General features: G+C 40.5%; 3 protein-coding genes and 2 long non-coding RNA genes across 10 annotated transcripts; 2 read left to right on the forward strand and 3 right to left on the reverse strand.

Moving 5' to 3' along the window:
* Positions 1-18,235: 18,235 nt before the first annotated feature.
* negr1 (neuronal growth regulator 1) lies at positions 18,236-161,105 on the reverse strand. 5 transcript variants are annotated; one of them, XM_085774449.1, is made up of 9 exons: positions 160,527-160,951; positions 116,359-116,597; positions 88,936-89,061; positions 71,737-71,868; positions 61,552-61,672; positions 58,777-58,925; positions 47,737-47,778; positions 22,232-22,286; positions 18,236-21,512 (listed from the first exon to the last, which is right to left on the reverse strand). In XM_085774449.1, exons 1-9 carry the CDS (start codon positions 160,694-160,696, stop codon positions 21,317-21,319), a joined length of 1,230 nt encoding a protein of 409 aa, XP_085630575.1. In that variant the 5' UTR covers positions 160,697-160,951; the 3' UTR covers positions 18,236-21,316. The 5 variants fall into 5 exon arrangements, with proteins under 5 accessions (XP_085630575.1, XP_085630571.1, XP_085630572.1 ...); XM_085774445.1 differs by lacking the exon at positions 22,232-22,286 and having other exon boundaries at positions 160,527-161,105; XM_085774447.1 differs by lacking the exons at positions 18,236-21,512; positions 22,232-22,286 and adding an exon at positions 44,317-44,448 and having other exon boundaries at positions 160,527-160,947.
* On the forward strand, positions 160,860-207,296 carry LOC146988781 (uncharacterized). The gene is made up of 5 exons (XR_015035721.1): positions 160,860-161,064; positions 162,268-162,344; positions 181,593-181,697; positions 196,667-196,858; positions 205,415-207,296. It is a non-coding gene; the product is annotated as an uncharacterized LOC146988781 (long non-coding RNA).
* LOC146988782 (uncharacterized) lies at positions 190,649-191,702 on the forward strand. Its single transcript, XR_015035765.1, has 3 exons — positions 190,649-190,704; positions 191,076-191,147; positions 191,328-191,702. It is a non-coding gene; the product is annotated as an uncharacterized LOC146988782 (long non-coding RNA).
* A 4,497-nt stretch (positions 207,297-211,793) lies between the features above and the next one.
* On the reverse strand, positions 211,794-223,129 carry vtg3 (vitellogenin 3, phosvitinless). 2 transcript variants are annotated; one of them, XM_085774443.1, is made up of 28 exons: positions 223,021-223,129; positions 222,378-222,398; positions 222,134-222,285; positions 221,131-221,382; positions 220,849-221,010; positions 220,605-220,753; positions 220,336-220,486; positions 219,817-219,974; positions 218,638-218,803; positions 218,419-218,544; positions 218,102-218,320; positions 217,544-217,761; positions 217,357-217,454; positions 217,151-217,275; positions 216,945-217,046; positions 216,728-216,847; positions 216,400-216,589; positions 216,201-216,288; positions 215,858-216,043; positions 215,533-215,671; positions 215,268-215,436; positions 214,281-214,390; positions 214,103-214,189; positions 213,497-213,703; positions 212,905-213,050; positions 212,614-212,752; positions 212,375-212,488; positions 211,794-212,171 (listed from the first exon to the last, which is right to left on the reverse strand). In XM_085774443.1, exons 1-27 carry the CDS (start codon positions 223,058-223,060, stop codon positions 212,381-212,383), a joined length of 3,828 nt encoding a protein of 1,275 aa, XP_085630569.1. In that variant the 5' UTR covers positions 223,061-223,129; the 3' UTR covers positions 211,794-212,171; positions 212,375-212,380. The 2 variants fall into 2 exon arrangements, with proteins under 2 accessions (XP_085630569.1, XP_085630570.1); XM_085774444.1 differs by having other exon boundaries at positions 211,875-212,171; positions 214,112-214,189.
* Positions 223,130-225,125: 1,996 nt separating this feature from the next.
* On the reverse strand, positions 225,126-238,125 carry adgrl4 (adhesion G protein-coupled receptor L4). Its single transcript, XM_085774450.1, has 16 exons — positions 238,042-238,125; positions 237,462-237,614; positions 234,890-235,039; positions 233,915-234,064; positions 233,502-233,572; positions 232,955-233,134; positions 232,329-232,512; positions 232,050-232,163; positions 230,710-230,909; positions 229,047-229,226; positions 227,524-227,727; positions 226,952-227,172; positions 226,338-226,404; positions 226,103-226,194; positions 225,777-225,945; positions 225,126-225,632 (listed from the first exon to the last, which is right to left on the reverse strand). Exons 1-16 carry the CDS (start codon positions 238,085-238,087, stop codon positions 225,570-225,572), a joined length of 2,244 nt encoding a protein of 747 aa, XP_085630576.1. The 5' UTR covers positions 238,088-238,125; the 3' UTR covers positions 225,126-225,569.
* Between the last annotated feature and the right edge of the window lie 15,311 nt (positions 238,126-253,436).

Raw genomic sequence — 253,436 nt, forward strand, 5'->3', positions numbered from 1 at the left:
CTAATCGCCTTGTTTTTCTGTTGAAGTTTCTCCTGAGGGAGATCTGGCCGAGTTCTGAGATGGAAACGACAGTGGGGGAGGACACACTATTCCCGCGTGGGACTGTTCTGTCCCTGCAACAGTAGCAGGGAACCTTTCAGCCCACCAGCTCCACGCATTTGCACAGGATCAAATGCTGTCCACCAAACAACACACAGTATTCAACGGGTAACGATTCTGCTCTAAAAAAAAAAAAAAAAGACGCAACAAAGAACAAAAACACTGCGGCTCTGTGATGAAAGTGGGATTTTAAGAGAGAATTTGCAGAAACATTTAAGAAACAAGTGGTAATTGTCGATAGTATCTATACGTAGCAATATGTGCAACAAGTCCTCATTAAGACAAAATAACTCTTAAGTGTTCTCCAAAATTACCCTTAATGACTGTTTCCTAAATGAGTTGTTTGAGAATCTAGATGAGATGATCAACACGATACAAGACTCTCACATCTTTCTGTATAATGTGAAAGTAGACCAGCAGCAGCAGTTAGCTGATCTTAGCACAAGAGCTTGAAACAAGGGAACAGAGAGCTTCAGTCAGTCCTTCGGTAACAAACATTTTGGACATTATATCTGGTCCGCTTATTCTGTACAAAAATCAAAATGTAAAACCATTTTATCTGGTGTTTTGTGCAGGACTACAACTTGGCTAAGACCAATAAACTGCCTGGTAAATGAGCTCTGAGAGATGGTTGGTGGATTTTGATACAGGGTTCTCACTGTTCTCCCTGTCACTCATCTGTGTTTACAAGTCAACTACTATGTCAAGAGTAGGACAAACTCCACAGTTAATGTTGGGAAAATGTGATTAAAAGAAATGAATTGTTGGTACCAGATGGGGAAGTAACATTGTTTGCTGAGCAAACGATCCAGCCAAAGTGTTAAGACATACTGTAGCCATTTTTTTCTTCTCCTTGGTCTCATTAGTGTTTACAAGCTATCCAGATCCCACAAAACTCCCATTTGCTTAAAAACCACATTCAAACACTTTAACAAGACTCTGGGTCAAAACCTATGACTGGACCACGGATGGTCAAAGTGGGAAATTGAGGACAGTGCAGAATGTGATAAAACTGCTGTAAACAGCCTTAAACAGTTTTATGCCCTTTCTCTGTTTGCTCAACCACATTTCCAATAAAGCTTTTCTCATTTACATGTTTTTTCAGTTTGTGTTGTCAGACAACGGTGCAATTGTAAAATAGTGAGTGAAACACAGGCAAAATTCATGCTGCAAAATTCCAGATTTTTATAACAACTACGAGAAAGTGCGAGAAATGATACAATATCTTCTCAGAGAGCACAGCCTCCTTCTGGGATCTACAGAAATGTTCAACTCATGTTCTCAAAAAGTAGAAACAAGGCCTCGTACTAAAATACTCATTTTACAAACTGTATATCAAACAGAATTAGTTAAAGCCCCGCTCTGCCATAAATACCTTTCTAATAGAACCTGCTTGCAACAATTCATTTTGAAAGAGCAACAACCAATAAGGAAACTGATTTGTGTTATTCAGATGCAAACTGGTGGAACTATGATCAACCAGTCAGTCAGTCACAATCATTCACGATTACAGGGTTGGCCCTACCGCCTCACAGCACTACAGTAATTTCATAAAATCTGGAGTAGTTCATTCATTATAATCCAGCCCAGACATCGACGATTAAAAAAGCATCACTGCTCTCACCTGCAGCATTATCCTGCCAAATGCCAGGATTTAAATATATATCTGAGTTGGGTTGTATTTTCAGAAGAAAAAAAAAATCCTGACTAATTTTGGATCAGTCGGATCAAACACTGCACTTGGACGCCTCATAAATCCTCTTGTATCTTTCGGCAAATGGTTTTGCTGAATGTTGTGGATGTCATGAGGACAGCTCTTATACTGAAAGAGCCATTTGTGGTCTTTATCTGATGAAAGCACGTAATGGATTAGTTCAGCAGATCCAAGTCCTTGGGATGCTTCAACAAATTGAGCTAAGCACGCTAAGTTGTGAAGGCCACTTTGCTCACATTGTCTGTCTGCTTTGAAGCAAAGCACTGACAAGAGTTTGAAATGGTTTTTAAATCTCCCCATGTGCGCCATTCCTTTATGCAGTGTCTTGATATGCGTCATCGCAGGTTGCTTCAGTTAAGATAAGGCCATACTGTACTCGACACAGGTCAACTCTTTAGAAGAACAGTAATTTTCCTACCATCACCTAGAGGATCATTACATCCTGGCTGCAGAAGCATGATCACTTCTGACTGTTGAGTGCTTTGGACGTCAATTAATGTGAGAAAATGGTGCAAAGTGTGTTGCACTTAAAGATACATAACAAAAAGTTACATAAGCATAAAATACCATTAATTCTGTTGCACCTGCTGTGGCTGTAGTACTGCAGAATAATATATGTTTAACTAACTTCGAGCTAGTACAATACAAATTTTAAGTGGTATGAACAAAGAAAAAAGAAAAACTGACGGTGAGCAGCATGCTGAGAACAGTGCAAATCTCCATATCTCAAACCTTTATATGCATTCGTGTTTTTTTCCCCCTTCCTTTGTTTTGCTTCTTTGAGCTATTATTTCCCCTTTATTAGCATGCCATTCATTTGGGTGCCATTTTCTTGTATAAAGTGGTGCCTAGTTAACAAAGGCGGAAGAAAAGCCATTAAAACGGATGGCTTTCTCATCAACAGGAAGCTACCAAGGCACAAGTTGTTCTCTGAAACCCCTCTTAATCATCCAACAAACACAATTATCACCATTGTTTTCCTGCGAGCTGAGCTCAGTCCGCACCGTTTGATATCAGAAGTGATGTTTTTTTTTTTTTTTTGGCCAGATTTCATGAATTCATTTATAGCAGGAGACTGAAGGAGAAATCTAATCAAAAAAAGCTTTCACAGCGTGGAGCAGCTTAGTGTGACCACTGATGGAACTGCCTTATATGTTTACTTGCATTTGTCTGTCTGAAATACAGTCCTGCGGTTGCTTTGTTTTTGCCACTTTGCTGTTATGAAAGAAGAAAGAAATAATGACAGGGAAACTTGTGTCGTCTCAGCAGGACGCCGTGCAGCTCTCTCTCTGTGTTGTCTTTGTTCCTGGACTGATATGCTCAGTAAATTCCACTTAGTTCATCTTCATTTGAACTAATCTGAATGCTCGCTGAAGACATAGTATCTCTGAGCCAGAGTGGGTGTGGTGTTTTCTTACTCATAATTCTTAGGTGTGTAAGATTATGAGATTATACATCAATGTAAAAGCAGAAATCTGTGGCAATGTATAACTCTAAGCTGCTTTAGACAAATGCCTTTTCCTCTTCACACTGTATAGGCTATGTGAGGTGCACAACAGACCAAAAAAATCATTGCATATTCTACACATCTGAGATTTCATTAAGCTCTAGCAGTGCTTTTTACAATTTAGTATGATATTGCACAAAGGGACAGGAGCTGTGTGCATGCAGTGCCAGGATTCATCTAACGACTCCCTCTCATGGGCTGCCAGTTCATGGAGATGTGTGACAGTGTTGACAGAATCTGAATCTATTCAGCGAAGTCCAACCGCTAGCTGTTGACGACCAAAACAAGGCTTGATTAGCGATGCCTCTGCGGGGATGCTGCTCCGTACAGCTGAACAGTTGTATACTGGCAGGAAGGCATCAGTACCTAGTTTACGAAAGACAAGGAAACTTAAGAAAGGGACAGGTATAACAAGAGAAAGCCCCTCAGCCACAACTAGAGTGGAAAGCAACAGTCCTGCAGCTCCTCTGACAGCTATATTAGTGCTAATGACAGGTTGTGCTGCGACGTGGCTCAGCTGCACCTGTGCTACAGGACAGAGTAACTGCTGGACAAGTTTGAAAGCATGTCGATTCAGGGTTCACAATGAAGCCCATTCATAGGTAAATTATACCGTAAAAATATATCCATAAACCTTGGTTGGAGAGATTAATTAGTGGTTTGCTCTCCAGCTCTTTCACAGACCTCTTTAAACCTCGCACAGTTTCTTTCTTTCTTTCTTTCTTTCTTTCTTTCTTTCTTTCTTTCTTTCTTTCTTTCTTTCTTTCTTTCTTTCTTTCTTTCTTTTGTTTTAGCTGTTTCTGGTCTCTATCAACTCCTCAGGGAAATAGCAGCCTGACTCTTCATCTGCTAACTATGTTTACTAGCTGGTCACTAACTTTGCTAGGTTTTTTTTTAAAGGCTTTATGCTGCACCTGAGAGCTCATCATCATCATCATCATCATAGTGACCTCGCAAAATGTTTTATTCACATTTGAGATGTTGTCCTCAAATAATGTTATTGCTCCTTTCAAGTTATGTATTGAAGCCATACTGTACTGTAAGTGGCCATAGGTCTGTTTTGACATAATTCATTTAGAGATGTCCCTGAGATACAGACACAGTAGGCAGCACTGATTGACATCTCTGTCATCATCTGGTATCCATGGAGACGCCAGGGGCCTTTAAATTGGTCAGTTATGTAGTTCATGACAACGTCGAGCTCAACAAGACAAAGCACCACTGATGCTGATGCCTCCCTAACCTCAACTTAAAATGAGCAGACCAACATGTTTATTTAAACCTGCGTCAGGCTTTGATTGAAGAGATATATGATGCACTGATCAATATTTCCCTGCTCCTATGTCATTGCTACGAATGATGTTTTGTTATCTCAAAATCTCCATTTATAATTATCTTGAGAAAACAAAGTTTGATTTTGTCAAGATCTCAAGAAAAGTCATCGTGGGTAAACAAAATGTATGAATGTATAGCCTCTTAAGGCTTCTGTAATATAGATAACGTTGACATATGTAGGCCAGAAACACAGGGGAATGGATTTAAAAACAACTGGATACATAAGGACAAATAAACGAAAAGAGTTGTTTTTTTTCATTAGAGCCTAGAAACTATGAAAACAACACAAAACTGCTGGAAGGCCCAAGGAAAACATAGTCCAAAATACAACAAGAAAACCTGGGGAGAAAAGAAAAGCAGCAGAAACAATGGGAACTAAAACCCGGCTAATAACACAGACAGAGTACTTACACAAAGCCGACCAACGAAGAAAGAAACACAGAAGATAAAAACATCAGGGACAAATGAGACACAGATGAGGAAATCACAGACATTTGAGACACGTGAGGTAATCACAGACATTTCAAAAACAAAACAGGAATCATTGAAGACAAACCAGGACAGACATCACAGTTTTGTCTGGTGAAAATATACCAGTTCCTGTGTTTGACATGGATAGTTAGAAATGGATGACAAGTGGCAAAAGTCCATCTGCTAATTTTAACACTCTCTGTTTCCAAGGTTGGCAATATTTAATCTCAACTCTACAAAACTCTTTCTATCAAACATCCATTGTGGGTGTTGCATTTGAGATGAATATTAAATACTGAAATAAAAAGTGACATTAGTACTTTTGGTATCTAGATACCCCCTGTAAATGTATTTGATTAAACTCTAAATGTCACCAACCAAGGGGGTGGTCCAAAGCCAACTCTGAAATGATATTTGAGACACAGCCTTTAGTCTGAGGATGGAATCATGAAACACTTTTGTACTGTTGCTGAAAACCAGAGAGATATAATACAGAACCTGCATATGCACCGTTGGTCATCGCAACATGTGCAATTACAAGAAATGTCACTTTGTGGACAGTTCAGGAGACCGAGGACGTGTAAATCCCTTTGGTTGCACAGGATTCAGAGCGCTGAGAGCTAATGTTTGTATGAACTCAAGAGGAGAGCACAAAAGGAGGCATCTCAGCCTAAAATATGAACATGGTGGGAATTTTAGAATTTTCAGAAGCATGACTCTAAAGTACTGCTGCTTTGTAATGACTGCACCAATTTATATTGCTCTTTATTAATTTGGGCCCACTGCCATGTTGCTCAGGCACCACTGACAAGAGACATTCAGGGAAATGAAAACATTTCTATGGATAAAACAATTTATTCCATAAACGATAGGATGTGAAATATGGCGCATACCACTTCGGAGCCATCAAAAGGAAGCTTCAGGGAGAAATTGCATGAGGAGGCATTATCAGGCTTGTCAGCACGGCCTGTCTAAAATAAATACCATTTGCATCTTTCTTCTATTTATCATCTGTTGCATTATGCCTGCTGTCCTCTCTCGTTGCTGATTAAATTTCCATTAGCCATGCTTACTAGTCGTGCTGGGGAGGGCGCTCCTGAAAAATGCTCTTTGAATGTGATTGCTCTGAGAGAGTCAAGGTTGGGTAATGACACGGTGGCATGATGATTTTATTCTTTATTTCTTAATTTTTTTGGGGGGGATACACACCGTGTGACAGCGTGTCTTTTACCAGTACATTTCTGGCTCCTGTCTTGGAGGCTGGCAGGAAGAGAAAAGGAAATGCAAAAGAGGGAGACTCTAGGAGATTGAAGTGGTGGAATTGCGGAAAAGATGGACGTTTCAATTGAAACGAAAACATCTTTTTGCGTACACCATTCATGTAATAAGATGAGAACCACTGCTTGAGGGTGTTCGGTGGGAAAAAAAATCTGCCAGGAAGAGTGTAAGAACTAACACTAAGCCCTGAATTTACATTGAAAGATAAACTTTCAAATTACCTCAAAAGTCTCAGCTGTATGTGTCAAAATTATTAAACCGCTGCATGTTTATTAAACTGTATGCAGATTCAGTTCAGCTCAATTTTTCTATTTTTGCCAAAATTTGATGTGGTATAATCAGCACAACACGCTCTATCCTTAGACCCTTGATATATGCACAGTTGTTACAAAACAAACAATTCAGCTGACACTATAATGGTTTGTTTGGAATCAAAAGGGGAAAAAAAGGAAAGTTAGTTTCAGCGACAAAACGCTGATATTGTGGCAGAAACTCAAAGTTATTATGAAGAGGGAATCTAAAAGCCAGTGGGATGTACAGTGAAATAACATAAAAACCACTGACCATCTTATAAAAGCTCCAGATGACCACTTTCTGGAGGCAGAGAGACGTTTATGGAGGTGTGGAGCTGCAACTTGCTCTAACCAGCTGCAGTTCTCCTTGGTTTCTTTAATGGCTAGCTGGATTGATTAGTGCAGGGAGGGTGGGCGGCCGTGCGGCCCGCTGCCTCATTACTCTCAGTTTGCAGGTGTTCTCGATGCTTCGGTGCCCCTGCTGCCTTGGCGTGGAGAAGACAGAGGACAGGGACCAGACCCACCTCGTTCATCTTGCGCGCTTTGATGGAGGTCATGCAGGAAAAGCACTCTTGCTCAGAATAAGTCGCTGGGAGTGACAGATGGAGCTGCAGAACGGGAGGGGAATCAGCTCAGCCTCAAAGTGTTTCATTTGTTTTTCATCTCAGGAAGGCGGCTGCAGGCACAGTTTTGATGACAGCACCCGCCAGGCCTACTTTATGGTTATGTAAGGCACCCTTACTGTGTGTGCTGGAAATTTACTACATCTTGATGAAACTGCAAATGTGTTGTTCTGATTGCATGTTTCGTGGTAGGTTAAAACAACGCAAATATATCTGTGCTTTAGTTTGTTTGGTCACAGCGACAGAATAGCCATGGCAGCCGCATAATGAACAAAAAAATTGTTGCGTGTCATTTTATCAAGATGTATCGAGCTGTACTGTAGAAGCATGCAGGATATACTCACATACACACAGCCTAAAAGCAGAAGTCTTGAAAGAGCAGGGTGGGTGAGGACTATTTACGCTAAACACGTCCCTTATAAATTATATTTATATACTAATTTGTTTTACTAATTATGTTTTGATGGGAAACATAATTGCTGCCTGGATTATGTTCACTACATTTGTGTACTGCACACAAAGCATCAGGACTTAAACACTGGAGCCAATGGTCCGACATGTGGTTGGGTTTAAGTAACAGAAGCACTTTGGTTAAGTGAACCAGTGAGTTAAGCATCTTAGGGTTTAGGTCTTTCTACCAACAGGGGTTCTGCAGACGAGCATTAAAAGATACTAACATGTGTATACGTATGTGCATGTATGTATACATGCAGATTTACACAAACATACTTAAAATTTTAATTCAAAATCAAATGCAAACAATCAGGTAAAAGCCTCGATGAGGAGATAAATTCTTAAGGTTAGACAAGGACAGATGTCCGTCTTTGGCAAGATATGTGATGACTGGAGTCCATCTGTTGAAGAACAGTCATTCCAAAGCTTTAGCCCTCATGTCTCGTTATATACAGAATACATGTTTGTGTCTTTCTTTACCCCCGTTCTGGGGCGCCAAAAAGGGGGGTAAGGAGATGGATTCTAGGGGCCCATGATTGAGGGGGGCCCAGAGAGGCCCCCAATGATGATGAAATGATAATACAGTAAAAAATAATGACAACAAGTTATTAACTAACATCACAAATGTTTTATTTTCAATGTCCTGGTAACAATAACTTTATTGTTTTGGAAACATCAACGCCTGTGTAGCCGATGTCGTATCTGGCCCTCTGCGTTGTGTTTCTCACGGCCTGCCCTAGGTGGGGTTCGATCCCACAACCTCCCGCACTGGAGGCGACGATGCTAACCTCCTCGCCAAGAGGTTGACAACCACTTGACAGGTTGGTTAGCATGTCTTTTATGGGTGGAGTGAGTGCACATCCGTTACACCTGCAATAATAATACATTTTACTACAGTCTCAAAACAATACAAAGGTGAATCTGTTTTGGGAAATGAAAAATGAATTCCATTGTATTCCATTGAGTGTTCAGTTCTTCCCCTACTGTACATGTCAACTGTCATGTTGTTCCTCTTTCACAAATATGGTAATGATAGTCAAAAATACCATTAAAATGCATAATTGTATATAAATAGCATCAAAACATTTCGCCGCTGTGTTGGGGGCCCTGTAAAGATTCTTTTCATGGGGCCCAAAATCCCTAGCGGCGCCCCTGCCCCCGTTACCTGATTGAAGCTGGTTGGTTTTTCTACCCAGAGTCCTGATTTTGTCTTGCAATGACTTTTTAAGTTCTTCAAATGTATTCTTGTTAACCGGCTTTGCTCTCAGCATGTGAACCCTCACTGCTGATTTAGTATATGCCTGTGGCCATCGATACCCACAGCCTCCCCAGCACAATGGTGATGACCCTCTGTCTGACAGATACTGTTGTCACTCGACACTGTGGTCCTAGAATATCTTGCTTTCCAATCGGTTTTTGAGACAGAGAGGGAGTCCTCCTCAGAGCATTAAGTGACTCAAGAGGAAGCACAAAGGAGAAGAGGTCGTTAACATTTCGCAACATCGCAGCAGATATGTTCATTCACAAGATTTCCTGATTGTGTGATTAAAAGAAATCCAATCAGAGCGGCATTATGCTTCAATCAAAACATGTTTTCTGTTGAAAATTAGTTGTATGTGTGTGTGTGTAATTTCTGGGAGACGGAGTTGTAAGAGTGCCTCGTTGGATGTCATCAGCAGAGATCTTTGAAAGAAACGCAAACAACACGGATTTTGTTCTTACAAAAGTCCTCGTCGAGTGACAAAATCTGGGGGCACATTGTCAGCCAAATGGCCATCTAGCCTGTCACAGCCGTCCTAATTGCCGTGTTAGAGCAGAGATCCGGCTGAGATACAGGTCTCATTATTCTCACTTTCATTTCACAAATACTTTGCAAATTCTCTCTTCCTGACTTCTAGCGCTGTCACTTATTGTTCTATCTCTGAGCAGGGTAGTTCTGGATCATAAACCCCATTTCCTCACATTTGCATATTCTCATATTCTGCCTCAGCTGTCTCGTCAGGTGAGAAAGTAGACCATCATAAAATAAAATGTTTCAGGCTATGCCGATTGCAAGGACACCGCAATTAAGTGTGACCAGACCTGTTGTTTAAGTCTCTTGAATTTATGCAGCTTATCGTGTGGTGTATTATCTTGACAATCTCCGTGGGCTTTAATTATTGGAACACTTAAAGTGTGTTGTAGAGTTCATCAGTGCTCTGTAACACTCAACACAGGGCTGCCAAGAAAGAAACGAGTATGTGGGCGGGGGGCAATTAGAGTGTAGAGCAGTTTCCACTCAACTCTTGTCCCACAGGAATTCTGTCCTCACATTTTGGTTCCAGTCAATAATTCAGCCACTGGATTTAACCATTTGTCATCATATCAAACTCCCCATTGCCAGTGTGTCTGGCTTTCAGAAGGGCTGGAGTGAAGGAAGGCTGTGGGGACGGAGGAGTGCATCTAGGTCAGTACATAACTTGGGAAATAATAGAACTCTATTGATATAGTTTCACTGAGCAATTGATCAGTTAGTTAAAGTGAGTTTTTCCAATAAATCATCCTTTCAAACTAGAACACGTACGCCCTGAAGCCTCTAAAAGTGACAATAAGAAACCCAAGATACCTTTACTACAAAGGAATGAGTCATATTACAGCTTTTATGTAGGAAAACTATGGTTGAAGCTGGTTTAGATTTAGACATAAACACTACTTGGAGGAGGTGAAAGAAAGACTGTGTTTGCAGCTACAAAATCACATGAATAATACATTCCTGAAATAGTAGTTTTTAAATCTGAGACAAAGATGATAGTTACCTGACAATGTTGCTTCCCCCAACTTGCTCAGATGTTCAGCCTTTGATAGTCAGCCTAAAACGACTGAGTAAATATACTAGATAGATTCATAGAGCGCGCTTTTTATATTTTGCTCACAAGACTAAAAAGGAGCTAACATTAACCCTGCAGAGACAGTAAACTTAAAATGAACCTAACTTTAGTTTAGATACAGTAAAGCTGTTTATTTAGGTGTTGATTTCTCTTTCTGGTGACAGACAAGAGATGCATCTGGTCGCCGATGTTAGTGACAAATATCACACATTTAATAAAATGTTTATGAGAATGACACAGAGCAAAAGATTTAAGATTAGAATCTTTACATATCATGCACTGGTATATAATTATATTTGTCAACACCAGCTGTCACACCCCAGATCGTATTCATAATCAGATTAACATCTGAAATGTGTGTCTCAAATTTCATCAGAAAAAAACAGTCTTAATTTGGTTGGTTTGAGTTGCGAGAGATACCTAACTTTGATGTTTATCTTTTAATCCAGCACAAGTTTTAAAGAGCAATGAATGACGATGATGATGACTTTTCTGTGCACGAGGGCAATCAGCCAGTACAGAGATGTTTTACTGTAGGCTACCTGGTTAAATCAAGAGTTTACACAATTCATTTCTCAGAAGTAAAACGCATTCATCCAACATCGTCAACCAAGTGAAGCAGTGGTGACTGGCTACTGTACCTTTGAAGAGGTTGTCGGTCCATTTCTCCGTTATTTATGCCTTTAGTTTGTAAAAAAAGAAGCAATACTCCAAGTAATTAGTATGATCATGAGGAGTCCATTGCAGGCCATTAAGCAACTTAATTTCACTCTCCAAATATCAAGCATTTTATGCTTTGACAGTTTCACAGTTGAGACATTAAAAGCCTGTTTGCAGTTTTTAAACTGCAAAATCTGCTGATCACGTAGAGAGAAATCATTTGACTTGATGTTTTTTTTTTCTTTTTCTTTTTTGGTTGAACCTCTCGGCTACAGATGCTATGTGTAAGAATCTTTTTCAAAACATTCAAAAATTACACTATCAACAGAATTTGAAATGACGGTTTTGATGTGATAAATATATCTCTCTTGCAGAGAAACAGTGGGGTCTTGACCAGACTGTATTTAGCAAATCCAGCATGCTAACTATCTAATCTATGTAAAACCAGATGATTTCTTTTCCACACCTTGAGTAAAGGAGCTATATGGTGAGAGTAAATACTGACCTCAGGAAAACACTGGATGGATAAAAGAAAATCAATATCCACAGTTGATAAGAAACAGGAAGTGTCGGGTCACCTGGTTGTAAGGAACTAAAAGCAGGTGCTGAGAACAGTAATAACTTTTGTGTTAGTGATTATCATATCATTATCATACCATATAACATATATTTTTTAGATGTAATAACAGTAAATGTCAGATATGACTAAAACTATTAGGATTTCACATCTGTTAACATCAGATAGCTTACCGAATTGCTAACCGAATTGCCCCTTGGGGATAAATAAAGTTGTCTGAACTGAACTACAGTATCAAAAATTGGTAAATCTTTTTTTATTTTATTTTTTTATTTTGTTGTTAGTTATGTGGCAGTTGCTGAAAATCACAATTGTATCTGCTCATTAAATGGATGACTTGGATATTTTTAGCATGTAACATCTTGTTATGAATAAATTATTCTATTCCAGTGTGGCTGCAGAGTGAGCCTGTTCAGTCAAAGCCTTGTCTTGAACACATATAAAAGCATAACATGTTGTTTAGAGCACCAATGTGGTGCCACTGTTGGAAAGGTCACATCAGTTCAGGCAATCTATAATTCCATCATCAATTGCCATTTATTAGTATCAAACCACTGCTACAAAATTACATCAAACATGATGAAATGGACTTGCATACGTGCTATACACAATGTAAGCTTTAAAGTAATTAAAGTACATGGGTTTTCTTATTTCTGGACAAATATCAATATATATTTATATATATTATATATAGATATATCAATGCCACTTAAAGCCATATATATCATTCCAGTGATCTAGAGCCTATAAATGTACAACTACATCCCTGGTAGCTAAAGGACCCTCATACACATTTAAGTAAACATTTCATTTCCAGACTTCTCATCACATTATTTTTCAGCATGAAGTTTAAATAGAAACAAACCAGGTAAAAAGAAGAAAAAGAAAAAAGAAAAAGAAATAAAAGCTTACATGGAAAACTTTAATGCGTTCCCTTCAACCTTATTATGTTCACTCCAATTTTTTTCATAAAAAGAAAACAAAATGGCATAAGTAAATGTATTCAATTTACAGGAACAAACAGAAGAAATGCTGAAACTCATACACTGCACTCTTCTAGAGGTCACTCCATTGAAACAAATACAACACTGAAGACACAAACTGTGTTGGCGGACTGGTGCTACAAAGAACTGATTGGCTGTGTCATTCAGTGTTTGTAAAAACAATGCGTAATCTTCCTTCTGAGGCTTGAAAACAAATGAAAGGGGGATTATATTTACTGTCAGTGAAATTATGACATTTTCTCTATGGCAACATGCTGAATTTTTCATGAAAAACAGACAATCGCCCAGGAGCGTCACGTGAAAACTCGTCGCAGTGTGTGATTCAGTCATTGGCGTCATGGAGAGACCTAGCTTAGATAGCTTGCTTTAAAACCCAGGCATTATCTCAGGCTCTGCATCATTGGCTGGCAACTTATTTTCCAGTTCAGTGGAAATAATGAGGGACTGGTTGACAAATACTTGATGCAACCTCTTTTTAAAATAGCACATCCCCCCTATGGCAGCTGCCACACTATCAGATCTCAAAGAAAATGGAGAGTCACACCACTCAGAAATTACTCTCAGTTTTTGTACCAATTGAAATGTTTGAGAGAAAAGAAATACCTGTTTCCGAAAGGGAAAAAAAAAATCTTTCTCTATTTAGAACTGAATCAAACTTGCCAATAGACTGGTTACAGTGGGAGAAATTCAACTTCTTCTCTTTCTTTGACAGGAGGGATAGCTTTCGCCTGCTGTGCAACAAACATATCTACCAGGCTGAATGCTAGCACTCAAGAAACAGAGGTTTTTTTGATACTGACAACTCAGTATGCTGCTCAGGGGAGTGGGGATGGCAACTGCAGGCGCCAGGCAGCAGCTCCAGCGTGTAGTATATGACACAATCTCCCAGTTAAAACTGACAAAGGCACAGGAAGGGTTTCATTAACCACAGGGTCAGAAGGAATCCCTCTCTCTCAGCTCCTCCAGCCTCCTCTGTGTTCATGCTTAGCCACAGACGCCTTTGTAACCAAACAGCACTTTGACGCCATGCTAGTAATTCCCACACCCTACAGAATACCTACTGTACGATGCTTTCATTTTACTGCGGGGTAACACTGGTTTACATCTATATTAAGCTGCTGGCATCCAAATTGTAGTGTTAAAGGGATAGTAGCATTTTTTTTAAAGTGGGGTTGTATGATCTACAAATAGCCCCTAAGTACTTTAATTGCAGTAGAAGACTCTCTGCACTCCTCCCATTAGCAACGCCAGCCCATAGCCCTGCCCAGAGATTTACAACATACATTGTTGTGAATGGACCCAAAGAAACGGCCTATTTTTGTGGCCTAAAAGAGGTTTTACCTGAAAAAAAAAATACACAGTTCCATTGTTCATTATAATACAATTTTTTCCAGCCCCTCAAAGTGCAGGAAAAGCGCAGTTTTTATTTGGACCTAACCAACTCGCATATCCCTCCGCCCAGGGTTAGCGCCCGCCGATCAGCAGTTGGTTAGCTCCAAATAAAAACTGTGTTTTTCCTGCACTTTGAGGGGCTGGAAAAAATTATATTATAGTGAACAATGGAACTGTGTATTTTTTTTCATGTAAAAACTCTTTTAGGCCGTGAAAATAAGCCGTTTCTTTGGGTCCATTCACAACAATGTATGTTGTAAATCTCTGGGCAGGGCTATTATGGGCTGGCGTTGCTAACGGGAGGAGTGCAGAGAGTCTTCTACTGCAATTAAAGTACTTAGGGGCTATTTGTAGATCATACAACCCCACTTTAAAAAAATGCTACTATCCCTTTAATACACTGTCAAGCATTATATGTGCTGAACAATATCCTGATAAGTTGATTGTTTAGTTGTGATACAAAACGAGTCATTCCAGCGTCTGCCACAACACATTCATGTTTGTCTTTAAAACTGTTAATGCCACTTGCAATATATTGCCTCACCTCCTCACGTTGGCTCTCATTGGCAACACAGTGTGTGCTCGGCACTAGCACGCTGTCACAGCTGTCTCCTGAATTTGTTATGATGTTTCCTACACTGACGTCCAGAGTCACACATCATCCACAAAATAATTCGTGCTGTTTGTTTAAACCCTGGTGTGTATTTGTGTGAGTTTTTTTCTTATCGTTTCTTTCTCCAGCCAGAAAATTGTTGATAGTGTCAGGTACAGTATGTCAGTCGCAGAAAAATATGAATAAATGTGTTTTTCAGACACGTCCCTGTCCATTCTGAAGACATGACAACAAGCAGTTAGGATAGTTTGTGTATACAGTTACAGTTGTACACAGTTTGACATATTGATATCCAGGATGACGATGATTTGAACTGCTTCTGCTGCAAAACTATTCATCATATGATCATAATTCTTTCAAATATAATAACCACTGTAACTATGTTTGATTCACTTTTTATGTGTTTTTTTAATGTGCTATTTAGGGGTTCAAGTGTGTCACATTGGTAAACTGAAGAAGTTTTAATGAAACCACTTCAAATAAGTGCAGCTACACGTACTGTAATAATGATATCTGTGACCTACTATGTGGAGGTCTATAATTTGTGTGTGTGCTGAAATATTGAATGTCTTGTTATTCGAAGTAGCCAAAGTAATGAAAATTGTTATGTGGGCAAAAAAACTGCATAAAAGAGCTTAGTTCAGGGTTGTGGGAATAATGCTCTCGATAAGGGTTAGTCATGATTGATGGAATACTTGAAAGGCACATTCAGTAGAGTACATGACCTCCTCCGAGACTCAGTTTTAACAGCTGTTGTTTCATAATACAACAAATCCAAATCTGTGATAAAAACGCATTCAGACAGAGGAGTACGATCAGGGTGAGAGTAGATGGTTTGAAACGGGCAATCTAAAAATTCAGGGTCGGGATTGTGGAGCCACAATAATAGGCTACGTACTAGCATGAATATTTAAAATCCTCTTATCTTAAATTTAAACGTGGAGAGATTTCTTTTCCCTCCGCTGTCGGCCAAGAGTGCGAGGTGAGGCAGTGATCTCTGCAGGTGGGTGGCGTGGCCCCTTTTCAGCTTGTACATCAACATGAGTTTTTTTTTTAGCTGATCTTGTATGAGGTCGGTCACACACAGCCGTGGATGTTTTAGTCAAGAGTGTATTCAGGTCAAAGGATACTCAAAAGCCCTGGGCTGCTGCTGGGGGAAAAAAAAAAACATAATCTACCCCAGGTGCATTATAGGATGAATGAGCAGTGGTTTTATGTTTGTAAATATCTCTGCATCATATACTGAGCGACACACTTCTCTCAGTGATGATGATGCAGTGCAAATAGTGATTAATCCTATGTACTGTGGCATCTGGCCATCTGTGCACAGGAGGATTTATAGTGTTTGAGGGCAGAGGGGAGAGGATCAAATATGCATGATACGGCACAATTAAGATGACTCAATAACTCAAGCTACACTGTACAAACAAGACTGATATGTCCCTCATGTCGCGGAGAATAGTCCCAGCAAGGTTTTTACAGGAGGTGGTTGAATAAGCCTGATGATTGGACTATTACTCTAAACAGAAGACAAGCTTTTGGAAATTAATGAACAAAAAAGGGACTATAGGGTGATCAACTACACCCCCATTTGTTTCACCAGGGTTTAACTGTACAACCTTGATAAATATTTTAGCTGTAAATAATTTGATAAATATTTATGTTTAGAAAACAGGATTAATTTACTGCTGTTTACATTCTGTCTCATTGCTACCACATTTCTTCATTTAACTATTTTGAAATCAGCACCAATGCAAATCATTTTTATTATTCCAATCATTACGATGGAAAGTTAGATTTTATTCAGCAGAGAATACAGACCAAAAGTTCTTCAAGTTATGTCTGACAATTAAAGCTAAAAACATTAGTCATCATCTATCCATCCTAAATGTGGCCAATTGTAATTTTTGCTGGCCGTTGTAAGGTTAGCTAATGTTACAAAGTAAGAAAACAAGCTGCTTTCATGATATCCTGATTTAAGTGAGTAGGTAAAACGAAAGTAGCAGTGTGGCAGTGGATTTTGTGTTGAGTATATAATGAATGTTTGATATTTGGATTAGTTCATATGAGACACTGCAACTTTAGTGGACTTAAGCTATCGTAAGATTGGCTAAGATCAGAAATGAGCAATGATTAACATTAGCTAATGTTACAATTTACTGTTGTAGCAGTAGCTAACGTTAGCGAGCAAAAAAGCAAGCTGCTTCATAATTAAACTATTACGTAATGTGTGATTTTAATCCGAGGGATTAAACCTTTCTGTCAGTCATTCCCAACCTGTGAGCTGCGCCCCCAATATATATATATTTTTTAAATATATATTTTATAGGCTATTTGAATAATGTTTTAAATGTTAATAAATAACTTTAAAAATATATTTAAATGTTTGAATTCTCTTTTCATTGTTTTGTTTTGTTTTTCCCCTATCATTAAAATAAAAAGATGCTTTGAGAAGGCATTATTTGGCCTCCGTTGTGGTAATGGGGTTGGAGGTGGGCCTCAAACATTTTTGAAAGTGGGCCCTGAGTTTGAAAAGGTTGGGAACCACTGCTCTAATAACATTAGATTTGACGGATAGTAAACAGTAGTTATTAGTTAGCTTTTGAAATGATAGCTCAAGTTGATGATGATGTAACATTAGCGGTTGTAGCAGTTGTACAGATTGGTGGGGCGATCCTGATTAAAGTGATGCAGTGCACAAACTGACAGCACTATTTGCAGTTCAGTCCTGAGTTTTCAAAAAATCCTGATTAAGATGATGCAACTGTTATATACGCCAGGTTTTGTTTGGAGGATAAAAGACCCAGAAGTTATCAGATAACATCTACATTGGTCCTAACAGGATTGAATTGTAACATTTGCTCATGTAACAGATAAACAGACTGAATTGCTGAGTTCCAGCCCTGATTTTTCAAAGATCCTGCTTCATAAATATTCATGTGTGACGCCCTTGAAAGTGTAACTGTGAGATTCTGACTATCATTTAGTATCTACTAGCTTTAGCTGTGCAAGGTCAAATTTGGACATGTGCATTCAGCTAACGTAAGGTTGTTTATTGAACAACAGAATCACTTCTCACTTGGTCATTTTGACAACAATAAAACAGTTTGTTTTTCCAAAGTAAAATGGCAAAGGGAGACATTGTATCCTCTCCAACAAACCACCTTTGGCCGAGTTCACAAGGACATTATTCTGATGATTATAAAGTTCAAAAACAAGATGCTTGTTAACAGTTTTTTGGGAAATGTTGTGTTTTTACGAGGACACTCGCATTGGTGCACTCTGACTAAGACCCTCCTGGAGTGATAATGACAAACCCCTATGAGTGCTCATTAACTCAGATATAGTATTATATTGTAACATGAAGACTTTTATTGCAAATAATAGTGATTTGATAAAAGGGACTTGTTAATACCAATATTCAAAATAATCAACATCCAGTACAATTCATATGGAATACTAGCATGGTCTTTACTGCTTAGATAAGCAACCAACATAACTCCAGACTGTCACCAATGTGCCACAATAATTATCATGACTCTGAATAGCAGTTTTAGTTCATCAGCAAAGTTGATTGAAATAAATCACAAACAAACATGGCCTGGTGATCTGTAGGAGGTATGTATTTTCAGACCAGGTTGAAGAACCAAAATGCTTATTTTTTGTTGTTTTTTTTTTTGGAAGAAAACCGGTTCCATTAATAAAGAGTATGAACACCTGTAAAATGGCCACCTCAAAAACACAGGTTAACTTTGACATGCAGCACAACCATACTCTCTGCACATCGTCAACACGCAAGTGTGTGAAAACTATGACTACACACTGGCTCTAAAGATCAAAAGGTATCCTATTTTCTCCAAATATACACACATTGATTCTGTTCTATAATACTGTTATATTGGTTCACACCCTCTCTGTTTCAAAAAGTAGGTAATTTGATTGCAAACATTGTTCTTTTTAATGTACTCGTCTGACAAAAAAAGAAAAAAGAAAAAAAAATCAACAACAGTCATGGCATCTAAATGAACCTGACAACATTATAAACTATGCCATACTGAGCCTCATTCAAATAAATGTCACATATTCAGTTTTACATGTTTCAAATGTATCTTTTGTACATTGTTTTCATAAAGGAAGAGAATAAATATATTTCTGACCAATTCTCATTATACTTTAACATTTAAACAAGATCATATGGTGCAGTATTTTCATAATTTGTAAAACAAGCTGATAACAATTTCAGTACAAACAATAAAAGAAAAAAGAAATGTTTACCAGACCTCAAAACAAATCACCACAAAACGTAAAAGTAATAACAGTGTTTGTGCTTTAAGTCTTTTAACTGCGATGGCTATTTCTCTATAGGTTTGCAGTTACAAGTTCATGTGAAAATACTGTGTGAACTCGGGTATTGTCTGTCCCTTGAACGGGGGGCAAAATATAACACAATCCAAATCCAAACAAGACTTGCAAACATGTTAACCTGTACGACAAATACTGCATTTGTATCAGATGCAATTGGCTTATTTGAAAATACCTGCGAGAGCCATAGGTTGACACATTAATTGTTATTGAATAAAATTCCTAATTAGTGTGTGTCAAACAAATGAGTTATATATTATTGAGAGCATCTGGAAGTTAATTGAATGTCTATGGTACTATTAAGGCATTATAGTACAGTGTCTCTGTTTCCATTATGGACTGAAGATACTTGAGGATGAATATGCCATGCTGACAGTCTTGTCAAAACGTAAACCCTGACGATAATAACGCTGATTTTGATTCTTTGATATGATTCATTTGAGTGAACAAAGAGCCACAGTTTCTCCTATTAAACGACCTCATGGTTTAATTGATTCTATGCTGCTGTGGACGTTCACTGGCTCTGAGGACACTGATCATCAGTTTGTAGTCAACTTGCTCATCTTGAAGGAGTTGTTAGCACCTTTGCCATGTTTGTAGTGATAAGCATGTTCATAAATTTTGTTTTGTATTCTTTTCTTCTAATTAGCATGAGAAGTTTGGACACAAATTACGTTTCACTGCTGTTTGTTTTAGTGCGGATCATGTTCTCGGCCACATGTATTGGTGTATTTCATACAAATATTAGGTGGGCTCTGGCTCTCTGTTTTTCAATTATTTGTTAATTGGTACAATGAAGTAGATATATTAACTGTAAAACACTGTAATATATTGAAGTGTTGAATTATCTGTAAAGAGAAAGAGAGAGGAATAAAATACAGTGCTGCAAAGTGCTGCTTTCCCAGAATCCATTAACTAAGTATCGTGCCAGAAATTGAAGCCAAAAACTTCAAGCGACCTACAATGTGCAGCTGTGGGATTTCAGCCAGGAGATGATCAGTAGGTACACGGCAACATTCAGAGACAAAATGCCCTGTTCAAACGCCTACTGGAGGTGGTTTGTTTCAAAGAACTGCATCTTTTTACGAGAAAAGCTTGGAACAGTTGAACTCAGGCTCTGTTTTTTTTTTCTCCTTCTTCTCAGTTTGTTCTGACATTCACAGATGTGAACTCACCAAAAACAAAAGTGATGGAGATTATACTGTCATATTTATATTTTCAAGAAAAATGTAAACATAGGGCAGCGATGTTCCTCCCTTTGTACTGTACAAAGTCATGAACTGTGTTAATGTTCTTGGTCGAATGAGAAAAGCTGGTCCCACTTGAAAACAAAAGCCTACACTATATTAAAATATAAAGATACAATACAGTATACTTTGCTACTTTGACGGCTGCCTGATCAAAGCTGTGAGGCAGGCATAGTAACTGAAGGACCCATTTCAGAATACACAAAGCACACCTTCAACACTGTTCATCCACCTATTGAGTAATCATGACAATACAGGTCCTGAAAAAGCCCTGCCTTTTTTGTTATTTTGTTTTTTTTTTCCTGTTTTTTTTTCTGTATTTTTCAAGCACACTCCATAATCAAAATTTGTATTGTTAGGAATCTAAATGTCTTTCCTTTGTTCAACAACCCATAATACATTCAATACAACATTGGTATGGTAATTCTGCGTACTGAGAGACTTGGCACAATTGCTTCTTTTTTTTTTAGCCATGTACAAAAACGGATGGAAATGTCAATTTTGCGCCATCGCCCCCCAGAGAAAGAGGCATGAAAGTATCTCATTTGGGAGGTTTGGGGGCTTTTGATATGATTGGAGGAGGAGGAGGGGTGGGCCCGGGTTGGGGTGAGCACTGATTCACAAGGTGGTCAATCAATAAGAAAACAAAAGATAAACCAAAAAAAAAAAAAAAGAAAGCAAAAGCAAAAGAGAGAGGAAATAATAATAATAAAAAAAACATCATAGTATTTACATGACAGAATTTTCACTAAAAAGTAAAGAAAAAAACCCAAAACATATCCCCACACAGTAACGCTGATTATTTCCCCCACACGGCTTTTTCAACAAACTGTACCAGATTGGATTCCAGCCATCAGCAAAGTCAAAAGGGATTCATAAATGCTCTCGACAGTCATTGTGTCCGGGCTGGCCTCTGCTAGTACACGCTGATGAAGGAGGAGAGAGCCAGGACCAGGTATCGGCAGGCCATGGGGACGTGTGCGCCTCCTGTGCTCCCATAGGGTGCAGTGTGGGGTGCTGTGGGCAGGAAACAAGAGAGGCTCTGATTAGTTGTGATTGTACTTTTCAATCCGCCACACCCCTCGTGAGCAAACCTGCAGTCAGCTTGGCATGGTGCTTCAAAATGAGATTGTAACAACTGCAATTACTGTACAACTGTTGGTGATTTGAGCTGGTTCCTCGGCTGCATGCTTCTGTAACAGATACTTAACATGGGCTTTGATGCTGAACATTATGTCAAAGTACTCAGATCCTTTGTTTAAAATGAAAATACCAACACCAAGATGTAAAAAAATACCCTATCATTTAAATGTACTTTAAAGCAGAAGTAAGCGATATTTTTGTGTTAATATAAGTCTTAAATAGTTATATCTTCCGACAGCAATCACTTACATAGAGTGTTTGGTCTGAAACACGGGTCTGTCAGTCACTCTGCTCTGCTCTGAGCCGAGGAGAAAACTTCTTGTATCCTACAAGTTTTATCCAATGAGGAGAGAGAACGGCTTAAAGATCAAAAGAAACGGGAGAGGCCCTTGCGACTTGGACTGTTAATACAAATGCATCAATGCACGTATAGCTTTACTGTTGAAGCCAGTGGAGCTAGTTCTAACTACTTTGAATACACTTAGATACTTTGGTTTTGTAGCCCAGGGGTTAGCCATCCCTCCTGAAGGTCATAAGATAAATCTGATGAGTCGTGAGATGATTAAAGGCAACATTTTAGAAAATATGCTTATTCGCCTTCTTGCTGAGAGTTAGATGAGAAGACTGATACCGTGGCGGTGCATAAGCCTAGAGTGAAAAAGAGTTGTTTTTACACTTAGAGATTAAGATTTTCAGATTAAACAATGGAGTTATAATGTGTTTATTTGTAAGCGTTTAAAGGCGCTGATAGGTGGATTTTCTCTAACCTTTGGACAGAGCCAGGTTAACTGTAGAAAGCTGCTGCTGGTATTGCATACCATTATACAGTGTTAAGTCGTGGGGATGGTGTCAATCATTCTCATCTTATGTTTTGTCAACAAAAGTAAAGAACTTAATTTGGCAAAATGTAATCTTTTCCTTGAATGGAGTAGGAAACACATCCTGCCACACAAACCAGCATTCATTAATGCAGTGCCCTCTAATGTTTTATTTATTTGCTGTAATTAGTGGGACCTAATAAAGGGCCACAACCCGAGTTAACAAGCACTGGCTTAATCTTAACAGTGCATAGTATTTTAAAAGCTTTTCATGTCTTTCCATGCAAAATGTGAAAGTCCACTAACACAGGTGTTTTCACAGTCAGTCCTCTAAGCCCTGATGGGAGGCATGTTCAGTCCAGGCTTGATTGACAGCTGTCTCACTCCCCTGTTGACTCTGTAGCACACATGAAGGCGGGACAATTTAACCTATTATTTGTCTTATTGGTCCCTGCGTTTATCAGTGGACCAGACCAACCAACCAGCTTTAACCTGACTGCAGGTCTAAGCCTCAGTGACTGAAAACACCTGTGTGACTGTGCAGGGTCTCTTAATTTGAAGGAGCTCAGGGCACTAGTGGAGTCGACGTATACAATTGTTTTAACTGGAAAAACTCTATGAAACTTCACTGCAGAATTAGATGGGGTTTTTCTTTTTTCTTTGTTCCACAGATTCTGAAATATTCTTTAGTGCTTTCCTCCTGTCTCATTTTATTCTAGCTGGGTGTCCACGCACTTATTCCCCGTTCTCCCTCTTTCATATTAGTGGTAAAAATAAGTCATCGGTGGAGAGAGGAGAGTAGATGAGGGCTACATGAGGTGTTTTCTTCACATTCCTAGTGAAGGCAGCTTTGTTTTGTGCTGTTTGTGTTTCTCTGACCAGCAGACAGCCACAGTAATATGAACAGGGCTCTCTGGAGAGCTGCGTCAGGCAGGCAGAGAGGGAGAGGGCAGCCTTTCATTTGGAGGGGCTACTCGGCCTCCTCAAAACAGACACACTGTTTTAGCTTGTAGCTCAATAAAGCACAGCTCACGGGTTACAAAACATGCTCTCCATCAGCACACACACCTGCACGTACAGGTCACAACGCATGCATGCTTGCACGCACGCGCACACACACACACGCACACACACACACACACACTCAGAAGCACAGCAAGGCAGTGCAAACAGGCTCTGCTCTACCAGGGGAAATCATGTGGTGCACAGCCCATATCAGCGGGGTGCCTCTATTTACACGGCCATGTAATTAGTTCACATTGTAACTCCTCTGATGTGGACCTCACGTTGCACAAACACACTGAGGAAAGCAACAGCATTACCACACACACACATACATACATACTGTACTCACACAGATGCAATCACAAGTATTAAAAGTCCTTCTATTTATGTATTCTTGGGGTTACAAATGGGAAGCAGGATCCAGCTGTGCTGCTGTCACTGTGGGCAGTGTAGTTATTCAATAAGAAGCCGGGCTGGTTGTCATTATTATAGTGGCACATGGCTGTGTGTTAAAATAAATACATCAGTACAATGATGCAGAGAGCGATCTTCTCTTACCAACATAAGAGCTTACTGGTGACAATTTTCACAGGAGATGCCAGCGAGAGAGAGAGAGAGAGAGAGAGAGAGTGAAACATGAGAGTGAAACATGCACACATTTCCCATTATCACCTACCACAGCGCTCCCTTTTCCTGATATTTTCAAGCATTATTTGTCAGGATTGAAGTTGTTTACCTATTAGAGTGAAAACTATCGCTCCACTGACAGAATGAAAAAGGGCAACGACAAAAAAAAAAGGAAAAGTAGCGACTAGAGGAGCACAAATAGGTGCAAATTTTGATGATGTGTGTGTTAGATGCAGGGTTGGCCTGTATGAACTGCACTCCCCCCCTCCCTCCCTCCCTCTCTTCTTTCTCCTTGCCTTTCTATCTTTGTCTTCCCATTCTGCCTCATTCTCTCTCTTTGTATCCCTCCCCTCTCTCTCTCTCTCTCTCTCTCTCTCTCCTTCTATCCAAAGTACAGGATAATGACACAGTTTTCCTGGGCTGTGAGAGTGAGCCGAGAAGTGTAACCATGGCAACAGCTCCTGTCCTGCTCAGCCGGTCCACTGTTGCTGAAGCCTGAGTGAGCTGCATTGTGCTAGCCACACTAGCAAAAATCATTTGGGGTTTCTGTGTATGTGCAATTGTGCATTCGTGCCTCTGTGTGTGTGTGTGTGTGTGTGTGTGTGTGTGTGTGTGTGTGTGTGTGTGTGTGTGTGGGGGAGCGTGAGGTGGCGGTGGTGGATGGGGAATAGGCAGATGACACTGTTACCCATCTTCGGTTTCTCATCTGGTCAGTGTCACTGTCCTCTTTGGCTCAGTAAATGCTGCAGTAATCACATTAATAAATATCTTCTACACAACTGCTTTTCATGCAGCAGTTCAGGGAGCCTGCAAAGTAATTACTGGATCTCTACTATGACTAATGTTGGGCTGGAGAGCGTAACAATAAACCCCTCTCTACGGCAGGACGGGAAGTGTTAATTCAGCTTGGGGTATAGTCAGTACTGGGTTCCTGCCTCCTAACAGCATTTGATTCTGGGCTTGTTTAATATCTCCCTGTGTCGCTGCGAAAAACAGGGGCCTCCATTGTTTTGACTGTGTGGGTTGTAACTTGCCATTTTAATTAACTCCCCAAACAGGAACTGCCTGCAACACCATTACTCTGCTTATTAACATGAAGGGGATAGAAGGGAAAAAGAGACAAAGACAGAGAGCGAGCACAAGAGAAAGACACATACGGGGGAGAAGAAGGAGGAATCAAAGGAAGAGGGAGCTGGGATAAAAGACAGTGATTGAAAGAGGTGCGAGTGTGAGGCTGCAGCAGCAGCGGACAGGAGAGAGAGGAACAGAGGGGGGGTGAGGGGAGGTGTGTGTGTGTGTGTGTGGTTCTGACTGAGCACTACCTCTTTGGGGTTTGAATTTAATTGCCATGTACATCAGCAGAAAGCTACAATGAAGTAACAGAATCCCAGACAATATATCATACAGAAACCAACAGTGTCAAGACGTGCAAATGCTGGGAAGACAAGCGGTGCTCCAAAAGGGGGGGGGGGGGGGCAGGGGGAGATAAGTGGAGATGAAAGCGATACACTTCAATTACTGTTTTGCAACAGAATTGAAATGAAAAACTGAAGCCTCCCCAGCACTAGCCGGAGTCATATGAAAATAACAATCCCTGGTTCTCTCCTCTGATTCTGGACTGGAGCTATCAGCTTTAAATAGTGTGCTGGGAATACGAGCCAATCTCGCTCTCGCCCCCCACCCCCCCCTTTTATCCCTCCCAAATCTCCATCAACAGCAGTTTTGTCACCCACATATCATATGCACAACAAATGCTAAGGCCCTGAACCTCAGTCACTGTTGACACAGATAATGAATCACACTGAAATATGCCACGGTGACACTCGGTGCAGGGTTTGCGTTGAGCACCATCTCAGATACTATGCACTGCTCTGTGATTCACCGGAACATCATCATTCATCAAGCGGCAGTGTTGAGCACCGTTTCCTTTCTTCTTTTCAATGCTGCACGCACCGCATTTATGAAAACATGTGCTCCATTCATAAAATCTCAACCCTCAATCCTGTGTTTACTCGCCGTGTGCTTCATACATGGTCTGTAAAACACATAAATAAAAAAAAAGGTGGGAGGCTAGAAGAATAGAAAGAAAATCTCCCATGTTTCTGGTTTGGATTAAGTGTCCAATTCATTAATTTGTCCTTTAGTGGATGATTCATCCATTGAGTTGGTCATATCCTTCGAGCAGGCTGTCACAAGCAAACGCACAGACGGCAGCCAGCCAGGCAGCATCCCAATCCCCCCGAGGACACGACTTCAGAGATGGGCTCCTCTGAGCAAGAGGGTGGGGGAGGGGTTCGGTGTCCTTGACCATCAATCAGTGGCCTCTGGTCCTCCCCCCGCAGCTCCCCTGAGAGAGTCCACATGAGACACTCCAGAGCCAGAACTGATCCTGCACACACCACGCTGTAAATCGGGCTAAATCCCTCTACATGCAAGGTTCGCAGCAGCCACCAAGGGTGTCTTTAACACACCACTGCAAATACTTTTTTTTTTTTGGAGCCCCTTGCTGCTGTTCTGTTCGCCGTATAAATGGAATATCATGCGACGCTCATGACATCTGATGGGGGGATGCCGTGCCTTCAAAGAATGTGCTGCGCTTCATCGTCTTCTAAGTGCTTACACACCGGGAGTGTGCGAGCACTTCATAGAAGGCGATCAAGACATTTTCCATGCTTTACCTCACTTCAATCCACTGACAGTGAAATACTTTCGTCCCCTCCGCCATTCATCTTGTACCCTCTTGCCTGTAGCAGCCTGCCATATTGAGTTGGTGCACAATTGACTCGCCGACCCATCAGCCCATTCATCCATTTCTCTCTCTATTCGTCCTGTTCTTGTACAAGCAAAATGTTCATCATCGCCAGATATGATGTTCAAAACTCATCACCTTCGTCTCCCGCTACGATTATCACACACTGCTGCTCCACAGAGCCCCCATTCACACGGACCTTCAAGCTCATTAGCCCCACCAATCATTTACATTAGTGCTAGTAATGAAAAGCCTCCATTAATAAGATGGCCTTCAGAGATCATTTACCCTCCTCCGCCTCCCAGTACCGCCGTATCCTCACCCCCTTTCCCACTGAATTCCCTCCCTCTCCCTCTCTCCACATCCTGGTGCCTGCCGGTTATCAACACCCAGCAGAATGCTTTTTGGGGCTGGAGCCCGGGCTCTAATAGCTCCTCTCAGCATCAGTATCTGACTGGAGAGTGAATGAGCGAGAGAGACGGGTCACCTGATAGCTCGCTGAGTGAGCTGGGGGCTCTCGATTGCAGGCAGGCTTTGGCCTTCAGCTTGACTTAATCAACGCCTCTGTGGGGTATCTGGACACATAAGAGAGCCCTCAGCACAGTGTGAGCTGGAGGAATCCCGACAGAGGAGACATTTCCGGCATTCTCCACACAGATTCTCTTCCTTTTCATTATTGATCGACCTCTCTCTCTTACAGTCTCCCCTTTCTCTTGCCTCTTAAACAGGAAGTACGTGACTATGCCTATTACAGGATTTTAACTCAAGTCTAGTTATAAGTCTGACATTCGAGGGAATCCAAAATTTAGAGTGACATACACATATGTTTATTGCACCTATCAGTTCAAGGACATGCTTTATGCAGGAAATCAATGAGCTTGTAAATGATGTACTTTATATGCAAGCCTGATGGAAAAATCTGCATTTTTAAAATGTTTTATGAATTTTCCCTTGTAGGTTTTTTTTCTTCTTCTTCTTCTTCCTCTGATTCTAGAGGGTAAATCCACATCAGCACGTTCTGGGAATAAACAAACAAACAAACTAAAAGAAAAGGGAAAAAAGGAGAGTGGATTGATACTTTAAGCAAGCGTTTTTAATCACAACATTTCCAAAAGCATAATTACTCCATGACTTTGGCTGCTCCTGCTAAATCTGTTTAATGTGAGAGGCTTAATAAAATGCACAGGGACACAAACAAATGGCGTCAGCATATAGCAAGTTCATGAAGCCCCACTCTTCCTTTCTCTCCCTCTCACTGTCTCAGTAATAATCCCCCTCATATTTAGGTCTCTCACTCCCACTCTCTCTAATAATTCCCCTCGCCCCCGTCTCCCCCTCACTTTTTAATGCTTATCAGGGTTTTATTTCTGTGCAAGTCCTGCTGCAAACCCAGGGATTTCGCTGAGTCAGCCAGTGCTTAGCCCTGTGCCCCCATGATGACAGCAACAATTTGGCCAGTTATGAGGAACGTCTTACGACCAACCGATGCTACTCGCGCCTCTCCTTGAGCTGCTCCATCAATACAGCCTGATAACATCTGATCTCCAGCTGGGAGGCAACCCTGTCTTCCTGCCCTCTCTGTTCCACCCATCTCCTTCGCCTGTAGCCTCCCAAAATAGCAATTCCCTGCTGTTATGTATGTGGGATTATGATAAGACAGCTCTCTATTATCAATTTCCATTATAGTGCCGATAACACAGCAGGGCTGAATGTAGAGGGTTAAGTGCATTTTCTTCTTGATGGATATGAGATAACTTTATCACTGCAGACTGCCTGGTTATCACTGTTCACCTGAGGCTAGTCGAACCTGACTGGAATTTGCTTACACTGAGCATCTGTGCACTATAGCACACAGCCAGAATTTGCTCAGATGGTCATACTGTATGCAGACCAATCCATATTTTTTGTTCATATTTACCTTCCCTGAGCTGTTAATTGATTTCTCTGAGATCAATTCAGTGGTTTACAGAAATTGTTTGACCGAAAAGGGCCAAATCAATTGCCAAGTGATTAGCATGTGCAGTGGATTATTTCTAGCTGAGGTGCTGCAAAGACTTGAGGCAGCACGGAGGAGAGGCGCGATTCAAAGGAGGCACACGCCATATGCTTACGTTAATTATTGCTAGCTCAAAGTGCGCTTTAGATTGTGCACGCCCATAGACTGTGAATGTCACACATGAAAAATTCCTTTATTACAGACACAACCTGAGGCGGTGAAGGCTCTCCAGTCTCTGCTCCCCACCTCGTTGCTGACTGCCTGCGGGAGGTTCAGATAAAAGCTAGTCTCCTGAAGTGAGCACCATTGATTCAGAGCGGTATTTTATACAGCAGTTTGAAACAGTACAGGTGCACAATACCAAGCTCAGTCTGGTCTACGTGTGCGTATGAATACCTTTCCGTCTAATTTTCACACTGAGATCTTTGTTAAATAGTTTTTAAGGTTTTGGGTTCAAGGTCTCAGAACTGAAAACAAACATGTACAACCTCCCACCCTTGCCACAGTGTCTGCTGCTACTGCTGCTGCTGCGAACTGGACATCGAAACAAAAGAAAACAAAATAGAGCGCTGATGCTACTGACATGACCTTCTTGTCACATGTAGCTTTGAGAGACTGCAGTGTAGAATTAAAATGAATTCTTTTTATAGTGAAACTAGAAAACTAATTGTGGTGCTGTTAATTAATTCTTAATAGCCTCCGTCTGTTGTCCTGGAGATGGGCTGCACTAAAAAGGCTAAAAACTAAATCACTAATGTCATTTGCAGTTAATTTGGGGAGTGTAAATTGGGGTGAATTTGACGTGTGTCACATTGATGCTCTTTGTCTGATATTTCCATGGGTTTGCTGCAGATGTATGAAACAAAGGATCCTCACTACATTTTTCAGTTATATTACAATGTGTGGGCCTTCTTTATACAGCTCCTCAAATAAGACAATAAGTAATATCGTGTATCTTGACAGTTTTATGTATAAACAGAATCAGTTACATGAAAGGCACTTAAAATTAACTTAATGTAAGATACAGCAACAAGTACAAGTCCTTTCTACAAGATAATATTCTGAAAAACAGTGCTGAACAAGTTAATGCACCATCTTAATGTAAATGTTGAGGTGGATCTGACTTTCAATATTCAACTTCTTGTTTTATAGTTGTAACAATGTCTTACAGTATTGGTGTGAGTTTTAAAAAGATGATTATATAGACTGTATGTAAAATATGATCATATATCAATAATGTTACTAGTATAGTGGCTGCAGAGTTCAGACAAAACTTAGATACATGACAGCTCAGATTATTTTATGTGAAATCTTCTGGAGAATAACTAGTCAATATGGTTGCAGTGGAGAAGATGCACTCAACAGCATAAAGTGGAAGTACTCAACTACAAGTGCCTCAAATTTGTACTTAAGCAAGTAACATCCTTCCTCCACCATTGTGCTGAGATAAAATTCCTCTTCTAATGTGGCTAATTTTAGCCACACTGAAGTGTCTGCTTTTGAAATGCTTCAGGAAATCAAAACATTTTACGAGGAGACATGTCAAGGTGGTTTGATGCACCAAAAAAGGAATAAAAAAAAGCTGCCAAATAAAAACAATGGGTGCATTTCAAAGTTAAGTGTGAGGCACTTTCAATTTGCTGTGAGAGCGTTCCAGGCTTTGTGCGGCAATGTAGAAGTGCTGAGTTGTGTGTTCGCTATACAATGATAATAAGTAGGGAACAGCTGTATGAATAAAAGACAGACGATATCACCTCTTACTGATATGTGTCAGATCCCCCAAAAAAGCCCTTAACTCTTATCTGCTCATCTGCATACACCCCATACTCCAAATCCACTTTAGCCTTTCCTCTGCAGGCTTATCCTTTCTGTGACACTGACACTATCAACGTGCAACTCGTGGTTGCATAAATACCACGACAGATGATAGAGACACATGCTCTTTTCCCTTTGATGTGAGGCTTTGCCTGGTGTCTGCTGCAGCTCCCCAAGTCTGTGCGTACCACTCTCTCCGCCTTTGTGTTCCTGCTTTTCACACGAGGTCAAACATTATTGACTGAGAACACTAAGGGGAATGAGTCTGCGTTTACCAACAAATTGGACTGGTGGATTGACCCCTGGTTCAACTCAGCTGGGTACCAGGAGCAGCAAAATATCCATACATCTGGTAAAACACACATTTCCCTTTGTAGCTGAAACCAGAGCAAATGGATTCACATTTACATACAGAATTCATCGAGTTCAATCACAGCTCTTGTGACAGTAAATGTGAGTGCTGGAAATGTCACTTCAATTATATTGCATTCATACCATTAAAGGCAATTATGGCAGGATGTAAAGGGTCACAGAGTACCCATACAATTGGGGGTAATACCATCTGTCTAGAAAATAACGATCAAAGTTCCACCAGCAATTTCAGAAATGCTGTTTTATTGGTTAATAAGACCCAGTATCCAAATACTGAACACTGCTATCAATATTAATGTGTCCTGCATAATGTGAGAAGAAAAGAATAAACTAAGATTAACTGAATCGGCACGCAGTTCCCACTAAGACTTTTTGCGCTGTTAAAACACTATTTCCAAGCAACACATACCAACCCAGAATATATTTACTGAATGTAAGATGTTAAAACAACAACACAATCATCTTGACTATCCAGAGCTCTGCCAGTATGATTACAGACCTCCTAACCCACAGTGAGAGCCTCAATTGTGTCATGTAGCAAATAAGCATCAATTCCTGTGTGCCCTCTGTGCATGATTCATGACAACTGTCTCGCTTCAGTCCAACAGCATTCAGCTACATGTTCACAGTAATTGAATAATTTTTCACCTGGAAAACAGAATTAGTCAGTCTGGAGCCTCGTGAGCTCAGCACATTGTCCACAAGTTTTTGGGTCTCATTGAATGAAACATCCACACAACAAGGAGGAGGGTGGTGATTGTACATTATCACACTCCCCAAATTTCATGAAGAGATTTCGCAATTTCCCCCTGCCTGCCTGCAAATCCACTCATCCTTATTGGGAATGTTTTTCATAATAAGGTCCTTTCATTTTTTAAAAAGGTGCACTTGCTGAGCGCTGGGGTTTTCAGTGAACACAAATATGAAGAAAGTTGTCCTTTTGATGAGCCACTTACACCAATACTGAGGGTCTTGATTTAAATCTATATAGCAGATAAGCTTAAAGTATTGATATCACATTAATGAAACATTGTTTAGTGGAGCGCAACACTCAGCAACAACCATGAAATTAGAGGCGGCTAGCTGAATGTTTTGTTTACTGCTCTTTGAGGAGCATTAACCTTGGAGTTCAACAAATCTGTGTTTTCTCCGAATCTGAGTGAGTCACTAATGCCGCTGCACATTGATACATTCACACACAATGCTGCATTGTAGAGGCTGGCTGTGATAAAGAGAGCAGTCCTGCAACACTAGAAAACAGTGTGGGAAAAGAAAAAAAAAGATCATATTTTGATCAGCTTTATTTCTGCTGATCAGAAGAATATACTTGGATAGTTGATAAAGTAACAAGAGTATATTTTTGTTGGTTTATTCTCTTTACTCTGGTTCAGACTACATTCCTTTTTTTATTTGATTTGGAGTGAAGCGGAGGGTTTCCAGTAATCTCAAATCCTACATCTATCAGCCAAATGTCAACAAACAAAGGAAAAGACACACTAGTGGCAGACGTGTAAAAGCAATGCAAATGAACAATCGTGGAAGTAGGGAATATCCCCCTGATTCTGATTGTGCTAGGATTGCTTGCTGCTCTGGTGAAAAGACATGTGGGCCTCGTTCCAGTCATATTTTACCGTTTCATGCTGGGATGCAGATCTGTGGCTGGGGGCCCACCGGGAGCCGCCCACCCTCACTAAGATCTCCCCATGCTAGATGGCATTAGGAATAAAAAAAAAACGTAGAGCAAAATGGTCTAATCCGATCTTCTCTTTTCAAATGTGCTCAGACAAAGGCGCCTGGGATTCTTCTGTGCTAATTAACAATGTCAGTGGTGACAGGACTCTGGCTTGTGAGTAGCTCAGTCCATTGATTGTTTCAAAAAACGTTACAGTAATTCAGCAGGAAGGGGGACTTAGATAAAAAAAGAGGGCCGTTTATCACATCAGAGGCCAAAGCAGCCTTGGTGTATTGAGTCCCGAGATTATTTTGCCAAAGGCATCTCTCAGCGTGTTCACTGACCTTTCGTCATCATTAGAGAATGTAAAGAGGGTGGATCCTTGTCAAAAGCCTTGAATAACTTATCAGCCGCAAGGCCATGGGAATAGTAAAGGGTTAATAGTTTCTGTTTGGGGCCTTCGAGGCTTTACCCTTAAGCACTTGCATTTCAATTCTTTGGCTGCATGAGAGGAACTGAGGGGGGGGAAGCAGACAACCGCAATATCACTGAGCTGTGCAGGATGCATGAACTGTTTTTGTGTGTGCAGGGGGATTGTTTTTCTGTGTGTGTGTATGTGTGCGCGTGCATGTGTGTGAATGGACGTGCGCATGGAGAAGTGTATCATTAACTGACTGCAACAACCCCCTAGCCTTCCACCACTAATGCATCCACCCGTCCCTGCACACACACCACCCCCAACAACACCAAATGGGAACATGGTCGGCGCATAAGTGCTTATACAGTACGTGTATTTGCATGTTTGTGTGTGGGTATATATATTGCACTATTTATTATCCTCTAGAGGAGTGTTATCACATGCAGCGACACCACTTCAACCTGCACTGAGAGACTTTAGTATTAGCAGAGGGCCGGCCACTCCTTAACGATGCCACGGAAACCATACGGCTTGGAAATCGAGCCGATAGAACTAACCTTATTTAATGGCCAGACATCCAAGCCATTTCCCCAAAGAGGATGCCATTTCTGAATGTCATGACCTTTTCTAACCGGGTTTAAAAAACCTCCAAGGTCTTCAAGGTGTGGTTTGTCAATAAAAAGATTTTGAAGACTTGTACAGTGTGGTAAACAAAGAGAAAGGGGGATGCATATGCTCATCCTCTGAAGGGTGGTTTATTGTAGATACTGTCATCTGTTGTTGGGTTGATTGAGAGGTTTTTCCTGAGGCTAGTGACAGTGATTGAGAGTGTGTGTGTGTGTGTGCGTGTGTGCGTGCGTGTGTGTGTGTGTGTGTGTGTGAGTGATAGAGAGAGACAGTGCTGGATGAACTTAAGGGCAATTTCACACAGTTTTAATGGCATTACTGCAAGATAAATCAAAAGACAGAAAATTAAAAATTAAACTGAGTGTCTGTATGTGTGTTTGTATGGTTTAGTTGTGTAGCTTTAAGCACAGTGTGGTGATGGGCAGATTTAAAGGCAGGGGGGATTGTTTGGAAGAGCAGCTTTCTCTGTCCAGGCCTCTTGGAGATAATTGTCTGCCAGAGTAAAACAACACAGTGCAGCAGCATGACTGCACCAAGCAGAGTTCATCCTGGGAGGGTGAAGGGGCGACACTGAAGACATCAAACTTGACAAAAGAAGTAAAGAGGGAATTAAAGAAAAGACAAGGGGAAGGAGTCTGGGGTGTGATTTGAGAAAGCGACGGACAAAAATCTTTGCTGTGCCATAAGGACACAACACACGGATCCACATAATCGATAACACAATGTCTTTGAAGGTGAAACAAGTGCAGCAAGTCAACAGGGTTCGTTTAGAAATCTCTCCGTCTGTGGACAAAGAAGAGAGTGGAAAACCCTTTTTAAGAATAGCAGTAGTCGTAGTAGTAGTAGTACATATCACATTTCCTCCAGTATGATCTTGTGTACAAAGTGGAGACCAAACGTTTTTCAACTTGTGTTGCTGTTTCTCTCAAGGCTGTTGTGACTAAGTGGAGGTTGAATTCTGTTTCACTCACAGCTGGATGAAATTCAGATGAGTAGCCAACACAGTCACGTCTTTGATGACTGTGCTGCAAGTAGGAGTTTAGGTTCAATTGACAGGGTAAGCCCAGAGCAAAGGAACTGAACTCGGGTGACACTGTTTGAATAAACAATCTAACAAAATATCTGACTGTTAAAGGGACAACGAGGAGTTTGTATTTGGTTATAAAAATAACAAATTATCGATTTGTCTCTTTCGTTATTTTGTTATCATTATTAGTGGTGGAAATGCTGGGCGAGCAGACCAGTGTTTCCTTACTTTCGGTTTTGCGGACGCTGCCTGGCGGGTCATGGGAATAACGTCGCCAAATTGCCGTTTATGGTCGGAACTATGACGGTATCTGATCGTCTTCGAACCTCTGACTTTCATTCTTGATGAATGAAAACATTCTTGGCAAGACGTCTGTCTTGCGCCGGTCCAAGAATTTCACCATGCGCGCGGAGGCTCATGGTAAATGTAGTATGAAAACACTTCGCTTTCCAAAACTCCTCGTTGTCCCTTTAATAAAATTCTGTTATCTCACCATTATGTTACTCTCCATTAAAACAGCCCATACAGCAAAGTAGATAATGATATTGATTTTGATTGACTTTTATTTTATTTTATCTGGTGTAAAAAACCCAAAAAAAACATTAATCACTGAAATAAGGTTCATGCACTGTGTAAGTGAATCCTCACAACTGACAAACAGCACAAACATATTCAGCCTCTCAAGTGTCACTAATCTGGTTGCAGAATTAAGAAAGGTTCAGCTACAGACTTAAACAATAAAATAGCAGCTTAAATGCATCTCCATATCATTATGTCTGTGTTTTTTGATTTAAACAAGTAACAAAAAAAGGCTAGGCTAGATCCCAGGGTTTTTATGCAAATCTGGGAGGCAAGGGTTTTTAGAAGAGGTTGCTTTTGGAGGCAGTGGGAACAGTATCTTTACTCCTCAGGCTCCCTCCACTGTCAGTGTCAGTCAGGGTTTGTTTAGAATGGGCAAACTAATTACTGTGTAATTCCCAACACTTATCATGGAGTGACATATAGGCACCCTGTCCCTCTAAGATTCAAATACATGGAGAGAAGACATGCCTTGGGTGGGCAGAATTCCTGAGGTTTAAGTAGTATCAGGATGGTTGGCAACAAAGTCTCAACCCTGGCACAATCTCATGAAAGACCAGTAATCTGCTGGCAGCCAGCTGTAATATATGAATATATATGAAAACCCACAACAAGCTGCCCAGGCCCGACACTCAAAAGTCACGAGAGAGGAGTAAAAGAAATGGTTGAGAATGCGTGTTGCCTGACGGAAGCTGTGAAATAACATTCACAGAGTATTTGATGAAGTATTCATTTCATCAAGGAAACTATGATGTGAAATATTCATTGACAACATTTTTCCAGGATGAAAACAAAACTAGTATAAATAACTTGTATATTAATGACGATGTAATAAATACATAACAGAGAGCTTCTGAGAGGTGTGAAACTGAACATAGAGTGCTTCATTTCAAAAAATATGAAAGATGCCTAAAAAGTGTGGCTTCATTTTCAAAGTTTTTCTTCTTTGCTGACTCCATTTCACATCTCAGCAGTAATACACAATCTCAACATGTCAACTTTGAAACCTCTTTTTCTTTTCAAGTGTGTGAAGCCTCAGTCTTATCTAAACTACTGATTTGAGCTGAAATGATTGGCTGTGTAGGGACATGCAACCAGTGTCATAAGGGCTGGAAGGCTTTGACAAAATTTCAATTTCAGATAATTCTCAACAATTCATACTTTTTAGTTCCTGGACAGGACAGGACAGCATCTGTGTCTGGGGGTGACCACGGTCAGCCTATTAGTGACCTTTGCAGCTCTCAACACTAGCAAGAAAAGGATCTGTGTATGTTAACAGCAGTCTGGTATAAACAAATCGGTGTCTTTCCAGCTAACCGTGCAACAGCACAACACCTACAGTCATGACAGCTGCACAGAGCCGGACTAAAACACCTTAAGTATTTGTTGTCAACAACAGTAAAATTGCAGCTCTGTTGATATGCAGAATCCAACCCATGTCTTGATTTAAGAAACTTCCTCAGCTTCTTCACAAACTATAAAATACACAAACTATGTAAAGAGGAGCCTCCCAACAACTGAGCACGGCCTGAAAAATGCATTTGCTGCATTTCCAAGGGCAATGACAACATGTCCAAAGCCCTCTCTCCATTACTACTAAAAGTGTTCTCTCTTTTACCTTAAAATTATACCCATTTAACTCTGCTGAAGAGTGCTCTCACTAGAGATGAGAGAGAGAGGGAAGGCCTAAAGCACTGCACAGTGTGAACTCACTGCAATCTACAAATTGGCCAAAAAGCCATCTTTTCTGATTTACCGCGGCCTCTACTGTAAGTGTGTGGCTAACTTCAATCATCCTCCTTAATGCACTAACCATTAGAGTCTGTCCTGAAAGAGAATATACCCTGGTGTCTCAATTATAGACCAAGACTGAATCTCTACAGCAGCCTTTCGTGGCCATAAAGGAAATGACTATCCATTTTCTGCTCCAGCTCTCACACGGCAACTGCCGAGTCCTGTCTGCTGTTGGGACCAGCAAAACTCATCTTTCCAACTGAATTGTCTTATTAATCACCCTGACTGCTGTGGCAAGAGTGCCAATTAAACTTGGAAAAAGATTTGAATTGACAAAAAAACATTTTCCTCAGGCCTTTAACGGTGACTTCACTTTTGTGGTCTTTTCTTCTTGTTTGCAGAGCTTTGAATTCAAGAGTAAGGATGCAGGTTCTGAAAAACAGTTGTAAATACAACATCAAAAATGGGGAAGGATGTCACAGACCTGAAAGCGCTACAATGCATAATGTGCTTTGATCTTCTGGGTACAGCGGTAGATGTGTGAGATTTGGTGATCTTCAAATTCTAAAAAGTTAGGCTAAAGGGAAAAAAAAAATGTAAGTGACAGCGTCAGGGATAAAAGCACCGCCAGGAACAAGAGCTCAAATAAGAGGTGGGAATAAACACATGAAAGAAAGAAGATTTTTTTTGGCATACTTTAAAAATGGGAAAGGCTCTGACATATCTCAGTTTTAATACCCACCACCAATATTCTCCCAAATACTGAGAAATATCCATGAAAGATGAACAGAGAAAAGTGAAGTCTGTGAAATAGTTTTCTTGTTCTTCTGAGGGTAGTTATTACGGTTTTGGTGCGCGCTGCTGTGTTTCTTCTGTGTGTGCGTGGGACTGACAGCGCAGCCAGGTTTGCATTTAATGGCCGGCACTCTTGAGGAGATGCGAAGTGGGAGAGATCATCAGAGGCAGAGAGGAAATGGTACATGTTCCCACATGAACAAGGGGGGCAGAGACAGAGATGCTCAGTGAGAGAGATGTGGGGTGAGTAGAAGAATCTGCTGATAGGAGGGGAAGGAGGGAGGAGAACATTCATATCAGGGACTGACAAACAGGTGAAACGCAGCCCCGAAAATTAGTCTTTAAGGAAAGCGTAGAGGAGCAGTGGCTCAGGCCCATGAAATATGGACAATAATCTGTTGATGTAGTTAAGTTGGGTGGGGAAGTGAGGTAAGTGGTCCTCTGTGGGAGTTCAAAATGTGTCCTGAATGCTCTATGAGAGGTTTGAATCTGAACTGTCTGTGTTACTGCTATGCATCTATCCCAACAAGTTCATGTAACATGATATATCATTTAATTTAATTTAACAATGACTGCTTGTTCCTCCCAGGAGCCATTTGGTTTTAATGAGTAACTTCACTTGTCCTTATTAGCCTTTAGTTACCCCTAGTGATCAGTGATGGGACTACAGTGATCACACCCCCCCCTCATATGTAAACCAGAAAGAGACATTAATTGTGATGATGCTTGTGGGCTAATCAGTTAAGAAGAGCCAGATCTGTTATGTTACTTAACCGGATAATGTTTGACTTGTAAACAAAAATACACTGACACAGATCATTTTTATATCCTAGTTTTTCAATTTGTGTTCACCTTAGATACACCAGGAGGTAAGTACACTGTTCATACTAAGATCACGGTTATATGGTTAAGGTTAAGCAGCTACAGCTGTTGGGTAAGGTTAGTAAAAGATCATGGTTGCTGGTGATGGGAAGGCAGTACAGTAATTGCTGGACTGTAATGGGATGAGAGTCCTGATCTCCTACGGTACATGAACATCCATCATCATATATACCCACCCCCCCCGACTCCGAATCCGACACCATTACAATTTGCTTAGCTACATATAGGGCACACTGTGTCTTGCACTAAGCATTGCCATTAGAGCTAAATGTGAACATATACTGGTACAGTATGTCCTTCAATCATACTGTAATTTGTGCAAAACATTTGCACAATCAATATTTACTCCAGTGTGTCCGATGGTTTGAATAAAGCTTCCTTTCTTTGATTCTTATCATTAGCTTTCCATTAGCCTATTAATTAACTAAAACAAATAAGAGGGAAAAGACATCACTTAGTTTCAGAGCACCCTTCCCCGCACAATAAAACACAAAATCGATTTCATCGACAGTATCTCCCACATATAACTAATCCGTTATAGCACTCAGAGTGTGTTTTAGGGCTGTGTAATAAAAAGCCCAGGCAGCCATATATCAAAAGAGAGCCTAACCCATAATGACTAATATCACACAAATAAGCGAGTACCAATCAGCCAAATAACAAAAATTACACTTCCCTTGATTAATACTCATTAAAGGGAATTGCATAGAGGAAACACAAGATCATACAGCAGTCATATTGTGTGCTATTATAGTCGCAAACTAATGGCTTTCATTTCCTGAAAACATATGCTGTAATGCAGTATGGTAATGCAAATGTTGTCAGAAGGCTTGGAAGGTGGTGATCAATTAAATGAACTGTGGAAGCACTGGCACACTTTCATATTTCAGAGGATCATGCTGTAAAGCTCAGGAGTGCTATAAAATGAGATAATCAGTGGCCTTACTTAATGCTGGATATGTGCATTGTATAATGAACAGTTTCTTAAATGCAGTCACTGGTGACTTTTGTTTTCCTCTTTACATTTCATTTCATTGTTTAATATATATTTGAGCAAAGGAGGTAATGTGTGTTTTATTTCCTCAACCTTTGAACCTGTTTACTGTAAAAACAGGTTTTAACAGCGGAAGCTCACGCAGGCTTCCACTTCCACAGCACAAAACCCACCATGTCTATTTACGTTGTTCAAGGATCTCGGGGTCATATATGATAGATGACATGCCATCTGCTTATCAGGACCTTCCAGAGATGATTGGGCGAGTTAGCACTCGGCAAAAATGAAGGTCAGCATATCACCTCTAAAGAAACGGTATATGTCCCGTCCCAAAGCCTGGGTGGTGGTGTGCTGGTGAAAAGAGGGCGCATAGGGGGTTTGCATGGCTCTTGATCTTGCCACCATAAAACTGATAAGGCTGGTAGAAAGTGCACAGCCAAAAAGGATTATCTGTGGGTAGCTCAGTGTGTCTGACACCAGGCATGCTGGGTAAAGAGAGGCAGGGATGTTTGCTTTTCCTCAAGCAGTTTAACACTGGAGTTTCAACAAGTCCAGTCCTCTAGGATTTACAGTACTACTGGTCTACACAGACAAGACCTCAATGCAAGCTTATCATTAGGAGATATTACACCCTACTGAATATTTCATGAGTGCAGTGTATTTACCCTTCCATTGCCTAGGGTTGACTCACAAACCTGAGTAGTCACTACTGGTGACTAGATTGTAATTGCCACTTGATGCAGTTTAACTCCATGCTTGTGGCTCATGCTTCTGGCAATGAAAATTTAAAGGACCAAACACATCGGCACGGTTAACACTGAGGTGTTTTCTTTTCATGAAACACGGCTCCTAAATGTTTCCTGCACTCAGGTGTACTGTTCTGCACAATTCACCTCATGATGAAGTCTTTATCTGTAACATCTGATCAAACGCACAAACAAACAAACAAACAAACAAAAAACACAGCATCTTGGTTTGTTTTTAGTTTAGTGTGGGAAGTTTGGGAACTGGTTGATTTATGGGGTTTTGGGGGTTGCAGTAGGAGAGAGATGATAGAGTCTGTCTGAAGTTAGAGTCAGGATGGTAAAAAAGCCCCTTTTGAAATCTGATACCTGGTACTATTTGACTCACTTGGTGTGTCAGATTTTTTATCTGCTAAGATGAAAATGTCTGAAAAGATAACGTATGGGATGTGAACCAAGTTTAGCTCGAAAAGAACAACACAACAGATGGCGATGTTGTGACGTAATTAGTGATGTGGACTGATTGACAGGGATTAGTACAATTGATTGTTTAGGGTTAAATGAAGGACGAGGCAAATCTATCAAACTCATTCAATGACATCCAAGGAATCCAATATCAGTCTCTAAGTAGGCTTCCTCCTGTACAATGTCAGAAATAATCCTGATGGAAATTAAGGACATACTGTGGCAGCAAAAATGTATTACCCTGCCTTAAAGCCAAAGACACCTTTAATATTCTTTTAGCTTCCCTTCCACGACTTTTGTGAATATTTCACTTCCACACCAATCCAGCATGACCCAGTATTTAGGTTATCAATAATAATCAGTATTCCAGTAGTCCATGTGGAGATGTGGACATGTGGCATATGTTGGGAGCATATGCTTCAGAAGGACTTAGTATGCATTGCTAAAGGGCCCTGGAGCACGATCACTCTTCCCATTAATCGTTCATATTCCAGGAAAGAAGTATAATTTTCCTACGCTTAACTGTTTTTACAGCTCTAAGTTCAATATGTAAAATCATTTTCAGTGAATTGGTCGATATAGGAGTCAGTTTCGTCATTTTACAAGCTCTGGTGTTGTGTTTTTGATGTGACAAAACAACTGAGAATAGAAGGTTTGTTTGATGAGGCACAGTATTGACAACAGCGACACAGACAGAGTAGAGATGTTGTTTCAGAAATGTTGTGAATTTTGCGGTCACTTTGCCTCCTTTTAAAACCAGTAGTTGTTCAGGGTCAGAAGAAATTCAGAGGTTGTCGCTCATATGCAATGGACTTCCACAGCTGATCAGGGTGAACATCTACAAATGTTAACTTGAAATGTTCCTTCAAATTGTTGCTCTTCTTTCCCTATTAATTACCAAAGTGGCCGACACGGGATAAAAGCATGATAAAAAGTCTAAAGGTTTACAGGCTTTAATGAACACATAGCTAAATATGCATTATGTATTAGGGCTAAAGTTAGAAAATATTTCAATATTGAAAACAATCAGCTGCAGATTTAATCACCAAAGTACTGCATTACATGGTTTCAAAGACAGAATAAATGTGCTTATGAGCCTTTTCCAGTAATGGTTAGTCTAATATTTACAAAGTGACGGCCAAGAGAGAATATTAATTTGGAACTTAAGAGAAAAATGCCAAGTTGTTTATTTATTGAGAAGACCTTGAACAGTGTAATGTCAGCAAACTGTGCCTGAGGGTCCAACTTGTACCAACATCAGATAACAAAATAAAGAATTGAAGGAAGACAACCATAACCTAACCTTGTTTAAAGTCATCCTCCAAAGAAGACATTACCCCAATTTCAGACACAAATTAGCCAGCTATCCTTTGATTAAAGAAGCTTTACATGCTCACTAAAATAATTTGATTAACACTGCTCCCTGAGCCTTGGGGAGCTGAGTGAGTGGCTTTTGAATTTTGGAGGACTTAGAAAGAATACTTAATAAGGTAGATTATCTCTTTGATGTTGTGCTCTGGACCCTGAATAGAGAAAGATATATGACCTACCTTTGCTCTAAATCAATCAAAAATGGTCTTCATTAAGCTGGTGAGACTTTAAATTTTAAAACAGCTACATAAAGAAAGTGATTTCACTGTTTGCTCAAGTAAAATGCATACAAACCAAAATGTGGAGCACTGCTCAGCGAAAAAAGGGGACTATTTGTAAAGGTTGCTCCACTATAGATCCCCTCATCACATGGCACATTCATGTTTTATTGCCTGCTCTTTACGGTATCACCAAGACACATAAACCACCATGAACTCATTAATCTGTGTTTCCTGTCTCCTACTGCCTTATACTGGGTCAGGGGGAGGGTCAAATAAATGCTTCAAATGCCAGGTTTCAAAGATACATGACAGAATTACAGTTACCTCCTCCGTAATTAGGTCTGATTATACCGGGTACTGGAAAAAAATTAATCACGGCGTATGAAAAATGAGGGCAAAGAAAGGGATTATTCGAGTGAGAGTTTAACTGTATGTTGATCATCTTCACTTAGCTACACTCCGGCAGTCTGAATTTTGTTTATTTGGGAGTGAACACGGCACATGGGAATCAGATGGAGCCACACACATTATGTATAATGCATGTAATATTCCTTGAACCAGTAGCAATGTACTGTACACTGTGCTTCACAAAGACAAGAAATCTGGCTCAGTACAGTGTTAAGAACATTGTTTTTCTACTGTCAAGTGATTAGCGGAAATAAACGGAAGCGAAAGCCTGTGGCAGCATATGCTATTATCACAGATCTACATTTCATTGAGATGACAAGGGTGGCACCAAGCCAGCTGCCTTGGAGTGTTGGAGCGATGCTTTATGTTTAGGTAAATACATACACATCCATATGCTAAAGATAAAACAGGCTTAAGACCTTTATTGTCAACAAAATGTGGAATATTACAATTTTCTATAGAGGCAGTGTGAACTTCAATGTGCAGTTCATAGCAATGACAGATGATTTCTATATGTGGTTCCCTGACAAGTGTGAATACATCTGTATTACATTTTCAAAAGAAAATTTTATCATGGGGATCTTATTGATCTTTGTCGTGAAATTCACATGTCAAGTGTCAAAGATACGGGCAATGTTGGCATAGGAAAAATTACAAAAGGTAAATTGTTCACAGAATTTGCAATGGTAACAGTACCACACTGACTAAAACAGTGAAACACTAAAGAATGCAACAATAATGTACATTATGATGAAACAGGATTTTGAGTTTGCTGTTAAAGTGAGTTGTAGAGATCATAATAGATGAATCACATACCCTAAGGATCAAAGGACATCATATTACTTGAGCTACCTCCTAATAGGGGTTTAGGTCAATGTATGTAGTTTAGTGTTCATACATTACACCATTCCTGGGATATGACCTCACCTCCTGTTTGTTAGGGTTAGGTGAAGTCAGAAACAACACAAGATCTCCCCCTATCTGGCCTTCGCCAGCATAGGATGTAGCGGGAGATAACGGCAAGGCGCGGGCCGACGCAAGTTTGTCCCCATGCCATCTCCCACGCACCATCATGACCGTATAAGATGGAAAAGATAGAAGAACAGAGACAGCAGAGAGAGGGGGAGGGGGGAGGGAGATGGTGTCCAGTCCAGTGTGGCATCTTCCAGCGTGGCAGCGTCAGGTGGCTGGTCCAGCATTGGATTGTCCAGCTGTCAGTCTTGAGGTTGGCAGTTTTAGGGTTAGGGTTAGTGATTAGCTTTAAAGAAAATCTAAATCAATCTATGATCATCTGTGCCAATGTAAGTGGAGATTGGTCAAGATTGTCTGAAGCGTAGCAAAGAATTACATTCAATTCCAATATGGCTCCCAATGATTGGCCTACTTCATTTCCAAAAGTCGGACAATTAAAATGTTACACATGTGGATGCCATCTGCCATCTTTTGACCTTTTGCGAAGTGCAGCACTGGTTCTAGGGGCTGCCATAGACTCCTGTTGCAGAAGAAGAAAAAGAGGAGAAAAAGAACACAATGGGTGCCTTGGTCCTCAGTTATAGAAGTAACCATTACGGAAATGCAATTCATGGATAAGGTTCATGCGTCATTGCTCAACAGAGAAAGTCCATTTTCAGTAGTCAGAGTCTGGATGTTGGGCCAGTTAGAGAGATAAGAACATTGCGTCTGACTGTTCTGGCTGAGTGGGAGTGGGTTGGGGAAGGTGTCACAGTTGCTGTTGTGGCGTCTGATAGCAGCAGGCACAAGTGAGCGCCTGAAGAGCTCCATCTTGCAATGTGGTGATGAGCTGGGTGCCGAATGCGCGGCCCATCTGCCAGTGTTCGTCATAGACTGAGTGGGAGGGGTTATCCAGGACGTCATGTCCATCATCTCTGTCTCCTCTCTGCCACTGCCTCCAGACTGTGCAGTTCCAGTCCCACCACAGAGCTGGCCTTCCTGACTAGCTAAATGAGTCGGCTGGCATCATTGGTGTTGAAACCTCCTCCCTAACACACTATCGCCAAGAACATCACCCTGGCCACTGCGGCAGCCTGTTGCACACACTGGAGAAGTTTAGTATCCTCGTAAGAACACTCGGTGATGGCTTTTCCAAAAGAGGGTGATGCTGTTTGGCAGGTCCACCGTCTGCACTTTGTCTCTCTGGATGATAACCAGACCTGGGAGCATCATGGCGTTCCTTTTGTTCTTCCAGAAAAACAGAATTTTTTTGTGATTGTTGCAGGTAAAAATCCTTGATTATGCAGCAGGTTTTCCTAAAAAAAAATGCAATGGAATATACGGGCAATTTATGCAATTTAATGTAATGAAATTGCCAGAATTAGCTAAAATTGCAGGAACCTGCTGTCAGGAATATTACATCACTTAAAGAATTCACTTTTTGGGAATTTTTTTTTAATGGAAATTATGGAATAATATGATCGCACAATCATGTTTTTCTGGAGGGACTGATAAGGGCTTCAGGTGCTTGTTGTTGACCCATGCTGTACATTTTGAGTACATGAGTGGTCAGGGATTAATCAGTGCATTTTGTAAGCATTTTCTGGACCTAAAGAGTTAATCCATGTTGTTTCTGATATTTTAATTTTTCAAATCTTTCAAATTGTAGACCATAGCTTTAATTTCTTCTTTAGAGCAGTTCACCTTTCAAGCAACCACTGGTTTCCATTTTTCTAAACGGACTACCTCCTCATTCTCTAAACTTGCTAAAAATACCGTGCATGTATGTTTATCATTTAAAAATGCTACTGTTGGGACCACTGTGAAAACCATCTTTGTGGCACAAGGGTGTTCACTGTTTTGTCTTTAAAGATCAAAGCGTAGGAGCTCTGAGTCAAAACAGTCTAATATCTAATGTGCAAATAGGATCCAATTAACCTGCACATTAACATCTGAACTGATTTTTATTAGAGCAGTACTGGCATAGCAAGATTAGAAATAAAAGCACAGTGACTGATGTTGCCTATTAACATTGTTTTCTCTCTGTAATTTGAGGTTTTTTTTTTGTCATTTGCCCAGAATCAATGGACTGAAACATGCACTGCTGCAAGTGCTGTGGGTGAGCAATTTTTCAACTTCAGATCTTCTGATTTGGTTACCTTGCAGACTGGAGTTTCATTGCCTATTTTGGGAGCACATCTTCGCAAACGAATTCACAGGGGAAATAAAAGCAGATAATAACCTGTTAAAATTAATTATTAAATGTGATTAAACAACAGTTGGGACAAGGAGCCATTTGCAAGGATCTAAAATAATTCCCTTTGCCAAGCCACTTAGTGAGGGCGCCATCAAAAAATTTACTTCAAATATAAGTTGGAACAAAACAAGAACAGTGGGTCGGTGAGTGAGTTTATCTCCACGATTGAAACCACTGGTGTTCCTTTGGACCATGAAATTGTCATTTGTTCTGCAAGTGTTACATCAAATGAGAGTTCAGAGCCATGCCAGGACTGTTCGTTGCTGCTGAGCTTATTTTAACTTGTTATCTGACAGAATCTCCACAGATAATTTATTTGGCTGCGATAGACAGGTAGAGTAAGCACGTGAGCACATGCTAATCCGAGACTGTGCCTAAAAAAAAACCCCAACCCCCCCCAAAAAAACAAAAAAAAAAGCAGGAAGTAAACAGTGGCGTCTTGCCACAGTAGTGGATAAAAAGTCACAAAAACTCTTTGCGGATTCCTCATGCAATATGAATTTTCACATGTGATTACGTTTGCACTGTTGTACGTCCAAGTGTTAGAATGTTTCAACATGTTTTCATTTCAGTGTCTTTTGTGTGCATTTGTGCCAGTAAAAGCTTTTTAGCGTGAGTGCCGTGAGTGTCTGCATGTTACTGTGCGTGTGGACAGTATTAAGCAAAAATAATGTAACCAGCATGAGAGATTACATTCTGCGACTTGCTTAAAACCATTACAGAGGGAGAAAAGACAACCAGGCAGAGGGGATTACTCTGGGCTGGAATGTGGAAGCGGCAGAATACAGCAAGGGGGAGAAACAAGGGCGACATTGACAGTGTAGCACCGGCAACAGCACTAGCAGGAGATCAGGTTAAAGAGGGTGGCAGAGTGCCAACTGATTGTTCTAGAAAGAGGAAAGAACAGAGAAAGAAAGGAGGGAGAGGGATACAGGAAGATTAAGACATAGAAAGAGAGAGGGAGGTAGAAAGGTAGTGATAAAAGTACAAAGGCAGAAGAGATTCCATCTTGCAAACAACAAACCAAGGGCCTCTGACACCAACAGCGTCCTGCCTTTGATGTATACTGCATTCAGATAGCACTGAGGAGCATGAGAGTGGTGGAGAGTGGAGGTGAGAAAGCCAGAAAGAGAAAAAGACGAAGAAGCCATCAGCATTATGAAAAGCATCAGACCCAGAGGCATGGAACAGCCACTTTGATGACTACTACTGTTTGCTCCACGTGGGGGAGAGAGGGGGTGGTGGCGGAAGTGGGGTTTAATGAAAGGAAGAAGGGCAGGGTGTTGCGATGACACAGGCTGTAGGAGCTATATGTACATACAGCCAGCCTGTAGAAGCCAGCGCAAAATTAACGCAAAATTAACAAAAAGTTAACAATCAAATCAAAAAAAATTAAACAAAACAAATGCAAACTGAAGAACTATAAGGACAAACAATGAAGCTGTACACCAGGGAGTCATTCCAGCCAGCCAATTGAGACAAATCAAAATGAAGGAGAGGATTTCAGCTCAGGTTAGTATGAGGCAGCAGCCCTCTTTGCTGATTTGGTGTACAGCATGGTGACATACTGACCTGGGCTTGAGACAGCACTAGTGGTGGTGGGTTCAATAATTGCTACAGGGAAGGAGAGGAGGGGAAGAGGGAGGGGGAGGGAAAGAGGACATTCATGTATTATTAACAGAATGGAGACGTAAAATAAAAAAGAAAAAATGCATGCAAGGACAAAAGGACAGGGAATGGAGACAAATCCTCTCCATGCATTAAGGACCGCCGTGGTCTCTGTGGCAAGATGCAACCTCCACATGCTCATCAACAACATGTTTCAACTCCCCAGTCGCGTCCGACTTGCATGGGCTACCTCTAAGACAAAAACTGAGGGGAACCTGGGAACTGAGGCTGCTCCAAAGCCCTGAGGATGTTTTGTGACCGAGTTAAAAAAAAAAAAAAAAGAAGAAGAAACTTACAGTACATCATACTTCTGGTATGCTAAACAACTCGCCGTGTCTCACTTTGATAGTCCAAGATTATACCATGCTCAGTTAGCGCCCATAATTTCATCTGCACCTGCCGGGTAGTTCTTAAATCACATCACTTTAACTTTATTTTCCCTCTCCATGGGCTATAGCACCATCCGCCATATGATGTCCTTCTTTTACTGTAGGTTGTATGAACTCACTGAAGAAAAAAAGCAAAGAAAAGAAAAAAAAGGAAACTTTTAGTGTGCCTTTGAGCCCTCTGAGGAGCGAACTCAAGAGTCCCAATCTGATTACCTTATGAACTCATTTCAGGCTGAGCCACTGGTGGCATTTGGGAGATGGAATAATGTGACGTCCATAAATGTTCAGTCTAGTGTGTCAGACTACTGAAACTATAAGTGTATCTACCAAAAGCGCAGCAGCATGAGGTGTATGTGTAAAATGTCACACTAGATTTTATGGTTAGGTACTATATTTGTGCTTAAAGCCTCTGGAAACCCAAATCCACCAAAGCCTCCTAACCATGTATTTTAGGGTCTTATGTACATATTATTAAACATGTAAAAATAATTAGAAAAAAGTTTCCATCCAAATTGAAAATATTTGTCTTTTAAGGTTTTGTACAGTAGGTTTGAATTGGGCGGAGTTATCTCTGGGATTTATCACGCAATAAATCCTAACCATTCATAAATCGCCACGTCAGTTCTCTCACCCAGCCCCCCAGTGGCGGCGAACAAAACCGTTCTGCTAACGGTCGCTCCTCCACTCCTCTCAAGTCCTCACAACCAGAGCCATGTCAACCCGAGTTGTGTGTGTGTGGCGATTAGCTTTTAGCATTCATTAGCTTTCCAGCGCGACCTGCCCTGTCTGTCTGTCAGTGCCCACAACTCCTCACATCTCCTCTACATGCAGCCGATACAGCCGTTTCTTTTATGTGTGTGTGTGTGTGTGGGGGGGTGTAAATCCGCGATCAGCATTTAGCCTTTATTAGCTTTCCAGCGCGACCTACCTTGTCTGTCTGTCTGTCTGTCTGTCTGTCTGTGTGTGTGCCCACAACTCCTCACAACTCCTCTCTACATACAGCCGATACAGCCGGTTTTTTGGGGGGGTGAGGGGAGGGAGGGAGGGAGGGTGTGTGTAAATTGGCGATTAGCTTTTAGCATTTATTAGCTTTCCAGCGCGACCTGCCTTGTCTCTGTGTGTGTGTCAGTCAGCCCCTCCTGGCGCTCACACAGACATGAGTGACGGTTAAAAGCTTCTTTTTTTCTGTGAGACTACGACCAAAGACGGTTATGACGCTCCAAAACGAAGCTGGTAGACTAGTTAGCTGCTAAATAGCATCAATCAATCGATGCACGTCCTCCGGTGAGGACTTTTTTTTTTTTTTTAACGGTCGCCATTGACGTGTTGCTATGACAATGGAGCTGTCAATCATAGCGTTATCTGCCACGCCCACACTGTCCTGACCAGTGGCATCAATAGTGCCTCAATAGCAAAATGAGCTGTTTTTAAACAAGGTTTTCTAATAGTTATGAATAGTTATTGTCACTCAGACTTTTGTGGATGCTTAATGAGGCACTTGACTTTGATATAATATAAGCATTTTTACCATATATAGTCAGGTTTCCAAAGGCTTTAAGGTGTAGAGTCAAAATTACATCTATAATAGGGGTGGGCAAAAATATGTAGACAGTGTGTTGTTCATGCAAATATGTTGTTGTAACTTGCACTTGTATAAAATGGCATGGATAATTTGAATTACATTGTTTTGACTCAGTTTGTCCCATAAATTATCACTATCATCTGATGTACATACAACTCGGATTTTAAGATGCATAATTGCCTTTTACATTTTTCAGTGAACTATGTAGAATATCGTAGAATATCGCAATATATCGCAAAATTTGGATATCGCAATATCGTATCGTATCGTGACTCAAGTATCGTGATGCATATCGTATCGTGATGCATATCGTATCGTGAGGTCCTTGGCAATACCCACCCCTAATCTATAATAGCTAATAAACTGATGCACAGTTCAATCAGGTCTTGGTATAAAGTAATATATGATATTGTTGCTAAATGAAAAAAACAAAAAAAAAAAAAACGTAACACATTTGGTCTGTTATTGATATGACCTAATACTTAGCCAGTGTCTTTCATTTCTTGCTTCCACTCTCTTGCTGTGCAGCATAAATTATTTAATGCTACTCTGGTATGAAGCTATCACTGTAATGTAAACACTGCTGCCCATTTGATCTGCGGTTTGAGACAAATAAACAAATAACACGGCTTTCTGTTTGGTAAACAAGTGCTTAATTTGAGATAAGCTATGACCAGGTTTGTGCGGTGACTCACTTGCGAGCAGAATCTGGGATGTGTGGCAAAGCAAAGTTGTTCTTTACCATGAGAGCTCCAGTCAAAGCAATGCAGTGGTCGGGCTCACAGGGTTTGTTTTTGGCTTTGCGTTTTGTGACACACAAACAGTGAGACTTATACTTGCAGCAAAAAAAAAAAAAAACTATTTATACTCCCCACAAAGGTATAAGCCAACTTCCTCCAGAAGGCTTCATGGCAGAGGAGGAGCTTATCTGTCACAAGGGAAACCATGGCAGCCATGATCACACCTCGCACGCATTTCACACGCACAAAGAACTCCACTTTAGTCTGTTGCAGTGAGCCGCTGTATCTAGGCCATGCAACAGTGCAGAAGCCTACTTAGACTCTCCATTTTAATCCATTTACATGGGAACTCAACATGGCCGTTTCAATTGTGGGACAAAGTGGGGTAGCACCTCGACCGCACCGTGCTCTCAATCTCTGCTCTGTGTCGCCTCTCCGAAGTATGAACTGTTTAGGAACTGACTTTCTGTTAAAAGGCCGCTGTTATATCAACAACAATAAAACATTTGCCTCCGATTTATTCCCTCATTCTATTTGAAGAGGAAATTGTATAGGAATCAGTATTCATGTGTGGAATGATATGCCGTTTCCATCGGTATGTTGGTGGAGAAATGGTCGAATTAATCTTTTCTTCCGCAAATGTTTCCACTTCAAGTACTCCTGGGGGAGCCGATATGTGAAGGCAGTTTCTTTTTAGTTCTTTCTTCAAACAGGCAGGCGGGTGCTATCTGATTAATACTTGAGCATGAATTCACCAGTGAATCATTTCATGGGCTCTCAGACACTCCTCCATTACTGTGGAACATATCTTTTGACATGCAATCGCTCCCTCACAGCTCCAGACTGACTTGGACTCTTTCTCCCATTCAGCAGAGCAACGCGCATCATTTCACGTACTGTAAATGGCAGTCGACCTCTTGCACAGCTTGCTCACTTGCAAGATAAAACACATTAGTTTTCACAGCTATTTCATTCCATGGATTGCTATGCTCTTTGTTTCTTGTAGACATGATACTGTAAGAGATTTATGTGACATGATTTGTGGGAATTACCATTCAGTCGGGCCTGGCTCAGAGTTTAGCTCATCTAATGTTCATACTTCAAACATCTATTACACAAAATAGACAAGACAAGCTGAGATAACTAAACATCCAAAAGAATCATGACTGTCAATACAATCTCAATTTGTTGAGTGTCTGTGCGATAACATTGTTTTTTAACAATCACTGTTAAAATTCACAAGTGTCTCTGTCTCTGTCTGTTATTTCCTCAGTCGATAATACTGATCAACAATCACATCAAACTGGTAAAATATGGCAATTTTGTGTTACTTTGTGAACACCCCTCTAAAGAAGTAGGTAGGGAGAGAAAGAAATAAACTTTGCAGTCATGGGCCTTTATCTTTACTGCTCCGTTTGAGAGCATTATCAGGTTATTGCCATGCAGTGGCACATTCCTGGTGTGAATTGCTTGGCTATTATTTTCCTCACTTATCCCTCCACGATGATGGAATAGTTGGTGTTAACAACTGTGTTAATTTGTGAGTCAGCTAATTAGTTATTTATCCTAAGTCATTTTTAATGTTGCCCAGAGCGTGTATCATCCTGCGAGCCTCCACTGGGCTCAGTCATCCAGGGATGAACGTCCTTAGCACCGTGCATCTGGTCTCCTACAGGACTCAGTGGTGGTGGGTGCGGGTGTGGGTGGGTATAAAGTCCACTGCCCGCTGGGCTGCAGGATGAAGGCTCTGCAACAGCACCAAACATTTCCTCATCGCAGTGCGACTGGGAAATGTTAATGGTTTTTTCTGATTGCTTAAATATGGAAATGCAAGCATTCAAAGGCTAGGTAAATGGCGCAGCACTCTAAGGGTGTTTTGGGGAAAAATAAAAGACACTGCAACCAAACCATGTTTAATTCATTCTGCATATTTTGATGTGTTGGATTAGTGATAATATTAAAATACCTAAAAACTGTGTCATGCTGAAACGCTGAAAAAAACATCCAGAAAACAGCAGAATGTTGAATAAAGATGCAACTTGTTTTATGTAAAATGCAGCCAAATAAATACAAGCATGAGTGGCTGAACACAAACATGAGCACAGTTTGATTCTCCACATGGTTTCAACATTATGTCCCAACATTTTAAGATGCTATCACACACCCACATTTCAGGGTCGCACCTTTAGCTCCAATTTTACTGCATCTCTGCTCCATGACTCAGGTACAATCACAGGATGTGGGAACAAACAACATCATCAACAACAACGGCAGATGAGGAGACATGTCGAAATGACACCTACACATGCGGTGATTGATAAGCGTGACAAACGAACACGACGTTCATTAACCAACTAGCCAGCAGTGTCTCTCCCGCCTGAGGGAGGCTGAGCAGCGATGGAGAGAGAGAGAGAGTAACTCTTTTTCTTTCCCATCAGTCTCTTCCGATTACTGCTTAGCGGGGGGAGGAGGGGAGAAGAGAAAGGAGGAAATGAAGGCAGAGGTATAGGTGGAGAAAATCTCCTCCAGGGCTAAGCCGAGGTGGGCTGGGGGATAAGAGCTTGACCAATTAAGCTGGAGGACTCCTCAGAAAATTGGAGTGAACAGCCTCAGTCTTTTCATCGCAGTTCACTTCCATCTAGCACATGAAATTGGAAGTTGAAATAGGGATTGCCAGTTTGGTGATTGTTATACCTCAGCTAAAATCATAAAGTGTGGGAGAGTGTGCGTTTGTGTGTGTGTGTGTGTGTGTGTGTGTGTGTGTGTGTGTGTGTGAGAGTATGGTGTACATATAGTCGCATATGTGTATGTGCAAAGAGAAAATGTGAGGAATGGACCCTGCAGTGATTGGAACATTTAAGAATAATACACAATTGCAATCCTGTTCTTTTTTACTTTAAACTGTAATTACTCGATTAAAGAAGAGCTGTTTCATAGTACACTGATTCTCTGTGGCCTGATGGTGGTGTAGGAATGGATTCTATACATGACCCTGTTTGTGCCTCAAGTGTTACCATTACATTCAAATCATTTCAAATAAATACCCAGTAATGTTTAAAAACCCCTAAAAAGTTGAACAACCAGGAAGAAATTAAATTATTGTGTTCACTATTAAATACTACAAAAGTTTGACAAAATCATATCAATAGCACTAACTAACAATATTTATTTTACTCTCAGTAATAAAACTTAGAATTGACCAAGGTGATCTGCTATTTCCAGCCACCGTCTTTGTTTGGATTAAGAAATAGTGCAACTTGAGAAACTTTTTCATCTTATTAATTCTGCAGTGGATGGATTATTTTTTTTTACCCAGATGGTTTGAAATTCAAATTTGAGGAATCTGAAAACACTTCTGAACAGTTGTTAAATGACCTTGAAACAGAAGACGCATTCAATAACACAAGTGGCACTAACTGGGCTGAGCTCAGCAGCAACGCTTAAAATAACATCAATCATCAACTAAAGATGTTGACAAATAACGCAGAATATATTTGCAATGAGTGTTCGTGACTTTGTTCAACCGTAAAGACAGACTATACTCATTAATGACTCCATTATCAAACATTATCACTCCATGTTGTCACAGTGTGCAGGATCCAACATTTAACCAACTTTTCCAGTATGGGCTGGCAAAGCAGAAGACTTTATTCATCTTCTTATTCATTGTTTTTTTAAACTTTCATTCCTTTCTCAGACGTGCTGGTTGTTGCTTGTTTTCTAAGATGACTCATCTGTTTTAACAAGTAAATCCAACCGAAATGCTCATACCGTTGAGTCCACTATAGTATTTACCAAACAAACATTTGCAAAGCTGGCATTGATGGTGTATCAACAGATCCATATCAACAAGTCAATATTCTATATAATGAACATGTTGACTGTACATCTGTCCAAAATCAACTGCTAGGATGGTGCTATAGCAAATGTATGGTAATGTTTATATCTATTACAAACAACCAGCACATAAGCTTCTGTAGTCGACAGCTCCTCCTTTGTATGAAACTGGTATCATTCTTCTTAGTTTAGGGAGAAAAGCATCGATCCAGTCCCTCACTGCAGTTTCTGTTCCAGTCTGTCTACTTTCATTTTGGACAACTGCTAATACAAACTGACAAAGAGAAAAAAAAAAAGCTCACAGTATAATTTTCTCAGAAAGCTGATATGTCATTAATTGAGATTGCTTTTCTATTGTACGCACTTTGTGGTTTGATTTGATCCAGAGAATGATGAGGAAAACACAATGAAGCAACGGAGAGGAGACTCGTGTCTCGGGATTAAATTAAACAGACTGAAAATGAATCACAGCACCGACAACACCTGTGCAAGCGCTGGTACAGTTATAATCAATTAAATACAAATACTCCATCTGCAAACATATAGAAACACAGGAAGCCTCCTAAGTTATTTCAGATTATTTCTATACTATCGTTCAAGTCCATTATCTCATACAATTTGTTACACCTTTGTAACTTAACTATTGTTTAGAAACGCAGATATTATGACAAGTGATTGCTTGTGTTATTCAAAAAGTGATCAGGTGTGAAATACAGGTATCAAAGCTTTGTGCACATACACAGGTGGACTACTGTAGTCCAACAAGTAGTGACAAAGATGGTGCTTGCTTTCTTTCTGCTCTTTCTTTCTGAACCACGTTTGTGTTTTACCACAGTTTTTAAACACAGAGCTATAAGTGGTACTTTGCTGAAAGAGATCACAATGCTTGACTTAATGGTTTAAAAGCACAAAAAACCCACATGGTCTGACACAACTGGTAACTCTGACTCCAAACCACCACAGAAGAAAACCGTATGAGGACACAGCCATCCAACTCGTCACAAAAAATCAGGAATTAGTCAGAACCTGCATGTTGACGTGCACAAAGAAGAATGCAAATTTTTTTTTTTTCCTCCATCCCTGTTTGATCTGAAACAGAAAACAAACTATCTGTCTTCTGTTGGCTGCCTCGAGTGGGAGCCAAATGGGTTTTCTTTCCCTTGGAGAAGGCTTTCCAGAGTCACAGTTCATCTCATCAGTGATAATGGCGGGTCTTTTGCTAGACTGATTTAAAGTGACTCTATTAGGTTAAGACAAAAAGGATTTACCCCGCTCAAGGACCTTTCAACTTCAGATTCATGACAATAGACTAATGAAAATGAGCCTTGAATGCTTAGTATTTTTGGTTTATACTTTTGTTCTCAGTGGCTTTATTCAAAGATTTACACTGGAGATGACAATTGGGCATCTCCAAAACTGTTTTAGTGTGATGGAAAAGACGCACAAAAATACTGGAGATACATGTTAATTACTCTGCCATAAACCACTCTCATTGTATTAACACTTGAAATTCACCTCAATATATGACGCTCTGTCAAATGTGCATGCTCCTTTTCCCCCGTCCCCATCTTGCTCATCAATAGTTATCGACAGGTTTTTAAAATAGCAATCCAAAGTCATCCGTGGTGAAATCTAACCTCTGGGTTTTGTTATTTACGTCAATGTACCGGTGAGAGTGCGCTGCGGCGACTGCTTGCCATTTCTCATTAAGAGCAAAAGCAGATTTGGCCTCCCTTCTATTAGTGGAAATCATGAGCGAGAAAGAGAGAGACAAGAGAGACAGTAGGTGTGTGAGAAAGAGAATGAGAGAGAGAGAGAGAGAGAGAGATAGAGAGAGAAGCAAAGGGGGGAAAGAGTGAGACGAGAGAATCAGATATAGACAAAGCCACGATAGCAAGACAGACCAAGAGATAAGAGAGGGAATAGCGGGGAGAGAAGTTGGGGGTGGCAGCACAGGAAGCTGCCTCCTCTGTCTATTCTGAGGGTTTGGTTGCTGCTCTGCCTTTGAGGCCTCGCTAGTGTCACATTAAGATCATCCATTTGAGGATCTGAGACAAGCCTTTGATGTTCTTGTGCATACACAAACAGGAGAGTGGAGTGCTCCTTTGACAATTGCCAACTCTACAGAAATATCTTTTTGTATTCAGAGTCTCTGGCCTGCTAGGGACTATGTTATCGTCAGACGGTGCAGAGCAAACTGGTGAATAATTTAATTCACCTGTTCATATTTCATCACTGAATACATTAGATTTTTTTTTTCACCCATGCTTGTTCTAAAATGTTGAGGGAAACATGTTCCCTTTGCCCATGCTGTCATTGCTTGAGTCACGTTTTGGCAGGTACAGAAGGTGGACAAAATAATGGAAATGCCCAACAGTGTAGGAAATCAAATACCAAGAAGACAGTAAAATGCTCAGAGTATGTGGAGAACAAGCGAAGAGAGTGAACATGTTGGTGAATGGACAGTATGTAGAGGAGCACTGAGACATTCAATAACACGGAATCGTGTCTTGTTATTTTTTAGGAATTAAAGTGGATAAAAGCCACTTCACATAGAGTTTTAAAGATGTGTATATCCACTATGGACTACAGTATAACTCATTAAACCACTCCTCTTCAGTTCTTTAAAAGTGAGTAAGGAGAGTTTCTATTTTTAAACTGTAAGAAAATTATGATGTGACCATGTTCGTGCACCGGAAGCTTTGCCCTCCTTGTTTCCTAATTGACCAGTTCAGAGACTGCGGCTGAAAAAAAGTAGTAGCCTTAGGGCATTTTTAAGGTGTTTTTTTTTTTTTTTGGAGCACCCCTAACATAATTGGCCTTTCATACTGCTGTGATCACTGAACTTCAAAACCCCACTAGAATCAGAAATTATTCTTGTAATAAACTGATGGCTTGTTTTGGCCTATGTATACTGTGATTCTGCCCAGTGTGAATTGGGCCACGCTTCAGTCTGCTGCCTACAGTACAACATATCATAGAAGTCCACTAACACTCGTATTATCAGCAGTTGGCAGCCTGTACTGCTATTGTTAGAGGCTGTTTAAAATGAAACCCATCTAAAAAGAGAAAGATGATTCATTTTACCGAACAACTTTTCCAAGTGCTCATGGGTCTGTGCTCTGACCTCCTTATACCAGGGCATAACGGTTGTGTGATGGCTTCATTATAATGCTTTTCTGAATGATAGGCCTCCAAATTACTGACTTTGTAATACATGTACAGTTTTTTCTGGGTCTGTGTCACTAAGGGTGTGATTCGTCTTTGTGTTTTTCTCCTCCTCCTTTTTTCTCCACAATGTCCAATTCCCATTGTGTTACAGATGTTATAACTGCCTGATTCTACTTTTGGCCTGGGGAGAGAGTAGGCAGTCGCACAGTCATAGTCACTGGGGAGGTCTGAAACTGTGTGTTCACAACAGACAACAGGGTTATCAGGCAAAAAGGTTGAACTTAGATCAACTCTGTTGTCTGTGTACTCTGCACTGTCTTCTGGCAAGGCATTGCACTGGTAACCTCTTACGTTTTCCAAAATGCAGGGCTGTTTTCAGTCTGAACGTTTAATAGTGTGGGCAGAAGTTCAGGCGTTGCCCGCGATGTCACTTTGTACAAGGAATGGCTAGAGCAGCAACATAGAAATGATCCCTCACTGGCTTCCCCGTCATGAACACAGCCACTTGTGTTTGTTAAAACACAGAACCAGAATCCCTGGGGATTCAACCTGGTTTTCAGATTTGATGGGGGTTTCTTTTGTGCCTGCAGTTGATTTTGCTATTCAGGAAATATTCTGATGTGCGTTTTTTTTAGTACTTAAATTTATGTACAAGTGTTTCTCAAATCATTAAATAAGTCTGCAGTCTATCACCGAGGCACCAGCAGCTTGGCCTCTGATTATTTGGCCTCTTCAGAGAGCCAGTTAGATGCCTCATGGCGCTTTGAAAACTATGAAAGGGCTGACTCTTGGACCTCTTTAAAATCCGAGCCATACTGCTATTTGGCATTCAACTTAGCATGACTGACCTGTGTAGCTGCCTTTGTAATTGCAGTGTTCTCACTTAGAGCAAAATTTATTTTTCAGATGGCGTTTCTCTCTAGTAAACATGCACTTGTAGACTTTAAAAAGCACCCACTCACACACATAAAGACTTTGCAACTGTATTAGACAACAAACATTCACTGATGAGTAGGAAACAGGAGACCACTTCTACTGATGATTTGTGGGCACCCAGTTACAGCACTGGGCTTACAGTAACATTTTAGTCAAACATCAAGAATGCTGCGCCAAAAATACAAACATCTCTCAGGGCGCACACCCCCACAGATTTCCACAACACCCTTTCAGCCCTCTGACTTTTCACCACTCCATTTAGCCACAAGCAGATAGAATGACAACTTACGAATGAGAGGCACACTGGCATTGGCTGTCCCTAGCTTGTTGGTGGCGACACATGTGTAGTTCCCGTAACGATCCTCTGTCATGTTGGTCACTGTGAGGACTGATCTGGAGCTGAGGCTCTTGATGTCGATGCCTTGACCCTTGATAATCCTGAAAGCAGAACGCAAGCACAACAAATTAGGTTTTTATTTCTCACCTACACACTCAGAAAGCGCCACGGTGGGGAAGTGGCATTCATGGTGGGTGTAAATGTTTGTCGTCCTTTAGTGGATCTTCAGATTGCACAGTGCTTATGGTCGCCCTCTTCAGCAGATCTATTTATCCCTTGGCCTGACGCGTCTGTCTCAGAGAGATGCTTTGAGGGACTGAGAGGCGAGAGAAATGACCCAGGGGTGAACCTGCTGGGTGCCACTTGACATGTTGCTCATCGTTTTGCTGGGGGGGTGGGGGGGGGTGGGGTTCAAAAGAAATCACATTGCAGTTGTGCCCGACATCTGTGCTGTGAAGCAGAGAAATTGTATAATTGTTGACTTTGGTGGTCGTGATGATCTTTAACAGCCTGTAGAGATTAAAATTCACTCTGTAATGGCATATGCTGTGCGTCCTGCTTGTGGGATTATTGTGGATATTAAAGCTGAGTTTGTTTTTTATCAGTGTGGTTTTCTGTCACTGTTACAGTTTTCTGTCGTAAACCATAACAAACCTCCACAGAAGAGACATGTTTCTGTTTTGGCCTTCGTGTGCCCCCCCATGATCTCAAGCTTGGCTCGAGTCGCTCTGATTTTAAACACTACGTGTGACCTTATGTCCAACAAATATCCACAAATCTGTTGTTCCCACTCCCACAGTGACTTCCCCAAATGTTAGCCGAGCAGTCACTGATAATCTCGGCGGGTGTCTCGCCTCTTCACTAGTTCACCATCAAAATAGTCAATGCTCCCCTCTGTCATAGTGAAAGACGCCCTCCCCACCCCTGCACACACACACACACACACACACACACACACAAACATTCACCCACTTCCATTGAAGAATGAAAGCAGTGACACATCAAGAGAAAGATTCACTTGTCAAAGCTGTCACACTACTTCTGATAAAGACAAAGTGGCAGTAGCAATGCACTGATGGTATGGCGACATCAATATTTCACATACTAAGTGACTGGGAAATGAAATAGTCACAACCACTGATAATGTTGTATCAAAGTTATGTGATTTACAGTTTCTCCGTCCTTTTCGTAATGATGAGTAAATGTAGAAATCACCATTACACCACGTAAGAAGTCACAGAAAGAACAAGTCCTTGAATTAAGTAAAGACTACAATCATGCCAACTTGCCTCCTTAGCAATTTGAATAAATTGAATCCACCCCATAATTACAATTAGCACAGTGTGAGCTGATGATTGAAATTGTGCTCACTAGGAGTGGGTAAATGACGGGTAATGGGGGTAATTTGGTTTTTAAATTCAAGAACTGACACTTGAATCTAGACTGATTGATGTGTGTGTCACGAATGATTTAAGCCAGTTGGCGGCAAACATTATATTAGGATGCAAGGTGAGGACGAGGCATGAATGACTCGTGCCTCAACATTACGAGTCCTCTCTGGAGGCTGGGCGAATGGGAGATCAAACAAATACACTGTCAGTGGGAAGAATCAAACAAACAAAACCAAGGGCTTTGACATCTGATCATACTGGTCATTATCAAGTAAAGGCACGCCTGATAAGCCAAAAACTAGAGTTTATACAATCCAAAATGCAGACTTTTCAGTCAAAATTCAGGACACTGAATTATATATATAATATAAAAATGTATACTGTACATGTTCTTGCTGTTCCACCTGTGTTTTTTTATTTATTTATTTAAAGGGACAACGAGGAGTTTCTATTTGGTTATAAAAAAGTCTCACGTTAATGTGGAAGAATCTCCGCTACCCACACTTGTTAATGGCTCCATGTTCGATAAATATACCGTTTTGTCTCTATCGTTATTTTGTTATTATTAGTGGTGGCGGAAATGCTGGGCGAGCCGACCAGTGTTTCCTTACTTTAGAGTTATGAGAATAACGCCGCCGAATCGCTGTTTATTGTCAGAACTATGACGGTAACTGAACCTCTTTGAACCTCTGACTTTAATTATTGATGAATGAAAACATGAGTCTGTCTTGCGCCGGTCGAAGAATTCTACGGTGCGCGCAGAGGCTCATAAATGTAGTGTGAAAACGCTTCACTTTTCCAAAACTCCTCGTTGTCCCTTTAAATAAATTATAAAGGACACTACTATCCAATAGTTTCCAAGGACAACACAAAGTTTGTAACACTTATTAGTATTGGTGTATAGTAAGACATCCAGTATTGTATCCATTCATATTCATGCAAGTGTACCTAACCCTAATGCCCACTCGATATGTGGCTACAGTTAGTTGTGTTCATGGCTCTTGTCCCTGCTCCGGTACATTTACATGCATTACAGTAGCTTCCTACACAGTTTGAATGCATATTTACTGAGAGTTCACATGGATTTCATATGGATATCTTTCTACTAGGAATTGCAGTACTGTGCAAAACTCTTTGAAACTTAAGATGTTTAGTTTTAGAGTAGACAACCTTCCTGTCCTGATATAATTGAATGTGTGAAGGGCAACTGCCAAGTGCACGTTACCACCAGTGTCGTGAGTGAGCTGTTAACAACAAAGCAGCGTCCAGTGGAAATCTGGGGTGATGCTGCTGATACACACTGTCAAAACAGTTCATATAATAAAACTGGGCTCACCTTTTCTCACCCTTGTACCACTCAAATGTTGGAGAAGGCACAGCAGCCGCCTCACACCTTAGCAGAGCTGTGCGTCCCAAACCAACTCCATGGCTTTTCATCTCATGGATAGATGGGGGAACTGGAGAGAAAAAGATATAAAATATGTCAACAGGGGGAAAAAAATGCCAATCTAAAGATGTATTATCACAAATGTAAGGGCAATTTAAAAGAAACTATTTAAGTGATATCCAGACACAGCGCACTGGGAAATGAGGGTTGTTGACCTTGGAAATGACAACCTCCGACTTTGTGGTCAGTGCACACATTACATATTGTAAACTCAACACTCAAAGTCTACAGAGGCGGAGCTGGGGAGGGGAGAGGGCATCCATTCCGCGATGTTAGGAAAATGAAATGAAATGCACTGCATGGTGATAAATGGCTTAATGGAAGTTCAAAGACTCAATGGCAGAGGCAGGTTTTGTGAATGCAGAATGAGGCTCTTTTCATGTGCAGAAACGTGGTGTAAATCTCTTTGCCAGTGTCATGAAGGCAGCTTTACATATGGACGGATTCTAAAGCAGCCCGGTCCTTTTGTGCTTCAAATATTTACCCGCTTACAGTAGCACAGCCTTGAAAGAAATGAAATTAATTAATTGAATTTATATAGACTTGCAACAACGGGCAAAAACCAGCCACACAATAAGATTTCAGCACCCTTCCCTATTCACATTATGGGAATGAAAATGTTTCTCTTGTTACATTTGTAATTATTGGCTATTATCGGAGTGATGCTGAATTTATAAACTGCGGGGGGTAAGAGATTGGGGACAGGGAGTGCTTACTGGAAGCAGAACTGTTCCTTGCAGACCTGAATGTGCAGAGTGGATCATACCCACCAGTATTATTATGACTGTATTAATCAACCAGGAAAGAGGAGAACCAATCATAACAAGGCATCGGGCTCAATCTGACAGTATGTGTTATGTAAACCTGGCAAGACTCCCTAAGGTCTGACAAATAATAAATGTGTTCAGAGCGCCAAATCAGATGCACAACCGTTTGACGTACAACACAAGCAAAATTACTTTATGCCATTCATACAGATTCTGATTAAAAACCATGCGATACTTGGAAAAAAGCTCACTCTCGGGGTCATTCCTGCAGCAAGCAGTAAATTGCCCATCCATGTCTGAAAGTGAGATGTAGTTTGGACTATTTATATTCCTGACAATGAGTCTTTAAGAATGACCTGTCAGTCAGAGCTCGAGCCTGTATCCAGTGGAATGGCTTGGCCAAGTGCCTGCAAACCTTTACATCCAATTGCATTTGGAGATGTTCCTAAAGGATGACCTCAGCACGGACCTCTGCCGCTAACCCTGCACAAACACAACACAACACGACACACAGGCACTAACTGGCACCACACTCACATCCAAAAGTGCAACGGCAGTGACAAATTAATACAGGGAAAAGTCTGAATATGCTCCGCTCCTACACAACAGCAGGGTGGCTCTGACATGTATTCAGGTATGTGAAAATAACAACATGCTTCATTAGAGCAAATATATGCATTCCTTTGAGACGGTGGTACTGCCAAACAACTGAGCCTCATTTTAATGTAGAGGAGGCAGCGTGTGTGTGGATAGTGTCTCTGCCAACCTGTGAGAGTCCACATACTGTAGAGAGATGGGGTGTGACGCAACAGATCTGTGTGAGGTGCAAAAGACACATGTGAGCATTTGTACATGTTGTGTATGATCATGGGGGAGAGGCAGAGCGAGGTGACAGCGTGCTCTGTGATGATGGATGCCCTTTCACCAACCTCCTTCTGCATCCTAATGAGCACATTCATATGACTAGTGTATGTTGATTTTCTGTCCTTGCATATGTGTGCCAATTATACAGCTATTTTCCCTCTTCCGCAGCTGAGCTGAATAATATGAAGGACTTGAGACAGTGAATTAAGCGATGGGTTATGCTAGAGCTTTTCCTGTTCATTTATCACTGTATGAAAAGTTGGATGCCATGCTGGGGGGTATTAGTAGACCTTGACTGGATGTCTGTGCTTGCTGTGTCTGCGTGTGTGTATGTGTGCAAGCTCTGTGTGTGCATGCATGCGCCCTTGTGTCTATGAACTATCCGAAGAACCAACACTTTTCTGACTTCCGATGTGTATCTGGTTTAATCACAGCCGGCATTAGCAGTCACCGCACCATAAAGACAGCCAACAAAACAGTTACAGACTCGTCTTTTTGCAGCGGAGCTACAACAAGCTGCAGCAAAGAATAGGAGGATGGCTAAAGCTTGTGATTAAGTCAAATCAGAGTCTTGACAGATGACAATGTGCACCAGAAATACTTAAAAAAAAAGGAGAAGGGGAACAAGGAGAAAAAAAGGTGGAGTTCTCTAGAGCAGAGAAATATAAATAAGCAATAACAAGTATGACAAAATCAATGCAGTATGCCGACCGACAGAGGCTTAGTGAATCCTCGTAATCCTCCATTGGTGTCATTGTGCGGAGTCATTGATTATCTGAAGCCTCTGAAAGCTCCAGGGTGACCTGGCTGTCGTGCTGTACAGTTACTTGGACAGTGCACATGGTGGCCCAGGCAGGTGTGTCAATACTTGAGACCTCACACATTGAGCCACTGTCTTTCATGCTAACACAGAGAACACCAAGCCACTGCCATATTGTCTGCTGATTTCTTCCTTGAAGGACGGAGCACTGTGATGTGTTTCCTTTCATTTACTACCAAACAGATCAACTATTTTCTTTCAGAAAAGAACATTGTGCTTTCTTTGTTAGACTCAAAGTGGAAATTAGATTTCTGTCCTCTATCAGGGGTTGGTTAAAATACCAGCAAGCAAATTAGATTTTAAAAAAAACGACAACAACAAAAAAGTCATTAAGAAAACTTTGGTAATCAGCATGCATAATGGGCACTACAGGTTTGTAAAGGCTAAACTATGAATCCAAACCAAGATTTCTCCTTAAACAATCCAGTGTCAGAACAGGCCCATATACCATCCATCATCATCCTTCTTATCAAGGCACCACCCAAGTTTCTTTTCTGCAAAAGAGAAAAAAATCTAAAAGTAGCAGGAGCCAAGGTAATTGTCAGCCTTACCACTCAAGTCATACAATTCCTGCAACATTTTGGAATATATAATAAAAAAAAATCCCCCCATGGCTTTGTAGGTGGTCCAAAATGCTATGATTTTATATGCATATCAATAAGACCAATTTGGATTTTGGCACTGGGATCTGTTAAGACAGATCGCAGCCATAAAATCCAGTCCAATCCAATAATTCCAATTTCAACTTGCTGGCATGTCCTATATCATCATATATTGTGTAATGCGCCATCAGAATGTGGAGAGTAATGCAAAGCAGTGCACTAAAAAATCATGAAGGCCCAATAATCCAGGTAATTTAGTGTCTAGAGAATGCTGTGGTGCTGTTAATCATGCCTGGAGTCCTGGTGACTCCACCAGATGGGGGTGAGGGGTTGGGTCCAGGAATAGCACAGGCACGGCAGAGAAATGGGTGCTGTAAGGCCCTGCCAGGTGACAAATGGCCAGTTGCAGGTTGATCACAGACCGACCTCCATTACATCGGCCCTACATAGAGGCTGTCATCAAAATAAAGATGACGTGTCCAATTGTAGGTCTGTACAAAGTGAATGAATACAAGCATGTTAATGATGAATAAAGTGTCTGACCTTCTATCTGATATTAATGGACATGGTTTGCGTAGGGAGCATCGCACCTTCATGTACAGGGCTTCGCTGAGTTGCTTGCCTTAAGCAATGCTCATGTGACTATTAATGATTAATTGGTGTGCTTCAAGATTGAATATGATTTATTTAGCTACAAACTATTGTTTGCCAAGAGAACCCACAGAACGCAGGCTTTTTAATTAAAAGATCAATTAATAACCCTACCTCTTCAGCCAGATTTGAAAATGAGTTTTCATTGCAATTAAGAAATGGACTCATCAGTGCATGACTTATCAGCTTACACACAGAGACACTGTTCCCCACTGCCATCTGTGGGCTTCATTGTCCTGTTTTTTGTCAGTCAGGAGTGGTTCTGCTGCCAAGATTTATTAATTCATTAAGATTTCCATTCAGAACAGCTAGGGAACATTGTGTTCCTTCTTTTTGTACAATGCAAAGCATATAAATAACCAGCCTAGCGTGGAGGACTGTGTGGGTCAACAGTAGCAGAAATTCAATCTATTGTCTGCGTTAAACACTAAATTGTTCAAGGTACACAATTTCTACATATCATTCTGAATACACATCTACAGTTAGATGGTGATGTGTTCTCCTGAAGACAGGAACATCTTTAACCCATTACTAGAGTTCAGTAAGCCACCTCTAACTCTGCAAGCATGCAGAAAATTAGCTGTGGTACAGTACAGGCAATTCCCTTTTGTTAACGTCCCAAAGATATTTTGATCACTCATTTAAAATCGAAGATCAAGCTAATAGATGAAGCCGCTGTGTGTCAATCTATTCTGAAGTGGTACTAGGAAGAACATTTATTTTGCAGAAGATTCAAGATTCCGCTCATTTATTCATGCCCCGCATGCAGCAAGGAATCCAAATAGCAATCAAGACGAGAGCTTTGGAGAGATGTAGAGAGATGGATTTACACCCAAACAGCTCGAGGGTACTGGCTTTAACTCTACTTAGGACTGGATCAGAATCCAATTCTAGGAAGCCTTCTCTTTTGAATTGAAAGCCACAGTATTTCAATTGATACAGCAAACTGTCGACAAATGCTCAGTTGAGACTTTGTGCCTGATGTTAAAATACTCCCTACACCAGATTTCATTCAACTGTGGAATGAACATTCATTGTACCTTTGATCTGACAGTGCTCTCCACCACTGCACCCAGGCACGTCTGGACACACTCAGACTCGCACACACAATGCAGGGGATTTCTATCATAAACAAAAACTATGAACATTGATGCAAATGTCACAGTAATTGTTCTTGAGAAAAAAAAATGCTAATAATGTGCAAATATGCTCACACTCCACTAATAGATGTTTCTTTTCTAGTCATTACTTGACATTGTACTATTGCATGGTCATAAAGACGTTCGTCCTGACTACAAGTAAACAGGTTTTGCCTCTTATTTATCTGAGATGGTCATGACTCCCCTGAACAACTCTGTCAGGGGAGTCAGAGGAGCATGTTGTGGGTGTAGCTACCAGAGAAGGACCTGAATTCCAAACAGGCCGGCATGACCGGGGCTTTAAAAAGAAAGGCAGGGTCAGTGCAAACAAAAGACAAGGTGATGTAAAGAATTGGGAATATTCTAAGTATACCCCTGCATTTCAATTATGCCTAGAAATCTATCAATATTATGGCTGTAATAGCTCACAGCAGTTCTAATGTTCATGCTCGTAATTAATTAAAAATGATCACAGTTTTGTTGGCCAATTATATTAATCAGGAAAGAAAGTGAGGTGCTCTTCTTTTTATAAACACAGCCATGATGAGTATGTGAGCAGAATTCACAGCTGCAGGGTACTGGGGGAGGAAGGAGGCGTACAAATGGCTGGCAAACTTGGAAGCACACAGGGCACAGCTTCACTCTGCAAAGCAAGCAAAACCTTGCTATGGAGGCAAAACGAGTGATGTTGAGGAGTGAGTGCCCGCCTGCACTGGTTCCTTCATCAGGATCGGAGCGGATGAGATCATGCAGAAAAAGTAGAGAACAAAAGAAAAACAAAGTTGCATCTATTGTGCACGAGATACCAAATTAAACCTCCAGGTGCACGTCATAGAGCATGCTATTGATTTAAGAGTGGTTCTAGGAGTCTGAATATCCAGCTCCAACTCCTCCAGAAATGTGGCACTTATCTGCTTCCTCCACATCAATAATTCAAACATCTGTGCTGCTAACATGGCATCGACTGATTTGTCTTCTTTACACATTTATTTCCTTAAAATCGACTTGTGGCAGCTTTGTGATTATCACATGGACGGAGAGAGATGATCAGAACATCTGGCAGGGCTTCAAACAGCTTCAGTTTGAGGCATGTGCAACAGTGACGAGCAAATAAAATGTAGCAGAACAAGACAGTTGGTTGTCTGTGTTCTTTGCACGTGTGACTTAAGTTTGTGCAAACTGCCATATCCCATCTTGGAAACGTGGCGGTGTTCAAACTCTGTAGTGTCACTCATTCAATGAGTGAGAGAAGACAGCTCTCTCTGGAGGGGGAATGTTTCTGAAGTACAGAAGAAGGTCAGACACCTTTGATTTTTTTTTTAGCCAGAGTAGAGTTCTTGTTATTGTTGTGTGTGTGTGTGTGTTTGTAGTTAGAATATGAACCTTTCATTCTACAACAAGGTGGCTTCATTAATTAATCAAACACTGGCTTTTTATCTCAGGCGGAGGTTTTCCACAGTGGTTTCCTTCTAATTCATCCCTCACACTAGATGTGATGTTTATGCCTTTGAGCCGCACTGAGCAGTGAGAATTTCAGCCAATAGCTGCAACCACCTGCAGTGTAGATGAATATGTAAATTTGAAAAGTAGGTCAGAGATCAAATTTCATCAGGTAAAATCACCACTGAAATATCCTTTTGCCGAGCAGGGCTTTTTAGCCAATCTGATTCTCCCGTGACCTTCTGCATGACTGCCGTCATTCAGGTTTAGCTGATAAAAGTATCCAGCCACCATTCATTCATCACCAGACATACAAAGACAAGAGGTGCAGGCCAGTAATCTAATTAATGCTGTCTGATTAAGGTAGTCTTCTGAGCCTTGGAAACATGCAAGCAGAGGTTAAACATACTGGACTTAACACTTGGAAGTAGCTGCACAATGACAATGTCCATCATATCATAGGGAGCCAAATGGCAGGCTTAGTGTTATAGAAGGCCTGGTGTTATTAAAACTCCAAACATGCAAGAGCTTAATTTTGTTTTCATTACTTTGGTTTGCTTATTTTAATTAGTGGCCTTAATCTGCAATTAGCCCAGAGGTCAACTATACTCTTAGCTTAAAAAAAGGAATTGTTTGAAAAGAGAGAGAGAGAAAGAGAGAGAGAAATTGTTTAGACATGTATTTAATTAGACTGTTAACCCATGAAATGTCAGTGTCACTCATTCTTATGCGGCCTTATTAAAACAATACGAGATAAATAGTGCAGACATGACGAGTTGATGTTTGTGACTTTAACTGATTCAACCATCATTAAAATAAAGATACAGTGAGAGGATCAACACTGATTCTCCAGCAAGGTCAATGATGGACAAATATTAATTAAACCTGCATGAAAAAAATGACCTACTGTATATGCAATATATTCTCTCATTTCACTGTGATATCATAAAAGGTTTATTAACTTTAAAGCACTAATGGCACCTTTCTCGTTGTTAACGAAGAAAAATCTGACACCTGATTCTACAGCCAAGTTAAACAGCTGTATTAACACACCTCCATGTAGTTTAATATTTCAAATGCAGTACATTTCTTGCACCTCGCTATGTAATTATCCTCTCTTGTTTGAGTTTCAATGTCAGCTAACGTCTATATCTTAATTCAGAATTTGGCACACAAGCCTTCATCGAAGCACGCTCGGGGGCACCTGCTGAATAAAGTCTGATGTGTGACAGTGGAGCATGAATGATACAGTAGATTGGGATATGGTGCAAAATGGTTCTCTTTTTCCTTCACAGAGGGAGAATGGCACCAGGGTGGAGAGGAGGCAGTGAAGAGTGGCCACCAGCTGGCTCTGGCTCTGCCTGCTGTGGCCATATCAGCCGCTCCAATGGACAACTTTAATTCATTTATTCAACCCCCTTATCTTTGTAAATGAGCACGTGTCACCAGTCACCATGTTGGAACAGTGACCAGGCAACTTTCATGAAAAAAAAGACTTTACAAAATGTTTAGAGATCTGATTCACTGAGTATTAAAGTGACATGACAAAGTTTTGAAGATTTAGCAACCACATCCACAGCCATTTGAAGCTGTTCTCAACCAAAGTTGCCTTTTGCTTCTATAAAGTCTGTTATGTGTTTTGTTTAGCCAAGTCTCATACGCAGCATTTTGAATGTAAAACAGCTGCAATAAAATTCAGGACCTTCCGTGTATGAGGTGCTTCTGGGGCCAGAGAAGTCTGACTCTATGGAGCCACATATTGGCCATAACTTAAACAGGGTGTCAAGAATTATGAAATATTTATAACCAAAGGGGGAGATCTCAAAGATTAACGCTTTGTGCAGACACAGGCTGCCCCATCACCTAGGCTAAACTAATTACTGCAGACAGATATTGAATTAAGACTTGTCAGAGAGATGTGGCATATGTGTCACAGAGCCGCTGCAAGAGAGGTTTTATGTTCACTGGAGCTACCTATCAACACTGTCTCATTAAACCACATACAGCATGTGTAAATCTAAGAACTACATGGTACTTTATGGATTCTGATATTTATCCTAGCTTCTTTAAATCCTTTAAAAAACAAATTCATTATTCCAAAACTGTACAGTCATTCATCTTGCAACAAGCTCATGGTCTTCATCAATCATGGACTCTAAAAGTCGGATCTCAAAGTATTCACTTGGCATCCTGCTGCTGCTTCTGAGAACAGTGCCCAATTTACTCATTATAATCCATACATAGTATTTCCCCAAAACGTCTGATATGCTGCAGTTAGGCTGGGTATAATACAGGACTTCCATTTCTCTGCTCAGATGGCAGAAGTAATGTGTGAGTTAAGAGCCTGTACAGTTACTCCAATTGTATTTTGAGACAATTCCTATTTCCGCAGTGAAGAGAGAGAGAAAAAAAAAGAAAGACTCGACTCTTCCTAGAGGATTATGTAAAATGACACATTAAACTGAAATCATCAGCAGTTTTTGGGGACTAATTTTTCAACCATTAAAAATCATTAAAAGGAGTCTACAAAAGATACCTGGATGATTCTGCTCTACGATACGGATCCATGACAAAGAATAACTAACTGGTCAATGACAGGAACAGCTCTGTAGCTCTGGGAGCCTCAGATAAGTCTGGGCAGTGGGCAAATACTGCGTCAACACCTGACCAACTGCAGCATCCTCCCACCCAAAGTGTCGCTCCAGTGCTCAAGCTGTGGTGACTTTGTCTGACAGCAAAGGAAAGTCTTCCTAATCAATTCACTCAGTGTGGATAATAAAGCACATACCCCTGCTGTCTGGCTTTAAAATTTGGCGTCTATGACAAGCCTTATCAATCATTGTGAATATCTCCTTTGTTCTGCAACATAAAGACACTGCCAGTTGTCAAAGCACTTTTCATCCTTGAACCCATGTCTCAGCTGAGCTATAAATAACTGGCCTCTAAAACTCCACTCAGGCCCAGCTCATTAGAGCCAGGCATTACACAGAAATAATGGCCACAACTTGGTTTTATAACAAAGCCAGAATGAAAACTGCTTTAACACAGAGGGGTGGAAATAGAGTATACACATTACTGGACTGTGGTTGTTGTAAAAAAAAAAAAAAAAAAAAAGGAATTAAATTATAAAAACTGTGCATGAAATAAAATATTCCATTTCTTTAAACTTGAATTAGAAAACTTACATGATTAACTCTCAGGATATGACTCAGTAACTGGGCCAGGAGGAGTCTTTTTTTCTTTCAGTCCCCCCCTCCCCTCCCCCTCCATCTATCTAGCTGACTGTCTGATAAGCTTTGCCAAAAGTAAGATTTAGCACAGGGCATCTATGCAGAAACCTCCATGAATAACAGTGAAGTAAATGCGCACTTCTAAAAAGAGAGGGAAAGGCAATAATTGTCCAGCACCCATTCCTGCTCATACTAGTGGTGATTTCCATGTGGCCACGACAGCTAAAGCCCAGTATCATTCATTAATGCCCTGGCTCCTCATTACTGTCTTCTCACACTTTTGAAAGACTCATTACCTGCATAATGGAATAGTGCTTAGAACAGTCAGACCTTTCCTTAGTGTGAATTAATCACCTACATGCACAGACAAAAAGGGAATTCTCACATTAAATATTAAGAAACTTCAAGCTCCAGCTTTCTACTTTTTCAAACTTCCAGAAGGTGCACAGTCAGGGACATGACACTGGTATCATTGAAGACTGCCCTGGTGTCTTTCTTGAGTCTGTAAGGCCAGTGCAGAAAGAAAAAAGGAAGCAAGGAAGGAGAATGAGATATACTTACAGTTGACTGTGACTTTTACTGTTTTGGTGTCAGGAGAGGCGATGTCATTTAAAGCGCTGCATTCGTAGTCTCCAGCCTGGTCCCTTGTGATCCCGGTGATGTTAAGATATTCGCCACTGTCATATTTCCTGGCTGGAAATAGAAAAATGGAAGCAAAGTACTTACACCATGTCTACAAAGAATACAAACACATCACAGAAACAGACACAGCACACACTCTCTGTATATAGCGCAAGGCTTTCTGTAGCCTATGGTTAGTGTGTGGAAAGGCCTCATTTGTAGTAAATAGCTTTCAAGTGTAAACCTGAGTAGGAGATGCAATGCGATTAGGTATTGTACTGCACCCCTGATTACCTTCCCTGCATCCTAATATAGCAGTGGATTAGCAGCGCATCGATCCATTCAGACTGATATGGTGGCAGGAAATAAAATAATGGTGTATTTCCTGTCATCCGCTCATCATTTGCTCAACTCCACTCCAGTCAGAGCTACTTCCTGGAAGACAGACAAATTTGATGGCTCAATGCACATGTCAGTGCTTTACTGTTAGCAAACGGTGCCAAAGGCAGGAGCAGCATTGCACCATGACTGGCATATTGGCAGGGGCCTTGCACCCAAAAAGTTGAAGTGAGCACAAAATCCACACAAATCCTATGCACAGATGATGCTTAAGAAACATAGTTGAAAGTGGCACAGGAGCATTCTAGCTCCCACTGCTAATGTATTACTTTAAATATATCACTGTACTGTATAATGATGGGGAAGAAGCAATAACGAGATACAGTATCATGTCCGGTTGAACTAGACCAGAATGATCAGGAATAAATATAAAGGTGAATTTGTGATGACACCGGGGATATGAAGTGCACACTGTCATTTTATATCTGATATGTAGATGACTCAATGTTATATATAAAATCAAGTTAGTCTCACTCAACAGTATCTGTGATTTTAGCATACACATGCCACTCACTGTACTATTTAATATTGGAGCTACGATAAATTATTGATTAGTTGTTGGACATAAAATCAATCAGTAACTATTTTGATAGTCAATTAATCATTCTAGACACTTAGCAAGTACACCCTGGTCCGAGCATCCCAAAATAAACTGAATATGTATGAGTTTTGGATTGTTGACTGTAAGAAACACGTTATTAGGATACATCATCTTAGGCTGTGGGGAATAATGATGCTATTTTTTACTGACATCTTATAGGAAATGAATAATCAATATGGAAAATAATTGTTTGCTGGTGCCCTTTTGACATATTCAAACTGTCTGCAGCGAGAAGAAGATGAAATGAATTAGCCCTAAGCAGTGTTTGCTGTTTGGTTATATGTCAGATTAAAGGCCAAGTCTTGGTAATGACAGCCATCAGCAAAATAACAAAAAATACTTAATATCTGTCCTGATTATCATAATTTGTTCCATAGCTTCCATGAATGGATGGATGTATGGATGGGTGAATGGATGAATGGATTTCTAACCCAGTGGTGCGAAATCTATTTATATACAATACAACTCTTCAGAGTGATAATAGTGGTTTGGTATAGAAGAGGTGTGGATGGATTTGGAAGGCATGGGGATCAAACAGTGCACAATCAAGCACAACTGAGCTGAATGTACTGTTCAGAAAGCCATAAAGACCCGACACTGACTCAGCAATATCTCATAAAAGAACAGCTACAGTGAAGACAATCCATGTTTCAGGAGTGGAAATGCTGCCACTTTATGCTGCCAATCTTTCCTGTAAGTGAGCAGAATTTTTATATAATGTCACTATCTCATTTGAACCTTGGTGGCTTTTTATCTGCTAACTATGATGTCAAAAAAACAAAACTTGAAACTCAAGGTACTGTCGATAATGAGTTTTCCCATCTCTTCTCACACTGTTGTGGTATAGCAACAATGGAATCTGAAAATCTTGGCAAAGATAGTGGCCGCTATGCAAACAACAGCAAAGGAATGAAAATGTTTGAAAAACTGATCCATAAACAAGCACCGGATGTGTCTCCAAAACAGACTAATATGCCAAGAGTGCACAGGGACGGCGACATAACACAAAGGGCTCTATTTTTGTGATGGTGCATGGCACATGGCTGGGCTTTGTACCAGTGTTGAAGCAGTTTTTATTGGATGCACACAGTTTTTTTTTTTTTTTTAAACTTAATCCCACTTATGTGGGACGGGATGTGGAGTACAGAGTGTGTCAGAATATCCATCAAATGGTAGAGTGGCAGTCTGGTGTCAAAAATAACAAATCTGTGCTGAATAGGGTGACATAAACATCCTCCACCTATATCTTTTGGCCCTTATGGACTAGTACTACTACTTTTTCCAAGTAAGATGAGCTGATACTGAAATGTGACGTCAACCAACTGCTGGCCACTGATTGGCCAGAGCATCATCACTGAAAGAGTCACGAGCTCGGCATCCGACAGGAGAATAATATAAAACCTGCTTGTTTTGAGAACACACCAGCAACAGTGACCAGTGATCTGTAGTGCAACTGTGTGATCAGAATGGGAATTTTGACTTGACTGAATATTTGCCCCAATCTCACAAATCTCTAAAGGGCACCAGAGAGTCGGTAGATATGTGCACAACAGGACAGTTTTTCAGTCCCTATGATCAAAAAACATTCAAATTAAATGTAAATATAGTTGATGCGTGAAACATTCTTGTCATAGCTTCAGTCCAAGTGCTGTGTGGCTGTGCTCAAACCCACAGCCCTCAGTAATATACCTTGAATTAAAGTTATAACAGATGTAGTGGGATCACATATTATCTGTTCCACTGAATAAGTAGGTCTCCCGCTCAGTTAGGCTATCCAAACCTGCACCGCTGCCTTTTAAATGACTCCACATCTGCCTCAAAACTGTGAAAATGAGAGTGGAAAAAAAACAAAAAAAACACCAACATTTTTTGAAAAGAATAGGCTTATCTTTCCAGCCTGTTGTCTTCCTCGCAACATTAGTTCTTAGGAAATAAAAACAATAAAAAGCAACAAGAAAAGGCAAAACAAAACAAAACAAAACAAAAAAATATTTAAAAAAGAAAACAATTTAATCTCATTGTCACGTTCTGGCAAGTTTTCTTTTTGCAATAGCAAGTGGTGCTGTGGGATTTAATGTGGACTCATACCACAGACTGTGCTTCATAATGCACCACTGATTCACAGAGAGAGAGCAGGAAGTGTGCATGTGTGTCAGTGGGATCATTATGTCCACTGTACACGTCAGTGCTAAAATTAGATATTCATTTTAATGAATGTCTGCATATTGCAAACACAGCCTTTATGGATTTTTGTGAACCATTAGTGATCTGGACTACTCTACGTCTACGGTATATCTGGCTTGTTTACTGCATATGGTGATCGATGCTACAAACCACGTCATACAAGGCAGGGTTATTTTGCTAAAAGAGCTGCAGACTTTCATAGGACTTTATGTCTCAGTGCCCTGTGTTGACATGGTTGACCTATACATTGCCCTGAATGTCCAGCTCCGTTGTATTTCACCGTAAGAGGGAATTATATACTCACTATGTGGAAATCCTCTGTGTGCACTTGTGTCTTTTACTAGGGCAATGAAATCAAAAGCACTGACCCATGTGTGCTCAGTGCTTCCAATACCATTTACCAAATGGCTCGATCAAATGCTGAGGTTTCCACAGAAATGCACAGGAACTTGTTTTGTCACTTCCTGGGGAACACAACCAATCACTTATTTTCCACTGGGGAGGGTTGGTTGTGTAGGGCACATTAGAGCAACAAAATGAAACTCACACATGAAACAGACTGCAGAGAGACTCCTCTATGAAGATGGTTGTGCGGCAACCAGAGCCACAGGAAAAATACATATAGATAGATAAATAGATGGGGACTTAGATACAGTAAATACTTCATTTATCCCCTAGATGCAAATATTTTCACAGTCAACAGGAGCTTACGTACGTATATGCCATTAACTGCACTTTTCCAAGGTGTCATGCATATGTATTTTGACCTTTTGTCAAATGCATTTTAGGTCACTGACAGCAGTCATTATGCAAAACTTCTTTCAGGTGAAGGTGTTCAGAGACAATATTTTAGTGTTATGTTAACGGGGAAATAAGAAATTTTGATTTGAGATGTCAAAGTGAGTGATGTATTTTGTGCAACGACAACTGCAGCCTAAATAGTGCTGTTTTTAACCTTGCCATTACGGCCTGGGACCATTTTGGGACCATTTTGCCAATTTAACCCAATCTTGTGTGCTTAAACGCCAACAGTATAAAAACTATGTACAATAGGATAATCTATGCTATTCACTAGCACTCAGTTTTGGCCAAATATATGTTCTGCTGGCATCTAAAACCACATGCATATTGTTGGTACAGACCCTGCCCTCAGAGGACACCTGGATAACTCACCACACTGATTGTTTTACAAAGTCGTCCTGACCGCAGGGACATGTTGGTGAAGGCAGAGTGTCCACCTAACCCTCCTTACTTTTCTGTGCTACCAGGCAGTTACAAATGTGATTTAAGATGACACGGTACATTGTAGTTTTGCCTGCTAAAGAAATGATATTCAAAACTTTAGTAAGTTTCTGGGGCATAAACTTGTGCAGTAGTGAGTGAGCAATTTTCTTGATTAAATTGCCACCTATTGACTTGGCATAATTTTGACTGTGTGTTTTTGCGTTTTTGTGTGGTGGAGATTTCTTAGTAAAACAGTTTATGTGGACACGGTGCTGTCTGCACCTTCTCAGATCATCTCCAGTCAATTCAGTTTATTTACAAAACATTTTAAATACAGATACAGTTCATGATCTCCAGCAAGATAAAGTTTTAATGGTAAATTTATGTGCAGAGGATCATTCTATCTTTAGACGGCATAAGTGCACAGATGACCAAAATGACCAGTTTCTTCCATGTTGAAAGCAGCTGATCTGACTTTGAGTTGAGCTGAAGTTTTACATTTCATGTTCATGAGACTTTTTTCATGTAGTTCACATTAATATAAGACAAAGTTTGTACTGGATTACTGTCATTCTTATCAATCATATCATCCACACCCGCTTGTAGGATTATAACACCCTCTTTAGTGGATTGAATAATCCTTGGAATAAAACGTAAGGCGTCAAGCATCAGGATCAAGCACAAGTCTGCACTTTTGTCGGAGTAATTTAATTTGGTCTGAAGTTGTTCTGATCAAGGCTGCTTGTCTGGTGCCACCGGGCCTGATGTCAAAGTGTACTGCACTACAGACCACACTAAAACTATTATGTAGTTTAATTTCCTTTTGAGTGTCTTTTTAGTTATACATAATAAATGTATCCTGTCGATGCAACAAAGTGAGAAAGCATTAGCTAACAAATGTAGCTTTAATGATGAGAGAGTGGGTGCAAAACAGGTCACCTATGGTTGGTTGACCACATGATACAAAAAGCACCTGACTGATTCTCGGTGCCTCTGGCTAAGTGGTTTGAAAATGAGAACCGTGCATTTGAGTCAATATAACTTATGACTAACAAAATGAGCCCCGTTTCACTGAACAATAAAGAGCAGATAAAAAAAATGCAATGGAGATGACTCATTCCAATATACTGTATACTAGAGTGTGCATCCTGTTGAAATACAACAAGTCAGCTACAGTATGTCTTATACTGTAGTCACTGACAATGTGGAACACGTTCAGATACACCTGAGATTGTTTTTTCTTTTGACATTTCTTCAGTGTGGACAAAGCATTTGTCCTGGGAACACTTATTTTGTGCTAATATGAAAGCAGATTTTTGCGATAGCAGACAATCTGACCTGTTATGCCGGGAAAGCACCAAAGAAATTGATGAAATTTACAATGGCTCCTCTCTTTCACAAGTTGCAGTAAGCCGAAGCATTAGGATTGGCATTTCTTAACAGATCACAGCCATTGTTAATGTCATTGGTTCTTCCTGTGGTTCTTCTGCTATTACGGTTGATAATGTCTGCTGTGAAAAAGGCCTGCTCAGTCTCTTTCACAATTCCTACACTATAAATCTAACAGTTCAATTTAACTGGCACAATCGTGAGAAAGCAGTGTGAGTAATAATGACTCCCACATTCAGCAGCATCCTTTGGAGATATCCACAGGTGGCAAGTAGGATTCCAATTAAATCAGTGCAGCTAAATATTCCAGTTTGCAAGTGCAGATGAATCAGAAAGAAAATGAAAATACCTTCCCATTGCATCCCTGAGATGGTCGAACACTAATTGAGCCTCCAAGATCATCAGTCAAAATGAATGAAGTAGAAAGGGAGATGTAACATCTTCACTATCATAGTGAAAATGTTCACTATGATAGTGAAAATTATATCAATTTTTCCAAGCCCACAAAACGGCACCAGTATCAGACTTTCATTCTGCTCTTACATCCCACATCCCTGTTATTACCATTAACCTAACAACACTGCTTAGTCACGCTGAGGTATCCTCCCTCTGAATGTTTTATGCTACTCAAACAAGAACAACAAGGAAAGAAATCAACTTTTGCTCTTAAATTAAATCAACACTGAATGTGTTCTAACATAAAAAGTCATCCAGTACTGCTGGTAACAGCTATAGTACTGAAATCACACTGTATTTGTTTTATGATGATAGTGCAGACAACCTGTGCAGTCAGATTTTGGTAGTAAATCATTAACCATTACTGTATAGTGTGAGTCTGTATAGGAAATAAATAATAAGTACTTCCCCTCAAGCATCATTGTCTGGTATCAATGTTGAGTATTAGCGTTGCAGGAAGGTGCAACGAGGACTTGTCTTCCCAGTGCAATTTTAATTACGACTGTAGAGAACATTGCTGAGATATTGCTTACCCCTGTTTTTTGTGTCTTTGCTGCCAAATTAATTTTTACACCACCACCAAATTCTTAGTCGGCTGTAATAGAAACATCCAAAAGACAGTTGCATTGTACAAACTGATGATTGGATAAACTGTAACAAGTAAAGTGTTTTGGCTCAGGCGACTCAGCAACACTACTGGTAAGTGAAAAGTAAATTTTCTTGGGACCAAATATGTGTTTAATTTGGACAAGTGCAGTTGTTGACCCCAAAAATTGCAACTGCATTATAAATGTGCTACAATTCCTAACCTCAACCATTTAAGCTTGGTTTTGACTGGCGAAAACAGTACTGCAATTTAAAAAGGCTACTGATGCACAAGATGTACAGTTGAGATACACATACAGTTTAGTTTAAGACCGTGAAGAAAAAAGAAAATACTTCCACCATAAAATGTGAGAGGCTTGCTCACATCATCCTCATAAAAACAAAATATATTATGCAACTTGATTTTCACATTATGATTCTAGATTTAGACTGTAACCTCCACCTCATGATTCAGTTTTCCCTTGGTATATGCGGACTAACATTTGAACAAATACATTCAAATGCAGTTCCCTTTAAAATAAATGGACACATTTCCATTTGAAGAGTCAAATCGGGCTACAGTCTTTCTTGATAAATGAAAGCCAATATATTTCTTTCATGCAGGATCTATAGATGCATGATCCTGCCCTGGCTGCAAATGGTACTCGTATTGATTACAGTAAGCGGGGGCTTTGCAAAGGTCATTGAAACCATTAAACAAAAAATGGGTCCTTGATGTATACTTATATGTTTATATGCAGCGGCCCAAAAGTCTGACACCATTTCTTTTTTGCCTGAATGGGGAAGTAGTCTCAGACTTTTGGACCCTTCAGCATTAAACATACTATATTGATATTACATAATAAGCACTTAACCTTTCTATGCTGAAGACATAAATAGACATGGCACTGCGCATGCTGAAAAAATATGACGAACAAAAGATAACTGAGTTACTAAGACTGCTTAGGGAGGAAAATAACCTCTAATGATGGTGTAAGTAAAACCACCAAGAGACCTAACATGAGTTGTGGATGAATGTATGCTGAGAAATATTTGAAAAACTGACAGAGGCACCTCTCACCTGGGGGAGATGTCACTCCAAGCAAATTAAAGAAATCATAGCAAGGTTAATTTCGCATTCAGTGCCAATGCTGGCTAAGTGCCGTTGCAGTAAGCAATTTCCCACATTGTGTAGGGGAGCTGTGAGTACACTTCCTTCAGGGCTGCAATACACAGATAGGGCAGGCATCGCTGAAGAATCCATTATAGCATAGAGCAGCATTTTCTACATCAATTTATCCTTTTAACTCCTGAAAATGGAGAACAACCCACGCTGCTACATTGTGCGCTGCTGCCTTCTGGCCCCAACTCAAGGTGTGGGCCAGAACTAGGGGTAAAATCACACTGTGCACAGGGCCTGTCTGAAAAACAGCCTGTTAGTCTGCCTTGATACATAACACCTACTCTGCTCCCTGGCTGTCAATCTAAGGCTGCTAAAATCCAGAGAGTGGAACTGGGCCAAAGGAGCCTTAAGTCATGTCTGATTGCATGTGCTGTCACCTCTGCGACCTGAACAATTACCTCACTGTTACTTTCTGTGCTGACATATTTAGCCACATGCAGTGTAGGCAGGGAAACAATTTCAGGTGATGGACCTGGCATGGTTGAGGGATTTATGTGACTGTGTGATTAGAAAAAACAGGGCTGAGAGTGGGATACTTCATATGGCAAATGAGCATAATGAGTAATGAGAAAAACAAAGTAATTAGCATGACTAACCAAAAATATTTGATCAGCACCTTTACTTGTGTGAGTGCATAAAATGCATAAAACAATTTGTTGATCCCAATAAAAAACAGACCATATTATGCCAATCTGTAGAGATGTGATTGGTTTACCAATTACGTCTCAGTGATAACTATAATATATTGTACAATTGAATATGTGTCCATACTGTATGTTTCAGTGGATTTGACTTAAAGATATGAAATAGGTTTTACTTCTCAATTAATCTAGAACGTACTGGGGTCTCATTCAGGAAAAGTTAGACACTACTAAAAACCTACTCCGCATTCATGAACACTACGTACACTCAGATTTGATCATAAGCACGTGTGCATGATCATGAATGCCAACCCACTGTAAATTGACAGTGCACTCCAGTTAAAGGAACAACAGAAGAAGCAAAGCAAAAATAGTTTGACAAGAAACCGGATACAAAAAAACAAAACAAAACACAAACACAAAAATATACAAAAGCCACAGGAGGAGGAGGAGGCTCTTCAGAGTCACAGCTGTCTGCCACAGAGGGTTGCATTGCTGGCATCAACACATGAGGTTGTACAGGCAGGCTACCTTCTTACAGATAAGCCAGCCGTCTCTCACAGCTCCATCCTCCAAAACTATTGCACAGGATGAAGCTGTGGTGCATCCCACCAGGCCATCGAGCCACAACATTTAGCAACACACACTTAACACCGCATATCAGCTGCGCTTGCACGTGGAATGAAAGATTTTGCGATTAATATACAGTAAGAAGTCTTGATATGTCTGTGTGTGCAGTCAATGGCACTGATGACATCTGGAAAGACCCGAGCATGGAGAGCACCTGTAAAGGTGTGGGGGTGGCCTGGCTCCTTTTTCTTGACCTTGTCAGATTATAGGCTCTAAAATTGGTCTCGATATCCGTCTGATCCCTAAATCCTCTCTCTTCAAATATTTCTAACCTTTTATCATAAATTAGTGTTTCAAAGGAATCTGCGTATTTTGTATAACAGAGTGCAATACGGATAAAAATCGTAATTTTCAATAGTGACAAGCAATATTTATGTGCAGTCCTACATTTAGGCACTATGAGCAATCAGTAGCAGATATAGATTTTGCTAGTAGGTACGAAAAGATCAGAACTACTATAATTTTGATGAATGGGGAAACGCATGTACATTTCTGTCGCTATCAGTTCACACACACTCACGTTTCATTAATAAGACCCACTGTATGTACAAAAACAAAACAAAAAAGCTGACTCCTTACAGCAGCTCAGTTGTGTTTGATGTTTAATGAACAGTCTTGGCTTCTACTGTGCATGGAATTGAATCAATGTTGAGCTTGGCGAATACACGATTACACAGAACACAGAGAACACACAGCAAAATCTATGCGAACATAACAACTGAAACTGAACTGTCTGTTTTAAGAATGACTGGCAGCTAAGACACAAGTGATTTGCCAAACTCGTTGTAAATGAGTTACATGGATTTTCCACTGTAACTTTGTAAGCTGTTCAGTCTAACCTTGGACCATCCACCTTCATACCCGTTTGAAGGAACCACCATGGAGACATTTGACTGTCAGTACTAGGGTTGAGCATGTAATATATGCATCGATATTTCTCACTCTTGTCTTTTCAGTTGCTGTACTGTATATATTTTGAAAAGATGTTTCGGGTACAATGCAGAGCAAAGTTACAACTAAAATTTAAAAATACGGTGTCTCCTACGTATGTTCAAAGTAGCCTGGAAGCCCAGGAACATGATGCAACAAATAGATCACAGTGAGGCAGGGAATCTCTCGTATATAATCTGCTAGTATAATGATAAGAGTAGTTTCAAATTTGAAATTTTGCAACAAACTACAATACTGTAAGCCAGTATGGCCACAGTACAGTATAGTACAATCATATAGTCTACTTTATACATAAAAATCAGAGTAAAAGAATAGAAGTCTTACTCAATCAGAAAAATGGGATCTGCTTTACATTTATTTCAGTCCTTGAAACATCAAAACCATAGCACTATATTTTGTCTGAGTAACGTACTTGCAGGATTCTCTGGTGTAACACAGCTCCATTGTATTCATCTGTTACGAAGGCTTTCATTCTCCACAGCACTGAGAGTGCACGTATATTTCACTGTTTCCCACAGGTTTAAAAGTGACTTGTGGTGTTAAGTGCCATGGTGTGTGACTGATGTGCATGCAGAGACTCATCTCATGCAGTTTAGAGGGGGACTATTAGTCCATTTGTTTCTGTAGCCACAATTCATTAAAACACCTCACATGTAGCTTCCGTCTGCTACTGCACCTAGGTAGACGCACAGAGCAGCTTCATGTCAACACTCAGTTACTGTGGGACATGCAACTTGAAGAGGTGTTGGAGTTGAGAGCTGGAGTGAATTTTAAGGGATAGGCTACACTAGAAGTTGCCATGTTAAGCATGCTTTCAGATTCGTAGCTCTCGCCTGCTGCGCAACCCAAATGACAGGCACAGGGAGAGGGTTGATAAAAAAAGAAACAGAAATAGTGAAAACTTTTTTCTGACAATCCGCCAGACCAACAATGTGGTGATACTTCTCCCATTGCTCCCTATGTCCAGTTTGCTATCAGTGTCTCCTTGAGCGAGAAAGAGCAAGCAGAGCAAGGAGAAGCTGAGTGAATCAATGTGCTGCTCACACCTCACAATATATGAAGTAGGATTTTACCCATTTTACCCCAGAAAATCAATAGTGGGTTGTCAATATTGATACTGTGGCAATGTACTTATTTATTTTGTCCTTTATGCTATCCTTATCAGTTATAATCGGTAATTGATAAATCAACAATTAATGAAAACAGTTAGTCGCTGCCTCTAAAAGTTTGAAAACTTTATGTACAATTCATATTCTGAATTGTAAAGAACCTCCTCCAAAGGGGGGATGGGCATGTTAAGTGTTAGACAGAAGACCTGGAAAGAAATCATTTATCTATCAACTGCCATTCAAGATGTGAAGTGTAACAGTAACTTGACATCACATTTGAGTTACAAAAAATAAAAAAACAAAACAAAAGCTCTACTATTCATCATGTTAGACACTCCAATAAAGCATGTGCTCATTGAGGACCTCTTCATTTAGCAATACTTAGCTCAGTAGCAGAATGGAGCTGTGTTAGACACGACTCCTGCTGTTGGGATCTGAAATTCAAAATGCAGTGCCTAACTCTTTATCTTTCACCTCCCATCGTGTTTAAAGTATGCAAGTGTCAGGCCGCTTGAACTGCACATCAGCTCATTGCAAACTATGAGAAAAGGCACCCGGTGCTGAATGAGAGATCCCTGGTGAAGAGACTGCCTAAAACCTGCTTTGCAGCTCTTAAAGAGCTGCCAAATTCCAGTGCGACATGGCAGCCACGACTCAAGGTATGTAGCAGTGATATAAAATCAAGTTTGAATAATTCATTGCGTTCACACAGAAACCGGCTGAGCTGTTGTACTTGCTATTGCTGCTTAGTTCGGTACCGAGGCGGTTCTGGTGGATTCAGCTTCACTCCTTGAGAGCAGACGGGAAAGACTGTATGAAGAGTGAGTGAGTGAGTGAGTGAGTTAATATTATTATTAAAAGAGGAATATGTGTCTGAAAATAAAATGATTGCAACTTTATGGGCAACCATGTACAGTATATAGGAGGCATCTATACTATATTATATACTATTGTATCGTTTCGAGCTGGAGCCGAGTGTCCTCTTTTTTGGAAATCAAAATATGGTCACCCTACACAGAACGTACTTTATAGATGTACATTGGATGCTTGGAAAGAGAGAAAAAATGCACCTCATCTGAGTCCCATCACAGGAAACAATCAAATATCTATTCAAGTATTCTAGTCAGCCCTTTCAAAGGTCACACTTCTATCCCATGGATTCAAATCTCAATGGAAAAAGCTTATCAAGGCAATTCTGCCCAGCCATCCGCCCAACCAAACCAGACTGAAAAAGACTATGTTAAAGGCTATTTCACACCATCTCTATGACCTATGAAAGTAGTGGGGACCCATTGCACAGTCCTCCATGTGCAGGCAATAACCTGAAAGGCTGACATGTCATCAGAGCCACTGTAAGCTTTAGGAGTAAAGTAGGTGGGCATGTCAAGAGCTAAATTAATAATGACATTGTGGCTTCTGGGAGTGCTACCAACGTACTTTGTCTAATGGTGTTTCTCATTTAAATTCAGCTTTTACTTAAACATACGAGTTGGTTCAGAACATGTTTTCAGCCTGGGGGAGGAGCTACAGGGCTAAAATGAACTCAACTATGCAGTTTCCCATTTGCTGCTGGAACAGCTGGGGAGGATATTTGCTCAAGGGCACATCAACAGTGGTTGATAAGGATAGGGACAGCATGAAGCATTCACTTTTGCACAACCAGTTTTCACTTGATGAGTGGGTTTACCAGTTGTATGTTCCCTTATCATGCAATTGCCACAAACTCCTGAGGACTTAATTGTCAAGCACAGTTTTTACATGGCTAATTAAACCCATTAATCTGCAGACCACAGGTCATTCTCTTAGCAGCATGTCAACAGAAATGATCTGCGTGTTACAAGTGCTTGCTTCAGTTTGCATCTTTCTAATTGAAGAATATATATCGACTTTATATGCACACATATTGGGCCGAATTATCGTCTCAATAAACAGTTTACGGCCACACTTCACTGGAGGCACACAACATTTATTATTATCTGGCAGTTTGCTGGTTGGGTGGGGGGAGGGGGGGGTGCAAACAGAAAACAGTCGGAGTGGGAATAGGAACTTGACAGTCAGTCACGGCAATTTATCATTCTGTCAAACTTCACTGACGGCTGCAGCACAACTATCTAGGCCCTGTACAGACTTGGCATCAAAATGCATCTGGGGCAATCTAATCAAGTGGACAATTTTAAGTACATCAGTTTACACCTGGCATTTGAAGCATCTCCACATGCGTCAAATGACCCCTGTTGCCCAGGATGCATTTGTGTTCCCGCTGCTAAAAGAGTGTCGGCATATGCAGCCCAGCCCATGTAAGAATGTGATCTGAGTGATCAGATATTATATGTGTCTTTCAATTCCTTTTAGGTGGGTTACCATGGACTCACTGTAAATAAAGATGGACTTGGCCTTTGATGTGTTCCATAGGTTTCTGAAGAATGGTAATGGAGCTCAGAGTGAGCTGCTACACCACCGCTATCTCGCCAGAACCCAACTCCACCAAACTCCAGCTGATCCAAAAATGGGCAAAGAGGAGCAACACTTGTGCATGATGGCTTGTGACAATTACACGCTCATCCACCTGTCACTCAAAGCAGCACACGCTCAGAACTTAATGCCTTAATTAAATATAAATGATCGAGTTATGTAAAGATTCACCCCTGAACAGTTGTCATGAGGGAGGAAATCAGCTACAGACAACTTGGTTCACACCTGTCCACTTGTGACTGGATCACTTGAGATTGATGTTAATACCAGTTCTGAACAGGCCTTAAAATGTCAAGAACTCCCAGCCCTTTCTCAAAATATCTGTGCTAGGCATGTGTATTGTGTTATGATGTTGTGTGGTTCATGATATTGAACAAGTTTGACTGAAAAATGTAACATATTTCATCCTGTTTTTAATACTGTAGTTTTTCATAAAGACTTTGTTGCATATTCAGATTATGCTGTATGAATAAATAACTGAGCAAGCTCTACACATTGCAGCCGAAGAAAATACATGCAAATAAAACACAAAGGAAGAAAACATTTTCACAACTTTGACATTTTGGCAGCATCTAGAATGAAAATGCTAGAAACAGATCACAAAGAACCAAATTAAGAAACATAACACTCAGTCATTAACGAGTGGTCGATGTTTTCATCAGTTTTTGCTTCCCCCAGGAATTCTCATTAAATTGAACTTGAATTTTCCGTATTTGCATTCCTTTATACGCTCTGAAATTGCACCTTTATTGAAGAGACTAACTGACTGCCAAACAAAAAAACAAACTAATCTCGGTTGGACCAACATTCTCATTTAGCATTTTAGCTGCCAACAAACAAATGATAATATATATTCTTTAACATTCCCTTACAGCTTTAAAAATAATGATATCTTATAAATGCCATCAGAGTTATGACATTTTTTGTACTTCCTGGAGTTAATAAGCAGATGGTATTTCAGTTTCTTTGGTGTTCATGGCAGTCCACGTACTACAGTCCACAGTAGTTCATTGAAGATCTGCCTCTATTTGATGAGTCATTCATAACTGAGATAAATAATTTCCAGTTGCCTGTACATTAGTAGGGGCAGACTGCTCTGCATATCCAACACATTTAATGAAATTCCACTGGTAGGTAATTAGCCTATTACAACCTTTCAGCTGTACATCGTCCTTTGGACAAATCGCCCTCACTACAATGACCGACTCAAAGATCCTACTGCAAATAGCGTCTTTTCTGATGTGCTGGGAGACAGTCTGTGATTACATTTAGTACCGGGTTCTTTCATTTGACCAGCATATCATTTCTTCTGTGGCATACTTCAAAGTGTGGACACTTCAAAGTAGAATGAGTGACTGCCATTCGGACTCTGAGGATGGCTCTTTTGATCATCTTCTGAAACTCCCCTAACGCAATCAGGGCAAGCACGCCAGAGAGGAGGATTTGACAGCCATAAGATAAATGCAGTCCTCCTCACAGCTATCAGATAAGAACAGCATGCTCTAATCCATTAATATGAAAATGAGGAAGGACTAGAAGTGGCTGGGTGGGGGCTGTGCAGCAACAGTTAAATGCTTTGGAATGAGTTTTCAAAGGGAGGATTCAGGATTCAAATCACTTAATGGCATATGCGTGGCAGGCAAGCAGCTATTTTAATAATTTATAATGATGACAATAAGCGTTTTCCTTGATAATGCATCTTAAATGACAGTTTACAAACTGCCAAACTAAACTGGAGCTCTAGTTGCGGTGATGAGGGGTGTGATATTAGAAATCCTCAATAGTCATCAACATGCTGATTAGGTGGTAAAATGTGTGACTGCAATACATTGATGACTGTATTGATTAGAGTTCGTACTGTAATACTGTATGTCAGTTGAAGGATCTAAGTTTAAAAGAATAGAAGTATGAAAATGAGAAGGAGAAACATCTTAGGAGGTATGTTTCATTTGTAGAAACTGAGACCACAACATGTTAGTGGTGTCACCTTTTCGGTTGAATGAATATGAATGTGCATTGTTGTAATGACAGGTACACACAGCCTCTAACAGCTCAATATGCAAATATAAGTTGTTGTAGGTTGGTGGGTCACAGGGCCATTGTAGCAGAGATCTACTCTATAATGCAAACAACTTAATCTTTACTGACGCTGAATATGTCTTTATTGTAAGGTATACATTATCTAAAATAATGTAATCATTTACTGTAAGTCTGGTAAATTGTCTGACATCCTGGCTACAGAACCACATATACCCACGTTGGTTCTGAAATATAAACACTGACAACAGTCTATCTGCAATTGGCCAGCATAAACGTCAAATACATCTCTTCACATTCCTTTGAAAAAAACATCTACAAACAATTAGCTTGTCAGTCTGGTTGTCTGAATCTGCTTCAAGTTCGTGTTTTAAGCTGGGAGCTCACACAACATGTACCTTTTCATTTGATTAAAGCACTACCTTTCATACTCTTTTTTTGAAAAATGTGTTGATGAATAATATTTATTTTATTTTACAGTCACCTATAGCATGCAGCTGAATGTGGTGTTCACTGAACCTGCAGGTCAGGACCTAATGTAGACATGTTTCATTATGTGGAATGGAGTCTATGGTTCAACCTGAACTAAGTGAAACGCACACATCAATAGGTGTCAGCACATAAGTAAAGCTCTTTGCTAACCAACAAGCAGCGACACACACTGCGTATAATTGTTTTCTTCACCCACTATTACTTCTACCTACAGTAATTTAGCCAGCCCCAGACGAATCCATTTGAGCTGAGGTTTCCTGGGGATACTTGCAGTTTTAGGGATGTAAACAAGTAACTCCCCTATCTACTTTTTGCATCTCTCCAGCTATTTACAACTGAGAGGTGGGTTTAGGTCAGTGGGTGAAAACAGGTCCTCTTTTACAGCTGATAACAGAGACACGATGAATTAGCCAGTGCTTCCAGCCTTAAGTACACAGAGCTATATGGCTGTATGCCATTTCAGGACCTCACTATGCACTCCGGTCTTACTCCCTCCATGGTACTCTACTGTATGTTCACTTGAATTTATCATTACATCCACCACTACCCTTCCCCCCTTGTCTCATGGATCAATCGCACAACATTCATCTCTCACTGCATCCCCTCCCCCCTTCCGTCTCTTTATCTGCAACATAACTACCAGGACTCTCTTCTCCTCGTTCTACCACCTATTGATCCCGTCCGTACCTCCTCATTTCCACTCGCAATTCATCCATTTGTCCGTTGATCTATTTATCTAGCCACCCATTCATTAGCATAGGTATGTGAGAGGTGAAGTGAACTCACCTAATGGGGTTATATGTCTCCAGGAAATGGATGGCTCAGGTTTCCCACTGGCTGTACAGATGAGCGTCACATTGCTGCCCTCGTTTACTGTGACGTCGGATGAAATGTCTTGTATCTTGGGAGGAACTAGAAAGACAAAATAATAAAAAAAAACATTTTAAAAAACAAGAAAAGCATTTCAAATCTGCAACTTCCTGTTCATCCAGCAGTATCATCTGTACATTATATTACATTATAGACAAGAGAAGTTGATGGTTATCTTTTAAGGGAGATGTGGATTATGTTTCATTTTTGAGTTACATGCTACAATTGTGTTACACCTAAATTCAGTTACACTGAAGCGGCTTTGGCCAGTGTGCAGTAAGAATGAGTACAGCAGGTTTACAGAAAATACAAGTTCAAAAACAAGTATAATCTTTTCCTTGCAGGCAAACACACGTAGCTCCTCTATGGAAAGGTTCCCCCTGTAAGTCTCTAGATTTGTTACAGGTACAGTAACAAATCTAGAGACTTACAGAGTGAACCTTTCCATAGAGGAGCTACATGTAAGTTAGCAAATCTAGCAACAGTGGTGCTGATGATGTAATAAAAACTGTCATGCTCATTCCTATTAAAAGAACAATGGCTGATGAGCAAACTCCAGCACATGGACGCCAAAGCATTTCATCTTCATATCATAAAATAAAAAGACAAATAACATAAAATAGACATAATACTGTTGTTGCATGGATGCCAAGAACTGAACAAGGGCATTTTCATTGACCCAAAACAAATCACTGGGCTAGCAATGGAGCTGGCACACTTATTACCACACCCTACCTCCACCCTGAATCAACTATAAAACCTGCTAACATGATAACTAATGTAGCCTACTTATTATTATTATAATATTATATAAATATTATCGAGCCTGCATTGTCAGGCTGCATTCACTATCTAGTCAGTTCATGAAACATTTGTCAAACTTGAACACAGCTTCTTATATTACATTCCACGGAAACCTTCATCCTGCATTATCCTGCCTAACTGTACATTCACACCAAAAGCTTCCAAAGAGGCAAAATATTTCTGCCTGGTTGCAGCTGAACCACGTCATAGCTAATTACCATAAAGTTAACCAAGACTCAACTCCTCATCTGGTGATGCTTTGGAAGCTTTGGACGCTTTGGAAGCGCGGCTGACAGCAGTTGACGCTTTGGTCGCTCAGGTCGCCAGGCTCTCATTGAAAATGAATGACTTCTGGCGTTTTTGAAGCTTTGGACACTTTTAGTGTGAACGCCCAGTTAGGTCTACATATAAAATCAGCCACACAATGGCTTCTCTTCCTGAAACCCAGCACAAAACTTTGTAATCACTCAACCAGAAAAACCCATCAGAAACGAAGGTCATTTTACTAAAAAGACTCCCCCTTAAATCATTGTTAAATGAGCAATAAAAGACAAAATGAACTTCTTCATCTCCAGTCTCACCTAAATCACACAGCAAACATAGTCTGTTCTCCTCAGGCATACCAGGAAACCTGCCTGTCACTACCACTAATGGTAATGTACTTGAACGTAATTGTACGCAGAGATCTTTGACATTTGGTTCATTCTGCTCTAAACAAATTGTCTTCACTGTCACAGTTTTTCATTGGACGATATGCTTGTAATTCAGGTTTGCACCAAACATCAACCAACCAACGGTCCCTTTACATCAGGAACAATTTTCTGTGAGCATCATGAATATCACACAATTTGCTTTCAAAAGTAAAAGAATAAATCAATCATACAAAGTTAAGATTTCACCTCACTAAGCATGTGGTGTTCGAGCAAAATCCCCCACGGAAGAGCTTTCTTGTCAGCTACTGTTGAGGCGTATTCATTGAGTCAAATAATCTCACATTTCTATCTGACATTTGGAGGTTCCTATCTCATTTCACTACTAATGGCAAGAATTGGTGTTAGTTTATGAACTTTCAAGAACAACTCAATTGCTCAGTAATGAACACTGCCAGAGGCAAAATATGAAACAGGACAGACACAGGAGAACGCAGGAGATCAAAATAAAAGCGAAATACGTATTGCTTGGTATTTGCTTGCTATAACCCTTGCACTGTTGAGTCTGTGGGCTCTAGTTTCGAGTCTGTGGGCTCTAGTTTTGTGTGAGAAGAGTGGGTTTAACACAACCGACTAAGATTTTCACCAATCAAATGAGCTCCTCTCCTCACCTTTAAATGCGCTGCAGGTGAGTCGCACTGCAATTTTGTCATTTTATATTTTGACATGGACGAGGGAGACAGCGACACCAGACGGCCAAACATTTTACAGGAGGAAACTGATGTTTTGGTCCGGGAGGTCCAATCTCGCAGTGGCCGAATAGGTAACGCGAACAGACCTCCACGGGCTGAGCAGAAGTAGTGTGGGAGGAGGTAATATCATTAATCAGGTTTGCCCTGATGCACTTAGAACCGCTGCCCAGTGTGAAAAAAACACCACTAATAAAGACGTTCATATTTAGTAACCTATATTTAAATCCTGTGGAAAAAAGATGAGTAGTGTGCACAGATCACAGCATAAACTAATACCATGTGTAACGGTGATGAAATCAGAAGCAGCTGTGCGTAAAGGACGCATCGCCAAGCTCTGTGGCCGGCCCCTTGTCGGCAAGCATCCCTCTCTTTTTCTCTTTTCTTTTGAATTGTCTGAGATGAGAGATGCTGAATAATCACTCTCTGATGCCGAGGCTGTTTGTGGTTGGCTGAGAGAGATGTGAACTTGTTAGTTAGCGTCACGTTTTAATCTGTGTTAATTCAGTCAGGTTGAGTTTCCATTACGTGTGCCACCGTTGATCTGACATCAGATGTGATGGGACAATCAATATAGATATATACATAGTGGTTATCTTGGTTGCGCCACCACACCCATCTCGGTGCAGCTCGATCTACCAAACTGCCAAACTGACCGTGCACCGTGTTGCGCTGCACAAAACCTGCACTGCGCCACCTTGTGCCGTGCAACAAAACTAGAGCCCTGTGTGCTTAGACACATTATGACATGATAAACTAATCTCTTTTAAAATACTGAAGTTAGTGATCATTTTACACACAATTAAATATATTGTGAATAATGGTGTAATTAAGCTGTTGATGACAACTATGTTTAAAATTTCCCAACAGAAGCGGGCACAATGAGTTAGTCCCACCCACAAATGATTAGCTCAGTTGTTTCTCAAAGAGCAATTCATAGGAACAAACCAGATCTTTCTTAATCACTCAATAATTGAGACGTGGAAGTGATTCATAGGTCTGGAGTCAGACTATTCTTATTGTGCACTTGAGGCTGTGCATCACAAATCCAGAAAGTCCCTATAAAGCACATTTTTCGAAAGGGAAAAGTGAAGTTAGTTTTTTGTTGAGGGCAGCTCATCAACAGTCCCTGCTGGACATCACTTACAACCATAATTGGCAAGTTTCTGGGCACTTAAATCCTCTCGGTGCTTTGATGTTAAAAGCTTCGGTATTTAGGGGTGCTGAAAACACACACATGCAGGCACACAAAGGCATTTTCACACATTCAAATAGGCACACATGCACGCACATGTGCGTACATACACACACATACAGAGGCACTATTTTAATCTGCAAGATTTGAATCTCTAAGGGAGCTTTTCTGCAGTGGACTGTGCTGTATAGTAATGGCTTCTCAGTTGTCTGGGGCTTCCAACTATTCTACCCTCTGATCCCTCCTGATGCCTGCTAAAAAATGAACAAAAGAAAAGTTGATTCAACAATTTCCCGAGTTCCTCTTTAGACCCACCCCAACACTTTTTGGAGTCACGTGGTTTCTCTTGTCATTGAGCACTGCCCAGCTAAGCTGCAGACACCCTTACTTGCTTTGACCAACCATTCAGAGAATGCTGCTCAGAGAATCCCCTATTTATAAGCACTTTTTGCTTCTTTGGGGTTCCCTTTAATGTACATCTGTTGTAACATATTTTTCTTTCTTAAGTACATGAATAAAATATCTGAATTTGTATCTGAATCTGAAACATGCTGCGTTAATATCTACAATATGTTTAGCACTGAGTAAGGAGATAATAAATCTTTAGGCCCAAATTTAAAAAGAGAGAGCGAGAGAGCAAGAGAGATGGGTGTGAGAGAGAGAGAGAGAGAGAGAGAGAGAGAGAGAGAGAGAGAGAGAGGTGCACCGGTGCTCCAGCACTGACTGTGATATTTGTGTCAAAAATAGGCTCACCTATATTATAAGAAATTCCCTGTAAAATCAGATGTGCAGCAACGGTGAGCACCCCCATGTATTCAGAAGAGTACTTTTTTTTTTCATAACTACATTTTGTGACGATTGACGACGAGGTTGATAGTCGGATCAGGCCTTTCCGAATCAAATCATTGAATAGTCGACCATTCGAGGTCATCCCTGGTCATTTCAGAGGACATAGTCAAAAACTTGATTCAACATTAAACATATTCATAGTCACATACCTGGAAACTCTGTGGCTAAAAGAAAAAAAAAACTTCCATGACTGACAAACGGTACCACCCCAGTATGTAATGCTCATGAAAACACTCTCAGCACGGAAGTTTTCTGCTTTCTGGGGGGATTGGCATCATTTTTGATCAACAGATCTGGATCTAAATGAGATGAAAGTGGCGGACCTTCAGTGGGAGAAGACCAGAGGCAATGTTGAATCTAGGTTATTGCTTGTCAGGATCTTGTGTTTACTTGCTGTAGGACCCCACTGTTGACACATCTCCTCAGTGTCTGATAGCACAAAATTGAAAATGTTGGGGTTGTCTACTGATCCTATCTCTCCTTGGCAGGGACTGAGAGGTTTTCAAAGGTTCGCATGAAGAGGCTTCAGTTTTTCAGCTCAGAGCTACTAGGGCTCAGTAGTTGCTATACTGTATAACACTGTTTGCTCCAGTTGAGAATAACAACCAACTCCGGGAAACAGAATAAAACATCAATGCATAACAGGCAAACTTTAAACAATAAAATATAAACTTATCATGCATGCAACTGGGACTTCATGGAAGGACTGAAAGACAATTTATACACCACACAGAGCCAGGCTTTTGTTCCATGGCGTTAAAAGCTATTTTGGTTGAGCACCATTGACTGTAACTACCTGAGGCTATTCAGCTCGAGTGTGGCGAACCTTTGGCGTTTAGGGTGCATTTAGTTGTTAGCTTATGTTTTCTTTGTAATTATTTGTAGTATTTTGAGTTCACTATGGCAAGTTCTTTAGTCCTCAACTCAGACCTGCTTTAGGTTAAAAGTTTGATTCTGAATTGTGATGCAACATTTGACAAGTTTCTCTTTTGATTGTGAATAATCTATCATGCACAATGTGTAGCGGAGACTTCAAATACCATGAGAAGTGGCAGCATTGTGTTGTAATAGCACATAAATGGTATAAAGTGTTTACTTAATTAACACCTGAGAGAGCAAATCAAGTGGCCCACTCAGGTACAGACCAGCCAATCAGCAGACGATCTGCAGGTATTGGTTTCAGTGAATGCTTAAATTGGCAGATGCACAGCAGGATGTCATGTGCTAATAGTAGCTACTGTATTTCAGACAGTTGATAGCCAATACTCTAAAAAATAAGAGAGATGAGTGATTTCATTCACTCAGCGGTTAGGCTAGTAAAAAGAAGTCTACTTGGTGTCGATGAAAATGTGATTTATCTGAAAACGCAGAGTCAGAAGAGTCTGCTAGTCATTATGCTAACTTAGACAATGGAAATTGCAATAGCCTTGCACTAACATCATTAGCTGCTGTGGCTGGAGAAAACTTGGTCAGCAAATCATAATTTGTTTGTGACACATTTGAGTTTTGTGGATGTTTTTTTTTCCAACATAGGCCTATTACCATCATTAGATCCTAGACAGGGCATTCCAATTACAGGAGAGCCAACCAGGAGCACAGGCAAAATTACAGAGCAATGTGTTGCTGTGCAAGGCGATGCCAGCAAGCAGAATTAGCAAGTAGTACTGTATATGGTAGGTGCATTTATAAGTAATACGTTAATTCTGCATTTGAAAATGTATTGTCTGCTGTTTTTTAGCTCCTGGCTACATCAGACTACCTACCTACCAACCTTCACTAACTGCGTAAATAAAATTATGTGGATGTGTTGCCTGTCCAAAGGTCAAGGTTTGGGTCAAGGCTTGTTGACAGCATCCACTGAGAAAAACAGAGATTATATTTAACTGAATGGTGAACCCACCCACTGGTCGTTAAAGATTAATACAAATTGCGTAGGTTACAGCGCTGAGTCATCATGAGCCTTGTTGCTCAGTCGGCCAAAGGATGGACACTTGATATTGAGGACTGAAGGGGATTTCCATTTAGCAAATAGAGACTTTAACCTATTTGAAATTCTATTCCTGCCAATGAGAAAATCAAGTTACCAAGTGGCAGCAGAAGTTTAAGTGTTTAGTTTAACTTGACGTTCCAGTGTTGGCTCTTGATGGTGAAATGGCTGTTAACATATTGTAATGTTAACTCAGCAGAAAGAACACAAGCTCTGGCACTTCACCACACTGAAGCTGTTTCACACCAGTCTGACACAGAAAAGCATATATATATATAAAACATACAGAATTACAACATTCAGCTCTTGGTCACACTTGATATGGTGACAATTTTCTGCATTTTTGTTGTGAATTTCACACTGAAATAGAAGAAAGAAGAAATAAAAACATCTGGATTTGATGAAAGTCTACGGGTAGTGTCAGCGATGACAATATTCCTCCGAGTTAAAATGATGCTTCAGGTGTTTTGGGAAGTGTATCTGAATGTCAGTGGCAGTTAAAGGCTGTTGCGGAAATGTTAACACCACAAAGAAGGTAATGTAGAAAATACAGTACTCTAACCAAACCTGCGAAGGGTTTGGCAGTGTGCCTCGGGTACACATTTTCATGTGATTTTTGTTTCGACCTGATGTCTAGTATGAGACAAGATTATGCTGAATATAGGTGCTAAATGATTGCTGTTAAAGGCAGTCAACTTTTACCACAATCTTCTTTGCAGTAGCAACACACTGTCAGACTGACACACGGGGAAAAAATGATATAAGCACAAAAGAGACAAAATGACAGATGTGTTCAAAAACATTCATAAAATTGCCTCTTAGTCCAGGGAATCTGTATGGTTCAGTTAAAGGGATGAGATACAACAACTTGTACTTTAGAGGAAGACTGTACTTATGTATAGGGTGCATATTATTCCTCCTGCGGATGTTTGTCCCTACTGAGAATAGCCTTTTAGAAGTTGTTGTGATAATCCCCCGCTGGTGAAATTCTTGGTTACCACGCTACCTTGAAAGCCTGCGAAGTCCATTACTATTATGTTTTTCTACGGTGCTTCACTCTGAGTGCTCCATATTATCCACCTCCTCCATCTCCTCGTACATCAGAGACAGCCGTGACTGTTCTGGCACTTCAGTATCAGAACCCCGTAACCCTTCCCTCGGTACCGACACACACCGCTTGTTGTTTTCTTTACGTGCTAATTCATTAACGATGCCGTGATTGTCATGTTTGCCCATTCCTCTCTAATTTCCCCTTCTCCAGCCCTGCGGGAGGTGCGGAGAGTGAGCTGCCACAGCTGATCTGGGCGGTGTCATCTCCCTCCTGGCAGATACCTCGGGTGAATAAATAAGCCTCTAATGACGCCACCTTGAATTACGAAAATGCTTACAGCTGCACTATTAAAATGCAGGGGGTTTTTTCTGGAGGTGCAAAGAGGAAAGCACACAACTGGGCTCTTCTGTGAATTCTAACAGGCCTCGACGAGATGACTTCTACCAAACTGCAGGACCCCATTACTGGCTAAACCTACTGCCATCCAGCTTTCCAATTAGAGCACACACGGGAAGACTGGACACTTGTTGTAATGGATCTGGGTCGGGGAGGGACGAGAGGAAGGGAGAAATTCCTCCCCCACTTTTTGAAATGTAAATCCTTGATCATCACCATCCTCATCATCACCATCTACACGGTGCAGAAAAGGATGATGGAGCTGTAATTGCCCTAAACATTATTTCCTGTCCAAACACAATACGAGGTAATGGTCTTGTTACATTGCAGATGTTTACTGATCTGAGGATAGATTGCCGTTAATCAATGGCACGCAGCACTTGGAAATTGGATTAGGGGCAGATTTGAGTTTTACTTTTAAGCTTGGCTGGAAACCATGAAAAAAATCCCAAGGAGGTATTTGAATATTGCAATTCTAAAATGATCCACTCCAAAGCTTACCCCAAATCGCAGGTTGTTAGAGATGATATTGATACAGACAGATTATGATACACCTGAAAAGTATACCTGTGTTTGGAAGGCCTTATATAAATCTCAGTAATGAGAGTGTTCCCACACAGCTACAGTATTACTAAAGGTTTTCAATTCCCTTTCCTCACTGCAGGCGGCAAAAAAGAACCAACTTCCAGTCCGTTAATTAGGTGTCAGACACAGAAACTAAACATAAACAGTGACAGATTATATTACTCAAAGGGATTACCTCCATTTGCGGTGTCATAAAGCAGGCACAGATAATTTGTAGCGCTTAACTCAGGAAAAAGTTCATCCGAGCAGAAAGAAAAATCTGTCATTATTGGCAAGTTTCTTTTTTCACTTCTCGCTCATGACAAAGACGCATAACTTTAGTGGCTGTATCCAATTTAGCAATTTGCATTTTTTACTGTAAAGATAACTGACTTTGTCTGTCGCACTAATATTTCAGCGCCCTCAGGCTAAGTAAGTTACTTTTTAATGTGCTGTACAAAAAATCTCAAAAAATCTATGTAATAATAGAGGATAAAGGTTGACTTTTTGGAAATGAACTATGTTTCAGAAACACTGACAGCTTGGTGTACTGTGTGTTTGTCTCAGTGTGTGCACATGCATGCTCATGTGCTTTGCAGTACCAGCCCATAAACTCGGAAAGTCACTTTAGCTTTACCCTCAATATCACCTGCTGCTCTCTCATAGTTATTAAACAGATCAATCTCAATCATTTTCAACTGAAAAACAGACACAACCATACGCCAATAATAAAAAGCAATAAAAAAGTTCAGGAAAAAATAGATGTTTTCTTTTTCTTTCCATTTATTCGAGCCCAGCAGCAATAGAGGAGGTGGACTAAGTGCTGAAATGGCAGGGGCGAGACATAAAACCTCATCAGCTCTTATTACTTGTCTGTTTTTGGCATCTCCTCATATTCTAAGATCTCCTTGTGGCTAAGATGTTGGGTAGGTTAATAAAGAATTGAGATGTGAAGAGTTGGAGCAGACACCAAGCGGCTAAAGATGCGAATAGATTCCCAGCAAGTGCACATTAGCTGATGAACATTATTCCATAATGGTATCATTATGTATGATGAATCTAGTGATTTACCCTATTAATGTAGTGCAGGAATTTGCCTCAGGGTCTAGTGAGTGTGTGGGAATCATACAGTATGATGATATACCTACTGCATGTCATCTGCTGCACAAGCTTATAATGCAACAGATCAGAGATGGTTGTTTTCCGAGATAAAAACCTGTCAAATGAGCTGTAATACAAGTGCAAATTGTTGTCTTTAACATGGGATTCCCCTGTAGTGCCTGTTTTGTGTAGGTGTGACCTAGTTATTTTTGTTGCTGTGTCTCAATGAGCAACTACACCTCACTGGATCACTGTAAATGCACCTGGCACGGATTCCTACAGTGCAATCTGTGCTCTCATTACTTCATCTGTAACCCAGAAGTTATATTCTTCTCTCCATTCATTTCAGTGGCCCGGTTTTTCTTCAAGGCAGCATGTCTGCCTGTGAATGAAACCGAAATGACCCCAATACTGTACAATAATGTACTGGTTAGGTGATGATGGCCTTGGACACGGAGAAAAACACTGCACAGTTTTACCTTGAACCTCTAAAATGTCTGTGAAATGTACCGATGTTTCCAAAAGAACATATGTGAAAGAGCTTTTCTCACGAGCAAGCTCTCGGTAAAATGTCTTATACCGTCAGAAAATGGCATAAAAATTCTGAAAATTCTGAACATACATTACAGTAACATCAGTGCTGTGTGTGGCCTTCATCTGCTATCAGGCTGATAAACAATAAAAACATTGACATGCTGGAGACAAGCTCTGCTTGTTGTAGAATTCTACAGAAAACTAGGGATAAAAATTTTGTTCAACTTGTCATTAAGCATTAGTTTATGATAATACTCCTGTCATGACCTAATGGTGCAAAAATAACATGCTTCCGAAAATGTCACAAGCGATATATATGATGAGTAACTGCCAATGAGGTTAACGATGCAGAAAGCGTGATTATGGAGCGCTTGTTACCAATTTCATGCACTTCTGGGGAATTCATGAATTAAGGGAAATCAATTGATGAAAATGAACTTTTCGAAATACCTTGTGAGAGGCAATTAATCTTCAATGGGAGAGCTGCACTGGGCATGTAATTCAAAGATAAGCTATCACCCACTTATTGAAACAGTTTTTAATTTATTCATGCTAATCAGTGTCTTTCAGCCGCAGCATCTTGCTTATGATACAACAAAATTCCTCTGCATAGGCCACTCTGCTTTCAGTCTCAAGGATGATCACTGCTGTTTCAGTTACTGTAGAGGTGTGGCTCCAAAATCTTTCTGATAGTCGTGGCAGTGCACAAAGGCTATTTCCAATAGTTTATTGTCCGAAAAACACGACGACTGTCAGAGGGCACTGTGCTGCTTTCCAACAACGAAATATCAGGCAGTGACCAAACGACCGTTGCTATGGGTGATCCTACGTATGTGCATCTCAGCTTCCAGCCCATGCGAGGGCCATGTGTGCATCTGTGTGTGTTTGTGTGTGTGTGAAATGGATGATCTGATGAGAGGACACAAAGCTCTGTCTCCATCTGTCACCGGGCCTTGATGCAGCACTAAAGGTCAAAGTTCAAACTTTAGAACTCGGGTCGTGATTAATGGGGAGAGAGCATTTGGCAGCAAGCAGGCAGTCACTACACCCAGTCGGAGCTCAGCGGGCGCTTGGATCTGCTCTTTATTGGAGCTTCACTCTCCGGTTTTCAATACTCTGAGATGCAGTGAGTCAAGACAGACAAAAGGCTCTTTGCTGCCACTGTTGCTCGAGTGTGTGTTCACATGTTTTCATTATCCATAACCTCGTTAATCTTGTACATTACTGGAATCTCACGAAAATACCTTCCATCTGCATTTTGAGAGATGTCTTTCTATTGAAACTGCCCAGTTTCTGCAGGGACATTAAGGGCCCTAGTTTGCTGGCGCAGCGCAGGTGGCGCAAGGTAGCGCAGCCGGTCTAATGCAAGTTTCGACCAGCGCAGCCTAGCGCAAAGTCAGATTGGAAGATTGGCAGATCGCGCTGCGCTGAGATAGGCGTGGCGGCGCAGCAGGGGGAGGCGTCACAGATTCAGCTTGGTGCAGTGGAAGTTTCGTCCGAAAATGTCCCGCCGAAGTTGCGCTGAAAGCTCGCCACCTCCAACCAGGTCTAGTCTCAGCGCAGGGCGGAGCGCAGCAGGTGCAGTGGAAGTTTGGCTGACTGACCTGCAGTGCACACACGTCACCAAGACCTCACAGGCAGATCTCCACAGTTCCAGACACATTTCAATGCAATAAATATCCACAATAACCACTATTTAATGCAACTAACGGAATCAACACGTGAATTTATATCTATATAGATTGTCCCGTCACATCTGACGTCAGATCAAAGGCTGTCGGTGCGTAAAGGAAACTCCACCTGAATTAACACAGCAGGGACGAACTGGCACTGAAAAGCAGCTGTGGATGTCCCAAAAGCAGGACTGAGGGTGGATGACTGCATGTCGCTGCCGTGTTGAGATGCCCTTGTGATGATTGCTGTATTTATTTATTTACTTATTAATTCATAAGCACGTGCGACCGCATCACGCAGCCGTAATGAAAAACAAAACACAAATCATCATCTCTCTTAGTCCACCACAACAGCCTCGGTATCAGATAGTCAGTATTTAGCCTACTACAGTATACTCAGCATCTCTATCACAGAAAAAAAAGAGAAAAAAAGAGACGGACAGAGAGAGAGAGAGAGGAGGACAGAGAGAGAGAGAGAGAGAGAGGGAGAGAGAGAGAGCGCGTCCTTGCTGATTTCATCCACATGGTGTGTGTTTATGTTGTGATTAGTGTAGCCTACACCTCTGATCTTATACACAGGGTTTGAATAAATGTGAGTTTCTTTATTAGTTTATTAGTTGTTGTTTCTTAGATTGCGTAGGGGTTCTCAGTGTATCAGATCAATCCTGGTTAAGTATATTAGTAAACTCATTATTGGTCACTCTGAGCTCGGACCTCCGGACCAAAACAGCTGTTTCCTCCTGGGAGAGGTTCGGCCTCTGGCGTCGCTGTTTCCTCCGTCCATGTCCAAGTATAAAATGACAAACTTGCAGCGCGCATCACCCGCCGCGCAGTTAAAGGTGAGGAGAGGAGCTCCTTTGATTGGTGAAGATCTGACTCGGCTGTGTCAAACTCACTCCACGCCTTTCTCTCCTCCTCCTGTCTCCCTCCCGCCCTCTCTCCTCCCTCTTTGCCGTTTGCGCCGGTGGGAGGGACGAGGGGAGGGGTTGCGCCGGTCTAAGTCTGACTGCGCGGCCCACCAATCTTGCGAAATGGACCTGGTCCACGCCCCGTTGGCGTGGCGAAGCTGCGCTGATCACAGACTTCACCTGGTCGACGAAACTAGAGCCCTAAATCTCTAAGATGTAAAAAGAAAAAAAAAGACCTTTTGGGCACAGAAACTGTCAACTGTCATACTTCTCAAAGTGCCCTTGATAGTTATGATGAGTGTCTTATAAAATATCCTAGTTTTGGCTTCTAGAAGACCCATCATCTTCACTGCAATGTGCAATGTCCCGTCTTTGTTCATCCATTTGTAATGACTTTAAGCTATTACCTTGAAATATTCATATGTGTCTCTGATTGGGTCATCTAGTAGAGAAGAAGCCTGGGTTTTCAAGAAGAGCAGTGGATTGTCTGGGAACAAAGAAGTTTTATGGAATGAGAGTCGAGACACATTCATGTATTGTTTGTTAAAGTCCCTCTCCCTCTCTTTCTCCGTCTCTCCCTCTCCCTCTCTCCGTTCTGATTTATTTCTCTCATTGGTGAGTCATATAAGTCCATGATGAATAGCACTGGCTGCCAAACAATTCAAGGTTCAAGTACTGAAGAGGATTAGTGATTATTCTCAGAGTGTGTATTTGCGTGTTTAAGTGCATGTGTGTGGCATGTGCCTCTGTGCACACCCACAAACACTTGACGGCGTGTGCATGCGGTGTGTGTATTGTTAATCATTTGTGTCAGCTGCTACACTCACTCTCTGATGATGCCCACTATCGACTGCTTTTCTTCACGACCTGGCCTGCGGGCTGGTAGGAGACGATTTGGACTAAGCAACGCGCCGGGCAGTTTGTGCCCACTGAGGGCTCTGGAAAGGCCAAAGTTATGAATATTCAACAAATTGCTCATCATTAAAAGCCCTGAGCTCACACTTTGCAGAATGCAGATGCCACTTGCTACTGTTTGTTTATGGTGTTACTCTGAAGCACTGTCTGTTTAATAATGATGCTCGTGTAGAACATCGGTGACTCTGATCATCTTAAATAAGACAGTGTTCCTTCTCTGATTTCCTCGAGTCTTTGATAATAAATCCTCCGTACGCTGTTTTAAGTCTATTAATAATGATGACCACTGGAGTCTCTAATACAGCTACGAGTCATGGAGGCAGACTCTTTAACGGCTCTTTGGGCACCAGATGAATTTCAAAGATGAGACAAGCGGGCGGCACCCCACTGCTGGTGGCCAGTCTGCATTCAGGGTGATGTATGCCACAGTGCTGTAGGGCCAATGAGCACAGCCTATGATATTCATCTGCCCAATTAAAGTTAGTGTATCTCTGAGAAGTCGACTCATGCTTCACCCCCTGGCAAATCTGTTATTACGTGATAAATATTGCCTTGAACAACCGTGTACCCACGGCATAGAAGTGAGAGAATCTCTCTTTTATGATTTGCACCTCTTGACTAACAGCATCAAAAGCCATGGGTAACACCACCAGTAGATGACATTTCTGGATTTAGATTGTTCTCACACACTCTGCCTGTCATTCTCAGCTTCTCCTGAGCCTGCCAGGATTGGCTGTGCCAGAATCCAGCAACTAATACAGTAACATTTCTTCTACATACAGTAAAACCCCGTCAAATGAGGGAGGGCCAAAGAAAGTTGATGGGCTTGATCAGAACTGACACTACCCGAAAAAAAGAAAAAAATCACATCAATATCCTTGAAAAAAAAGGAAGATTAAGAGTTTTGTCTGGCCAGTTAATACCTGTAGATGATGTGAAGTAAGGACAGACATTGTTTTTGATATTACATCCTAGTGAAATACAGTAGTGTAGATATGGATAAAAAACAACAACAACAACAGGACCTCATAGGACATGTTTAGTTCTATTACTGTAAGGAATGAGAAAATAAGCAAATATTCACATTTGGAATCAGATTTTAGTTTGAAATAATTCTAAGGAATAATTGCTCATTGAGATTGCTTTTCTGTCAATCAACATTTTTTTTCAGTTTCCTTTAAAAAAAACGTCATGTTGTCATCTAAAAGTGACAAGAAACTCTGATCCAACTCCTAAATTGCCACTAGGATAAAGCTAGTCTTCTTCCACTTGGTATTCTGTGCATTGTAAACCTGTTTCAGTGTTAACAGATACTCACTGCAAAGTAGAAGCAAGCAGAAAGACATAAGAAAGTTGGTGGTTGACCAATTTAGACATTGTGCAGAGACATAATATAAATATGAATTCAACTCAAGATGATGACCATTGGAAAAACAAAAGTTTGTGCATGTCACGAGTTTGGCATTGTTCTTTTTATTTGTAGTCTATAATATATCTGCAGGGGCGTCGAGGTTCAGTTGGGGAAAAGAAAAGAAAAGAAACAACTGATATTGCTGTTGAAAACAATACTTAGAGTAGAGGTGGGTCATCTTATATCATGGATCATCTTATTTTGGCATAGGATCAAGCCAAGGTTTCAGATGAATCATACAGTTGAGAGGTTGTGAAATTGTACAAGTTTAGTTGCTGCTGGCCGCATCATTGTTTCCAATAGTCCACAGCTCACGATGAGGTGGAGCTGGACTCCCCTCTTGGGATTATAAACATGAGTTGGGAATAGCCAGGGCTAGCTCGTTAGCAATGACAGAAATTTCAATGCTTTCTTAATTGAAATAAGAACTTACCGTAGCCAAAAAATATTAATAATGATAGACAAAAGATTATATTACAGGTGAATGAGTTCATGACTTTTAAGGCAAACAGAGATACTGAAAATTCTACAGTCAACAAGAACCACATACCCCTGCAAAGAAAATAATGAACATGAATGAAAAAATGAAAACACAACAGGACTTTAGTCTGATTGGCAGGTTATTATGGTATTGATATAACATTATTATTTTTAACCACATTCTTGTGCAACTCACGTCTTGTCACAACATATTGACTACATATTGTCAGCGACAGTAAGCTATGAGAATTTGCCCTGAATGTTAATCTAATGTTATCCACAGGCGCAGAGGCAGATGGAGAAAGTGTTGGAAAAGGAAGGATAATTGAAGTGCAACAGCTTCCGAGAAAATTTGCTGGGCCTGTCTTCATTTTCTGCTTTGGAACAACCCCATCACTGTAATCTGAAGCTCATTTTGATGTACAATTGTTAACATGCAATTCTAAGTACAAAGAGCACAAAACACATCAGTTTGCTATTCACTGATGGAAGTGGGTCCAAAATTGTCAGGCAGAGAAAAATCAAGCTCCCATAGCTGACATATTGAGCTACGCAGGTTAAGGCTAATGCGGCAGAATAAGCGTGGTTGAGATGTGACAACGCAAATTCATGTTGAACTGTTTTACCTGGAAAGATGTGCCCAAATAAAACAATGCCCAAGTTCCTCTCCACTCCTGTTGTATCTATTCCCTCTCTAGAGAAGAGACATGAGAGCTGAGTGGCTGACCTTTGTCCTTGCTGATTTTAATTAACCATGGCTAATATCAGCTATTTCTGTGACGAGGAGTCACATTACTGTGAGCATACAAAAACACACACAATCACCTACGCACACGTGTGTATGAGGACACACACGCATGCACACACAAAGCTGTATACATGTGCAAACACATAATAGAGCACATAAATTTACAAGGGCTACGAAAGGGATACACATATAGATGCACACACACGTGCGCGCACACACAAAGCAGCAATGATTAGCGGCTAACTAAATGTCAGGGGCCATAATGGCAAACCTGTTCCTTTAGACACACTCACATTATCTCTACACTTTGCCTGCAATATCAATGGCATGACGAGCTGTTTTAATGCATTATTACTCCACTGAGATGCTTGATAAACAGTTATTTCTGGTTGAGAGTAACACTGGTTCACTATCATCTTCTCACGGCACCGTAATGTTGTTGCTCACATACAGCAGTGAAGAACTCCTGCATTGCTGTGTGGTCACAGTATCTGCTAAAGTTACATTACACAACAGTCACAGCAAATAACCTCAATGTCATTATCACCACTCACTAATGTCACAGTGAAATTGCTTTAATTGTAGATGTACTGTAAAATGGGCTGAGTCATATGTTTCTGTACGGTTGTTCCCTCCTGCCTGTCAGACTGCCTTCTTATCCTTGCCTTCTTGAGTATTTAGTCTGTGTTCCTCTCATTCGGTTAGTTTGCTTGATCAGTCAAGTTCCTCATGTGCTGAATCCTGTGTTAGTTCTTGGGTTTTTCCTGTGGACCTGCTACCTGCATTTATTTCCCAAGTGCTAGGCTAAGTGTCAGTTGGGTCGGTTAACTCCTGTCTTTTCATGTTTGGCTACAAGTATGTTCGTGTGAAAGATGACAGAGAATTATTCATTTCAAGTAACATTGTCAGAACCACAAATAAAATGATTAATATCATATGAGAAGACAAAGTGCATGCCAGGGAATTTGGTTATAGCAGCATCTGTAAAGTGTTATTCAACAAAGTGAAATGTAAACTTTATGAGCACAGGAGATGCTAGATATAATTTACAATTATTTAATCAGGCTAAGGCTATAAATAAATAAATAATGACTAAAAGGTGTTTGCGGATTGATTATTTTTGCTTTTGTCTGGTGATGAACTTGATGTGAAGCAGATTAATGATTTCTGCTGCAAAAAGGAATGAAAAGAGAAACAAGTAGCTGATGTCTGACTTCAGTTGTTTGACTATAATCATTGGGTGATAAAAGCTATAGTGTGTAACTTCTGTCGCCCCCTAAAGGATTTCTGCATTATTACAACGATACGGCCGGCCCCTATGGCCCGGTGTAACCCTCCCCTCCCCTCCCCTCCCCACCGCTACTCCTGTAGCTCTCCAGTAATGCACATCACACACAGTAACAGTAACACTCGCAACACACTAGGGCTGTCAATCTTCCCCCCAAATCAGGTTCGAATTTCTAACCCATCTTATGTTAAATATCCGAATAATATTCAAACATTTAATGTGTGTTTTTTTTGGTTTTTTTACCTCATTATAGAGGGGGGGTGGGGGGGGGCAGGGATGACGGTGGCGACAACGACACAGCAGAACAATCCTGCATAGGAGCTGTCCATGGTTACTTAACCAAAAGTCTCTTGAAGTGTTAAACAAAGAGAACTATGGACTGTGGAAGTTTGAATAGCAAAAATACATAAGTTATCATGACGTGAACCATATGTTGTATAAAAAAAAAAGAGGATCGTTGATTCGAAACACGGCTTCACAGGCGGGGGCGGCGTCCCCCCACTCCCCCCTTCACGGGGGCTGCGGGGTTAGGGCACAGAGTAGTGGTGCAACAGATCATAGCTGATCCGTGATCGGCACACAAGTGGTCCGTGGATCTATCGATTTAAAAAAAAAGGTGTGCGTGTAGTGTGGGGACACATACGCACACCGTGGCGGCCGAATGAACGGGCAATTTAAAAAAACTCTGCTCGTATATTTGAAGCTGCAGCTTTACCTTGTGCACAACAACAACTGCATTTTGTTTTATCAACATACTCCGAACGTCGCGACGCACTACGTTAATTTGTCTCGTTACGGAAGGCAAACGTTCGAATGTCAGTTTCCACCTTCGAATGTTCTCATTTTGACTAACATTCGAATTGTAATCGAATAGTGAAGTTCGTTCTGACTAGCCTCGTAAACCAGCCTCTCGCGGAAATGCATTTCATTTCATTTCTCGGGAGAGTCTGGCCTCATCCCCCCTGCAAGCGTTTGGGGTGGGCGGGAGCTGGGCGGGAGTAGTAGCAAAGACAGTTTAATATCTTTGGTAGTAGCGTTGACAGAAAACCCCATTCAGCCAATCAGCAAGTTGGTGTAGTGACGGGGCGTTGCACCAGTCGGTCCCTGATTGGCCAACGTGCTGTGTCAATCACAGTGGGCGACGCTGATTGGCTCGGCCTTCTGAGGGTTTCAGTCCAAACGCTTAGAATGGGGATGAGGCCAGACTCTCCCTCAGAATGAAATTAAATGCACTTCTGCGAGAGGCTGGTTTACGAGGCTACGTTCTGACAGCCCTACAACACACCACATGCTGCTGGTCACGGACCACGGTTCACGGACTATAACACTCGCGACTCACCGCACACTGCTTGTCACAGCACACAGACCCCAGCAGTAAGTTACACACAGCAACATGGGCTACACACCTTGTAACTTACTGCTGGTTAGGCTAACGATGTGGCTAACACCAGGCTGCTACATTCATAGCCGTGTTGCTTCTAGCAGCAGCGGAGCGCTCTCCTCTCTTCTCCCTTCTCGTTGTCAGGTAAAACCGAGTAAAACGCGTCGTTTTGGTCGTTTCCTGTCCGCCAGCGCGGGAATGTCGCTCCAAGACAGCAAATACAAAAAGAACAAATCATCTCCTCTTGTAGTGGCTTGGGTGAAACAGATATTTACAGACACATAGAAGTTACGCACTATAGCTTTAAGCGTGTGTGGATAACTTCTTGAATAAAGAGAACAGTTATAGAACAACAGTGTAAAAGTAACAACACAGCAGAATGTCAGAAATTCTGTTGGGAATCAAATAATTTGGTTCAATAAAAAGAAGCTACAGTATAATGAAGTTATTCAAAGTGACAGTTCTATTTCCACTCTCTAAGTGTTGAGTGGACAGATACAAAATAACTGTTGCTCTTTATGACTTAACTCCCTTGACCATGTTGGGATTCTGAGATATTGACATATTTATAAGACCACACCTTATCATAGTATAAGAAAGCACCTTTACTCAATCACCTATAACCCTAACCTATAACCCTGTTTTAACCCTGTTAAACTAACCTGTGATTTTGTGTTCTGCTGACGAGATGTTGCTCATTTACATATTTGACTGATCACAGAAAAGTTCATGTTGTCAATGTCAACACAAACAGACAGTGGCTTTGTTTTTAACAATAACTTAGCTTAGCTCAGTTGATAGAACACCCGCCCCATGTGATGAGGATAGTCCTCACTGCAGGCGGCCCCGGTTCGAATCCCGCGTCGAGCGGCTCTATCCTGCATGTCATTCCCCCTCTCTCTGCCTCCCCATTTCCTGTCTCTCTCAACTGTCCTATCAAGTAAAGGTATGAAAAGCCAAAAAATATACTTTGGAACAATAACTTTAGTTTTTTCCACTTACTGTTGGTTACCGTTAGAGAAAGATTTTGGTCTGGTTTACAGAAAAATTCAAAGTGACCGAGCCCTCCTGTATTATTTTCTTTCCTTCACCTTAACCAAAATGCTTTTGTTGCCGAAACCTTTGATGTGACATTTGTGCATTTTGTTCACCCACCATGAACCCCTCTACCTCTGTGTGAACCTACAGCTTTTAATAATGTAACACTATTTGTTGAGAGAAAAAAAATGTCCTTGAATGTAATCCTGCCAGCTATTATTATTTCTACAAAACATGTTTGCTGTTGCTGTTCAGCAGCATATAAAAGTAATTACTAGGAGACAGGGTTTTGTTCAATCTTGAAGTACTTTAAATGAGCATCTCAGTTGCTTAATGCTCCTATTCCATCACAACTCAGAGGAAAATATTATGCTCTTTCATTCAGTGACAATAATTGACAGTTGTAGTTACGAGGTACTAGACCTTTTACAAACAAATGGTATAATCAGTTTATACAATGACTTTCCAGCTATAAGCAGTTTGGAATTTTTCTATATGCAATAGCAATAATCTACAAATAATATATAGTAATTTGTCTCTAAAAGATAGACCATTCAACTCAACTTCCATACTTCTGCTTTTGATAGTTTAAGTGCATTTGCTGACATTTAATTTCTATTCATACATATATGAATGATATGTATAACTACTTCTTCTATCACTGCATATAAGTAAGTGGGACTCGACCAGAAGGGTCAGCCAGTAACTTTTCATGTAAAATTCATGATGCACATACTGTATGTTAAGTATGGACATAAAAAAGAGTTGGGTAGATTTCCAGTTGAGAGGATCACACTTAAAACTCACCAAATGAGCTACAATATCCACTTTATGTCTGTGTAGACTTAATTTACAGAAATGTCTACCCAGTTAAGAGAATGACTTCTCCTGCCTATTTTAGGACTTATAGGCTATTACAGAAAATTGCCAGCCTAATAGCAACATTGCCTTTCATCTTTAGGTGAGTAACCTAAACTATTGACAACATTTTCTGCCATGTATCAATGTAAATATCCAGAACTGTTACTTGGGACCATTTTTAAATGGGAAATTGCTTAATCAATATGTCTACACGGTACAATCTGTTTTTTTAAGTGAATAAAGAGCTAGGTAACTCCGTTGCAATTATGCTTAAACTTTAGAGTATTGATATAGCTTATCCTCAAGAGAAATCCACACACAGTAAAGGGGGAGGCCTGCCACAGAAAAGGTGTTCGTTCTGTGTGTTAATTTGCAAATGTGTATTTGATAGGACTGTATTTGCAGACCAAGGTCTTAACGCAATGAAATCAATTTGAAATGCGCCTCGAAATAAATGAGAGTGACAGAATGATAGCATATTAAGAATAAACAGAGTTTTACTGGGCCTTTTTAGACGCTACTCTGTAATTATACTCCATCTCTGTCCTGACATCAAAGAGAAGAGCTACGACCAGGAGGTTTAACCCTCCATCTCACTTCTTGCTGAGAAACACTCTTCCCAGACTGACTCACTCCATGGGCGGGGGCGACGAGTCTTCACTGTGGATCCGCTCTGATCCATATTAATGTCCAAAGCATTTTCATCACATGCAGGATTAGGCCTCACATTTGTGGAAATGTTAACCCTATGAAGCACTACATCTCTATGTGATGATTTGATGGAAGATGCAGAAACCTGATTCGGGCTACAATATGTCAGCAAGATTCCACTGAATGAATTTTTCAGCTCACACACCCGCCGCCGTCGGTTTTCGGGGTTTTAGCGACGAAAGCTTGAAACACATTAGCAATGCCCATGTGAGCAGTTACTGGTGAGGGGAAGTGTGCCTCTTTCCCCCTCCTCGCTGTGACAAGATATTCTTAGATGAGAGGTGCTGTGCATATTTAATACATTATCACATCTACAATCTTAATTAACAGAGAGGGAGGAAAAGAATGGCGGCTGAGGAGGATGGCAATCATGTGATGTGTAGAAGGGGTGGGTTTGGTTCTGATACCGATCTCTCATTCCTCTGTATGTTAGATCAGATAACGGTCAGGGTAGACTGTAAATAGGTCATCATATGGATGGTGGAACTAAAGATGCAGACGAGGATCAGCCATATAGTATAGTAGCAAAACAAAGACAAAGAAAACTCAGATGCTGTGGACCATCAGCACCCAAAGTGGTCGTAGTTGAGGTTGTCAGTGATGTCACATCAGTTTTGCTCCATAATCAGAGCGCAGCCATAGGGCAGAACCCATTCGGTTTAATCTTGTTAAGTCAAGTATTTAAAAGAAGGGTTTAGCTGCTCAGCAGTTACCTGTGCCAAATGTACCTGAAGGAAAACGTGGACCCTTTCAGTAATTCAGCAGACCCCGATGGCCCCAACGATTATTGCTTTTAGCTAAGATTATGTGAGAAACCTATGTATAGGCACAGGTAAATTTGACATTGAGTGTTTGTGATAAACACATTTCCTGGTGTGATGCTGCAATAACATTTTTGCAACAGCCATTGCATCACATTTGCATCACTGTACAGAATATTAATATTCTCACAGGTTTCTCTGAATCTGCAGGTGCATCTTACCGACAGCGCTCTCAGTCTCTACGGTGTATGGAATTATTTTCTACCATCAGCATACGGAGCCTAAGAATTCCTTCATTTTAAACAAGGAAGAAGAGAACAAATATCACACAGGGGCTGTGCCCTTTAAATCATGTGATTCTGAGCGGTAATGCCGGTGCAATGGTGCCGTGTTTTAGATTCCACAATTTTCTCACTTCTCATGTGCTCTGTCTCATGGCAATGAAGTAATGGGCAAAGAGGCGCAGATGCAAACGTCTAATTTGCTGAGGTGACACAAGGTCTCTGGGGGGATAAATGTCACGCAGAGATTAAATGATTCTGAGAGATGCGGGAGCAGTCACTGCAAAATATAGAACCCACACACCTTAAAATCCTGCAACATGGGCTTCAAGTGTTAAGAATCGTGACAATAAGTAAAACTCTTGGTCAGTTCAAGTAAAGGAAATAGTGCTCGTGTGGCTCCTTCATCAAACTGAATGGTTATACTGTATTTCATGGTCATTAGTAGTTGAAATATATATACAGGTATATTTTGCTGCTATAGAGGTGGTGGACAAAATAAAGGATACACCGCATACTGGAAAAGCGTGATGTATTTTAGCATTCAAGACATAATTGCTCAGTGGATCAGGCGGCCAAGGACCCGACCATGCACCTGAAATGAGTTGAGACCATTGCATACTGTCATACATATGCAGTGACGGCTCTTTGCTCAGATTTTCTTTGTTACTCTGGAGCACTGTCGAGCAAGAAAGAAAAAAAAAAATCCAATGCCATGAAATCCTTTTACTTCAACTGTAACATTCGTGTTGCAGCATTAATAAAAGTTGTATGCTCGGACTGAAAAGCCCAGATTAAAGCTTCTTCTTTTTTTTTTCTTTGCAAGTCTTCCCTTTCCTTTCACTAGATGAAAAAGCAGCATGCTCCCAGAAGCCTCTGCAACATGACAGAGCTGCTCCCCTGCTACATTTCATCTGTAAAGAAATCCCTCTGTTCTCCATGAGTGGGCTTAAGCATGTGTACACAACTACTGCACAGTGACAGGTAATGATTCACGACACAGAGTTAGACAAAGCAAATAAACAAAAGTACAGTGTTGCGTGAATCTGGAAATTATGCCATAATAGCACACCTGCAATATCTCTACATGAAAAAAAAAAAAAGAAATGTCTGTGTTTGACGATATAATGAACCAAATTTTAACTACCTTGAGTGCCCTGTCGGAAACATGACCGTAGGCATTTATCAGCTGGAGTGACTCATCTGTACCTCAACATACTTCCTGCCTGCTGCTCACACTCGGATACACAGCTCTGTCTCAACGACTGGCAACCCATTTGTCTGATGACTCGACGGCCGCAGATTTAGATAACACAATCAAATCACCATTGAGCTTTATGAATGGCTGGTAACAGCAAAAGTAACAAGTGCAGGGCACATTTATGGAACTTTATGTTCAGTTGTCTCTCATACAGTTGCCCAGTCGTCATTTAAACCACAGAGATACTGAACACACAAGGCCTGTTGTCACTTTGTTTTTTTTTGTATCACTGTCTAGTTGTTTGTCCGACTCTTGGTCATGAGCATATTATGAAATTGACTGTGTGTTAGATGTAAAAAAAAAAAAAAAAAAAAAGAAAAGAAAAGTATATATTGACCATAATAACAAATATCTCAGTGGGATAACATGACCTGTCTCAGAGTGTAACTGAGCCATCACTAACTAAAATTACCAGCATGTTCCATTTTGTGAACTGCAGAACAACAATTGGTATTTGTAGGTCAAACTGTTGCCAAATCTTAGCCCCTAGGTCACATCCATCAGGAATTCTGGGCATTGCAAAATATATTATACAGCTGACAGCTGGCACATTAGCTTCGGTTTGATTGTGGCCATATGGCCAGTGGTGAGGAGCTGCCATGACCCGAAACACCCCTGGTAAGATTCCCATTACAGAATGTTCCTCAGAAAGCCAACATCTACGAAACATGATGGTCCTGTAGTGACTATTACTGCCTGCCAAGCAGCTGACTGCGGTTTATCACAGGTATATTTAGAGGCAAGGTGCACCTGTAAAACATCACTGAAGCAGAGGCAAAGTGACTGTTTAAACCAAAGCTGCTCTGCTGGCTGTCAGCGTGAATGTCATGTGAAGCCCAGCGATTCCACAGTTCACTAACTCACAGGGCTGCATCAGGAAAGGGCTTCAGTGTTTTAATGGAAAGACACTGCAGTGATTTTAAAATCTGGAGCAAGATGGATATGAATGGAGGTTATTATTGCCAATACTGTTCTATTAGTCATCCTGGGAGTATGCTGTTAAGACCCACGGAGTCACACGTAAATCTAACTGTTAACTACCTTTTCATGATAACATTATGACCTGCAATTAGCTCTAACTTAATGGGATGAACCAACTTGATTTTTTCTTCTCTCCCAATATGATCATGATACCAGCCGATATCAATCTGATGCTCATTTTCCCTCAAACCAAAAGCCAGTACCAGAACCAGGTCATCTTCTCGTAATGTCAGTTAACTTCACATTAAAAGCCTCTGCATTTGCAATACTAATGGATCTATTGAAAACAGCATGGTGATGACTAACGGCAGTAACATGGATAAAATGTCCTACCAAACAAAAAAAAACAGTTATTAAAGTATTAATTGTGGATTGTAGTCATATTACTCTATCCACTGTGAAGTCAGTGTTGAAACCAATACTGATTTATTCACCGTGAGGTGAATGAGGGAAAAAGCAGACAGAGAAAGTGCCATACAGTGGGAAGGGTTACTTGCTTATAACAAGACACGGAGCTATTGATGGACACATTGGCACAGGCAGAGACTGGCCTGGTGACCTTTCAGCTATAGGACAGTCGCTGATACTGCAGAGCACCACGGTGCACTGTGACATGTTGACAAGTTGCTGATAGAGCACTGCATTTGTATTTTACACATGGAGCTTATGTGTATAGACATCAACTAACATTAAGTGAGTGAGTAGATGTTCATTGTCACAATCTGGGACACTTCCAAATTACAGAGGGTTTTAACTCTGTGAGCCCCTGATAAGGGGACAGGGTTGTTAACCGGTAGGCCATTTTCAAGGGCAGCTGAGGTGAGCTGCACTCTTATCAACAGCCACGTGCCTGCCAGTAAAAGGCAATCAAATAAACAAGCACAAATATTCAAAGGGCGTTTAAGGCCTGCTCAAACCAGTGCAACACCCACTTACTTATATAAGTACAGCACAAGAAGATGCATGTTGAAATATGACAGCCAACAGCTTCAAATCTGAACAAAATGAGTGGAGAGCACACTCCTCCCTGTGTCATTACTAATGGTTGTGTTATTTGCTAAGGTTTTCTTAACAGGTACAAACGCCTGAGGAGGTTAGTTTTCACTGTTGTGTTCTTTGCAAGTGAAAGCTTCCAAATCAAAAGATGACAGTTTAACAAAACACTGTCCAGGCTGTTTGTGAGTTGATGTAACTATTTTTTCCTTTTTTAAAAATATTTTTCATATAAATGCTGTAGTGTCTTTGGTACAAATACAGTCCGAAAGCAGATAAAACAAAAAACGCAGGTATAATCACACGCCTAAAACAATTTTCTAAGCTGACTCCATATGTTATGAAAGCGTTGCCAGCTGGAGAGCTGTTTCCCACTTGCACACTTCACATATCACAGCTCACACTCCTACAACGGTGTGTTTCCAACCCTTACCTCTTCTATTAATACTATGCTGCTTGTGTCGAAATATGCATATTCCAACATCATGTTCTATTGAAATTAATCCTAACCTTGACTTGGCTTGAAATGAGAATAAAAATAATTGTGTATGCACTTGTAGTACATCTGTTCTACAACAAGGGTGAGACGTGAACAATGAATGTGGGCCATCATTCTACAGTTGCAACATGAATACTAGAATTAAAAGCAGAATATGACTGTCTATTCCTTTGTCTGTTAAAACTCTTATCAATATTCCTGTTTAAACACATTTAGTCTGGGCCATGCATGCAGGAAATCTATGTATCTGCATATTTAAGTAAAATAGAGCAGATGGATTGTCAGTGGGGCTGTTTCCCTGTTTAGTTGCCTTCAGCATACAAACTTAGCCATCACCCTGTTACTCAGACAAATAACAATTAGGATTCTGTTGTCAATAAGTTCCCTGTGCCCACAACCTGATGTCCCATAAATGCAAATGCACCTATCGACCTTGTTAGATGCCCAAGCCGAGGCTCAATCTGGACAGTTTCTCAAGAGCTCAACGGCAGTTCCTCCTTCATGTTAATTCAAAGCCTTAACACCTGTTAGCCAGTGCAGTAGTACGTACAGCATGTCAATAACAAGACAGGATACAGCTAAGAACTCTAAAAAATCACATCTTATTTTGTTACCTGCTGCGACCGAACCGTGGGGAAGCTTGATTAAAGCTACATAGTCTGCCTGCAGTCATTTAAACCAACAGACTTCTACTCTGTGTTGTATAGCCTACAGGCACAAAATGTACCTTACAATGTCAGTTTGCCTCTACAGAAGATTCTTTTTTTCTACTGAGGAGATTTTATCTTGTTATTTTACACAAGCAAAATGGTTAAAGCGTTTGCTCAGCCACTGACTCATGTTACAAGAGAACGACAGACATTTTTACTGCACAGATGGTGCCAGATACACCTGTGACCATTAGGTACACGGACCACACGAAAATACTGTCGGACTCGCTATGAACATTCTGTTGGTTAAATGATCCGTGTAATAAGTAACAAACAAGATGCTGAATAAATAAAAGCAGAAAGGACAAACATTTATATAGAAGTATGCAGAAATTATCCTTGAAAATATTGCATCCACTGATCAGATATCAAATCGGATGCCACATACAAATGCACAGAACTGATGATCGCATCATTACTGTACCTACCAATAGAGAATGTGTAAATCCCAACTGTTGTTATTCAATACTTGTTCACATAAACACAGGGACAGATATAAGGACACACACATTGACACGTGCCAGTACTGTACACCACAACAAGAATGACTTAGACGCACCTTTAACAATGAGGTTGAGAAGCTTTGGCCGTGGGCTGCGCTCACTCTGAATGGAGCATGTGTACTGGCCATCGTCGGATACATCCACTTTCTGTATCTGGAGGCTGTACTCATGTTTGTCACCAACACTGGACACGATGGACACGCGCGGGTCCACAGACCACTTGTCGTTCCCTGCGAATATGATGCTTGAGCGGTTCAGCCAGGCTCCTTTAGAGATCCCATCCAACAGGTAGCACCTACAGGAGACAGGAGACACCTCGGTTACATCAGGAGAAGAAAGAGCCCGCTGAAAAACAACTGAAATAGAAAATATCATTTTGTGTGCTGTGTAAATAGCATATCATCCATTAGAGAGATCTTTAAGAGGAGGACTGTGTGTAGTGTGTGTGTGTTTTTGGTTTCATTTCTCCCTAAGTCCTGGGGTTTATAGTATAAACAGACTGAAAATGTGCAACGCTCAGTGTTCATTTTTTTGTAATGGAAGACCAGGGAACATATGGACCTGAGGAAGGATAAACTTTAGTTATAGACATGAATGGGTAATGTGCCAGAAAGTGAGTCATAAAAGACAGAACTCTCAGCACCTGGAGGGTATGATTCAACCTGTTAAAGCTGCTTTAAAGGAGCCAGAGCCATGAGTAATCTTTGGGAACAAGGATGATTGCTCTGTTGTCGTTGGTGCATCTAAATGGGCAAAGACTTCTCTCTCAAGGTCCGACTTAGCAGGCATTGAAATTTATAGTGAAGCAGCCAATTAAGCAAAAGTCTTCAAATTTATGTGCATACATCCAGTTTTGTTTTGGTGAGGGACTTGGATGGCCCTGTGAGGATAGTGGCCATTCGCAGAGTGAAGAATACAAATGACAACATTTTCAAAGAAAAAAGAAATCTTGATAAAGGGTTCCTCCGTGACTGATGGCTGTACAGTATTTACTCACAGCTTTATAATGTGAGCGTCAATACAAAAGTGAATAGCTTGTGTGCGCAAGTACAGTATACAGTAGGCCTTCAGCCCAGTTACAAATAATCAAACATCCCCGGCTCTGACAGCGCTGTATTCTAGGACGGATTTGTGTGTTTCCATTACTGAGTCCAATACAATTTCCTTTTGATAGCTAATTGTACAGAGACAAAGCATCAGTAAATTGCACAACATGATGAGTCCAGGGTCACCACTGTCAGAGCGCTGTTGTTTTTACTCATCATTCCAGCAGTGGATTGGAATTAAGGAATCACATCATACTCTGTGACAAATACTGTAATAATGAGTGGGAAAAGAGGCAATCAAGTTTGGCTCTTTAGCTCTTGTCGACATGCCATGAAGACAGCCAACACCAGTAGTAAAGCCACCGAGGAAATCAGTTTGGCACTAACCACAAAGCTCTTTACCCTCAATGCCAAGAAAGTGTCTGTCAGGAAACGGGTAGAGGACAATGGTATAGTCCAGGCTGGTTTCCCCTGGCGAAAGCATTGCCTAAGAGGTATTCTGACAAATAAAGTGCCAAACAATAGAGAATGGATAATAAAAAAAGCCCACACAAGAGAGAGGTCTAGGTACTTTGTAAAGTCCACACAGACCTGTCAGTTAGTTAGCCCATTGACCACCTGAGCCACGGTGTTTCTGGCCCTAAGGCAATTTTTACTGGAGGAGCCGCGGCACAACTTTGTCTCCTTTTCCATCTTTATTTCTTTATTTTAACCATTTTAAAGGGATAGTAGCATTTTTTTAAAGTGGGGTTGTATGATCTACAAATAGCCCCTAAGTACTTTAATTGCAATAGAAGACTCTCTACACTCCTCCCGTTAGCAACGCCAGCCCTGCCCAGAGATTTACAACATTGTTGTGAATGGACCCAAAGAAACGGCCTATTTTCGTGGCCTAAAAGAGGTTTTACCTGAAAAAAAAATACACAGTTCCATTGTTCGCTATAAAATAATATTTTCCAGCCCCTCAAAGTGCAGGAAAAACGCAGTTTTTATTTGGAGCTAACCAACTACTGATTGGCGGGCGCTAAACCTGGGCCGGAGGGATACGTGAGTCGGTTAGATCCAAATAAAAACTGCGTTTTTCCTGCACTTTGATGGGCTGGAAAAAAATATATTATAGCGAACAATGGAACTGTGTTTTTTTTTCCACGTAAAACCTCTTTTAGGCCACGAAAATAGACCATTTCTTTGGGTCCATTCACAACAATGTATGTTGTAAATCTCTGGGCAGGGCTATGGGCTGGCGTTGCTACTGTAACGGGAGGAGTGCAGAGAGTCTCATACTGCAATTAAAGTACTTAGGGGCTATTTGTAGATCATACAACCCCACTTTAAAAAAATACTACTATCCCTTTAAAGAATACAACGGTGAAGTTTTTTTTTTGCTTAACACACAGGATTGCACCAATAGAGAACATTTTGAATTCCTTTGAGAGAAATAGTTTTAAAATGTTGGAGTGACCAAACTCTACAGCGACTAATAATTGTATACACTTGTGTGAGGGCCCGCTGAGAGTGTGGGCTTAAAGCCTGAACATTAATTCACAATCCACCTGCATGCAGCCCACAGCCACTGATGTGAAGAACTTGTCAACAACTTGCTGAGCATTTATCGTTAGACCCTTGTAAAACAAGGTAACCACAAAAACTTGTTCTCCGGTCGAGCTGCTATTGATTTCTCTGTTTTCTCATCAGAAATAGTTCCTTCAGAATCAAACTTTTACTCAGTGTACGCTTGAAAGTGGCTGTTGTACACCACAGAAAGAGGCAGAAAGTGTGGCTCGAGTACATGCCCGTGACAATGTACTTCAATGGTGACAAGTTTTCTTTTTTAATGACCTGAAAAATGATCAAAGTGCAGATACCAAAGTGTGGAAAGTCACCTACTGGATAATACACCTGTGACAACACCAGCAGTATTGATCACAGTGGACACCTTACAAGAAAAGAAAACCTGTGTCTCCTAAATATTTGTAGATTAAAAGTGTCAGCATCCAGATGCTGCCACCCTCAGCAGGGAAAGTTTGCAGATTACCTCATTAATATCACCAAGATCCTTTTTGACACTTGTGTTAAAATATGAAATGTTTCCAAAAAAAGGCCCTTTTGCTTTTTAAAAAAACATTTTGACAGTATTGTTCTGTCAGTCAACACTCCTCTCATCATATAATAACACTACTTCAAGACAAAAAAAATCACTGAGTAGGTTAACGCCTTTAAAAAAAGGGGGCGGGAGGTTTAGTTGGGAAAGAGAGGACACAACGCTAGGACAATACCTGACAACTATGTTACATTGACAACACCCACTACCGCGGCTGGCAACCTTAATGAAAAGGTCTCAAACCACACCTGCCACATAACCTTCTCTTCTTTGCCATCCATGATCAGTTTGTTCCAAACACTCACAGAGCTGCAGCTGCTGTTCTTGGCGAAGAGGCCAAGCAAAAACTTTTAACCGCCACTTTTCAAGGATAAATTTTGGATGAAGTGTCACTTAAACAAAGCTGTAGTGCCAGAAGTATGGCTGGAGGACACTTCACCGGGGCGAGATCTCTACTCTGAGACTTGACATTTTTCTTCATCTTGATGATGAACCAGCCCCTTGATGTTCTTTTGCTGTTTTTGCAGTTCGCTTATCGCTGCTAAGTATCGTTGCAGTCTCCCTCCAGAAATGATTATTGTTATCTCTGTCTTTGTAATATGGCACCAAGGAGCCATACATGCGGCTGTATTTAAACACCTCCTCACAAAGGTGTGTTAAAACAGCCTGTTTTCACATATGCACACTGACTCAGGCGTTGGTGTCGTCTTTGCTTCCTTCAGTGCTGCCGTCAAATAAGAACTATACTGGACATGGGAACTCCTCAGAAGTCTGGCATGTACTTGACAGACTGGTTTAAGCCTAGTCACTGCAGCTTGTTCGATGTAGTGTAGACTGAGTGTGAAACATTAATATAAAAGACATACACACTCCTGAGATAAAACTGCAGTTTCTGTAATTGCCTGACTGGATGCTTCTTGCCAATATGCACCTTGGGGGTCATAGTTAGCCTCTCCCAGTATTATTTTTATCATATTCTATCCTATTTGATTTTTTTTTTTTTTTTTTTTTTGAGAAAAGCAACCTTACCTTCAGCATTTTATCAGACAAACAGGTATTTGGAACTGTTGTTAATCATTTGGATTGATGACTGAACCAGGAAAGGTTTCATGCTGATCCAAGTGCTCCTACTGTGAGTCATGTAATACTGTGCATGGGAAAAATCAATGGGACTTTCACTCACCAAGGGAGCCTGAAATCACTCCTCCAACGTTCCAACTTTATTACAAAGTAACTCTTATTTCACTTTAAATCATTTCTCATTCTTCTGGTTTTCGCTAGACACAGAGGTGTGCGTGCCACCACGAGGATACTTTGACTTGATTTTTTTTTAACCTGCTGTGCCTTTTTACCTATTCATCTGCTGATAAGATCGAGTTGGGAGATTACAATCCTTTGTACTTTCAGATATTTTAACTAGCTAGCTTTAATGGGTTTGCTTTGTCTCATTGTTTTCCATGTCTTTGAATGGAAATGTAATCTTATTAGTGCATTTCACATGGACATCTCACATAAAAAAACAGCAAGCTACTTCATGTTCTAAAAGATCAGGCATCAGCCAGGTCTTTCTTCTGCCACATTTCCTTTGCTCATTCTCTCAATCATCCATAGCAGCACAACACTGATAACACCTAAGGTGGGCTTCCGCTTTCATCAGGTCCCTTTTCTCCAGGAGCCCACCAGGATGCAGACTTCCTATGGTTTATACAAAGCTCAGGTAATTATTCCACAGACCTCAGTGTATCACTGTGAAGCAGCTCTGACACCTCAAACATGTGCTAATTGATACTTTTATCCATCCCTGCATCTGATGAGTGATTGTAGAGGAACCAGGCTCATTACAAGCTTTTTTGTTGTTGTTTTTGTGTTCTTTTGGGGGGTTTTGGCTCAAATATAACAGAGTTCAATTCAAACCCTAGTGATTATGCACAATGTGCAAAAAGGGAAAGTGATAAGCTAGTGTTTCAGCACCTCACATGAATGGAAAATGATGACAAACCATTAATTACAGTATGGCAGCTGGTAAGACAAGCAGATTGTAATCCGTTTAGCCAAACTCACTCAGGCTCTTTGATAGGAAGCCATAATTAACACCGGGGCATCATTGTGACCCAGATATGTATTTGCTTCGTAAAACTGTTTTCTGGGTTCCTCAACTGTAAATATATTCTTCCTGGCACCAACCTCAAAGATCTTGTCTTGCAAAAATATTTCAGTTTCACAGTCTAGTAGTTCACACTCAGCATTTCATTCTCTACATTTGGCAGAAGAAATGAATACACTTCTGGACGGGTCCCTCTGTGGTATGAGATTTGTAGTTATGTAACGCTTATATAATAGACACTCAGGACGTTTAGACCTTAAGCAATGCAGACCTTGTGTAAGCCTATAGCCCACTTTTGTGTGTTTTCCTTAACTCTAATTAAAAAAGGAAAATGACTGACTATGATAAACCTTCACCTACTTCTCCAGTGAAAAAGGGAATCAGGCTGAAGCAGCAATTTTTTAAACCAAGAAATCTTAAAATTAATTGGTTAATGTGGAGGCAAAAGCTTTTGCTCTATGGTGAGGAATGGGAAAAAAAACCTATCATGATTTGAATTTATTACAAAATATTGTGTCAGACTATCATGAACAACCAGCAATAAACAGCAACGATTATTAAACAGAGACAGAGACTACCGTGCTCTAATAGCCGCTGGAGTCTGACCACATCTGGCATAATAAACGCCGATTCAAATAAACGCCCTGGCGATTAAGTGTTGAGTTTGTTAACTGTCACGTGTTGTTTTGTATAGCTACTGTAAGTAAGTCTACTGTATATTTTTAAAAAAGCATCTAAGGACTAAATGTTGGATGTTCTGCAAAAAGAAGAAAGAAAAATAAGACCCCAAGGTGACTGGCACATTCCTTTGCTATAACATGAAAACTCCACTTTCAATCACAACACTGATGCTGAAATCTATCAAAACAGTCAGCTCTGTATTACTGTCCTTCAACAGTTTGTATAGCACTCAATCACTGATGTATGAATTAAACTTCACACGCTGAGGACAAAACCTGGAATATTTCACTTTCCAGTCTTTGTTAGACTGGAGTAAGGCTGAATATTAGTGGTTTCCTGTGTCATTAGTGGAACATCTGCTTAAAGACAATGCTTTTGTGTTTCTGTTACAGTGGCATCTACTTAGCCTGCTTGAATGAAATAAGTGTTTTGAAGAGCGTAATGAGCGAGTGCGAGCTCGCCATGAAAATGCATGAGGAAGACCTTTTAATCGTTGATGTCAGGGACAGATGTTTCACTCCATTTTTGCCCTTTCACATAAAGTGAGAGATGAAGTTGAAGATGACTGTACCTGCACTATGCGCTCTACCACCTTTACAACGACACGCTGCCCTCAACAGAGCTCAACTGTCCAATGAATCCTCAAATGAGAAAATGCATTTCACACTGACTGACTGGATTTTGAAGCACTAGTGAAAAGAGCCTATGGGCTCTAGTTTCACAGGCCAGGCGCAAGCGAAGCGCAGCGCACATATGCACCGCGCCACCGGGGTGTGTCCACGCGCATTTTACAAATTTTGTGCACCGCACACCCCGGCGCAAGTACTCCTCTTCCACCTCCGTCCCTCCTACAGTACCGGTGCAAGTGGGAGAGAGGGAGGGGAGAAGCGTGAGTGGGTTTAACACAGATATTCACCAATCAAATGAGCTCCTCTCCTCACCTTTAAATGCGCTGCGGGCGAGGCGCACTGCAATTTTGTCATTTTATATTTCGACACAGAGGAGGGAGACAGCGACGCCAGATGGCCAAAATTTTTACAGGAGGAAACTGATGTTTTGGTCCGGGTGGTCCAACCTCACAGCGGCCAAATATAGTAACACGAACACTTGAACAGACCTCCACCGCTGCCCAGTGTGAAAAAAAGAAACAGACAAAAGAAACACCATTTTCCACTAATAGGTGACATTTAGTAAACTATATTTAAACCCAGTGTAAAAAAGATGAGTAGTGTGCACGGATCACAACATAAACTAATACAGGGATGAAATCAGAAGCAGCTGTGCAACGCCAAGCTCTGCGTCCCTCTCTTTTTCTCTTTTCTTTTGAATTGTCTGAGATGAGAGATGCTGAATATATAATAACTCTCTGATGCCGAGGCTGTTTGTGGTTGGCTGAGAGAGATGTGAACTTGTTAGTTTGCATCACGTTTTCATCTGCGTCAATTCAGTCAGGTTGAGTTTCCATTACGTGTGCCGCCTTTGATCTAACATCAGATGTGATGGGACAATTGATATAGATATAAATTTATGTGCTGATTCAGATAGTTGTATTCAATAGTAGTTGTTGTGAAATGTGCCTGTCTTTCTGGAAACCTGCCTGTGAGGTTTTGGTGACGTGTGCGCATCTTTCAGCGCACCTTCGGCGCACCTTCGGCGCAGACTTTTGGCATGAAACTGTCACCTTGGCTACCAAATGACCGCGCGCTGTGTTGCACTGCATGAAAATCTCACACCATACATGTCCGATTTCCTTCTATTTGTTCAGAAATAAATGAAAACAAAATACTCCTCTCGCAATGTTAAGGACACTGATAAAAAATCCTCTCTTAATGACATCAGTGCCAAAATGTATACCGATGCGGTATGCCTATCGCCGGTTTGATGAGGGAGTGATGTTCTTAATCTCAACAACTAAACTATCAAGTCGCAAACAAAACTGACACACATGATAAACAAACAGAACTATGCTGCAGTTTGTTTGTCAAGTTAACCTATGACCTTCAGCACCACGGACCTCATCCGCGGAGAAGCTGCATCTGTGAGCGTCTGGGCTCTGGGCTTAGGGCCTGGGGCCTCATTTATCAAAACTGTAAGTAAGCAGTGTAAAACTGCTGCTACTAAATTTTTTGCTTAGGCCTAAGGCGAAAAGACACCCAAAATATTTACACCTTTTTCAGATCTATCAAACTGTGCGTGCACAACTCTCCGCAATTTCTCTTTGATAAATCAAACTGGATCCAAGAATGGTGCGCACGTGAACACACCTCATATCCCACCCCCGGAATGCCAAGACACAACCATATATGGTCAGCACGTGCATATGAATTAGCCATGTGCGCTCTGTGGAGAGGCTACAAAGTGACAACAAAGTGACAACGAAGACAACGGGCGGAGGGCGGGGGAAAGAAATCAAATACAGGTACAAATAGATGGTGTAAATATTGAAAGAGTAATGAAAGAAAGCGAGATACATGGCATCGGGCAATAAATCAGTCAGAAAAATTATCTTGCATTTTAATAAGCTACAATAAAAACAAAAACCTCCCAAATCTCAACAAAAGGGAGCAGAAAGAAGAATAATCTTATGTAATCTACCCCTTTATCCTTTTACCTAGATGTTAAAACAATGTAAAGCAGGATTTCCAGGATAGTTACCATTACTTTGCACGCCTTTCCACTACACAGTTACAGCTCTACTGGACTCGGTTTAGGTAATTTTCCATTACAGCTGAGTCCTTCACAGCTCCTCCTCAGGGCCGCGTTGTCTCACTCTTTATTCTCTCGTCAGCTCCAAACACACGTGCACCTCGTTATCTCAGGTGACAGAATAATAACAGTCTCAGTAGCTGCAGATCAGCGGGCGCTGCTGCCCGTGTGTTTTTAAACTTGGCGGGTTTGTTTTTTCTTCTCTAGACCTATGTATTTGTGTATGAGAAACAGTGTCTCAGATGAAAAAAAAAAAAATCAGAAGGACACGTCTGACTATAACATAATCAATGTTGGAAAAGCGGAATGTTTGAAAAATAGTAAAGTGCCGCTACTCCGACAATGAAAAAAAAAGTCGGAATAGTGGGACGCTTGAAAAATAATGTTAATGCCGCTATTCCGACAATTAGAAGTCAATGTCGAAATAGCGGCATGTCGGAATAGCAGCATGTAACCTATGGATGCACGGTGCTTGTTTTTTTGGCAATATCTGATGTGCCATTATTTCATTTCGGCTGATTGCAGATGTAAATCGATATACGCCTACATGAATGCTGTACACACTTGTAAAATTCCCAGAACAACAAATGTGATTTCTGGAATGAATATAGGCCTAGTTAGTTTGGACCTGAAATGACTTGTTAATCAAGTATCATTTTGTATCTCTTATTTGACATTGGTAGGGTTGTCAAAAACAACAAAAACGATATAAGGCCTTGTCCACACAGCAAGCTTCACCAAAAACAATCTTTTTCTTGTTTGTTTTGAAAGAAATTCCATAAACACAGCGTCGTTTCAAGAAATATCTGCTTACACACAGATCCTGAAAACGACTCAAAACGCTGTATGCCAGACCTGTTTGGAGCGTGTGTGGTGCTGTGACACTGCCACACATACACACCAGAAACACAGAAGAACCAACCAAACCAAGAACACCAAACATTATAAGTTGATTAAATGTTGACTGGGAGTCGTGTCAGTGCAAATATGGATCACTGGTCGACTGCGGCTGAACTGACATCCGTCGGCTGTTGTGTCGTTGTTACATTGCACGTGGCTCAGGTAGTTAGAGTGGTGGGGGTATGACATCATTGTTTCAAAAAAGATCAGTTTGGGCTGATGAAAACGTTGGGGCGGAGTTTTGAGATTTACCCACTCTGGCACCTGTTTCCAAAAAATACAGTTTCCAGCCTCCCAACACGACTAAACACCAAAACAATAAAAAAAAAAAAAACATTTATTATTTTGATTCACTTAAACCTGTATCACTCTAAGATACTAATCAATAAATAAAAATAGTATTGGATTAAATCATTTGTAAAAGTATTGATTTCAATACTGTAAAAATCCGTACAAATTAAAGCAGAAGTAAGCGATCCGGTCGTTTTGGCTAATGCTGCGTTCCAGGCAGGCTTTTGAAACCGTAAATTACAGCTTCAAGTCACGACTTGCGGCAACCCGCGTTTCTTCGACCTGTTGCCTGTGAAAGTCACTATAACGGCCACTCGTGTTTTTCCGACCCATGAACTTGTACCAGATCAAACTGGTACGACTTCACAGGTCGAAAAAACACGAGTTACGAGTTGCCTTGAACGCACCCTAACTTCTTGTCAGCCGACGGAGTTAGCAGCCCTCGCCCTCATCATGGATCTATTGGTCCTCGTCCCTACGTCACCACATTCAGGCGCATCCCTTGGCTGCACACACAGCCCTTCATGCCGTTCTCTCTCCTCATTGGATAAAACTTGTAGGATACGAGAAAAGTTTCCTCTTCGGCTCAGAGCAGAGCAGAGTGACTGACAGACCCGTGTTTCGGTCCAAACACTCTAATGTAAGTGATTGCCGTCGGAAGATATAACTATTTAAGACTTATATTAACACAAAAATATCGCTTACTTCTGCTTTAAGGTTACGACAGAGTTACAGTGTAACAAATAAATCCAATTCATGGGAGGGACTGGGCCAAGTTTGGAGAGAGTGTGCACAGGCTAGGGTTGGGCTGATTCTTTTTTGGGCCCAATTCAAGGCAGCGTTACACAGCCTAGAGAGGAGTGTCGCCTGTGTTTACGGACCTATCCAAAGCACAGCTCCCGCTGCAGCTCAGCTCATGACTTACTGGGAATTCTCCAGACTGAACAATCACATTTACAAACGACTTTGATTGAAATGTGAAGAAAACACACAAAGGATAAATAAAATGTTTTTAAATGATTTCAATTTGTGTTTTCTACACCGCTGCCATCTAAGTGCATCATGTTGTCAGTGAAATTGTTTGTATTGCTTTAATCTTTACCCCCCCCCCCAAAAGTAGGCCTCTTAATTTTTAATCAGAACTATGGTATTAATATTTACAATTTAAGCATAAATGCTCAGTCCATCAATAATTCCTCTATGTTGTGGTGGAGCCCCCGTTCCCTTGAGCATAGGAGTAGGTTTATTGCTGGAGGTTGGGTATTTCAGGGATGGGATGTTGAGTTTTTGCAGTGACTGAGGGAGAATGAGGACATACTGTAGTGCTGTGCAACGAAGGTACAGCGCACCAGGCTCTTAATCCCTAAAATAATCCTGTCGACTGTGGCCGGTGGGACACATCTGAAGCCTTCTAACTATAATCCACACAGACCCAATGCTGAAACCAACACCTAACATCACAGACACAGAGAACAGTATAAAAACTGTCTCGTAGCCATTGGAAACTCCAAAATCTCTCTTCAAGTGAGGAGACTTTGAGTTTTATCTATTCTGAATTCTCTTTTTTCATTACAGTATTTTTTTATTTTTTGTCTGAACTGACACAGAGATGGAGCCTTCGACTGAGACAGCAACCAGGAATTGTCTGACTACATATAAAAATCAATGCCCCCAGTTTGTTGTTACCACAGAAGTTATTACAACAGAACCTGTACAGCATCATCTTGTCCCCTTCAGCTTTGGGTCCCCTTAAGGTGCACCTGGCCTCCTCCCTGCCGGTGCATACGAATGAAGCGACCCGTGCTTGAATGCCTATGGTTGAATGGTTTTGTATTGTTTCACATGCGTGGAAGCAGCTGAGTCAAAGCAGAGCACAATGTGTCACTAGAAAAAAAGAGATCCCTCATGTGTGAGCTATAGTGAACGGCTATGTTCGTACTGTAGCTTCTCTTTTCTCTTGTTTCTACTGCTCACATAGGCAAGATTTCCCAAGCTGCTTATTTCAATTTGAGTAGAAGTCAACACTAGTCTTCCCACTAGAACTAATTCTTGTACAGAAAATCGTTCAGAGCCCTACACGAGTAATCTCTGGATTAATTCACAATATTAATTCTTTCTCTTTTTTTCAAGCATTGACATTGACTGAATGAATTCAACTTTGAATGAATAAGACTGAATGGGGCTAACAAATTCAACAAAGCTGTTGAATAAAAGTTGAGAGATGAAATTCATGCAGAATATAAAGAGTAGCCATTGCTGAGGCATAATGGGTGAGCATTTTCCACTCGAGACAATCCTTCCTTCTGTGTGAATCTGCTCTGCGTAATACGTGCACGTCAAAACTGAGTTCGCTGCAGACACTGTTAAATGTCACATTCAAAACGCAGGCTAGACAAAGGATGATGAAACATTTAAGCGGTCTACCGAGCCATTATCTGTTAAACAAATAGTATATTGACAAGGAATCTATTTCCTCAGGCAAACTCTAAAGTTATTCAATATCACTGTCCGAAAGCACTTCAATAAACACAGCACTGAACCAGAATTTCAGCTCCATTGAATCACAATCACAACATCGAGACAGCTAAATAGTCTCTGGGATTTCTAATACACAATCTGTTTCTGCACCTAGGCCTGAGCAGACTTTGATTTTCTTACATTTGGCTTTTTAAAAGAGATCCAACAAGACAGGAGCAGAGCAGCAATGTTTCACAGAGATAAGCAGTTAGCAGTAAGGCTGTCAAACAATTGAAAATGTTAACTTGATTAATCGCAACTACTAAATATTTACATATTCTACTTGTACTTTCTTCTATTCTTTCTAATGTATATTTTAATCTATTAGAATTTAAGGATGCAATTACAAATGGGTGAAAGACAATTACGCATCATTATTGTTTTGTTTTTCACATCAGCACTATATTTTGATTAGTGTATTAGACAAATGTATCTGACTGCACATCTCAACCCTCATAAACAAATCACATCACAGGCTTCATTGTGAATGGAGAGCGCACAGGATGAGGGTGGGATGATGCTGCTTTCAAAACAGAATTGATTCGACGGACGTTACCGTATTTCAACGGACGGGTGGCAACCCCAGTGCAACAGACACAGACCATAGACTGTACACAGACAGGCTCTACCTAAGTCATGTGATGCAATTAATTGTGCTGTAATGTTTTTATAACAAGTTTAATCGCATGCGTTAAGGTGTTAACTTTGACAGCCCTGGTTAGAAGTGTTTCCACAGCCACTGACTTGATGGTGGGGTGGGGGGTTGCCCCTGGTGAGACGGGCCCTCCCCAGGAAGGAACCAAAGAAAAGGAAGCAAAACTAAATTAATTTATGACATGTACCTAATTTATTAAAAGCCTGTTTCATTTCAGCTCAGAGTGAGAGTTTACTCTCACGTTCCTTCGCCTCTCCTCTGAATCCTTGTTTGACTGTGTGTGTTTGTGTCTTAGCCCCTCCTTACACACAGCGGACAGAGCAAAGCAAAGGGACGTGTTTGACACATTAAGTGCAATAGAAGCTTTCTGAAGATGGATAGACCACCAACAGTAGTCAACCTAGGGGAAACACTGCTAAAGAGCCGCACACGTTGCTGCAGACTTAAGACGCATCATGTCAGTTATTTTAGTTTGCTCTGGGCTTCCTGTGCTGCAAAACAGGCACAGTTTGACTTCTTGAACAGAATGTGCATAACCAAGCATCCTTTTATTTCAGAGAGGTTCTTTTCAATAGTCATCTGGCCTAGAGTATTTCTGCTTCCAGGCGTGAATGAGATCCATTATATTCAATATCCAGGGGAGAATTGATGGCCTTCAACTATGTTTTCTAATATCATCCTTCTTTCAATAATAATATTAGACTTCCATCTTTTACAGAGGCAAACACCACCTCGAGGTCTCAAATGTAAAGGAGAGCTGTTATTGACAATAGAGCAAATAGGCCTTTACTGCTGTGATTAGCAGAACTTGAACCTGGTGTTTTGCTTTCAACCTGGCCTTAAAGACTCCATGTGGAGATCTCTGTATCACTAATATGAGAAATGTCTATAGAAAGCCTAGACCCTTTACTTGCCAGGAGATGTTATTATTTGTTGATGCAGAGATGGACAATGTATCTCCCATATCAAATTACACCGTCCTTCGAAAGCAATAACTGCACCTTGCACACCGCCGCGTCCTCGTGGCTCCAGCATGAAGAGGGACAGACAATTTCACAAATACTTTCTGGGGAAAGTTATGAAAAAAGTCTTACAAAGAGACAGATTTGGGCCATCCTTCAACCTTAGCTGTTGTCCACCAAAAACAGTGAGAGGCATTCACAGTCCCGTGTTTTTGCAATTTCTTATTAATGCACCAATTGTGAGCTTGTAATGACTGACTGGCATTTGACATTCACCATGAATATCTGTCTGTGTAATTCCTCCCCTATGGAAAGGGGGGGGTTATGCAATCGCCCGGGAAGGAGAGGAGAATACAAATGTGGTAGATAAGTGCATTTCTGCTGTGTATTAAAGAGCCGCAGATCAAGCCGAGGCGAGCAGTGGGTGGTTGACAAACCCCAGACAGGCTCACTGGAGTTCAGGGTGCTGTGATATTGCCTGGGCTCAGACAGCCTTTTAATTATGCTTGATTTCATCTCACGCGCGGTATAGTGTGTGTGGTCAGGAAACAGCACCGTCATAATATTGGACTGAAATCATTCACTTATAGTGAATGCAAGTGCAAAATTGACAAACTGCTAAACAGTGTTGACATTTTAGCATTACAGATTATCTTTACAAATAATTATCTAAACCCCTGGTTTATTTTCTGACAGTTTGCTGAATAATTCACCAACCTCACTGTTTTGAATTATACATTCATTAATGTGCAAGACCGTACATTAATGGCCATAACTAGCACCCTGACATTAAAACCACATGCCCATTTCCCTGCAGGTGGAACAGCTTTATGAATTTTATGTCCTACATTTGTTACACTGAGGGCTGAAATTCATTTGAGACAAACGGTGAGAATACTAAAAATGCAAGGGCAGTAGATGATATATCAGTCAGAATCTGTCAGTTTTATTTTGAAAGGAAAGCAATACCATTATTGTGTGCTTAATCAAAATAATTGAATTAGTGCATTTGCACAGTGTAAACTGTCTACATGAAACCCCAGGGGAATCCTGGGCGGACTCAGAGGAAAAAGTAAAGGACATGCTGAAGCAGAAGTTGCAGCTACAGAGGGAGATTGAGGTGGAGCGTGCACACCGCACAGGTAAACCTGAAGCGACCAGAGAAAGACCAAGATCTATAGTTGTTAAATTCCTGCGTTTTAAGGATAAGGCTGCAGTCTTGCAAAGGGCCAAGAACCTCAAGGGCACGAAGATATTCATCAATGAGGACTACACGGACGCTGTAAGACAAAAAAGGAAAGAACTGATGCCAAAGATGAAAGCAGCACGTGAAAGAGGAGAGATAGCCTATCTCAGACATGACAGGCTGATCATCCATCCTCGCACCAGCACCCCATGTTAAGTGGGGTATGAATGAAGGTATGCCTACATAAAATACACTTTTAACACATTTAGGACTAACACAATCATGTCACAACACAAACAACCAAAGAGAGGCCTAAGTATTGCACATATTAACATAAACAGTCTTAGGAACAAAATAAATGAAGTCACTGAAATGTTATTTGAACATAAATTGCACATTCTTGCCATCTCGGAAACTCACCTGGACTCTTCCTTTGAAGATACGGAGCTAGAGATTAAAGGTTACAACATTTACAGAAATGATAGAAATAAATATGGTGGGGGAGTAGCTTTTTATGTTCGGGATCACGTGCCTGTGAAAATATGTACTGATATGATGCAATACAACATTGAAATATTATGGTTACAAGCATATCTACCTCATCGAAAGCCTATACTGTTAGGATGCTGCTACAGACCACCCAGCGCTAAGAGTGAATATCTTGATACAATCTGTGATATGTTAGATAATAATGCTGTTGTGGGTCAGGATATTTACTTCATGGGAGATTTTAACATTGACTGGTTTGCTAATAACTGCCCTTTGAAGAACAAGATGCAAACTGCCACAAATACATGTGGACTTACTCAAGTTATAAATAAACCTACGAGAATATGTGTAAAACAGGATGGCACTAAAACATCAACGTGCATAGACCATATTTTTACAAATTGTCCAGACCTGTGTAATAATATATTGTCTGTGCCCATCGGCAGCAGTGATCACAACCTGGTCATAGTTGGAAGAAACATTAAAGTAAGTAATCCTGGACCCAAAATTATTTTTAAAAGGTCATATAAACGGTTCAATCAAGATGTATTTGTTAATGATGTGAAAGAAATCTGTTGGTCTGAAGTCTTAGCAGCCAATAATCCTGAAATTGCTCTATTGAAGTTTAACAATTTATTTTTGCCTCTAGTGGAGAAACATGCACCACTACAGAAGTCCACTGTCAGGAATGCCAAAACACCCTGGTTAGATAAAGAAATTAAAGATGCTATGAGAATGAGAGATCAAACGAAAAAAACTGCAAGTATAACAGGAAATATATGTGACTGGGACCTCTATAAGAAAATGAGAAACTCTGTTACCAAACTTAACAGGAAAAAAAAGAAAATTTACTTTGAAAAACGAGTTAACGAGGTAGGAAATGATAGTAAAAAACTATGGAACATTTTAAATGATCTGACAGGGAGAAAAAACAAAACGAATCCATCCTTTATGGAGGCAAATGGTAAGTTCATCACCAAGTCAAATGAAATTGCAAACTATTTAAATGATTATTTTATTAGCAAACTAGAAAAAATAAGAGGAAACATGTCTAATCTAAGTAATGATATATCTCACCTATTAATAAGAAATAAAATCATGAATGGAAAAAACCCCAAGTTCAAACTGGAGAATATAAGCACTAACAAGGTAAAGGATTTCCTAAAAAATTGCAAAGACAAACCATCGGGTGTTGATGGCCTTGACAGCAGGCTTCTCAAAATAGCTGTTGATCAGATAGCTCCTGCATTAAGTTTTATGTGTGGTACATGTCCACAAGCATGGAAGCAGGCGAAAATAATCTCACTGCCAAAAAACAAGAGAATGCCCTTTTCCAGCTCAAATAGCCGTCCTATAAGTTTATTACCAGTATTAGGAAAAATAATGGAAACGATTGTATTTGAACAAATTAATAATTATTTATCTGCTAATAACATTATCTGTAACTCTCAACATGCTTATAGAAGGGCTCACTCCACGGCAACGGCGCTGACTAGCATGTCTGATGATTGGCTTAGAGCAATTGATAACAAAAATATGGTTGGTGTTGTATTTCTGGATTTCTCAGCTGCTTTTGATGTAATTGATCATCACTTACTACTAACAAAACTGTCCTGCTATGGCTTTGAGCAATCTGCACTTAATTGGTTTTATAGCTATCTATCAAACAGGACACAAACAGTATTTTTTAACGGCAGCTACTCAGAAACCAAAACCACGACATGTGGAGTACCTCAAGGGAGCTGCCTTGGTCCTTTATTATTCAGTATTTTCACAAATGATTTACCGTATGTATTAGAGAAGACTAACACAGTTATGTATGCGGATGACGCAACCATATATACATCAGCATCTACTAATAATGTATTAGAAACTATTATGAATAAGGAACTAGAAAGTGTGGCTGAATGGGTTAAAGAAAACAAGCTGGTCCTGAACATATCTAAAACCAAGTGCATGATTGTAGGCTCAAATCATAATATTGATAGAAATCCTGTATTAAATATTAAAATCAAAGATATCACTATAGACCAGGTACATGAGACCAAATTGCTGGGAGTGACAGTTGACAACAAATTATCATGGAAAAAACACATTAATAATATGATTGCAAAGATGGGTAGAGGTATATCAATTCTAAGAAGACATGCAACTTTTATAAATATAAACATCTTGAAAACAGCAATCCAATCGATAATATTATCACATCTCGACTATTGCCCAGCAGTTTGGTCAAATGCCACTGGAGACATGTTAAATAAACTACAATGTATACAGAATAGAGCTGCCCGCACAATACTTAAGTGTGACTACAGGACAAGGATCATTTCTATGCACAAGAAACTTAACTGGTTACTGGTCAAAGACAGACTATTGTACTCACTGTTTGTTGTTATTAGAAATATATCTGTCCTAAAAACACCTGTTATCTTGTTTAAAAACCTCGCTTTTAGTGCAGAGAGTCATAAATATATCACCAGACATGCAGCTGTAGGAAACTTTACATTACCTAAAGCAAGATCTAACGCCATCAAGCGTACGGTGTTGTATAGAGGTATGAAAGAATGGAATTCACTGCCGAAAAATATCAAACTCACCACGAACACAAAGAAATTCAAAATATTAATAAAACAGCATTTATCAAAGTAAGACAACATGGTATATTTATATATGGAGTATATTTCGATGGATATAGGATATGTGTTATTATAATGTATATTCGGTAGAATGAATGTATATACAAGTATGATGTGTGATGTGTAATGATGTATACATATATGATATGTAGAAATGTGGGTAATCGGATTAGTATGTGAACAATTAATATAACGAAGAATGAAGAATGAATGAAGCACAGTTAAGAAATGTAAACACTTATTCTGTTTTTGTTTTGTTAGGTTAAGCATATCGCTCACTTGTTTTTTTTTGTTTTAAATTTTTATAATGTTTTTGTTTTGTGTTTTCAACTGTATATTTGATACTGTTGGACCCCAGGAAGAATAGCTGTGGCGTTGCTGCAGCTAATGGGGATCTTAATAAACAAATAAACAAATGACAATAGTTCAATTATTACAGTTTGCACAAAATTGTTCCTTTTAATTAACATTGAGTGACGGTGATGATAGCTAGCTACGATAGCTGTTGACAGTCGTGTAATGTAATGTGCTGCAGTTTATGGCACCGTTGTGGATCCAGGTGTAATGAGACTGCAGGTGGCTAGCTGCCTCTGTCTATCTTGTCGACAATTTAATGGGTGCATCTGGAAGCGAGACAGACTCCAAAACGCTAATGCTAGCCAGCAGTCTGCAGACATGAGGCTGATGTTTAGTGCATTTCCTGACAGTTGCTCTATATAGTCAAAGAAGCTCATAGCTGCAGGGGAAGTATGGGACTAATTGTAGTGGTTTAAATGGCGCCAGCCCTACAAAAGGCTCAGGTCTTTATAGATTTCTTGCTTAATGTTCTGACAACCAGAATGTTTCAAACATTTTTTTGTAGTCTTGCACATAAAAATTTGGGGGGGGGAAATCAAGATTAAATTTTGTTGGTTTAATCAACCAGCTCAAAATACTACCACAAAGTATTATAGAAAACAAGACCATTGGGTTGATGAAGTAAGGGGGGGGGGAAATCAATCATAACAACCAGCTTCCAACAGTAGCATTACAATCAGAAGTTAGAGTGAAAGCTTGTCAGATTATAAAGGCTGCTGAAAGCTGATATAGACCAGCTGGCCATGTGCATGTCTTCAGTGCTTTGCCACAACTGATGAAACGTTTCATTGCTGAGCTGCTGTGTCACTATCATCAGCATTACAGACTTATTAACTGAGACCATTGGGGAAACTCCAGATTCTTTTTTTTTTACAGTCCTGTGAGAAGCTAGAACACCAAAGTGTTCATAGTCTTGTGCTGCTTGAAGGATAAATACAAAAAAAGAAATCTGACAAGTTGTTTGCATCCAACATGTTTTTTGTAAATGATTTTAAGGGATTTAAAAGTTTTACACAATTCCTTAGAGTTTTACTCTTTTCCTACGACGAACTGTTTCTAGTGACATTTCTGAGCACTGAATGCATTTCTTTAGCATCTGCTTCCCCAAATCTAGCCACCCGTTCTGAGGTAGCCTATTTGCTCTGTGTACTTCTGTTACCGTTTCTGAGCTGGTGGGGACTACGCTGAACAGCTCAGTGTAGACATCTGCCTCCCGCAGCCATCTGTGCCCAGGTCTTCCTAATCCCTCTCTCTCTCTCTCTTTCTGTCTCTCTGTTTCTCTCTCTGTCAACCTCTCCCTGTCTTTCTCCTTCCCCACTTGTCACTTTCTCGCTTGTACACTCACTACTTACACGTACACACCTGGGCATATATATAGTGCAGTGGAAAGACTCATTATTTTCCAATCCATGATGACAGTTAGACATGCATGCCGGCTATAAATGACAACTGTGCTTCATTGCAGAATAAGAGTGTTGAACACACTATGGAGCTTCATTGTGTGACACACTTTACTTTTTATCAAAAAAAAGAAAAACTGTATCGCCTGGGATTTGGATATTGCACTTGGCCATGTTTCAATAGATTTCAATATCAATTTGTATGATATTTTACTGAGGTGACAACAAGATGTCAACGGGGAAAATTAACCATGTCTTCAAAGTAATAAAAAGCACAAGAAAGGCTGTTTGAATGAAACAGTTTTTGAATCCCTCTAATCAATGTCCCAATTTAAAATGATTTCTTTTCTAGATGCACTCAAGCTTATTCTGCACTCCTCTACCTTGTTTGCTCTTTTTAAGTTTCTGGTTACCTTTCATCTGTATGTGCCTGGTTGGGTATCTTGCTGCTGAACAGTTTACCCACACCACTCACTCGCCCAAGTGACAGGTCAGGCTTGGCAGTGCGCCAGAGACGGTGCGAGGGAAGTGGAGTCAGGGGGATAGGTCAAGACTGGTTGTGGGGTAGAGCCACTCATCGCATACGATCCTGGAACCACTGGGGTTTAAAGACAAGTTTACAGTGCTCGATTACAGAGCTTACACCCCAGGTTAAATCAAACAAACCCCAGATACTGTAAGCTTGTTTGTGCAATGTCTAGACTGTGTGAGGACTCTTGAGGTGGCAAAGACTATGCTTGCTGTGATTTTAAATGTCAACGCAAATGTCTGCCTCCCCACACCGTCACTCTACATTTTAAAAATGTAACTCTTCACTTAATTTCATGCAAACACAAGGTGATGAGGCCATCTGTATTCGGCATGCATGCAGTATTGTAATATCTGTGGCATGTTTATCGATCCTTTGTTCCAATAATTACATCCTTCCTTCTTTCTGCTTACAACCCCACATGTTACAAAGTATTTTGAAGCATCTTTTTGCAATCAGCAACAGACAATAGACATCTGACGAGTCCTGGAGTGGTCTGTTTTGTCCTTTCATTGACAAGTGCCCCCACGCACTTGTTGTCTAGCAATCTGCAAATCCTTGACTATCATCAACAGGGCACAAATCGACACTCACTGAAATCAAGCAACAATGTATTAGGGTAAACACTCATATCTTTCAAACAACTATTTTCACTTGGTATGTCTAAGGTTTGATTTCTCCAAAGCTTATGCCAGACGTCCATAGACCTCAGAATCATTTTGGGATCACAGTGACTTCAAATTTAGATACTACTGCATCTCTGAATGCTCAGCCACATTCCTACCAAAGTGGCAAGGCCAATATGAACAGCGCAGGAAATGCTTTCACATTCAGTGGCGACATTTTACAATCAGATTGAGCAAAAACTGTTTGGTTCGGAATTTGGCGCTGCATGGTGGAAAATAACCATCATTGCAAAGCTGATGTGAATACTGTGTCCATTTCCATCATAGTGGATCAGAGTGAGTTTCCTAGAAAGCTAACCAATGGCACTGTGTAAGCCAGCTCTGGCATCTTTACAGCCAATAACAGCTGAGGTGAAACACTGTCTAAGCCTTTTAAGACACAGACAAACATCAACATTTGCCATAATTTGAATGACAAATAGCGCAGCATTGGCAAAAGGCTTAATTGACAGTGTGAAACATTTCAAAGTTCAAAAGTCAATGGCAACAGAAAGAAATACTGAAGAATGAGTTTTGCGAGGTATTACTCATACTGATCAGGTTAACAAGGAAAAAATGGTATTTGAGGTCAGAATGATGGCTTGGGTCCAGCTCAGTCACTAACTTTACTAAAAAAAAAAAAAAAAAATCTCAATATTTTGCTAGCTCCTATTGGTTATCAGTTTTGTAATACATGTCCTATTATGGCACCTTAGCTTTTGCACCTTCAATTATACATAACTTTAAGTCTTAATAAAACAAAACTATTTAGTTATATAAAAATTCAACCTCCCCACCACTGTACAGTTGTGAAGAAGGAGCCAGTTGTAAAGACTAAAACCTTTTTTTTTGTACCAGGCTGAAAACATGTTATTTCTTTCTGTTAAGTTGGGTATTTTACCAGACTGTCTGTGGGGATTGTGTCACTTTTGGAGTCAACCTCAAGTGGCCACTCAAACAAAGCAGTTTTTGGTCCATCTGGGTTGGAGTTTGCTGCTTGGTAGGAACCACAGTCTGTTTTCTATGAACATACTACCATTAACATACTGTATGACCTCGCATCTAGACTATAATGTATCTGTTATGTATTTGCGACATTCCCCGTTGACATAGTTATTCACTTATTAAGTGAATGTTGGCGATAAACGATATGTAGCGACCTATCACATCTCCTGTCGGGCGGTGGCAGCTCTTCAATGTATGCACATGACATGCAAAATGGCATGCTTTAAAATCCCTCTGTTATAAACAATGACAGTAACAAGGGAGCGTTTGTTATTGCTTTCCTGCAGGGCTTTATCCACCCTTTTTGATGTGCTCTGTCCATGGCACAAATGGACAATCCTTCATTGTCACAGGACATTGGAACCCCTGCACAGTCCGATAGGTGCGACCACATTCATCACTCTGACAAAGGGAAATAAGCAATTGCCACAGCACTCAACTGGTTTCAGTCATCTGCAAATATTGGAATAAATACATCCAGTAGAGGAGAGGCCCCTCTGGGCATACTCATATTTTACATGGCCTATTTGTGCCTACTTGCTTGCACATGGTGTTACGCGCATACATGCTGTACACGGTGCGGTTCCCCCTCCCAGTTTTAGAGCGGGTGATAGAACTGGGGATGTGAGCATGAACAGTTTCAACATCCTGCGCTCACCATGAAACATTAGGAAGCACCTCATCCAAAGCCTCTACTAATATCAGAACGATGGAGCATAGGCAAGAGGTGTTTGAGGGAATGCCTGAAGCCTGCAGTGAAAGTCTTTTAATTATCATGACATAATTCAGCAGATTTTCTAATGCCAGGCTAGAGCGCTGCATTCTGTCAAATTTTCCTGTATGTTATTGAAAAGCAGTGTTGTGAATGCTAAAATGTGGCAAGAAATTTTCAGCATTGGTATTTTTTTTCTTTGTGTATGTACGCATGCAGCCTGTTTGTATGGGAGGAGGCAACAGAAGGCTGGATGAATACAGAAATTCAATGAATGCTCCTCTGCTTAAAATGCAGAGCCTGTGTGTTGGCAGGGACCAAAAAGTCCTTAGTTAAGCTAATCGCCCGTCCATTTGGCAAGGATTACGCTCAGCTTAGGGTTCGTCCCACGGAACAGGGTCCCTGATTCATAACAGTGATTTGAGTAAGTAATTTTATTGATAGAGCAAATACCCCATTCTGAGACTGCTTTAATCACGGGAAGATATCTATAGGAAGACATCAGTAACAGTAAAATACTATCAAAGCAATTAAAGATATCAATATGCCTCTTCTTAAGTGTGTGTGATGGGGGTTCTGGCAGGGTTCACTTGAGGACACAGTGAAAGGAGACAGGAGCAGACAGGAGTCAGCAAACTGAGGGTCTAAACATTACTTCCTGATGACAGCCAACAGGGGGCACAACATGGGTTTGAGAGGCACTTATTTACCTCACTTCACCTGGGCTCAGAGCCTGTTGCACTTAACTCGCTGAAGTGGTGGTCAGTGGGGTGAAAAACAATCCAATTCCTCCAGGAGTGTCAACACTGGTATACAGTTTTAAAGAAGCAGTCAAACAATCCACAATCCTCAAACAACGGTGCGTGCAGGGTACGCTGGACCAAACAATTTGAGTTAAATGATGAGCCGAGGACATTTTTAAGTTCAGCGCTTCCTCACTGAGTTTTCCTCTTGTTTACTTGCCAAGTTGCCAACTAAATAAACCTCAAAAAGCTGAGGTGGGTAACTGAGGACCAAGAATCTGAAAGCGTCTGTGAGAACCTGGTTATCTTTCTTGTTCAACGATATCACCAGGACCTCGCAACAAGTGGGATCAAATGGGTTGCAGTCTTAACTTTGGCTTCCATGGCTTGGTGCTCGCTAAATGATTATGATATTTACCAGGGGTTTGTCTTAGGTGGTCATTTTGTAAATCCATGCATGTATTGGTACTGTAAACTGAGCCAATGACACTGTCCACTGCAAGATGTGGTCAGCAATAATGATTGCACAATTTTACAATTGACACAGCGGTAACCTTTCCATTTCCACATATTATGAATATTACGACAGCTCTTTAAATTATATTAAGATCTGATATGCACTTCTGTCTGAGTCCTAATACAAACACATAGGTTCCACTGGTTCTTTCTCTATCCATTGTAAAGTTGTTGTTTTTTAATAGGTAGGCGCTTTGAGGTGTTTTGTGTATAGATAAGGTACTTATAGACATGTTGGCAATTAACTTTCGTAAAGTTATACAATTTCAGTCTAAATGGCATAATTGCATTTTGTGTGAGAGCATGGGCTTTACCCAAACCCCCATTGTCATTTTTGTAACAGTTGCCTGTTATGAAATGACCTTGTTAAGCGTAATTAGTTGGAGCTAAATGAGGGTATTGTTATGTTGAACAAGAAACTGGTCTTTTTTTGTCTGGAAATGTTCTGGAGAGAAAAAAAAGACTCACTGGCAATGAGTAAGAAACCAAATTATAAAATAAGTTTTGCATTATTGACAATAATCTTCCAATTTGTTAAAACACACAAAAAAAAATCATCCAAGAGCAGCAGCACACACATATCACAATTTGGTTCAATTTAATACCCTACCAGAGTCCTAATCAATGGTTATTCTTCCCCTTAATCTCCTTAATGACAACACCAATCGAAAATCCTTCCAAATATTTCTCATCTTGCTTAGCACATCCTATCAATTGTAGCATGTTCAGGGGCATTGACACAGATCCAAAAGTAGCACCAGATTGGCACATAAACATATTAACCATCATGATGTTGTTATCTAAAGCCTATTAAATTATGGATTTGGGCCTAGTTCTTTTCTACCCATGTGCCAGTAGTGCAGGGGAGTAGCAGGAGAGCAAATATCTAAGCCAACAGGTTCATTAAGCCCATGTAAATTGTTGCAACATCCGGGACTTTGGCATCTTGGCAACCAGGATTATAATGGTAAAAGAAACACCCAGCAGAGAATCCACCTCATCCCTTGCTAGGGGTATTATTATGCCTCACCAGCTCTGGCTGCTCATTACTGACATTGCACACATTCAAATGAGCCAATGTCAAATGAGCATGCACACAAACACACAATACTGTACTCTGTGGGGTTTGAGTGGATGGACTGATGATTCTGCACAAGGCACAACAAACTCACCTCATCAAACATGGGCGAAAAACAGCACTAAACTAATTTTGTGATTCAGGCTCATTCCATTTCAACACGCATAGGGATCAGAACGCTCAAGTGTGTTTTATACCAAATCTAGCCGTCCTGCAAACCCAGTTTAGAGAATATGTAATTTCAGTTGACGGCAAAAATGGCTGATAAGAAGTAAAATCAGCACAGCTCCTAAATTGGATGGTTACAGAAGTCCAGGAATCCAAATAAGATGTATGGGCTGCAGCCTGTAATCTGTTTGATTTTTCCTTATCAGTTTCAGAAACATGCAATTAGTTGAAGATGGCCGCAAGGTTTACTGAATAACCCCATTAAAGAGAACAGTGTTAAATAGGAAAGTGCCTAAGGGCAAACGTAATGGGTTTTTCCATTGACATGCTTTCTATTTGATGGGAGAGAATGCTTTCCTTGTTCTTAATTCAGGCCTTGGACACCTTGAGATGGATGGGAGGCATTTAATCCATAATTTATGAATATTATACTCACAATATAAATGCTAAAACACAATCCAAGTGCATTATGCATTTCATTAAAACATCTGGCAGAAAGTGTCTTGACCGCCTTAGGGCATGTCCGGCAAGCCTCCTTTTCGGGTATGATCGGAGTCTTTCAAACAGAAGGAAACTTAAAAACTTTGTACGTGAGGTAGGGGCATCAAACCAAATAATTTTGTCTCACCTCAGCCATCCGAGCTACATTTGACCTCTTGGGAGATCGTAAATAAATTGTTTATTGCAAGTTACAGTGTGGTTTTTTAATTGGTACTTAGGGTATGATTGGAGAAAATATTTAGCAGAGTTATGGCAAGCACTCACCCTATACATTGGGAGGCAAATCATATCAACACTGTGAAAATCAGAGCTTAATGGACTCTATTTTTAAACACAGCTTAGTATAGCATGGCTGAACAGAGCTCTGGTTGCTTTTTTTGCTGCCGTCATCCGGGGGTTTGGTTACGTTGTGAACAAGCCAAGTCCTTCACAGCATAGATGTCTTTCCGGTGACTGTTTGTAGAAGTGCACTGACCGTCTGTACTGTTGGTATGCTGCAGAATGTATATAACCATTCTGTGTTATGTCTGGCCTATGCAAGGCATTTTAATCCCCCACTTCCCATTTTGACAAGGCAGTGCATACAACAGCCATATACAGTATGTACTGCACTGCTCATTGTGAAAGATACTATTGATTGCACTATAGCTCTGAATAAACAGCTATCTCTAACCAAGCTCTCTGTGCACGTACATTACTGCAGTATTGCCTCAATAATACACACTTTGGCTCATTACCACTTTTTTTCCCTCTTATTCAAAGCCCACAACTTATTAAGAGCAATCAGCCAGCATCAATAGAAACAGTGTTTTTTTTACTTCAGTTGTTGTTGCAAACAACACTTTTTGTCACAATTCCAGCTTTTTACAGACCAACTAAAATCTGTCCTTGGTAGTTCACTGCATAATCACTCACACACATTCATTTGTGATTGAATTTACGGAGCTGAATATGGCACAGCCAGTCAATTTTGCAGTCAGTTCACCCCAGAGCAACTATAAGACTAAAATTCTGTCACATCCTTCATACCTGCACTGCTGACCTAAGTCCTATGTGAGAGCATGGCAGTAGCAGGAAGGATGGCCTTAAGATTTGTATTTTATCCTTTAGTTTTCAGAAAATATAAGGCAAAGCCAGTGAGAAAACAAAGAACCTCATTACAATTGCTGTGGGAACACCTGCTCTGGCATGGGAGGCCCATGACTTGTAGGGAAGCACGGGAAAGTAAAAGAAACTGCTGAATTATGGTCTGTAATTTCATTGGCCCATGAGACTGAGTGGTTGTAGCGGTAGCAGTTCCTCCGGAAGGCAATCAACCAAAATTGTGATCAGCAGGTTAGCCGAGAAAATTCTAACTTTGCAAAATTGTGTAATAAAAAAAAAAAAAAAACATGAGCTTGGTCTAAGAAGCCCACAGAGGTATTAAAAAAGCAAAGTAAGGCCAAAAATACTTAATGCGCTCAGTGTTTCCTCTAGGATTTTCTTCTTCTTTTTTTTTTTTGCTGTAGGGTAACCATTCACCTCTGCAAAATTTGCATACTCAACCACCCCTTGGTTTACCCTAGCGGTCAAATTGAATATTGTCTTAATTTAACTGTAGCTTGTTAAATCCAGCTTTTAAGAGCTTCTTTTTCAAAAGACCGCAGCTATTCACAAATTAATAAAGCATAAAGAACTCAAGGAGCTCAATGATCAAATGTGTATTTTTCCCCTGACAAATAGAAATGACTGAATACAAAAAGTACAGTGTTTTCATTTATTTCTTCTGAATCTATTCAGTTGTGCTGTAATTCTCAAAGTCGTCGCAATGTATTGAAAAAATACTGAAGGTCATGGTTCAAAAAATATGTTCTGTGTGCTTAAATAACTGATAGTGGGATAGTTTGGAAACCTGATTGAACCGTGCAGGTCGTCTGGCCCACTTTGAGCTCAGCCAGCAGTCCACAGCAGGACTGCACCTCTGCAAAGTCGTGTAATTGCGACATCGTGACATTTCATAAGATACTGAAGCGACAGGCTGCCGCTGCAAAGTTATATTGCAGAAACTCTATTTCTACAAGTCCATACACTGCTGCTAACTGCCAATGTAGATTTCTGTGTTTGTATTACCACAAACACATCACAGATAGATTTTGTCCAACAAAATCTGAGCAAGTTTAGGGGGGGAAAAAACAAACATTATTTCCTATTTCAGCAGCTAAATGCAGGATGAAGTCTTGACGATGCTTTTGATCTCACAACTGACTGATTACGCTGTTGAAAATGTGGCAACAGAATAAGTGGATTTAGCACTTCCAGCTATGGTGTATGCTCATTCTGGGGAGGCTATTTTAGTATTAAAGCCTGCAATCTGTTATCAACTCCCTGTGGACTAATGGGACAGACTAACTCCCAGGCTCAACATTAGTCCCAATCAAGCCGTAACCAAGCTGCCATTTGACTGGCATACACGTCTGCCTTTTGGAAACGCACACACAAACACAGGGCTGCATTTCTAATTCTGATTCTGAATAAATCTATTCACCGCCATAACGTTCAACTAATGCAACAAACACTCGTGAACTTGCATTCCCTTTTACAATAATTTAGTCTCGGCTATAGGGTCAGACTGACATCCTCCTGGGTGTGTTTTAAGACGGCCGTCATTGTGACTCTGACATTTTGAAATGATGGATATTCTATTAAATGTAGTGTTTCAGTGAGCTCACTAGGTTGCCACTCTGTTATAGGCCTAGTAACCATTGACCTTGACAGCAAGATAGGACAGCCCACATCCTGGAGGCGAGATTCTGATAACCATGTCATCCATCATAGTGGCACTGAACCAAACACACAGGTCAGAAAACTCAAGTTGGCAGTGAATCCTCACCTACATTGAGGTGTATAGTAGGCACACACACACACACACAAGCCTGGGATAGGGAAAAGCCTGCAGAATGGTCTTTTAGCCCTTTAAGGATACAGCAGAATGTTCATTTTTGTCAGTGATCAATGATGTATGGAGCTCCACAGTGTTGTCGGTTATAGGGCTGTCAGTCAACCCATCCCCCCCATCTCAGTCTCGTACACACATGTATACACACGCAAGTGCTGACACACATACGAACAGGAAAACACAAATCCATGTGCCCACCGACACACCATCCACACACAGTACTGTATGTGCACAGACACACACATGAGCTAAATTCTGTTTGGCCCCTTCTCACACAGCTTGCTCTCTCTACCTCACACTCTTTCTTTTTTTTCCTTAGGCTTTGCTGAGATAGTCTACAGCTTCAACGTATTACCTCCTGACAGAAAAGACCTCAATTCCCCACTAGTACACACTAACAAGAGAGTGAGAATCCTCCTTACAGCATGTAGGTCAGCCCTGCCTTTCATGACTGCCGGTTAAAAGGAGAGGTTATTACCAGTAGATCCCAGCTCTGCACTCCTACTGACGCTTTTTGTCTAAAACGGCATGCTTCTCCCACCTGAGTATGATAGTTTATGAAAAGCACATGCTGCTGTGAAGTCATGCTCTCTGAGCAGAGCCAGTAAAGCTAAACTCTGACCTTACAGCCATAAAAAGAAACCTGGCAAGGCTGGCGATATCACGGTGTCATGAAATTAGCTTTTCCTTAATCAAGGGAAATCTCCATTGGTTTCCAGTAACACTTTGCACCCCACCCAGTGAGAGCGGCACAGTCATCACAAATGCCATATGGACGTTAACATCACAATAATGTTATTGAGGATAATTTGTGAGTGATGAAATATTGCTCTAATGGAGGAACAAAAACTTAATTACACAATTCAGCTACTGCTGATGGCTGCTTTATGAAGGGTGGATGTCAGACAGTTGGACAGTAAGCCACAGGCCATATCCTGTTTGCAAACCTGCTAATATTATAGTCCAAAATGGAGTTTTAGCACGCACATGTTTTGAAAGGTTGAATTAAGCCATAACCGCAAATGCATTATCATCTGGCTAAACTCTCTCTACCACAGCCCTCGTATCATCGCACCATGTGAGGGCATTTTCCGTTTTATCGTGTATTACATTACAGTACACCTCTCAAAGGAGAGATTATCTCAAAGCATTTTCCACATGGACATTTTCTGCTATAGAGTGGAGGACATAAAATGAACAAGAACAAAAAAAAAAAAAAACCTTGTGCCAGGACTATAGCCATAATTTTTAATTAAAGTACTGGTATTTAAGAAGTTTTAAGATAAAATAACCCAAAAATAATACTCAGAAATATTTAGTAAGCTTTCATCAGCTGGTGCTGACACTGGCAACGCAGTGAGAAGACTCTCTAAATGAGAGGCTTTTTATATGATGATGAACTGTCATTCATCATATAATTCATCATTCATCATTCATCATTACACCCTCCACACAGAGCTAAGTACCCATTTTTGGAAACGTTACAAATCTCTGAGCGAGTGTCACACAATGTGTCAGTGTTAAAGCCAAGGAGGAACCGTTGGTTTATAAGGGGGCTGACACTAGAGGGAAGGGAGGCAGTGTAAACATTTGACAGGTTGAATGTTTAGTATTTGCCTGGGTCGTGGAGGCGCATACTGGCAGTGTTTGGTGATGACAATCAGTGATCACATGCACAATTTCCCACCCAGTTAAACAGCTTTTGCGGTTTGCAGTATTTATTTCTCAAATTGAGTACATTTATAAATTGTCTTGTTGTCTATGTATGATTATGTAGAATCAGTGGTATTCCACCATTTTTAGACAGACATTATTAAACTAACAGCTACATTTAGGGATTATTTTGGTGATTTACCGATAAACAACATTCCCATGGTCATGGTAATGGAGGAACATGTAGCTACAGCACAACAATGTGGTTAATCTATATTTTCCTCCATACAATAGACAGAATAGATCAGGGTTAGGAAATAAAAGCAAATACTTGCTAGTTGAGTCATCAAGTCATTGGTTGTTGTGGGTTTTTTTTTTTTTCATGAGATAAGCTGTCAATAAGAAACATCCAGTTGAGTGGATGTATATTTTATGTGTATCTTCTCTGTATCTACCTCTGAGGAAATAAAAGAATAAAAACAAAAGATCAGAGGGAAAAGAAATTGCCCTTTGCTGTTGCCCTGAGCTACGCTTTAATGCAGTCGGTTCCAGTGCAGTCTGTTGCCATTCCTGGAATTGGCCGGCCACTGTCATTCTCTCCTCTCCTTCTTTCTCCGTCTGCCAGATAGGGAAAAGGGTTGGAACAAGCCTGGAGCTGGAGTGATGATTGATGACACGCCTCCTCTGGTGCACACTTCCCTGCTGACGCACTCTCACACTGCAACACTTTTCAGCACTAATTGGGCAACCCTGCAAACTCCCCTCGCTGTGTATTTGGGGTCCAGGTCTAAGCAAACCACCCACTCAGAGGAGTGTGTGAGCTATACTGTACCGATTAAGCGCTGCCCACAAGCCCCCCTCGCATGTCAGCAGCAACACCGTGGTCCTGTTTACTGTGTCGTGCACATTTGCCAGACACTGTGGTAGATATCAGGAGCCATAATATTGACATAAGATGAGAACCTGTGAGCATCCCCTTGGAGCAGTGGAGCTATTTATATCCACCTGCAACAAAAATGGCCTCTGCGCACAATCACAATACATTACAGCGGACTCTAAACAATGACGAAGCAATGCAATCCAGACGACGGGCACTTGATATTCCCCAGCCAGGACTTTTGTTTTTTGTTAGCCAAGGTGCTATCTGTGGCTCACATTGTTTATCTCACCTGACTTCACTGAGGGTGACTTACATAACCTATGATGTGTGTATAATGCATTTATGAAGATGGATATTAACTGACACAATCTAGACTGAGTGCCTCGCTCAAGGACACATCAGCAGTTTGCCTCTGTGCCTGCATTTGAACTGGCAACCTCGGGATCATTAATCCATTTTAGGGTGCAAGGGTTACAGCAGAGTAAACAGAAGGCCGGTGTCCTTTAGAGCTGTTTGCTAAACAGCACGGCATGTTCGGATGATCCACATTCATCCACAATGTTCAGGCAATTACTAAGCTCGCAAACCATATGGTTGGGAAGACATCTAATAACAGTCTGCTGTATGTTCTCTGGTTTTCAATGAAGGACAAAGGTTCAGCTTATGGGTTGAGGAATTGTTGCTGTGCACTGAGGCGTGACTGATCTGTGCAATTGGTGGGCACAAAGAGTATTATGTAAAAACCCTCCTGAATAAATATACATGATGTGCCCCTAAATCTGATTACGACACTGAAACAAGTCAAAAGAACCATTACTGTCATTTTGCTCCCCACAAACTCAATCTCTTGCCTGCTTCATCAGCAAACGCCCCTCAAAATGCTCCTCTTTTTTTGTTTTTGGAAGGGAGGGACCCTTATCCGTTTCATTTTTCTCTTTTGCCCTTTTTTTTTTGTTGTTTTGCTCTTCGTGGTATTCTCCTCCTTTTATCTGCTTCTTTTATCCCTACACAATTGTTAATGTTTAAGTGTCTCTAGGCCCCCAAACGGTATAATTAGGACCTGTCACTTCCACAGCGGCAGAGTAAACCAGGAGTGGCTACAGAGTGTCACATCCAGGAAAAAAAATAAAAAATCATAAGACTTCAGATTGAGGAGGAGGTGGAGATGATATGTACAGAAGCCTTTGAATTTATTCTCTGGCTGGCTCTCATCTGGGTTTAAGCAGCCACTTCTGAGGACAAACTCAGAACTTAAGTTAGCTGCCTTGCCTTAGTCTGGCTTGCTAGTTGATTAGCTGTTTCTAAAACCATTTATGTAAGCTTACAGCGTGAATTATTCTTATTCCATTTTTTAATCTCTACAAAGGAATGTGGGCATGAATTATTCATGCGGCTGTATACAGTATCCCCCCTATTATTAACTGTGAGATAAAAAAAATATATCTATCTGTGGAATAATTTAGTGGGCAAAGGAGCAGTTGAGTTGACACACAAGAAGTGCACATTTGAGCTGATCGTAGAAAATAAAAATCAATTTGGAGGAACTGGCAAGTGTCCATGAAGTGCACAGAACATTTACTCACAGGAAAGGTTTCCACGCTGTCTGATAAAGTATAGTAAAAGGTCTTTTCCTGCTATGCCAGTCACTATATCACAAGACTTTGAGTACTGCAGCTATATTGTATTACCAAAAATGCACACCAATGCTGTTACTTGACATCATCGTGAATGAGTGTTTAGTTTAAATGAAGGCAAAAAGTAAGACTGTAATGACTGGTGATTTTTGCTCAAACATACACACACAGTCTGATGGACTAACACGCAGCATTTGTCAGTCTTTCAGGGGTGGTTTGCACTGTGGCCCAATAATTTTGATATTTTTGTAAAAGCTTTCACCCTATTTGTCAAGTGCCATGACAGCTGGAAAACAGAATGTGACACGGAATGTAAATAAATAGTTCCTGCAGCTAAAGAATACGTTCTGTCAACCTGAATTTAGTGTCAAGAGTCAGGGCTGAGGACAAAATTAAACCCTATGGATTGCAGGAGACTTGTACCAGTTATGTAATTTGTGTGTCTTTTTAAGATGTCTTTTACACGAGCACAAATGCACATTTACATAAGCAATTCTTCTTTTCTAGACTTCTAAATCAGTGCATATTGGACTCCTACGCAAAACAAGGTCTTCCTTGATAAATGGCACCAAGACAGACTCCCACTTTGCTTGAATACTTTGCTTCCTCACAAACTGAGCTTAACATTCAAACCAATTACAAACTATTATCTGCCATCTAATGCTCAAAACAATGTTCTGTCACGAATAGATCATTCCTTAGATATGTCATGACTCATAACCAAACCTGTCACTGTGCTAAAACAATCCATAATGCAAATTTGAATGCACCTGAGTCAGCTAAGAGGAAAGCCTGGTTTTGAGGTTAGTGAACATAATGATGATACAAATTCATATTCCCCACTTTCCCCAAGTTTTTTTTCCCCCTCACCGTAGCTGTGGATAATGAGTTCCTGATAATGTAGCGTTTCTTAATATTACCTACTATAATGAACACAAAAATGAAGGGTACATCCTACAACAGTTTGCTGTAATATTGCTGGGCGGAAATGTTCGGAAGTAAGTCTTTACTGTAACTTCCCCAACTATCCAGAAATGTAACCATCATACTGTTGCAGTGGACTGCGCAAAGAACTGAATGATCACATGATGATACATCACTAATTTGGCTGGCACTTTTAACTTACAGTATCCACATTAGCCACACATTTTGTTTACAAGCTTCATACAGTGCTCTGTCCTCTGTAGCTTGCATCATATTACTGTAAAATAACTTGTTGTGTTTCATATAAATTCCAAATAAGTCTTGAAATGTTTTCAGTCAGTTTCAATATTCCTGTCATGTAGTGAGACAAGCAGCAAAACTTTGGTTCTGCTTCGCTGTAAACACTTGTGATAGTAGAGCTTCTTTCTTAGAGTAATCCATGCTAAAGCACCTGAACATATTTCCTCATCACAAGAAGACTCTCTTCTCCAGCAGCCCTTACAATCAAATCAACCATTGCTCCCTTAAGGTGAATCATTTTGTTCCCCGGAAAGAAGTGCCCAGAAAGTAGAAATCTGAAAAATCAGTGGCAGCCACAGAGACTGTAAACTTAATCATCTCTAAATCGCCACACTGGCCTGTCACAGAGAATATGACTGTTTTCCAGGTGGTTGTTTTACATGTCAACACATCTGATTGGAAAATTGGAAAACAAGCCAGAATCCATTGTGAAAACTGTCATTTCCTGAAGTGGAACTGTTTCAAGAATCACCTCCTGCCCCTCTTTTTTTTATTTTTTGTTATGGAACACTGGCATCAACATTAACACAACATAATAAAGCATCTGGCTCAGATATTCCCTTAAGTGAGCCAGTACATGCCACTGAAGTCATTCAGCACAGCACCTGTTCCCACATGTAGGCCTGCCTGTGATGGTAGATACCGAGCACAACTGTGAGAACCAACCTCACAAAAACTGCACTGCAGCTTTTTTTTCTTTTGAACTTGTTAAATGGCCCTGAGGTGGCCATGAAAACAAAGATGACAGGATTATCCTCTCCAGGCTTTGAAAACAGTACCCATTAGCAACTGCAGTGGCAAAAACGAGGGTGAATATTCTGAAATGAAAGCGACACTCGCACAGCGCAGAGAGGGAGCCAGCGGGGGCATTGTGTTAGAATCAAAGTCAGTGCCTGGATTGAGATTTGTGACAGAAAGACATGGCCCACACAGCTCAGCTGAAGACAACTGGCTGCTTCAGAGACTGCAGAACGTACTGTAGGAGCTGGAAGCTGATTGCATGTCTCAGGGAAGTGCTATTGTGGCACCTGACTGCGTCTCACAATACAGCAGCAGACAGAGTGTGTTAAAGCCACCAGTAAGCATGCAAAATATGACAGAGGTGCGGTTTTGTATAGCGCCCAGGGCTGGATGCTAATTAGCTAATCCCCCTTTTCATAATAGCAACTGGGCAAAACAAGGAGGAGAACAGAGCCAGACTACAGAGAACCTAGCTAAGGTTAATTCCATGTTGCTCCATAAAGCTTGGATGTTAAATTTGATGGAGTTGAAGAGAAAGAGTTCAAATGTCTCCGGAGAGAAGTATTTACAATTTCCCGATCCAAGGGCCTCTGAATAAGTAGCATGGTTGTTAATACTGTCAAACGGGTACTCTGTTGTTTGAGACACCATGCAGTAGAAGGCCTGTGAAGCTCCTTGTGCTGTGTTTGAATGGCCCTCAATGGCAGTTTTGTACACAGAGATTTATGCACACAAAACCATGTGTCATTCTATATGTTGATCAGTCAGACCGTGACTTATGATGTAAGCCACAACACCTCCTCACCGTGAGTACTATGAATGGCTTGACGAAACATAACTTGAGGCAGTAAATACACTTAATGAAATGCACGGTTTCTGTTCCTATTGGAGAATAAATAATGCATTAACACGAGGCTGGAGGAATCTGTGGAAACACATGTGGTGACAGTGATATCAAAATTCAATTGAAAGAGGAAAATCCCATCATTAATTGGGTTATAGGTATGTTACCGGAGGCCAAAAGATTACCGGCCTGGCCAATTATTGAATATGATATTTGGATTCTTTTTTCAATGCAACTGTCATAGTGACATGCGATGGGGCTGTCTGAAATCTTCCAGCATCAAGTGGTGTAATTGATAATTCAATGACTGATATGGGTTTGGACTGCAGTTTATTCTTTTCATTATCTAGTCCCTGATTTATTTCAATACCTTTGATTAAGCACAGCAAGTTGACGGCTGAATATCACACAGAGAGGGATATCACAACATGCAGCACCTGCAGCCTGAAAATAATACAGACAGAACCAACTCTGGGGTGTTTTATGTGAATACCAGACAGCTCATCCATTACTAGGTAGTAACTGATCACGACTACATTTGTCTTGGTTGCTTACCTTTAGATGCAATTAAGGAGCAGACAGATGCAGAGAGAAAGAGAGAGATAGTTATAAAGATAAGGTGAAGCAGGGAGAAAGCGGGAGTCAGATGGAGACAGAGGAGTGTGAAGCAACGAAAGCCCCATCATGAAAAGCGAGTCGTCGTCTAAAATTAGAATCCTAATGAGTGGCAGTCTCACAGATCAGTTGATTAATTCACTGTTTAACATTAGCACAGATTGAGGCACTGCCCCTGCCATGGTGTGGTTGGGACAAAGCTTGACAGCCTATTAATGTCCAAGTTTTTCCTCTACGGTTTGATTAAATCCCTCTCTTTCAGGAACCATGTGTTCTGTTGTGGCTTAAATTAAAATAATTTCATCCCTTAAATGAACAATAGAGTCCTTTCATAACAGCTAGTTAAACCAGGTCATGGCTACACATTACTGCTAAACATACTATTAAACAATGGAGGTCGGGGGCCTTTTCAATAATGGCACTAACCTCTGTGAATGATGATGGTGTTCTGTGTTCCCATAATAAGTCAAGTGCTGAGGGGACTGTTTTAAATTCCACTTGAGCAACACCAGATTTGGTTCTGTTTAATTGAATTACTCTACAGTAACAAACCATTTGTGCCATCTGTGCAAAATAGCAAAGAGTTAATACACTGTCAATTAAGCATTAAGTATCAAATAGGGGCATTTGTCATGGCTGCCTTTCATCAACCACAAAATTAATTGAAAAGATTTTCAGTAAAATATGCTTCAGTATTTCAACAGTACTGGAACATCATACACGATATCAGACCTACATTTATAGAGACTTTGGATCATTTTGGTGAACTAGGCTTGAGAATAATTCATCTCTGTGCAGCATGACGCTTCTGTTACCTTAACTCCTGATGCCACTGGAAACAAAAGGTAGCGTTATTCTCAGTGATATTGATTTGCTCCACTGCTTCTCTCTCCATTTACTAATAATTACCAATGCAGAGTCTCCAATTACTTGGCTCCAACAAACATTTACAGCGGTCTGAAATCCACACACTCATTATGCAGATGACAGGGGGAGAGATACAGGAAAAAAAGAAAAACTTAACCTGCTCAGAGCGACTGCAATTAAAATTCTTTAGCTATGCCAACATAGAACCAAATGACTCATGACAATACGTAGCTCCTTTAGTGGCTGGAGTTTAGAGACCAGCAATTGTGAATATGAGTGAGCTAAAATAAAGATTACAAGCAATGTTTTTTGCTGGAGACCTGGAGAATGCCTTTGATTGATGATTAAAACACTGGCACTGTAATTATAAAGAGTCCTTGGACTATCTATTAGAATAGTTAAATATGTGCGTCTCAGATTAGAGGCTGATCATTTCATTCCCATCACTTTTCCAGACAATGTGAGGTCACACATATCACATTCAATCAGACAAGAATGTACGCCAGCTTTACAGAACACCAAAATCATAGTTCCCTACAATGAAATCCATGTCGGCCCTCACCTAATAGAAAGATCTACTTCTGTAGACCCAAGGCACAACATTAATGTTGAATTTCATTAAAGGACAAGAAAATACCCTCTGCAAGAGCTGAAGTCCCACTAGATTGCTTTTATTCACTGAAGGGCATCGCTAAGATAACCATGTGTCAACACTCCTGATTTATTATTCCCATAGGATCAAACCAATGTTTACCTGTGGTCCCTCCAGCCCCAACTCATGCTCACACATAAAGATCTTGCATTGAAGATAATGACATCAACCACTCATCAACACGATTAAGTCCCTAGTAACTAAAACTCATTTGGGATAAGTCTAAAGCATTCAGAGACATCAAGATCTGAAATGGATTTAATAAATATCATATACATAAAGATACAGTACATGTACTATGGCTGAACAAAACTAAATTCTGGGATATCACTGATATATGATTATGTCTTCTGCAGAGATACACAGTAAGCTTTCTAAAGGTTGAGGTGTTTTCCATGCTCAGCATACCAAGCGAAGTGTACCACCCCTGTGCCTGCACTGTTTCAATGCTTCACCATCACTCAGGCCTCAAACTCTGATGTCAGCAAGTTTTGTATATAACCTGCTGACATGAGAGGCATACCAAGACTTGCTGGTATATAACCTGGCTCGCCTGAGGAGGCACAGATAACAATACAAAATGTTGTTGAGGAACCATAATTAATCATCATGAAACACAAGGAGATGCTAACTGATTGATTGAGGATTTTAATTGAAGGGACTCTGAGGAATTGTCTCAGCTCTCTGTGATGAAAGACTGGAGGTGTTAGCATATGACTTGGAGCAGAAAATGCTGTTCAACAAAAGAACTTGTAAAGAAAAAAAAGAAAGAAAGAAAACTGCTGAAGCTATCACAACGTAGCTTAATCTTCTACATAAAAAATGTGTATCAACCAGAACAATTATTACTGATACAGCCTATTGAAAATCAATGCACATGGCAATTATCTGCTTAGGAAGTCTGCACAAGGATTCATACTCAACATCACTATATTTGTTAGCAAGTGGACAATCCACCCCCCACAAAAATATTTAAATAAATAAATATTCCCTATCCCCTATAATTGCAGTGATTATAAGAAAATTAGACAGATGCTTTAAAACCTAGCATAGCATCTATTTCCCTTGAAGGATTTACCTTGAGAAAGCATTTCCATTAGGCTTTAATTCACCAAGGCACTAAATCACTTTAGTGCTAATTGAAATATTAGAAATAGAAATGCTCAATTTTTAGCATGTACAATAGATTGATTTGCCTGACAAATGATGACCATAAATGTAATCCATTTTCAATTGGTTTACAGTGTTCAAATCAGGCTTTTATTCCATGTAAGCGCCACTAGCTAGAACACAGGGCTATAAATCACGGTACGAAACTTAAAAGCTCTGGCAGCATCCATGAATGTCTTACATTATCTGCAGTAAGAGTCGAGAGAAAAAACCTCCGACATGAATTAGCATTTCATGTGAATTTGCTCTAAAATAGATTGTGCACTTCAACATACAACAGACTGGCTAAGCGAGGCTAAACTGTTCATCTACAAAGGCTGTTTGATTTAAATCATGAGTTGTAGCCTTCTGCATTGACTGGATATGTTTTTAAAAAGTTGCATATATCTGAGATAATTTATTGTCATTAGATGATGAGCAAGTGCCACTTTGAGATGAGTGTTCATTACAACAAGCCTTGATATAAAAACAGACTACAGGGTTGCTTTGGACAACACTTGTATAAATAGCTCTAGAACTTTGTAAATTTCCATCTAAAAGAGATTATGCTGCTTTCAGCAACAAGCTGAATGACAATTTCAAACAAGTTATGACAGACTGACTTTCAATAGAATACCAGAGAAAAGGTTAACAGGAGGTCTGAAAGGAGGAGGCTGCTATGAAAGTCTTCTTAGCCATTGCTCTGGCATGTCACCTTGTCGGCTGATTTCCATCTGTACTAAAGCGCATCTATTACAAATGGATGCCAGAGTAATGAATCTGATGAATACTTTAGTATAGCCAGATTCCCTTGGGCAACAGGACATAGACCCGTATATGAGCAATATGGCTGCTTTCTACTGTTAAAAAGAAAAAGGTCAGATTTTTGACATGAGGCAGCATGGGTTTCTCACTGGCAGTACGTGTGCATGAATAGCTCCAGCTGTATGCCCCACCCCCACATTAACGGCAACCTGTACGCTTTTGGTTAGTGCCTATCCACTAGCCGAAAATTGAGGTCAAATGACGTGCCTAACACGTAGATGAACCTGAGATGTGTGGACAACGATGAGCATAAGGGCCGTGAAAGAGAGCTACGCCGTGCTGACAGCAACACTGATCGTATTAAACATGCGGTGCAGCAAAGTGGCAAGAGGATTTTGGCGTTTAATTAAAAGTGACAGACTCAGGTGTGTCCCCAGATGTGTCAGGTAAACCAGTGCCCCCCCCCCCACCCCGCCACCCCCTAAATAGGTGCATAAAACTGCAAATATCTGGTAGGTAATTGATGTATTCAGAGCCCACTATATCTGCTTCATCTCCAACCAAGCTGTTGAAGATGAAGTGGCCTTGCATATACTTTTTAACAGAACTGGCTGCCGCCTAATTAAAAAAGTGCTGAAATGCAGAAAGTGGAGAGGGTGATTCTCAGTGATGGTTATTGTCTCCGTTAAGGAGACAGTCAACAATTCCTCCTTTAAATTGCGTCCTGTGGAGTTTGATATTCCTTTTCCTCTGTCTCACCAGTATCTGTTCTGGGGTGGGGCCCACCAAGCCAGTTAAACTCAATGTTGTCTCTGGCACAAGTGCTTATAGTAAATGTCAAGACCTTTCAGAGCCATAATAATGACAAAGTTGAGGGAAATGATACATGGCACCGCTTTTGTCCTGAATAAGGCTAGAAAACAGAGCTCCAGTACAATCATGTACAGCCAGAAAAGATTTTCATCAACTGGTCTGTTGACATGAGGCAATGATTTTAGATTTATACGAATACCCGACTTTCAAACTAGTGACAGGTCAATTTTGCACCATTACAGAGACTAAGGCCTGTGGTGCAGACCTTATTTAGTGGCTGAGGGCCAACTGTCAAACTAAATAACAAAAATAAGCTAGGATCGTTGTCTTATTCTTGCTGTGTACAGCCTTGCTCCTGTTTATTTGCATCGTTCCTATTTTCTGCCTACGTAGAATGTAAAGTGTCAGTGTTCCTATAGTCTGTTTCTCAACATATGATATACATATTTCACTGGGCCATTGATGGACAAAGCACAGAACACCAAAATAAATACAAAAAAATGCCTTAAAAACAGTGCTGCAAATAGTAACGGTATGGTGGCAGCCTATGCTTAACTGACACTGGCTCTTTGCTGTTGATTACAGCTGCTTATCCATGTGGAAGAGGCTGCCAGTGATACCGTGTGTTTCCTGACAGCAAGAGGAACTGTTTTTTCATCTTACTGATCCCCTTAAATTCATAACCAGATGAGTCATTTACTGGGAAGAGTCAAGGTTTACTCAACTGAATCCAAAAGACAAGAAACCTGTAACAAGATGGGAGAGAAAGCTCCTCTAAACAATGTGCTCCCCATGGAAGTGTACAGATTTTGGGTATGCGAAAACAAAATGCAGCATATGTGCAGAGCTAGAATCTACCCATGTAAGACGCTTTGATGCAGCAGCGAACTAATTTCAAATACCAGGGCCTTTTGTTAAAGGATGGAAATGACTGAGCCTTTAGGTAATCAAACAACATTAAAAGGATGATGATACACAATGTGCACCATTCCTCATTTTCAAGAAGCTCAAATCATTTAATTGATGTGGACCCTCTGTCCAACAAGAATCAGGGCAGCAGTAACGCAGCGCTGAGAACTGAAGAGGTGGGGGAAATGAATGTATGACAACGGGTGCACCTCACGGGATCTACTCCATAATCCAAAGGCAGTGACTAATTGCGTGCTTCTGTGTTTGTCAGTGTTCGAGGACGCTCACATTTTTTTGCCATGCAGCAATCAGCCGTGGGGCACAGCAAAATTGGCCTCTAATAGTCAGGGGTCTTGACAACAGAGAAAATTCAACAAACAGGCACTGTTTTCTGCACTTACTTCCTAAAAGAAATGGTTCATGCTTTGATGCCTGGCTTTCAAGACCAATGAAAAAAACTGAGTCAGAAAGGAGGAGAAAAAAAAGACAGAGTGGGCCTTTGTCATCACTTTGGTGATGACAGTGTTTTGTAATTAGATGCAAACCAGGGAAACAAGAAGAGCAGTTGAAGAGATTTACAATCTCTATTTGGTCAACAGGTGCAGGCATAGCAAAGTGATAACTCGACACTGGCAGCATTCACATGAGTGACAAAAAGCCAGTGAATGGTTACAGAGAGCCCCAAACAACCCATTAATTAACTATAAGAGACGGGCAATGAAAGCATCTTGAAAATGTTTGCCCTATCCATTTCCTAGATTTCTAGATGGCATTTACTGAGGCGATGACCCGCTTATGGAGAGTGTTGCTATATTCATTGGGTGGGAGGCAACTTGTTTATTGAGCTGATTCATAGCATGGGGATAATCTGTGGTCCAATAAACCATCAGGATTCAGGCAAAGCCTTTGCCACTGATCACAGCCAACCCAGATTGACATCAGGGAATTAAACGGCCTCTAGATAGTTAGAGGTGTGAGTTTATTTGATGAGATGGCCCTTGGGCATGAAAGGAACGTGTTTATAAAAAAAATAAATAAAAAAAATTGAGTACCCCTCAGCTGTTGCCAAGGTAATTCTGTGATGAACACCGACACATCCTCACAATAAGACACCCATCTCAACACAGCCACTCACAGTGACCTTATGTCACAGAAACAATTCAGCTCTTCGACAATCAAGTATGAGACAACAGTGACTAAAGGCCAGGCTGAGTGGAACTTTAGACAGTTAGCTGCTCTGTATTCAGGTCCACGCCCAGCATCTCTTAGCGTCAGCATCCACAGAATTCATATTGAAATGGGGCAGGCCTGCCCCCCCCCCCAGCCTTTCCACAGAGCCATCAAAGCGGATATTTGATATCAGCAGAACAAGATAATATCAGAGTCCTCCAAAGATTACCCATCTCTTTTTTTTTTCCTTCTGTGTTTTTGTGTACAAGTGTTTAGAGTTTCATGAACTACTGAAATAAACCACACTGTCTTGTGTGATTGCCTAAAAGATTTTAGTCCATCTAAAACTTATACAGGAAATCATCTTTAGAAAAGAACTATATACAGCCAATTTGGCAGGGAGGAGGGGTGTTGATGAGGATTTTGATTCTACAGTACTATACTGAAATCTGTAGCCTACTATAATGTTGCTGGTAATCCTGAGTGCACTGCTCCAAACTACGCCCATGCCAGTTAATGTGGTGCCTTAATGGGCAGCTACCTGTGCAGCTGGCATCGCAGCCTACGTGATGGGGAGAGATCCATAAACTCGACTGCTCATCAACAGCGACCACACATGCACTTCTTCAGCCTCGTTTAAAAACTGCGACATCACATTGTGCATCCAGCAAAAGAAAACATGAACAAACAAAACAAGAAAAAAAGAAAGATTAACAGAACAGCAATCAATATTATACCACACTGGGCTCCGATTCATTTTTAAATAACGTTACAGGCTATTAAACTCACTCGTTATAACAGCTCTCGTGCCGTTTACAACAGCGGGGGAATCATTGGACATAATGAAATCAAAATTACATAAGCGACAAGCTGATGTCATGTGGGCTAATTTTGGTCATTTTGGCGATACCGTCCCATTTACGGGAGCACCTCAGGAAATCAAAACACACACACACACAGAAATAACCGATTATCTGAGTTAGCTGGAGACAGGTGTAAGCTACACAAAGGGAAAGTGTCTCAGAAAACTTTGGACCGTCTTCAGCCCGAAGCTTCACTTCACTTCACTTGACGCAAGAGCAGAGCAGAGCAGCGTCCTGTGTAGCAGCCGCTGCACTGCCTAGTGTCCCCCCTCCTCCTCCCCGGTCCCCTCGGTCCCCTCCTCCCCTCTCCAAGCCCCGCTGACAGCCGACAACAAGGACGGGGATGGAGGGAAAACGACCCCATTGTGTGTTTACCGCAGGGCGCTCATTAAAAAAAATAAAATAAAAGTACGTAACAGACATGTTTAAAACCGCGCGGAGTGATGTTGTAGGACTGTGTGCGGTCCCCGGTCTCCCAGCTTCGGCTGCGGAGGGAAACTCCTAACAGAGAGTGTGTGTGGAAGCGGGAGAAAGTGAAGTTGTGTTGTTGTTGTTGTTTTACCTTAGTAAAGCCGTGTCGCCTTGTCTGCTGACCACACTTTCAACCGAGGAGTAGTCCACAGTTTGTCCGGCGGGCAAACAGGACGGCAAAAAGCAGCACAGGCTGAGTATTATCGCAGTAAGCCACTGACCAGAGACACAAGCATCCTGCACCGCAATCATTATGTCCATCACAGCTGTGTGTTGTTGTCGCTTTTTTTCTCCCAAGTCTTCTTGATGCTAAAACAGTTGGGTTAGCTTAAAAAAAAAAAAAACCTTGATGCGAACGACGTTTTATTTCCACACTTCGGAGCCCAGTAAAAGAAGAAAAATGGTCCGCCGTATACTTTCCCAGGTTTGTTTTTGCTGGATGTAGAGCCCACTACTGTGCGGGGAAGTGTAGCTACTCTCCAGTGGCTCGCACACCATCTAGTGAGGAAATGCGATGTAAAATGGGAGCAGACCTAGAAGCAGACAACCCCCAGGCTCTGATCCTGTTGCCATGCGGCCGTTTCCCGGGCAACCCGTTCCCAGTGGCTCGTGATGGAGCAGTAAAACCGGTAGGTATTGATACAACCCAGGAGCAATTAAAGATATCGACTGGAGAACCACCCCCTATTTATTTCCCATAAGGAAATGAGCAGTCTGAGCATGTGGTGAAAATGGAGCTCACCCGATGGTGACGCAGGTGTATCCCACAGGAAAACTCTAGAAAAAGATTTAAGTCTGATACTATAAAGATGTCACAGACAACTAATAACCCAGGGAGCATCCTTATGTGACATCATTCATAATTTTATAATATATAGGCTTTGTGTATATATTAAATAATACGTAGGCTACATCATCATCAAATCCCTTATGGGAGGTATTGCAAATAGGAAACTTTATATAATTTCATGAAGGGAGTTGAACTGCAACAACCATGTGGGGGCTTTGACACAGACAGACATGCAGGGGCACAGGGGTTTACAAAGTTTGTTTTAGAGCTGTAGCCACCCATATTATGCAGCTCTAAGCCATTGGACTTAGCCTACATAAGACTTAACATACTGTATGGCCGTAGCCATGGAAATGACATACATTTCTCTGAGGTGACATGTTGGCACGGTGCCAACACATTATTGCAGATGACACAGTATGAGAATAACATTAGCAACAGTTCCTGGTGGACCAGAACAGCATAAAAAACAAACTCCAAAAACCAAGCACTCAGCTTTTTGTCAGTTTTTTAAGAAAATATGGACTTAAAAATACTTAAAATTTAACAAACTAATTCCAATAAGATAACATCCCTATAGGCTTTATGCACAGCTCATCTACTTCCTGAATTTAAACAAGCTCCTTTATTTCCTGTCTTACATTATTGGACAAACTGATTAATCCAGATGTGTCTGACCATTGTTGTGACTACTGAGGTCAGAGTCAGACACACCTGGATTAATCAATTTATCCAATAATGTTACTGTAGACAGGAAATAAAGGAGCTTGTTTAAGTTCAGGAAGTAGCGGAGCTGTGCATAAAGCCTATATTATTATGTTTTAACCAGACAGTCTTTTTGGTTTTTCTGTTTTTATTTTTTTGTTTTATTGCTGATGTTATTTTCAAGTTTTGATCATTATATCCCATATACGATGTGCCCAATTCTATTTGTCTGAATCCTATGTAACACTTTTATCTTCCGTTATACTTTTTTTATTAATATATCTCAAGAGGATCAATACAGTCTCACGGTATCTTATCTCAAAATCTTATCTTACAGACCACATAGCCAAGATTGCAGTCTGTGATGTTATCAAGATGCACTGTCTGGAGCTGCTCGATCTGAAATAAAATGGGGTGAGTGACTGAACCTCAGAAAGGTTTGTTTCAGTTTTATACTATTTCCTTTCCTTTTGTTTAAAATCAAGGGAGGAGCCTTGATCTTCCATGAAGTCATTATGGGTTCTGTGAGGGTTCCCTTTTCATCTTTGGTCATTATCTACCTGAGGAGATAAATTGTTTATCACAGTGTTGTGAGACAGAAGGAGTTGGGACACGTTTCTATTTGCAGGGCTAGCTGAGACAGAGAGCCAGGAAACTGGTTTCCAGAGGTTACAAGGGACATTTCACCATGCTGGAAATGAGTCAACAACCAATGTTCCATGACAAGCAGCATTAAAAGAGGGGGAGTGAAAAGTTCATCTTGTCACAAACACAATTCTAATTTGCATAACTGAAGCTTCCTCTACTGTTAATAGCTTTGATAATACCATCAATACAAATTCTTATATTGTGGTTTTGTGACAGAGGTGTTTTTGGCAGAGACCATGAGATGTTTTCCATCCTTCCTTACCTTGTCAGTCACAGCCATGTTTTTTTTTTTTTATTCTTTTTTTTCTTGGAGCCCTTCAAATTACCTCGAAAATGTACCTTCCCATGCATGAAAGCTATAATTACAATGACTCCATTTAGTGTTAGTGCACTGTGCAATGGGGGGGGTAAGGGGCTGGCAGCCTCTAATATTCAACTCATAATAACCTCAGGAATTATGAACAAGATGAAAGAGATCAGGCTCTGGACTATCACTACGTCTGAGCTGTTTTGAGTAATGGATACCATAGAAATTTCTTCAGTTTTCACAATCAGCTGTCTTTTTGAAACCAGGGCATGAGGAGTGAGAGGTGACACAATGACTGTTTTTCTCAGGAGGGCATGTTTCCCTGATACTGTAGATTTGAATCTATACACTTTACAATGTTATCAGCATCTTTATAAAGGACTCAAGCCTTTGGGAGGCTATGGAGACGGCCTGCTGTATTAAAACTGTTTTATTGTCTTAATTGAATGCTAACAGTGTGGCAAAAACCACTGAGGCGTATGCTACCTTATTTTTCACTGTTCTGAGTGAACGATGAGCCTGAACCAAAAGGGTATATTTGCCTTATCACACAAACCTCAGAATATAATATAACCTCATAAGAATGATGCGTGAGGAAAAATGTAAGGATAATTGATCTCACATTCAAAGGATCCATGTTTTAATCCCAAATTTATTCTACAAAGGCTCTATTTTAATCAATGAAATAATTATAATTCTTGATGTAGAACAGCCCCTTTATCTCCAGTTTTAAAAATTTAAATTGTCTCACTTTTTTGACATCATAAATTGGCGGCACCAGCTTGTAAATCCGCCAACCATATGAATTATTCATTCACATTTTGTTTGACATCCTCTAGTTTAAGACAGAAAATCAGCATTTTTAGGTGAACTTCTCCACCTCTGGACCTCAACCAAATGTATAAAACTATAAATATCAATGTGTATTCACAGAAGTGAAACAGAGGACATTGAGACTCTTCCACGGCTTCTTATCAGCTTGTATTGTAAACATTGGTATGAGGTTGCGGTGCCCTTAGTCTCCTCCTCAACTGATGCTCCTGAAAGTGAAGACAAAAGGCTCCAGTGGAGGACATTAAAGCAGAAGTAAGCGATCCGGTCGTTTTGGCTAATGTTGCGTTCCAGGCAGGCTTTTGAAACCGTAAGTTACAGCTTCAAGTCACGACTTACTACTTTGTAGCGTTCCAGGCAACCCACAACTCGCGTTTCTCCAACCTGTTGCCTGTGAAAGTCACTATAACGGCCACTCGTAACTTCTGACCTGTGAAGTCGTACCAGATCAAACTGGTACGACTTCACAGGTCAGAAAAACACGAGTTACGGGTTGCCTTGAACGCACCATAACGTCTTGTCAGCCGATGGAGTTAGCAGCCCCCGCCCTCGTCATGGATCTATTGGTCCTCGTCCCTACGTCACCACATTCAGGTGCATCCCTTGGCTGCACACACAGCCCTTCATGCTGTTCTCTCTCCTCATTGGATAAAAATTGTAGGATACAAGAAAAGTTTTCTCCTCGGCTCAGAGCAGAGCAGAGTGACTGAGAGACCCGTGTTTCGGTCCAAACACTCTATGTAAGTGATTGCTGTTGGAAGATAGTTCTATTTAAGACTTATATTAACACAAAAATATCGCTTACTTCTGCTTTAATCAATTGATAAATCAATTGTCATGCAGGATACAGACATTAACTACACTGTAAACCCAAACAAGTTACCAGAAGTGGTGTCTGGCGAAGTGCACTGAGGCAATTATAGATGTGAGCACCTGTCCAGTAGGCTACAGAAGGCTGCTAAACAAATGTTTAAAATAAAGAAAAGTGCATATCAATTTCCAACACTTTTGAGTCCATTGATGCTGACTGCTGCCGATAATTAGACTGTAGGTCCAGCTTCCCATGGTGATTTGTGGCACTTTCCCGCTAAATCCTGTATTCCAATTTTCTTCTAAACTTCTTCTATTTATAAACAGTGGTGAACAGCCAGTGTATTAGATGCATTAGCACCACCTTCTGGTCTGGAGTGTAAATCAGAAATTAACCTAGAATCATAAATATTGAATTGATCCTTGGATAAATCTGCAGTTACTCAGCATTCAAATTGGGAAATATAAAGAATATTTAAATAAGGAATATATGAAATACACAGATTAGACAATAGAGACAAAAAGAGCATTTGTTTTAGAGCATTTGCCCTTGCCCTCTGTTTTTTGTTGTTGTTTTTATGAATGCCATTTATTTATTATGATTGACTGAGTTATATTTTAATTGTGTGCCTTATAAATTGATTAAATTAATTATTAAATTCTACCACTGAATCTTGTTTATTTAAAGGGACAACGAGGAGTTTCTATTCGGTTATAAAAAAGTCTCACGTTAATGTGGATGAATCTCCGCTACCCACACTTGTTAATGGGCCCATTTTCGATAAATATATCGTTCTGTCTCTATCGTTATTTTGTTATTATTAGTGGTGGCGGAAATGCTGGTCGAGCCGACCAGCGTTTCCTACGTGGCGAGTCATGAGAATAACGCAGCCAAATCGCCGTTTATGGTCGGAACTACGACGGTAACTGAACCTCTTTGAACCTCTGACTTTAATTATTGATGAATGAAAACATGAGTCCGTCTTGCACCGGTCAAAGAATTTCACGGTGCGCGCGGAGGCTCATAAATGTAGTGTGAAAACGCTTCGCTTTTCCAAAATTCCTCGTTGTCCCTTTAATAAACTAAATGAAAACTCTACTGCTCAACCCACTTTGCAGATTTATTTAGGTTTTAATCTGAGATTCTTTTTTGTTTATATATTTTTGAACATAATTGCATAATTGTCTCCTCCTTTCAAATAATCACTCACCACAACTATAATGTTGTTGACATTAGACAAATGACAGACATTAAAATAAGTCACAATGTAAAGATTCACCTGCGACACTAAGATAGTTTGAGAATTGACTGTACTGTATGGTGCACAACCGATTTTAAGCTTCCCGAAAGCTGTTAAAGTTAACAGAAGGGAAGAGAATAGAACGTTGGCTGGATGTGTCCACCTGCAAAGTCAATACGACACCAACTCAACTATGACATCCACCTTTCAAAAACGACTGACCTGACTTTCAATACAAAACAAGGAAACCTAAATGCCCTTACTTTTGCCCTCGGTTCTTCAAATAAGAAATTCCATTATGGTATAATTCAGCAACTGCCACTTGTCTGTGCAGAGAGTAATGCATTACATTTCTCAAATGGTACCTTACTGTCAAGGTCCAAATGCACATTTATATAACTTAGATATAGTGGACAAAACACATTTTGAATGAACTATGGAGTTTGATATATGTAGCCCTCAAGCAGTGATTTATTTTGAGCCTTTCCTTTCTTTGCTTTTTGTGCACCGCTCATGTGGGACAAAACCTACCCCACTCATGAGTCAGAATTTATTTGTACTCTCAGACAGCGCCTACCACATTTTCAGACATGGTGAACAGTTCATAAAACTCCAGCTGAGTTATTAAATATAGCAATAAACAGATCCTTTAGCCCCGAATGGTACAAAGCATTAGTGATGAACTTTCTCCAGGATGTGGACCACCACCAGACAAGTGGGCTCAAAAGAGCGAAAAGTTCAACTTGTCACAAAACATATTAAGAATAGGCAACACTGAAACATTACTGGCATCTTTATAGGACATACTGTAGCTTCTTGTTAATTTTTATCACTTAAATGTGGAGCAGCTGTCTGGAACAGTTGAGTGCCCAGTTGGCAGGATGCAGAGTGGTCCGTGGTGTACCAAGTGCGCTTCAGGCTACGTAATAATGAGACTCTGGGAACCAACAGTGGATGCAGCTACACATAAAGCCTTCTTAACACTAAACTGATAATTTACTGATATATAAGATGTGTTATTTCTAAGAATACAACTATTTCAAGTTGCACTTGTCTGAAATAAATGATGCAGGTGTGAGGCTGAAAGACATGTTGTGTAGTGAGCAGTGGGTTTATCAGAGTGTCTGTTGCAGAAAGCAGCAGCTGGATTTGGGGTCTAGAAAAAGCCCGACCACTGATCCACAATAGAGAGCCGAGGGGTGTTGCAAAACTGGGTGGTAATTCTGTGAAGGAGTCATCACTGCCAGTAAACCGTTTCACATTACCTACAGTCATTTGATCCATTATAATGAATACTACTGGGTTTATGATCACTGAGTTCTCACCAAGTCATATTTTTATGACAAGAAGAATTTATTTTTCTATACAATTTTGTCACTTCTGTTTTTTGTTTTTATTGATGCGTGTATTCTGTGTAACTACATTTATTTATTCTAATGAGCAAAGTTTTTTGTTTGCGTAGCAGTGTAAATCATCTAAGAACCTTGCTGTGTGGGAAAGAAAGTGTAACACAGCCTTCCCACTTCCTAGGTTTTCTTTTTTATGTTCCGCTCAAACACCAGCCACAGGCAAAGCAGCAGCTTCTGTTTGTTTTCTTTGATTGTGTGAGCTAGCATGGCAAAGCCCCCCTCTCTGTATCTACCAAAAAAAAAAAAAAAGTTTTTGTTACAGCTGGTAAATGTTCAGCGTCTGTGATTAAACACTTTGAACCACAGTCACTTTGAAGGAACCTTTTTAGTGACATGCCATAATACGTTGCAATATTTACTGTTTAAAACAGTGTTGACATTTAATAAACTGACCGGACTTGCCAGTGGATTTACTGATGGCTGAACCGCAACTTAAGTGCTTGTAAAGAAAGATTTAGTATTGTGCCAAAATTGCAGGTCATTACATTATTAAATCAGAACCACAAACAGCATAGGAATATTGTTTGTCATGATATATCTCCTTTTTACTTGACCAGCACCGGCCCAAGCCTCCTCAAGGCCATAAGCAAAATTTGATTTTAAGACTCTCTATGACTGCCAGACAGTAATACTGATTATTGATCATTCATACACCTACTATATATATTTTTTTTACTTTCTAATCTGTCTTTACAAATACACCTGTAAAACTAGATGTGAGAACTTTTTTGTTGTAGTCAGATTGTAATCCACAGTGATTAAGGCCATGGACAACAGATTTGCAAACTTGCAGAAAAATCTTTCGATTAATACATGGCAAAGTCAGACACTCCCCCTACTAGCCATGCACACAGACAAGCATTACATAAAACCTCAAAGAGCTGCACAGTTGCAGCACTGTTGTTTACATCATCCTATACACCCCTTCATGGCCTACGTCACAACGGTCGCTGGAGGCAAAACAACTGACCCAGTGACTGTTTAGACAGGTGTCTACTGTGTATGGGACAGGTTTTAAAGAAATGTTATGCTCAGCTAAGATGGAAAATATATAATAGGTTCTGTTTAAAAGAGTAAGAATAGAAGGAAAGAGTCATATCCAGAGCAGCATTAATTTACCAGCACCGATTAAACTTCTTGTAAATAAATGTGTGCCACAGACTGTACCTCTGGATCTTTTCTTGCCAGTCCAAGTTCTCAACGGGTCGGACCGAACAACACGGCCGGATGCACCGGGTTCAGCTTGAAAACATTAAAGGACAATTCCAGGCGAATTCAACTCGGGGGTGTATTTTCATATCATTTTAGGTCTAAAAGAAGGAATCTGAAGATTTTCAGTTTAATCGCTCCTGTTTTGCGGTAGTTGCGTCTGTCCCCGCATCGCCACGGCAGCAATGAATGGGAGTGGATGTAAGTTCCGCTGTTTAGGCTGTTTACATTCCTCAAAGCCGCAATTTTTTTCCACAGACAGCGTCAGATGGCTTTTCAAACATGCACCGAGAAGTTTATTTACTTCAAGCAAGCCGACATGTTTGTAAAACTAGATCTAATTCAAAGTCTCCCGGAGTCTCGCGTGAGACCCAAGTTGCCGTGCTTGGTGTATTCAGGTGCAGTAGGAGCTACCGCTTGTGTCATAAACACAGGAATATCAACTCTTTACTTGCTTCAAGTGTACATTTTTTTCCACAGACAGCGTCAGGTGGCTACTCAAACATGCGCCGAGAAGTTTTTTTTACTTGAAGCAAGTAAAGAGTTGATATTCCTGTGTTTATGACACAAACGGTAGCTTTTCCCACTGCACGTGAACACACCGCGCACGGCAACTGGGTCTCGCGCGAGACTCCGGGAGACTTTGAATTAGATCTAGTTTTACAAACATGTCGGCTTGCTTGAAGTAAATAAACTTCTCGGTGCATGTTTGAGTCGCCATCTGACGCTGTCTATGGCTTTGAGGGATGTAAACAGCCTAAACAGCAGAACTTACATCCACTCCCATTCATTGCTGCTGTGGCGATGCGGGGACAGATGCAGCTACCGCAAAACAGGAGCAATTAAACTGAAAATCTTCAGATTCCTTCTTTTAGACCTAAAATGATATGAAAATACACCCCCGAGTTGAATTCGCCTGGAATTGTCCTTTAAGGCTAATAACTCGGGTTGCGCCGGACCACTGGCTTCTTTTTTCTTTCTTTCTTTTTTTGCTGCGGCCCCGGGCCAAGAATGAATGCTTGTGACATGAGTCTGGGGCCGCATCAGGTCCAGGCTTCTACAGTAGCCTACACCTGCGGATTCGACCGGGTCGGATCTTTGAGAACTATGGCAGCACTGAAGCGGCATAAAAAATGCTCAAACGGGCTTTGAGAGGTTTGGTACATTCACAAGAACTAGCAGAAAATAGAAATAGACCCGCCCGGTGTCTGTTTGGGACTCAGCTTTTATTTGACAATTTACGGTAGGCTACAAATGACGTCTGGAGTCAACTTTTAAAAAATAACACTCATGGTCTCAGAGGGTGGGTGTACTTATATATTCACTAAGGGCGTATTCACACCAGGAAAGTCCGATAGTTCACTTGCTTTGGTTATTCATCACTTGGAGGCTATGTGGCCGTTATGCAGCAGTCCCCGTGAAGGAAGTTCAGACAACAAACACACAGACGTCTGCATGTGTGTCTGAAGGATGGTGCGCTAAAAAAAAGATAAGAAAAAAAGGACGGCACAGCAAAAAAACTAAACAAAAAAACATAATCATTCTCTCAGGATGCCGCGTTGCCGATCGTCATAAGCCTAGTCACATTTATTTATGTTAACGGTTATTAATCGGATAACGACTTTCTGTTATCAGTTAAAAAAATTTTTAAGAATGTGCATCCTTTACGGCGACGGGTGCGTCCTCTCCAGCATCTGATAAATGTTTACCAACTGACCAAATATCAAGGAGGCAGCGTGTCTATCTGTGCTCCATGTTGACCCATGGCTCATTGTTGATAATTTCCACATTTTCTGACAACAACAGAAGCCTGTTGAATCCAAAAAGGCCCTTGGATTTTGCATTTGGTTCGGGAAAGGTTCGGTTTGCATTCACACCGGACGCAAATCGCACCAGGGTGCGTTTCGGACTCTGGTGCGGATCAAACAAGTGAACCGAGTCCCAGCTGCAGAGGTGGTCTCGGTCCAGAGGAAAAGTCCGTTTCAAGCGGACCAAATGAGCCTGGTGTGAATACGCCCTTAAATATGCGTTTTCCTCGTCCATTCTTGAAAAAACAGTCCGTTAAAACATGCTAACCAGCGTTTACAAGCTAGCCCGTTTGAGATGTTTTGCCTCTAGCTAAGCCCCGCCCCTGAAATACATCACACTCTTCACAAGCTGGGAAGGGGTCTATTGTCATGTTTTTACCCATCTATGGTTTTTAATCTGTAATGGTAGCAAATTCAGCTACAATATTGGCATAGGGTTGATTTACACTTTTTTACATTTACACACAATATTCAAAGTGATATAGTGGGATACTGAATATCATCTAGGCCTATAAAGGTAACAAAATAAACTCGTAGACAATGCAACAGCAATGTGCAACAACAATTTGAAGTGCAACAACAACAATTAAGTGCAATAACAAAGTACAACAAAAACTAGAACTTAAATTTAAATCAAGCTTCAAAAGCTTCTCAACGTAGCGTGAGGAACTGCTGTGTTCACGTTCTCACGGAAACCTGGCTGAACCAGACCACCGCGAACCCTCTAGCTCCAGCTGGAGGAGCTAATGCTACATCCAGCCGACAGAGTCATTTTGTTAGCCAGTAAGCTAAGGCGAGGTGGTCAGGCTGTGTAGCTATAATGGATTATGGTGCCGCGATACCACGGTAGTTTCAACTCACTGCTCACAACACAGAGATAATGGCTGTGAAGCGCCGACCCTTCAGTTCACTCCACACTAAGCCAGGATGTGGATTTGCGGAATATTCCATTTTATTTGCGTTACATGACTTCAGTCGCAGCCACGTTCAGCATTCATTACCCACTCTTGTGCCCCCTAGTGGTCACAAGGCCCTAAGCAGGAGCTTAGTCTGCTTATGCCTTGACCCTATGCCTCTGTACTTGCCCCTTCTCTCGTTTTCCAATAGTTATCTAACTCTCTTCTTCTATCATGAAAATGTGATACATACTGTGCACCTTTCATTTTGAGGCAGCAGGAAGCTCTGCCAGAGACCTGTGTGCGTTGTCACAAATCTCCAGTCGCTGATACAAGGTCGATTCAAAATCATGAATGACTTCAAGCAACTCTTAAGGGGCTGCAATGTAGAGAACCTGCTATGCTGGTTTGATTCATTTCCTTGAAAAAAGCCAAATCTCTTAGTCATCTATCAGACTGCTTTGAGCAGAATGACTGGATGGAAAAGGGTTTTAGCTGAGCTATCACCTAGACAACACTCCTCAGTTAGTTGCCATATAGTACAATATTTGAATGGATGCTGGCGAACTTTGGAGAGCACTTTCAGACAAGAAATGTGTTGGTGATTGTTTTATAAAAGCTATAACAACCTCGAGGATAATCTACTGTTATTATGCTGCCAGCGCTGCCAGGGTACTCAGACCTCCTTTTGTACGCTGCCTTTTGTGTTACTATTTAAATCATAATCACAAGAAGGAAGGGCCTTTCAGGTACTATCACTGTATTAAGCATCTAATTTGGAAGCAAGCCGCATGAAATGAATAGTGTTAATTTCGTAAGATATTACAAACAAAAGTCCATGTTAGGTGAAGTCCTTTTTAGGGCGTGTATTGTGATTTTATGGTTAGGGTTAGAATTGTCACATTAGTGCTGATGTCAACCATAAGACCATAAACATTTTACGGTAGTTTATGTGATTAGATATACTGTAGGTTGACAAAAAACGTCAATGTTTTATAGAGCATCATAGTCAAACCTCAGCAAACTGCTGTCAAATATAATTTCATTTAACTGGTTTTAGGCTGAAGGCAAATTAAAATGAAAATAAGCCACAAAATGACAGGTTGTGTGATTAACAATACAGCATTGTAGAAAGAGTGTCTGGTCGAGTGTTATTTATTCAACCAACACATCCACATAAATAAATCATGGAAAACTGACACTTAAGTCAGCTCTTGAGTGTCAGCACCGACAAATATTCATCCAGATTCCATATGTGACCACAAATATGCAAGGACTTCAGACAAAGTCAGCATAAACTCCATTTAATTCAAAACTATATCCTCGAAATGTATATTTCAAGTGCATTATTTCTTCAAGTTGCGTCTGAGGAAGGTACAGCATATGGATGACGGTGATTTGTGGCATGGGCTACTCACTGAGGATGATTTGATTGTCACTAGCCAGGTTTTAATCTTCATTTTCTATCACCACCTCTATTTCAAACACATTCCTGACCTTGTCTGTGACCAAAACAGCAGCGTAACATCACAATCATCTTCATTGTTGCTGTCATCTGCAGTAGAGGTTTCTTTTGACCAGAGTGTGCTGAGCCTGAAGGCAGTATTAATATTGCACTATAGCAACCCAAGCAGCAGGCGATTCTGTTATGGAGAAAGTCTGAATCAAAACACTTTGCCTCTCTTCATTTATACCTGTAAAGCTCTGCTTTAATCTTTTGTCTTATCTCGAACTGCTCAGTGTATTTGTTGAAGAATATGAGTCATAAGTCGGATCACCTGTGGAATATGCCACAATACTTTCACCGAGACTGAAATTGTTGTCGTATTGTTACAAGTAGAAGGCAGACTGTCAAAGTAAACTAATTTTAACGGATTGCTGTCCTTAAAAAAAATATTGTGTTAGAATGCCGTACCATAGAAATTCACTGAGAAGAGGCATAGGTGCAAATCACAGCAGGCGAGTAAATGATTATAACCATTTTCCACACATCTCTGATGTGAAAATGCCATAAATCCATAAATTAAAAACAAAACCTTATCTTGTTCTCTTCAAATATTATAAAAAGACGTCTCCAGTTTATGTGTTTTAAATGACATCTTATGCAATAAAATATCTTAAATGTCACCAACAAATTAAATTTGTTGGAAATGAATCTTAGCACCTTAGATAGATGTGACCTTTTAAGGTATTCCAAACAACAACTAGGTCATTAAAGATAATCACTTCATGTTGAGCCTTTTTTAAGGGGGCGTCTGGTTTAAGGTGGACTCACCCAACAGCTATGTCTTGAGCTCTTGGATATCATAATTACATAGAATTTTACAATGAAAAGTGCCAAATGTATACTTTAAAAAGCTGGTAGAATGAAGTCAATATCAGTAGTTGTAATAATGGCAATGTAAGTCTCTTTTATCAGTGATTATTCTAATGAAAAATGACAGTGATAAGAGGAGCTAAGTTTAAATACAGCTGTGAGTGAAATGAGGGAGAGAAAATATCCTCACCCAAAGGTGATTTTTCTCATTCAGTACCAGACAGGAGGAGATAACTCTTGCATAATAGAGCTCAGGGTGAATCTGGTAATGTTGCATGCATGGTACTGAAATTCTCTCTTTTTTTTCTTCTTTTTAAGATTATTATTTTTTTAAATGTCTATGTTATTTCATGTTTGAATAAAATGATGATCAAAACTCTAAATTTTGCAGTTGCTTGAACTAGATCTAATCCTTGATGCCTGTGACATGCAAATGCGCACTTCATCAAAAGAAGTGCCCCCTTGACTGGTTTCACAATTCACTCAGGCTTTTGGCTTCAGTCTCACCCCTTTGAATGTGGACCAGGGAAAAATGCATTGGTTATAGTGAGAAAGCGTCAAGTGGCTGTTCTTTTTGGGTACAAAAGCATGACCTTCACACCAGAAGACAGGAAGTTAATTTTACATCTCATTGAGAGTTCAGTTTTAGAGCTGTGCGGCTCCCCTGCAGACAGCTGTCATGGAAAACTGGGATCTTCATAGCAGGGTTTAATCTGTCTGACCTTCTGGCACAGAGAAATAGATTACCTACCACACCCCCAGAGCCTGCACTCTAACTACCTGCATTGCTTTATGCATACCAAAAAGGGACATCTGACTGGCTGCTCATTAGTAGCTTTATGTACATCATTAGAGGTTTTTTTGTAATTTATCAATACGAGAAACAATGAGGTCCATCTGTGCTCTTTAAAAACAAGTCCATTTGATTATTGGATGACCCCGTGTGCATCTTAACATTTGCCAATCATATCAAAATAAGCAGAAGAACTCATCTCTGTTTTCCAATGAAAAGGGGATATGACTACTGCTTTTTCACACATCTCATCAACAGAACAAGAGAGTTTTCCTCATAAAAAATCCAGTGGACATTATGAATGAAATATCAAATTACAGACACAAAGTAATTTCTTCCATGGATTACTAAAAACAGCTTTCGCAAACAAATATGGATAAACAACTAAATGTGGTGTCTAATGTGATTTTAAAAAGTCTATAATTCAATTTTAAAGAAAAAGCTATTACATAATGGCAAAAGAGCTCAGCTTCCTGCTCATTAACAGAATGCATGTTTAGGGAAATGTGGAAAGAACAAATTATGTGAATAACTAGCTCAGAAAACAACACTTCTTTGACTTTACCTCACACATCCAACATCAGGAAAACCTGGATGTGTCATATTTTACCTTGAATTGGCTATATTGGAAGATCCAGCAAGAAATAATGAGAAGTGATATGCCAAAGCTTTGCCGGAGATGAAAAGCCTGAGGGTATCATGAATGCTCTAAAAAAAGTGCAGAGCAGTCTCCAGATTGGATGAGCCTTATATTCACGGCAAGCATATAAAATCCAATTTATTTGACTGCCACCAGCCCCCATGTGTGCTTTATTGGAAGGCTGACCCTGACTTGACCAAAGACAAACAAAGCTGCATTATATTGTTCACCCGTTGCATCTGAATACGAAGGGGAATGAAACAAGCCATTACAGTTTTATTCCTCCTATACAGCAAAACTTGTCTTGTGTTTACCCTTTACTTGAGGGTGATATAATTCCTCGGGCTATTTTGCAGTGAAACCCAGTGAAAGATAGAACAGGGACACTGAAATACAACAACATGAATAACTTTCCCAACTGGAGAGATCCAAGCGATTTTGTTACCAGCTTTGCTCAGTGGTCACAAATGTAGTTTTCACGTTGTTTTGACTCTGGCAAAAAGCTTGAGTTCCTCTTTCATTTCCCCACGGTTGACAACCCCAGCAGCCCTCAGCGGGACGGGGAGGATAGAGGTGAACGTGTCAGTGTGAAATGAAATGCTCTCTATCTCCTGAGGGAGGTCCCTGCTCTATGTGGCCCGCCACTCAAGGAGAAATAACATTGCGGTGTTCACGGATTTGTGAGGCAACTTGTGTGAAAAGACGGACATTTGACTGTGAAGTAAAATCGTGTCAGCGCGCTCAGGAAAAATGTTGGCAGAAACCTGTTCAAGTGTGTTAGCTAATCATCCCATCTGCCTTTGTGTGTGATTGTACACCAGATTTAAACCTTAATCCCTGATCGCTGATAGTAGATGAGGCCTAATCCATGAGGAATGTGACTGAGGCATCCTCTGAACATATTGGGTAGCTACCATGCCCCTAAAAATATTATCAAGCTCAATCATAGGGGACAGCAACATTTTATGAGGTTGTAAAATGACAAAAATCACTGCTGTTGGAAAAATAAACTTATAATAATTCGATAAACCAGTTTTCCCCACCTGATGCTCACAGTTTCAAGGTTTTGTTCACTGAGTCCAAGATGCAGTGTAACACTGTCAGGGAAAGCGTCAATATTGTTACTGCATTACAGTGTAATGCAACAGGCATAATGTAAAAGGTTGTGTAGATTGCCCAAATGTCATCACAATCTTTTATACATTCGATGCCAATGTTTTGGTGGAGATCCAGGGACAAAAGAACACAGAGTATAGCCCTGCTCCCCAGAACAGTCGTCCCAGAGTTTCATAGGAAATGATGGTCACACTATATCAAGGAGAACCTCTTTAGCCTTTCTGAGTTTTCCCTTCTATGTTATAGCTTTCCGTGTATGTATATAGTCGACATAGTAGACAAGTACACGCCAGAGGGATCAGAGAGAAAACCTACTTTTCTCTTTTGCATGAAATTCCTTATTGGGGGTCCAGGGCTGCAAAGAGTTTTTTTTTTTTGCTTATAGGCTGGCTCCAAACTCTTGAAAGTATTAAAGCAGCACAAGAAGAGCAAATCAAATTCTTTAAATATTAAGGAAAGGGCTGCAATGCTTCATATCTTGTTTCCTTAGGACTTTCCTTTACTAAAGGACATGTGTTTAGACAATTTTACCAGCTCTTATGGCTGCCACGTCTGGGTATACTGGGTCAGTTCACTCAGTTATGAATATTCATAAGTAAAAAAGGAAAAAAAAGGCTGCAGACTGCCAAACGGACAGTAGCAGAGCAAAGCCAGATATGGGTGGAAGGGGCAGAACATGAAGTTGGCGGCAAGTTTCCCTCTGAAGCTGACCAAGCAGAGCCCAGTGTGTGCTTCAGAGGGAACATGGGGCCTTGAACAGCCCTTAAGAAAAAAAAATATTGATGTTTTGGAGCATTGCAAGTTATCATCTTGTAACTTTTCCACATTAAAATGACTAGGGCCATGCTATATATTTTTTGGAGCTGTGTACTTATATTACACCAAATTTTTCCAGCAATATGTGATTTAAATGGTTGTGGTATGACATCATATCCCTTGTTGTGGCTACCTGCCAGAAGCTCAAAATTGACTTTTATCTAGTTTTGAACCACACGCTTTTTTTAAAATACATTTGGTCTTTTTGAAGTATTTATTTTTACCAGATGAGTTTAACCAGTCATTGGTCGTTTTTTACCCCAAGTTATCAGAGAACAAAGCCAGAAAAATGTTGGACCACAGGAGACGCCCTGTCCTGTGTCCAAAGACAGTCGGTAAATCACTGATATAAAAAAAAAAATAAAAAAAATGGTACTGCTTTGTGGGTGTCTCTGCCAACTTTAATCCCCTGCTCCATTTATTATGTAGATGAGAACACCTCTGCTGATAATTTGGCTGCTGGTAAATCTGATGCACATCTGGTTCATGAGTTATTAAAGAAATAAAAGTAAGCAGTGTCAGTTTGTGGCTATTCCCTGCCCACTGAAAAGTGTTGGTGAATCAGTGATTCTTGAAGTCAAACTGCTTGTTTGTGTTTCTATTGGTTTAATTGCCATCCATTTGTTATGGACAGGTTGATACATCAGAGGATAATTTGGCTGTTAGTAAAAAAGTTCATAATACATCAGAGAAACAAACAGGATAAAGGTTATTCAAAGCCTCAGCTCTCAACCTTTCCATGACGTCTTTCTTTGTTTGTTGTCAGGAAAGGCAAACACTTAATTTAAACGTGAACCTGCTTTTATTCAGTGTTCTTTTTGGTTTTAATAATAACACCGACCGAAGGAGCCCAAATTGGGAGATGCTACTGTAATGGTGACGACAAACCATGATCCCACGCGATTTCATGACGCCAACCATCGCTGTCCTATGTGTCACTGAGGCATGTGAAATCTTTTTTCGTGGATGCCAAGAATGAAACAATAAACACTAAAAAAATACCATTATGACATAAACACTCTTAATGTGTTCAGGCCAGCACATCTCATCAAAGGCAATGTCCCTGCCAAAACATATTTGCCTTTTAGATATCAGTAAAAAAAAATGAATTCTAGACGTCTTCCCATCAAAGTCTACTAGCCATCCATAGCTAATCACGCAAAATCTAATCAGGCTTCATGATGAAAACACATCATAATCATAATTTTCGTCACATGTGATTCCAGAGGAAGGCATATAAAAGCAGTCATCTCATTTCTGACCAATAGTCTTGTCAGCCTTGCTGGCGAATATTGCTGGGAGGTTTTATCAGCTGTATGTAGCTACTTAGTTTACATTTAAAGGAATGTCACGTCCATGAGTGGGTTGAAAACATTGTCTGGCTGACTTTTTAATGTTTTCGGCTGACCTGTTGTAAAAACGGACGGATTTCATGATGGATATATTTTACATTAGCTTGTGTGCATGGCTTTCATCTATTTTCAGAAACATCTTTAACCCCAAATAAATGGAGATCTAAAGTCTGTATCCTGTAAAAAAAAAAAAAAGTCTTTAGTTTGTTGCCACTTTCTATAAAACAAAGAAAACACAACTGGTCTGCCAGGATGTCGGATGTTGATTTGTCCAAAGATGATGTTGTGGTTGTGTTTGACTGACGTTGGCCGCGGCTAGGCTAGCTAACACACTGTGGTCAACTTTTCTTCTGGAGTTCTTGCAGGAATGACGACTTGAAAACCAGGATGGATGGATTGTGTTAGTTTGGAGTCATCGATGTTAAGGTGTTACCGGGATCCACGGTGGATTTATTTGGCATGACGAGGAATATTGCACCATTAGGCAGCTGTGCATTGGCTTTAGTCAATAGACTGAAAATGAAGGACAGGGCAGTCCAATGCAAGAACAGTCCATATACAAACATCTTATTAATCCACATTGTTGCAAACGGAAGACAATTTCGGAGCTACCACAGTGCCGAGCATGCAACAGGTGGAGTTGGTCCAAACACTAGGTGGGTAGTAGCCTAGCATGCTAAGTTACATTTACTCCGTTGCATTTACTTGAGTAACTTTTGGGATAAATTGTAAGTTACTTCTACGAGTAGTTTCAGCGCAGCATACATTTTACTTGAGTGTATTTGTGAAGAAGAAGCGGCACTTTTACTGCGTTACTTTGAGCTACATTCCACTTGTTATCGATCCAATGCCCGATCTGTTTGTTTAGGCTGTTTTGGCGGAGATACATGACCGCACACAAAATCTCTGCGGTAAACAGGGCGGCCACTCCGCCTCAAAAATTAGAGGAAACTCACTGCAGTCAGTAAATGTGTTCTGGCTGTGAATCATAGACGTTATAAAAACTGTGAATAAGATTGTGTAAAGTGCTGTTATGTGGGGGATAATGACAATGAGGGGCAAAAAAAAATTAACGGGCGACGTGGAGACGTGGACCGTCCGACGCAAAGCGTAACGTCACCCACACACACAGGGTCACAGTTGGCTAGATAGACACACACAGGCACGCACAAGAGTTCATGGACAGTTCAGACCTCTGTATGCAAGTATAGGCCTATAGGTTATTGTTGCTGAATTTGTCTTAATTTATGTTACTTTGTCAAAATTTAATTTATTGTCTTAAATGTCTTTTGGCAATATCGGAATTTTTTCATTGCTATTTTTTTTGTGTAAGCCTCCATTTGTGCCCTGATCATTAAACAAGTGAATCAAAGGTTACTCTGCTCACTACTTGAGTAGATTTTTCACCAAGTAGGCCTACTTTCTTACTCTTACTCAAGTAAATGTTTGAAAGACTACTTTTTACTTTTGCTTGAGAAACAGTATTCTAAAGTAACTATACTCTTACTTGAGTAAAATCTTTGGCTATACTCTACCCACCTCTGCACAGGGACAATCTGATTGTTTGGTAGTCTCACTAGCCAGGGCGGATTGCAACATGACAAAAAGACATAGGGGCTGCAAAGGCAGAGATCAGATTGCAGAGGTAGTAAGAAAATCTGTTAAAACAGTGACAGGAACCAGAGAGCAGCGGCAGCATTCATTCAACCGGAAACGAATGCCGAGAGCTGAGAGGTAACTTTACTCAACTGCATCAGTGAGAAAATGTTGTGTAATGTGACCTACGCTTGCATTCCTCTGATGCCATGTATTTATGCACCATCCTGAATCCTTGTCGTGTTATAAACCGTATGTAGTGTCACAACCCTTTGAACAGTGGGAAGTTCCCTCAGGTAAAGTGTGCAAAGCTGTGGAAATTTCGTAACGTCTTCATTAAAGGCTCAAAAATGTCTGCCATGAGCCCTCAGAACACGTCACAAAGTCTTTGAGTCTGTGAATGTGGACATTGACATTGGTCTTGTGTCCTATTATTTTGCCCACATTACCTGTCACCCCACATGCCGGTGACTGTGGGGTTACCACTGATGTGTGATGATGATGTGTCCCCAGACCATGGAGGCAACATTAGCACCACCACTACTAGAGGTTGTAGCCAGGCATGATTAAGAACTGCTCACTTCAACCTTTAATCTTGCGTTGCTGCTTTTCGGATGGTAAAAGACAACACACTCCAGACTCTTTAAAATTGTGGATTTCTCTAACTCAACCCTCATGCACACTTCAGCATGTGGAGGAATCTGAAGCAGCCTACTTACAGTTGCTAAGCTGTGATTGGATAATTGCTGTCTGAGGAAGGGATTTAGTGAACAATAAGGACGCCCACTCAGTTAAAACTGAATGTGCTTGTTCTTGTTTGGGATGAAAGCATCCACCAAATGACCACAGTAGTCATTCCCGTATTCGTTATGAAGTACTACCGAGTGGTGATGGGTATGATTACTCATTACATAATCTCACCCTGCATTCAGGCCATCACTATGCGCATGCACAAATTTCAGGAGAGGCACACATTTTCCACTTCACACAAATCTTTCCAGGGTTGTGCCTGTGCATTTTTTAATAATTACTTGAAATTAACCTTTTTGTTAATTTGAAATACACTACTTCTCTTGGTAATAATTTAGAAAAATGTGAACATAAATTCAAGTGCATACTTTTAATTATGTAAAGATTCTCTTAATTTGTCTTTTTTCAAACGTCTCCTGATATAACACTTTAAAACACACATTAACTTGTCATTAACAATTGCGTTACAGGTTTCACATTGAAGTTACTCTGTATTCTGAGAACAGTTAGAGCTGCAATTTTCTCCCTCAACTGGAAAGTTAGTTTCGCAGTCTGACCACACACATTACTGCTGAAATGAGGAGCCTCCTTATCTGAATGCATGCTGCTTCTTGATACCATTATTTCAAGTCTTTCTCTCTTAACTGTCAGCCTTTTTTGTTGCCTAAGGCAATTATATCTTTAATTGAACCTGTTCAGTGTTTAATTGGACACCTTTTCCTCATCATATAACATTATTCTCTATTTAATAGATATTTTTGAACTCTTTCAGGCACATAAATACACCATCAAAATTACCCATCCACCTGCCTTAAATGTGGCAGGGGCATAATCAAAATGTTCTGATGGGTTTAAAATAATAAGAAAGATTATTTTTGTTGCTGGTTTTAATGAGGACAAATTGTAAGGTTGCAACATTTTATGTCTATCAATTGGAAACAGGACTTAATACCAGGAAAGCACTCTTTAACTTTCGTAACTTTTAAAGGTAAAGAGAAGTTTTTCTTCTAAATCTAGTCTGCACATCAAATGACTGCTCCATCCAGAATAAATCATTAAAAGGATACAGTATGTCTTTACTGATTGTCTGCAGTAAAATGTTCATGATTGTTGCTTGTTCCAGTTCACAGAGAGGTCAGAGGTCAGCTGAGTTACAGAAGCTGGTGGAGATTGACCCTTTTTAAGCTGTTGTGATGCCTCGTACGCTACAACACGCTGCTGCCCCAGGGTAAGTGCCATTCATTTAAGGAAAGTCACACGTGTAAATCTCACTTTGACCTTTAATAAGTCCCCCACCCTAACCCCCTCCCCTTTTTTTCTGTTGCATCCCACCTGTAACGTGACATAAACAAAAAAGGCCCCTATTTGACGATTGAACTTCAGATGGATTCATGTGCTGCCTTTTATCTTTTACTGCAATAAGTGAAAACTAAGAGAGTGCAAATAACAAGCTGGCCATGTGTGAGCATACAAATAAATCATTTTATTCTCATTAGCTACAGTGATGTTGTTACCCTCATTAATGTTTAGTTAATTTACTTTTATGATCAAAGCAAAACAAAGGAGTGGCAGTGTTTTAAGCAAGAGAAAAAACTTAATTTGATTGTGAGTAAAAATCAATGAACGAACAACATTAAATTACAGAGATTAAATGGAGTTAAAAAGAAAAAAAGGAACATAAATGAAAAATAGTCTGCCAAACCCACCAGTGATTATCTACTGCACTAGCAAGAATAATTTATAATATGACAGTTTCTCCTAAGGGATAAACTATTATGTGTTGCATTCATGTTTCAAACTGAAAATCTATAAACTGTGTAAAAAACTGATATTTCTCCTCACTATACAGGCCAAGTATAAGTGCACATGATGAATTATTCAAAGATTTCATCTTCAAGATCAATTTATTTTTCAGTGTATTTGCTTTTAAAGGAAAAAGCTTTCACTGAGCCATGTTTGGACCTTAACAATTTATAATTTTAAAGTAGGCTCCAAATTCTATAGCTATTTGCCGGTTTATACGGTAATTTTTTTAATGATTGTCACATCAATAAAGACCTAAAAATTCTAAACGGTAGCCTACACATCGACAACACACTTTCCAGAACCCTAAAATGTATTCAGATGCAAACACTGTCAGAGTAGAAGTTTCATCTTATTTTTCTGCGACAGAGGAAATTACAAAGATTTCAGACTCTAATAAAGACTGCATTAAGGTATTTGGAGAAAGGGAATTGTCGATATGGTGGCCTGATGGCGCTCAAATCACTTGTAAAGCTATTACAAATGAAAAGGTGTAGGATGCCCTCAAGAAGATATTGGCTGCTGAAGTTAAAAATCCAAATTTCTCCTTCGAGTTGAGTAGAGAGCTGAAATGATATGTGATAAACCTGAACAGCATGGCTTACCACAGAGCATATGACATTCACAGTATTTATCTGTACATATACCCTAAGATACATAAAGGCTATGACTCAGCCATGACGGGGTATCTTTTCTCATCAGAGCTACTTATTGTTTATTCTCAGCAAAAAGCAATTTGAACCAAGTACGCATCTAATAAATGGAGTGGCCTGTGCTGGGGCTATATCCCAATAATATGAAGGCAATTTGTAGTGGGGGGATTCAAGACCAGAGGAAATCAATGAAAAGACAGAGCACAATGATAGAGCCCCTAAAAACTCTTACATTACACCGCTGTCTCTCCTGACTGTGTGAGACCCTGACACATGGAATAAAAAGCACCATTTGTATTCTGCACAGTGATGCTGTGACACAGCCAAGACAATGGTTTGTCCTCTCACCTCTCCCCAAATCAGTGTGGATTATACTTCTGATTAATGTCATATCGGCTCAGGACATACTTATTTTAGTTCTTCCCCCCAAAATGACAAATTGCCGGTTTTTCTGTTTGTGTGCCCCTGTGTCTGTGCGTGTGCGAGTGTGTATGCAAGGTTTCATCTGGGTTATGTATCCAGGGCAGCTCTGACCGATGTTCTCTTGTAAACCAGGGGGTAGGTGTAATTTATCCCTTCTGTATGATCCAGACGATTGCCATTTTTTTTCGCTCGGAGGTGATGTGGCAGCCAGGAAAACTCTTGGTAAAAGAGATGTGAACCAGAACACACACATAAAGAGTGCGTCTACTCATATATAGGCACTTACTGTAATTTGAGCTTTATGTTTTTGCCTGAAGTAGCTTACAGCTTGTGTTTTTGGAGCCAGGCTCTTTAAATTTGACCACTACAATAAAAAAATACCACATGCTGAAAAAGCATTTCAAACAGTTCATGTCTGGGATACATTATACTTTTTAATTAAATTAGTAAATTGGTTTCATGAAATCAATAAACATAATGTGCAAATAAAATGAAGGAAATATATATATATTTTAACAAATAACTCAAACTGTAGTGAATAAATTAAATATATACAGAGGACGTAAAACCTTATTTTAGTGGGCACTGGGCAGTGGAATCAGTTTTATTTATACAATGCAGCATACAGCATATGCTCACCTTGACTGGGATGAATCCATATTATAATATATTATAATACCACACTCCTGCATTGTTCAGTTGATAGGTCATCATATCAGATGTGCATGACATTTGCTGGCAACTATTTCACGTGTAATAAAGAAGAAGCATCAAAATAATAATAGGAATTCTGCATTTCCATACTGCCTCCTCATTTTTCCCCATATCCATGTGAGTAGTAAAACAGTGTGTGTGCTGTGTGTCACCTGATGAAGTGTGCTCATATAGCAGCGCGTACCGCCCCAGCACCAACCCCACCCCACCCCACCCCACCCCCTCCCCTCGTACACCTCCATCCTGGAGCAATGTTAGCCACGCATGCAGCCGGCAAGCAGAGGAGAGAGCCAGGCCAGGGGAGGAGAAGATGGAGTACGGCTCCTCCCTTTCTGTCTCAGGGTGACAAGGCTTCTCCACCACACCTTCACATTCATCTAATGAGGTGATAAAGTGAATGAATGAGGCATGAAAGGAGACATGCTGCTGGGGCCGGTGTGTTCCCAAGATGCCACTCCCCGCCCCACAACCTTTTGCTTCCCTGTATTTTGCTGTTGAGGACAGTATAGGAGGAAAAAGCTCAGAGGAGGATGAGGCAATTTGTGCAATGTGTCTGCAACACATTTATCAGTCCTGGCTGGCAACGCATACAACTTTCATATGATACATGTTTGTTGCGATTGGGCTGTGTAACAAGGGTGAGGATCATTGTGGAGTAAAGATTGTTGAAATCATTACAGCAATCCAATACTTGCCTCATTGTCGTAGTTAAGCCACTTTGGCTAAACCACTGCAAAAAGCAAATGCTAGAGCTTTACAGTCCCCCCCCCCCCAAAAAAAAGAAAAGGTATTGCTCACCCGACTTAACTCAAGTTCACACAATGAAGAAAATGAATTCATCCTCTTTTTGTTGGCGAATAATGCCAAGAAACAAAAGAGTCCCTTTCACTTTGACTGTTCAGCCATGTTAATGTTTAAGATTTGGCCAATTCTTTGTCATGCAAAAGGACACACTCAAAGCCCTTTTTTCTCTAGGAGCATGTGCAATCACTCTGAGAGATACCGAAGGAGTATGCCAGGCAGATGTATTAGGTGAAATTTAATTCAGCCGAGTTATTTAAGGAAACACACTGAGCCAAAATGACTTCTCACAAAAGAAAAGAGAAAAAAAACCTGAAGAAACGCTGTATATTTTAAAACTTTGGATATTTCCTTCTGATTTGCTGTACAACACTGTAGGTAATTGTTAAGTTTTTGAGCTGCTTATCTTGCTGAGACAGAGGAAATTTCAAAGTGAATGCATTTGTAATATTTGCACATCCGAGATAAAGAAATGGCTGTATTTTTAATTAGAAGTGTTAGAGTCTAATAAAGTCAGTGTTGAAGTGTTTTGGAGAGGAGGTAGTCTGATGCAGTCTGATGCAGTCTGTTAAAGCATAAAGAAATCAAATGCAGACCCAGGCTCATCATCAGCCACTTCCAACAGAAAGCCAGGGGGCATTAATCACTAATGGAGTTACCTGAGTCCAGCTGTTAGATGTGACTCAAATATTGACGTTATGTCAGTCGCATTTGCTACTTCCATTCAAAAACGTGAATTCTGAAACAGTATCTCGTGGCTGGAGGCCCAGTAAAGGTCTGTGTTTCAGACAGCTACTGGAGATTAGTGTGCTTTCTGGAAATAATGACTTTCTGCTAACAATCTAATCTGTCAGTCCAAACACTGAGAAAAGCCCTGTGTTTCACATCCCACTGAACAGATTGGCGGATTGTCTGTAGTCAAGACAGACAGTGGATCATATCCCTGCGCTGCCACCAGGGAGCTACCGAGGAGCTCAGGCACATTAACCAAATCCTCATATTAACGCTAACGAACTGGGAATTGTCAGGTGCAAGACAATCTCAAACACAAAAATCAGAGTTATGTTTTGTTCTCCTCTGAGTTGCAAATACAAGGCCTTGACGAAAGCACCTATACAGTGTGTGTGCATGCTGTCTGCTTAAATGGCAGCCACTGAACCTCATCTTGAAGATAACACTACCCGGGGAGGACAAGCGCAAATGCTTAGCCCAGGAGGCAGGCCTGGGAGTAAGGACAGCAGGAGAGCTCAATTGGTATTCCTGCTCGAGTTGCATCCCGGAAGGCCAGCCCTCATAAATAATATGATAATGCCGTGTTTCCAGTGCTGCTGAGGTTAGCTGTATGGCAGGGGGAGAACAAAGCACAGTGCTATGAGAGTGACCCAAGGTGAGCGGCAGCGACGGACAGCCACGGATGCTTCCTTTAGGGTGATTGCACCCGCCACCATGTCGGAAAACGTAGGAGATGAGGAGCGTTGACAAGTTTAATCAAACTGTGTCTGTCTTGACAAGTGCAAGATTTGAACTGTAAAAACGTCTGACAAGGAGGGGGGCCCTTGTTTATGCAGGAAGCACAGCGCTGCCGCTACTGATCATTTACCCCGGTTTGGGGATCTGTCTGTAAAACGCTTAGGCCCCCTTGTTTAAGCGGAGGGGATCTTAAGATACCCCTGCCTTGACCCAGTCTTTCAAAAACAAAACCATGCTCCTGCCAGATGGGGTATAAGAGCGGAAACATTGAATTTAACACTGCCACGGGGTGCAGAGATGGAGAAAATACAGGTTCGGTGTCTCCATGCAGCTGCAGCACAAAGGGGGCGACTGCTCTTTGAAATCAACATACAGTACACTGAGGCTTTTTGCAGAGAGCATAACTACTCAACCTGCTGTTTCTGCACCACAGCGGCATATTTTGACATCCACATCCTTATGCAGAGCTGATTCCTTCTCTAATGGCATCTTATCTCTTTGAGTTCACTGTAAGGATGATAGGGATGTTAACAGTGTACATATACAGTTATTATGCCAGAGGCAGGTTCTTTATCTCCTCGTGTTTATGTGTCCCTCTCTCTGTCTCTTGCCTTCATATCTATCTCTTATATGTCACATTCAGTCTTTGTGATATTTTTAGCCCCAGTGTCTATATTGACTGTCAGTATAGATATTGTTTTTTTTTTTTCATCCCAGCACACTATAGTGAAACCACTCAGAAGTAAGCAACATTTGCCCGCTAAGACGGAAAATGTAAACTGTAATTTAATAAAGTGCGAGGTGTTCCTCAGTGTAATGGATTTGCAAAGAATGTACTATACATGGAGACATCTTTTAGCTTCCATTGGCCTGCGTAACATTTTACATTATTGTGCTTGGGGGGATAGAGCTCTGATATAAATGCTGTGGTGCACTCAAACAGGCATATTTTTCCCCAAACAACAAGCCCGACACATTTTTATGATAGCTGAGACAGCATTATCTGTATCACCCCATGATCACTCAAACTATTTTCAGGTCTCCAGAGGCTTATTTCCAACAACATTTCAAAGCTGAGAATGTACATCTCCACATTAACATATCAATATCTTTATTTTCTTTTTTCCAAGAATATTGATGTGTTTATATTGACTGTCCCAAAAGAGCATTTACAAAATCCTCCTCCACAAAAACAAGTCACCTCATGAAATGTCTCACTGATATCCAGTGCTTACCAGCGAGTCCAATATCTGATTTATGTGAAAGATAGTTTTGATAATTTACATGCAGTTGTGGCATTTTTTTCTTTTGCAAAGGCACAGTTGATATTTCCTGTTCAGACCTGTAATGGATGTGCCTGTTAATAACACAAACAAGTAGATTTGTTTTAATTTCACCAGTAGGCTATATCAGTTTTGACAGCCACATCTCCACCGCAACACAACGTTAAAAACAGTGAGTCATATACTTATAATTTGAAAAGGAAGGTTGATATTCAGTGATAAGAAAAATAAACATAACGCATTTGGAACATTTTCAGACAAACAACATGACTTAGTTATACCCAAGCTACCCAAAACTTTGAAAGTTACAAGGCTGCAACATTTTATTTGTGGTCTGACCATCCACCACCTGAATCCCAATGCCCTCCTTTTCTTCTGTACTGTATTTAAATGACAAACTGCGGCCCGGTTCTAGCCGTGTCTGCTTCAAGTAATCCTTTCATGGTGGGGAAATTTATTCCTCTCACTTTTCATGCATGGAGCATGTATTTGCATTTTAAGACATTGTGCTCAATTTAGAAAAAAAATTCAAAAGGCCAGCTTTATAATCCAGTTAGTCATCCATCTATGGACCTACAACCATGTTCTCATACGAGCTGTTACCTCTTATAAATATTAGGATGCCTGTATACATAATGTTTATGTTGAAGAAATCTTTGTATAGAGATTTGTATCACCTTAATGTTTTTTTTGATTCAAGTCATTAGAGCAAAATTATCTGTACATAAACAATATTATCATAAATATTTTTCATCTAGAAGCACACATTATTCTGTGCATCACTTGAAAGTCAAGTCATGCGGTTTATGTTTACCATCAAGTTATTATCCCAGCATATTATATTGATATCCTACTGTATATCAGCAGTGTATCTAATATTATAAATTATTCTCAAAATGAATGCTAATGCAATGCTATGCTAAAGCAACTACACACTAATCCCAGCTAAAATTACCTGAGAGCCCCTTAAACGATGATGCTGACAGCTGTCAGCTCACACTTCGGCTGCACATGTTATGTTGAAGTCTGAGATGAAGCTTTTTGCCTCCTGGTTGGTTTTAAAAGCTCTGGAGATCCAGATTTACAGAGACTATAAGCATAAAATATTGAAAATATTGCAGCATTTAGCTGAAGATTTATTTAGGAGCTTTTGACAGCTGCTACCCAGCTAATAGCTCAATTTTCCTGCAGTGAATGTGATGGCCCCAGCTTCCCACCAGCTACAGCAGGGGTGGAAACCTTTTCACCATCATGGGCCATTTCCGTTTTTTATAACATCCTTTGAGGTTCATACTGTATGAAGTTATTGAAGACATAAATCAAACTAACCTCTTTAGTAAAACGATTGGAACTGCTTCTATTTGGTGAGACGTTTGATGTCAGATGGTAGTATTGATAATGCCACAACCACAGCTGTCTTTCCAGGTATGGGTCAGCCACTCACTCTTGAGTTGAAATGTGTCTTTGCATGAGTGAGTTTTGACAAGAGATGCTCACAGCAATAGGTTGTCCCAAACACAGATGCAAACTTCAGTGCATGTCTCCTCAGAATGGGAATATCCTGTGGACATACACACAGTTTACAGAGCTCCAGCAGGAGGAGGTTGTTGTTGTTGCTAGCTCTGAGCTCGTCACTGCTTTGCAGCTCAATGATTCCATGTTGTAGGTTGTCAGCCACATCAGCTTGTTCCACATGAAACGATGTAGAAAATATGTTCAGTCCCTTTTGTTTATTTTTCATGTCCTGGAACCTCTCGCCAAATGCCTGAAGGAGTTTTGCACACTCACCAGCATATTCTGTTGTCATAGCAGGCTTTTGTTCTCTCAGGCTAAGAAATGCACTGTGCCTCTGCCTCCTATTTGCACTTTAATTTTGCATGAAATGATCTGACATTTGAAAGCAGGGAGCTGAGAAGCTGGTTGGGACCTTGGAGCTTGACGTCCAGCTTTGAGCGGTACTCGGTAATGTCCACCATGAAGGCCAAATCACACAGCCACTTGCTATCACTGACTTCCACGACAGCCCCCCCCACGCTTTCCCCCCTTATCTCCATAAATTGTTTTACTTTGTCCCTCAGTTTGAGAAACCATGTGACCGTATTTGTGTGACTCAGCCATTGTACCTGACAATGGTAAGCCAGATGTCTGTACTCAGGTGTCTGTTTAGCTCTCTGCCTTTAATGAAATGTGTGCTGGAAATGACAGTCATCACATTACTGTACATGACAGATGACTCATTTATTTTTTCGTCCATGCAGTTAATCCCCATTGCAGGCTCCATCTGTGGTAAGGCCACTTAACTTTTCAAATGGTAGTTCAAATGTGTTCATAGCCAAAACTTGCTCAAACTAATCCTCACCATTGGTGGTGCCATGCGTGGCATGAAAAGACAGCAATTCCTCCCTTGCATCAAACTTGGCAGTAATCCCAAGCACAAAAAAGGCTGGTTGGGTTGTATTTGTTATGCCTGTTATTTCATCACAGGCCAGAGAGAAAAACTGGAAATTTCAATGTTTCTTCAATATCTCGTGCCATATCAGTAATCTGTTGTGTACTGAGTCTTCATGTGAAAACTGCCTGGTCAGCACCCAAACTCCACCAAAAGATTATCAACTTTATCCAAGCACACGTCCTTGCAACTCATCCAGTTTTGCCTGTTTTGATGTTTTGAAGCGAGACGTTCTGTATCTACTTCCTGTCTTGACAGTTGCCAGGATGCATGCCAGCGATGAGAGCTAATGACAACTATGTGCATGTTGTATTGATGCTGACTGCACTCTAAAAATGAAAACTTAAAGTTGTTGGCCTTACCATATTTTTTCAGCTGACTAATCAAAAAACATTGAGTTGTGTTGTAAACTAATAAACATTATTTATTTCAACTATCTTTTTCAAGTTTTTTGGCTAAAGTTGGCCTAACTTAATAACTTGAGTTAGCAAACCTCAAAACTGTGCATTTGAGGTCAGGACAAGTTCTAGAAGTTGAGACAACAAGAACTGGGGTCTCCAATGCATATCTGCAGGGGTTCCACCACAACGACACTGCTGCCATGTGCTGCCGACATCTCTTACACTTCTTACTCTCAAGGTGAGTATTTTGCTCAATATGGTACTAAAAGTCAGGGTTCACGTGTGCAGATTATACATTATTATATATTTATTGTCCCCCTCACGGCTAAAGAGAGTTGTAGATATGAATTGTTTACCAGTTAGCTCTGTTAGCTCCGTTAGCTCTGTTAGCTCCGTTAGCTCTGTTAGCTCCGTTAGTGCGGCTACAGTGGAACTGGAGCTCATTTATTAAACACAATGAGCAGTGCTACAAATAACTGGTATACTGTTTATGTGTGCCTCTGATGTTAAAGTTTAATGTTACTTTAGAGACTCATTTTTACAATTGGGTGTCATGTAAACATGAATATATGACATTAATTGTTGTTAATTGTCTTGGTGGACTGACAGGAGAAGATTGAGGTGCAGCCCATGGTCACAGAAATCCAGGAGAGATGGCCTGCCCTGTGTCTTAAGGAACAGGTAAGAAAATGTGTGTGAAAAAGTTGCTAACTATTTTATATCACAGAACTATTGCTTGCCTTATACAACGAGTAATTCAGCACCTTGCCAATAAAGGTATTCAGAAACTGACTACTTAAGAGAAAATCCATGTGAACTGGTTCGGTTGGATTAATGTGTGCTGTTTTTTGTTTATTTCAGATTTGCAGCAAGTTCTGATGTGTAACCAAGGAACTGTTGTGGACATTTAGAGCAGCCGTGCCAGGAAAAGGGACAAGACAGGGAGAGACGCTTGGCTGTTCTTGATGAACAGGTGAATTCATGTTATAAATATCATGTATTTTTGATTATGGTTCAGGGTTACCTGAGCAAGCCCTTAAAGGGATAGTTCACCCAAAATTGAAATTTCTCTCCTCGTGTCGACTAAGGGCTGGGAGAAGTTTCAGAGTTATCTGTCGCTTCTCTGAGTTACAGGGGGTCTTGGCATAGCAGTGCATGTCCATATAACGGTTGCAAATGGATACCAACTGTCTTCGTAACAAAAAGACACACCAAAAAACATCCAAATACCTCCATAGTGCTAATGTCCCTCTTGTATTGAAGCCCCGAAATGCGATATTGTCCTGAAAAAAATTAAATCTGTCTGTCCTCTTCCCGGTTCGTCCAAATTTGATGGATGCCACCCCAATATAAGACCTAAGTTTAAACTAGTCACAAATTAATCTCAGCTGCACTGTTTTTAACCAAATGTCCTATGGCTTTCCTGTGTCCAATTTCCAGACATCACAATGCATCAAAGCAGAGCACGTCTAGACCTCAGATTTCAGAGACACTTTTCCTGAAACGCCTGGTGAGTACAGAATGTCTGTTTTTATTTTTGGTCAACCATGAGTGCACATTAATTATCATGCACATATAATTCTCTATGCCATATTGCTTTAGAATATAGAAAAGATGAAATATCCACACCTTGGATTGTAGCTCCCAAAAAACTGTATTAATCACCAACGCCCCATATATTTTTGCCTTCCACCTACAGTAGCGTAACCCAGCTTAATGGCTGAGAGCCTCCTTTCTCCCTGGAACACAAGTAATTTATTTAACCAGCCATTTAATTTAAGGTTGAATATGGAGTTTTACCAGAATACCACAATCTATTGATCATTGTAGGCAACAACAACAGAAGAATAATTCCTGCAGTCCGTTGCCAGACCGCTGCTTAGTGTAGCACACTGTTGCTTGGGACGCCGCTCTGACCAGAGTAGCACAGAGAAAAACTATTTAGGATATTTCATTTCATTTATTAGTTTATTTCATAGGGACAGTGCACCACTAATCAACAGAGTTAAAAGAAAACTGTAAGTGGGGCAGAGTTAGCCAACAAGGCTAGTTACCTGATGTTTCATTTTTACCGCCATTGAACAGCTTCAGACTAATTGTGATGTTAGATAAATGACTTGTAGCTTGTTACAGGGATGAATAGCAATTAGAATCACAGGCAAAAAAACTGTATAGCACAGTAACTGTACACTACAGGTTTACTCAGGCTGAGACACAAATTTAAAATTACACGCTGACATAGGTGTTTAGTTATCTTAACAGTGTTTATATTGAATTTGGTTGAATTTCTGCTTTCAACAGGACACCGATCCAGAAGACAGACAAACAAAAGGGGTCCAAATGGGAGTGCTCACCGTGTTCGTGGATGGTGCACCGGCCTCGCTTCAAACTGTTAACAGCATTGCTGTGGTGTTGCTGTAGTGCTTTTTGACTGTGTTGTGGTTTGGACTCTTTTAACAAGTTTGGCCACACCAGTCTGCATCTTTTTGTTTGTGGGTGCAGTGTACAGTACTTGCACTAGATAGATTTAATCATATTTGCTGGAATATTGCATTAAATGTTTAAATAAAGATGTTTTACTTAACTAGTATTATTTGTATTTGTATTATTTGTTGTTTTAGTTGCCACAACTTGAGAGTATTTATAAGTACAACTTGAATTTTTGAGTTTTGATGCATTTGAAAGGTAACTTATCTGAAACAAAAATAATAAGTTGAGACTACTAAATTTTAAGTGTTTAAAAAACTCAAAATTTGAAGTTATCTTTAAGTTAATTTACAAGTTATCTCAACAAAAGATAATTTGTTGGCTTAACTTTATGTGGTTTTATTCAAAACTTGAGAGTTTTAGTTGGACTCAAAACGCAAAAATCTATTGCAGCCAGTTACCTAGAATTTTTGAGTTTTCACAGCCCTTTATTTTTTACGGTGTGTGATGTGGACAGGTGTATAGCTGGAAAGAACCACCTGGAAGGACACATTAGAGTTGCTTTTTGTGTTGAATTTTACATTCATGAGCAATTAAAGGGTGGCACAGTGGTCTTATAATTAATAGAAACCTCACCTTCCAGCAAGAAGGTGAAGGTTCTGGGTTCAATCCTCGGGGACAAAGCCTTTCTCAGTGGAGTTTGCATGTTCTCCCTGTGTAGAGCTGTCACAATCATGAACTTTTAGTTGACAATTAATTTTAACGATTATAAATAATTGTGACAGGACTATCCCTGTATATGTTTGGGTTCTTTCTGAGTTCTCCAGCTTCCTCCCACAATCCAGACATACACACTCGGCTGATCGGTGGCTCTAAATTAGTGTGTGAGTGTGAATGTGAGTGTGTTGTTTGTCTCTGTATGTTGGCCCTCTGACAGACTGATGACCTGTCCAGGCTTTACCCCGCCGTCATCCAATAGCAGCTTAGAGTGGCTACACTGAAAAGCATTATAGACAATGGGTGGATGGATTGGCCATCACAGCAAGATGAAATGTTAACCCAAAGGAAAATAACACTGTAAATCATAATTATATTTGGGCTAAAAGAAGCTTAATTCTACATTTAGTTTCATATGTAACTTTGACATGATTGTTGCTTCGAGTTACAGTACCATGTCAGAATATTTTATTAATGGACAAAACTATCAATAATTTAACTAAATCAGTATCGTTGCATTAACAAATAAATATCAATAAATCATCAGTTGGTCCAGCGCCTGCTCTAACACCACATATTGTAACATCACTGAAACACCACTGGTTTGCTGCTAGACAAACAACCTGCTGTGTCCTTTTCTTTAATATGATGCCCCAGTGATCCAAAAGCTCTTGCCGTCTGCCGCAAACAGTCATGGGGAGCAGGAGCCAGTGCTGCAGCCAGAGTGTGTCAGAGTTGATTTCTGCCTGTGGTGAGGGCAACACTCAAACCGCTCGATTGACAAAGTCTGCCTGGAGGCTCCATTTTAAGAGTTCCCCTGAAAGGGGAGGCCTTTTTCCCACAGTATGGACATGATGGAGACTTTACCTTTGCAGTGGTTAAAACACCATGAAATTCTCACCAGAGTTAATATTGATCTGCAACAAAAGTCATTCTTTTCGCGCCCTTAGAATAAGACACAAAAATATCTCTTAACTCCATCTTCCCTCCCACACATATATTCATTTCTGTGCATATGTGGTGTGTTAAAAGTGCATTCAGGGGTGGTGTTTAGCTCACTTGGTAGAGCTGCCGCCCCATGTTGAGGCTATAGTCCTCACTGCAGGCGGCCCTGGTTCGAATCCTGCATCGGGCAACCTTTTCCTGCATGTCATTCCCCGACTCTGCCTCCCCATTTCCTTTCTCTCTCTGTGCTAAAGGCATTAAAGGGGCAACGAGGAGTTTCTAGTCAGTTATAAAAAAGTCTCACGTTAATGTGGATGAATCTCCGCTACCCACACTTGTTAATGGCTCCATTTTCGATAAATATATCGTTCTGTCTCTATCGTTATTTTGTTATTATTAGTGGTGGCGGAAATGCTGGTCGAGCCGACCAGCGTTTCCTTTCGCGGCGAGGCATGAGAATAACGCAGCTGAATCGCCGTTTATGGTCGGAACTACGACGGTATGTGAACCTCTTTGAACCTCTGACTTTAATTATTGATGAATGAAAACATGAGTCCGTCTTGCGCCGGTCAAAGAATTTCACGGTGTGCGCGGAGGCTCATAAATGTAGTGTGAAAACGCTTCGCTTTTCCAAAACTCCTCGTTGTCCCTTTAAAAGCCAAAAAAATATACTTAAAAAAAGTGCATTCAATGACATTTCTTTCATCGCAGAGTAGAAAATGGTCATAATAAACAGCATATAAAGGAGATTAATAGTGTTGTGATTCACCACAGACACTGACAGAGTCTGCTTTTCAAAAGTAACATCATGACCTTTTGCTCTTTTACATCCATGGGAAGTAGGCCGCCCTACAAGGGAGAGGGACAATGCACTGCTACAAGGGAACCATTGACATTATTATTCAAATCTATTCACTTGTGATTATTACTTTTTAATTAGTTACCTTACTCTCTAGCTCCCTCATCTCTGTCTGGAAGATTGGACTTTATAATTGTACTTAACAGGGCAGAATTATCTTTTAAAGATTGATGGTGCTGATTTCTTGGTACATCTAGAGTCCCTTTAGCCTTTTTAATAGAAATTAAAATGTATAAAACTATTTTGAAACTGGAAAAAAACAGATACAATATGAGAATATCATATCTGGCAAACAACAAAGGGCATTGGCAAAAAGTGCATTTTAGATGGTAGTATATTGTAAGATAAGCCAACAAGCCTTTAAAATCTAACCAAGAAGAACACAATTTTATCTGAAACTTAGTTTTTACTTTAGCCTCAATTCAACTTCACATGCAAGGCTGAATTACCAACCTTGGCCTTATGCCTTGTGGCTTTCTTTACCTCAGCTGTTGCAAATGTAGTTGAGAGGTTGTTTATGGCACAAATTTGGAATGTGACTTTGAAGACATTGCTGTGTGCAAAATATGATTTCATTCTTTCAACCATGATTATGTCATATTCACGCTTACAAGTTGCACATTCTTGCAGTAATTTGTACTCAATCAGTTTTACACACAGCAAAACCTTGGGCCACAGTTATTCAAGCAAATCACAGGTTATATAATGTCTCTCCAACAGTTGCACTGTAAAATGTAGATTTATAAAGTAGTGATTGGGTTCCTTTGAGGATTCTCTGTGGCTGTAGAGCATGACAGGGCTATGGTGTGCTGAATTCTTCCAGCATTGGTCACATTGCTAGGTGCTCTTCTCTCTTTTCAGGTCAGTGCCAATGTGGGACGCTGCAGGGGCATTGGTGCGAGAACACTTGAATGTCCATCAATATACTTCACTCATGAGAGACATGTGTTGAAAACCCCTGTAGAAGCAGAGAAAAAAGAATGAAGTGTGTTATCACAGGGGGGGAAAAAGCCCACTGTGTGAATGACAAGCCTCAGTAAGGCAGGAGGACATTGCATTGCCATGCTGACATTCATTCTGGTGGAGAGCTTACTGCCAAAGATATAACAAACCCTGTGGTGCTTTCACGGGAAGCAGCAAACACACACACACACACACACACATTGCTAAGCTTCAAAGCTCTTGTCAAACCACTTTAACCTCACCCCTCTCTGCACGTGACCCTTAACCCTCACCTTTGTTTTGCTCCTAGACTTTCCTCCTTGCATCCTGTGCCAAGCCAGGTATTTCCAATTTGCCCCTGTGCCCTGTGGGCTGGAGGAGCTGCAGTGCTCTGGCTGTGAACCGTAGGTGTGACATGGCAGATGGAAGGAGCGGTGGGAGTCTAGGTGAATCCTTCAGTCCTGCAGCAACTCCCCCGGGCTGCGAGTGGAAAGTGACCGAGGTAATTAATCCATTTTCACCACTTTTTTATCCTCCAAATATTGAGCCTCCTGGGAAGAGTGTTCACTGAAGGACACAAGTACACCAAATTCCATTTCAGCCTTTTCTCTGCTCACATGAAGTGGCTGGGGAAGGAGTGGGGTTGTGTAAAGGCTGGAAAGTAATGCGTGATATAGCCATGTTAAATGGAGGTCACGGTTGTAATGCTGTGGTGAAATACTCTGAGCGAGGTACAAACTTTATGTACATGTTCCTCATGTATCAATCAAGTGACATTGTAATGCATGAAATATTCCAAGAGACTGGAGAGGGTAATCTTCTTAGACAAAGTGTTTGAATATTGGACGGTCTGGTGGCTGGAGCCTTATGCATCAGCCTTCTACTAGGCTTCATCCAGTTTGTTGCATTAATTGTGATGCAGCTGAAATGTGAAAATCAAGTTGGCTGCCCACAGTTACAGCACATTATCCTCATTTTTGTACCCACAAGCAAGTTCTACATACCATTACAGAGAAACCCAGAAATTGGTCGAAATAATCACATTTTCCTACCCCTCCTGGCAATTTCCCTTATGAAATCTGTTCAGATCTTAGGGGTTGCACAGAAATTTCCATGTTGCATCATAATGAAAACTTTGGATCAAAGGAAGGAACACTTTAAATCTGTCTCTATAGATTAGCAGTGTAACAGCAAGTATTAATTCACAGAGAACAAAGGGGCACTGTGCTGTACAGGCATGTACAAGACACAGCATTAAGCTTGAGGAGAACCAGGTGCACAGCAAAGTAACAATAGAACATCCAAGGGGAAAATAAATATAATCATTCAGCTTTGTAGCAGCAGGTATGAAACAATTGAATTGAGATTCAGCACAGTGTTGACATCCGATGAAGGGACATAACCTCTGGTCAGCTGGGGCCATCAGTGGAGAGCTTAACGTTATAAACAAGAAAATGCCCAATGCCCCTTCGACTTTTTTACATTTTACTTAATAGTTGAATAGACTAGCTGGGGTTTCTCTTTGGAATAGCATTTGTTATTGCTTTATAAAAATTATTGAATCATATTGATTTTTATTTATCTATTTTATCAAGGCTACATCTTGTTATGTTTTTCTTGAGGCTAGTAGGTTCTTTTGTAAAGCGCGTTTAGTCTGACACTTATATTGCAGAACAGAACATGAGAAAATAAACTGTTAAAAATAGATTATAATTGCTAGATAGATATGAGTGCTGATACTGTAATATTCATTTTATCCACATGCACTTTATTATTACAGTATGACCCTATAATAAATGGGAAATTGATAAAGGCACATAGATGGGTGTGTATATTAATTTTTATGTATTCATTGATTTATTTGATATTATAATGTCTATAATTTAATTGTATAATGTCTTTCATCATTTAAACTCTTTGCAATCATTAATAGATTAATTATCTTTCCATGTTCCATGTTCTTCAGACATAGCAAATCTCCATTAGTATACCTGCCCAAGAATGCAACAAGTCAGTTTAGCATTAAGTCAAAGGATGGTCATTTATAGTATTCAAGGAAGTGAATGAAAATTTTGCAAAATCCGTTTTACCACCTCAAAATGAGCAGGTCCATAGGGTCCATTTCTGACAAAAAAAAAATCTCTTAATCTGTTTCTGTTTTACGAGTCTGCTAGGATGTTGGCCAACAAGTTGAGAAGAATCAAAAAGGGAAATAAATCACACAAATTAAAATATATGATAGAGAACCAACGTTACACTTCTGAATTCTGGATTATAATACTGCAGCAAGGATCCTTCAAAAGATAACTTGTCAAGGGTGACCTTTTGGCCCCCTCTAACAGCCACTGCAAAGAAGGCAGTTGAACATAAAATGTCTCTGCTTGAGTTTTGGGGAGAGAATGTCACATTTTCATGTTGCTCCTCAGATACCCCTAGCTGGGGCGTAACAATGCAGATGACTGATTACTTTTCATCTTAATCCCATCTTCCTGCATACTGCCCATGCTGTCAATACTCAGACAGATCTCAGGATATAAACTTAATTTGCACAACAGCAAATCTGTCCCTTTGAATTGACAGTCACTACAGTCAGAAGAAAGCATTAGTGTATTTTTGGATCATGATAACTAATGCAATGGTCACCCTCATCTGTGGTAGTTATATCAGTTATATTGGCATATGGAAGGGCAAGCGCCTTAAACTTTTCAAAAGACTTTTCCATTCCACATGACTTTGATGCAGTCTCTCTCTTACCCACAGATAAGTCAATTGATAATTCAGTTGTCTGGCACTGTGAGAGAGTGGGCCCAGTTCAAGAAACACTTTGGTTTCCATTACTTTTTCCTTTTAAGCCCCATGGTATCCAATCATCTTTTCCACCCGTCTTTATTTGATCCTGCATTTTAAGAATGTCAGAGTAGGGGTATCAAGTGCTTTCAGGATCTTTTTTATCTAACTGTTTGCGTCATTTGAACATTGGGAGGTTGTTATTTATCTCTTTCATCTCTCCAAGCTCCACCCTCGATGTGCTCCACCACATACAGAATCCCAGTCTGTGTAGGGGCCTGGGGCTGGTAATGGATCAAGGGTGATACGATTGCATGTTGGGCATATTGCAAAATCTGTGCATAGAAACAAAATTAGTTTTAATTTGTCTAAGTTAGTGTTTCAATGACTGCATAAATCAGTGTGTACATTATCCATTTGTTCAGAATTCAGTATAAGATTTGAGAAAAATAATGAGCTTCGGCTTTAAAGGAAAACCAACCCTTCTAAATTCCTAAATATCTTCCATTGTTAAATGCAAATCAAAGATTAAGTTTCCTCAGCAATGCAAACAAGCTTGATCTAAAAGAAAGAATCTTATAGAGCATGAAAAGCTGCTTGGAAAGTTCAAATAGCACCAGCATCATTAGCAACACTAAGTAACAGCATCATCAGTTTATTGTCACAGATTAACACTGTCACATTGTGACATAAATTAACAATATAAATGGTTAAAAGAAAAGAACAAAGCACAAATATCTTGAGCTCCTTTGATGACTGATAGAAATCTATGAAGCAAAAACATCAAAATGAGCCTGTCATCATTTACAAACTACAGCTTCTGTGCCAAGTAATCTCTGTCAGTGCATAGTGTAATCAACAGTATTAAAAGCCCTGGAAAGATCTATAAATAGGCAACAATAATTACCTCTGTCTTCAGTGAATGTCAGTCCACCTGCCTCCTGACTGGCAAGCTTTGTATTTGCAGCAGGAAACAAATCAGTTGAACGTGTTTGGCTTGTACTGTATCCAATAATATGTTCATAATATAATCTTAGTGTGTGTCTCTTAAATTCCATTGTTCGCTTTTCTATGCTTGGGCCACATCTGTGGAATTTGTTGTACTGAATGATTTCTAACATCAGCCAAATGATTTTTGAGGGATGATCTCTGTGATAGGAACTAGGAAATACACCTTTCTGTAACGACATTTCATTTCAATATTTCGGTCCAGACAAAAAAGGTGGATCCACCACCGACTGACACCATTCCTAGGCCAAAGCTACAAGAATAGTTAAAAACTTCCAAACCAAATTACTGCATCTTGATGCAAACACTAAACCAAAGTGACAAGGAGTTGGATGACTCTCTGTTCTTTCATCCAGTAACTCAAAAGATACTTAAAAATCTTCCAGTACAAAATATCCATCTAAAAGCCACCTTAAGAGAATGTGCTTTAGGTAATGAGGACAGCAACATAAGTGGTACAAGCTTGAAACCAAACACACAATAGATGTAGTTCCTGAAATGTTTGGATTAGAGTAGTGGATTAGAAGGTAAACATTCAATTATTCAGTTTAGGCCTGCATACACACATTACTTGCGAGATCTTACAGGATTCAGTGCAGGCACATTATGTCTGCCTGAAGGAACTATAAATGAAGACAAGCAGAGAGTGGGCTTCTCCACCAAGCCTATTAATAACAAGCCCATTAATCCTAAACATGACTGCACAACATGATTATTGCCTTTTAGTGAGTTTCATTTTGTGTAATATGTGAACAGTAAGCCATAGAATTAACCTTTGCTGTACGTTGAAGCTAAACCTACAGTCAGACCAGTCAGGAACGTTTTCCTGAGGGTTCAGCCTGGTAGTCTCATTACTTAGAATTGATTTTTGGTGTAATGCGCTCTATTGTACCAGGAAGTGACCAACTGCCTTTGTTTTGTATGTGTGTGTCTTTGTTTGGCAGTGCACTTAGGAGCTCTGTAACATTGGGGACTAGACATGCTAATTTCCAACATTACTTTTGCTATCCATTTTGTTTTAGTGCTAGCTAAAACCTGCAAGCACTGTAAGACTGTACTACACTACAGTGCTACTCTGCGCAAAATGCTCTTACCAGGAGGCTAACATGTCAAAATTTCACATTTGTTAAAATGCTTATTCCCAAGTATGACATTTACATGTTAGCATTCTGATAATTGCTATTGAAGAGGTTAAGTTTCAGACAAAGGGACATTTTGATCTGCGGATGGTGTTCAGTGTCAGGGTGTAGGCTATGTACAAGTAATTACTGTAAATTCCAAGATTCATTTCTGAACCAAATCTAATAGCAATATATCTAATAGTTGTGGAGACATTTCACTCAGAATATGTCAACGTCATTGGCACAAGAGAAAAATTCTGGGGATCAGAAAAGTTACTAGGATTCATCTCTTGGTGACCAAGTGTGTCCCTATAAAATTGCATGGCACTCCATTGTGTAGTTGTTTCACTTTGGACCAAAGTGTTGGTCTGACTGTGAGAGCAACAATGATACGACCCATGATTCCATGCTGCTTGTGTTGGTAAACATGCTGTTTCAATTTCCAGAATAGCAGCATGTGAATGTAGGGAAACATACACAGAACATTCTCCAAATTCTTTCATTTCTGTAAAAGGTGTTGCTGTCAGATGATGGGTGCTCTCTGAATCTATGACAGTCATATAAAGCACTTATTTAACACAGTCTGCTCAGCTTTGTCACTCCAGGGTTGGAAAGCCTGGGTGTAATACGTAAGGTGAGAAAAGCAGACTGTCGCCAGGAACCAATGAGCAAGTGTTTGCTGTAACAGAGTGAATTTTCTCTGGCACCAGATATTGGCAGATTTTTTTTACCTGTGCCATTGTTAAGTTTGTCAAGGCAATCACTGTAGATTACTATATTTATACCGATGCTGCTTGTGCTCGTCTGCGTCGTGTGTTTTAACAGATATCATGGTGTCTGTGAGATTATACCTATTTATTTCTAAGGCGGTGCAGCCACAGTAAACTTGTCAAGTTGTTCACTGTTACTTTTGTGCTATTTTAATAATTTGGCTTCACTTAGAACAGTCATGACAGCAGACCTGCAGTCAAATGCCAACCCATGTGCAGATTAGGTGCATCTCTCGGGGTGTCTTAAAGTGTTTGGTAGTCGCAAAATTGAAATTCTCTCATTTATTTTACATGGTGACACAATAATTCATTATGCTACTTCTCATTAACAGTGTGTCAAATGAAGTTGACTGGTAGAGAACATTTGTTGCTTCATCATTTCACAATATTGTGTCTGGCTTGTCACAGCTGGTAACAGGCAGACACATTGTATCATGCCTGCTCTATGAATTTGCATTTGAAATATTTGTTTAAACTATGTATAAGCCAGCCAATATCAGGCACCACTATGGCAACATAGTGCATCAACTCAAAAGGGGTATTGTCCATCAATGACTCTTACCTCTGTCAAAGAATATAATAGCTCGTATTAGCCAAGAGACAGCAGCAAAACAAGCTTTAAGCATTTTTAGATCCTCTAATGGGCCTTAAAAACACTGTAATTTTTGGCCATTATCTCAAAGTGTAGATGCAGTTCTATGGATGTGACGAGATCAAAAGCAAGAGTGCAGTCCTTCAGCAATGACCACTTTAGCTCTGTTTCCTCTTATGTCTAATTGATGCAAGACTGAGTAACAAGAAAGGGAAATGCCATTTGGTATCAAAACATTTTAGGGAGAAAGGTAACTATTTCATACAGGTTTCAAAATACATTCCCGGGTGATTTGTTTTCTGAGGCAGAATCTCACCCCATTACTGAGCCGAGCTGCTAAATTACTGTATGATGAGCTCATGTGTCACACTGAGCCTACTCCTGAATGCTTTTTGGTGATTATTTGTTTATTTTAGACATGCAGCTAAAAGGAGAGCTAGATCTAGTGCTGTTAAGATAAGAAACATCCCATGTATGTTCTATTCTATGCACATGCCTTCCTAAATTCTTATGACTCATGGTTACAACTTCCCTCTTAGCTCAAGATTTATTAGAAAAATGGCATTGTGATGTCTATGAGTTGCTATCAGTGCCACAAATTAGTGATTTCCTTTAAGAGAAGTCTTCAAGGGCTACTGCAAAGATTAGAGAAAAAAAAGGAGAAGACTGTTTTTTACCACTCCAATAAGCAACCTCTGGGGCTGAAAAAAGAAGCCAACAGAAGCATCAATGCCAAAAATGGTGCATGTACGTAGTGTTCAGGTGAAAGCAACCATACTGAATTCCTTTATGGAAGAAACAACGGTTTTATGTTTTTAAAAAAAAGGTCTCCAACAAAGAAAGAGATAGTACCAGAGCACAGGTTAACTGGTGGTGGGATCCACTGGTTCACATCCTGGCCTGGTGGTGGAGTGTTTACAGACTCCATCAGTATCTTTACCGGTGCTGTGTCAGAGTCTGTTGCTCGTTTTCACGTCAAGTTTAGAGGGCAATCTGTCCATGTCATTACCTGCTCCATCAATGTCATTCATGCAACCGTTCCCTGCAGCCTGCAGGTGAGAACGAGGTTGATTTTTTAAATTTCCTTCCCAGTTTGTGGAGTCAATACTTTTCCTACTCAAGGTCCCAGCTTGACTTAGAACTGGCATCTCAAATCTCAAATAACTTGATGGTTAGGCTGCATATGTCTGTTTTAAATGCAGACAAGCTACTATGGGCGTAATGGCATTTGCTGACTTGCTTATGCCCATATTATGAATTTGTTTGGCAACAGTGTTGTCACTAGAAGGCTAACTCTCAGCGTAGCTTTGGATTCACAGCTATGCTAGTGTGGACTGATAGTTGTAGCTGGGCTGTTTTTTTATTGTGTACAGAGGGTATAGCTTTTTTCAGTTGGCTTTGCAACACCAAGGGAGATTGTGGCTACTTGGAGGTCAGAGGTGTCACATTTGTTTTGGTCTGAGATGTTGGTGATCTAGTGTGACTAGTGATAGTGACATTTATAGAAACTTTAACTTAGCATAGTATGACAGGAAGCAGGCCCGTTTGTCTTAAGTTTAAAAACACAAAACAAAAATCCATAAAATCATTCATTAATACTGTTTAAAGATACTTTTTCTTAGTTTGATCTAGGAGTGAAAAGGTTTTAGAATGAGCTACAGTACATGTAACTGAAATGTAACTATTCCTTCTATGCAGTTTTGGCTACTCATTTTTAGCCAGATGTATGGATTACTAAGACAGATACAAAGTGTTCATAAGAAAGCTTTATCTTTCATCACAGCCTTGCCAGCTGTTTCCCTCTGTCTTCAGTCTTTATGCTAAGCTAAGCTAAATCCTTCCTGGTTTATATCACCATACTTATCTCTAATCTGCCCTCCCTGTAATTTCTGTGCATGAGGCGCGGCTGTGTTTCTGATGGGTTAACCGTTGGTGTTGTAAGAAAGTCTTAATTGCATCTTGTTATGATATGGTTGAGTGAGCCACAACATCAGTGTGTTACACTGTGTAAATTCAGGCCTGTGTAGGGATCAGACCTGCAAGCCTCCAGTCAGGCAGCTAATCTCTAATCACCCTGTCCCCCCGCCACCTGCTCACCTCAGTATGTATATGTTTACTAACTACAGTATAAGCTGCCTGGTACATGTATTTATACTGCTTGAGCATATGGTCACGCTTTCACTTGACATCTGACTCTGTTTATAGACCAAAATAAGACACCAACTACACTCCTCACAGCCCTATGTGAAGGTGTCCAACAAGGGAACCTGTGTGTTGTTGTAAATCACATGTATATATGTGTGAGCGCATCAGCCATACACCACCAACACCCACCCCCACCCCCTCTCTATCGCCTTAAACCTTGATAAACTGAGAGGTTTCCATGGTGATGGCTCTTCACAGGCAGGAGAATCAGTGGCCTTCTTTTCGCAATAGACACAGAGCCTCGAAGACAGCGCATGAAGAATTACTGAATTCATGGTGGCTACTTCACCACTGCTCTTTCACAGTGCAATCTCTGTTGCTCAGTTATCAAGGATCTCTTGGCAGCATCTGTGTGAATCAGAATAGAGAGAAGAACTGACTTACATACTTTGTTTATTCCCAGAAGCACATGGACGACCAAGGCTTGTATGTCTGTTACTGTCTCTGTTTCTCTGTTTCTCTGTTTCTCTGTTTCGTTCTTTTTATTTTATATCAGGATCTCTGTCCCCCAGGAGTCCCAACCTCCTGCTTGTTTCTCTCTCTCCCTCTGTGTGTGTTTTTTTTCCTTCTCCCAGACGTGTGAATGATGTGTTTGGTTTTTTGCCTCTTGTGTGTTTGTGTCGTCTATCCTCTTTCCAGGTCTTCATGGTAGAGAGTAGGTCATATGGCTCGGTTCCTATCTGTCGGCAGCACCTGGAAGTTGATCGACCACCTCCCCTGGATTATGTTCTTCATTAATGTTTACAGTCTATAATATTGTCATCCTGAATATCCATACTGTAAATCAACTTTGCAGCGCTGCTCTCCAAACACAATATATTGCATGTGTGTTTGTCCTGATGAAGGGATCCCTCTTCTGTTGCTCTCATTGATTTCCCTCCATTTCTTTCTTATCCAAGGTCTTTTTTTTTTTGAGGCGGGGGTATCTTGTGCAATAAGGACGGGTGTTGTAATACTGCATAGAAAGTATTTTAAGCAACTGCTTTGGCAGTGAGGCAGGTTTCCACATAGGTCTCATTAGTGTTTTTGTAAAATTTGTAAAAAAAAAAAATCTTTAGATCAAACGAAGTGCAGAACATACGGTTCCTCATGACTCATATGTCATACACTATTGTGCAATTGAAAAGACATACAGCCAAACGACAGATGTGAGAATAAAAGCTGCTCTGTACTGTAAAGTGTGATTTAAATTTTGCATCATGCTGTGACATGAGACTTGTTTTGTTGTGTGTATCTGAATTTCTGGGTCAAACGGGTGGAACAGGAGTATAGCACTGATCTGTACAGGAAGACATAAAATTTTCACAAGATGTAAAAATAGACTGGAAGGCTCCACAAATAAAGGCTCCTTACGTCACTGCCAAGACCAACAGTGCCCCCTCCTGATGATTTGACTGCGCATCTTATCTCCTCAGTAAGTCCTACTGTGGAAACTCAATTGCATGTAAAAGTTCCACTGTACTGTGCTAGATAACGTCGGTAAAAATAGTCATTATGCACCGTCATTTAAAAGGAAACAAAGCACACAATGCTGATGCCACTACGAGTAACTGATGCTTAAAGCTTTGATGTGTTTTGCCCGCTGTGCTGTCAGGCAGAATTACCGTATTGGAGGAATCAAAAGATTATATAGTCCCTGCCAAGTTAATGTTTATCCAAATCAGCTCTGAATGAGAGGGAAATTGTTCCTGTTGCTCCACAAGAACATGTTACACAGCATGGCATCATAAACAAGGCTATGCACATTTGGCAAACCTCGTAACTCCCAAATTCAACAGATGCAGTGACTCCAATGTGTCACAAACAGGTGGAACAGCTGAAGTAGGCTTTCTGTCCACTTAAATTAGAAAGTAAGAAGATGAACATTAACATACATCCTAAATTGGTCACTTGGTGTTTGAAATATACATTATATTTAGTAACTCATTTTGATTTAACTCCATTATTTCCTTGCTTCCTTTTAACTGTGTCTACAACATGAAGGCAAAAAATATCTTCCCCAAAAATGTGATGCATTATTAAGGATGCTATAGTCATTTGCATTTCTAAATATTCTTTTGTGTGTGTCTGCCAGTTCCTGAATCTACGGTGTTCTGAGCGCTGAGAATTTTCTGAGACAGTTAAAAGAAAAGAAGATCAACAATTGACCAGTTACAACGATCAACCCGTCCAAATGCATGTAATAATCTACGGAGGCAGAACTACTTTCACGGATGAAAAAATGATGGGATATGATCTTGTAATTGCGTCTTCCTATCTCTTAATTATGAGATACTGCAGACCAACAGAGCAGGAATTGGAGCACTTCAGAACTTGCCTGAGATTCATCCGGTTTTTAAGATTTCTTCAGTTTCAAATCAGTCCAGAGATAGTGGTCAGAACATCCAGTACTGCATATTTAAATGCAGAAATGCAAAAATTAATGGTTAATAGCAAGATCAGAAAACTTTTCCAAATTATAAAGAAATGTACTTTTATCAATAAATGTAATAATCACCAAAAACAATATTTAGCACCATAGCAATGATGCAATGCGCCAGTGTTTCTCACTTTGTTTCTCTCTCCCCACTTTAAAAAAAAAACTGAACTATTCCTTTAACCTGTTTTCATTATTAGAATATCAGGATCCCATAATTATAAGATTGTAAGTCACATGAGATAAGATTGTAATACACAGATTTGTTGACAACTGTAGCTTCCCCATGCATCAATTAAACCTTAAAGCCATAACCAATACATTTTGAGAGCAGTGAAAACAGAGACATATTGATTTTTTTGATGTTGATATGGGAACATGAAAGCACATATTTGCCTCTTTACCTGTGTCCTACATACGGCATTGACTTGCATTCACATTTGTGTCCACTTTGTTCATTAAAGGTGATACTCTCTCTCTTTTTTTATTTAGCTCTGACTTGGTCTTTGAGAGATAAATATGTGTCTTTTTAGCTGCAAACTGCTCCACTATGTTCACCAGCCAGTCAGCAAGTTTGTCTGTCTGCGGTTTGGTGTTTTGCAGGCAGCATGCACAGGCTTTTTAGAGCCTTTTTGCTGAAGAAAGCTGCTTAGGTTGATGAGAGCAGAGAGAGTGAACCAAAACAGAAAAACTGCAGGATGCTTCTATAAAGCTGTCTATGTATATGTGTAGTCATTTCAGAGGATTTGTCATACAGTATAAACCGTTTCTTATATTTGTATTTTACTTAGTTGTTTTCATAAAACTACATTACTCACCATGTAGCTGTGGAAGGCAAATACTAAATGCCTGTGTGTTAGTGTGAGATGTTTAAACCACTTGACTATTATATTGATATTTCAGTACATATATGTTATATAGACACATAAATCAGGTCCTCTAGATGTCAGGATGTCAGTGTGTCAGGTGGTCTTTCGTTTTGGCACATGAAGCCGCCCACCTCTCTGCTGCTCCCTCGGGGAGGACACTCTTCATAGATCATTATTGTTTAGCTTAGGGTGAGCTTATTCCGCTTCATTGCAAGGAGCCTCACTGCAATAGAGGCCAGGAGCGGGGTTTATGGATTTGGGATCTACTTGGTGGATTGCTGAGAGTAATCCCAAAATATTACAGAAGGCAAAAGCTGCCTCGGTAAAACAGCTTTTGAATTTGGTCTTTCTAGAGACATTTACACAATGATACGCACAGACAATTTAATTCAAAAACACATGCTAAAACATGAAAAATACAAGTACTTGATTCAGAGAGTGAGGCAGATGCCATGCCTCTTGCTATTTGGAGAATGAGTAGTAATAATAATAACAACAATAATGAGGCGACAAGGTGATCTGACAAGGATGTCCATCTCCTCCACCTCTGTTGAGCTGTAGCATCAACAAAGGATTCTCCAAGTTTTAGAAGTCATCACTAAATCACTTGATGTTATACTCTCTGTCTGCAAACCGGGAGTATCACTAAACAAGTTATTGCAGCAATTAATTCTAGACCACTGCAAACTGTCTCAAAGCTGATGCATTTCTTTCTACCATGTAAACTAGATTTCAGCCTATGACAGATTTGAGTATTTGGCCATCAGCATTCCTACAAAACTGCTGCTCAAAATAATCGAAATAACACATCTTACACTGATATAAGTGCCCTTAATCATCACTCACAGACAGAACAGAAAGACTTTCAATGACAGCTCTCCTCAAAAAGAAAATAATGTCTTCAATAAACAAATATCAAAGCAATAGAGGAGAAGAAAAACTCAAAAAATCACTCAAAACCTCCCATAAAAGCATTTCGCGCAGGCTTGTTGAATCAGCTAACATTTGTAATTACCTTTAATTTACTGCAGCAACCAGAACCATAAGCTTTTAATTTATGTGGAATTGCGTAGAGAGCCACAACAAATGTTTTTCAACTAGACAAAAGTAAAAAAAAAAAGGTTTCACAGCTTTGCATTTGTTCAATGTCGAGCATCATTGTTGTAATCAAGCATCCTTTTTTTTAGTGGGCTCGTATTAACACCCTGTATCAGCTCACAGCCCCTCAAATGATCTGATTCTTCACCAGCTCAATAGAAACTCAACGTCTGTGTTTCAGACAAGGATGCAGCTCTTTAGCGCCTGTGGTATGAAAACCTGACTTCAGCCAGCTGACCTCAGCAGGCAGCTGTGTTTATACAAAAGCCACAAAGAGAAAGCAGCCACTGCTGCTCCTCAAATTAAGGATGTGTATTTATCCTGTTCCTTGATATAATAGTTATGTTTCAGTGAAGGACTTTGCTTTACCGAGCTTCTCGAAATAAAACTACTTGACCCTTTAAAAAAAAAATCTTTCCCAGAAAAAATGGCAAAGCTACTTGAGAACAAAGCAGCAAGATATTTTCATATCAGAAAACATAGCAAAAAGCTCATTTGGCACAAGAAGTGGTGAAATTATTGGGTGAGGAATATGAGCTCGGCGAAGGTCTCACAGCAGGAGTCATGTCAGACTTTGAGCCCTCTGGAGGTGTTGTGAAGTGTCCGTGATAAGGTGTGTCCGCTTGATAATGTCAGTGATATAACCGCTCTCGCCCACTTGCATTTCCCACCTGCATACAGTGTAAGATGCCTTTGTGTCTCAGATTAGGGAGGAGAGGCAGTGCAGTCCAGTTAATGGCCGAGTTTAGTGTTAATTCTGAAAGCACCAATCTTTTAAGGAAAAACCATGATTATCTGTGTGTTCTTAAATGAGCATTTTGGGCCTTTTAGATACTGTACTGTGATTTTTGCAGTTTGTTGCTGCTTTAATAGGCGTGTGAAGGCACTGAATGCTTTATTTATTCATTTATTTATTTGTATTAAAATAAAATGTGCCCTCTTTTTTTTTTTTTTGCAAGCCACAGAGTTGCGAGAGCAATTTGACCGTGCCAAAGAATATGTTTATTTATCCTCAAAATGTCAACATCCAGCGCATAGCCTCTCTGTGAACTGAACAAATACATGGTGCCGGGCTTTTAGCACTGAGCCAGCTAGGGATATTTTAATGTCTGGTAAACACTGTCCTCTAGTGCTCACACACGCACATTCACATGCACATGCACATGCACATGCACATGCACATGCACATGCACATGCACATGCACATACACATACATATACACATACACATACACCTGTATACCACGGGATAATGCCAGAAAACAACACTTTGAATTTGCAGCATATTGTTTTGTCTTTTAAAACCTCATAGATTTTAGAAACATTTCCTAAATTAAAAATATATGTTGTTGTTTTTTGTTCATTCAGATATACACAAGTGTCATAGGGTTAGTATGTATAATATAATAATATATGCTGTGTTGGCTGTGTTCCCCCAGTGATGACTTGTGCTGTGCCCCAGAACGTGCAACAATAGCTACAGTTGGACAGAAATGTCTGTAACCATGGTTTTATTATCAGGTGTTCTCAGATGGCTTTCAGCCGCGGCCCGTATAGTTTGTCTAATGAGGCACGTCACAATCGCAGAGTGAGCAGCAATAAAGAAGGAGGGGATGGCCTATCCCTCCTACCTCTTCAAATTACCTGATCAATCATTCACTAACACTGATTTCACCTGGTGAAGTCATGTCAGCACAAGGTCAGTGTGCCCTGATCTCCCAGACGACAGGAGGTGATGTTGATCTCGTCGTAGACACAACAGATTTGCAATCAGCCTGTCAACCGGCTTCTGAAAGCCCCGCAGGATATTAGAGATGTAAATGGAACATAATGGTGCCATTATAATTGTACTCATCCCGTTCAGCCTTTGATGGCAATGTCTTTTCTCTGCAATCCTACACCATCTGGCTAAATCAGCGTAGGCAGGAGAAGCAGAGCCAGGGGTAGTTAGGACAACCAGTATTTGATTAGGATGCAATCATTATCGTTGGCTAGTGACATATCCCATTTGTTACGACTCAAAGCTGCGATTTGGACCGTGTCCAGTTCAGGGACGCCAATTAATGTTCATCAGATTTTTCCTCTATTTTGATATCCTTCTGTGTGGATATTATTGTGGTGCTGGACTTTTTCATTTTCAGCAAATGGGCACTACATTTTTTGTGTTGCTGAGGCACTGAACTTTAAGGGCATGCACGGTGACACTGTGTACCGATTTCTGCAAACACTCCTGTTGCATCAGATGACCAAACAAACAGAGCAGGTCACACAGACCTTGTAAACATTCACCTCTTTCAGCAGAAAGCCTCCAGTTTACTATGATCCAATTTACTGAATCCAAAACCTCCCCCTCAACATTCAGGATTTTCACAATCAAATAGGATATTTAGAGAATAATGGAACCTGTTAACAAACACTTGTTTATTTGCCAATTTGGCTGTGAGAGAAAGCAAACCTGCCAGCCATTTGGATTGTTCATTGTTCAGTTCCCACTTTATATTTTACATATTTTGAGGATATCTGGTAAATATGATGTCATGTAAATTACTTTCTTTTTTATGACAGAGGGGATGTTGTTTGAATTTTAAAGTTTATTAATTGAGACTGTACCCTAGTGTCACACTGCGTATCAATAATTTGATGATAATGTAATCACCTTACAATAAAGGACCTTGTTTTGGGGAAATCCAATAACATGAAGATACAATATTTTTTAACATAAACATGAATTTACACAATATTTCTTCAAAAGAGGATGTTCAAATATTAACACGCTCTCAGATGAATAAATCAAGACCTTTACAGGTTATTTCCAAACTGGCGACATCTGAGGGGATTCCTGATACATCTTTTATGATCTTCACTTTCATCATGGTGGTGAGATTTTTGGATGCAGTGTTATCACTGTGAAAGGAGACATCTGGCTCCCATCTGGGCTTTGTTGTCTCCCTGCAACGCAAAACATATTTTAGAAAGCAAGCAAAAATGGCACAGCTTTTTGCTTGTTTTTGCTCATCTGCTTTGCATATAAAACTGTCTAGAACAATCCACGCACACACAAAAGTACGCAGTATTTTTATTTTTTATTTTTTAAGATAGAAAATGAGTATAACAATCATTTAAGCTCAGTTGGACTGGTTTATGTAGCTCACATGTTTTCATGCATGTCCAAATCCATCTATTGTGGTATTTGTGGTGCCGTGGTGAAACTCCAGAAAACCGGCATCTGGCAGCGGAAATGGAATAGCCTGGCGGTAGACTGTATACTAATGACAAGACAGAAGAAAATGACACATCTGAGTAAGAACAGCAGTCAGGATCAGTCACATGCAATGCGGGGGATTTAGAAGTTTTGCATAAAAATGTAGGAAGTGAATGTTTCCTGCGATACCTCTGGGAGTTTAATCTTCACATCCACGCTGTCTGCTGAGGCAGCAACAACTGAGGCAGAAACCTCCTGCCTGGCATTCCTCTCATTTTGCTCGTAGAAGCCAAGGAAGAACGCCATGCCTGGGATGTAGCTTCCAATCCTGAGAAATGTAAAAGTAAAAGTTCAACAGCACATGCCAGTATACTGTATATCATACTAAACACAGGGAATGTTTCTACCCTGCTCTTATGACATGATAGAAAGCCACTGTTTCACATTCTTCTAATAAATTGCTAATTCACTGAAGCCCACCTTCTTCCCATCTCTGCCATGGGTTCTGGGATCCTGGTCCAGTGTACTTTGGCCTTCAGTGTTGGCTTGGACCCAGGCAGATGTCCAGTTGCAGCTCTCATTGACATTTCATAGGACTGACATTCAGCTCCCCATCTGATGTGTGCCTAGACCAAACACAAGAGATCAATCGCCACAGACACAGACAACCAACACGCCATCTCACACAATGAAGGACAAACAGCGTAAATGGATGGCCGGTGTGACATTTCCTACAACACTGAAGTATTTGTCAGTCCCACACAGCAAACACATATTTTGTCACCAGTCTTTTTTTATGTCTTTATGCCTCATATATTATATAATTTCATATCTTTTTAGTACCTACAAACCCTAGTCACCCCACAAACAGCCAAGCCAACAACACATTTGTCCTACAAACAATCTACATGACACCTCAAAGAAACCTCAAATGGCTCTTTTATAGGAATAAAGAATATGGTTACAAAGCAGATCTTTTGATAAGGATAAGTGTTGGTCATGGGTTAAACTAACAACAGTACATAATAAATAGAAATAGCTCCTCTGCTTTTCTTGTGTGTTTTATATCTACCTTTGCATCAATGCGGGCATTCACAGTGGTGTCCATGCACAACTTCCAGTTGGTATCTTCTCCAACCTGGGACACAATCAGTTGGGTGTTCTGAGCATTTGCCTCGGGCATGTAGTACACAGCTGCTTCGTAACCCTCAGGCTTCTGGTTGCCACTCACTGCCAAAGCTTTGATGTTGAACACAGCTTCAGGTGTCGAGTCTGAGACCTAAAGAGTGAGATAGAAAGCAGGCCAGTAGGCTGTAATGGGTTTGTGTGCGCCATGCCCAATATGTGAGTATTGATCAGCTTTCATCCATCATGTGTGAAATAGTGAGGTCATAAAAACACCCAGGTGACCGTGTGTCATTGTGATTGAGGTTAAAATCTAACTAGTGGATGTGGTGGACAATGGGGCTGAGGGAGCAAGCTATTTTTTTTGCTGTATGTGTTAGATGAGCCACAGAAGTCTCACAGTCTAAACATGGCTCCCCTCTGTCAGGGTAATGGTGGGATCATGAATCATGAATCACAGCTATTTCATTTGATTAGATTGCTCAGTACAAACAGCCTTATTTATCCACTGAAACAAATGTCGGCGTCTCTCTGTGGAGAATGTTCAGCGTACTTCCATTACGTTGACGTGATGGCTGTGATGAGATCGTGTGACGCTTGAGGCTGAATCGGAGGACAGGCCCACTCGCTGAATGGCCTCCTGTAAACACAATTTAGGAACAGGAGAATTGGAATTGATAAAACACCAGAGCAGGTGCAGAGATAATAACATTGCAAGGGTAGCCAGATACCTTGGAAAGCCTCCGTAGAGTCTCAAGCAGTTGGCGTGTGCTCATTGGATGTCTGCTCGGGCCGGCATTAACCTCAATGTGGATTTTGTCAATCGCCTTGATTGCCTGGGCTAATAAAGGTGCACAGGCAACATTAGCAAAAGATTAAGAGAGAAATGTATCATAATAATATTACTACCACTACTACTGCTACTGCCACTGCCACTGCTACTGCTACTAATAGTACCACTAGTGCTGCTACCACTACCACAACAACCACCACCACTACTACTACCACTATTACTACCTTTTACTAGTGCTATTGCTCTATTGCTCTATTGCTATCGCTATCAAGTGCTACCGGCTATCTGGAGATTGTCAGGAAGGAAAATTCCACATTTTGATGTTATAGTAGCTGTAAGATGATCCTCCTTACTAGGGCCTACCATAATGTGAACCTGCGTACAATCTAATTCTATCTAATACACAAGCCTTACAGTAGAAATACCCATTGCGAGGTTTAGGGACTTTCAGTACTGTTCTTATTCAGCTTTAAGTCAGAGAGGGATGATAACAGTCAGTCTTTGTCAGGAAGTAATTTTGCATTGGAAATTATGACAACGTTTTGCTTTAACTTTCTGCTGTGGAGTAGATGTGTACTCCAGGGTGTGTCAGTGATGTCACATATGGCTGTTGTAATCATGGCAAAATTGTAAAATGAAAAAAAAAAAAAGAAGAAGCAGTGGTATACATGTTGCAGAGTAAGTTATTTTCTCCACAAATGTCCCCTGAAATAGCATTAGTCGACTTTTCTGCAGGTGTTCTCTCACTAATGAAATGCTGTAATAAGCCTACTGGGTGACTGGTTAATGTATGCAGTGACTGCTGCAGCAATGTTTGCAAATTGGGGAATGGAGTGGCATTTCAGCTTCCACATTTCACTGAGCAGTGTGTCATGTGAGTTAAGCAGCGATCTGTGGTGTAATGCGTCAGGCTTGTTGTTCATACCTGGGACTACTTTGAGGGCCATATGGGTGTATCCCAAAAAATAGTACAGGGGGTATTCTTCATGATAATACTCCCTCCTCAACTCAGATTCCACACATAGCCCAGCTCCATAAATGGTACTCTCTGCACACATTTTGGCCCTGGGATGCCAGATGTTTGGTGTCGCAATCTGTTACGTAGAAGCCGACATAAGGAGATTAATCATTAAGTATTAATCTTCATTAGCTAAACGGCAACAATATTTTGCTTAAGGTGTTGACTGTACCTGATCTGACTCAGGTCTCACAACAGTCGGGCCCGTGTGTCTTACTTCATTATTGGAGTCAACAGCATTGGGCATGATTGGGGTCATTTTAGCCATAGTTGGTTCTTCAATGTTCCTGGAGACTGCATACACATTAGAGCTGTTGGTCAGAAAGAAAAATTAGAATTTTTAAACTTGGCAGTTTGGCTACAAAGTGTAACAGCACAAGTGCATGCTGCAACATAAACACTAAACATAGTACGAGAACTTCTCAGACAATATTATACGTAGTTTATATCTAAAGATGAAACTCTTTTTTTGAATTCCTCATAACCTTAAGACATACCTGACTGAGACAATGTCAAACTCTTTTTTGCATGGAGAAAAGTCAAGTTCAAACTTCTTTTCTCGGACGTTGATCTTGGCAGAAAACTTCCATGGAATACCGATAGGGTTTTTAGCCTTCAGCTCAGAGCCACACTGAAACAATTCTGTGTTGATCCCATAGAAAACCCAAAAATCCTTTGTGTAACTAAAGAGAAAAGGGAAATTCAGTAGTTGCAGCTCCATAGTTTGAATATAAATGGTATGCAAAGGCAATCGGGCAACGTTGAGATAACATGATCAGATATAACATGGTTTCTTTGCCATGCTGTGTAGCTTCTTTTAGTTACAGTGAATATTTTTACCCAACAAAGCCATCACTCTCCACTGAAATTTCTGAGGTCAGGAGTTGTCCAAGACGCTCAGTCACTGGTGGATTTATTGCAGCTTTAGCTACATGAAGAAAAAAAAAGAAAAAAGAATCAATGAATCACTTATCAGATCATTAATCGTTACTAATTAAATTTGTAAGGGAGTTATATGCTTGACAAATCCTCTCCTCACCATTAACAGTGATCCCATTGACTGTTTCATAATATTTGCTGATCTCCAGCGGGAGACCCAGCGTGGTAGCCTGGAAGTAGCGGACCTCAAAGATCAAGAAAGGCTTGGTCCGATGCCACGACATTCCCTTCTGTAAATCCTCAATCACAGGCCACAGAGGGCTTTCTTTCCCTGCAGAGGGACTGACAGCCTGCAGGTGAAATCACACGACAGCAGCATGTAACAGCTTTTGCAGATCATTTAACAGCAAAATGCTTTTTTTTGTTGACTGCTCTGGCTTTGACATAGACATAGACAGCTCACTGTCTTTGTTTATTTTTTCTCTCACCTTGATGATATTCTGAATGAACTCTTTGTTCACGTCAGCAAAGAACCACTCTTGTCCAGAGGCGCGTGAATAGGCAGAAACGAGTGGCTTATCGTTAGGCAGAACCTCCCAGTTTTTAAGCTGAACAAAACACAACATAATGTTCACACAAATAGTCATAGTACAGTTGTGATTATTATTATTACTTTTTGCCTTTAAGGTTCAATCATGTGCTCACCACATTGAAAATAGCTTGAAAGTCACTGAAACTTAGATCTCCATTAAATCCAGGGATGCTCGAACCAAACAACTCCTTAATTCCTTCAGGACGGATACCAAGCTGTTGCGTTCAAAATAAAGAAGAAGTGATGACTGTTCATGACTTGGATGATCCAGCATGTGTGTGTTGAATGCAAGTGTCAATAGTAGTGTATATCACTGTACCTCCAGTATCTGCAGAATCCTACCAATGAAATAAAACTTTCCTTTCATCATGATTTCAGTGGGAAAGATGTTTGTTGCACTTTTTAGCATGAAGACTTCTGTTGCCGTGCCAATCAGGAAATCATCTGCATTGGGGAAAAGAGTAAATAGTCATGCAACAGTTCCTGAGGAAATCTCAGGATCCAGGAATCTAGGTTTGAACGCACCGTTAAACCAGTCCATGCGCACTGCTTTGCTGTAGTGATAGCTGAGGCGAGCAAATTTAGGGGCCAGGATTTTCACAGCTACGTTGCAGGCAGTTGAGCTGTTGCAGAGACCACAACAAGGGGGATGATGTGTCATGTAACATAAACAAAGAAATGCAGCGATCTTTTTTTGTATAGTCATACTCACAGGAAGTGGTTGTCAGGAGTATTGGATCTGGCAAAGCTTCTCAGGTAGGAATATGCAAAGCTGACAACATGGAGGTCATTTTCCTGCTGTAGATGTGTGGTCACTGTGGACACCAGAGCCATTGACGGCTTAGTATCAAACAGCATCATGAAGGCCAGCATGCGGATCTCAGCGGGAAGGTTCTTTTGCAGGAACAGAGCCATGGTGATGTCTTGGACCTGACAACAGAAGTATTATAATGATTAGAAGTTCAGAAACACTCACACATTCAAAGCTCACTGCTGATGTCATTTCTGTTCTGCTCCAACACAGTCCCTATACATTTCTGAGCTGAATTTTGAATGGTACATAATATAAGAAAATGAATGAATATATAATGTATATGAATATACACTTTCTGTGACATGAAGCAGACATGCCATTTTGACAGGATTGCTGAACATTATTACCCTTACCTGCCGTTTTAGAAAACTGAACTAAGAGCACGCATAGAGCTGTGATATATATATATTTTTTTTAAGTCTTATAATGTCCTTTCTCATTATATATGGTCCTTACACTGTGAGGGTCTCTGGCAGCTATGAGCCTCATAGACTGCACGGCAGCACTCAGCACACGAGGTGGCAGGTCTACAGGGTTGGCGGCCACTCCGGGAAGGAAGCGCATGATGGTTTTAATGCTGCCTGGATGACCAGCATTCCCCAGAGCTTTCAGAATGATCACCATCTCTGCCTCATTGCCAGTCTTCAGTGCCTCTGTGGCCATTTCCAATAGTGGCTGGTACAGCAGTGGAGTAAAAGACCTTTTATTCAGCACATGAAGGTTGTTGATGCCACTTACCTTTTGTCAGAATGCATGAATATATGCGTGATTACCTGAACTGCAGCGACTGGGCAGGGTGTGTAATATGCACAGTGCTTGTAGACCAGAGAACCATAGGAAAGCACCACAGTGTGCCACAGATAGGTGTTTGATTTACTGAAGGGCATGTCTAGGAACATCTGAAAAACAATGTAATGAAAGACTTTCTTGTAGAGAGTGTGCATAGTATAATTTCTCAATGTGCAAAATGTTTTTCAGACTTATGGACTCACTTTAGCCATCTCAACCAACTCAGGAATAGGGTTGAGATGGTTCATCGCCAGTAAAGTGGTTTCCAGAGCTTCTGTTGCAGTAACATCGGCAGCTTCAAACCTTGTTTCCAGGAACTTCAGGATTCTGGCATCGCCAACCTCAACAACCATGTCCAAAAACCAACGTCTAACATTTGAAAAGTGAGAGAAAAAGACTTAATGAGACAATACTTATAATAAGGATTAAATGTCAAATGAAGTAAAAGAGAGAAAAATGGAAAAGCTGCGGGAGACAAGGTCAGATGTCTCTTTTAATTGCTCTTGTACGATATGAAATACAAGCTGTCTCGATCTTAATGAGCAGGAAAAGCAGTCTTTCACTCGTCACCTTTCTGTCATCATGCTTCACATGATAATAAATCATTCATCAGTGGTAATGTACCACACTTAATCCTTCCCGAACTAAGTGGGAGGATACTCTTCAATTACCTAATCAGTTGAAGTGGATCAGTATCAGATTTTAGAGATGGCCTGGGACCATTTTCTTACTTCATACTGTAATGGAAAGCTTGGTTAAAGGTTATCGATGAAGGAGTCTCGCATGGAGTCTTAAGCAGAACGTCCTCAATGACTCCAAAGTTATCCCCACAAATTTCACTTATAACCTTAGAATTCAAAATTTCCTGGGTATGTAAAGGGAAATGAAAGGTCAACAAGTTTGGGCAACAATTTCACGCACACAGAAGATCCCAACTCCCGCAGCAAAAATAATTGCATTTCCACACAGTCAGAGGTGCACTGCACTAATTAACATAATGTTACCGTGCTGATATGCTACAGTGAGAAGGGTGTTATGGGTAAGTGTAGGTCACAGAGGCTGCTGTCCACACCTTCAAATACTTCAACAAGGCATCGTGCAAACTTGCACGTTCCAAGCAAGTTGATTAGATGGCTCATTTCCTGTCAGGATGTATTGTATCCTGTCAATGTTAGTCCACATGCAGCCCAGAGGGACATAATTCCACCTTTAATCTAGTTTTTGAAAGATCAAGTACAAGGGCAAACGCTCTTCAAAAGGTCAGTCATCTAAAAAATGGCCACTTCCTCTTCTCTGAATGTAATGTTACAGCCTTTATTCTTTATGTTATTGGTCCCATAATGAGGTTTCCATTTATATCACAGTATGATAATTATACCAACCTATATTCTGCATTTCCTGCAAATTGTTTCCACATGTCGTCTAATCCTTCATAAGGTGTCACTCGCAGGAGTTGATATAGCTTTATAGTATCTTCAGTTGTTGCACTGTCAATCTGGTAGCGATTAGCCTCAGCCAGGCGCTTGATCAGCTCAATAGCCTGGAAAGAAAATGAGAGGCTGCAGCTGTTGAAAGGAATGTATCTTATGTTTTTCATTTCTGGAACTCATTAGCATATATGACCTTTGTATTCGGTCCTCATTACACAACATCATTACAGTTCTTCACTCAAGGCTGCTTTAAGAGATAACACTTTTCATCTCAGCTGGTTTTATAAAAGGAAAATGATTTTATACATTTAACATCAAGTCATGCATGATTTAATTTAATATTTTTCATTTATCGCTCTCATTTTTATTTACTTTTTGTATCTCTCAGGGAATCCTTTAGAGTTCTACTGCCACTTTCTACTTTGAGGAGATACTATTTTTAAGTGGTGCCATTGTGTCAATGTTTATTACCTTTGGCACTGGGTTTTCCAGGTTCTGCATCAAAACCGGGACATCAGCTGCAGCGTTGACAAACTTGTAAACAAGGTTTCCTCTGCTTTCCACTGGCCCATACGTGAAGGCTCTCACAGTGTCAGTCACACCGAGCAGCACCATCTCCTTCCTGCAGGAGAAGTTATTTAAAGCAGCCGATTTGTATAACAGACAGACAATGTGGATGAATAGACATAATATGCAGTTGTTGTTTTTTTGTCTTATTTCTTTTTTTTTTTTCGTCTTACGTCGCTTGCATCTTGAAACTGCCGCCCTTCACATTGAAGGGACTGAAGTGCTGTCGCTCCAGGCCATGAGCCCTGGTAATGAGACCTCCCTCTGCTGTTGGTTTGACTGTGTAAACATATCTCACTGTTGAAATGACAGATTCCCCTCTCTAGATTGGAGCACAAAAAAGAAAGATAGATCTGCTTTTGGTGAGTTTAATTTATATTTGAGGAGTCGGAGCCATCTGCAGTGAGATAAACAGACCTGTTTGGAGACTTGGTCTAGCACAGCAGTAGCCATTCCCCTGTAGATGGCTGCTTTCTCCCGGCAGTTAGTGACATCCACAACCTGAGTGATGGTGATGTCCTGTGTTTCCTTGTTTTCCTCAATCGCATAGTTACTCTGGCACTTGCCATGGATGCCGACCTACAAAACGAATCTAAACTTTGTTAGAATATTTTTCTTATTGCAGTTCTGTGGAAGTTATTTTGAGAAATGAAGATGTTGCAGAACAGAGTTGTTGTTATTTGTCAGCCAGTGACTCACCTCCTCCAGCTCATAGATCCTCTGTGTGGTCTTGACAGTGACTTGGAAGAAACCCAGTATCCCTTTCACAATGTTGACAACAGTGTCAGAAATCTCAGCAGAGGCGCGGATGTCACCGACGTGTCCACTGGCGTAGTCAAACATGAAGGGTTTGACGAGCTGGGCAGCAATACGCTTGGTAAGCTTTGGTGAGGCGTTAAAGCCGCTTTTCCCCGGGAAGCCATTGAACTCCTCGAAGGCTAAATCTGAGACCTTTGAAGCAGAGATGGAAATAAGAAGTTTCATCTCTCATGTCATCTCTCATTCTCTGCTCAAACTCATGTCAGACGAAAGCCAGTATTTTTTCTGTTCTGCTCTAATGGATTGTTAGAGCTCAGAGTTTGATGGCAGCAGCTGTTGATGAGTGACAGATGACAACGAATTGCTGCTGGATGACTGAGGTTTATAGGAGACAGACATACAGCCCTGGCTGCACAGCTGCTGAACTACAAACATTTGTGACAAATAGTGTCTGAACTTTGCAGCACTTTAAATGGGGAACTCACTTTGAACATAATCTTCATGACTGGGGCTGATTCAGCCTTTTCACAGGTGTTGATTAAAATGACATCCAAATAATTTATGCCACATGAATAAATGATTAATTACAAGTGATGCATGGCCAGTTATGAGTCAGGCATAAAATTAATAAGCCAACAACCTGTCATTGTTAACACTGTACTATTTAATGAGGGTATGCATGACACATTGCATTGCATGATGAGCCCTGTCAAAGACAAATTTCTGCTACCCTTTGGGGCAGACAATAAAGAAATCTATCTATCTATCTATCTATCTATCTATCTATCTATCTATCTATCTATCTATCTATCTATCTATCTATCTATCTATCTATCTATCTATCTATCTATCTATCTATCTATCTATCTATCTATCTATCTATCTATCTATCTATCTACATATTCCATGTAACTTTTTTATTTCCCTCTATTCCCGCTCTCACCTGCAAGATGAATGTTTGTGCAGACGCACCAGAGATCTTAATCTTGCACATCATCCTCACTCCAGACTCAGCAAGGTTTGGTAGGCCCAGTCCAAAATTCACAACTCCCTCATATTTGTACTCGTAGGTCTTCCTCGAGTTCAGGCCGAGATCTGGAACATGTTTCCTTATTTAAGTTTCATCTCACATGTTTATATGGGAAATCTTTTATTTTTACTTTTATGATGCAGACAAAAAGACTCACCATAGCGGACGCTTTGGCATGCTGAAAGAAGGAAGTCAGACATAGTGTCAGTACTACAATTTTTGTGAAGATATGAGCACATTTTATATTTAATTTGGATACTTTATATCAACTTATCCCAAAGAAAACAGGATAAAATGTTTGAAAAAAATTTGTATCTGCCACATTAAAAGAAAGACACAAATGGATAACCAAAAATTAATCATTTCAGCCTTAAAACTGAACTTAATACAATTCTATAATGTAAGCTAACAATGTATTCACAGTGATACACATGATTCAAATACAATTTAGTTTAAATAAAATAAAAACTGTAATATATTCATGTGATTTAAATGAAATGAATGATATAGAATGAATAAATTATACTTAAATCACTCTAAAAAGTAATCTTTGTTGTTCTTCCCAAAATTGCTTGAGCTTCTTATTCATGATTGATCAACAGCAAATAGATCAATATATTAGATTTCCTAATGTCTATTTCCACATGTTGAATGGTGGAATAATATAGGCACAAAAAAAGAAAGTGGGAATAATCAGGCTTGTGAATGTGGACCTGACTGCTCTTAAATAGCAAAAACAAATTAATGAAAATGAGAAGGATAATGGGTGAAATAAAATGAATGAAGTGATAAACACTTACTTGCCAAGGCCACGAAGCAGCAGAGGAGAAGCCCCCGCATGGTGAAACTGAGAGGTGGAAGCAAACATTTCACATTTGTCCTTTATATATTCCAGTGAGACTTTTCTCTGGGGGCTGGCTGATATAAAGTAAACACACGTTGTCTCTACTAGAGCCATGCTAACCTGTGACATTGTCAGCCTGACATGAATAGAACTCTCTGCAATTATATGTGGTTGTGTAAACCTTACACTTAAACACTTTCAAGAGTTGAGTTGACTTAAAATCAGATTATATTGCTGAAAGGAAAGGAACATAATGGTTTCTATGCTTGTCAGACTCAGTGGTTTGTTTTAAATATTTAAAAACATTCAAAGCCACATTCCCAATTTTAATCACTCAGAAAACAGATTTTTCACAGCTGAATGGAAGGATGAGCTCAGTGGGATCTGCATCTGTTCCCTCAGTGAATCCATGGACTTAAAGAAGGGAAGATGTTGGCTGGTTTTTACTCTTCTACTTCTTGAATATTAGTGCAAATCCCAGTCTTACATTTTTATACACTGTCCCCTGGCATCATAAAGCTCTCCTCCTGGATAAAACAAAGTCAAGCAGTGTGGAGAATCGCTGCTCTTCATGCCAATTTTAACAACGTGCCTCCACAAACAGCTCTGCTTATATGAGCAGTTCGAGGGTGATGACATCAAGCAGCAATCAGCCTAAGTGTCTGTTCTCTCTGTCTTTTAGAGTTATGTTCAGATTGCACAATACAGGAGTCCCTTGTGTAATCACACTTAAGGATTCTCTCAGCTATCGTTTCTCTTTTATTCTCAGGCTTCAATAGGCTACACCTGACCATCTCCGTTTCTTACATTTCATGTCAGTGTCTACCATTAGAGGGCTCCAAAATCTCATCTTAAATATGAATCAGTCAAACTTGGATTCTTCTGAAGATTCATACGTTTACTTTTTTATTTGTGCATGGCCAAAGGGACTGAAGCCAGCAGGGCTGCTACCCTAAAGAAATGGGAAGAGGGTGAAAAACAAATCAACACTAAGACCGATTGATGCAAGGAGACTGGATTTGAGAGCTTGTCTAACAAAAGAAAGGCTACACACTGATTTCTTGATAGGATTAGTGCAGAATATCGTCCATAATCTTCATTCATTCATTCTGTCATCACACTGCATTGTGCTTCCTACTGTATGTGGTACTGGTTTTTGGTATGTTTGTTAATTTTAGTACATTTCCAGTGTGATTCTGGGCAGAAATCTGTGGACTAGACTGGGTGTTGTGTTTGGGATAATCCACTGAACGTGATTTCTTTACTGTAAGTGGGATTTGACAGAAGGTAGTGCTATCTGTGTCTTCATAATACAAGATGTTACAGTACATCCTTTGTGTCTTCAGGGCTACAGAGAATTGGTAAAGGAAAGTGTTGAGATTGGCCTTGGCTAGCTGGTTAGCATGACAACTTCAGGAGAAAAGAACCACCATACAGTAGATACAACAGTTAGCATTGTTGGTTTATTTTCACCACATAGCTCTTGCAGAGTAAAGGAATAAGTTTTGAATCTGAACGTGTTTCTTCCATACTGGTATCCTGGTTAGCTGTTGCTAACATGCTAACATTGTCTACTCAGTAGCAATAGTTACAAATGTCTCCTTTAGTTTTTTCTGGATTTGATTATTTTGGATTCAAACATTTCATTAATAGAAAATTCACATTAAAAACAAATTTATTGTAAATGGCGAGAGATTCATGAGTAATTTGATAAATGCAGATGCTTCTTAAACACATTATAATCCCCAGGATGCAGCTTGATGAGAATGAAAAACCAACAACACAGACCTCATGAACCAAGAAGATACAAACAAACCGCACAAGACACACAGAGGACCATGTGTCTGCGCAGAGTGGAGAGAGAGAGAGTTCCTCATTAGGTCCAGTAGATGGAGCTGTTGTCCTACCTGACTGCCATGGACCAGAGGATGGACAGAGTCTTCACAACGATTCATATTTAATCCGCTGTACACATGGTTGTTCAGAGAGGGTGAAATGATGCATTAAACAAGACCATTGATTGTGCACATAAAAGAAGTGAGCAGCCGAGATTTGTGTTGCTTTGCCACATTCATTTTAATAATTTACAAATCAATTTCAAACACAGGAGAGGAACAAAGACAACAGACTGTGGGTTATTTTTAGTGTAATTGAAGATGTATTAAATTAAACAGAAAACAAACAAAACAGTTTGATTCCAATATTATGCTCCGATGAGTGTCTTTTGTGAAACATTAGATACAGTTGCATGTTTTTTATTGTACAGAAAGCTCCTGAATATAACACAAACATGACATATAGATGATTTAAGTCTTTTAAAAGGGAAACAAGGTTTAAAAATTACAAGTGCTACATGTTGTCGTTTATTAGACATCTGTACTGAACAATTCCTCCCACAGCATTTTCCAAAAATGAAAGCATGAGTCACAGGATATTGCAAAGCTGTAGTGTCGAGTATTATTGTACAAATGCAGATGATGATGATCAGGCTTTGACTGCGTGGATTCATCTCAGGCATTCAAAACAACATGGCACGTTTTTGAAAAGTCTGTAGTACTCCTCCTGAATCTGGAACAAGAACATATAAATTATAATTTAATAATATAATATAACTGCTGACAAAAACCAAAAACACAGAATTTCACTGAATTTTTGTTGAATTAAAACTTAAATCACTGAAAACATGAGGAGACACCCTAACACTTCTCCTACCTTTCTGGACAGCACACAGAGGAAGATAAAGATGAACATGCCCTGGAAAGTGTTAGCGATGGTGAACAGATAGGCGGTGAGGGTGGTCTCGTGGAGGATGTGCAGCACTCCAAAGGTCCAGGTGGCTCCCAGCACGAACAGCAGGGCCAAGGCACCACGGGCACAGGACCTGAGGGTGATCAAACCGACTTCAACAGAGTGTGGGAGCAACGCGACACTGCACGGACACCACACGATACCAGGATAATCCAACAGATAAGGGAATTTTAGGACTTGATTTTTCAATATTCTTTTGACCTATTCAACATGAGCACAGATAATCCTACCTGATGTTTTCATAGTGGCTGATTTCAGGCTTTTTCACAGCAGTATGCCGGTACACTTTGTAGATGATTACTCCAAAAGCCAAGAGATTAACCTTTAGTGCAGACCGACCAAAACAAACATGACAAACAAACATGATCAAATGAATATTTACCTTTGAAACAACCCCCGTTTGATGGATTCAATTAATTGAGTGGTTTTTATTTTATTATATATTACAAAGAAATCTGATCTTACCAGAATGATCAAACACGCAGGCCCAATGAAACTCCAGATGAAGTGGTTTTCTGTGCTCAGCCAACACCTAGAATACAAATGCATAAAAGCCTTATTTTATTCAATAGTTTATCTCAACATCTTCATTGACTGAGTGTGTTTTCAAAAAAAAAATCCTGTTATTGCAATAACACCTTCTCCTACAGAAGCAATACATCTATCATTTTACTCTAATTATGACATTGTGTATGAGGCACTACAAACTCTTCTGATCCTACAAGTGCAAAACAGTTAGTTGGAAAAGCGACCTCTTCACACAGTAATGAACAATGGCCACCTCAATTTTTAAATACTACTTTCTTACGATTTTTATTTTATCTTACGACTTTCTTTTAAGTTGGTTAATAACTTACTTTCTACCAGGCAATCTAAGCAACTTCAATTTCCTCCATGCTCCTGCAGGCCAAATTTAATCTCTGTCCCCTCTTATTTATAATTAATGTAATTTGTTTATCTTTCCTCTCTAAAAAAAAATGCTGAATGAGTTTAAAAAGATCTTAGTCTAAGCCTTTTGTCTTCCTACCTTAATGTACAAAAGAAACAAACAAAAAAAAACTCAGTGCTTTTGTACTTACACTTTATCGGTGCCATAATACCTAGAGCCTAACGTTGCTGAGATGGCCACCACCACGGCTGGGCTCCCATAGCCGAAGATGTAAAAGTTACGGTGCAGGAAGCCTTTGTTGTAGATGACGCCAACCACTATTAAGTACAGATGGATGCCCTCGATACACATCCAGGCAAAGGCCGCGAGGAAGAAATAGTGCAGCAGCCCTGCAATAACAGAGCAGAAGAGCTGCCAAGAAACAGACAAAAGAGGAGAGAGGAAGTGAGACACAGGGAATTCATAATTTTATGATGTGTAAAATTAGCAATTCTGCTCCAATATGTAAAAAAAAAAGGGATCATTTGCAGTCTCAGTGGTACGGGTTTGTTTCTTTGACCTGATCTCTGAGGTGTGTGTGTTTTTTTTTCACCATTTGTTAACTTACTTGCTGACAGAGTGAGTGAGTGACCACAGGTGTGCTCACACTAAGAGGAGTTTTTAATCAATGAACTGTCACAATGGTGGGTTAGATTCACACACACACAAACAGGAGGGTTTTCTTTGTTTCACTGGGCTTCAGTTAGTACATCCAGCACTCACCTTATGTGTCTTCATGTTGATCCCCACCAGGAAGATGAACTCGGCCATGAAGAGGCTGCAGCACAGGTTTTTGTGGATGGTGGTTCTGGTGCTCTGGATCTCACTGAAGAACCAGAAGGTGAAGATGCACATGGACAGACAGATGAGGGAGATGATCATCCCCAGCTGGGTGATCCGGGTCAGGATGGTATAGTGGGCCACCAGCTGAGAAGCAAATGGAAGGGGAGGTGTTTCATTCACAGTTCATGCTGGGCTTAAGTTGGAGTTTGTTGTGTTTTCTTGCTGGGGTTACTCCAGCATGTTGACCAACAGACACACCGGGCTCGTTCTGGTTCAGACACCAGCCGGCCACATAGTGTGTTACTGCATTAAAAAGGTCAGAAAAAAAACAAACATTTTTATCTTTGCATGATTTAATTGAATTAACTTAATTATTTAATTTGTTTTCTTGTTTTGGTGAATTCCTTTTTCAATTTACAAATTTTCTTGAATCTCAAACTTTCCTGCAAGCCAATGTGTGAAATTCAAAGTACAAAGTGGTGGAGGTAGTGCTGCTGAATGCTGGGTGGATACCTGCTGACTGAGTTTAATCCTTTTTTGTTGCATGAAACTCTACAACAATCAGTCAGCATGAATCATCATCACACTATCTAAAGTGGAATCTTGACATAAAAGTGAAAATAAAGATTAGCATATTACAGTATTTAATCTATCAGCAACATCAATGCAAGATATTAGTATGGACCTTCAAAATATTATATTGATAGAAAACAAGTTCACAATTATGTGCCTTTATGTACTTTTCTTTTGACATATAATGATAAGTTATCTATTGTTGATAGTAACATTCATTCTATCTTAATAATTTATTATATGACGAACAAAGCCATGTATTCTTCTGACATATGTTATCTTGTATTTTTCAGACAAACTGAAAGATTAAATGTTCCTTTATGGATTTTGTAAATGATCCCACTTCTTAAGCCAAATAAACCCTTTAAAAACTCTTAAAGATTATCTGACAAATAATTTTAACAATGCAGAAAATTAGGCCATTTTTCTTTTACTGACGAAAAGCTGTTTTAGATCAAGGTTTTCACTAAAGACAAAAGAATACATCACTTACTAAACAAACAAATAAACACACACTTGCACACACACATACAATATATGTATATATAATAATTTATTTTCTCATTTGCTAAATACCTCTCACTCTAAGCACTAAGCAGCAGTGGAAACATCTGTACATTTACTGTTTGACCATCAAAGGATTTATTAAAACAGAAAAAGTTATAGTCTGTCTTAAAATGTAAAAAGATAAAAAATTAGAAGAGTCAAGGAATCACTGAGAATACTTGCAAAATCCAGATGTGAGCCTGAAAGGAAATGTGTTCACCATGACTGACCCTTTTTCCTAAAATCACTTCAATAAATAATTTAAAGCCCTGGTGGAAAACTGGAAAAAAAAGGGAAATACCTTTGCTGTTAGAGTTGTTACTTTTTAATGTATGACCACTCACATTGGCTCGCCCAGAGGACATGAGGATGGCGAAGTGTGTGAGGTGATTGCAGGAGCAGGTGGTTGTGTTGCTGGTGACGTGGACGGTCTTGCAGCCGTGAGTGGCCCAGTGGCCCTGCAGGCTGTCCGGCTCGTACTCCCAGAAGGCGCACTTCGTCACATCAGCTTTAGTGTCTATGGGCTTCAGGGGACAGAGAGGAAGCAAAGGCGCCGTAAACTGTGGATGCTGCTGTGTTTATTAGTTTTTGCGCTGCGTTGCTCTGTGGTAGAACATCATCAGGGGTTTGAAAAAAAAAAAAACTGATTTTACAGTCCTCATCAAAGTTATTGTGTAAGTTAATTACACTCCATCCAAAGTTTGACTTTCTAATTCATGGATTCAGTGCTGTTACTTTAGTTGTCATGGATTCTCACATCAGGGCTCACTTATTTTCTAATTGAAAACATGTCACAACTTTATGACTTACTGTAAGAAAAATAAAACATCAGGTAATTATCATGGTGACTTAAAATCAATGGTACACTGTGCACATTGTGCCAGAGCAGTGGCAGCTGTCGTATTTTCTTTGGAAAGAAATCACAGCAGTCCAAATATTTTGCAGGGGGCAAATATTCAAAATGAAAATTACTGGTAAAAAAAATACCAAAGCAGAGCTCTTTTTTTGCACATGGCCCTGTCTGTACCTTATTTTTCATAATTAGGTTGTACAAATTAGCAATTTATACCCTTTTTTTTCATATACCCAGAACAATATGAGTATAGAAGGTGTAAAGTGAGTAAATTAAAAAAATTACAAAACAGATGCAAACAAACAAACAAAAAAAACTAAATAGTGCCACAAGACAAAAGTAGTTTGCCAGCAGAAAGTGTCTGCAAGAAAATGGAGCCAAAATTATTGATTGTTGCTCTTTAAAGGCAAATTACAGAGCTCAACATAAATCAACACCCCCTTTGTGCATCTTAAACCTCAAGGGTCCAACAAAAATAATGATTTCCCTTTCTCATACATTTTCATTACCTGAAAAGAAAATACCAGTACATTAATTTTTAGGGTTATTTCCCTCATCACCCACATTCCTCTGTTGTCTAGTCACCTTTCCTCCACCGTTTCCCTTTGACTGAGAGGTCATTGTGGAAACGCATGGAGCGAAATCTTCAAATTTCATAAAACTTTGCACAAGGCACTAACTACTCCTCCCATGTGAGTTTGTTTTAAATTTGACTTTAATGGAAACTCTGGCAGTTATCAAGTTACTGTCAGAGCCAGTGGAATAAGGAAGCGAATGCAATGATGACACAAAGATATATATGTTGGGATATTGATGTTGCAGACTGAGCAAGCTCCTACTGGAAGCTGATGTTGGTAAATGAATCAGATATGACACAGAAACGGAAGCAGTGAGTTTAAAAGTAGCAGAGAAGTGAAGGAAATGTCTCCTTGATTTGACTCAGGACATCCTTTTGAATTAAAACAGAAGATAAAAGTTCTGATAAAAGCTGCTCCTCATAAATCCAGAGATTATATCTGACAGAGGGAGATTATTCACACTCTGGTCTGCAACTGGGTTTTTTTTTCTCTTCACTGAAGAAGAAAGGATATCGAAAAGACAAAAAAACAAAACAAAACAATGTAGCCAGCCTCAGCAGTCTGTGCAGTATTTACCTCATTGTGTCTCAGAGTGAAGGTGACATGGTCAAGTTGGTAAACGTCAGCAGGTTTGACGGCTGCTGCTATGACTTGGGAGTTGACAATGATTTCCCCTGTTTCTGCATACCGTGAGTAGTCGGTGACACCTGGGTCGCTGCTCGGCTTCAAGATGCCACCGATGCTGTCATACCGCACAAACACCACTGACACACTTCCTGATGAGAGAGAGAGAGAGAGAAAAAAAAAGTTTAACACAAGCAGGAGGGAGTCAAACTCATTGTATGTCTCATCACATGGTTCATTAGGTTTATTTCTATTAATATTATTATTAACTCATTGAGTGCCAACCACGTAATTTCTCGTTTTTCGTTCCCATGCGTTGAGTGCCAAAAACGGAATTTTTCGTTTTTTGCTTTTTTTTTAAATTATGAAAATAGACACTTTAATACACATTATATGTAAATTTGGGGACTCTACGACGAGGAGAACTGAAATAGATGACGATCAAAGTCACATGACAGCTCATGATCTGGAAGTTTTTATCATAACTCAGCTTCTGCAAACGGAGTTCTGCATGCAGATGCAGCGCAGCTGCGCCGCAGCTGCTCCGCTGCTGCTCCGCCCTCACCTGCGCTCCTGCTCCAGCTGCTCCAGCAGCTCAGAGCAGAAACAGGAAGCTCTCAGCCCACAGTCCGCCCGGTCTTCATCTGGAGCAACACCGTGTCCTCCCCAAAGTCCTCCCGCGGTAAAATCTGATGGTCTCTGGACCAAAGCAGACCGCCGTCACCGACCCGTACCACAGACGGACCGCGACCACCGGCGGGACCGGTGTTCGCGAGCCGCTGTGGCCGGCAGAGCCTCACGTTCCGCGGCGAGAGGCTGTGACACGGCACGGTGCGTCTGTGTTATTGTTGTTTAGTGGCGCCCCCCCCGCCCCCGATGGTGGTTTTGTGAATAGAACAACAATTGTTGTATATATTTATCTTATACGAGCCCTTTGATCCAGAAATGCGAGTGTCAGAAGAGCGACAGACACAAACAGAGCAGCTTTCATAAAAGACGCTCTATCTCCTTTTCTAGAAAAAAAGGAGGGATTTTGGTGAAACCCAGCCATGTTTAGCTTGACTTTTCTCAGGAACGGAGGCACGTAGAAACAAACGGTTTGTGGTCACTTGAAGCATAAAGTTAAACCTTTCAATTGAGCTACAGTATGTGTTGGTGGCAATAATATAGAATACACTATGGCTCTAAAATAAAAAGTCAAAAATGGTCTAAATTGCCGGTACACTTGACTAAAACTTTGGAAAGGAGCGCGGCACTCAATGAGTTAACAAATCAAATATGTGTTTTCTTACCATTTCTGTCCTCCTCTGGTCTCAGTTTCGGAGTCAGATCTATACGATCTCCTCCCATGGACGCAGACAGTTTGGCTTTTGTGTGATGCGCATCAAAGGTGAACACTTTCATTTCTGCGGCGGAGGATAGAATAAAGCGGGGATATCGAGAAATTAAAAGTATGAAAATGACAATTATCCAAAAACCTCCCTCTCTGCACACAGGTGGGGATAAATGGCAGGACAATTTAATATAATTTGAGCGTCAGTGAGAGCTCTCTGTGTTAATAATTATCTCACCCATTTCGCTAGCTTTGATTTCAAGCTCAGCTGGAGTTTTGTAGTTGTTGGCCAATGTCAGAGCACTTTCTTCAACAGCATGCAGCAGCTTAGTGATGGTGTGTTCCCGACGCTCCTCTTTTATTCTGCTCCAAGCCATCAGTTCATCCTTCTCCACCAGGTTGTTAACTGCTTTTACTAATTTCTGTTGGGAAAGAAGCTTTTTTAAGTGCATAATAATATGTGATGTAATGTATGCATGTACTGCAATGTGTTTTCAATTAGATACTGTATGGTTTGAACATTATGTTTACTCAGGCCTGCCTCTTTTGACCTCACATTAATTACTAGATATAATCTAGCATCGGTTACACATGCTGTAGCACATGTTTTCTTTAGTTTTACAGCATCTGGGATATTTGTATTATTTGTACATGTGCTACACTATAAAAAAAATACTGTATTCATTTACTGTTAGCTTGTAGGTTAGGCAACACTGCACTCTCTGAAGTCTTTAAACAGTGTACAAGAAGGAACTGGACAGTGTTTGATAGCATTTTCCTCCCTAAACCAGTTCAAAGTATAACTGCATTTCAGGCTGAACTCCAGATGCTGACTGTGAAACAAGAATGGTAAACAAAGATTACTGAAAGAGTGGAGTTGATGACTGATGGCTTGACAGTATAATCCTTCTCCCCTGCAGCCAATGTTGACGTGGAGCGACACAAGGCCTCAACATATGCAATCACTTCCACTGAGGTGAGTTCACCGGACGTCTGCTTGGCAATTTCCTTCAGCAGACTCTGGGGCTCCGTGAGGTTGCTCATCTAGCAAGGGGGGGGAAACAAACATTTGTATTCAAGTGTTTGAAGGAAAAGAGAGGTTGTGGTATTCGTCTGTATGAAACAATCATTTTGAAGCAGTTTTATTTTCTTCCTCTCTAACTTTATTTCCTCAATTTGTTTTTTTTTTCTTTGCCTGTAGATGGCACAAATCAACAATTGTGTCCCTGAGTTGTGCTGCTGTTACTTTTCTTGCCTGTAGGTGGCAGAACAAGGCTACAGGTGAGTGGCTGCTGCTCTGTGTCCCTGCCACTGCTCATTATAGTTTCAGCTCATGTTTATTTCCATTCCCTCCAACAGAGGGCAGTGTCATCACATCCACCGTCACCTTATATGGAGGAGGGGTACTTACATATTCAAGTGTTTTGTTGACAGTCTGTGTGATGCACCCGATGTTGTCATGGCAGTATTTTTGGGGATGTTCTGAAAAACAACAATTATCAAATGTAGGCCCTTCGTTTGCTGAGTTTATTTCAATGATTTCACAAGGGTAGAGAATGTCACGGTAAAGTCTGAATTTCATAAAACACATCACCTGGGTCTCTTTGTCATCAGAATAGCCTCAAACATCAGAAAATTAAGGATTGCACCCTTTGCTTGATGTGTTGCATAATAGATTCTCTGTTTAAAATGGCGTGTTCTGCGTTGCGTGTGCACGTGTGAGAGAAATTAGAAAGAGAAAATAATGAAGAAAGGCGTATGTCCTTGGATTCAAGTAATAGTGTGTGTGTGTGTGTGTGTGTACTCCGCCATCCTCATACCGACCTTTACATCGCACACCACTCTCGGGATGAAAGTGCTTAGCGCCTGAGGATGGGACGTAATCACGCTGGCAGGTGCAATTGTAAGATCCAATGGTGTTATGACACTTTGAGTTTGGTCCACAGACATCTACCTTTTGGCATTCATCAATATCTGAAAGATGCAAATTAGGAGTTTGCATCTGATTAAAAATAACCACACATACTCTAAACACAACTTATATTTCATATCAAACACAATAGCTGAAGAAACTCCTACACTTTTGTAATTTTTACCTCAAGAAACTGAAACTGTAAAGTGATGCTAATGATTTTATACAAATATCAAATATCTCATATGCTACGGTACATAACTGATTTTGGGAGAAAACACATGTAACACATGTTACAGCCATGCTTCCCCACATGCACCGCCCTGTTAGAAATCTGCAGGAATGGTTAAATGCTGCAATAAAGGTGTTGTTCCTCTAGTGGAGCAAACGATCTCAGATGGTTTCTCAGAATAGCAGATTGGAAGGAAGTGAAAGGCTGAGGGGAAAAATCGCCTCCAACATGTTTATCCTCCTTAGTACAGTGGAAGAGAAAACAATAAGCGCACAGACACATGTAGCTCTGATACCCTCGCAGCTGTGTGGTATTTGCCCTCTCACACATAGACACACACACACACACACTCATATACATGGCATCTTGCCCAGCTGTATGTGAGGTCCTCTGTCAGTACAGTGAAAGTGAAAACAGTTTGCACACAGACGCACACCCAGCGCTGGCACCCTCACAGCTGTGTGGTACTGTAACTGCCATCACACACACACACACACACACACACACACACACACACACACACACACACACACACACACACAGCAATGACATCTTTTCCAGCTGTACGTGAGCTAATCTGTCAGTAGATTTAATATAACATTACAGATCATGTGACCGCTATGAAGAATATTGAGTTCAGTGAATGAGACATTACCGTGACATTCAGTGCCATCATTGGGCTGGAACTGGTCCTTTCCTGTCGACGTGTATCCAGAGACACATGTACAGAAGTAGCTGCCCTCTGTGTTGGTGCAGGTCCCCCTGTCCCCACAGATATTAGTCACATTCCGGCACTCGTCGTCATCTGCGGTGAGAAGATGAGGACAGAAAGTAAAGTAGGTTATTAGCAAGGGACAAGAGACTTTATGCCTCTTTAAAGTGGCAGATTTAACCAATTGATTTTATGTTGCTGTGATTAATCCAGGCAGTGGATCGACTCCAACTGACCAGTGTGCTCCAGAAAAGTGTCTGATCTTGTACCACTCAGCCTCATGTCTTTGGTGGAGATATAAATTGCATTAGAATAATGGTAAAGTGTTCTGTAAGTGTACATTTATCAAGAGTGTATCTTCTCCTCTTCCAGCAAACTGGAAGTCTTGTAGCTGAATACTGTTGTGCTCTGCAGCTGAAGGTATTTCAGTCTCACACTCCACGCCTTTTCAACAGTTAATTTATTCCTCTGTTACTGCTGAGCATCATGCAGAAATGGTTGGACTATCAGAAGGGAACTTTGTCGTTTGTGGTCAACTTAAATTGGTGCTGTGAGTTATTTCCGAGCTCATGATGACAACATTTCCTAACATCTCCAAAAACAGACACCAAAACTATAATCTGTAGATTTGAGATGCATTTGCCCACCAATTCAGGAGCAAAGATTTGGATTGTTCCAAGAGTGCAAATGAGGACACACAATATTAATGTGGATTTGAGTGGATGTTGACACAAATATACTTCAGCTTCCCTCCACAATTAGATTTCTAAAGACTTGACCCCTGTCCTGAGTCCTGGTCTTGATTTTAGCAGTCTGATGTTGACTGCAGCCTTGCCTATTTCCACCTTACATGCCAATTTTAAAATTCTCATTTGTGATTGCTGAGCCTTTGTTTGCCTCAATTAGATTTAGAAATAACTGAAATTACTTTAAAGTTTGTTTTTGTTTTTTTAACATTTCCCTGGCCAGGTTTACAAAGAACCAGACAGAAAGCACTCTGCTACAGATGCTGCTTTGGTCCACTCACTGTAGAAAATGCTGTTCCAGCTTGATTTTTTGTCTCCCAGCTTTTTGGAAATGACCTGGTGAGACTTTCCACTGTTGTTTTCACTTGACTAGGTATGATGGACGCTCTGCTCTTCCTCTCCTCTGCACCTTTTGCACAAAAGCTGTCCTGGACAGGAAATCCTCTGCTCTGATGAGGGAGGTGACTATATCCAAAGAGGAAATACCTCCATCACACACAGGACTCCTAAACCATCACAATTGCACAAACATTTCACCCACATATTTTTTTTTGATTCCCTTTGATGCCTTGGTTTTATCTTCAAGCGCAGCAGATTCTGTGTTGCCTGCTGTAGTTACTTTGGTCTTGAAGATTTTAAAAATATCACCTTTTTTCTGACTTTATTTTAAGATCTTCTGCTACAAAGGAACTCCATTAACCCCGAACCTCATTGTGCTTCTTTGTTTTCAAATCTTTCTCCACAGTGTTTGTATTACTCACATTCTGATTTACTTTTGGCTCTTGAAATATGTAAGCTGTGCTGTGATTGTGATCAGGTTTGGTCAGGAAACAAAAAGGGTTCCAGGAATTCTAAACAGCCCAGAAACATAAACAGTACTGACAGTGAGGCAGCACTAGCCACTGAAATGAATTAATAAAGATTTTCAACATTGTGTTTGCTCTGTTAAATTATCTCTGAATGAGATGAGCTTGCAGCTAGGTGGCGGGGAATACAACATGGGCAAGTTGCATTTGACCCACAGCGTGTGCCAACTGTGTCCCTGAAACAATATGATAGAGATATAATCGTTCAAACGACTTACACAGATTGAACTCACTCACGTGGTGTTTTCATGTTTTAAAAAGGCCAAAAATAATGTAATAAAGTTCAATCTTGAGAATGAAAAGCTACATTTCTTTCTTTGAACATTGATTTAATTATTTTTTTTTACACCTAGTTTATTCCCTTCTTGCCTAAGGACTAAGACATGCAACATTCTGGGATGTTAGATTAATTTAGGGATTTATTTAGGGATAACAATAAAATATTTGCGATAATTAAACAGTTGCAGAAGAGCAGTACTGTATAGAACATAGGCCTACTATATTATGATCAAATGACCACAAATAGTGGTTTAATGGCATTTACAGTGTGCTTATGCCCTTTTAAATTCTGATAAAACGTAATAGTGGCTGTTGTTGTTGTTACGAGCAGGCAGCTTAAGTGGTTTTAACACATCTGGTGGATGAGATATTTTCAAAAGCTTCAATCCTAGTACTCTGCACTACACAGTCAAGTACCATGCTCTAAAAAATATTAAATGAACCCATATGTGTACAAAAGTTGGCCTAGTGCTTTTGTCTGCTCATGATGAGCTGACACAAAAAAAGAAAGGACTTGCTAAAATATTCAAAGCTTCCATGGCAGCTAGTACACACAAGGCTGTCTGTATCCTTTCATCATAGTAAATACTTGTAATATGGGTAGATCTGTGTTTCTATATTCACCATCGCAAAATGTTGTTCCATCTCCCGTATATCCATGGTCACAGAAGCAGGCGCTGTTCGACCCATTTATTGTCTTGCAAGAAGCAAGTTTGTGACAAGGATGAGCACAAATGTCAGAGAGGCTGCATGGGTCCATCAGACTGGAGAGCCATGCTGCGTAGACACAAAGAACAAGACACAAAGTGTGGTAAGTATAAGTTGAAACCATGGCACTGATATTCCAGAGCATTTCATGATGCCACTGCTTCTTATTTTTCCACACGCAGTTCCAGTAAAAATGTTTTTTTTTCTTTATCTCTGACTGAATTAACCTGCCACCTGTGAAACCAGTGTTGGTAACAGCAGTACATACAAGTTTAGACTACAACTAAGGTAGCAACACAAATGATCTGTTGTAAAACGAAAAAAGTCAGAATATATAACAATGACATCATCACATATCAAGCTCGACTGCGTCACCGTCACAAAACCAAAAAACTCATCGTAGTTAATATGGAGACCCCGTGAACACAGATACATCTACAACAACAGCCTCCATGTAAAACACCTGCCGGGATGTAGCGTAGATAAGCTCACGTACCTGTCAAAAGTACAAGTTTCATTGGTGACTTGAGCAAAGACTCCATACTCGCGCTGAGTCTGGATTTTACTTTTAGCACAGACTGTGGTGGGCTGGCTGGTGACGTAGCCCATTTCCTTGCATCAGTTTTCCTGTTTCCCTAAACCTGGCCCTTCCTGTCTTAGTCTTTAATCTGCTTTCAAAAAACATACAGCCTGATCTCTTCACCAACCTCTCAAACCCACGCAGCAACGAACACATTTTTTCCCTCCCACTTAGCTCCACTTTACACCTAATATAAAATGAGTTTTAGCAGCATTAGATTTTTATTGGAGTGTTGTTGATACCGTGACTCATTGTCGCCATTTTGGAAGCCTCAATGCCATTGTTCTCAGTGGAGCACGAACAGTAGGTTGTGTAAACACAGGCCAAAACAACACCGACTAACTTCACTGAAGGACGACCCCCTCCCTTCCGCAAAGGACTGTACACAAAATCACACACACACATTCCAGTGCTGTGTGTGTGTGTGTGTGTATCTTCTATTGAACATTTCAGCCTTCTTCAGACAAAGGTGTAAATAGCTGTGATTCATCTCCAAGCAAACTGGTGATACGAGCCTTTGAATTTCAGTTTATATACAGAATAATAAAATGCAGATTCTTGAGTGCAGTGTCTTTTCATCCATATTCTTAATCTTCCCCAGTCACACACAGTTCCTATGAATCACACTTTGTTCAAATTTAAAGAAAATAAAGTGGCAGTGAAAGCATTTATATTGCAGAATAAAAGAGTTTGTTGTCTTTCTTACTTTATTTTAACAGTTTGCTCTTACATACATTTCCTCTGAAACGGTGATCAATCTTTAAAACAACATTGTATTTCTATCTATTATAGTGGTGTTGTATAAAATACCCAGTATAAACAGAACTGTTGGGCCCTTTGTGTTGCAGTTAGGTTCTCAGTGTGCCTTTGATGATAAGCGCTAAAACAACACGTCTCATTTTTGGCACTTTGACACCTGCCATGGACTAATGACCCCATTCTCTGAGAGGGAAATGAGCAGGGCTGGGCTTTTAGATGGTTTTGTTTGGTAACTAAATCACATGGACCAAAGCTACGAGAAGCAGCTGAAGCACCTAATGTCGCAGTGTTGTTCATCTTTACTAAAAGCCTCTGCCACTCATCGTGAACGCAGATGTTTACAGTTTTGCTATTTCCACCACACCCATGAATATCAATACTAGAAGGTAGACTGTAACCGGCAGTGGCAGTTAGGAAACAGGTTATTTCAAATGTGAAACAGTGACAAGAGTCAAAAAGAGAGAAGTGGCCATTCAGGTGTGGGTCTTTCAAACTACCTTCCACTTTTTGGCACACAAACACATTCATTGATGAATAGTTTCACTTGGAAGATAAGTTCTTTGTTGACTGTATTGCAGTGTGTGGAGGTGGTGTGAATTGCTTAGGCAAGGCGTTCAGTTCAGTTTATTCCTGAGAAAGGCAGCTGCTTTGAATGACACCATTAGAACCGCTCTGCATTACTGTCCTGGGAAAGTGCTCGGTGAAAACCACATCTGAATGTCTCGCTCTGACACTTGCCTAACGGTAAGGAAGGAAGTGATGTTGTCTAGAACAAACCTGGACTGATTGCACCCTTCCTCCTCCGCTTTTTTGTCTCAGGAAATCTCTCATTTAGGGAGAAATTCGTAAAGCTCTCACAGGAGCTTGCTTGCTCCACAATGACATTGTAAAAAAAAAAAAAAAAAAAAAAGACACCTAAAGGATCTCTTCAACTGTGTGGAGGCAGTCTTGTGTAAATGTTTCCTCTTTTGCTTCCCTCTCTCATGGATATGGAAATTTTGACTCTGCACTAGTATTCTGCGTGGGTTTCTCTGTGTGTGTGTGTGTGTGTGTGTGACTGTGAAAGCAAACGAAGAGTGTTGTTTGTGCTATTCAGGCGATATTGAGATTTGCAATACAGAGTACACTGGAGAATTTATTTTGACACCTCTCACACGTATCTGTTCTGATGTTGGCCTTATGTTCAGCCATGATGGGAGGACTGAACGCTGGGACGCAGATGGCAGTAACTGTCTCATAAACTTGGAGCTCTTGAATATTTCAGCATACAAGGAAAAAGTGCGCTTTCTGCTCCGGTTCGGCGATGCCAGCTACTGTGTATGTGTGTGTGTATGTGAGCGTGTGTGTGGAGAACCCCGCAACATTGAGTATAGGTGGTGGTGCCTTATAAAAACAGCTTGTGCTTCATTCAGAAGGATTATCAGTCCTAAAACTGAAAAAAGAATCACCTGTTAAGCATTGCAAGGGTAAAAGGCAGTAACTTCAATTTTGGTTGGAAATGAGATTTTGTCGTTTTTGTATGTCAGCATTTGGTCAGGGGAAGATAAGAGGATCAAGAATATCCTCTTATAAAGTCAACAAATCACCACGATTTCACAAGTCTTTTACAAGCTATTTGGCTGACCAGTGAAGAAGAAACCTTAAAATCCATTTGTGTCAGCTTGGGTGATTCAAACTGTACATTTAGAGGCCAAGAAGGCTACAAACTGATTTGATGTAACAGGACAATATAAACGGGCCTGCTGCACAAGAAAGCGCATGCCACACAACTTTTAACATCATATTTAAGCAAACTGTGTGATGGGTAAGATGAGATGTGCTTAGTAACCTTGCATACTCAGTGATCTGTTATGAAATCTGACACAGGAAATTAGAGACACATTTGTTACTAGAGGGAAACTGCGTATGAGGTGGTAACAAACTTACTTTGTCTTAAATGACTCATATACGTTCTCCCATCAGGAACCTACAAGACACACTAGGAGCTTGTAAAATGATAGGAGGTAGATTCACTTAGCTGATTCACAAACATGGCATAAAGAGTAGCCTATATCACAACACTAAATCCATTTTAAAACTTTAGGTATATTTCTAAAAAGCCCAAAGATATGGTACTCCAACAGATCTAGACCATAATATCACTCTGCAAGCCTCCATTGCTTTATTTCTGTATTTTATTTCTCTTTTGGGGCACAATAATTTACCTGTGTAGCCAATTCACAGCAGGGGGCGCAGTGAGTCCGCGTGCCGAGTTCAGGTTCAATGACCTTTGACCCTAAATGCAAACCGTTGTGTCGCCATCTTTGAATGCGGTTGCCAAAATGGGACAAACTTGGTCCGTCTTTCGCGTTTTACCTGAATTTGCCGTGCTACGGAAGACGGTGAATATGAAGCAACCAGAGGTAGCTGTGCCTGTGAATGCGCCGGTCGGATTTGAACCTGCTTAGCACTCTTTCTAGTCTAGTGATTCTGATTCACTTTAAATGGAGGGACACACACATCCTTTGCCCTGTAACGGGGTGTTCCCACCAAACGCGATGACGCTTCATCGCGCGTCGAGATTACATGTAAAGTCAATGCAAACACGCGATTAGTCGCGTCATCGCGCCGGGCGATGCGATGGACGCGATAGCGCGGCGCGATGGACGCGTTGGCCGCGAAAAATCGCCTCCATCGCGTCGCCCGGCGCGATGACGCTTCATCGCTCGAGTTGAAATAATTGAACTTTTGCGGCGAATTCGCGTGAAGACGCGCCGCGACAGCCTATCAGCTTTGAGATCGTCACCGACGTGCTGACGTACGGACGTACTGGTGTTCCCTTGGCAGCTTAGTCAGAGCGAGTCTATTGACAATATTAGAAGTTTTCTGGTTTAGTTTAGTTTATTATTCAGATCCCCATTAGCTGCTGCAAAGCCACAGCTCTTCACTGTTGCTTTTCCGGTGCTGTTACAAACGTTTCTGATTTGGAGATTCGGACCTGAAAGCCCGTTATCACTGCTGTTTTCAACCAGCGGGCGCTGCGAGCCGGCCGCCCCGTCCCAAAGCACTCAACAGGCGGTCAGTCACACAGTAGTTCACGGAGCTGTCTCCTCCTCCTCCTCCTGCAGCCAGAGACACACACCGCTGTTCCTCTCCCATCTACAGGGACAGGAACAGTGCAGCAATAGTGGTTATCTCTGCCAGAGAATGAAATAGTGGGAGAAATGTTGTTGTTTGGGCGGGCTCGTCGCGCGACGCGATGCCGCGACGAGGCGTTTTTTGCATATTGAACCAGCGTCAAAACTGGAGCGTCTAGCGCGACGCGATTTCATTTGACGCGCGATTCAATCGCGTTCATCGCGTTTGGTGGGAACACCCCGTAACAGAGAGGAAAACCTCGTCACCGAAGAAAAGAAAAAGACTCCATGACCGACGACGACGGGATAAAATGAGAGTAAATATCACCTTAGCTTTTCTCAGGTGGACAGAACTAACGAGGGAGAAAGATTTTTACAAGGGATGCAGAGGTTGCCTGCTTTTCTGCTGGACAGGTAGGCTAAGCTAATTCAATGTAAGTTAGCTAACTGTTTACAATCAGACGAGAGGAAAGTTGGAGAACTTGCTGTGTGCTGTCTCTCTATTAAACGGTGGGCACTGCTAGTTTTGTTAGCTACACTGGCACATACAAAGGCTCATATAATAATTTTTCGTTGTTACCGTGCGCATAATTTGTGAATGATGCCAACTGCTTACCGTATTACGAGAGTTGTGTCCCGTAGCGCCGACAGAGCTCCTTTCTTCGTTGTCCAACCACTCAAACTCAAAGCGGAGACCGTTTCCATAGTAAAGCGGCGTTCACACCGGACGCGATAGACGCGAATATAATCGCGCCAGACGCTTCCATCGCGCCGCTTGGTCATTTTGGATCATTCGCGTCCATCGCGTCATTCGCGCTAGACGCTCCGCCCGTTCATTTGAAAACCGGTGATCTCAACCTGCTCTCTTTCCACGTCAATCATGGCTGATATCACCACCGTTGCTGCACTGTACTACTGCTGTACAAGTCTCAGAAACACCGGAAAACCACCTGCCGTCCTGTCTGGGTTCACTGTGTGTGTGTGTGTGTTTTCACTCTGTGTAGAAGACGGCAGCGGTGCCCACACACAGCTCAAATACAATTAGCTTCTCCTTCATGTTGTTCTGAGTGTAAACAACCGTACAGAGAAGTGACGTCGTCGGCTTGAACTCGTCGCTGATTGGATGTCACGGCGCGATGCCGCCTGAAAAGTTCAATATTTTCAACTTTATTCTCGCCGCTTCAGACGCGCCGCTTCATTCGCGCCGCGTCTCATCGCACCAGACGCTCCATTTGCGCCGCCTCCGCCTGAATCGCGTGTCATCGCCATTTACATTGATTTTCAATGTAGAGTTGCCGCTCCATTCGCGTCTATCTCGTCCGGTGTGAACGCCCCTTAACGCAGCAACTTCCGAACGTTGGGGGTGTCGGGGCGCTGTGACGTAAATCGAACGGTCCTAAAACTGCGGTCCTAGACCTTCAGATGTTTCTCCACTGGATTCATTATATAAACCGCGTCTCAAAAGAAGAGTGACCTGCAAGACAGATCAAGTTTAGAAAGTTGTTGTGCGTGGTGTTAGTTTGTCCAAGGCATGACTAAATTAGCTAAGCTGCTACAATGAATGAATGAATGAATGAATGTTTTATTTTCGTGTCATGCCACCACCGTGGCTACATTAGCTAACCGCCTAGCTAGCTAACACAACCGTGCAGCTACAGCTTTTACCAGTGGCGTGCACAGACTTTTTGAAGGGCAGGGGCGAAAAGGAAAATAAGGGCACATACTAGCGCGTCCTCGCCACTGAAGAGGGCACTTTAGCACGCGTTTTGGCTTCCCTGAGGGCACTTTTATGTTTTGGCTCCTAGATGTGGCTCCTAGAGGGCACTTTTCAGGGCTGCCAAGTTTCAGAAAATGACAAGAGTGAGACTGTAGCGACATGGTGCGTTTGGTCTTTTTTAACGTCGATTTGGCCTGTTTTATAATATCAATACGTTAAGACTACAAAACGTCGATTTGGCCTGTTTTAACACGTGTTTTGGCTCCCAAGAGGGCACTTTAGCACCCGTTTTGGCTCCTAGAGGGTAGTTAGCACACGTTTTGGCTCCTAGAGGGCACTTAAGCGTGCGTTTTTGGCTCCCAAGAGGGCCCTTTAGCACGCGTTTGGCTCCTAGAGGGCCCTTTAGCACGCATTTTGGCTCCTAGAGGGCCCTTTAGCACGCGTTTTGACTTCTAAAGAGCACTTTAGCACATGTTTTGGCCCCCATGAGAGTACTTAGCATGTGTTTTGGCTCCTAGAGGGCACTTTAGCACACATTTTGGCTTCCAAGAGGGCACTTTAACGCACGTTTTGGCTCCCAGGGGGCACTTTAGCACGCGTTTTTCAACAATTGGGCCACGGGGGGGGGGGGGGGGGCGACCGCCCCCTCTGCCCCCCCCCTGTTTACAGTCTATGAGCTACAGTCAGTAAACCAACAGCTGGACAATGTTGATGCATAGTTGTGTCCTGTTTTGTAATAGAGAAAATTGACGCCTGTTTTGTAGCATAAGTAGGCTAACAAGCATTATCATTTTGTGAACCTTGTATCTATCAGGCTCAGGCCAACCATGTTTAATTTTACATTTTTTGTGTGTCTTTTGTTTACAAGAGGAAAACAACCAGTTAGTGAATGTTTTTTTCCTCTGTGGAGAGCTTGATATTAGGGTTTGTGACTACTAATAAATCAACTAGGATGCGCTCAGACACAGTTAAGACCTCCACAAAAGCAGACTTAAGAGGTAAAAATGAAATTCATATTTAAATGATAAATACCTCAACATTTTATTATGTCTTCCCTGGTCCATGGCCATGCCTCCACCAAATTTGGTGCAAATTGCTTCAGTACTTTATCCTGCTCATTTGTAAACAAATCTCTTCTACAGTTAATGTGTGGCTAGATGGAGGCGATTTCTCACCACTTATGTTTGTGAGGATGAAATTAAATTTGAAAGGCAATGATTCACATGTATTCATTTTCACTGCATTTTAAATGTGTAATTACTTTAGCCATTTATTAAGTGACTTGTTACCCACAGTGGGGGCATCTGAATCCAGTAGTGGAAACAAAACTGACATATAGGCTAGTCTACATTTCAGATTGATGTGGTCAGCTTGTTAGCAAACACATAGTTTAATTACACATTCAGCACATACACAGAAATATTTTTCTTATTCATTTAAGTCAGGTCACTTAATGAATGTAAGTTCAACCCCAGAGGGAGTTATCTGTCTTTAGTAGCAAAAGGAAAAAACATTGCCCAGCTTGTTGTTGTTGTTATTATTTCATTCTATGCTGCACAGGTAGAGTGTTTAGTGCAGGGGTCTCAAACTCCCGGCCCGGGGGCCACATCCGGCCCGCGGCCCCCCTACATCTGGCCCGCGTCTTGACGTGAAAAGTAGGAAAGGCTGTCAAAGTTAATGCCTTAATGCAAAATGCTTTTAACGGCCCTATTTTTTATGCGCAATTAATGCGCTAACCTCGGGCCGCTCGTAGTTTGGGGAAACAGAGAAGCTGCCTTCTCCAGACGTGATCACAGGTAGGCAGTGTGTGCATGTCTGTGTGTGTGAGTTACTACGGTTAGCGCGACGCTCCCGTCCCCCGGATATTTCTGCAGCTGGATTCACATGATCCGGTCTGAGACATGAAACCCATGGACTGAGGAGTCGTCCTGCTGCTCTGCACGTCACACCGACCATCGTGCATTTGCACTGTGAGGAGTCGCTCTGCCCCGTGGTCCCGGTGTCTCATACACAAACACTGATAATCCACTGCAACATGTTGCTGTTGTTGCTGTTGCTGTTGTTGTGGTTGTGCGCGACGTAGAGCTGCCGCTTCGACTAGCAAGTTTTTCCCCCCCCCCAATCTCCCGTTCATTCAGCTGGTGAGGGAGGGAGGGAGGGGTGGAGGGGGGTGGTGTGTGTGCGCGTGTGGGAGGGGGGGGTTCTTATGATGCAGAAAACTTGCATATGTTTTTTCTCCTCATGTTCCTACACTAGAGAACTTGTTCTTCTTGTCACCAAACGAGGCTGCTCTCTCTCTCTGACAGCTGATAATACCAAATACCATGAAAATGGTATTTGGAAAGCATGGAAAGCATAAGAAACGTCCAGATCTGGATGTTTCTTATGCTTTCCATTCATCTTGCTGGTATTTCAAGCAAAAAAGAAAAATACTATGTGATTAACTCAGGAAATTAAAGGATTACAAATTTTAATCGTTTGACAGCCCTAATTACCGTACAATATTTGAAAATAGACCCCGTTTTCAGAAATATTTGTGATTTTTTTTTTATATTCGTCTTGAAAACTTTAGTGGCCCTCCACTGAGATGACAGTGCCAGCAGTGGCCCCCAGCTCATTTGAGTTTGAGACCCCTGGTTTAGTGGATCTTTAAATCCTTTTCACCGAAAACAGCAGCGTTCTCTGGCTGAAAATGATACTGTGTGAAGTTTAGTTTATGCTTCTTTACTGGCACTACTATTGATGTGAAAGCAGACAGAAAGTCCAGAACTTGTGATGTCAAAGTGTGTTACAGTATGCCATAAATGTGTCTTCACCACCTACACACTGTACTATTCCCATAAATGCTGAAATTTAGTAGGACAACAGGGGTTTGACTCTGGGTTGAAGCAGCTGCCTGGTGGTCAGGACTCAGGTTAGTGCCTGCTTCCTCCCACACGCAGACAAAAGGAAGAAAGCAGCAGACAGCACTTTCCTCTTCAGCAGGGGAGTGTGCCACAGGGCTGTCATATGTAGTGTCAAGGGCTTCATTGTTATATAACTTACTCTAAGTATCGAGTCTATCACTTGTACCTTTTTTTCTCACAGTCATCAACTCTTTCAGCTTCATTTGCAAGTCTAAAATGAAACTGAAATGATTTAAAGTTCATTGTGAAGACAATTTAGAGAAATTTAACAGTACACACAAGAAGTAAAAAGTCATTTGACTTATATACATTGCCATCAAGCAGTAAATGCTGTGTTTACAGAGTAATACAATGAATCAGATAACAGGTCTGAAATTCACCACAGTTTTAAGGATATGGATCTTGAAAACTTTCATCTGCTGTTTCTGTGAAAAGCTTTTGACCCACAAAGTCCAAAAGCCTACATGCTATTTACAGACTAATGTTAGAAAGCCAAACAGTCAGCATACAAACAGTGATTCCTTGGTCAAAGTTCATCTTAAAAGTTGCAGGGTTTGAAGGCCAGGGGAGGTAGACACACGCACATCCATGTTACAGGTGCTGAGTCCAAAAAATGTGATCAAAAAGGGATAAAAAGACTCGTGACACTGTAACTGCTCCCAATAAAAAAATTGAACTTTATTCTGAATTAATATAAAGTGGACAAGGTTCCAAGCCTGCCAGCTCTTCATCAGGTCACTCGTGGTTTCACATTTGTTAGACAGGAGCACTCAAGGCCAGTGAAGCCGCTAGTCTCTAAATTGTCCCTGGAAATATCTGGCATGTTTTAATAACACACTTGGAACTACTTGGCGTAAATGTAAAAGTAATTGGGTGGGTCCTCAGATCAAAGTTCCTGCGTGTGATTATGAGGAAGTGAAATGGGGTCAGTTGTCTCGGTCTGCAGTTTGGACATAGGGTGTTCTGTGCAACCGACCAACACAAAGTCCATAATGAAAAGGTGTTTTATTTCCCTTAGTTGAGAGGAGGAAGTGCTGTGCATTTACAATAAAAAAAGTGCTCAGTAGTATTTTTGTTAACCTTAACTTGTTTGGCAAGTTCAAGTAAGTAAATTACAGTGATTGGCTTTTCTGGTACAGAGTCATGCTGAGAATATTTCTCCAGTTTCTATGTCTATTAGTGTGAGGGCAGTATGTTTTTGGTTTGTCCATCCGTCTCTGTCCTGTTCTCATAAGTAAGATGTCTCAGGACTGCCTTCAAGTAATTTATTCAACGTTGGCACTCACTACATGAGCTGGCCTGGGCAGACGGATGTAAAGTGAAAAGTCAGGTAGTCAGGTCTCACGGGGGTGTGGGTAGATGGATAATCAATACATTGCATTTGTTCATCTGTTTCTGGCGGCTACTTTACCCGAGTCTAAGTTTTCAAGAGAAGACTGTTTAATGCCTAAACAAGGTTATTGACCAACATGGTGATTATGATCTTAATCAGCACAAACCCTTCTGCATTAAATTATCTAAACCTGATACATGCACTAGTGCTGTCCCTAAAACACTGATATTTTTCTCTTTACTTCATTCTATTACATGTATGTTCAGGTTCAACTGAGATATCAAATATAATCTTAAAAAAATATTACTAATCTTCAAATTAAATTTGCGGTATTAATGTTATTTTATAGTTTTAAAAATATATGTAAAAACGGAGTTGCTGTCTCAAAAGTTAGTGAACTATCATATGGATACTGAATAAATCCAAGATGATGTAATCCACATATAATGGACTGTAATTTATTAAGTACATTCTGCTAAGTATTGGTTTCGTCCATACATGATCCCTTTTTATTTTCCACCGTCCAATCCCAGGGGACCTCATGATCCTCTTTCTGTATCTCTCTGGTGTCTTGAAGAGAACAAATCATTTACATGATTGGACATAATATGTTTCCTGTTACTCTATAAAATAGTTTTTAAACATTTTTTTTAACATCAAATCAATATAGCCTAATATTATACATTTTTTTATTTAGAAAACTGGTCATTGTCCTACCAAACCCCTGCAGCAGTTGTATACAGCAAAAAAGACTGTGTCATTTTGTGCACTTTGCAAATACGGAAATAATATACAGTATAATGCCACTCCCTGCACAGCTGTATATATGACAGAGACTTTGTTCTGTGTCAATTCTACATCTGGACTTGAATTTGAAAAGGGAGCAATTTCTCCAAAGATCGGGTTCAATTTACAAATGAATTTCCTTCACGCTTGACTGCTTCATAAAAGCATTTGTCCTGACTCAGATTGAACACAGTTGAATGATCCTATACATATTCCTGACTTCTTTACAAGACAATGTTTTCCATTTTCTCTCATACAGAAGTCTAAAATTTCCATGTTCTCAGGTGCAACAAGTGTTACTGATTGGGCCTTTTTTTGTGCCACCAACCTCTTGTTAGGTTACCGACTGGAACAAAATGACACTGGAAAGAGCTCATGCTCTTTCGAGGATAAAGGGGATCCTATTGTGGTGACGGAGCTTCCCACTTTCCACAAATGAACAAAATAAAATGATCAGTATTGCTTTTATATTCATTTTTTTTTCTTTTCTTTTTCCCTAAGCTGTATTCAAATAGATTTAATTGCTTGGATGAAAAATAAAAATCATGACACATATTTATTTACTCAGTCCTTGTATTATAATGGTATTTCCTCCCAGATCACATTTAACAATTTGAAAAATCTTTGGATTCTCTTCTTTTGCGCATTTTATCTACATTTGGGCTGCAACAAACAGTTACTTCCAGTGTTGATTAATCTGTTGATTATTTTTTAATGAATTGATTTCATCTGGTTTAATCTTATTTACGTATGAGGGAAAATGAACATTGTTCTTCAAATGGCTTGTCTTGTATGTCAACAAGCAAAACCGTAGATATTTAAGATATTCAATTCACAGTTAGTCACAGACTCCCTAGCAATTTTGATTAAAAAGATTAATCAATTATTGTTACCGATTTGTTCCCAATAAATTAACTATTTCAACTCTATTGTTGAGCTGAACTGATATGTATTAACCCTCAAAACTCATATGTTATCGAGCTGTAAATAAAAGAATATGGTCATATTATAGTTTTTATATAAATGTTACTTTTTGTTGCACACATTTATTTTATGTGTCCGTCTTTAAGATAGTTATTTAATCATATGTGGGTTTCTACATGCAAACATACAAAGTCTCTTGCACATGACCTCATACACCTGCCATTCACACTTCCAAAATTACTACATGTTATGATGTTAAAAACTGCATTGATACGGCCTGGCATGATGCGTTCTAACCTTTGGTGCAATTGATTTATGCAAAGCTAAAGGTGAAGCCATTAGTTTCTGGTATGAGATCCCTCTGTGAGGCCGATTCTGAATTTATAAAATTTCAAGGAGCTCTGATAATTTAATTTGGAGTGCCCTTTTATAGGTTAGGTCACCTGCAGAGCGCCCTGCAAATTGAATAAAGAACAGTAATAGAAAACAGGATGTCAGGTGGGCTCCCTGCTTATAAAATCATTAACAACAGTGTGTCTTTTCTCATAAAGGGGCCCATTTATTCTGAAGAGGAAATGTTATGAAAGTGTAGGGAGCAACTCAATTTATTTTTCATTAGGAATTAACTCAGGACAATCACTGAGAGGGTTAATGGCTGTATGTGTACATCAGCAGTGTGAACTAATAGGTCTGAGGAGAAAAAAGGGTACAAAGGACTGCCGTACATTTCTTTTAAATAATACTCTTGCGTTGTGTGTCTTTTTAGTGAGTTCATGTCACCACATATATGAAATTGTAAGAGCTTAAAAGGTACCTATACTATATTGGATTAATTGCTCACATAATCAACAATTTATGAACTTTTGCTTCTTAATTTTACTGTGGTTGTATTGTATTGTATTGTATTGTATTGTTCTATTTTGATATATTTGTCACATTGCAAGGAGGAAGAAGGAGAGACAGAAAGAGACTGAACCCCCTACATGGGTCTCATGCTGGTGGCTTTGTTTGGGTCATATCAGAATAATGCAGCAGCTAGGTCAAATCCTCTCTGTCCTTAACAGACTTCCACAGAGCTCCTCTCAGCATGACTCGGGCCATGTACCGCAGGAGGTAGAAAACCCTGCCTAATCCCTTCAGTGCTTTTACAAGTATCTATATTTCCTCACTGAGGAGATCCGAAGATTACTGCTACAGCCCATGTATCTGTGGACAATAAGTTATTATTGTACCCACATGGTGGTTTTTCATAGGCCCTGAGATCTGTTTTATGGCCCAGGCAGCTTTTGTGCCATGGCTTTTGGGAAGACAGTACAGTATGTGTTGCAGCAGCTGCAAAACTGGAACTGATTCTTGTTCTTGTTTTTAGTTCACAGGTGTTACCTTATACCATTTAAAAATATATATATTTTGGAGTATTTTCTTCAGTTCAGCAGTTTTTTGTTTTTTTTAGAAAAATTAAATATTGAAACAAAATAGTTTTGAAACTAGTCCCTGTCAGTGGCGTATGATTGATTTCAGGGAATTGCTCTTTGGCAAAGTTGTGACATCTGACGAAGCTGATTAGAGCTAGAAGTTGACAGTGAGTTAGAGTGTGTTCCTGCTTTGAGTAGCTTTGGACCTTCAGCCAAGACATTTGGGTTGTATGGAAAGCAGACCACTCGTTGCCTGACAGTGTTGTATTATTATTTTTTTCTTCTCACTGGTGGAAAAATGTCTACATGGCCAACATACACACAGATGTATGATAAGCCCATGGCCCGGCCAAGTTATCAGTCAGTCAGTAACAAACAAACTAGACAAATATGTCTGTTAATTAGGCAATAATACAAAATTTCAAGCCATAGGCACAATATGTGGAGACCTGTGTATGTTATATGTCATTACAAATTAGTTGATTAATCCCCATTGACAGGGTTATTTTGTGTCAGTGAATATTATATTCATTATCGGCTATAGCTTCTCAAATGCTGTTCTCTTAAACTGAATGTCTTGCAGTGTTTGGGTGATGAGTTAACAAAAGAAGCCTTTGACGACATTTTCCTGTGCTTTGGGATATTGTCGTGGGCATATTTTCTAAAATAAAAGAGAATAATTACGAGAATAATCAATAATGAGACTTAATAGTTAGTTTTGAAGGAACCTCTTTGATAAAAGTTGCAAGGTTTTCACCTGACCCAGTGTAATGGTGATGTGCTCTCTTTCTTTATTTACATTTAGCACATCCTAACTGGAGGGCTCATACATTATGCCTGCCTTTATTTCCCCTGCCTCTACAGCTGTTGTCTTCATTTGAAAAAAAGAAAAACTGCATAAAAATAGACAGATGTTTTATATGCTGTCATCTGCATACATCATGACAATACATACAGCCGATGCCACTATTCCCCCATGTTTATGTATGTGTTCGTTAGTGTATTCTGCAGTGTAAGATGTGATCATAATGTGAGATTGAACACTGAGTATACACATATGGGTTATTCATGCAGGTTGTGTATTAATTAGTATAGTGCCTCTCTGGTGTGTTTCATTAGGGGCTGGGTGTTTGAAGTGTTTCTTTACCAGCAGAGGATGCTCATGGCATTACAGCCAACTGTGAAGAAGAAGAGCCTCCTTTCCTTTTTCCCTGGAAGTCCACCCACCAGGGAGACTCGGCTAATAAGTTCCCTGGGCTAAACCCAAACTGTTTTCAGCCTCATTCGTTGTAATATGGAGAGAACTAAAGATACAAGTGCTTGTATAGACATTTCACTAGAGCTGCTAACAGTCTTACAAAATATTATGCTGCTTAGTTTTGGACGTTAAAAACTGAGTATTTGTGCCATGAAATATATAAAAAGAAGAATATATGAAGCAAAAATTTCAGAACTTCAGTAGTGCCCCCTGCTCTGTGTTCACTCTCCTCACCACTTCACAGCAGTGAATAAGGATTAAATAAATTGCTTCTGTGAGGGCTGGGCCATTACTGGTTGTATTTTCGCAGCTTAAATCTGAAATGGAAATGAGAGGCAATTATAACAGTTTTTAATATCACCATTATTACATTGTGACCCTTCATTTCACACAGTTTGGGCACTTTGGCTAAAGCAGGAGTGTTGAAAGACACACAGGCTTTTATTTTTCTTTTTGTCTGAAAGAGGGACTTGTCTTTGCTTTGACCTCTCAGAGGAGTGCTTTGTATGCTCGCTTTACTATGTTTTTTCCCTTTTTCTTTTTCAGCTGTGTCAGGATGTCTGACTGTCCAGGAACAGTCACCCAGTCTGCCCTGCTGACACAGAAGAGGGCTTTTACAGGCTTCTGTGATTTCTTGGGGGAATCACAATGTCCACTACAGCCACTCAAAAGCTGCTGTCTGTTGTCATTAATGTATTGTCTTTTCTGTTGAGGGGAAAAAAGCTGATTTTGTTTGAATCTGATAATAATAATGATGCTAATAAATTATGATATTTTCCAGGGGTTACACGCCTAATGCGTCTTAATCAATAAATATATTTAATTGAACAATACTGAGGAATGCATCAACATTATGCTTTTACATGAAAACTATTAAATTGCAATTAGAGTAGAGGAATAATGGACAAGGGTCTCCTCTCAAATCACCATCTTTTTCTCTAATGAAATTACAGTGAACATGTTTTTCTTTCCTCTGGCATGACATTATTAAGCCTGTGGCTACCAAGGCCGTAGCTACCATTGAGGACACCGAGGTCATGACCTCGGTATTTTTTTCGGCCTAATGAATGAAAAAAAAAAAAAAAAAAAGTGCAAAG

Source organism: Trachurus japonicus, chromosome 4, assembly GCF_045865225.1.
Source record: "Trachurus japonicus isolate A0001 chromosome 4, Traja_1.0".
Taxonomy (NCBI): Eukaryota; Metazoa; Chordata; class Actinopteri; order Carangiformes; family Carangidae; genus Trachurus; species Trachurus japonicus.

Excerpts from the sequence above, each read along its gene's own strand:
- negr1 (XM_085774449.1), bottom strand. The coding sequence starts at position 160,696 with ATGGACATAATGATTGCGGTGCAGGATGCTTGTGTCTCTGGTCAGTGG. Across the intron at positions 89,062-116,358 it reads TCTCAACCTCATTGTTAAAG|TTCCTCCCAAGATACAAGAC; the intron begins GTGCGTCTAAGT and ends TTGTCTTTCTAG. Across the intron at positions 58,926-61,551 it reads TGGTACAAGGGTGAGAAAAG|GATTATCAAGGGTCAAGGCA; the intron begins GTGAGCCCAGTT and ends TTCTGCTTTCAG.
- vtg3 (XM_085774443.1), bottom strand. The coding sequence starts at position 223,060 with ATGCGGGGGCTTCTCCTCTGCTGCTTCGTGGCCTTGGCAA. Across the intron at positions 218,804-219,816 it reads GCAGGAAATGCAGAATATAG|ACGTTGGTTTTTGGACATGG; the intron begins GTTGGTATAATT and ends TTCAAATGTTAG. Across the intron at positions 216,848-216,944 it reads TTCAAGCTATTTTCAATGTG|CTTAAAAACTGGGAGGTTCT; the intron begins GTGAGCACATGA and ends TGTTTTGTTCAG.
- adgrl4 (XM_085774450.1), bottom strand. The coding sequence starts at position 238,087 with ATGGAGTCTTTGCTCAAGTCACCAATGAAACTTGTACTTTTGACAG. Across the intron at positions 237,615-238,041 it reads GAAACTTGTACTTTTGACAG|CATGGCTCTCCAGTCTGATG; the intron begins GTACGTGAGCTT and ends GTGTCTACGCAG. Across the intron at positions 225,633-225,776 it reads TCTGTGTGCTGTCCAGAAAG|ATTCAGGAGGAGTACTACAG; the intron begins GTAGGAGAAGTG and ends TTCTTGTTCCAG.